At 51.5% G+C, this 286,806-nt stretch overlaps 2 protein-coding genes across 7 annotated transcripts in view; one reads left to right on the top strand and one right to left on the bottom strand.

The window, feature by feature from the left end:
* The window catches only part of MIPEP (mitochondrial intermediate peptidase), a 115,157-nt gene extending 47,858 nt beyond the window's left edge, over positions 1-67,299 (top strand). Inside the window, exons 15-19 of the mRNA XM_021065471.1 lie at positions 1,870-1,944; positions 5,493-5,612; positions 39,587-39,708; positions 41,769-41,842; positions 67,057-67,299. Coding sequence (XP_020921130.1) covers positions 1,870-1,944; positions 5,493-5,612; positions 39,587-39,708; positions 41,769-41,842; positions 67,057-67,154 — 489 coding nt within the window. The 3' untranslated portion in view covers positions 67,155-67,299. The remainder of the gene's footprint in view (positions 1-1,869; positions 1,945-5,492; positions 5,613-39,586; positions 39,709-41,768; positions 41,843-67,056) is intronic.
* Positions 102,166-273,597, bottom strand: TNFRSF19 (TNF receptor superfamily member 19). Of its 6 annotated transcripts, none has more exons than XM_005668283.3 (10): positions 198,624-199,113; positions 176,880-176,982; positions 173,693-173,803; positions 158,451-158,629; positions 147,412-147,497; positions 116,329-116,493; positions 115,809-115,919; positions 112,136-112,232; positions 111,001-111,403; positions 102,166-105,411 (listed from the first exon to the last, which is right to left on the bottom strand). In XM_005668283.3, exons 2-10 carry the CDS (start codon positions 176,946-176,948, stop codon positions 105,376-105,378), a joined length of 1,257 nt encoding a protein of 418 aa, XP_005668340.1. In that variant the 5' UTR covers positions 176,949-176,982; positions 198,624-199,113; the 3' UTR covers positions 102,166-105,375. The 6 variants fall into 6 exon arrangements, with proteins under 6 accessions (XP_005668340.1, XP_005668341.1, XP_020921129.1 ...); XM_005668284.3 differs by lacking the exon at positions 198,624-199,113 and adding an exon at positions 188,760-188,935; XM_021065470.1 differs by lacking the exons at positions 102,166-105,411; positions 198,624-199,113 and adding exons at positions 109,860-110,291; positions 273,519-273,597.

The raw sequence follows: 286,806 nt of genomic DNA, 5'->3' as shown, positions 1-286,806 counted from the left end.
CATCGCACCTGTTCACCTTCAGGTCTGCCTGCACCTGCTGCTTGCTCGGGCCTTTCCGGGTCACCAGCCTGTGCTCTCACGAGCGGTTCCCCTTCGCGCAGTGCATCATGGCAGCGATGCTAAGGTTCTGGTGCGTGGGCCCTGCCGCCCGGACCTGTCTGTTCACCGTCTTCGGCGCCTAGTGAAATGCCCACAGCAGCTTCCACTGCTGTGGATAAATGGGAAAATGCCGCCCTGCCACACGTGTTCTTTTTAAATGAAAATGAACCCATGCGAGCTTTGTGCAGCAAGAAAACTCCAAGTGTGGCCCCAGGGCCATTGAAGGTGTAACATAATCTGAGCTTTCAGGAAGCCTGAACATCTTGATACAAGCTCTTGGCACGTAGGCCTTCACTACATGAACCTGGACTTGCAAGGATGCGTGTGAGGAAATTTTTGTTTTTATGCAAGACGCGTGGAAAGCCCCAGGCCTCTTCCTGCAGCACAGGTCCATTCTGTCCATGTCCTAACTTTTGAAAGTTGCCCTTTCCGGCTGGCGGGCTTTTCTAGAGCCAAACGGAGAGACGAGGGAGGGCGCCGCCGTCTGAGCCCTTGTCCCGTATGGCCGGGGTCACCACCTCTGCTGTGTGGGGTCGTTCCTTCTGCAGGTGGTCACTGGCTGTCTGCTGTGGGCTGGGCCCTGTGCCGGTCCAGGGGAGATACGTGCGTGGATGTATAGACATGGATGTGCACACACACAAACACACATGCACACACGTGAACGCACGCCCCCAGTGCCCGGCCCCGCCCCGGCGGCAGCTCCGCGCTCCTGCCCGGGCAGGTCGTTGATAGCCGCAGTGCGGGGTAACCTGCTGTCGGGCTCTTGCACAATTTGCTTCTCCCTAGAGGGGCTTTCAGGTGAATTTAGATCATAAATCGAGTCGTTTAAGTGGCAGCCATCTTCGGTCAGCGCCAGTCTTAGCGCTTTGGGAGCCGAGTAAGACTGACGAGAGTCCTTCTTCAAGGACTAGCTCCTTTCCAGGAGCGCGCGGGGGCCCCGATGGTCTCGGGGGCCGTCGGCCGCGCAGGGTCAGCAGCTCTCCGGCCGGCACGGCAGGGACCGCCGCGTTGTGCATCCCCGCCACGGGCCGGGTCACCCGCTCTGCCCCGGCGCAGGCTGGCCCCGGGGCTCTCAGTTACCTCTTGCCCTTGGCCTCTTGGGTCCCCTCATCAGTCACTGCACGCCCCTGAAGGTCACCAGACACTCGGCCAGGCGTCCACTGCTGGCCAAGAAGCAGAAAGGCGTGAGCTTCTCCTAGGCTTTGGACGAGCTCTGGAAAGATCCCTGCCCGCGTCCTCCTTCCCCGCGGTCCTGTATCTTCCCGTGCGAACCCCGCTCCCGCTTTCTGAGTTTCCGTGGTGTGCGGTCATCCTCTGTGCTGTCAGTGGAAATATTTCAAAGTTATTCTTTGTTTTTTTTTTTTTTGTCTTTTGTCTTCTTGTTGTTGTTGTTGCTATTTCGTGGGCCGCTCCTGCGGCATATGGAGGTTCCCAGGCCAGGGATCGAATCGGAGCTGTAGCCACCGGCCTACGCCAGAGCCACAGCAACGCAGGATCCGAGCCGCGTCTGCAACCTACACCACAGCTCACGGCAACACCGGATCGTTAACCTGCTGAGCAAGGGCAGGGACCGAACCTGCAACCTCATGGTTCTTAGTCGGATTCGTTAACCACTGCGCCATGACGGGAACTCCCAAAGTTATTCTTAAGCTGTGATGAAACTATGGTTTTTTCACCTGACGGTCTGGTGAGTGCTCCTCCATCGAAAGCACCCAGCGCCGCGACTCACGAGGCGGGTTGCTGACCTGCACACGTTCTTCTGTTTTCCAGTCACTGCCCAGAAGCATGGTGTCCCGACTCTGCGAGTCTAAAAAGGTCTGCGCTGCGGCCGACATGCAGCTCCAGGTGGGTGTGCGCCCTGGGCGGGAGGTTTTCCAGAGTCGTCACTCAGAGTCCATGTGCAGCTGGAAACTCCTGCCACGTCTACACGTTTATGGTAATGATGCTTCCGGACGTCGTTACCTGAGTTCAGAGCCCCTGACCTGGACTCCCTCTTCCGCTGCCGTCCTGAGGACGGAGGGGTCAGACGCGCTGAGATCCCGGCTGCAGGCAGAGAGGCCGAGTGGACCCGTCCTCTGACTTCCTCAGGCCAGCCTTTCAGCAGCCACCTTCTGTATTGTAGCCACTCTCTGTACCGTTTGTGGTTCTCTCTGTGGCGCCTTCCACAGGGAGGGCTGCAGGGTTTGCATAGTATTCGAAGCCAGTCTGCCAGGTTGCCAGGCACAGAAACAGTCTCTAACCCATCTGGACGGAGGTCCGCGTGACGCCGGATGGTTAAGCTGCTTCTAATTCCTGAGCCCACTTCTCGAATTCTTCCTCTCCGTCAGACCTGGAGCGTTGCATAAACACAGCCTGACCCCCGATCTTTCATCTCAGGCAGTATTCACCTTATAACGACCCAGTGACCTACTGAAAGGTGTAGCCACCCTTTACCTGCTTCATAGTGGCTGAAATTCAGTCCCTAGGAAGTAAGGAACGAGCTGTGTTGTTTTGCACCTTAAAAGACACATCTTGTTGAAGGACGTGCCAGTCATGGCCCCTAGGCTGACATTATTCAGTGTCCGTTTGCATCACACGATTGAAAAAGGATTTTCTTTTCAAAGCCATGTTCCGATAAAGCTCTGCTTATGCACAGTGATGTTTGAATTTCACGGAATATCTGGTGCCTGTCCATACTGGTCCTTGACTTCTCTCCCCGGCTATTTAAACGTGCAGAGACCATCCTTAGCTGAGGAATGCCTAAGAAAGGGAGCGGGCTGGCCTTGGCCCATGGGCCAAAGTGTGCCAGCCTCTGCTCCAAAATAGTGCTTTAAACATCCAAAGTCCTTTTTCAATTATTTGAAAAAGCTAACACTGCTTGTCAGGCGTCTTTTGATTGGCAGTACCTGGAGGGAAGTCCTGCCTTGTCAAAGCTTGTCCTGGCATCTTGCGGAACAGCTGCTTCAGTGGTTTTTTTCTAAAATGGAAATGCAGCCTTGCCGTGCGCCCTGCAGAGAGGAGGCGAGAAGAGGTGAAAGGTCGGAGGGGAGGGGAGGGCGTTCCCGCTGCCGCGCAGCTGCCTGTCCTGCTTCCTGGCACGCCGCCGTCCCCTGCACGGGGCTGGGGGACAGACAAGGCTCGAAGGAGAACAGCTGTCTCAGGTGTCCAAGCGGCATCAACAGCGATTGAAAAGTGATTTTTTTTTGCTGTGCGTTATTCTGAAAGATCCTGTTTTTCTGCAACTCTAAGGCTCTCAGTCCCAAGCAGGTGTCCCCTTAGGTGGGCGGCAGGCTCGTCGCTTAGAATTGTTGGTTCATCATCAGGTGAGCGTGAAATACACGCACTTTTCATCGATTCTGCTGGGGTTTTTTTGTTTTGTTTTGCTTGGCTTTTTAGGGCCGTACCTGTGGCATATGGAGGTTCCCTGGAACCTATGGGTTGAATCCAAGCTATAGCCGCCCGCCTACACCACAGCCACAGCAACTCGGGATCTAAGCCGAGCCTGCGACCGACACTACAGCTCACGGCAACGCCGGATCCTTAGCCCACTGAGCGAGTCCTGGGATCGAACCCATGTCCTCATGGATGCTAGTCGGGTTCTTAACCCATGGAGCCACAGTGGGAATTCCCTGTTTTGCTATTTTTATAATTTAAAAAAAGTCAGTCCATGTTTATGACTTTCATTTGTGAGAGGCACGATCGAAGGAACAGCACTCTTGAAGGCTGGTTTGTGACTAAATTGGGGCCCAAACCCCCAGCTCAGTGGAGGTTAGAGGTTAAGAATCGCAGCTCCTCCCGATCGATGCTGTTGGAATCTGGGCACAGCGTGGACGGTCCGGCCGGCGCCTTGGCTGAGCCTGTGCCGCTGTCAGCACTGGATGGAGGGAGCAGCAGTTAGTGGATGTTTAGATCACCAGTGAGGGTAAAGCAGTGCTTATATTTAGGAAATGTCTATTTTTCCAGGGACGGCTGAACCTCGACTTTATAATTTAGAACCATAATTCTGTATCTGGATGCAGCCAGCAGTTAGAGGTTGTTTCAACTTTTTCTTTTATCCAGACGAATGCTCACCTCTTTCAAGTCGGCAGCTGTGCATTCCCTACAGATTCCAGTTTTGAATCAGAAAGATGCGTATCAGAAACATAATTGCATGTCAGCACTTCTCTTTGAAGATAAAACGGTTTTTTACTTTCTTGCTTCAGGTGAACTTCAAACAGTGGAATATTCAAGTCAAGTGCAGTGAAGAAGCACTTCATCTTTAGATTTTCGGTGGAAAATGTAGTTGTCAGAACTCTGAACAGGAGTTCCTGTTGTGGGTCAGTGGGTTAAGGAGCCATGAGGTTGCGGGTTCGATTCTTGGCCTCAATCAATGGGTTAAGGATCCAGCGTTGCCAGGAGCAATGGTGTAGGTCGCAGACGCGGCTTAGATCCGCGTTGCTGTGGCTGTGGTGTAGGCTGGCAGCTACAGCTCTATTCAACTCCTAGCCTGGGAATCTCTATATGCCGAGCGTGCGGCCCTAAAAAGACAAGAAACAAACAAACAAAACAAACCCTCTGTAAAATAAGTGAATTTCATGTTCAGAATCTTTCTGATGCTTTGTCCTCCTGTCAGATGTCAGTGGCCTCTGTCCCCTTCTGGGAGGTGAATGACCCCTCCCCAGGGTCTCTGCGGAAGCCAGGGCCCCCCTGCCCCCAGCCTCGCCTCAGGCCCCCCGTCTCCCCGCCCCCCTTTGCTGGATCTCCGCATTCCCCTCTTGTCCCCAAACCAGGATTCTGACCACGTCGCTTCTCTCACTTAATATAAATAGGGATCCAGGAGGAAGGCAGACAGAGCCGGGCATCACAAGTTACAATTCTTTTTTCCTATTTCCAAGTACAGGTATTTCTTAATATGAATGTATCTTTTTTTTTTTGTTCTTTGGGTTTTTTTGGTCTTTTTAGGGCTGCACCTGCGACATATGGATGTTCCCAGGCTAGAGGTCGAATCGGAGCTGCCACAGCAACATGGGATCCAAGCCACGTCTGTGACCTACACCACAGCCCACAGCAACGCTGGAGCCTTCAGTCCCTGAGCGAGGCCAGGGATAGAACCCGCGTCCTCGTGGGTACTAATCGGGTGTTGACTGCTGAGCCATGCTGGCAACTCTGGAGGTATTGTTTTGTGGCCACAGGTTTCATTTACTACCCTGTACATGAAGGGTGCCTCACAGATGCGGTTCAGAAGCCTTCCGTGGCCTTTGCACCATTGACGTGGCCTTAAACGTGGCCCGGAACCACCTGCGACCACCAGCACATCCGTGCGTGCGTGTGTCCAGCTGGGGTCTGTGCCGTTCGTCCCGGCACCCTTGTCACCCTTGCTCGCCACGTCGTGGCGTAAGGGGCACAGGAGTAACCAGCCGCTCTCGTCCTCCTAGGTCTTCTACGCGGCTCTGGATCAGCTCTACCACGGCCCGCACCCCCGGGGGCGGTGCACCACGGACGTCCTCAGAGCCACGCAGGAGAGGTTCTACGGCCTGCCCTACGTCCCCGGCACGGTGAGCCTGGCGTCCCGGCCCCTCGCGCCCGCCCCGCGCCAGCCCCAGCCCCGTCCTCGAGCTGCCGCCCCCGGCTCCCCCGCTGCCTCCAGCAGCCGCGCGTGATTTGTATGTATTTGCCTCGGTTCCTGGGGACGTGGGGACGGGGCCGTCCAGCTAGTCTCTGCTCTTGTCTCTCGTTTGCTTTGACAAGAGAAGCAGTGACAGAAGGGGAATGCGATGACTGGTCCCTAACCTGGTTCCCGCTGCAGAGTCCACAGCGCCAGGTCCTCACCGGGTCACGGTCGTGACGCGTCTGCACGTCTCGCCCTGTCCCCTGCCCCGTCGGGAGGAAGAGTGGGCGCGTGGCTGTTGACTGAGTGCTGGGGGCCAGTCCCCGTAACCTGCACGGTGTCCCCGTCCTTGGCCTGTGCAGGTGAGGTCGTCGAGGGCGTGAGCGATGGTGTTGGGATCCAGACCCAGCCTCCCAGGCGTGGGGTTCGTCACCCGGGTCCTGAAAGGAGGCTGATCGGGGGGAGGGCGCGCCCGTGTGTCTCTTATCCCTCGGGGCTCCTGTGTGCGGAGGGGAGCCCGGCCCCCGGGGCCTGCGGCAGAGGCGCCTCCGCGAGCTCCCCGTGCACCGGGAGGCGCGCTGGACCCGTTGCGTCCTCCCTGGGGCTGCGGGGCAGCTCCTGCGCTCCTCGGTCCGCGCCGTCTGTGCACCTGCCTCGTGCTCAGGGGCGTCCCCTTCCCGCTCAGCCCGGCCGAGGGGAGGAGAGCCCACCTCACAGCCTCTGGGACGGTGACGCGTGCCTTTGTTTGTTACCCTGCGGACACCAGCGCGCGTTGTGCCCGGGTCGGGTCGTTGTTAGTCGGCGACTGTGCTTTTGTCTGCTGGGTCTCTGGTCTGGGGCAGGGCTGGGCCCCAGACGTGGCGAAACAGGCCGCCCTCGGACACGCGCTGCCAGCTCTTCCTCCTGCTGTTCAGAAGCGTGGTCATGTCTTTGCGATCATGTCGTGCCAGCCACTGCCCGCCGGGTTTGGACAGACGGACGGATGGACACACACACACACGCGCACACACACACACACATACACACACATCTGTAGATACATATGTGTGATTACTGCTCCAGTGCAGCGTCCTCTTGTGTATTTGGACTATCCGTGTTACTGGGCATTTGTAATGCTAGGAATATCTCACTATTCATCCGTGGAGTCTCGACAATAACCGCCTGGGTGTCAAGGCTTTTTCCAGCGTAGAGCTTTGCCCGCGTCACATGCTTTTGTGCTCATGCGGTTTCGTGCTCGTTTTGTGGTCTTTGCTTAGCTGTCACATCGGTGTGGCTTGCGGGCCGCGTGGTGACATGACCCGTGAGCAGTACAGTTGTGGGAGCAGCAACGGCAGGAGCCGGGGCGCTTTCTGAACCTGCTTCGGCCTGGCCACGTTGCTCAGCCCCAGCTTTATTTAAGTCCCTCAGTACTGAGCTGTGTCTCTTTTTAGAAAAGAACTCAGCTGTCCTCACCGTCCGGGGTTCGTTTGTACAGTGGTTGAATATAGAAGGCTGCGGACACGGCGGTGCCCGGTTCGGAATCAGCCACCTCTCGCTTGTTATCAGTGTAAAAAGAGGGGGAGGTTTTCACGTGCGCTCTCCTCGGCCCAGCTCCTTTTGAGAAAGTGCACAATTCGTCTCTTCACAGTCAGTGGCTCCTGCTCATCGTGTGACTTATTTTAGGAGGACTTTAGAAGAAGCATAGCTATATTTAGAGAAAAAGGACATTGTTTAAAGGCTTGTCTTTTTTTTTCTTCGAAAGGCCTGAGAGTTTGTTGAGGTTTGCACAAGTATTCTCTTTCTCCTCCTTCGCACCGTCTGCCTCTCCTCACTCGTGTGTCAGCGCCTCACGCAGCCTTTGCCAGACCTTCCTTCAAAGACAATAGGAGCCGGTTGCTCATTGCATTTCTGCGGGGCAGCCCCCGTCAGGGTAAGAAGACAGGGTAGAAACCCTGGGGAGGAAGGTATAAAGCAGCCATTATTTTCAGAGGATGGATTGTTTGCTGAGAAAAATCTAAAATATCTACAGGTAAATTAGTACAATTGAGGAGAAGTTAGCAACTCTTCTGGATAAATAATCGGTATATAAAAATTGAGTCCATCTCTGCTTATCACGGCAAACCAAAATTATAAAGCTACCATTATGGTAATAAAAAGTAACACAGTCTTTTTAAAACATATAGTATCTTTAGGAGTTCCCGCTGTGGTGCAGTGGATTAAGGATCCCATTGCAACAGCTCAGGTCACTGTTGAGGCGCAGGTTTGATCCCTAGCCCGTGCAGCGGGTTAAGGATCTGGCATTGCAGCAAAGCTTGGATCCAGTCCCTGGCCCAGGAACTTCCCAAGGCCATAGGCGCGGCCATAAAAAAAAAAAAGTACAGCCTCTTTAATTTCAAAATCCTTATGCCAGACAAAGAACTAAACTATATTTATAGACAAGAAGGTGTGTGTTTGTTTTTTTTAAAGGGCTGCACCTGCAACATATGGAAGTTCCCAAGCTAGGGGTTGCATCAGAGCTGCAGCCACCGGCCTACACCGCAGCCGCAGCCACCGGGCTACACCGCAGCCGCAGCCACCGGCCTACACCGCAGCCGCAGCCACCGGTCTACACCGCAGCCGCAGCAGCTTGGGAGCTGAGCCTCCTCTTCAACCTGCACCACAGCTCACAGCAACGCTGGATCTTTAATCCACTGAGCAAGACCAGGGATCGAACCTGCATCCTAATGGATACTAGTTGGGTTCTTAACCCACTGAGCCACAAGCGGGAACTCCTTATACAGGAAGTTTAAGATGAAAAAGTTAAAGTGTTTCTCCAGGTAATCTGTAGACTTAATGTGATGTAATTCTCCTTGTGCGCTGGTTTGAACCTGATGAGGTGGCTGCGTGACTTCAAGTGGAAGAGCAGTGGCCCAGGAGCAGCTGGGGCGTTTTGGAAGAAGGTGGCGAGAGGTGGGCTTGCCGGGGGGACTGGGCTCGGGGGCGGCTGTAGGAATGAGGACAGCGTGGCCCCAGGGGAGGGTGGACACGCGGAGCCGGGGGGCAGGGCCCCTTGAACGTCTGCCCAGTGACCCTCGGTGTGGGCCAGGAACGGCTTGGTTTTTATACAGCGTGCTTGTCACCACTGCTTGTCCACGTGGAAAAGATGCAACCTGCGTCTGTCTTGTGTTGCACACGAAACTAAACGGGGTTAAAGACCCGAGTGTGAGAAGTGAGGGTTTCGATTTTTAGAGAGAATGCGGGAGCGTCTCTCTCAGCTCCTTTCTGTACCCGGCGAGACTGTGTCTCGTGGTGCCGACGACACTGAGCACAAGGCAAAGGACTGATGCCGTCCCCGGAGTAAAGTCTCCGTCTCTGTTACTACAAAACCGGGTGAAAAACAGGGAGAAGCCATAGGCTGGAAGTAGAGATTTTCAACACAAGTAACTGGAAAAAGATTTTTTCCCTTTTTTAATTAAAGTAACAAGATGGACCATCTTAGGAAGGAAATATTTTCAAAGTGCCTTGAATGTGCAAAGGCAGGGAAAGCAACACGTGCTTGAGATGACCGGGGTGTGGATGGTGCTGCCGGGACCCAGCAAAGCCACGTTAGGTGGCCGTCACACCCTTCCCTGCCCCCCAGCCCCGGCCTCAGGGCAGAAAGAACTGGGACAGTGCCTGGTGTTGCCAGGGTGGGGAGTCGGTGCTGGGAGTGCAGGTGCCTGGGAGCTCTGGGCAGGGACATTGCCGAGCGGGAGGATCTGCTGGGGGGACGGGGGGTGGGGGCCGAGTCCAGGAGCCGGCCCAGAGGCAGAGCCAAGCAGCGTGGGTGCAGAAGCTCTAATTCAAACAGCTTTTTATCAAGGACTAGCAGAAACAAACGGTCCGGCACAGGTCCTCTTATTTCTGCTCCTTCAACAGAACAACACTCCGCCACCTCCCATTATTTTAGGGTCGCGCTGACTGTTCAGTAGCTTGGAACCATGTAGAACAGTGGTCATGGGTGTGTGTTCTGAGTTCCCAAATAACAGAGTCATAAAACTTTCAGGAGTTCCCGTCGTGGCTCAGTGGTAACAAACCCGAGTATCCGTGAGGACGCAGGTTTGATCCCTGGCCTCGCTCAGTGGGGTAAGCATCCGATGTGGCTGTGGCTGTGGTGCAGGCCGGCAGCTGAGGCTCTGATGGGACCCCTAGCCTGGGAACCTCCACATGCGGTGGGTGTGGCCCAAAAAGCCAAAAAATAAAGAAAGAAACCACTTTGAACACCCAGCGCACACGTGCTTTGAGGTCTCCCCATTTGGAAGCTGCTTGAGCCTCTGAGCAGCTTCTCCAGCCGGCATCGCCGCTGTCATGATTGCACGTGCAGAGCAAAGAGACCGCGATTCACCGGCTGGGACATGGAGCGCGCCCGGCGGCCTGCCGTCTGCACCCTGTTTGGCCTTGGTTTGTTTTTAATAGACTCAGAAAGTAGGAAGATCACAAAACCACCTGCCACGAGGTGTCATTGATACCCACGGTTGGGGTGTGTAACCACTAGGGGTTATTCTCTTTCCCATTCACTTGATGTTCGTTCTTCAAATATATGTGCGTTTGGAAATCCAAGTGGCTACCCCAACACTGGTGCAGTCACACAGATTAAAAATTACATTCTGGTGGAGTTCCTGTTGTGGCGCAGTGGTTACCGAATCTGACTAGGAACCATGAGGTTGCGGGTTCGATCCCTGGCCTTGCTCAGTGGGTGAAGGATCCGGCGTTGCCGTGAGCTGTGGTGTAGGTTGCAGACACAGCTTGGATCCTGTGTTGCTGTGGCTCTGGCATAGGCTGGTGGCTACAGCTCTGATTCCACCCCTAGCCTGGAAACCTCCATATGCCAGGGGAAGCGGACCTAGAAAAGGACAAAAAATAAAAAAAAAAGGCAAAAAAAAAAAAATTACATTCTTGTGTCTTTAATATTAAATATCTATTTCAAAGTTTCATAGGAGATGTCACAATTTTAGTTCAGTGCACATAAAATCGCTCCATAGCTTATTGACTTTAGGTGGAGTCAAGTAGGGGTGATTTTATTTTCAAAGATCTAATTTAGATTAGTTGATAAAATGCCAAGATAGGCGGTATTGTCTGTGAAATGATTTCTGCCATTTAGATTAAAATGGCAGTCAGGTTTTTGGTTTTTTGTTTTTTCCCGATGAAAGGTAGTTATTTTTAAAGGAAGCCTGTGGAGAGAGAGGGAGTGTTCCGGCGAGGTCTTTATATAGAAATCCGAGGTCTGCTCTTGGCCTTGGCTCCTCTTACCTCACGTGTGCTCCAGTGTTGGCTCCAAGAAGGGCACAGAGGTCTCTCTTTTTCTTTGTTATATCGAAATACCCCTCTGTCTACTGCCCATTAAACAGCAGAACTAGATCCCGGGGTGGATAAAAGTTCCATCGTTCTCGCTCTAGAGAAGTCCACTTAAATTGTTTGGTGCAAATTCTCCTTTCTCCTGTGTAGTTTCTTCCGCCCTCGGGGAAGACGTTACAGTTCCTCCTATTCCTGGGCCCTGGCTCTTGTACAAACAGAAACTCTCCTGGGAGGTGAAGGCACCCAGGTGGCACGGTCTGGAGTGTCTGATGTTGCTAAGCAAATGTGAGATCAAACAAAACAATATTTATTTTTTTCTTTATCTTAAACACAAAGACCATATGGTGCGTATCTAGAAAAACCTAAGTGGTTAATTGCATGTTAAATTCCTTTCCTCTTTGGCTGCATAAACAACTGAGAAAATATTTACCTTCTCTGTCATGCTAGATTTATTTATGACTTTGTAACTAAAACACAGAAGTGTTATAAATTGAAACTTTAATCTCACGACTGACTCATTTTCTAAAAATTTATACGGTTTCGGTTTGTGGGACAGCTGCAACCCTAGATTTCACTGATTTAAAACATGAGGAAATCACAGGACTGCCCGGTGGGTTTTATGATGTAGGCCTTGGGACCACGTCACTGACTTTCTTTTTGTCTTGGTTTTCATGGATAGTGCTACTACGTCTGTCTGTGTGTCTGTCTGTCTGTCTTTCTGCCTGAAAATTCACATAGGCTAGATAAGATGAAATAAAAATTCAGGATATTCATTTTTTCCTTACCAGGTAAACTTTGCATTTTAAACCATATACGTATGTCTCTGAGATGTGAGGCTGTTTACATTCCAGAAGCCTCGGTGCAGGGCGAGCGTGGGCGGGACACAGGAGCTGGGGGCCCAGGGGCTTGGCCCAGTGTCTCGCACCCTGTGGGATGCTGGGGGCAGCGCCAGGCCCCGTAAGAAGCCTCCAGGCGCGTGATGCTCATTTTACGTTCTGATTATGTTGGAGCAAAAGTCACGGCTGCTCGTGACCCAGAACCACGAGGCGTGAAAGGGCCTCTCCCCCCTCGCCCCCGTGCCGGCAGCACCCGCCGCTTTCTTCTCTCACACGCCTCCCTGGGACGGAGACGCACCCAGCGGCGGGCCTGGCCACCCGTCCGCGGGCATGGGCTGCTCCGCCGGGTCCCCCCGCCGCCCCGAGCCGGCGCCCCGGCCTCCTGCAGCGCGCGCTTCCAGACCCCGTCCCGGCTCCGCCCCGCGCCCGGGACGCGCCGCTTCGGTCCCCGCCCGCGTCGCCGCTTAGCTCCCAGACCGCGGCTCTCGTCCAGTCCCAGGGCCCAGCTCTCCCCTTCCTGTCCGTCACCCCGGTTTCTCATTTCTTGGTGTCCCCCGATTGAATCCCGGGGTCCCTGGGACTGAAGTTCGCCCGCTGGATTCTCCAGGGCCTCGCGGGGTGTGAGGTACATGCCCAGCGAGTGTGGACCGAAGCGTTTTTACCTTTTTATGGGGCGTAACTCGCAGAGCGCGCTCTAAGCCTGCACCGCCCGTGAGCCTCGATGGACGTGTAACCACCGCCCGGGTGACGATCCCGACGCGCCCAGGACCTGGTCCTGAGCCCTCGGCCGGCGCACCGTCCTTCCCGCAGCCCCGCTCTGGTGCAGATTCTGAAGCCGTTCCGAGAACCCTGGCAGGGCTGCAGATGAGCTTGCGGGCGCGTGTGACCATCTGCTCTGACTTTAAACTCCTCAGCAAGGGACTGCGGGCCTTACAGACAGTCGGGTTTGTACCCCAGTCCGCACCGCAGAGTTAAAATCCAGACAGCTCCCCTGGACGGCCCTGATCTGACGTTAATTCTTGCCAAACTGACAGACTGCAAGTGGTGTCACTTATTTTGGCTTAGAATTCCTTTGTTCCTAGTGAGAGCTACATCTTCCCCGATGACGTTTGTACATCTCTATAGAAGTTAGGGGGTGAACGGCCCAATTTCATCATTTTCCCACGTTTATGTTGATTTTTTATAGGAATATTAACCTTTTTTTTGTTATAAGTATTCTCCCATCTTGTTACTCATCTTTCAATTTCTTCTGTAATTTTTTTTTTTTTTTTTGGCTTTTTAGGGCCACACCCACAGCTTTTGGAGGTTCCCAGGCCAGGGGGTGAATCGGAGCTGCAACTGCTGGCCTACACCACGGCCACAGCAACTCTGGATCTGAGCCATGTCTGTGACCTACACCACAGCCACAGCAATGCCAGATCTTTAACCCCCTGAGCAAGGCCAGGGGTCGAACCCACATCCTCATGGATACTAGTCAGGTTCTTAACCTGCTGAGCCACAGGGGAACTCTCTTGAGGTTGACATTCTTCATGAACACTGTTTTGAGACTTATTCACTGGATGTTAGAGGTTGTGCAGCTCTCTCTCCATATATAAATATATACTTACACATATGTAATATGCAAAAACTATATTTTTGCTGCCCTCTTTTCAGTATTCTCTGCTCCCTCTTGTCCGTCAGTGGTTCAGTGGCATGAACTTTGAAAAGCACGCCACGTAGTAAGAGAGAAGTTGAGCATCCTTGCTTTGTTCAGTTTCAGTGGGATATTCCTGGTTTCATCTGTGATTTGAAAGAAAGCCAGGGAGTTCCTGTTGTGGCCTAGTGGTGACAAACCCAACTAGTATCCCTGAGGACACGGGTTCGCTCTGACCTCGCTCACTGGGTTAAGGATCGGGCGTTGCCCTGGGCTGGGGTGTAGGTCACAGATGGAGCTCAGATCCCGCATTGCTGTGGCTGTGGTGTAGACCGGCAGCGGCGGTTCTGATTCAGCCTCTGGCCCAGGAAGCTCCACGTGCTGTGGGTGTGGCCCTAAAAGGAAATGAAAGTGGTGTGTGTGGGAAATCGGATTTCATCCTTGCGCGTGGGGCGGGTAACAGCAGGAAGAGCAAATTGATAGGTTGTTAAAGCAGCTGGACCTCTGCATCCAGCAGTGTTTGGGCAGGACCTTGGGCTGGTCCCCATCAAAATGTGCCCACGGCCGCTGGCTTGAGCGCCGTCACAGCGGGTTTGTGTGCCTTTCCCTGCTCCCCTGCCCAGGTCATTCCTGTGTGCGAAGTGTTTATCTCGGCGTGGCTTACACATCTCGATTTGTAATGTCTCTAGTTAATAATCATGAAAGTTAGCGAATGTCTTTTATCTTCAGTTCCTTAACTGAGTGGTGATGCAGTCATTCTTTCCACATGTGTGTATTTTTCAGCATCTCAGGGAAGCTTTGAAATACTTGCTTATTTATGGAGAGTGGAAAGTGAGCCAGACTTTCCCAGAGCATTTAGAAAAACTCAAGACACTTAAAAGCTGAAATCAAACGATATTTGAAATGATTTATACAATTTCAGCAATAGCTTTTTTTCCACTTAAGCCAAAGAACAGACTGAACAGCCCTTTCACGCTGTAGAGTCCTTTAAATGAGAGCAGTGGAGTCCGTAAATCAAAGGATTCTTTCCATTTATCCCCTAACACGTTTGTTAATTCATTTTCCTTCTTAAAACTCAGTATGGGCCTCTAAAATGTTGAGCCAGTCCTACATGACATTTAAATTATTGTGAACAAAGAAATACAGAAAAGGATTTGGGAGCGCAGTGCCCAGCTACAGCTTGGTGTAGGAAAGCCCAGTGCTGCAGGGAAGTGGAGGAAGAGCAGGTGCGGCTGCAGGGCTTGCCTGAAGCCAGAGAAGCCTCTGCCGTTGGTTTCTCAGTGGTGAGTAACCAGCGCCGTCCGTCCCTGGCGGAGCCCTGCTGGCGCGGGTCCCGGGGGGGCCGCAGACACGCCCAGCACAGCGACTTCTGTAACCTCTCATTTAAAGTTGTTTGTTCCTAAGTTGCAGGCATCGTTCCCATGCACCCTCCCCCAGCTGGCCCAGGGACCACGGCCAGTGTTAAACGCACAGAGAGCCCCCCAACCTGTCTTGCAGTCCGGCCAAGAGATGGGCACGGACAGTAGGCTTACAGGTGAGGGGAAAGTGGAAGAACTGTGCTGCGATAAAATCATCAGGACCTGAGGATTGACTGACAGGTCCTGGGATAAGGAATCAAGGCCCCGTGCTGATCCTCAGCCTGGTAAGGAGCATCTAGGAAAATGCCACAGCTGCCCCCATACCCGGTGGCCAAGCCTGAACGCTCTTCCCTAAGACGGAAATAAGACAACACTGTCTGCCTTCTGGTCCACCCTGTATTAGAGGTTTTACCGGAACAGTTAGGCCAGAAAAAGAAAGAAAAGGCGCTCAGGCTGGAAGGGAGGAAGGAGAGTGACCTCTGTTGCGAATGATACGGTCTCCTTCACAGAGACTCCTGAGGAATTCACCGAACCTGGTAGAGCTAATATACAGGTCAGTAAGGTGGCAGGATGTAAAATCAATAACGAACGTCCACCGTGTTTCTGTACTTTAGCAATAAACAGTCCCATTTACAATAGCATCAAAAAAATACTGAGGAATAAATTTAACAGAAAGGTTTAACGCTTGTATACTGAAAACCGTAAAATGTCACCAAAAGAAATTAAACAGGAGATAAATAAATGGAAAGATGTCTCATGCGTGTGGACTGGAAAGTGGTGATACCCCCCAACTGACCTGAAGAGTCCGTACAATCGCTCTTGAAATCTCAGCCACCTTCTTTGCAGATACTGACAAACTGTAAATTCATATGGAAATGCAAGGGACTCAGAATAGCTGAAACAATCTCGAAGGAGAAACGTTGGAGGGCTCACATTTCCTCATTTGAAAATTTAGTACAAAGCTACAGTCATCAAGACTGGGGCTTCAAGAATAAAGTCACCAAAGTGGTAACATAGGAGACCCCAGTCTCAGCCCTCCACAAAATCAACAGTTAGACAGCTCTCTGTAAACAAGAGCAGTGCTGGGAGAGCCCTGGTGTCCACTTAAGAAATTTTAGAGGAGTTCCTGTCGTGGCGCAGGGGTTAATGAATCCGAGTAAGAACCATGAGGTTGCAGGTTTAATCCCTGGCCTCGCTCAGTGGGTTAAGGATCCGGCGTTGCCGTGAGCTGTGGTGTACGTTGCAGACACAGCTCAGATCCTGCGTTGCTGTGGCTGTGGTGTAGGCTGGTGGCTAGAGCTCTGATTAGACCCCTAGCCTGGGATCCTCCATATGCCGCAGCTGCAGCCCTAGGAAAGACAGAAAGATCCACCCACCCACACACACAAAGAAATTTTAGAAACAGTGAAATAAAAAGCCTAAGGATAACTGCAGAAGAAGAGAAGGCAGCAGCTTCACGTTGCTGCCTCCTGCCATCCCCCCAGGCTGGCCCCGCTCAGGGTCAGGAGGGAGCTTTCCAGCTGGACCTGGAGGTGGCAGTGAGGACCCCAACATCCCCTCAGTCATTGCACATCTTCCCTGGTGCTTCACAAGAACCACCCAGTGCTCTGGACCCCAGTGGCGTGAGCCAGAGAGAATCATGGACTCCTGGACCTAGGGCCACCACATGCCCCACCTGGCAGCCCGAACCACAAGACCCGGGGTTATAGCACACTCCAGTGCGCCCCTGCTCGTGAGTAAAAGTCTTCCCTTTCTGAAGTCTGTAAATTAAGTGTAGACGTAACTGCTTCCTCAAGGCCCAGACGCCTCTGCAAGGTCCGAGGGAACACCAGGACTCCGGGAAACGCGTCTCCACCAAAGGAGCACGGCAGACCTCCAGGAACTGCCCCAAAGAAGGGGAGATCCAGGAACCGTCCAACGAAGAACGCAAAGTAAGTGTTGTAATGATGCTCGGACAGCTACGAGGATAAACAATTGAACAGCACAGAGGAAAACAATACAAGAACAAGGTGAGAAGTTCAGCAAGGAGATGGGAAACGTCACTGGAGAACTCAGTAGAGAGCTTCAGCAACAGGCCTGACCATGCAGAGGAAAGAATCAGCTAGAAGACAGATGAAGAGAAATTATCCAGAGGCCGCCCCCCCAAAAAAAAGGCAAAGAAAGAAAAACGAATGAAGAAATCCTACAGACTTCATGAGACATCATCAAGGGAAATTATGTATGTGTTGTTGGAGTCCTGAAGGTGAGGAGAGGGAAAAAGGGATAAAAAACTTACTTCGAGAAGTAATGGCTGAGAACTTCCTAAACCTGGGAGAGATCCGGACATCCAAGTTCAGGACGCTAATAGGTCACCCTAAAACTTCAGTCCAAAACAATCTTCTCCAAAACGCACAACAATAAAACTTCTAAAATTTTTGTCATACAAGGGAATCCCATATGGCTACCAGCAGACTTCTCAGTAGAGATCGTACCGGCAAGGAGAGAATGCCGCGATATATTCAAAGTGCTGAAGCAAAGTGCCAAACCCAGCAAAGTTGTCTTTCAGAAGTGAAGATGAGATAAAGACTCTCCGTAACAATAAAAGCTGAAAGAATTCACCACGACTCAGTCTAAAAGGAATTCTTCAAGCCGAAATGAAACAAGGCTCATTAGTAATATACAAACATAGGAAAATATACAACATACTGGTAAAGACAAGCGTATGATCAGAATACTCTTAACGCTGCAGCATTAATTCTCGTTAAAGGTTAAAGACAAGTATTAAAAATCGTTGTCGCTCCAATAGTTTGTTAATAGATACACAGTATAAGACGATGTAAACTCTGACATCAAAAACATGTAAGAAAAGCAATAAAAGGGTAAACTTGTGTAATAAGTTAAATTTCAGTACAAAATAGTTATAACACGTTTTGTATAAACCCGTGGTGATGACAAAGCATATAGCAGATTTGCAAAAGCTAAAGAGAAAGAAAGCAAAGCCTACCACTATGCAAAATCATCAAATTAAAAAAGAAGTCAACAAGAAAAGGGAACTATACGTGAGCCAGAAAAACATTAAGACGGTATTAAAAAGTCCATACCGGTCATTAATTAATCTAAATGTAAATGGATTGAGTGCTCCAATCAAGAGGCATAGAGTCTTGAGGGTAAAAAAAATAAGACCCAACAACATGCTGCTTGCAAAAGACTGAATTCAGCTTTAAAAAGATACACAGAGCCTCAAAGTGAAGGGACATGAGAAAATAGTCATGCAAATGGAAAATGAAAGCGAGCAGGGCAAGCTATGCTTTGATCACACAAAAGAGACTTTAAGCCAGAAATGGTAACAAGAGACAAAGAAGCTTATTAGATAATGATAAAGCAGTCAGTTCATCAGGAAAATATGACAGTCATATGTATGCATCCATCATCAGAGCACCTAGTATAGTATATAGTATATATATATATATATATATATACATATATATATATATAGTAACAGATCTGAAGGAAAAAAAACAGACAACCAACCAGGTAGTAACATGAGGGGACTTCAGTACCCCACTTTCAACAATGGATCATTCAGACAGAAAATCAACAGGAAAACACTGGACTGGAACTGTATTTTATATTGGATGGACCTAACATATATAGATAATTCCATTAAATGCAAGATACACATGCTCTTAAATTAACATGGAACATTCTCTAGCATAGATCATATGATAGGTCACAAAATAAGTCTTAGAAAATATAAGAACATTGAAATCATACCAGGTATTTCTTTTCCAACCGAAATGCCATGAAACTAGTAATGTGAGGAAAGGTGGAAAATTGACAGATACATGGGCACTGGACAACCTATTCATGAAAAACCAATGGATCAAAAAGATCAAAGACTTAAAAATTTAAGAGCTAAAATTAGAAAATTCTTAGGAGGAAACACAGGTGTGATTATCTGTGACCTTGTGTAAGGCAGTGGTTTCTTAGATTTGACACCTAAAGCATAAACAGCAACAACAACAAAGGTAATTTGGAGGCATCAAAAAAAATGTTTATTTTTGCTTTTTTTAAGGGTTGAACTCAGGGCCTATGGAAGTTCCCAGGCTAGGGGTTGAATCAGAGCTACAGCCACTGGCCTATGCCACAGTCGGAGCAATGCAGGATCCATGTTACATCTGAGACCTACACCACAGCTCAGGCAACACTGGATCCTTAATCCACTGAGCAAGTCCAGGGATCAAACCTTCATCCTCATGGATACTAGTCGGATTCTTTTCCACTGTGCCACCACGGAAATTCCTGGACTCATCAAAATTTTAACACTGGTACTCAAAGGACAATGTCAGGAAAGGGGAACAACTCGGAAAATGGGAGAACCCCTGTCTGATGACGGATTAACCTTCAGTACATGAAGACGCCTACAACTCAACAGTGAAAGACAGTTCCAGTTAAAAATGGGCAAAGGGTCGGAATAGACACTTCCCGACAGAAGGTACACAAATGGGCAACGAGCACAGGCGAAGATGCTCGACAGTGTGAGTCCTTAGGAGACGCAAATCAAACCCACAATGAGATAACCCCTCCTCTCCCGCTGGGACGGACAGAATAAAAACGGACGATAACAAGTGCTGACGCGGATGTAGGGAACCGGGAACCCCAGTACACGTCTGGAGGGATGCAGAATGGTGCGGCCGCTTTGGGCAACACTCGGGCAGTGCCTCGAAGTCACCAGGCCTTCTCTCTGACCCAGCAGTTCCACTCCCGGGCGGATACTAAACAGGCCCGAAGACCCATCTACCCCCAGGCCCGCCTACACACTAACGTCGGCAGCAGCATCACTCATCACAGCCAAACAGGGGAAGCCGAGCAAACAGTCTTCCATCACCACTGGGTTGAAGGGATAGGCAGACACCACATATCCCATGGAATATGATTCTGCCTAAAAGGGAAGGACGTACCGACACTGCAGCTGGTGACCCTTGAGGATGTGCCGAGTGCAAGAAGCAAAACACAAAGTGCCACTCACCGTGTGACTGCATTTGCATGAAATGGGCAGACAGTAGAGACAGAAAGTAGAAAGTGGGTGTCAGGCTGGGGAGCAGGGGTGCAGAGAGGGTGCCGGTGGGTACGGGGTTCCTCTGGGGTCTGATGAAAAGGTGGGCATGGTCTTGGTTGCACAGCTTTGTGAAGAGGCTCAAAATCCCGAGCTGTGCACTTTGCATGTGAATTTCACCTGACGTTTGGAGCACAGAGGGTGCTGGCATCCGCCTGGGAACAGGGAAGCGCCACGGCAGGTCGCACCCGATGGGCCGAGTCCCCTCCTGTGAGGGAGGAGGCTGAGCTGCTGGACCAGTGAGAGGGCAGCCCACCTCCCCAGGTTCTTCTGGCTTTTGTTCTGTGGACCAAGATCTGACTCGGTACCCTGTGGATTTAGAAGGAGATATCAAGCCATCCGTTCATTTCAGCTAAGCCGTAGCCCACAGCTCACTCTCTGAAGATCACGCCTTGAACTTTCAAAGTCAGGAGATGCGGGAAGGAAAAAAGCTTCCCGATGGCTCCGATGATGATATGCTTACACTAAAGTGCTGATTCTTCTTATCCACACTTGTTCTGAGTTGCAGTAGAAGTTACTGCATTTCCCAGGTTTTCCATGTTTCGTCCACAAATTCAGCAGTATTTTGTTGTAAGAAATTTCTAAAAGCCATTACTCAGGGATTTTGGAAGCTCTTTGGACAGGCTAGTCGGGGAGGGTGACGACGTGTTGAGAGGAGACGGCCTAGTCGTTTCAGTGGCTGGGTCACGTGGAGACAGGTGGCGACAGGAACTCCAGGGGCAGCATCGCAGCCGAGCTCCTGGGGGGCGCGCGCCTTCCACGGCAGGTGGGGCGACCCTTTGCTCTGGTGGGGACAGTGTTCTGACCTCTTTGTGACTCAGGTTCGTCTGGCCAGGAGCATCCCCTTGGTGAGACAGCGTGCTCAGCACACCTGTCTGCTCGTGTGCATCCCGGGTGTTGTCAGTGGAGGGATGGTGTGGGCTCTTAATGGGATCCAAGGAGGCTTCTTTCTCTGCACATCAGAAACTAAGTCTTCAACGCAGCAACTCTTCAAACCCAGGCAGCTGAGTGGAGAGTGTGTAAGGTTTCCAGGCTGGTAGGTGAGAGTCGGTTAAACAGAGAGGTTACTGTGCAGACACCAGATTGCACACGTTTCATGGACAAAACACGACAGACTCTCTGTCCTGGAGCCGGGCACTGCTCAGTCACCTGTGTACCGCGGCCTGACCCCTGAGAAGTTACTGGAAGTTAGTAACAGTTTTAATTGCTTTTGTCACTTCAGAAACGTAGGCTGTTGGCACAGATGTGTGTGTGATCAGTACCTTAGTTATTTTTGACCTGCTTGTTGACACATTGATGATGCTAGCGGGTACTGAAAGTGGTTAATTATCGAAAGAGAATTTGGACCTAACAGATGTCGGTTGTGCCAAAGACAGTGATTCGGGTCTAACTCTTCCTTTGCAGCATCTTTTTGTGACTGTTTACTGAGGGCTCTGTGCTTGGCCCAGGACGCCAGGACCGGGGGCACAGAGTCCTCCCCGGCCGCCAGGCTGGCCGTCCGGGGGCCCCTCCTCACCGCCCTCCTGAGCCCACACAGCCGTCCTGCGATCACAGTCAGTGCTCCCGGGATCTGGTGACGGTGGCACCCTGGTCAGCACTGAGCCCGGGTTCACATGGCAGTGGCCACCTTGTCATCACCGCTGCCCTTTTATCTAGCGCCTGTGTCCCCAGTGTGGGCGCAGGCTCCCTCTGTGGCTCGGGGATGATGTTGGAGCCCCGAGGCCTGTCCACCGTGGGTCCCACCCCAGGTGGCGAGCAGGTGCGCGCACCTCTCTACGGAAGGCAGGGGCTGCCGTTGCCACCGTGCAGACGGCCCGACTCGGGGCGGGGAGGCCACGGAGGACGAACGGCCCCTCCCGTGTCCTTCCTGGACTTGGAGGGCGGGAGAAAGCCTCTGAGAACTGGGAGCGAGTTTGGAAAACACCGAGCAAGTGTGTTTTCATCTTCACCTGCATAAACCATCTCCCCAGCCAGTCCCCTGAATCAGGGAGGCTAAGCACCTGGGTTAGTGGGGAGGGGGCGAGGGGGCACCGTGGGGCAGAGCAGCCCTGCAGTGAGGACTGTGGTCCAGTGCTCGGGGGGGCGGGGGGGACCAGGCCCTGGACAAGCACCAAGGGAGCAAGCTGGTGGCACAGCCTTCCTGCTGCCAGGAGGCTGCAGGTGGGGGTGCTGCTGGGAGCGGGGCCGCAGTGACATTAAGTGGGAGACCCCAGCCGCACCCTCCCGTCAGCACTGCCTGGATGGAAGCCGAGGGCGGTGGGAGGGAACTCCCAGGCTTTGCGCTGGGGCTGGGGGGCGTCTTGGACAGATGGCAGGGGCCAAGGAGGAGACTCCAGAGGCCCTGGCTGCCCTCAGACTGGTCCACGTGTCTTCCGTGTTGGTATCTGGACTTAAGCTCAGGCTGGGGTCCCCAGGAGGCCTGAAGGCTGAGCGGCAGGACCCTCTGTCCATCCCCATGGCGGGGGCCAGGGCTGGGCACCTGCTCTTGGATCGTTCCCATCCCCAGGGGTCAGTTCCTCCCTGTTACTTTTTGTACGCATGAATGAGCAGAGGGCCGCATCGTCGGAGGAGGGCAGCGGCGTCTTTTCTCCGTTCACCTTCATGGTTTTGTGGAACTGCTCGCAGTCGTCCTGAGCTCAGAGCAGAGTCCCTCCTCTTTTTTAAAAACGCGTCTTATCAAGCTCTTCTGAGGGTGGGCTGATACCGCATGTGGTAGTTTTGATTTGCATTTCTTGGGGAATTCACTCTGTCCAGCACCGTTCCGTGTGCCTGGTGGCGTCTGCACTTCCCTTTTGGAAAAATGTCTTTGGTTCTTCTGCCCATTTTTTGATGGATCGTTTCTTTGTTGGAGTTGAGTGTGTCTGCTGGATGTTAACCCTCGTCATCCGGACCATCTGCTTATATACCTTCTCCCACGCGTGACGTGGTCTCTTCCTTTGCCAGTGGGCGCCTTTGCTCTGCAAAAGCTGCTGAGTTTAACTCATCCCACTTGCTGATTTCTGCTCTTGTTTGCTTCAGAAGAGGGATCCAAAAAAAATTGCTGCCATTTATGTCTGAGTGTTCTGCTTGTGTTTTCCTCTAGGAGTTTCATAGTATCCAGTCTTATACACTGGAGCGCACGCACACGCACACACGCTGCAGTACTACTTGCTCAAAAAAAGAAGGAAGTTTTGCCGTTTGCAGCAATGCGGATGGACTTGGAGGGCATTATGCTAAGTGAAATAAGTCAGAGAAAGGCGAATACTGTATGATACCTCTTATGTGTGGAATGTAAAAAATACAACAAACCAGTGAATATAACAAAAAAGCAGACTCACAGATAGACCAGACCTAGTGGTTACCACTGGGGAGGGGAAAAAAGGATTATTATGGAATTACAGGAACTTGTGTGTGAAACTTTCGAAAGTTACAGAGCACCATAGGACTTCAGAGGACACATTTTTCTTTATTGAGTTATCGACAAAACTGTACGACACTTAGTATCTGGACATCCCTGCACTTTCGGAAGGGATTTCCACCCCCACTGCTGTTAACATCCGCCCCCTCCTATATTTGCCTCCGTGCTGTGTGAGGACGTCGAAGGGACTCTTGCAGCAGGTGTCAGTTCTGCAGCACTGTTAGCAGCTGTCGTCGCCACGTTACACACTCGAGCCTCGGACCGTGCTCATCTCGTAACTGGAGATGTGTGCCATCTTACCCACCTCGCCCTCCGCCCCCCCGCCAGTCGCCAGCCCCTGTCAGCCACGGTTGTCCTGTCTGCTTCTGTGAGTTCCACTTTGCTGTAGTTGTTCCCACATATAGGGGCCAGCAGGCAGGACGTGTCTTTCTCTGCCTGGCTTATTTCACTTTGCATAATGCCCTCGGGGTTCAGCTGTGTTGTCACACGTGTCAGGATCTCCTTCACTCGTGGCTGAGTAGTTAGTATTCGCTTAGGTGTGGTGTGTGTGTCATTAGTGACGTATGTGTGTGTATTGCTAATTATTAGACAGGCGGGCATCCAAGTGACAGTAGGGGGCTTCCTCACATTGGTCAGTGACCCTCATCAAAAAGTCGACAGGCAGCGAATGCTGCAGAGGGCGCGGAGCAAAGGGAGCCCTCCTGCGCTGTTGGTGGGAAGGTAAAGCGGTGCAGCGACTATGGAAAAGAGTACGGAGGGTCCTTAAACGCCCAGAGTGGCCGTGTCACCCAGCAGTCCCACTCCCGAGCGTATATCCCGAGAAAACTAGTTCAAAAAGACGCATGCACCCCAGTGTTCACAGCAGCACTGATTACAATAGGCAAGACACAGAAACACCTTCACTATCCATTAACAAATGAACAGATACAAGTGCGTGTACACACACACACAGAGAAATACTACTCAGCCATAAACAAGAGTGAGATGATGCCATTTGCAGCAACGTGGATGGACCGAGATATTCTCATACTAAGGGAAGTAAGTCAGAGAAAAATCAATACCATGTGGTATCACTTATACGTGGAATCTAGAATATGACGCAAATGAATGTATTTACAAAACAGAAACAAACTCAGGCGCAGAAAGCGAGTTTAGTTACCAAAGAGGGAAGGGGTGGGTGAGGGACAGATTAGGGCTTGGGATTAGCAGGTGCAACTATTGCGTCTAACACAGATAAACAACTAGGCCCTACCGTACAGAACACAGAACTGTGTGCCGCGTCCTGTAAAAAATTATAATGGAAACGAAAGTGAACAAGAATGTGTCCGTGTGAGAGGATCACTTTGCTGTCCATCAGAAACCAATGCCACCTTGTAAATCATCAGCTATCCTTCAGCTTGAAAAAAACGCCGATTCGTATGCTCTGGCTCAGTTTTGAGCAGATTGTCTCCTGTTGAGTTGTGTGAACTCTCTGTGTATTGGGATAGGTATTGGTTACGTGGCCTGCACATGTCCTCTCCGTCGCACAGGCTGCCGTCTCCTTGTGCGACGGCTTCCTTTACTGTGCGGAAGCTCTTGAGTTTGGCGATGTCCCACTTGTTTATTTTTGCTTTTGGTGACCCATTAAAAAATCACTGCCAAGACCAATTTTAGGAGCTTTGTCCTATGTTTTCTTCTAGGAGTTTTATGGACGATCCGTTTCCTGGGTTGTCGTGTTTGTTGGCATCTAATTATTCACAGTAGTCTCCCAGTATCCTTTACATTTCTGCAGTATCGGTTGTAGTGTCCTCTTTTCATTTTTAATTTTACTTGACTCCTTTCTTTTTCTTACTGAATCTAACTAAAAGTTTGTCTATTTTATTTAATTAAAAAAATACTCTTGGAGTTCCCATCGTGGCGCAGTGGTTAGCGAATCCGACTAGGAACCGTGAGGCTGTGGGTTCGATCCCTGGCCTCGCTCGGTGGGTTAAGGATCTGGCATTGCCCTGAGCTGTGGTGTAGGTTGCAGACGCAGCTTGGATCCCCCGTTGCTGTGACTGTGGTGTAGGCCGGTGGCTACAGCTCCGACTAGACACCTAGCCTGGGAACCTCCATATGCCGCAGAAGCAGCCCTAGAAATGGCATAAAGAAAAAAAAAATACCCTTGGTTTCATTGGTCTTTTCAGTTTTCTTTTTCGTCTGCATATCTTTCTTCTCTGACCTTTGCTATTTCCTTGCTTCTGTGGACGTTGGGCTTAATTTAGTCTTCTTTTTCTTGTTCCTTTAAGTTTTAAATTAGGTGCTTGCTTGCTTGTTTGCTTTTTAGGGCCGCACCCGCAGCATATGGAGGTTCCCAGGCTGGGGATCAAATGAGAGCTACAGCTGCCGGCCTGCACCACAGCCACAGCAATGCCAGATCTGAGCCGCGTCTACGACCTACACCACAGCTCACGGCAACACCGGATCCTTAACCCCCTGAGCGAGGCCAGGGAAGGAACCCGCAACCTCATGGTTCCTAGTCGGATTCGTTTCCACTGTGCCTCGAGGGGAACTGCGCATTCGGTTCCCTTTCCTTACTGTAGGCATTTACTGCTGTAAACCTGGTGGCTTATGCTGATGTCGTGCAGAGCTACTGAGCATGCATTCCATTAGTCGTGGTGTGCTGTGTTTCCATTGTCATTGGCTTCGAGATCTTGTTATTCTTCCTTTGATTTCTTCTTTGACCCATTGAGTTTTTGAGGAGCATGTTGTTTAATCTCCATATATTTGTGAATTTTCCTTTTTTTTTTTCTTCTTACTGATTTCTAGTTTCATACTATCATGGTCAGAAAAAAAATGCTTAATATGACTTTGGACCCTGTAAATTTATGAAGATTTGTTTGCTGACGTAATCCATGGTCTGTCCTAGAGAGTGTTCCACGTGCACTTGCGAGGAATGTGTGTTCTCCTGCTGCTGGGTGGAGTGTCCTGCATATGTCCCTTAGGTCCCTTTGGTCTAAAGTACAGTTTGGTCCAATGGTCCCTTGTTGATTTTGTCCGGATGATCTGTTGCTGAAAGTGGGGGTACTTAGGCCCCCTGCTGTCATTGTGTGGTTGTCCATTTCTCCCTTCAGATGCGTCTGTATTTGCTTAATATATGTAGGTGCTCTGACTTTGGGTGCATATATGACGGCTGTATTTTCTTGAATTGACTGCTTTGTTGTTGTATAATAACCTTTGTTTCCAGTTACCTTTTTTTTTTTTTTTTCCCGTCTTTTTGCCTTTCCTTGGGCCACTCCTACGGCATATGGAGGTTCCCAGGCTAGGGGGTGAATCAGAGCTGTAGCCTGGGAACCTCCCAGGCTAGGGGGTGAATCAGAGCTGTAGCCGCTGGCCTACACCAGAGCCCCAGCAACACAGGATCCGAGCTGCGTCTGCGACCTACACCACAGCTCACGGCAACGCCGGATCCTTAACCCACTAAGCAAGGCCAGGGATCAAACCTGCAACCTCATGGTTCCTAGTTGGATTCGCTAACCACTGCGCCACGACGGGAACTCCTGGTTACCGTTTTTGGCTTGAAGTCTGTTTTGTCTAATATAAATATAGCCACATCTGTTCTCTTGTTTTCCATTTTCATGAATATTTTTTCCCATCCCTTCACTTGGAGCCTTTGTGTGTCCTTGAAACTAAAGGGAGCCTTTTGAAGGCGGCATATTGTTGGATCTTGGTTTTTATTCGACGCAGCCGATCTGTGACTTTCGATTGGAGAATTCAGCCCATTTACATTGAGAGTAACTATTGACAGGTATGGACTCTGTTGCCTTGTTGTGAGTTTTGTTCTGTGTCCGTATCCCTTTCTTCTGGCACATGCGTCGCCACCAGCGCTGCCCGCGTGTATCTCGTTCTGGCGGGGGGCGCCCTCCTGACCAGCGCCCTCGTTTTCTGTGGAAGTCCTCACTGCTCGGCCGAGAGCTTGTACAAAACTTTCCTTTTTAGCTGTAAAAATAGCTGTGTGGTGTATTCTGATATGTGTTAAAGCTTATATGATGGACATTAATTTACGAGTCATAGTAGGCTCCTTCAGCATGAAGAATCTGCCCCGTTTTTTCCTTGAGATGGTACAGACAAAGAAAAAAGCAGGATTAAGGAGCTTTGATTAGGAAGAAAAAGCCCAGCATGTCTTGGTCCCAGTTCTGTACTTTTTGCTTTTCACCTAAATTATCTCATTTAATAAGATTAACGTTACTTTTCCATATTTTATCTAATACATGCATTTCCACTGGAATTGTGTATATCTTTGTTTGGCTCATGGATTAGCTGTTGATAGGTAATTTCCAGGGAGTTTAAGTTTTGTTTGGCAGAGCGGTTTTTTCCCCAGTATTTACATATAAATAGAATCGACAGTTGAGGTTGGCATGATAAAGAGACACTCCGAGTTAGTATTTTGTGTTACTATTTTTGCCTAAAGAGATTTGGTCAGCTAGTTGGGAATAATTTTTTCTTATTAGCCTGCATCCAGTCTCCTCAAACCGTAAGTCTACCATTAGCTGATGAAATGGTTTCTAGTTGAGACTAGGATCTTATAAAATTCTCCTATTGGCGCTTCTGGAAATTATTCAGATTTTTATGGTAATATGGAGAGGGATTTGTGGCTGGTAACATTTTTATATATGGGACAGTAGTTTTAACATTTTAACTTAGACTTAATTAGACTTAATATTCCGAAACTTCAACCAGGTTCCTGCAGCTGTGAGCTCTGTGCTCCCCACGGGTCCCTGAGTTCCTCCCCTGCCCGGGTCATAACATTTCAACTCCTTCGTCTAATACCTGCTCATACTAATCTGCACAAGAGCTGTCCTTTTTAGCTATAAAAATAGCTCTGGGGTGTGTTTTGATTATGTTAAAGCTGATAGGATGGAAGTTAATACACAAGTTACAGGTACAAATACACACACGGGAACTCAGCATGCGGGCCTCTTGGGGGTCAGGAACTTCAGCTCAAGATGTTACAACTTTCACATTCGTGGGGAGCAGCAGGTCCCATAACTAGATGCTTGGACAGAGAGGTTCCCACCCGCATTTTGAGCCTGCTTCTCCTGGCAGGACCGTCATTTGCCAGTCCTGTGCCAATTTCGGCTCTGCAGCAAAGTGACTCGGTCCTGCAGATACATACATTCCTTTTTTAGGTGTTATTTTCCATCATGTCTCTCCTGGGAGAATGGACATGGTTCCCTGTGCCACACAGTAGCACCTCACTGCCCGTCCAGTCTAAATGTAATCGTTTGCGTCTCCTAACGCCAGACTCCCAGTCCATCCCACTCCCTCTTCCTCCTTTTTGGCAAACACAAGTGTGCTTTCTGTGTCTTTGTTTCTGTTTTGTAGGTAGGTTCATTTGTGTCATGTTTTGTTTTATTATTTTTAAGCGGAATGGTTTGGATATTTATTTTCAGCTTTCACCAAAACTTTTGGGGAACTTAAACAAAGACTTGGAGTGGTGCCCAATTACCAGGTTACAAAATACTGCTGCAATTCAGCTCTTTTCCCAGAGGTATTAATTGAGATTATATGATAACACAGAGCAAAAAGCAGAGACTTGGCTTTTTACCTTTTTTTAAGATTAAGTTAAAATTTGTCTTTTCAAACAAGCTTTAATGTGTATGTGTGCTCGTGTACATGTGTGTTTATTTCTACGTGAAGATAAATTGTGCTTATCCTTTTTTAATGAGAGTTGACTCTCAGTGCTCTGTCAGTTTCTGCTGGGCAGCACAGTGATCCAGTCACACACACACATACACACATTCTTTTTCTCATGTGATCTTGCATCATGTTTCCCCCAGGAGATCGGATATAGTTCCCGGGGCTGTGGGCCCTCATTGCTTACCCATTCTAACTGTAACCATTTGCATCTTGCAACCTCAAACTCCTCGTCCATCACACTTCATCTCCCCAAAGCCCTGGCTCTCCATGTCCGTGACCTGCTTTCGCTTTGTAGAAAGGACCACTTGTGCCGAGTTTTAGACCCACGTGTAAGTGACTGGTAATGGTGTTTGTCTTTCTTTATCGGACATACTTCACTTAGTGTGAGAGTCTCTGGTGGCATCCGTGTTGCTGCAAATGGCGTTGTTTTGTCCTTTTTTATGGCTGAGTAGTAGTCCTTGTGCATATGCACCACATCTTCTTGATCCACTCACCTGTTGATGGACATTTAGGTTGTTTCCATATCTTAGCTGTTGTGAATGGTGCTGCCGTGAACATTGGGGTGCGTGTATTTTTTTTTTTTTTTGAATGAAGGTTTTGTCTGAATATATTCCTAGGAGTGGGATTGTGGGGTCATATGGTAATTCTATTTTTACTTTTATGAGGAACCTCCATTCTGTTTTCCATGGCGGCATCAGTTTACACTCCCAGCAACAGTGTAGCAGGGTTGCCGTTATTCCACACCAGCTCCACCATCTGTTATTTGTAGACTTTTTTTTTTTTGGCCACACCTGCAGCATGGGAAAATTCTTGGGCCAGGAAATGTAGACTTTTTATTTTTTTGCTTTATTATTATTTTTTTTAGGGCCACACCCACGGCATATGAAGGTTCCCAGGCTAGGGGATGAATCAGAGCTGTAGCTGCTGCTGGCCTACACCACAGCCACAGCAACGCCAAATGTGAGCCGCGTCTGCAACCTACACCACAGCTCGAGGGTGACACCAGATCTTTAACCCACTGGCCAGGGATGGAACCTGCGTCTTCGATCCTAGTGGGATTTGTTTCCGCTGCGCCATGATGGGAACTCGAGTAGACTTTTCAGTGATGGCCATTCTCACTGGCGAGAGGTGGTTCCTCATTGTAGTTTTGATTTGCATTTCTCTAGTAATTAGTAATGCTGAGCATCTTTTCATGTGCCTACTGGCTGTGTGTATGTCTTCTTTGGAGAAATGTCTATTTAGGTCTGTCTTCTGCCCATTTTTTATTGGGTTGTTATATTATTGTTGAGTTGTATAAACGGTTGTATGTTTTGGAAGTTAAACCCTTGTTGGTTGCATCACTGCTACTATTTTTTACCCTTCCATAGTTTGTCTTTTGGTTTTTTTCGTTTTTTAATTTATTTTTTGCTGTGCAAAAGCTCATGAGTTGGATCAGGTCTCAGCTGTTTGTTGTTGTTTTTGTCTCTGTCGCCTTGGGAGACTGACCTAGTAAGACACTTGTATACTTTACGTCAGAGAATGTTTCCCTACGTTCTTTTCTAGGAGTTTTGTAGTGTCACGCCTTGGGTTTTTAAGCTACTTTAAGTTTACTTTGGTGCATAGTGTCAGGGTGTGTTCTGATTTCACTGATTTACATGCAGCTGTTCAACTTTCCCAGCACCCCTGGCCAAAGAGACTGTCTTTGCCCCCTTGTATATTCTTGCCTCCTTTGTCAGAGATTAATCGCCCATAGGTGTGTGGATTTATTTCTGGGCTTTTTGTTCTGTTCCACTGATACATATGTCTGTTTTTGTGCCAGTACCACTCTGCTTTGATTTTTGTAGCTTTGTAGTATCGTCTGAAGTCTGGGAGGGTTATGCCTTCTGTGTTGTTTTCTCCCCCTCAGGATTGCTTTCCCAATTCTGGGTCGTTGATAGTTCCATATACATTTTTGGATTATTTGTTCTAGTTCTGTGAAAAAAAATGTCATGGGTAATTTGATAAAGATAGAATTATATTTCTAAATTGCTTTGGGTAATATGGCCATTTTAAGAATAATTATTCCAGTCCAGCACCATGGGATATCCTTCCATTTCTTTGAATCTTCTTTAATTTCCTTTATTAATGTTTTCTGGTTAGCCGTGTGCAAGTCTTTCACTTTGTCAGGTTTAGTCCTAGGGTTTGTTTCTTTGGGGGGGGGGGTGCAATTTTTAAAAGTACTGCCTTTTTACATTCCTCTTGGTATTTCATTGTTAGTATACAGAAATTCACCTGATTTCTGAATGTTAATCTTCTATCCTGCTACTTTGCTGAGTTCCTTTATCAGATCTAGTAGTTTTTGTGTGGAGTCTGTAGGGTTTACTGTACGTTATATCATGTAATCTGCATATAGTGACAATCTTACCTCTTCCCTTTCATTTGGATACCTTGTATTTCTTTTTTTTTTTTCTTTTTTTTTTTTTTTTTGGCCTGATTGCTGTGGCTAGGACTTCCAATGCTATGTTGAATAGAAGTGGTGGTATTTCTTTATCTTCACTTAGTATGAAGTAAGTCTTCTTCCAGACTTTAGCAGGAAGGCTTTCAGCTGTGGGTTTGTCATAAATAGTTTTTATTATGCTGAAATGTGTTATCCCTGTATCCACTTTCGTAAGAGTTTTTATCATGAATGGCTATTGAATTTTGTCAGATGCTTTTTCTGCATCTAATGAGCAGATCGCGGGGCTTTTCAACTTTGCTTTTGTTAATGTGGTGTATGACACTGATGCCTTGGCTTGTGCTGAACCATCCTTTTGACCTTGGGATGAATTCCACTTGTGCGTGATACATGGTCTTTTTTATGTGTATTGGATTTGGTTCGCTCGAGTTTTGTTAAGAATTTTTGCATTTATATTCATCCAAGATACCGGCCTGTAATTTTCCTTTGCAGTGGAATCTTTGATTTTGGTATGAGGGCGATGGTGGCTTTATAGACTATCTTTGGTTGTATTCCCTCTCCTTCATTCTTTTGGAAGAATTTGAGAAGTTGTTCTTTGTATGTTAGATAGAATTCGCCTGTGAAGCCATCTGGTCCTGGCCTTTTTTTGAGGGTAGTTATCAAAATGACCTGTTTGATTGCAGGTCTAGTGATAGGTCTGTTCACATGATCTATTTCTTCTTGATTTGCTTGCGATGGGCTGTAGGTTTCCACAACATTGCCCATTTCCGCTAGTTGTCAACTTTGTTGGCATATAATTGTTCATAGTGTCTTTTTTCTTAATTTCTGCAGTATCATTTGAGATTTCTCCCTTTTTGTTTCTTATTTTGTTTGTTTGGGTTCTCTCTGTCTCTTCCTTGTGGTGAGTCTGGCCAGAGGTTTGTCAGTTTTGTTTATCCCTTCAAGGAATCAGCTCTTGGTTTTAGAATCCTCTCCTTATCTTAAAACACATTCTTAAAAAGAGAGTATAGTTTTTTTTTTAACTCTTCTACACATTTTATGATTCTGGCATCCTTTTACATCTTCATGGTTATCCTTTTGCTGTTCCTTGTGTTTATCATTGCTTTCACAAAGAGTTTTTCTTTTTTTAATCGGGATACTGGCTTAAGCAATTACTTTCCAACTGTGATATCCTCCATTCTGTATCTTCTTACTTCTTTCCTATTTAGAAGAGACCTTTCAATACTTCTTTTAAAATGGGATTAGTATTGCTGTATTCTTTTAGTTTTTGTTTGTCTGAGAAATTCTTTATTTCTCCTTCTGTTTTAAATGGTAATCTTGCTGGGTGGAGTATTCTAAGCTGTGAATTTTTCCCTTTTAGAATGCTGAATATACCTTGCCCCTCTCTTCTGGCCTGTAGCATTTCTGTAGTCAGAAACTACTGCTGATATTTAGCGGATAGGAAATCAGCTGACAGCCTTATGAGGGTTCCTTTGCAATTAACTCTTTTTCTCTTGCTGCCTTCAGAATCCTCTCCATAGCTTTAAATTTTGCTATTTTTATTATGATGTCTTGGTGCTGGTCTCTTTGGGTTCATCTTGTTTGGGGCTCTCTGTGCTTCCGCCTTATTGATTTTCCGTCTGGAGGATCCACGCATTGATGTGAGTTGGGCATTAAATTCGTGTACTATTGCTGTATTCCTATCAATCTCTCCTTTTATGTCTGCTCGTATTTGTTGGGTAAATTTGGGTGCTCCTATATTAGGGGAATATATATTGATGAGTATAAAATCCTTCCCTTGAATTGATCCCTTTATCATTAGGTAGTGTCCTTCATTATCTTTCTTTACGGCTTTTGTCTTGATGGATATTTTCTCTGATGGGAGTGTTGCGCCTCCCACTTTCCTGTTCCTTCCATTTGCACGAAGTATCTTTTCCCATCCCCTCACTTGCAGTTTTGAGTGTCCTTTGCCCTAAGGTGACTGTCTTTGTAGGCAGCGTGTTGCGGGCTCTTATGTTTTATCCCGTCTGGCACTCTGTCTTTTGACTGGAGCATTCAGTCCCTTGACATTTAAGGAAAGTATTGGTTTTTACCACCATTTTAAACTTTGTCTCCAGTTGATTCTCGTTCTCCTTTGTTCCTTTCTCTTTCTGGGTGGATGGTTCTCTTTTATGCTTGTGTCCTCTCTCTAGCTTTTGTCAGTGTAGGGCTTGGCTTTGATGTGTGGTCTCCTGTTTTACAGGTGTGTTAATCCCTCCTTATATCTGCCTGCTTCCGCCTGATAGTCCGATAGGATCAAACGCATTCTTTAAAGGAAAGCAAAGTCAAGGCTGTCTTTCTCTCCTCCCATTTTGTGCGTTTTTACTTCTTTCTGGGTGTCCTTTTGCACGTCCTTGTGTGATCACCACTTAGATGATGACTTTGCAGTTGCGACTGCCTCCGTCCTGTGCCGTCCGTCGTCTTTCCTGCTCAGAGGAGCCCTTTCAGGGGTTGGTCTTGCTGCGTTCTTTCAGCTTTGGTTGCTGCCTTCAGAGTCCTCTCCTTTTCCTTTTACCATTTTTATTATAATACGTCCTGGCGCAGGTCTGTTTGGGGCCCTCTGTGCTTCTCTCTCCCAAGTTACTCATTGTTCCTCTGCAGTATTCATTCTGCTGTTCCACACGCTAACTCGGCTTGTGTCTCTGCAAATGAAGAGTCTCGTTTTTCTTAGAGCTTCTAGTTCCTTTGCAGGAATCGGCATCTCTTTCTTGATTCCGTCAGTATGTTCATCACCTTCCTTTTGAACTCGACGTCTCTGAGACGGCAGAGGTGTCTCTCATCACGTGCACATTCACGTTAACGCTCCTGTTCTCTTAGCTGGGAATGGTTCCTGTGCTGCTTCATTTTGCTTAGTGTTCTTAGTCTGTGAGTTTAGGGGCAGCAGCTACTACTGCAGCTCTGGAGGGCTATTTATATGCGAGAGCTTCAGTAGCATGTGACAGCTTCTTTTTTTTTCTTTTTTCTTTGTTTTCTTTTGAGAGCTACACTCATGGCATATGGAGGGTCCCAGGCTAGGGGTTGAACTGGAGCTGCAGCTGCCGGCCTACACCACAGCCAAGCAGTGAGAAATCTGAGCTGTGTCTGTGGCCTACACCACAGCTCACAGCAACGCCAGATCCTTTAACCCACTGAGTGAGGCCAGGGATGGAGCCCACACCCTCATGGGTGCCAGGTGGCTTTGTTGCTGCTGAGCCTCGACGGGAACTCCTGAGCACTTCCTCTTCTTGGAGGTGAAGACTGCGTTGGGTCGGGACTTTTGCTCTTTGCTCAGCATGTGCAGGCTGTTCACTGGTGTACAGCGTGTGCACCTTCCCAGGGGGTGGACGGAGGGAGGCGGGGGGCACCTGGTCACGGGCCCTTGGCTGTGGCAGTGACCCCTGGGGAGGTTGGGGTGGCAGGTGGTGCCTCTTTGCAGGGCTTTGGCAGTGGTGGCAGCAGGCCGCACGTGCTCTTAGGGAGGAGGCAGGTGGTAGCCAGGTGCACAACGAGACCGCAGGCCGTGCTCAGCTCTGGAGCTGGCCGTGGCTGCTGCGGTCTGTACCTGCCCCTGCACCCCCGGGAACCGCAGTGGTGCCTGCTTTCTGAGAGTCCATGTGGGTGCAGAAAAGCAAGTTCCTGGGGTGGTAGTGCCCCTGCTTCTGCCCCCCAGCAGTGGCGTCTTGCCTCTCCGGTGGGCCCAGGCCTCCTGCCTGGCAGGCTTCCCAGCCCCTCAGGCTGTTTCCACACAGCCTGCCAGGTCCTCTCTGTGGGGCTGAGGGACGGACCCCCAAAGCCCGCGTCTCAGTGCCCAGCCCCCTCCCGAGCGTCTCGGGCCGTGGGGACCGGGAGGCAGGAGCAGTGGTCCGGGTGGCCGTCTCGGCTCTGCCCGCCTCAGTCCCTCTGCTGGGCTGTTCTCCAGGCTTGGAGGCGCCCCTCCGCCCGCGGTCAGTTGGGGGCCCTCCCTCCCAGCACGATTCCCTTCCTCTTCCTCGGCTCCCTGGGGAGCGCTGGTCCTGGCCTGACTGCCTTTTCTCTCTCCTGTTTTCTTCCATTCTTCCCTCCGGTTGGGTGGAGGTTTTCTTGCCCTCTGGCAAGTCTGAGGGCTCCTGCCCGCGTCGTACATGTTCCGTGAGAATCGTTCTGCCTGTGGCTTATTTTGCACATGAACGTGGGACCCCGGGCCCATGTCCTGCTCCTCCGCCGTCTCGGGCCCATCTCTTATCGGTATTTCTAAACACAGCTCTCTTCTGAAATAGAGAATGATATCCGTTTGCTGGTGCCGTTAACAAACTACCACGACGCTAATGCCAGACCCGCTCGCAGCTCCCAGTTCCACACACAGGGTGTGTGTGGCCTGGACCACGGGCTCTTCTGGGGACGTGGCTGCTCCACCTGTGCAGGTGTGGGTCTGAGGGGCCCGGCTCCTTGCCGGCTGTCAGCTATTGGGCATCCCTGCGTCTCAGAGGCCGCCCCATTCCTGGATCCCCCGCACCCCCCAGATCCTACGGGGTGCCGGCAGATCCCTGCCAGCTGGGTTCTCCCATGGCCGCTGGTTTCCTAGGCAACAGGAGGGTTTCTGGAGCGAGTCTGCGAGCCTGGCAGACGTTGTGCCATCACGGATGGTGGCCGTGACAGCCCTGCTCCTTGCGGTGTTCTCTTGGTAGCAGCAAGGCTCTGGTCCCGCCTGTGCTCAGGGCCAGGGGATTTCACAAAGGCATCAGCGGAGGACAGAATCCTGGAGGCCACCGGAGCCTGGGGGCCACAACAGCTGCGCCTCATAGCAGTTATAGTCTAAGCTGACAGTTCCTCTTTGTTTGGCACTTCTGTTTCACGGGTTTTGCTAAAATGTCAATGGTGACTTTTTATTGAATTAGAAACACTAGCCTGTATCAACTCATGGAACATACACACACACACACATTTTAAAAAGGACAAACGCGGGAAGGCAGACAGGAGACCGCCCGTCTGCTCTCTGCAGGGAGGAGACACTGCCGGATGCTGGAAGGTGTGATCCCCACGGCAGCAGGGGCGTCCACTGGGACGGGAGAGGCCCCGGCGGTCTGTGCGTCCTCAGGGACCAGGCAGGCGTGTGCCGCTTTCTGTCTCACCCCCGTTGTCACCCTGCTCACAGCAGGTGCACAGGGAGGCACAGGCCACCGCTGGCCTGCTGCTTGTTCAGAGTCTGTGCAGCTTGAAGGAGATTGAACCCCTCGAAGGACCACTACCCAGACTCTGCACAAAGTCCCAACTGACCTGGTGCCAAAACCAGCCTCACAGGTCTTAACACCAACTGTCAAGTGGTGTAAGGAGGTCTTTTCTAAGGACCTGTCATTAACAGCCTGAGGTCCAAATTTTCTTCTGAGTGACTGTCCTCTTGCTTGTACTGTGGGTGTTACTCCTGGTTGATGCTGCTTCCAGAGTTGCGTGTCGGTGACACTGAGTGTCACTGTGACGGAATCCTGTGGTGTCCAAGCTGTCTGTCCATCCGTCCATCCATCCAGCGAGCACGCGGCTGTTGAGTTCCTGCTGTTCCAAGCACCCTGCTCAGCCTTGTGGGCCCTGCTAAGGAAGGGAATTTCCAATCAGTGGGACCCCGACCAAGGAAGCAGTGCTGTCCTTGCTGTTCTCCTCTGGTTTAATATTCCAGTAGTAAGACTGTGTCAACATAAACGTAGCAAGATGCATGGTGCACGGCAGCTGGAAGTGCAGAGATGGGGGGCTCCCTGAGAGCAGCGGGGCTGGCTGGTCGCACGCAGCCAGTGAGTGCAGTCTGCCCCCGGCGGCTCTGCCTGTCTCGGCCTGTCCCCACTTGGACCCTCCCGGGCTCACCCGCAGGGTCCCGCCGTTACCGCCGCCACACGCACCTCCTGCTCCTCCCGTCTCTGTCCTTGGGCGGATCGCTCAGCTTCTCACTCGACACGCAGGTGGTGGGGTTGTGCGGGGACCGGAAGGTCCACACGGCTGCTCAGAGTAAGAGCAATGCGGAGGGTTGGGCGTCCCGTGCGTTTCGATCGGATCCCTGCCCTGGGCTCGGAGGGCCGGCGAACACCTCTGTCCACCTGGCGGAGGCCCTGCAGAAGGCGGCCCTGAGATAAAAGGAAGAGGATGTTGTAATCCCACAGACGACAAGCAGCTGCTGCCCTTGTTCCCCTGATGAACGAGCGAGTGGTGACAAGGATTACGATGACGCGAACTACCGCACGTCGGCCGTCTGGGGTCAGACAGCCCCAGGACGGTGGGTGCTCCTGTGCCGTGAATTTACAGACCGCTGATGAAAGGTGCCGGCCGGCGGACGCATTTGGCCTGTCTCGAGGTGTGGACAGGGCGTGGCCCCGAATTCACACCTGCAGTAGAGGCCAGCCCGGCCCGGGGCGCGTCCCCCCGGGGGTCTCCGCGCAGGCGGCTGGGCTGCCGGGAAACCGAGGCCCTGGCGCGGCTTTGCACGCTTCTGGAAGGTCTTAGAGTTGGTTGCTCTGTTGAGGTAGGAACTCGGTTATGAGTTGATGAAACGAAGGCGCGTCGAAATGTCTCAGTTCAAATCCAACGCTGCTGTTGAAGCAGGCCGGCTTTCAAGGCAGAACAAAACGGCATTCAGCTCGAATCCCAGTGAAATGCCACTCGGCTCTGTACTGTGAGGACTGCCGGACTCGTCTTGGCAGATCACCAACCCGGAAACCTTTCCCAGGCAGGTCCCCTCACCTAGGTGCTGGCGGTCGTGGGGTTTCCAGCAGCGGCAGCAGCGTGAGAGCCAGGCAGGACAGTGCCACCAGCCACAGCACACCAGTGGGCACGCGACCGCTGGGCCTGATGCAGACCCGCCCCGGGACAGGGTGTAGCGAGGCCGTATCCAGAGTGTGTGTGTGTTAGAAACGAACCCCAAAGACTCAATCCTGCGGGTGCAAATTCAGCCACTCCCAGTTTGCTGTAAGAGAGCAATTCAGTTATCCCTTCCCAGGACCTGGGGGGAGGCCTCTCCCTGCCCTCCACTGGCCCCGGGCTGCTGGGCGGCGGCACCTGGGCCCCGGCTGATGGGAGGGTCATGGTCTGCTCCCTGCCCTGGGGCTCGCCCTCCCAGAGGCACCCCGCGAGGTGCCCTGCCAGGAGGAGGGGGCATGACTCGCGAGCCCCCTGCTCCAGTTGTTTCCTGGTTGAAGAAGGGGGGGGAGATTCCAAGGGTCCTTGTTCCCTCCACCGGGACAGCCTCGTGTTCCCCACTAGCCTGGGACCCCGGCCGGGCCTCCTTCCTCGCGGCCAGCCCGGGCAGCGCGCTTGTCCTGGGGCCCAGGACACACCGGTGAGCGGCCACGGCCTTGCCCTCGGGCCTGCCCCGCCGCCGCCGGCTGGTTGGGGGGGACTGTCGAGTTCAGAGCATGGGCGGTGAGGGTCACCTCACCTTCGCCTTCCGGGAGGAGGGTCATTAGATGCTGGCCACCACCGTCCAAACCTCAGGCTTCACTCCGGAGCGGGTAATGTCGGGTGAGCAAGCCCGGGAAGGCTCGGTTGTGGCACACACGTCAGATTTGTCTTGGGAGAGTCAGCATTTTCAGATACAGCCGTGGCTCGGGAGCGCAGCTTCCGCAGCTGCAGCCTTTACAGCCGCGCCACGTGGATGGGCCGGGAGCAGCTTCCGCGCTTGCTGGCCCGCTCCCTCCCCAGCAGCCAGGACCGAGCTGTGCTCCGTGTTCAGGTCCAGGGAAAGAGCAGCGCCTCTGGAAGCTTCCCAGACAGAGCACAGCGGGCCCCTCCGAACTCACCCAGCCAGTCACTCCATCTCTGTCCTCAGAGGCAGTCTGGAACTGGGGTGACCTCCCACCTGCTGTCACCAACACGCCGGCTGCTGTGTCTGGGGTCTTCTAGCCCAGTGAACTTGGACAACGCAGACGTCAGGGTTGGCTCTCCCGGGGCCTCCGTCCCGGGCTCGCAGACGCCGCCTCCCGGCTGGCTGGCCTCCCTCATCTCTGGGGACTGCGGGATCAGCGCCCCCCACCCCCAGCCCCCTGCAGCCTCACTGTAACTTCAGCACCTCATTAAAGGCCCCTCTCCAAACTCAGCCACACTCCGAGTTCAGGGCTCCCACCCGGGGTGTCATGGGCACACACCGCAGCCCCTGGGAGGTGTGAAACGGGGAGCAGTGACATCGTGAGTGATGCCCGTGACAACGCTGCGGATTCCTCTGCCTCCGCCGAGCCCCCAGGACGTCTGGACGGAGACTCACCGCTCCGTGTGCTCTTGTGTTTGGCAGGCCTGGCAGCTGCGGTTCAGCCACCTCGTGGGCTACGGTGCCAAGTACTACTCATACCTGATGTCGCGGGCGGTGGCCTCCATGGTCTGGAGAGAGTGTTTCCTACAGGATCCTTTCAACAGGTAGTAAGCGGAGGAGGGGTCTTGCGGGCTGCCCCCTCTTCGCCCCACTGCCCCTGCCCGCACCGCCAGGGCCCAGCCTCTGCGTCCCCTCCTGGGAGCAGGCCCGGGGGTGTTGTGGACACAGCACCCGTCCGCTCCTTCTGTGGAACACGTCCTCCCAGGAGTGCCTGCGTAGCCGGACAGGGCCAGCCAAGTCGGAGCCTGCTCCGAAGCCAGCCTGCAGGAGTGTCCCTGTGCTGGCCTGGGGTGGGGGGGCTCTCCTGGGGACCCCTGGTGCCCCTCCCTCCCTGCGATGGAGGTGGGTGTGTGGTGGGCCTGGTCTTGGCTCCCTGTGCCCCATGGGCCTCTCTCTGAAGGAGTCGAGGCAGCCAGGCTCCTGCGTCCTGAGTCCTTGGAAAGCAAGCCCGGTCCAGCCGTGCTTTCAAGCTTTTCATCTCGTCAGCATGCAGATGACACGGACGGCGGAGCCTAGGCAGCCTCGCTGTACACGTGAGGTTTAGGGTTAGTGGCCCTTAGACGCTGGGAGCGCCGAGGCCTCCTGTAGCAGCTTGTTCCCTTACAGTCACAGCAGCCTTGGCAGAGCAGGTGATTTAGAAGAAACAGAGGCTCAGAGGAGGAAAGCGATTTGCTCAAGGCTTCGCAGTGAACAGACTGGGCTACAGTGAGAACAGTCTGCTAATTCCTTGTCCTCCCCCAGCCCCAGCCTCACCTCTGCATGGGGTTCACAGCGGCTGGGGTTTTCTTAGCGATCAACAGTCACATCCTTTTCCAGGATCTTTTGACCTTGAATCTGGTGTCACAGAATTTTCAAATGTTTCACAGCTTGGTATCCTCATGCTATTCTGTCTTCCGCCCACTGAAGACACTGGGTCTGCGCTTTAGATTTCATTATTTTCAAAGGATCTAAAGCCAGAATTGAGTACCATAAATCACTTCTGGGGATTACAGTTCTTTACTGAAGATTTCTTTAAAATAGGCAAATATTATCTCATTTAATAGAATCACACTTTACTAGAAAACCACACTCTTAAATACACATTCCCCAGGATCTCTATCGTCAGCAGATGCAGTCTTGCCGAGACAGGCAGCTGCTGTATAGGCATGTAAACATAAGCTGGTAAAAATACTCGTTGGACTAGGAAGGGTCTCAGCTGGGTCACAAGATCCTTTCTGGTCCCAGTTCTGAAAAGTCTTCAGGCGGGAAGCCCCGCCAGGAAGCCAGGCAGCGGAGCTGCGGCCAGCCAGTCACTGGAGGCCGGGGCCGCAGCCGAGGGCAGGGGGGGCCGAGCAGCCCGTCCCCGGTCCCTGGTCCCCGAGCCCCTGCCTCTGCCCACGTTTCCCGCGTCGGGGCACACGTTGCCTGGGCGCTCCCTTCAGGATGGCGTCAAGATTGGGGTTTGATGACAGTGTGCTTTTGATACTGAGATGCCATCAACATTTCTGACCAGAGACCATATTCACAAAACTGCTCCAGAAGCGGTGGAGTGAAAACGCACCGTTTATTACCTTTAGTCACTTCCACGAAAGGAACGGGGTTTTCGATTTTTTTATTTTTTAAGCGTGAAACCGCTTGTCTTGAGGAGCCGCTCACTCAAGACGAGAGTTTGTGTGAAAACTCCTCTGTGCTTCCCGTGGGGCGGGCGCTGCTGCTCCCCGAGCGCGTTGGCTGCGGAGCAGCAAAAGGAGAAAGGCCTCCTGCCGGTGAACCCTCTCCTGCCGCGTCAAGCTCCTTCTGTGTGGCTGCTGGGTGCCGTCTCGAATGCTTTTGGGAGAGAATGGTGTGATTTTAAGCCTCCCTGTAAAATAATCCTAAAAAGGTGCCGGAGAAGGGACTGATTTTCTAGGGACACGTCCCCCGAACAGTCCTTTCGACAGAGCGAGCGTGCCCGCCCTCGACGACCCCGGGGACACACGGGCTGCCCGCCTACATCACCTGCCCTCCTGGGCACAGCACACCGCTCGCTGCAGTCAGACTGTTAGAGGGGCGGGGGGCAGGGGCAGCTTCTCAGAACGCGACGAGGGCAGGGACGGGGCCTCACTGATGTCCCCTGTCTCCCCAGGGCGGCGGGGGAGCGCTACCGGCGGGAGATGCTGGCGCACGGCGGGGGCAAGGAGCCCCTGCTCATGGTGGAAGGTGAGCCCCGCGAGCCGCTGTCTCGTGCGTCCTCTGCGCCGCTCGTGCTGCTCCTGGCACTGGCTGGAAAGCTCTTTGCTGTTCCCTCTGCACAGTCTTCTCTTGGAAGAGATGAGGCTTTAGCTGTGCACTCGCTCTGCACGCGGATTCACTGCGTCCACATCACACGTTCCTTCTCTCATTTGTTCACGTGGGCCATTTCCGGCTTCAGCTTTCCAAACCTTACCAACACTCCACTGGGAAATACTACCAGTCCTCAGCACCTGTGCCGTGAGATGGCAATAGGCTACAATGTGTCCTTTGGCCTGAAGAACGCATCTCTTTTTCCTGTAGGAAAGCCTTGCTGTGCACCTGTTAGAAATTCCAAGGCATGGGGTGGAGTTCTGCCCATTGAACAGTCAGAACCTAATTTAGTCTTCCTGGTGACCTGTCACCGCACCTGTTTTCCTGTGTCACGTTCTGGATCATTTTTAGGTGTTTTCACTGATATATTAACTGTGGAGTGACCGCCGTGGTTTTTCACAGAAGCCTCACAAGTGTTTCAAGGAAGTGCAAGCACGGCTGCAGGCCGTCAGGTCTTTTCTGTGTGCAGCCGGGCCCTCGGCCTCTCTGATCAAAGTGCACTCAGCAAAGAGCTTCCAGTCTCATGCCAGTCAGTGAGGGGTCTCTCTGAGGGTTCGTGCCTGTACGGCGCGTGGGGAGAGTTTGTGCCTGTCTGTCACTGTACAGGGCTGGTCTGTGTAAGACCAGCAGTGGCGCCTCCTCTCCTCGTATACATGCGACCGGCCTGCCTCGCTCAGCACGGTCGGGGGTGACGGCTCAGCCTGGCACCAGGGCACGCCGGGAAGAGTGGTGGGAAGATGACAAAGTCGTGATGTGAGAGCATAGATGGTGTGGTGGCTGCTGCTCTTTTATGAAGATGTAATTGGGCAGGTGCTTTGTCTCGTCTGTGGACCCACTTCCCAGGTGGGTGTTAAGAATGTCCTGACGCGCAGGAGAGGACAGAGCCCTTCCGGTTAGCACCCCGATCCTCCGCGTCCTCGTTCGCTCGGTGCAGCCGGGCGCCAGGCCCCTCAGAGGCGGGACAACACGCGTCGTGCTTCGCCCTCGTATCTTCCGCGTTGAGAGCAGGCGCAGGGGGCTTTTGATCTCTGAATCCCACACGTCCCAGGGGAGCGCTGAGCTTGCGCAGCGTTCTGGGCGCCCTGGTGGGGGCTGGGGCCCCCGGGCCCTCGGCCTCCTCTGCCCGGTGCTCCTTCCTCGTGGCCTTGGAGGCGCCGGGGGGCCAAGGGAGCTCTGCCCGGGGACCTCGGGGGGCAGCACCAGCTTTTCTTAAACACCCTGTAGTTTTTTTTCCTCTCAAAACTCTAGACCCCTTTGGAGACACTGAAATCGTAGTTAAAACAGTATTTCCTTCCTCAGGAAGGACAAGGCGGTCGCCTGGTGAGACAGAATTTGGTTTGCAGTTCTTGCTCCCTGCTTAGCTGTGACCTGAGAAAGTCGCTTCATTGCCCAAGGGCGACAAAACGATTTGACCTCAAAACACTTTCTCCTAATGTGCAGGTTGAAGTTATGTCTTTAGCTAGTTTTCAATGCATCCGCAGCACATAACGGGGTAGGTGTTATAAGCAGGTGACCCAGTGACTTATCCTCGACTGAACACAAGAGGGCCACACCTGCCGAGCCCACCTTGGCAAGGGCTGCGGTTCTGGGGGGCAGGGGACTCTGGACTCTGTCCTCACAGTTGTTTTCTGGTTTAAGCATCACTTTTCTTGGGAATAGAACTTAGTTTTTGCTTAAAATAAACCATGACCATAGGGCATTTTCATTCATTTTGCGGTTTTGTAAAGCACGTACTAGAAAATTGGGTAGGTGTGCTCTGGTGAACACGCCCTGGAGTTTCTGTGACGGTCATTTCAGCAGCTGAGTGGTTTTCTAGGGAGACGCACACACTGAGTGTGTGAGGAGCAAGGCTCTCGCTGGTGGTGCCCGCGAGGAGGCAGAACTTCTTCTGGGAGGGACCGGAGGTCGCACCTTCCTTGGAGAATGGCTTTCCCTGCTCCTCTCTTGGCCAGAACTCTCTTAATTTTTAAACGGTCCGCCAGATTCTGCTGTACAGCAAAGTGGCCAGTCATACATATGAATACATATACGCACATTCTTTCTCTCATATCATGTTCCGTCGCAGGTGACTGGATATAGTTCCCTGTGCTGCACGGGCCCCAGGACGCATCCGTTCTAAGTGTAACAGTTTGCATCCACTGACCCCGACTCCCCGTCCGCCCCACTCCCTCCCCTTCCCCCTTGGCAGCCACAAGCCTGCTCTCCACGGCTGTGAGTCTGTTTCTGTTCTGTAGACAGGTTTGTCTGTGCCGTATATTAGATTCCATGTGTAAGTCATATCATACGGTATTTGTCTAACTTACTTCACTTAATATGAGAATCTCCACTTGCATCCATGTTGCTGCAAATGCCATTATTTTGTTTTTTTATAGCTGAGCACTAGTCCATCATGTGTATGTACCACATCAGCCTAATCCATTCAGCTGTCCATGGACACTGAGGCTGCTGCATGTCTTGGGCTATTGTGAATAATACTGTGGTGACGTAGGGGTGCATGTGTCTTTTTAAATGGTAGTTTTGTCTGGATATGTACCCAGGACTGGGATGGCTGGATTGAAAAACAGTACCTTTTAGGAGTTCCCGTCGTGGCGCAGTGGTTAACGAATCCAACTAGGACCATGAGGTTGGGGGTTCGATCCCTGGCCTTGCTCAGTGAGTGAAGGATCCAGCGTTGCCGTGAGCTGTGGTGTTGGTTGCAGATGCGGCTCGGATCCTGTGTTGCTGTGGCTCTGGCGTAGGCTGGTGGACACGGCTCCGATTAGACCCCTAGCCTGGGAACCTCCAAATGCCGCGGGAGCAGCCCTAGAAAAGGCACCAAAAAAAAAAAAAAAGACAAAAAACAATACCTTTTAAAATTGCACCCCAAAAAATTAAATACCCAGGAATAAGCCTGACCAAGGAGGTGAAAGATGTATATGCTGAGAACTGTAAAACATTAATTAAGGAAATAAAAGAGGATTCAAAGAAACGGAAGGCTATCCTATGCTCCTGGATTGGAAGAATTAATATCATTAAAATGGGCTTGTCCCCCAAAGCAATCTACAGATTTAATGCAGTGCCTATCAAATTACCCATGACATTCTTCACAGAACTAGGAGAAACAATCCAAAAATTTATATGGAACCATAAAAGAGCCAGAACTGCCAAAACAATCCTGAAGGAGAAAAACCAAGCAGGAGGCATCGCTCTCCCAGACCTCAGACGACCTTACAAAGCCACAGTCATCAAGGCAGTGTGGTAGTGGTGCCAAAAGAGGCACACAGACCAATGGAACAGAACGGAGAGCCCAGACCTAAACCCAGACACTTGCCGTCAACTAATCTTCGACAAAGGAAGCAAGAATATAAAATAGTAAAAAGGCTTTCTGGCAAGTGGTGCTGGGAGAACTGGACAGCTGCACGTACCTCAATGAAACTGGGACACAGCCTCACGAAAACCAGCTCAAAACGGCCTCAGGTCTTTAACAAGTAAGACGACACCACGGAACTGAGAGGAAAGCACAGGCCAACGTCCCAGACATCACCCACGGAATTCCTGAGTGAACGGCCCTTGCAGGCCTTTTAGTTCGGGTCTCATCTTTCCGTAACTAGGAGAAACGAACCACTGGACCCTCCGCCTGCCGGGGGCTGGGCCGGGGGTCCTGTCTCCCCACCTTGTGCAAGTGAGCCTCCTCCTCCGTCCAACCCCACGTCTTCCGCCGTGGACGTTCAGAGTCGGTCGAGGGTGGGGGTAGACGTGGACTTGGGGCCGTGGGGACCCCCGCGCCTGTGCGTGTCCCTCTGTCGCATCCCGACGATGCCCACGGCACTGGAGAGGCCGGCCCGACCGCCAGTGCGGAGCGGAGAGCTCTCCGTGCTGTCCCCGGGAGCGCCTCTAGACGGTGGCACAGCCAGCAACGGGGTGCGGGATCGCCGGTAGCCAGGGTGGTTCCTGGGGCCCGCGGTCACCACAGCCACGGAAGCCGAGCGTCACGTGTCCACCCGGGATTGGGGATCCTGTGCCCCCGCCTCCAGTGTCTGCACAAGGAATTCCGGGGGGAAGGAAGCATTACAGCCCAGGGTTTCAGCATTCCAAGCGGGTACCTTCAATGACTACACAGCTTCATTTCTGTTCTCCTTTCCAGAAAAGAAACAGCCTTATTTTTATGACTTCTGGCCAGAAGCTGTACGCAAATAGAGATGGAAAGTTATAACTTGACAGAGTTTTTAAAAAGGAGCAAACATCAGATAAGACGAGGCGAGATGGCAGGTGAATGAGTCAGTTCTCTGTGAAACGCCCTGCGGTCTGTTCTCTTTCCAGACCGACTCAGGGAGCCCCGTCCAGGCGCCCACGGGCTCCCTCCACACCAATACCTCACACTTCCGCACAGCTTTGTGGTTTCAAAACGCACACCCTGTATCATCGCCTCTATCTTACCGCATGTCATTTGTATTCAAGAAACAAGTCAGAAAATTGTGCTTTATATTCCGGAAGGTCACCCTCGTCCCCCAAGGGGGTGATACCAACACTGTGTCGCGACAGCGCCTGTTTTCTCTAAACCCCCCCCCAGTCCTGGGAGTGGGGAGCACAGGGGCCCGGACCTTGGTCTGCGCCCCTCCTCTAGGTGGACCAGGGTGTCCTGGCAAAGGGCTGCTTTGGGGCTGGCCGGGAGCATCGTGTAGCACAGAGTGAGAGAACGCCCAGGAAGGCACGGGGGTGGGCGGCTGCGTCGGGGGAGTCGGTGAGCGAGCCCTCAGTGGCCAGAACATCAACAGCTGGAGCAAAGCCGTCGGGCAGGCGGTGCTGGGCCGTAATGCAGAGCATGAGGCGCGTGCCCAGGGCCCACCCTGCTGCAGACGGTGGGGCAGATGAGGGGGCAGACGCCCTGCAGGGAATCTGGGTGCTTCTGGGGCTCCTCCCCTGACGGAGAGCGGCCCACTGACGTCCTCCCAGGTCGTGGGGGATGGGGGGGCGGGGCGGTGACAGTGACTTCACAGGCAACACTGCCCTGGCCCGAGGTCAGGAGGAGCAGGGAGAGATGGTGTTCGGACCCTCGGTGTAACGTGATGGGGTGGGACGAGAAGGGCAGCCTCTTCCGGGGTCTCCTCCCCCGTCATCACCGCACGGGCAGCTGAGGAGCCTGGGGTGGGGGGGGCGCAGGGTCCCGCGTCGGGAGAACCCGGGAGGCGGCCTGCCCGGTGCGGCGCTGGTTAATGGGGGTTCTCGGTCCGTCGCGCTGGTGGGGACGGGGGTGCCCTGGGGGTGAGGGGGAGGGACAGGGAGCAGGTGGCAGTGAGGAGAGTCGGCTAGAAGAGGGCTGTCGAGGCTGCGCTGTGCAGCTAAGAGCCACGGAGCCACGGGTGACGCCGCTGAGACACAGTAGGGAGAATGTGAGACGCGTCGGGGAGGACGAGCCCTGAGACACAGAGGAGAGACCAGGCTGAAGACGCTGCCACTGCTGCTGCTGCCAGGTCTCCCGTGGCCTCCTCGGCACACGGCCCCACCAGGCACTCGCCGCAGCCCCGCTTGCTCAGTGACACAGCGGGGCACGGGGTCTACAGCAGCCACCACCAGGAGAAAGCTCGGCCGCTGATGCCGAGGAAGGGGCAGCAGAGGCTGGGGACAGTGACTTCGAGGGACAGAGGGGACTTTCACCCGAGGCTGTGTCTGAGTGGACCGAGGGAACAACCACGGGCCCTGAACTCGGTGCTCAGGTGACAGCTCGGACCTTTCTCTGCAGCTGACATGCTCAACAGCCTGCACAGGCTCCCTCCTGCTTCCGCAGCGCCTGCTTCTGGGACAAGGGTCCTGGTGCAGGGAGAAGCGGAAGCACAGGCTTGGAGAGGACGGAGCAGCCCACGCCCACCCGCAGGGCCTCTGTGCAGCAGCCTGTGATCAGACCTCGCCCCAGAGTGTGCTGCTGGCCACTGAGCAGGAGGGAGGCCCACCTTTCACCCGGAGCCAGCTCAGTCCCTCCGCGCACCACGGCAAGAGCTGCCTACCCTGAGAAAAGAAGTAACTTTCATCCGCATCAAACCCAGCTCTCCCACCAAAGGCCCTGGACAGACACAGTCTCGTAAGGACACCCCATCCGTTACCACAACGAGTGACTTTCACCTGAACTCACAGAGGAAGTTATGGCGGGAAACTGCCCAGGCCTGAGGAAGGAAACTGCTGTCCAGGGACAGGGAGCACAGAGGGCCCCAAAGAAGATGAACGTAAATGGACCCCCAGACAGGCATATCGTAATTACAATGGCAAATGCCAAAGAGAGAATTCTATAGGCAGCAGGAAAAAAAACACGTCATACACAGGGAAATTCCCATAAGGCTGTCAGCTGTTTCTCTGCAGCAACGTGGCAGGTGAGAACGGAGTGGCAGGATGTAGTCAGAGTCCTAAGAGGAAAAGCCTGCAACCAGGCTACTCTACCCAGCAAGGCAATCACTGAGAAGACAAGGAGAGGGAGCTCCCGTCGTGGCGCAGTGGAACTGAATCCGACTGGGAACCATGAGGTTGCAGGTTCGATCCCTGGCCTCGCTCAGTGGGTTAAGGATCCGGCGTTGCCGTGAGCCTTAGTGAGGTTGCAGACGCGGCTCGGTTCTGGCGTTGCTATGGCTCTGGTGTAGGCCGGCAGCTACAGCTCCAATTAGACCCCTAGCCTGGGAACCTCCATATGCCACGGGTGTGGCCCTGAAACCAAAAAAAAAAAAAAAAAAAAGAGAGAGTAGAAGGAGAGGTTAAGCAAAAACTAAGAATTCATCAATACTAAACCTACCCAAAAGAAATGTTAAAGGGTCTTGTCTAAGTGGGAAAGCAAAGAATTTCTAGGAAAGAGAAAATTGGAATAGGAGAGGCAGGTATAAAGAACTGAGGATCAACCAGTCAAATAAGCTAATAAAAAGATTAAAAGACAAAAAAATTGTAAAAGCACCTATAACTACAGTGAAGTTGAGATAAACATGAAATGTGAAAATATGGGCATCAAAATCACAAAATGGGGAGAAGAGTAAAAGAACGTAGATGGTTCAGAACAGTGACTTAAATCACTATCAGTTTCAAACAAGTAGCTACCATAGATCAACCTTTACAAACCCGACGGCAATCACAAAAAAACGACAGATACACAGAAGCTACAAAGAGAGGAAAAGAAGCCCACTACTGAAGACAATCATCAGACTATAAAAGCAGAAACAAAAAGACGTCAACAGAGAAGAAGTGCAAAACAACCAGAAAACACGCAATGAAATAGCAGGAAGTAAGAGAATTCCCTTAAACAATGGACTAAGTGCTCCAGTCAGAAGACCTGCCGCCTGCAAGCGTCTCACTTCAGAACCGAGGACACCCACGGCAGGCGAAGGGATGAAAACGGTCTCTTACGCCAACAGAACAAGAAAATGGGCACTGTGCCATTTAGATAAAATAGCCTTTCATGCCAAAGCTCGGGAGTTCCCATCGTGGCTCAGCAGTTAATGACCCTGACGGGCATCCATGAGGACGCAGGTCTCATCGCTGGCCTCACTCAGTGGGTTAAGGATCTGGTGTTGCCGCGAGCTGTGGTGTAGGTCGCAGGCATGTTGCTGTGGCTGTGGCACAGGCTGGCAGCTACACCTCTGAGTGGACCCCGAGCCTGGGACCCTCCATACGCCTCAGGTGCGGCCCTAGAAAAGAAAGACAGACAAACGAATAAATAAAAGTTGTAACAAAAGACAAAGGCAGTGTGTCATGATGAAGGGATCACGCCAGAAGAGACTCTCCCACGCGTTAAGGGGTGCCCGGCGTCCACGCGAACACCTGCAAACATGACGCAAATAAATGCCAACAGACCAAAGGGAGACGCTAACAGTACGACAGGAGGAGGGGCTCTCACACCCACCTGCATCAGTGCACAGATTTTCGAGGCAGTAAGGGAAGGGGGGTCTTAGATGCTACAACAGATGCGCCGGACTTCACGACTGGGTATCACATCCCACACTGGAATACACATTCTTTTCAAGTACACATGGAACCATCTCCAGGAGAGATCACGTGCCAAGCCACCACACAATTCTCAAAAATTTAAGAGGCCAGAAATGATACCAGGCATTTTTTACAACCTCACCTGTATGAAATCAGAAAGCGGTTACAGAAGGAAGAAAATGAGAAAAAGAAGAAACATATGGAGAGCAAACAACATGCAAGAACTCAAGAAAAAAGCAGAAAATTGGAGTTCCCGTCGTGGCGCAGTGGTTAACGAATCTGACTAGGAACCATGAGGTTGCGGGTTCGGTCCCTGCCCTTGCTCAGTGGGTTAACGATCCGGCGTTGCCGTGAGCTGTGGTGTAGGTTGCAGACGCGGCTCGGATCCTGTGTTGCTGTGGCTCTGGCGTAGGCTGGTGGCTACAGCTCCAATTCAACCCCTGGCCTGGGAACCTCCATATGCTGCAGGAGCGGCCCAAGAAATGGCAAAAAGCCAAAAAAAAGGCAGAAAATACCTCAAAACAAATGAAAATGGAAACACAACTCCCCAAGGTCTATGGGATGATAAAGCAGAGGTATCCTGAGAGGGCAGTCACGGTGATCCAGGCCTTCCTCAAGAAACACCTTAAATAAATAACCCAACCTACTGCCTAAAGGGATTATAAAAAGAAGAAAAAAACAAAGCCCAAAGTCAGCAGGAGGAGGAAATAATAAAGATCGGAGAGGAAATAAGTAAAACAGATCGAAAAGCAATGAAAAGATCAATAAAACCAAGAGCTGTTTTGTTTTTTTTTTTTTTGAAAGATAAAACTGACAAACCTCTAGCAAAGCTCACCAAGAAGAAAAGAGAGGACCCAAACAAAATAGGAAAGAGGAAAAAAAGCAACCAATACCAAAGAGATTGGAAAAACTGTAATACTATGAACAGTTACATGCCATTAAATTGGACAACCTAGGGAAAAAAAGGACAAATTTCTAGAAGCATATAGCTTGCCAAGAGTGAATCAAGAAGAAATAATTCAAACAGACTGATCACTAGGAGTGAAACTGAATTGGTAATTTTAAAAAGCTTCCAGCAGGAGTTCCGACCCATCATGGCACAGCGGAAACGAATCTGCTGAGTATCCGTAAGGATCCCTGGCCTCGCTCGGTGAGCTGAGGATCTGGTGTTGCCGTAAACTGGTGTAGGGCAGCAGCTACAGCTCAGATTGGACCCCAGCCTGGAAACTTCCATGTGCTGCAGGCACAGCCCTGCAAAGACAAGACAAGAAAAGAAAAGCTTCCAGCAAACCAAAGTCCGTGACTGGACAGCTTCACAGGGGAAGTCTCCCAAACATACAAAAGAGCTAATTCTTACCTTCCTCAAACTATTCCAAAAAACTGAAGACAAGGGAACACTCCCAAGTTCATTTTATAAAGCCAACATTACCCTGATTCTAAACCCAAAGAAACTAGATAAAAAGGAATTATAGGCCAGTATCTTTGATGAATCCAGATGCAAAAATCGTCTACGAAATGTTAGCAAACTGAATCCAAGATACATAAAAAGGATCCCACACCAAAACCAAGTGGTATTTGCTCCAATGCAAGGATGGAGGTACTCGCAAAACACTGCGATACGCGCACTAATGAGAATCTCACGGTTGTCTCGACAGAGGCAGGGAAAGTGGCTGACAGAGTTCACCGTCCGTTCAAGATAAAAACTCCTACCTGGGCTGGTACAGGGGAGGAGTTCTCTTGCGGCGCAGCAGGTTAAGGATCCAGCATTCTTATGTCAGCGGTTCACGTGACTGCTGTGATGTGGGTTGGATACCTGGTCTGGGAACTTCCACATGCTGTGGGTGCAGTCAAGGGAGAGAAAGAGAGAAAAGGGAAAGAAGTTGACACAGACGAAAACAGACCTCAACATCATCAAGGCCGTTTATGACAAACTCAGGCTGACCCCACACTCAACTGTGGGCCCTTTCAAGAAGAAGACAAAGACGACCCCGTCAGCACCTCACTTTAACATGGCGTTAGCAGTGCCAGCCACGGCCGTCGGCAAGACGGGGAAACAAAAGGTATCCGAATTGGAGAGGAGGAAGTTAAAACCGTCCCTCTTTGCAGAGGACGTGACATTTTACATAGAAAACCCCAAAGTCTCCAGCAAAAACCTATTAGAATAAACGAATTCTGGAAAGTTGCCGGACACAGGATTAACTTTCAGAAGTCTGTCTGCTTTTCTTTACACTAATAATGAACGACCAGAAAGAGAAAGCGAAAAAAATCCTGTTTAAAATCACGTCGTAAAGAGTGACACATCTAGGAAGAAACTTACCCAGGAGGCGCGAGACCAGGGCTCTGAAACTGCGCCGCGCTGATGCAGGGGCTTCGCGGTGAGACGGCGGAACGGAGCACACCCTCTGCTCCGTGACCGAAAGAGTTAACGGTGTCAGAACATCCACACCCCCCGGGCAGTCCGCAGCCGTAACGCAATGCCTATGAGGACCCCCGTGGCCTTCGTCACAGAACTGCCCCGGAGAGCCCGACGTGTTCATGCCGTCACCCAAGACCCAGACTCGCACAGCCGTCCTGAGAGGAAAGAGCTGGAGCAGTAAATCCTTCCAAACTTCAGACGGTGCTACACAGCTGCAGTCATCGCAACAGGCTGGTGGGGGCACAGAGGCAGAAACAAGGAGCAGTGGGACAGAACAGAGAGCCCAGGATTAACCCAGACGCCTGGGGTGAGTGAACCCGCGACGAAGGCGGCAAGAACACGCGATGGAGAGAGCGCCGTCGCTTCGGCAGGCGCTGCTGGGAGAGCCTGGCGGCCGCACTTGAGAGCAGCAACACCGGGACCTCGCCTCCCACTACACAGCAGGACGAACTCTCGGTGGTTTAGAGCCTAAGTAAAACACGTGACGCCTTGAAACTCACAGACGAGACGTAAATTGCAGTGTTTTTTTTTTTTTTTTTTTTTTTTGGTCTTTTCAGAGCGCCACCTGCCGCATCTGAAGGTTCCCAGGCTAAGGATCTAATCGGAGCTGCAGCTGCCGGCCTACACCACAGCCACGGCCACGCAGGATCTGAGTCGCATCTGTCACCTACACCGCAGCTCACGGACGACAATGCCGGGTCTCTCACCCACTGAGCGAGGCCAGGGGTCAGACCTGCGTCCTCATGGCTACTAGTCAGGTTCATGACTGCTGAGCCACGACGGAAACTCCCTAGCAGTGTTTTTTGGATCTGTCTTCTAAGGCAAAAGGAACAAAAGCAAAATTCAGTGGAACCTAATTGAAAGCTTTTGTGCAGCAAAGGAAGCCATCATCAAAACAAAAAGACAACCTACAGAATGGCAGAAGATGTTTGCAAATACTAGGACCGACAAAGAGTTCATCTCTGAAATATATAAACGACTCCTACAACCCGATGTCAAAAAGATAATGCTGTCAGGTAGTGGGCAGATGATCTGAATGGACGTTTTTCCCTTTTTTGTTGTTGTTGTCTTTTTGCCTTTTCTAGGGCCGCTCCCTTGGCACGTGAGGGTTCCAGGCTAGGGGTCCCATCGGAGCTGTAGCTGCCAGCGTACGCCAGAGCCACAGCAACACGGGATCCAAGCCACGTCTGTGACCTACACCACAGCTCACAGCAACGCTGGATCCTTAACCCACTGAGCAAGGCCAGGGATCGAACCCGCAACCTCATGGTTCCCAGATGGATGCATTAACCACTGCGCCACGATAGGAACTCCTGAATGGACGTTTTTTAAAAACGACATGCAGATGGGTAACAGGCACGGGGAAAGATATGAGACATGACTCCTTACTAAGGAAATGCACAGGACAGCCGCGAGCTAGCATCTCACGCGGGTCAGACTGGGCATCATCAGTCAACGAATGACACTCGCTGGAGGGTGTGGGGCCGAGGGAGCCCCCGCCCTGCTGGTGGGCGTAGAATGTCCTGCGGGCCGTGGAGAGCAGCAGGGAGGGTCCTTGAAAAAGCAAAACAGAACCACCATGCGACCCGGCCGTCCCACTCCTGAGCGTGTACTCAGACGATGGAAACGCTCTGAAAAGCTACATGCACCCCCGTGTCCACAGCAGCACTATTTACAGTTGCCAAGATCCGGAAGCAGCCGAATAGTCCATCAACAGACTGGATAGGGAGGGACAGCCTGAATCTTCTTTCCCCAAGTACTTGGCGGGCCCAAACATTTTTTGTGATGTAAACTTTTATAATGCAGCCCCCCCCCACCCCTGAGTAAAGATGTGTGTCACCCAGCAACTCACTGTCACCTCTGCCCTGACTTCTGTCCCCGCGTCTGCTCAGGTGTCCGACAACCGGCTTGGCCTTTGTGTGTTCCCCCCCCCCCCCGCCCGCGCCGTCCCTTTTGATCTCAGCGCCTCCCTTCGTCGGCGGGAGGAGGACGCCGCTTCTAACCATCCGTTTGCCCCCTGGGCTGCCCTCCGCCCTCTGACAGCTGTTACCCCAGAAGCCGCACGCCTCCTACACGACACGGGTCCTACAGCGAGCGCGTGGTACACAGACCCTCCCCGCTGTCCACAGTTCACCTCATGCAGGACCGGTCAGTGTGGTCAGTTAGTGAAGTGGGTTAAGGAGTGGACATCAGCGTGGAGAACGCGTGACCACTGGGGCGGGGGACAGAGGTGCCTCCCCCGCTGGACGCAGGGCGCCTGGCAGGGAGGCTGGCTGTGGAAGGGAGTCCACTCGGGGCTTAACTCAAGCAGACCAGCTCCGGCAGAGGTCTGGCCGCGGCCCCTCCCGCCCCATCCCGCTCCTCCCACCCCCTGTGGGGACCATCAGGCCGGGCGCCCTGAGACCCGCCACCGCCAGGCCTAAGACTCAGTCAGCTGTCCAGGGCACCGGCCTTCATTACGACGTGTTATTTCAGTGTCCTCTCGTTAGTGACCAGTGAGTAATCGGAAGTAATGAAAAAAGCTTCATGTCACTTGTAGCTGACGGTAATTCATTTAAGCTTAGCACGTATTTATCAAGTACTTCATGCTGGCCAGGCACTTCAGAGACACAAAAATAAGTGAGAACGACACAGACCCTGCACTCACACGAGGGGCGTAGCGCCCGGCAGGGGTCGCACAGAGGAGCCCCTCCAGGACGCGTTAACTTAACCTGTCGACCACGTACTACAATAACTACGTTTTAGGCACTTTTTGTCATGTCCAATGCCTGGGCGCCCAGCTGGGGGACTTCACGGCTCCTGGCCTTCAGCCCTGCCACCTGGCTACCTGGCACCCTGGTTCTCTGCACCAGGGCACAGGGACGAGCGGTGGGTGCAGACCCGAGGCCCCGCCCTTCCAGGAGCGCATCGCACGCGCTTCACTCACAAACGGGAAAGGTGGGACCTGCGCAGACAGGTACAGGGGTAGTGACACAAGAGCTGGACAAGGCCAGGCGTTGAGACACCGGGGGGAGGAAGAGACGGTGTGAGACGGCCTCCTGCCAAGAGTGTGGTTTTTCACGTTCTCGGTGAAGGGACTTTGGGACCCAGCAGTGAGTGGCGCCTGTGGTCACACTGTCCTCTGGAGCCATGGTTGCCGGTTGCCGTGGTTACCACGTGGGCATGCTGGCGCAGGTTCGGGGGTAGGTGATGGGGCCCGTGTGCACATCGACCTCTGCCCCCGCCCCCAGCAGGGGCTGGCCTTGCGCAGGAAGCCACAGTCTCTTCTGCAAGCTTAGCCCCCAAACCTCCCGTCCGGGGACCCCCCCCACCCGCAAGTTATCAGCACTGTTCTGGTGAATAAAGTGAATAAATTCAACCCACATAATTTTCGCCAGCAAACATGATAAAGCGCCCTTAGGAAAGTAGCCTTAAGGCAGAATTTTAACTTTTAACCTGTCGACCATGTACTATAGTAAGTACGTTTCAGGCACTTTCTGTTGCGTCCAGTGCCTGGTCCTGGCCACAGGGCGGGTGAGTATTCGCCGCAGGCTCACTGGTGGTCGGTCCAGCCCCTCCTGTGAACCCGCGGCAGCTGAGCACCCGCCCTCACGATACCAGGTCGTCTGCTTTATGACAGATGACAGAAGGAGACTCACGCTCAGAGAAAGGTCTGAGGATGGGGTGACAGTTCACTGGGCGCGGGCATCCACAGACCCCTTAGCGCACCCGTGCCGGTCTGGGGGGTGGCATGACCCTCTTCACAGCAGTGGACGTAAGGCCCAGAGAAGCTCTCGGTCCCCTGGCATCACAGAGCCATTTACCAGCACCATCAGACTGAGCCCGGGCACGTGGCCTCGAAGCTGGCACCTGTCCCCTCCAGGACAGTGGGCCCTGGGGGAGCTTTCTGTCACCGCTCACTTCTGTAGGCCGTGTCTCCGAACAGCGGCAGGCTGCCACTCTGCCTGCTCTTCCCTGAGCAGCATCTGGAGGGCATCCTTGGCGTCTGACTGCACTGAGGTGCCCGAGCCTTTTTTTCCAGGTAAACATCCTGTAGGAGCGTCATTCCAAGAAACACACCAGTGGTTCTGTTTCCAAGCCGTGTGAGCGTGTACAGCCCTGTAACAGGAACGCAGTCAGCTCTTCTGCCTGCCTGACGGGAACATCATAACGTCTTTAAAGACACTCGTTACGGATGACGTTCTTGCCTCGTGGTTACAGACGTGTGCTGTGAGCAGCAGACTGAAAGACTCTCGATGGATGTGCAGCTTCAGGGCCAAGGAAGTTAGGAGCCAAGAGCATCTCAGGGCAGGGCCGGACCCGCTGAGGACCTGACATCCAAGGGCCCCCGATAGAGGGTAAGATCGGTCCTAGGGCAAGGTCCTCGCTGTAGGGATTTCTGGCAGGTTTCGGTTCCCGAACTGAAATGGACATTTGCCAACCAGCTCCTGCTTCAAGTGTTGCCAGAGAGCCTGGACCGTCTCCCGCAAGTTACCTCCTCGTGTTTGAGGCTTTCAGCGTCTCTAAAGGCAACGTTTCCCTTTGGGCTGTTATGTAACGTTACTGACGATGAAGGCAGGCTTGAGAACGGCGGTGCCCGATTTTCCTCTTTACTTCATAGTTCGTCTTTACAAGAAAGTTTTAAAAATAGAACAGTCCCTCCTCTCCCTAATCCCAGGTCCTGGACCCTCTCCAGTCCTCGGGGTGTGTCGAGTTTCACAAGTTTGGTTTCTTGATCCCCTGCTCGCGGTGCTGCGCCCGTCTGCTCGGACGAAGCGGTCGGGTCAGGAGGGCAGCTGGACTCCACTCCCTTCCTCCACTTCTCCCTTCAAGCAGTTTCAACCAAACGGAGCTTTGAAGAAAATCCTGAAAATCTTAAATCATCCCCTCCAAATAACTGGCACTTGAGCACCACGTTCACTTTGGTCTTCCTCCCGCACGTGCTGTTCCCGTTCGGGTGGGATTCACTGAGACGCCGCCCTGGCCCGTTGGCGAGTTTCCTGAGACAGGGCGCTCTCCGCGTCGGCTCTTAACCAGGAGGACGAGTTTCCACTGCTCTTCTGTCTCTAGAGTTCGACAGACAGGGCGATAATAGCACTGGCCACAGCAAGACAGAACCATGCCGAGAACTACGGCGTCGCCCTTTGCTGGGTGTTCTGGATGTGCCAGGAGCCGTGCCAGGCCGGCTGCGTGCACGGGCTCTTTTATTCCTCCCAGCGGGCTGAGGCCACACTGTGGCAAGTGGCAGAACACAGGATGCACACTCATCCTGGCTGGAGCCACGCGTGAGCTTTTCAACTTCTTTCCCAGGCTGTTCCAGCTTTCGCGTTGCAGACAGCTGCACGTGTGTCCCCTGTCCCCACCACCCACCCCTTGATCCTCTTGGTGACCGTGGCCGTGGACAGCGATGCCGCCAGAAGAGTGATTTGCTTTCTCCGAGCAGGAGGTCACGGGGACAGACAGGGGCACGTCTGACCAGAACGGACAGGCTGTCGGTGGCCTTAGAGTGGAAGGTGGTCTCAGGTGCACCAGGTCCGCAGGACGAGAGGGCGGCACGCAGGCAGGCTCAGTGCCACCGCGCTCTGCACACGTCCCGGGAAGGAGAGCGGAAAGTGTGTCAGGGACGCGGCCTGTGCGTTTGGTGGCTCCGGGATGACGACGCACAGTCCACGGCAGAGGTGACGGCCGCCCAGCACAATGGCCAGGTCACCAGAGTCCCTCCTCTTCACTGGCTTGCCCCATGACTCAGCGCGGTCTCTGAACTGGCTGACAGCTTTCTGGACGCGGCCTCCCTCCTGTAAACGCGCTGATTTTTTAAGAGGGTGTGTACCTGTTTGATGTGTGGGTGTGTTTAAGGAAGATGTGGAACTTCAAACACCAAAATGTTTGGTAACCCAGAGATGTAAGTGGTAAATAGAATTATTAGATCTTTATGAAATTAAACGAATTTTTACCCAGAGCACGTCCGCCAGCCGTCCTGCTGGAACGGCTTCTATCCAGCCGGTACCCCGGGGCTCTGCCCCGTGCAGGAGGGGCCCCACAGGCCCAAGTCCTATCCGAGCAGCGACAGGAATTCACCCAACCGAGGGGGCAAGTGTCTTCCAGTTCAAAGGAGGAGAGGAATTTCACTTTCTGGCGCTGGCCTGGCTCTGATGGAAGAAGAGAGTGGGATCTCCCGGGGACGGAGATGTGGGCAGATGCAGACGCGGCCGCAGCCGAGGGAGCTGAGTGCAGGCAGGCGAGCCAGTCGCCCGGGGCTCGGGCGGGACGGACCTGGAATGAGAGTCTCATCTCATAAAGTTCACTCGCGATTCTTCAGACTGCCAGGCCAGCCTTTCTACTCGGATTCTTAATCAGCCTGAGCCGAGTGTGGCACATGTAATTATCTCGGCATAAAAAACAGCCATGAACCATGAGGCTGGGTTTGTAGAACTGAGGGTGGCGGCGGAACAGGCGGCTCCGGGCTGGTCCCTGGCCGTGGGCACCGCGGCCTCACGTTTGGAAGCCCGGCACGGAGCAGAGACATGACAGGCGCGAGTCACACGCTCTGTCTCGGGGGTTTCTGGTTCCTTCTTTTTTCTTAGGTGTGGTGACATAAAACTGACCACGCCTGTGCAGGTCAGTGGCACGCTCCGTGCCGCGTGTCTGAGTCCCGCGTCACCCCCGCCGTCGTCTCCAGCACGGCCCATCCCTCCAGGCTCGCGATGGCGCCGATACACCCTCCATCACAGCTGCTCACAAAACAGATCGACTCGACTTGGCTCTTCTGTTTCCCTCTTTCAGTAGATAGACAGCTGTCCGATGAAAGGCAGGTGAAAAGCCAGAAAAAAGCACAGCAAGCCGTGATTCATTAGCTGGGTATTTGGCTTGTGTCTTTGAGTTTGATGGTAACATCCTAAATACTTAAGCACAGAGCCACATTTTGAAATTCACCTCGTGCAAATAAAATGAGCAGCCTCACCCTTCGCCCCTCGAACCGGGGATGTGCTGGTTACCAGTCAGCATTGTCCAGGGTGCTGACGGCACCTGATCCTTCCTGCCATCGAGCAGAGCCGATGACGGGCCAACTTCACCATCTTCCCGTGTGACACCTGCCTGCACCAGCCTGGCCCCTGCTGCCTCCAGCGGAAGGGAGTCTCAGGCAGTCAAGTGACTGGTCGGATGTCCCTTGGCCAGGTGTCCCTTAACCGGGCAGCTGCCAAACCACACTCCGACCACCAGTGTGCCTTCAGAGGCACCAGAAATTGAGTTTAGAAGAGGAAGAATTTATCTTTCTGCTCTATTCCTCCTTGGCAACCCTTCCAAGGGAAACTTCTGGACAGTCCGAAGAGGAGAAACAACCTGAGGTTTTAAGCTACAAAATGCTGAAACAGGTCGTGTTCCATTCAGCCTGAAATCCTCACCTGCACAGCGGCCGCCCCGCAGGCAGGCACTCTGCCCGTGTGCAGAGCCGGGCTGCTGTCCCTCAACACACGATGCCCGCAGGCCTCAAAGACAAGCCTGACTGACACACCTTAATTTAAACACTTCCGGCACTGAAATGCGCGCGTGGCCGGTGCTCAGCTCTGATTTTCAGAGACCTGGGAGTCATCTGAAGGCCAGGCCTGATGGGTGTCAGGACCACGCCTGCCTCCCGTCCTGGAGACATGCCCAAGCACGAGCTTCCCCTGCACCCCTGAAAGCCACGGACAGAAGGGCGTTAGGCTCCCTGAATCTGCCACCAAAGGACGGAGTTCAGGCGGCCTCGAGCTGCTGAGCCAGGACCCCTGCTTCTCGCCGTGCCCCCGCGCCCCTGGCTCGCACCTGGCTAGGCTGGGAGGGGTGAAGCCCCCTCCCCTCCTGGGACAGGACCCTCCTTCCCCAGTGGAGCCAGAGGGGAGCCCTGGTGTAAAGCTCACTCGTGTGTCACCTGTTTACTTACTGTGGGAGGACGGCTCCTTTAAGTGCAAAAGGGGGACAAAAACAAACCACCCGCTTCTGGTGCAAACTCCGGGTCTAAAACTTGGTCCTTAATCAAACAGAAACATCAGGGTCCCCACCCCCACCCTGGCCCCTCTGAATAACTTGTGAACTCGTCTTTTTATCAACTGGGAGTTTTCCTGAAAGAACCCACTTTGACCCAGCAGAAGACGGATTTGGGGGGACAGTTCCAGGGCTACCACGGACTCAAAGGGAGAAGCCACAGAACAGCTGAGCACGCTCATCTTCTGGGCTCCATGAAGGCACATGTGGTCCCTGGGGCACCGGGAGCCAGAGTGGCCCGTCCCCTCATCCCCAGACCTTTCATCCCTCTACCCCGCAGCAAGTTCCAGGGAAAATACGCTTGAATTCCAGGCAGCTGAGCTGGGCCAAGTGAGGGCGAGGAACCTGGAGGCCGCCCAGCCCTCCAGCCCTGGCCCGGCCACACGTGCCCAGCCCTCGGGGAGCTCACGGTCAGCCCCTCGGGCGCTGCAGTCCGGCGTCTCCACGGCTCCCCTCCAACAGCCTCCTCCTGCGAGCTGGCTCTGGGCCACACCTTGTGGGCCTGGTCTCTGGGCAGCGCCGGCCCAGGCTCCCCGCATGCCTCCGCCCCTGCGACTGGGCAGGTGCGTCCTGAGGCCCCGCCCGCCCAGGGCCGCGTGGGGGCTCGGCCGTCAGTCAGAAGGGCAGGTGGAAGCGGCTGCTGAAACTGAGACGAGCTTCAGCATCCCTCCTGGAGTCAGTAAACACCGAGCAGCGGCTTCTCCCACCAGGACGGACCCTGCCTCACTTCTTGTCATTGAAATAAAAACACCAGCCTCCAGAGCCGCCCCAGCCGAGGCTTCTGGGCGCCCGTGGCTGCGCTCTCAGCCCCGTGCAGCCCCGCACACACCCCGAATTGAAGGCTGTTTTCATGCCGGATCCACTGACCTTTGAAGATGCTGTTCCAGCCGTGTCGTGGCTCTTGGGGCCTGGGGACCACCGCTGTGAACCTCTCCCAAACAGATGCCACGTTTGTTTCATAGACTGTTCACTGTGTCATTGGAGAAGCCAATCTTTTCTAGTTTCAACAGAAAATCGGTACGTTTATCCCGCTCGGAGCATGCCATCCTCTCGTTTTCCCTGAGCGGGTCCCCTTGGGCCGAGGGCACATCACAGCGCCCAGTGCCTGGCCCCCACCACCTGCTCCAGGTCCAGTGGGGGGCGCCCAGGAACCCGGGTTTCTGGCCGGTTCCCCGCGACGCTCTCACTGTATCGTGCCAGGAACTCCACGCTTAGAGGACGGACCACACGCGTCTGCAAGGGTCGCGGCGGTTTCTGCACACTTTTCCTGATGCTGTGTGACGGCTCGCCAGCCTTAAACCACACAGGCACTCAGGGTGAGGGAGAGGGCAGAGAGGCAAGAGGAAAAACCTACAGAGGTCCTCTGGTCACTGCGTCCCCTCCCGGGTGAGGCCGGCCCATGGGGAGCCCCCGCCCCGCTCCCAGGGCCTCAGCAGCTCCGTGTTCTTCAGCTGCCCTGAAAGCCGAGCGTCCTGGAAATTAAATGGCATACAGATCACACTCCCCGCTCTCAGTGGAGGGTCCAGGCGAGATTCCTGGCCGGCCTTGGTTGGTCCCGTTCACCAGCAACCATAGCGTCTGCGTCCAGACGGCACTCAGGAGGGCCCCTTGGACCCGGAGCACACGGAGGCGCAGATGGTATGGCCCATGTCACACAGTGGCACGGAGTGACAGGCAGCTCTGCGCCCGCACTGCCCTTAGCCGGGGCTGACAGCTGCTCCTGCTGACAACGCAGATGTGTGTGGGCCCAGAGGCTTGGACGGGCTTCTGTTTGCGGGGCTGAGCGTGGGGCAGGGAGGTGCCCAGACGGCTCCTGGGTGCTATCTCCTGGGATCCTGCTGGGAGGGACCCCAGCAGAGAGCGGTCGCACCCCCAGGGAGCTCCTGGTCACCATGGGGGGCCAGCCCGACCCAGGGCGGCATCAGGAAACTCTGAGACAGCAGGAGGCTGATGCCGAAGTTGCGGCCTTTTGAGAATGTGGCTGGCGGTACAGAACCCAGGGCACAGACACTGCGTCCTCGGCTCTCGGTGTGGGGCCTGGGAACCAGGCTCCCAGGCGTCCCCGAAAGACGTCCCCCCCACCACCCCCCAGCCCTGCTCTCTGGTTTGCTGTCCTGCAGGCCGCACGGGCTGGCTGGCGAGCACAGGGCCTGGGGGCACGGCTGTCGTACTTGTCACCCCATGTGGGTGCTGGTGGTGGGGTCGCCCAGGCCCTTCCCAGCCCGCTGTCTAGCCCTGTCCTCACCCCGCCACCCTCCCCGCGCTGATGTGCAGCTCCGTGTCCGCAGCAGCCTCGAGAGCGGCTTCAGCCGTCGGCCCCGGAAACCCCTGATGGCGTCATTCATTTCTGTCAGGCCCTGGCTCGCTGCCGCACGCTCAAGGCCACGACACGCTTTGGGCGGCTCACTGGAAGGGGTTCTGGCTTGTCCCAATTTTTATTAGCCCATTTGCCTCTTAGGTACAATGAGGAGAAAAATAAATTAAGTCATCATTCTCCACCCGCTCGTTATCCCCCGCTCCTCCGAGGAGCGCAGCAGCGGGCAGCCAGCCCGGCTTCTCCCGGCCCCTTTTCAGGCGTGCGGCGTCCTGGGTTCCCTCCCGCGGTGTCACCCCCGCCCAGGCGATTTCCAGAGAAAGGCAACCGCACCCGCCTGTGGCCTCAGCACCTCCCGCCGCTCCGGGGGCTCCTACGAAACTGCACGTCTGGTCACCCCCCTCTCACGTGGAGACTTGAAGGCGGAGGCACCTCTTCATCCGGTTTTTAAAAAGAAGCAGAGTGTCCTTGGACTCCTTCCCCGCCTTGGGCATGTGCCCGAAGACACTGCTCTTCTTTTCGTTCTCTGTGCAGAAGGTGGTTCATGGTGGTACCTGCCACACACATGAACCAAAGCGGGACAGCTCAGCCGCCGACCAGCAGGACAAGGGCTCCCGCCCGGGAAGCAGTCAGGCCCTTTGTCCCCAGCCCCTTCTCTGTGTCAACCTTGCGCTCCACGTCCCATCACCCCCCCCAGACCCCCCGCCTCTGGCCAGACTGTGTTTGACTCGCTACTCAGAGTGAGGACGGTTGCTCCTGCTGTCCGCACGGCTGCCACCCTTCTCTGAGGTGCAGAAGCGGCTGGAGACGGACCTGGCGCGGGTGTGGCCCGGGAGGACGAGGATGGAGCAAGGTCCCCTCCGTGTGGGCAGCCTGGCGGGCCCACAGCAACACCTCCAAGGGGCGAGGCTGGACAGCATGGCTCTGAGTAAAGGGCTCCCTCCCCCTTCGGACAGTCCCGGCGTTCAGCTACCAACGAGCAGTGGTTGAAGGACAGGCTGAGCTGTAACAGGACAGCATTCAGCTCAGAGCCGTGGGTTCAGCCTCCCTACTGCCGTTCTCTGCACCCACAGACCCGGCACGTGGGGACGCACAGCCCCACATGCTGTGTCCTGCAGAGGAGTGGCCACGTGGCAGGTGCTACCTGAGCAATCATCAAAGCTGCCCATTCCTGGGAGGAGAGGCCTTTCTCATCCACGGAGATGCTTCACGGTGGAAAGAACATAGCACCCAGACTTCTCCTGCAGTCACCGAGCTGTCAGGCCCCCGAGACACGGTGTTAGAGCAGGAACGCGAATGAGAGAGGCGGCCGGGCCCTCCCCCACCTGCAGCCGGGCACCCACTGTCCTTGGGGCTCGTAGCACATGGGGCCGGTGAGCAGCTGACGGCTCGGGTCTGGAGCTCCTGCCCCGTGTCCACAGCACAAGCCCGTCCGGTTCCACGTGGCCACCCTCCAGGTGGGCATGGCCACGACCGCGGGTCCAGTCCTGGCCCGGTGAGCTCTGGCGGGAGGACGGGCGGGCAGCACCCAGCACCTAAGCTGTGCCCCCTTCCTGGTCCCCCCGGTTTCCAGCCTCAGCTCCCCCAAGTCTCCCCACCCTCGCTCCCGATGCCAGACCCTCAGGGCCTGCCCGCCTTGGTGCCTTCCTGCAGCATCCGCTCCACCTGCCAGGCCCTGATTTGAGCCTCAGCTTCCGCATCTTTTCAGCTGCTCCCAGGACCGTCCGCCGAGCCCTCACTCTCCCCACTGAATTCCCCTCTGTCCTCCCAGCGACCGCACACTCGACGCGAACACTGCGGCAGGTGGAGAGAACCGCCAGCACGCATACACCTGCCGTTCAGGCCCCACAAGGACCACTCCGCTCTGACCACCTTGGCCACCCGCCCACTTACCCATCGTGTGTATTTTTTCAAAGCAAGTTGCCGATGTCACCGCCCCCAGCGCATTTCTTCGTGCACACGCTAACTAGAGCTCAATGCCGGCCCCTTCTCTTGGGGAAAAAGGTGCAGTGCCCGCATTTTTAGCATCCTCCCCCATGAATTCTGACGCAGGCACACACCCGAGCGACGCAAAGCGTGTCCATGCAGAGCCTCGCCGTGCCGGGGCGGTCTTGGCCGGCACTGTCTCCACTCCCAAGGTCCCCACCGCTGGGGTTTCCGCCGGGGCTTAGCTCTGGAGCTCCGCGGAGAGGTGACAAGTGCGGGGACTGCGTGTGGCCTGCACTCACTACCGCGTCTGCGCCCCAGCCACCATGTGTCTGGGCGGGGGGGTTCTCCCTTTCTTGCTGGCAGCTGTCCCCGACTGGGGATGACCCCCAGCAGGGATGCATCCCGCGGACGGGCCCGTGTGGGGTCCATGCCTGCGTGGGCTCCGCTGCCCTTGAGGAGGGGCTGGACCACAGGGAGGCTGCGCGCTTGGTTTCAGGGGACAGGGCTGGGTCTTGAGGGCTCCCCCGCCTCATCCCTGCCTCCGCCGGCTGAGGGCTGGGCTGCCCACGGTCTTGGCGGCAGGAGGCGGCCCGGCCCTCCGATGTGCACACCCCGGTGGGCGCGTCCTGCTGTTTTGCGGTGGCTCCTTCTCTCTTCCCTGTGACAGTGATGACGTGTGTCTCCTCAGGGCCCCTGAGCTGTGTGTGTGTCTGGGTATCTTTTAGGAAAGGTCTGCTCCCATCTCTTGTCCATTTTTGATTTTTAAAAATATGTTAAGGGAGTTCCCGTCGTGGCGCAGTGGTTAACGAATCCGACTAGGAACCATGAGGTTGCGGGTTCGGTCCCTGCCCTTGCTCAGTGGGTTAACGATCCGGCGTTGCCGTGAGCTGTGGTGTAGGTTGCAGACGCGGCTCGGATCCCGCGTTGCTGTGGCTCTGGCGTAGGCCGGTGGCTACAGCTCCGATTCAACCCCTAGCCTGGGAACCTCCATATGCCTCGGGAGCGGCCCAAGAAATAGCAACAACAGAAAGACAAAAAAAAAAAAAAAAAATGTTAGGACAAGTTCAAGGAGTCCCTTCTCCATTCTGGACACGCGTCCCACGGGAGAGCCACGCTGCGAGAGCGCGGCCTCCTGCTCTGTCGGCTGCCAGTTCGTCTGCTCTGTGGCTCCCTTCAGAGGCGGGACGCTGTCCGTTTTGATGAATCTAGAATATCAGTGTTTTTCGTTTAAGGTTATGACTTTTGGCGTCTGTAAGAAACATCTGGCTACCTCAGAGTCACCACGATACATTTTCTTCTAGAACCTGATCATTTGGGCCCTCACGGTGAGGTCTGTGCCGTGTGTGGCAGGGTCGAGGTGCCCGCCCCACGCGGACACCCAAGGCCACAGTTTGCGTTGTGCCCCTCGTGGCCATGGTGCCCTTGTACGCAGCAAGTCCTCGAGGCATGTGAGCTGAACCGCATTGAAGAGTCAGAGCAAACAGGATGCTCGCAGTGTTGGAATGTGCTTTACGGGCTCCAGCCCCCCAGTTAAATAGCAGTGAGGGAGCCCTGTTCGACCCCAAGTTAGCCGCCCCCGCCAAGAACACAGGCAGGGCCCCAGCTTGACTGCTTCCGTCTTTGTCTGTGGTTTCTTTGAAGAACTGAGATAAATTCCGCTTTCAGGGACATGTCACGACATGCTGACAGGGTGTCTCAGCTCTTGTTCTAGCTTCATAGCCACCCTCTGTGTTGGAGGAGGAGGTGTGAGAACCAGACACCTTCCGCGACCTGGCACCACAGCCCCGGCTGCAGCGCTGGGAGTCCCCCGAGACAGGCGAGCCTGGAGCCAAGCCAGCGACGTGCCTCTGATGCTTGGACTTGTGCAGCGTAATGAACACTTAATGATTTCATAGGGCATAGAGCTTGATAATAAAACTTGGCAAGCGATTACACGGACTAAATTGACCAAGTCAAAGAGACTGAAAAACGGTCTTCTGACAGCACTCCAAGTGCACCCGCAAAATAAACATGCCGGGAAAGAGACTGGGCCCAAGTCTAAGCTAAGTGCCGAGTAGACAGCAAAGAGCTTTAAAAGGAGAAAGCGCTCTGGGCCCCGCACTGCCCAGGACTTTTTTTTTTTCCGTCTTTTTAGGGCCACCCCCACGGCACATGGAGGTTCCCAGGCGAGGAGTCCCACCGGAGCTGTAGCTGCCGGCCTGCCCACAGCCGCAGCAACAGAGGATCCAAGCTGCGTCTGTGACCTACCCCGCAGCCACAGCCACGCCGGATCCTTAACCCGCTGAGCGAGGCCAGGCATCACACCCGCGTCCTCACGGATGCTCGTCAGACGTGTGTCCACTGAGCGACGACGGGAACTCCTGCCCATGACTTTTGTAGAGATCCTCGTAGTCAGGCTTCCAACTCGCGTTTCCGGAGGCCAGCGTGTCCCCCGAGCAGGCAGATCCGCCGTGTGCCCGTGGAGAGCGCGGCCGGCTGACCTGTGCTTTGTTTCAGGTATGCTTCAGAAGCGCCCTTCCATCGACGACTTCGTAAACGCCCTCGTGTGCGACTTGGATCTGGACGCGGAGAGCTTCCTCGCGGACTCGGAGTGACGGCGGAGGCAGAGGCGCGGGGTCAAAGCCGGGTGGAGGAGACAAGAATGGGTGCTCGCTTCCGACGGCGGGATTCACGTCTGTCCTGACTCGTGAAAAGCCGTAAACCGATGGAACTCGCAATAAATTGTTTGTTTTCATCCTGCGGGTTTGCAGCCTGTTTGGCAGACTTCTGAGTCTCAGGAAACCCACTCAGTGAGCGAGTGGGGCGGGCACGTCCTGGGCCTGGTGACCTTCCCCCTGTGCCCGTGACCTCTGCTTGGTTAGGGACTTCATTAAAAGCAAGATTATTTCACTGTTCAGGAGGATTGCACACACAGTCCTTCTGAATGATTTCTTAAGGCGGCTCTGTCAGTGGCTTGACAAGGGCGTAGTCGGTTACAGCCTCCGAGGAACCAGGTATGGTTCCCAGAGCATTTGCCACTGACCGCGGGGGCTTTGGCCGCGTGTCCGGTACACACCGTCCAGCCGGACGCAGAGCAGGGGGGCCTGACTTGGCTGTGAAGGTGCGACAGTAACTGCGGCACAGCTACCGAGTGCCGGCGAGCCGCAGCCACCGATAAACCCGCCCCCGAGCGTCAGCCCCAGCTTTATCCCCAGCATCGTCCTGCCTGCCGTGTCACCACGTGGTGACATTAGCAAAGACATTTCTCCCACCCTCAGACTCAGGAGTGTACAGGCTCTGACAGCTGCTAGCGGGGGCCGCCTCCCTCGCCCCGAAGGGCCACTGATGATGCAGAAAAGCAGGATGAAAAGTCCCCCAAACTAGGACACGGGTCCAACCCGCCCAGAGACTCTAGAGGAACGTGCAGGCGCGAGAACAGGTGAGGGTGGGTGGAGACGTGCCAGGGGCCGCGGCCGGGGCACCGACCTGCGCTCTGCCTTCACCCCTTCTCAGTCCCAGCACCCTGCCGCGTGCTCCCGCACCCAGGACAAAGCCGGGCGATGCCGGCCGAGGGGAGAGGCGGGTACCGGCGCCCAGGACGGGGCTGGCTGCCTCTGCCCACGGCCTCGAGCTGAGGGAAGGGGCGCTCGTGCCCGCCGCAGACGCCAACCCCGATCGGGAAATGGACTCGGAGGTTGGGTCTGAAACGGCGCTGTCGCCGGGGTCCTGACAAGCGCCGAGCCCCCGGGCGTTCAGCCTCCCTTTCCAGGAGGGTGAAGCCCAGAAAAGGACACCGACTCGGGCCTCGGAAGAGGACGGGTGATCCCGAATCTGAACGCAGCTTCGAAACAGGACCGAGGCGCGCTGTCGGGAGCCCCGCTGGCGTTTTCGCTGAGCTGCGAAGACACATGGCATTGATGCAGCTGAAAGCCGCGAGAAAGAACAGGCAGAAATTTTAAACTAGGATAAGCTAAAAAGGCAGGTAGAATAAGACAAAAAGAAATGCAAGAACAAAACCACGCCCTCTGCAGCAACGCGGATGGAGCTGCAGACTCTCATCCCGAGGGAGTCCGAAAGAGAAAGGCAGACACCGCACGTGTACCTGGAACCTAATACACGGCACAAGTGAACCTCTTCACAGAACAGAAACAAACTCAGGGGCTTGGAGCCCAGACTTGTCGTTGCCAAAGGGGAAGGGCGGGATGGACGGGGAGTGTGGGGTCAGCAGGTGCGCACTCGCCTTTGGGGGAGATGAGCAGCGAGGTCCTGCTGCCCAGCACCGGGCACTGCATCCGGTCACTTGCGATGGGACACGGGAGGATGCCGTGACAGCGAGTGTGTATACGTGTGGGAGGATGCCGTGACAGCGAGTGTGTATACGTGTGGGAGGATGCCGTGACAGCGAGTGTGTATACGTGTAGAACTGGGTCATTTTGCCGTAGCGGAAACGGACACTAAATCGACTCTAACGGAAAAAAAATTTAAAAACCCCTAAAAACGGGAAAAAAGAAATGCAAAGAACGGAAACACAGTGCAGTGATTTGAGACATTATCACAGCGGAAAAGAGCAAAACTGCTGAGGAGGGAGAAGCCCTCGGCGCGCAGCTTAAAGGGACGTGGTGAGAGCTGGCAGCCAGGGGACAGCGCCGACCCCCGAGGGCAGGGCCAGGACAGCTGGACCAAAAGCAGTAACAGGCCCAAGCTCGTGTCCTCCTGGCTCCCCGGGGCCCAGAACAGTGACCAGCACTGGGGAGGTGCTGGGGGAGGATGTGCTATTAAGTGCATTTAAGGAAACTTTTTTGAAAGGAAAAGAAAAAAAAATCAATGTAATTTTTTGATCGTGCCTGTGGCATGGCAGAGTTCTTGGGCCAGGGATCGAACCTGGGCCACAGCAGCAGCCCAGCAGGACTCCGCTTTTGAGAACTTAAATGTAGCTTAAATTATAAGCCAGCCTATCCCCAACTGGACGGTCCCAGGAGTTGTTACCTAGGGTTCAGGAGCTCAGAAGGGGCCCCTGGTACCTGCATTTGGACAATACAAACAAAGCGGGGAAGCCGGCCGTGGTCACCAGCGCCCTGCACCCGCAGCACCATTGCCCAGCCCCACCTGCAGCGCCTCCTGACAACATGGCTCAGAACGCCGGGGACCCCCTGCCAGTGGCATCCAGCTAGAAACAGGCTTCCGCCCGAAGGGGCACACTTGGGATGCTCCCGGAACTTAACTGTTCGTTGCCGTTAAAAGCCGAAGGACAGTTAAGAAAAGGTTCTGAGCACCATACGGCACTCAGCACTCGCAGATGCTCGAGCGCTCGGGGCACACCTCAGCTCTCACTTTTTTTTTTGCTTTTTAGGGCCTCACCTTCAGCCTGTGGAGGTTCCCAGGCTAGGGGTCCAATCGGAGCTGTAGCTGCCAGAGCAACGTGGGATCCCAGCCTTGTCTGCAACCTACATTATAGCTCATGGCAACACCAGATCCTTAACCCACCAAGCGAGGCCAGGGATTGAACCTGCGTCCTCATGGCTACTAGTCTGGTTCGTTTCTGCTGAGCCACCAATAGGAACGCCCTCTTTGTTTATTCTGTTTATTTGTTTATTTATTTATTTTTTAGTATGGTTGATTTACAAACTTCTGCCAATTTCTGCTGTACAGCAAAGTGACCTGGTCACACATATACTTTCTTACCTTCCATCATGTTCCATTACAAGTTACTGGATAAAGTTCCCTGGGCTACACAGCAGGACCTCATTGCTCATCCCCTCCAAATGCAATTGTTTGCATCAACTAACCCCAAACTCCCCGTCCAGCCACTCCCTCCCCTCCCTCTTGGCAACCACAAGTCTGCTGTTCATGAGTTTGTTTCTTTCCTGCAGAGAGGTTCACTTGTGCCTTATATTGGATTCCAGATGTAAGTGATCTGATGTAGTCTTTGTCTTTGTCTTTCTGACAGCCGCATGTACATCAGTGAAACTGGAACACACCCTCACACTATGCACAAAAATGAACTCAAAATGGCTTAAAGACAAACATAAGGCAAGACACCATCAAACCCCTAGCAGAGAACACAGGCAAAACATTCTCCAGTATCAACCATGCAAATGTTTTCTCCGGTCAATAGAAATAAAAACAAAAAGAAACCAATGGGGCCTCATCAAACTTACAAGCTTGTGCACAGCAAAGGTGACCTTTCTTTAAAAATCATGAGAAGAGTAAGTCATTTAGCCCAGGAAACAAAGCAAAAGAAATCCCGGAGGAACTTCTAAGAATGCTGAGGGGTCACTGCCTGTTTTCACAACAACAGCTGGATAAGTCATAACAGCAAATGATTTTATTATGAATGCTTTTCCTTGTGATGGGAATAAGCCCCTAACACACACCAATTCCTCTGGGAAAAATTCTCTCCTGTACTTAAGAGTTTACCGCCAGCTTCCAAAAATCCAATTTAAAGTACTTATGAATATGTAAACACTAAAAAAAACCACAATCTAGACAAAGAAGTAGAGAATAATGAATAAAATGTGAATAGGATTGACTGTCTTTAGTGTTGAGACTTGGGCCTTTTATTTTTCTTCTTCTATTTCCCAATTTAGGTAGTGTTAATTTTAAGGATGATTTTAAATTTATAGAACGCTTAATCGGGACACTACCAGCGCCAAATTTTTTTTTTTGTCTTTTTTGTTGTTGTTGTTGTTGTTGTTGTTATTGTTGCTATTTCTTGGGCCGCTCCCGCGGCATATGGAGGTTCCCAGGCCAGGGATCGAATCGGAGCTGTAGCCACCGGCCTACGCCAGAGCCACAGCAACGCGGGATCCGAGCCACGTCTGCAACCTACACCACAGCTCACGGCAACGCCGGATCCTTAACCCACTGAGCAAGGCCAGGGATCGAACCCACAACCTCATGGTTCCTAGTCGGATTCGTTAACCACTGCGCCACGACGGGAACTCCCCAGCGCCAAATTTAAAGCACGTTTCCAGTTCTGAAGAAATGCTTGGCTGATGTAAAGCAAATTCAGAAAACGTCTCTGAGACACTCAAGGAACCATCTGTACAGCCAGAAAGGGTCTTAGTGCCCAGGGTTTAGCCTGATTGGCTGAGAGCAATGGCGATAAAGTATGAATAGCAGTGCTCAACAGTTATTTAGCATTTTTCTGTTTACAAAGAGCTTCACCACAGTCCGTGATCGCCGCTGCCCACACCTAGGAGGTGGCAGGGCAGGTGTGTCAGGACGCTGTGGCGGCAGCAGGGCGACCTGGCGACCTTCCAGGACCGTGGCGCTGGTCACCAGCTGCAGGGTGAGAGCAGCTCCTGCCACGGTCCTGGCCGCCGCACACAGGTGCGCAGGCGCTCAGGTGAACGTCTGCACAGGGGCTGGTGGTCACAGGACCCACCTGGGCCACCCCAGGGCCGGATGTCCCGCGTGGTCTTCCTGCTTGAAGATGCCGGGCCTGCAGCAGGCAGACCATCTGACGTCACAGCATCAGACCGGGAGGGACGAGGGGCCGGAGGATGGAGAGGAGGGGCCATCTGGAGACGCGACCAGAGGACTTGCCGGCCACTGCATGGTGGCAGGTGGCACCCACGTGCTCCTGTTCATTGTGACTCTGCTCGACTAGAGAGCGAGTGGGAAGCGGGGTTGGGTGGAGCCTGTGGGGCCAATAGCGACGCACCGTTAGGGTGATAAACAGCCGCATCCACATCTTTCGACTTCGACCATCCAGCCGTGATCAGCTGCTCTCGGGCCCATCCCCATCTCACCTGCACAGAAATCAGAAGGGCTGCGGCGGGGCCCCCGAGATCCAGCTGCGCTGGCCTGGCGCCTGCTCTGCCCACTATTTCCTTCCGCTCTCCTTAGCTCTGTTTTCCTCTCCTTTCTCTTCTGTCTCGAGTGACTGCCTCGCTCGTTAATTTTTAATGTGCAGCCTTTCTTCTTTTCTAAGATACGCATTTAGGTCTGTAAACTTTTTTCAAAGTGCTGCTGTGATTGCACCTCAGAAGGGTTCACACGTAATGCTTTCATTATCATCCTCATTCAATCCCAAGCATCTGCCGAGGTCTGCTCGGTAACTCACACGTGTCTTTCTTGCCATGTGGTCGGAGGACACATTCTGCACTGGTTCAGTCTTTGAAACGTACCGAGACCTGCTTTTCGGCTCTGTATACGGTCGAGACGGTAAACACGTTAGATGTGCGTTCTAAGAATGTGCATTTTACCTTTTGGCTTAACCAGTGTTACTGCATCGGAAAGACGTATTAAAACTCTCTTGGGAGTTCCTGCCGTGGCCCAGAGGAAATGAATCCAACTAGGAACCATGAGGTTGTGGGTTCGACGCCTGGCCTCACTCAGTTGGTTAAGGATCTGGCGTTGCTGTGAGCTGTGGTGTGGGTCACAGACATGGCTCGGATCTGGTGTGGCTGCGGCTGTGGTGTAGGCGGGCAGTTGTAGCTCTGATTCGACCCCTAACCTGGGAACCTCCATGTGCCATGGGTGCGGCCCTAAAAATACAAAAAAAAAAAAAAAAAAAAGACGAAGAAGACAAAAAAAAACCCTCTCTTGCTCTAACTGGATTTATCACTGTGACCTGGTCCATTTCTGCTTTACAGATTTTTGAGGCCATATTGCTAACTACAGATTTAGGATTATTTTATCTTCCTGGTAAGTTAATTTTTAAATCATTACGGTGTGATTCTCTTTATGTGTAGTTATACCTTGTACCTTAAAACCTCTTTTGACTGATTTATTGTAACTACTTCAGCTTTCTTTTCTTTTCTTTTTTTTTTTTTTTTTTTTGTCTTTTTGCCATTTCTTGGGCCGCTCCCGCGGCATATGGAGGTTCCCAGGCTAGGGGTCGAATCAGAGCTGTAGCCACTGGCCTACACCACAGCCACAGCAACGCTGGGTCTGAGCCGCATCTGCAACCTATACCACAGCTCACGGCAACGCCAGATCCTTAACCCACTGATCAAGGCCAAGGACTGAACCCACAACCTCATGGTTCCTAGTCGGATTTGTTAACCACTGCACCACCACGGGAACTCCTACTTGAGTTTCCTTTTGATTACTGTTTGCATCATGTGTGTTCCATTCCTATACTCCAGGGTTAAGTGTTTGCTGTGTCTTTTATACGTGTTATATTTAAAGGTCAATAATACAATATAGTACAACCATCAAGTGAATAACTGTAAATGATATGTGGAGTATATCTCAATAAAGGTATTTTTTAAATTAATCTAATTTCAGCAATATCTTTTCACACCTACCTCCTAGAGTGATGAAAATAAAAATAAACAACTGGGACCTAATTAAACTTAAAAGCTTTTGGAGTTCCTGTCATGGCTCAGTGGAAAAGAATCCGACAAGGAACCTTGAGGTTTCGGGTTTGATCCCTGGCCTCGATCGGTGGGTTAGGGATCCAGCATTGCTGCAAGCTGTGGTGTAGGTCGCAGACATGGCTCAGATCCCACGTTGCTGTGGCTCTGGCGTAGGCTGGCAGCTGTAGCTCCAATTCCACCCCTAGCCTGGGAACCTCCATATGCTGCGGGTGAGGCCCTGAAAAACCCAAAAAAAAAAAAAAAAAAAAATTAAAAGTTTTTGCACAGCAAAGGAAACCATAAACAAAATGAAAAGACAACACATAGAGTGGGAGAAAATATTTGCCAACAAGGCAACCAACAGGTAATTCATATCCAAAATATACAACCAACTTATGCAGATCAGTATCAAGAAAAAACTCAATCGAAAAATGGGCACAAGACTCAAACTGAAATTTCTCCAAAGACGACATATGAATGACCAAAAAACACATGAAAAGATGCTCAAAATCACTCATTATTAGAGAATTTCAAATCAAAACTACAGTGAGGTATCACCTTACACCAGTCAGAATGGCATCATCAAAGACTACAAACAGTAAATGCTGGAGGGGGTTTAAAGAAATGTGGGTGGGAATGTAAGTTGGTGCCGCCACTGTGGAGAACAGTATGAAGGTTCCCCAGTATATCCAGAGAAAATCATAATTTGACAAGATACATGCACCCCACTGTTTACTGCAGCACTATGCACAACAGCCAAGATGGGGAAGCAACACAGATGTCCACTGACAGAGGAGAAGAGAAGGAAGATGTGGTACAGAACTGCCAGAGCAACCCTGAGGAAAAAGAAACAAAGCAGGAGGCGTAACTCTCCCAAACTTCAGACAATATCACAAAGCTGCAGTAATCAAAACAGTGTGGTATTGGTTAAACACACACACACACCAAAAAACAGACATACAGGTAACGGAACAGAACAGAGAGCCCAGAAATAAACCCAGACACCTGGGTCAATTGGTAGGTGTCTAATTGACATCTCCTTGTTGAAAAAAACAAACCAAAAAAACCCACAAGAATATAAAATGGGGAAAAGACAGTCTCTTTAGCAAGCAGTGCTGGGAAAACTAAAATCAATGAAATTGGAACACACCCTCACACCATGCACAAAAATAAACTCAAAATGGCTCAAGAACTTAAATATAAGACACTATGTGGAGCTCCCATCATGGCTCAGTGGTTAACAAATCCGACTAGGAACTGTGAGGTTGCGGGTTCAATCCCTGGCCTTGCTCGGTGGGTTAAGGATCTGGTGTTGCTGTGAGCTGTGGTGTAGGTTGCAGATGCAGCTCAGACCCAGCGTTGCTGTGGCTGTGGTGTAGGCCGGTGGCTACAGCTCTGATTCGACCCCTAGCCTGGGAACCTCCATATGCCACGGGAGCGGCCCTAGAAAAGGCAAAAAGACAAAGAGAAGACAAGACACCATAAAAGTCCTAGGAGAGAAGGTAGGCAAAAACATTCTCTGCCACAAACTGTTCAAATGTTTTCTTAGGTCAGTCTCCCACAGCAATAAAGATAAAAGCAACAATAAACCAATGGGACCTAATCAAACTTACAAGCTTCTGCACAGCAAAGGAAACCATAAAAAAAAAAAAAAAAGACAACCTATGAAATGGGAGAAAATAGTTGTAAACAATGCAACCATTAATTGCATGGCCTTAATCTCCAAAATTTACAAACAACTCATTCACCTCAACAACAAAAAACAACCCAATAGAAAAATGGGCAGAAGACCTAAATAGACCTTTCTCCAAAGACAACATATGGACAACCAGTAGGCACCTGAAAAATGCCCAACATCAGCAATTATTAGAGAAAAGCAAAAAAAAAAAAAAATCCACAAACAATAAATGCGGGAGAGGGTGTGAAGAAAACACACCTCCTTCACCCTCCTCCACTGTCGGTGGGAATGCAAACTGGTACAACCACTGTGGAACTAAGTATGGAGGGACCTCAAAAAATTAGAAATACAACTACCCTATGACCCAGCAATCCCACTCTTGGGCATCTATCCAGAGAAAACTCTAATTCGAAAGGATACATGCAGCCCCATGTTCACTGCAGCACTATTTAGGACGGCAAAGACGTGGAAGCCAGCTGAATGTCTCTTGACCGAGGGATGAAGAAAGACTATGGGCACATATATTCAACAGAGTATTACTCAGCCATGAAAAATAATCCCGTTTGCAGCAGCATGGATGGAACTAGAGGTTATCCTATGAGGTCACACAAACATATGACATCACTTATTATGTGGAATCTAAAAAAACCTATACAAATGAACTTACGTGCAGAACAGAAAGAGAGTCACAGATTTTGAAAAAAAAACTTCAGTGACCAAAACAGATTTGGGGGAGCGGCAGAAGGGGGGTTTGGAGTTGGCCTATGCACAATGCGACAGATGGAATGGCTGGCCGACGGGGACCTGCTGTACAGCACAGGGAACTCTCCTCAAGATTCTTGGATGATCCACTCGGGAAAAGAATCTGGGAAAAAATGGATGTGTCCGTATAACTGAATCACTTTGCGATACAGCAGAAAGTATCACGAGGTCATACATCAGCTATACTTCAAGAAAACGTACAAGATTTAGGAGACACAGAACAAAAAACTTACTACAAAGCTACAATAATCAAGACAGTACAGCACTGGCACAGGGACAGACAAAGAGACGGATGAAACAAAGTCCAGAAACAAAGCTTTTCAATTATGGCCAACTGATCTTTGACGAGGGTGCTCAAACAACTCAATGTTGGAAAGAATAGCCTTTCCAACAAATCAGAATCAGAGTATGCAAAAGAATGAAACTGTACGTCTATTTCATACCTTACACAAAAATGGACCCAAAATGGATGATAGTCATGAACCTAAGAGTTAAAACTATAAACAGAGCAATAAACTTTTATGACTTTGGGTTAAGTAATGGTTTCTTAGATATGACAACAAAAGTATAAGAGACAAAAAAAAAAAAAAAATGGATAAACTGGAGCTCCTCAAAATTGTGAATTTTTGAAGTCCCCCTTGTGGCTCAGTGGGTTAAGAACCCAACATAGTATCCATGAGGATTCAGATTCGGTCCCGGGGCTTACTCAGTGGGTTAAGGATCTGGCTTTGCTGCAAGCTGTGGTGTAGGTCACAGGTGCAGCCCAAATCCAGCATTGCTATGGCTGGCAGCTGCGACTCTGATTCGAGCCCAAGCCTGGGAACTTCCACATGCCTCAGGTGCAGCCATAAAAAGAAAAAAAAAAGAATTTTAAACTTTTCAATTTTCTTGCAAATTAAACCAAGAAAGTGAAAAAACCCACAGATTGGAAGAAAATATTTGTAAATCCTCTTTTTTTTTTTTTTTTTTTTTTTTGTCTTTTGTTGTTGCTATTTCTTGGGCTGCTCCCGCGGCATATGGAGGTTCCCAGGCTAGGGGTTGAATCGGAGCTGTAGCCACCGGCCTACGCCAGAGCCACAGCAACGCGGGATCCGAGCCGCGTCTGCAACCTACACCACAGCTCACGGCAACGCCGGATCGTTAACCCACTGAGCAAAGGCAGGGACCGAACCCGCAACCTCATGGTTCCTAGTCGGATTCCTTAACCACTGCGCCACGACGGGAACTCCCTGTAAATCCTCTTTTTGATGGGGGACTTGTATTCAACTACATAAATAACTTTTATGACTCAATAATAAAAAGACACTGTACAGCAGAAATTGGTACAACATTGTAAATCAACTATACTTTAATAAATATTGGAGTTCCTGTTGTGGCACAGTGGAAACAAATCCAACTAGTATCCATGAGGCTACAGGTTCGATCCCGGGTCTCGCTCAGTGGGTTAAGGATCTGGCATTGCTGTGAGCTGTGCTGTATGTAGATCGCAGATGTAGCTTGGATCCTATGTTGCTGTGGCTGTGGTGTAGGCTGGCAGCTGCAGCTCTGATTTAACCCCTAGCCTGGGAACTTCCATATGCTATGGGTGCAGCACCCCCAAAAAATAAAAGTAAAAATTAAAATAAAGAGACAAATAACCTAATAAAAATTGGACAAAGGATCTGAAGAGACACTTCTCCAAAGAAGACAAATAGCCATACATATAGATATATAAACAGCACATGAAAGATGCTCAAATCCATTAACCATCTGAGAACCTGCACATCAAAATCACAAGAACATACACCACTTCACACCCACTAGGATAGCTGGAATTAAGAAGACAAACAGTAATAAGTGGGGATGTGGAGACTTTGGAACCCTCATCTATCACTCCTGGAAAGGTAAAATGGTGCAGCTGCTTTTGAAAACATTTTGGCAGTTACTCAAAAAGTTAAACATAAGAGTCTTTATGTGACTCGGCAGTTCTACTCCTAGGTATATACCCAAGAAGACAGGAAATACGAATATATTAAATATATTCACTACTTCCATAAGTCTATACGAATATATATGGGAAATATGCCCACCACAAAATTTGTAAATGAATGTGCATCAACATTTTATTCACAAGAGCCAAAAAGTAAAACGAACCCACAGTTCACCAAGTGATAAGCGGTACAGCCAGACAGAATATTACTCAGCAGAAAAAAGAAACAAAGCCTTGGTAAATGCTATAGTGTGGATGAAGCTTGAACGCATTAGGCTAAGTGAAAGAACGACCGCAAGTTATGTGATTCCAGTTATAGAAAATGTCCAGAAGAGGCAAATCTGTAGAAACAGAAAGTAGCTTAGTGGCTGCCCAGGCCAAGGGAGGAGGAAATGGGGAGTGAGTGCTAGTAGGTACGGGTTTCTTTTACGGAAGACGAGAATGTGCTAGAATTAGTGGTGATGGCTGCACACATCTGTGAATATACTAAAAAACACTGCATTAGTCACGTGAAGTGGGTGACTTTTGTGGTATGGGAATCATACCTCAAACTGTTCAGAATAAAAAATAGTCCATATGCTACGTCACTGATGGACGCATGACCCAAGAACGAAGGGGCAGACCTCACGGTTTAGCTGAAACCGAGTCTCCCTAAAACCAAGTTCCTTTGCTGAGATTATGATTAACCTCTCCATCCACTTTATTTCCTTTCTTGTTCTGCACCTGTTCCCCGTCAAGACTGAGTATCAAAGAAAAGGGGGGGGTTGGAACGAAGCCGGACCCTATGGGGCTTCCCGGGACAGTCTCCAACCCCACCCGCCAGCCCCTAGCACGTCCTCCAGCTGCCTCTTGTTTCTAGACAAGCGGTAGTCTCCTGGGTCTTCCCCCAGTGCCAGAGAGCAAATTTAATCAGAGACGTGAGAAAACGCAGCAACAAAGGAAAACAGTCAAGCAAGGCAAAGTAACAACAGTTTAGCCATGAAGCAAAATCAAAGTCCTCTACTTCCTCCTTAAGGGCTGTAGGTAACACTCTGAGCCATCCTTGGATTGTTTTGCAGAGACGTAAACCCTCAGCAGGTGGAAGAAGTTAACGCTAGTTGACCAGGAGCAAGCAGATCCCAGCCGAGTTAGAACCAGGTTGACAATGTTGCCTCCTGATTACCTCACGACCGACCAATCAGAAGGAGTCCACCAACCCATCACGTGCGGACACCCCTCATCCCTGTCCCTCACCCTGACCTTAAAAACCTTCCCTTGCCTGGCCCTGCAATAAAGGCTGCCCTTCGCTTCACCACAACCCAGGGTCAGTAGATTGACCTGACTGCACCTGGAGGGTGGGACGCAGTTTGGTTCAATAACAGCACCTGCCAGTCAAGTGAATCCCCCCCGCCAGTTCCCTTGCAGAAAACAGTACACTTCCACAGCCTTCATGCAAAGCCAGGACAACCACGTCGGATTTGCAGCAAATGATTTTCAGAGAAAGCACGGTTGTCTTGCAATTTCACATTCACTAATAGATAACAAATCGCACGGAGGGTCCCAACCTCCGGGGCTCAGCGCCTCACGATGTTTTCCTCTCCCTCAGCTTTTCCTTCTACCCCCAACACTACCGTCGCAGCTAGCTCTAAACCAACGTGGCTTTTCACAGTTTCTTGCACACGGGTTTACCTGACCCGCACACAGCACTTCAGCATTATTATTACCATGAGTAACCAAGCATAAGCATACAGAGTTTACATTTGTCCAACAGCAAAAAGCCAATAAAAGGTGGTCACCAACCTCCAAATGCCGCTCTTTCAACAACAGCCCGCGGTCTCCGTCCCGGGCACTCCCTTGACAGCGGCCCCGCCACGAAGGCAGCATCAGCCTCAGCATCCGCAGGGATTGAGTCCGTTTCAGCCCCAAGGGCCCTGCCCCGCCCATGCCTCGCCTGGTGGATTCGATTGGACCAACCCTGGTCACGTGCTCACCGCTCAGCTAAGCACTGTGTGGGAGGGGCTCTGAGCGCCAGGGTGAGGCTCTCGCGAGGTCTGGGCCGCGGGCTGCCCCACAGGAAGAAGCCAGCGATCCACAGCACGTGGTCTGAGCGAGCGCAGCGCTGCCGCACCCAGAGGAAAGGTGCGGGTGGGTGATGTGAGCAGAAGGGATGCCGGGCAGGAAGTGCTCGTGCTCACGAGCCCAGCTGAGGGGCCCTGCTGGCCGCCAGTGTGCTACGATGTGCTGCGCAGCAGGTTCTGCTCGGACGGACGGTGTCCTGCTTAGGCTGCTCTTCAGCCCCGAGACCACGACGCTCGGCCCCCTGGAACCTGGGTGCGGTGGCGGTCATAGGTTGAAGGGTTCCACCCAGAAACACTTGACCACAGGGTGTAAGAGGCGGCACCTGCCGGCCGAAGGTGGGGCTGTGCCCTGCGATGAGCAAGACAGCATAGGATTGCAAGTCACCAGGCCTCCCCCTCCACCCCCGTCCCCCGCCTTCAGGCAGAGACGCACCGCCCTGCCCCGCATAGATGACTGGCCTTCTGGCTTTACCATCTGCAGAGCACGGCCAGCCTTCCCTACCAGTCCCATCGGGAGGATAACATCTCTGGTCACTGCAAACAGCTCCTTCCAGCTCCTCTCCCTTTATTTCGTCTTGTTGAAGAAGAGCCAGCTGCTGGCCATTTCCCTTGTCACCACCCTTTACATACAGGAACCTTATCCTTATGCCCACAAATACGTGGGGCAAGCATGAGCTGAGCACCAGCTTTCAAGGGATCGCCCTGCTGGTAGCTGTGGCCACAAGGGTGGGAGAAAAGCACCTGCCCCCAGGAGCTTGCAGTCTAGCAGAAAAGGGCCTTGGGCGTCAGGACTTACAGTCCTAGAGCAGGTGTGGGCTCGGAGGAAGGCGTGATGAGGCTGGAGGAGGGCTTCTGGAGCAGAGGCATGTGTTACTACAGATTTCCTTATTTTTAAGAACTACACAAACTTGTTTTAAAACTTGAGAGAATGTGGTATTTAAAAAATACAATGTAAGGGTATCCCCTCCCCCCAGTTTTCTCAACTATGTTTTACATACTGTTTTATAAGGGGCTCTTTTGCCTTGAAAAGGCGACGGCTTTTATCATTTTTCAATCCCAGTTTTAATGGGGACACACTGGTCTACTGAAGGGTTTTGAGGGTGTTTGCGAGAGACCAGTGAGTAGCACCCACCTTCCCTACCCATCACTTGAGAGGGCAGATGGCAGCTGGGGAAGACTCCATGTCACCCTATTCCTAATTAAGGCTAAAGGGAAGGCAGAGCTCGCAGAGCGACACATTGTGGCTGGCTTGGCCATTGACTGGAGGAGCCCAGGGCAGGCAAGTCTCTGTCTCTCTGTTCAGACCTGGCAAGAGCCAACCTCAGGGAAGGCACAGAGCCGTCGACTCGCCGGCTCTCTGGCCTCCCGTTGGCCCAGGTGCAGAGGGCTGGAGAAGGGGGACAGATGCTCCAAGCAGAGGGCCTTGGATCCCCTGCCTACGCACCCATGGCTGCGACTCCCACGATCTCTCTGGGAAGAGGAGGGGGTGGGGAAAGAAGCCGGCAAGTCGAGAAAAGCCCCAGAAAGCCAGTGGCTGGGATAGAGGCATCCACGAAAACATCCCAAAGTCCTGTTTTGTACATTTCAGTGGTTTCCAAACAACATGGCCATTAAATACCTTCGTAATTAATCCTTGTCCACGTTCATGGTCACTTCCTGAAGATGGAAGTCCTGGGAGTTCCCGTCCTGGCTCAGCAGTTAACGAACCGGAGTGGGATCCATGAGGACTCGGGTTCAATCCCTGGCCTCACTCTGTGGGTTAAGGATCCAGTGTTGCCATGAGCTGTCTTGTAGGTCACAGAGGTGGCTCCCATCCTGTGTGGCCGTGGCTGTGGCGTGGGCCAACGGCTGCAGCTCCGATTCCACCCCTAGCCTGGGACCCTCCATATGCCGCAGGTGCGGCCCTAAAAAGATAAGTAAATAAAGTCCTGGGAGTGGAACCCGGGACCAAAGAATGTTGAGGCCTTGAACACGCTGGGTGCATTTTGCCACTTTTGCCTCTAGAAGCTTTGTGTCACAAGCGTTGCCACTGGCTGGACGTGAGACTGTGTCCCCTCGGCACACGCCCACTCGGGGTCAGTCCTGTTGTGAATTCGATGGCGAGACATCCGCGCCTCGGTGTCATTTCAGTTTTGAGCCGTCCCCTGGGGCTCTCCTGGAGGACGAGGGGGTAGGAAGTTTGAGATAAATCAGCTTGAAGAGACTAGGCCTGGTTCCCAAGGCACAGAGCCCTGGGGCTGCCCCAACCTTTCGCTTGGGTGCAGAGACCTTATCATCCCGTCCACCCGGCCCTGCTACCCACAGGGCGTCCTGGTCACCCTTGAGGTCTCAGGTCAAATGCCATGGCCTGGGAGGGCCCGTCCCCGCCTAGGCCTGCGCGTTGGACACACCCATCCGATTGGAGACGGCGGGCTGCTGGGAGAGGGCGGGTCACAGAAGCCAATCGGGGCTGGATTTATTCTTCCACCATCTTATGGAAGACAAGGAAGTGAAGCCAAGAAACCAACTAGAGTAGCTAGAACTTGGACTTGGAGGCCCCTGAGAGAGCAGACAAGACACAGTTTCAGAGCGGGGTGGATCTGGGCAAGTTGCTGAACCAGCCATCTGGGCCTCCTTGGAGGAAGTCAGGCTCCTTTGTAGAAAACTGAGCTTTAATGCAGCGGCGCCCCGAGTCCTGGAGGGCGGGGAGGGGTCCTGGGCCACGCGGAAGCCCAGCACAGAGCAGTGGGGTTTCCATACCTGGAAATCGGACTCAAAAATTTCTAGGAGTTCCCGTCGTGGCGCAGTGGTTAACGAACCCGACTAGGAACCATGAGGAACCATGAGGTTGCGGGTTCGGTCCCTGCCCTTGCTCAGTAGGTTAACGATCCGGCGTTGCCGTGAGCTGTGGTGTAGGTTGCAGACGCGGCTCGGATCCCGCGTTGCTGTGGCTGTGGTGTAGGCCGCTGGCTACAGCTCCGATTGGATCCCTAGCCTGGGAACCTCCATATGCCGCAGGAGCGGCCCAAAGAAATAGCAAAAAAGACCAAAGAAAAAAAAAATTTCTAAAATGTATGGAAGAGTCTACCAGCTCTGACTGCAGTGTGACTACTTCAGGCCGGGATATCTTTGTGAGAAGTCCTTCCGGTAAATCCTGTTATTGTCACTTTTTAATTTACTTTAGTTTCAAGGAAAAAAAACAAACAAACCCAAAACAACCCTGTTGGCTGGTCCAGGACAGAAGCAGCGGTTTCTGCAATTAAAGGTCTAGAGGGAGTGCTTCAGGCGCCTTTGCAGCCAAGCTGGTGGCGGTGACAGTGGCCCCTGGACAAGAGAAGAGGGTGACTGGCCCCGAAGCCTCTGCCTTCCTGAACTTTGCAACATGTAACCCCCACCCCGCCCCCGCCACAGGGGAATCCAGGGCTCCAGGGATGTTGGGAGCGTTGGAGGTCACGTGGACAGCCCCCACCCAGGGCAGAGCTGGTGGTGGGTCACTGGCTGATGGCATCAGCTGGGCCGGGATGCCCCCAGGACGAGGCCCCTGGGCAAGTGTCTACAATTGCAAGCAGCCGGTCCACCTCCCAGCCACGGTAGAGGTTTTAAACTTGGCCCCTGTGTTAGGTTATGGGAATCCCGCAAACGCGTCTGAAATGCACCTTGGAGAGGGTGAGCCGGACTTTCCCGGAAGTCAGGTCTGCATCTGAGTGAGTATGAACCAGTCACGGTTGTTCCAGAAAGAGCTCATCGGCGCCTGCATCTCTATCTGATGGTGCGTGTTTTATAGACGCTGGAGACGTCTTAAGACTGTGTTTGCTGAAAGCGAGTGAACCCGGAAATGAGATGCACATCATTCACCTGACAGATTGAGGAGTCCTAACTCGAACCCTCTTACTGCTCCAGTGTGTGTGTGTGCGCGTGCGTGTGATGCGTCTGGTGTGGTGTGTGTGGTTGTGTGTGTGTGTGAGCAGTCCTGGCACCCCGGAGGCAGGGCTCTGATTTCCCAAGGACTCTGCTGCAGAAAAGCCACATTATGTAAATGGCCAGGAATTACCACTGTTACTCATTTGCTGATCTGGAGACTCTGCAGACATTCTGTGATCGGCTATTCAAGCCCTTACACCCGCATCTACTCCGTAGAACATTCTTCTGGGGCTGAGGAGCAGGTTTTTGCAATGTCATATTTAACACAATGTCCAGCACACGGCTGGCATTCGATAGAACTTTCTAGAATGAACGAATGAATGAGTTAATGTCGGGGACAAGGGCATGAACACCTGGGGGACGTCTGTGTCACTGAGGCCTGGGTGTGGCTCCAGCTTGGCTGGGGGGGCAGGGGCAGCCTCCCCGGATTTATCTCCTCTCCGTCCAGCCCACCGGGGAGGCGCATGGGGGCCCCAAAGCCAGGGAAGGCGGGACCGAGCCCGGGACCCGGCTCCTGCAGCCCCCAGGAGCCCCTCCTCTCAGACGCCAGCTCTCAGCCTCTCAGCCTGGTTCCTGAGGTTCGAACCACACCTGGACTCGACTCCCTGCTGCCCACGGGTCCCCACAGCTGCCGGCTTCCTGCGAGCATGGGTCACCAGGAGGCCTGGCACCCCTGCACCCCAACCCCACGGCTGCCGCACACACAGTGTCCCCCTCCTCTGCCCCTGTGTCCTGGGCTCCTCCGTCCCAAACACCGCCTGCCTGTGTGTCTGTCTCATCACTTGCTAACACCCCTGTCACCTCCCACTCAGCCCCTCGGCGGCAAAGTGCTGTTATCTCTGTGTCCCCCGCTCACAGGGTGGCACCAGGCAGGACAGGCCACTGGAAGAGGTGCTGATGGAGGAACACTTCCCACCAGGACGCGGTGCTGGGGGACGTGAAGACCCACGTCGAGGCCAGTGCGGCAGCGGGAGACCCAGGCCCTGGCGTCATCTGGCGGGGAAGGGGGACCAAGAGTCCAGCCACCACATCAAAGGCTCTGGACTTGCAGACTTGTGGTTCTCGGGCGCAGAGCCAGCCTCGCTCTTTCAAGTGGCCTCTGGCAGGACTGCTGCCCGCCCGGGGTTGGGGAGGGGGGGTAGCGGGAAAGCGTGGGCGGGGAGCCGCTGTCGAAATCGAGGGTAGAATTTCCTGACCCTGGAGCATCTTTTTAACTCTTCACACTTCAGCTGCTACAGTCAAAAGGGGGCTCCTTGTTGCCCGTCATCCTGCTGAGAAGGTGCCAGGGCACCCGGCGTTTTGCCTGGAAATCAGCAACCTGTGAATGAGCCGTTCAGACCCTTCTTAGCTTCTGGAGTCGCTTCTCCAAACTGCAGCCCTTGAAGAGGCTCCAGAATTTCCAAGCATCCCTGATAAAGCAGCTCCTGATTGTCACAAAGGCTGCGTGGAACGTGGCCCCGGAGAGGCCGGAGAGGTCACGTTCATTGCGCAGGAGGCCCTGTAGGCGTTTGTTGATCATCTGGAGACGTGGCCCCCTTCCCCGGGCCTTGGCGACAACCACTGTGTGCCAAAGGCTTTGTCCAGCTCGCTCACGGCCACTGCCCCACACTGAGCACTCGTGGTTTGGCTCCCAGCGCGTGGAGGCCTAGCTGGGGGCATCCTCCGAGCTTTCCAGGGTCAGGGAGCCCTGGCCAGTGCGACCGGCTCTGGTGAGGATGTGGGGCCGTCGCAGCCCAGGTCTCCAGCCCCTCGCCATGGCCCCATCGTTAGCCGTCAGGGAAGGGAGGAGGGGCCGGCTGCGATCGGGGGCCTAGGCTGCTTTGGCTTGAGCGGTCCTGCTGGCATCAGAGGCCGCTATAGCCTTGGCCACGGAACGCTGCCTCTAGCTTGGCCCAGCCAGCACTGGGCAGGGAGCCCAGAAAGGAGGCCCCTGCCCCAAATACAGTGGCCACCTGATCGGTGCTGGGCTGTGAAGTCCTCTGGGAACCAGGCACCGCTGGGCCTGAGGCCTGATGGAGGTGGGATGAGGGTTGGGGTTAGGGCTGGGGTCAGGGTTGGGGTGAGAGGCAGCTGGCTGGAGGATGGAGGAGAGGACGGCTCATGAGTGTTGGAGAGAAGGGCAGAGAGAGCCAGCCCCAGCCCGGGTCCGAGTCCAAGGCAGCACGTCCCATGGGAGAAGGGAAGGACAGAACAGAGACGGCCCAGCCCCCGCTGCCTTTCTGCTCCTTTGAGCAAGAGCCGGGAGGAGGGGGCCGAGTCCCCCGAGAGGCCAGAGCGCCCAGAGCAGACAGGCCATCCCACACCCAGAGAAACGCAGCCTCGGGGGAGGTGAGTGTTATTACTCGCGGGGGCGAATGTGTTACACGGGAGTTTAAAAGCCAGGGTCCTCTCTCTCATGGAAGAGCTGTGCCCAGTGTTCTCCAGGGACCCTCTGACCCAAGCCCTCCCCCAGGCCCGCGTGCCTCTGCGGGGACCCTCCCAGGCCAGGAGCCGGGAGGACACAGGCCCTGGAGCCGTGCGTTCAGGTGAAGGACTCCCTAAACACTGAAGGCGCAACCTGTTTCGCTTTGTTTACTAACCCTTCCACGGGGTGACTTTTTGGTGGAACTTATTTTTTTTTCTCCTTAAGCTGCCCCTTCCAGTCTATGGCTTCTTGAGCCAAATAATTAAACGCTGACATTTGTTTTTGTTTGTTCTTTTGGCCACAAGTAAATACATGTGTAAGCCATAGCTTCCTACAGCTCTTGAGGGAGGCGATATAAAAATAGCGTGTTTTAATTTTAGTTTTGTACGTGGTCCAACAGCAAAATGATTTTAAATATCGTGCAAAGAAATGATATACTTGGAAATCTACAAATTTCGAGGTAGAAAGCCATTTCTCATCTTGGTCTCCAAGAGACCCGGGGTCTCTCTCTCCGGCACCACCCCTTCCAGCCTCGCTCCCAGCTGGCATCTCCCAGCCCTCCCGTCACACTGAGTGTTTCTCTGTGCTGGACACGGTTCCAAGGCCTTTGCAAACATCAGATATCCTCAGGACCACCCTGGGCGTAGGAACCATTTTCTTTCTTTCTTTTTTTTTTTTTTTTTTATCTTTTTGCCTTTTCTAGGGCTGCACCCGTGGCATGTAGAGATTCTCAGGCTGGGGGTCGAAATCAGAGCTGTAGCCACCAGCCTACACCACAGCCACAGCAACACGGGATCCAAGCCACGTCTGCAACCTGCACCACAGCTCACGGCAATGCTGGATCCTTAACCCACTGAGCAAGGCCAGGGACTGAACCCACAACCTCATGGTTCCTAGTTGGATTCATTAACCACTGCGCCACGAAGGGAACTCCAGGAACCATTTTCTATTCAATTAATAGATGAGGAAACTGAGGCACAGAGATGTTAAGTTGCTTGCCTGAGGTCACACAGCCTCAAAGCCTGGCAGCATGAATGCAGCCTCCACCTTGCAGCTCACCCCGTGCGGAGCTGCCCCAACCCCTTCCTGCGGGGCCGGACCCCCTTCCCTGTGCCTGTGGAAGCCCGCACTTCCCTCCCGCACGTCTTCACCGTGGGCCGGAGCGGCCACTCCTACTCCTGGATCTGGTCTCATTTCACGCCTCGGTCGGGCCCCCAGCACCCCGAGCGTCCATCACCCCCGTTCCACGTCCCCGCTGGAGTCAGCACTGGTCATTTTTGCGCTAAGAGTCTAGCTCAGGGGATCAGTGCACGCTGGTACCAAGCATGGGAGACAAGAGTGCATCATACGGAGACGAGGCCCGCAGCTGAAATCAGGTCCAGGCCCCGAGGGACTGCTTGCTGCCCTTGACCCGCTGCCTGACGCCAGTCGGGGCCTGCCGGCTGCCCCCCACGCCACCCCAGCCCCCACCGGATCTAGGCGCTCTTTCCCGTCCTCCCCGCTGCACCCCCCCCCACCACCAGCAGCTCTTCCCCAGCGGTGTGTGAGCACATGGGCGGAGCACAGAGCCCAGGAAACTTCAGAAAGACCAGGCTTTCGGGGAGGGCAGCCTCTCAGAGGGGCCTGGGTCTCCGTGACCAGAAGTGGGGACAGCAGCCCAGTCCCTGCCAAATGCAGCCTCTGACGGTGGCAGGCAGTGCTGTCTGGAGAGGCTGAGAAATGCCGTTCCTTCCCGCAGAGCACACCCCAGGCTCTGGGGGGTGGGGGGGGTGTGGGGAGCCCGACAGACCCTGCCCCCTCCACATAGGCTGTGATGCTGGCTGGTCGGTGGTCCCACCCCCCCCAGTGTCTGCACCATGACCCCCCGGCCCCCACAAGCAGAACTCCCATCCCCCTGGGCTGGGCCTGGCTGGCCCGTCCCCACGTGCAGGACTCTGTGGGAATTCTGCAATCCGGCCCCTGCCCCCTTGCCCTCTCGGGGTCCCTGCCCATCCCCTCCACCCAAGGGCCAGCCTGTGGTCTTGGGGCCCCAGGGAGACGGCCCACTTCCTGGTCCATGACTCGGTACCTCAACTATGCGCTTCACAGCGGCTGCGCTCGGTGCGGTTGCTCCCTGGATCCCGTTACGAGCTCACATATAATTTGTTGGCCTTTCTTCATCCCCCTGAGGTCTCGGTCCGTGTTTGCTGTTTCCAAACACTTTATCGCCCTGCCACTAATAACCGGGTTTGGGATACTTGTCCTCCGGAGGGTAAGACTCGCATTTTTTCCACCCTGGACCGTCTTTCATGTACTGCCCTTCGCGACCGCCGCTTGCTCCTGGCATCCTGCTCTCAGCCTTGACTGCGAGGCTCGTGGAATTTCGGTTCCCGTCCCCTGAACAGGGAGGCGACATCAGAGGGGACAACATTACCACGGAGCCCCCCTCCTTCTCCTGCCGCCTCGTCCTGCCATCTGGGCCTCGGGGAAGCCTTGGGAAAACTCAGAGATGTGAGCTCTGATGGAAACAAAATAACCAGGACGCTTGCCCTCCTCCGCTCTCACATCTCACCGTCAACCAAGTTTTCCTGCTGTGGGTGAGACCCCACCCTCTCCAGGGCAGAGACGAGATGTCTTGCCATGTCTTGTACATGATGCAGATGCGTTAGCACCAGGAAAAGATCTGAGATAACGCTTCTTGAGAGTTAATCCTGAGGCACGGGACTGGGGCCAAGGCGAGGTTTCTTTGGGGTTGGGCAGCGTTGGCGGGGGCGGGGGGGGTTCTTCCTGCAGGATCTTTAAAAATAAAACGGGGATTGTTCCACCCAGAGGGCTCGAGGCCAAGCCTTGTACACTGGGATCCTTAAGGCCCTGAGACTCTATCAGCATCTTCTGGCTTTGATTCCAGCCCTTTGGATGCGGGTCTCGGCCAGGCTCTCTCCTTCTGTTCGGTGTTAACCATTTATCTCAGCATCTCCGAGGGCTTCTGGCTCAAGAGCAAGGCTGTAAATGACGAAGGAGCAGGTCGACAACAGGCGTTCTTGATCCTGGAAATCTCCACGTGTCTCCTCTCAGCTCTGAAAACGGGTCACGCGTCCACAGCCTGTGGGTGTGCTGCCCTCCTCCGCTCTCACACCTCACCGTCAACCAACACGGATGCCCTGTCCCGGAGGCCAGCCGCTCCAGGCGGGATCGCAGCTGAGGGACGGCGTGACCCCAAGCCCCATGCGGCTGACACTCAGCACGGCACCTGGGTGCCAGTGTCCTGCGATGGCGGTCTCGCTCGGGACACGTGGCAAAGGCAGACAAATTGGGACGGAGCAAGTGGTTGGTGAGGGTGTGGGTGGCTTACGGTGCTAACGTGATGGGAGAAGTGGCCTGAGCCCGCGTCTTCCCTCCCTGGGTGTCACTTTCCCCGCATGGATCGTCTGCAGCCGGTACTTATCCGATACCGATTGTCCATAGTCAGGTCTTAGCTACTGACACGTCCTCCGCGGCTCTGAGTCGACGAGGCGCAGGCCTCACCCAGCCACCCAGACCAAGGCTCGTAGAATGGAGTCGATCTCCCCAGATCCTCTATTTTCTCAAAAGCCCCACTTTTCCAGTCTTTTTGTTTGCCCAAGAATGAGCCGAGGCATCCTAAGGTGTAAGAAAGGCAGATTCCAGGTTCCCGGCCAACTGCCTTTCCTTCCTCCCCCCGCCCCGTGCTGGTCATCAAGACCCCTTGTGTGGGAGGCCCAGGAACAGAGACGGAGCCCCATCTTCTCCCCAAAGTGAGGAGATCAGGAGCCCAGCCCAGAAGGTGGGGTCACCGGTCAGGCTTCCTCAGGAGGGTGACGTGGACCTCGGTTCCCAGAGCGCCGCCCGCTCCACCCCGTGCGCAGCCTCGTTTGAAGCCACCCCGGGCCGCCTTTGCTCCGCCGAGGAAGAGGCTGGTTTTCTCCGACGGGCTTGTGCCGGAAGCTGGAAGGAGGCTGCATCTTCGTTTCCAAGGCACAGGGATTTGAGACGCTTCAAACACAGGGAAGCAGAGGCGGGGCGCCCGTTCCTTGTCCCCTGGGCTCGGCTGCTCAGGATGCTTCTAGGCCCTGGTCCCAGCCGCTGCGACGGGCGTTGGCAACTGAGAGACACAGGAGAGCCGTGCAGGGAGGGGCGGGGGTGCCCCCACCCCCCCGTGTCTGCTCGGCCCCCAGCGGGCCAGCAGGTGAATGTGCCGACCCCCAGGGGGGCCAGTCCAGAGTGAGGACAGGGACCCCTGTTCAAATCAGGACGGTTTCAAGGGGGTGACAGCAAGCAGAGCCTGGAACGAAGCACAGGCCCTTCTGAGCACACGGCTGTGTGTGACTTGAGGGTCACACGGCCTGGAAGCTGCCCGTCACAGGACATCCTGCCTCGGGGCCTGGGCCGGGAAAGGGATGCTGAGGGGTGCTCGGGGCTGTGCTGCGAGGAACGTGAGCCCCAGGCCCTGGAAGCAGCCGCAACAAAGGAGGAATCTTCCCCCCCGCCCCCGCCCAGGTGCGATGCCTGCAAGCCCATCCATCCAGCGGAGCTCACCTGCCTGGGGAGGAGCAGCTGCCAGGGGCCTGGGGGCCTGGACCCAGCTGGCCCTCCAGGTGGCCCAGGGCACTCGGGAGGCAGCAGAGGCACCTAGACGCCCCCCACTTGTGGCCAGCACGTCACTGTCTCCGAGCAGGTGGCCCCCGATCCCACAGCGTCCTAGCAGGGTGGGCCCATGGCGGATGATGGACAGACGTGCCACCCAGGCCCTGCCCAGCCACGTCAGGCTCAGCAGCTGCCTCTCTTGCCTGCTCCCCAGCTTCTTCTGCCCCAATAAAAGCAAAGGAAAACCACCAAACAAACCACCAAACAAGCGACGTTTCATCCCTACCCGTGCTAGTGGGTCTCTTCCCGAGGAGGCCAGGCCTGCTTGCAGTCTCGGTGCTGAGGTCTGGGCCGGTGGGTGTGGCCTCTGTGGGGACACGGGGTTCCTCCCAGGCCGCAGGCCAGGCCTGAACCTTGTGGGGAAGCCTTTGGATCCCGGCCGGCTCGGCACCCGCTCCCCGGTCACTGATGGATGGGTGGTGTGGGCCGCTATTGGGTGCAGGTGTGGCTGTGGCCCCTCCCAGCCTCCGCCCGTGGGTTCGGCCCCTGGAGCTCGGAGGCCGGCTCTTCCAGCAGCCGCCACCGCGTGGATCTGACCCCTGGCCTGGAAACTCCATATATATCCTGGCACCTTTGGACCTGCGTATGCATTCTGGGCCTTAAATGATGATTGAAAAAGTGGGGATATGGACAATCCACCTATAAAGACAGCTTAATGGGAAAGACGCTCAAACGTAAATTTTTGTCTTTGTTCCCTAAAGTTGCCTTTTTTGTTTTCCTTCCTAAGCACCTCCTATATCCTTTTTTCCCTTCATTGTTTACAGCTGATTTACAATGCTGTGCCAATTTCTGCCATCCAACAAAGTGATCCACCTCCCTCCTTTTTTTTTTGCCACCCCGCGGTATATGGAGTTTCCAGGCCAGGGATCAGATCCAAGCTGTAATTGCGACCTGTGCCACTGGGACAATACCAGATCCTTAACCCACTGTGCTGGGCCAGGGATCGAACCTGCTCCAGAGATGCTGCTGATGCTGCTCCGCCACAGCGGGAACTCCCATCCTCTCTTAATATGTGGTAAACACAGAGCAAACACACGGCAGGCACCAGCATAATCACACCCGAGATTAAACGGATATTAAAAATTTGGGGTCCATTTTTTTTTAGGGCTGCACCCAGAAGTTCCCAGGCGAGGAGTCGAATTGGAGCTGCAGCTGCCGGCCTCCACCACAGCCACAGCCCCATGGGATCCAATCCTTGTCTGAGACCCACACCACAGCTCACGGCAACACCAGATCCTTAACCCACGGAGGGAGGCCAGGAGTCAAACCTGTGTCTTTGTGGATCCTGGTCAAGTCCTTTAACCACTGAGCCACGACGGAAACCCCACTATTAACACTTTTCTATAATTGCTTCAGAGGTCTTTTTTACAAAAACGAATTTCAGCTCAGCCCCACCCCTCCTCCTCCCGTTCTCTTGGGAGGTAAAAATACTGACCATCTCACAGCATATACGTCTTCTTTTCTGGATTAGTCAGAGCACCAATCTTTTACCGGCTGAATGCGCTGCAAATTTCTCCTGTGTCTGGGGTCTGGCTCGTCAGTTTCAATCCGCTGACTTGGACACTGAGGAGCTTTTGACTTGAAAGTGGTCAAATTTGTGAATCTTCTTTAATGTGTGTGGGTTTTTCCTCTTTCTCCCCCCCCCCCCTTTCTTTTTGGCTGCACGCACAGCAGATGGAACTTCCCAGGCCTAGGAGTGCACCTGCACCGCTGCAGTGACAACACCCATCTTTAACCCACTGAGCACAAAGGAATTCCTGACATGCATCCAAACCACCCAGGGCCGCTGTCCCGTTTCCTCCGTCCTGAACCCCCACGGGCCTGGGGAAGCCAGAGCGGCTGACCTCTCAGGGTGGCCACATTCCTTCTTGTCCGGAAGGGCAGGACATGTTTTTTGTCCGAGGACTGCTTCCATTTTGCTTGCAGACTCTTTCCCTCTCTGATGATACTGGAGATAAATGTAGAGCTTCCACTTACTGAGAGCCTGCTCTGTGATAGGTTTCCGTATTTTCTGATTCTTTCTGGAGCGTGAGAAATCGTCACCATTTTGCTCAGGAGTAGAAAAAGCCCCCCAAACCCCCATCAGGATGTCATTCTGAGACCTGCCGCAGCCCGGATGAACCCTGAGGACACCCCGCTCGGTGAAACAAGCCAGGCACAGAAAGGTGGACCCTGTACGATTCCATTGCCAGGAGCTGTCGGCTCCGTAGAGGCAGGAAGAATGGCACCTTCAGGAGAGTGTGTGTGTGTGTGTGTGTGTGTGCGCGCGCACACACACACACGTGTGCTGGAGAGAGAGGGGAGGGGAGTGAGCGCTTAGTGGGCCCAGCCTCCGTTTGGAAAGAGAAAAAGTCCTGGGGCTGGATGGTGGTGATGGCCGCCTACCACCGTGAAGGCTCAATGCCACCTATGAGAGTTAGGGTGGCCTGTGCTCTGTCTGCGCTGCCACCACTGAGAAGGCTCAGACGCGGGGTGACTGCCTCGGGCACCTGCACTGAGCGGGAAGGCCCTGCCCCCGTGGGGTGTCCGTGACACAGGGGAGATGCTGTGTGTTTCCATCCTTGTGCCTGGAAGTCAGAGGAGGCGTGGGGTGGGGGCAGGGGCGGGGACTGCGGGCGGGACAAAGGACAGGGCTGGGGCCGGGGGTGGGCGGGTGTCTGAGGAGCTCAAGGACCTGCCCAGGGCCCGGCTCACGGGGAGCCGGCCTATTTGCGCCCTTGCGGACTCTGCCCATTCCCCTTGGCCTGCAACGGCCTGGACCCGATGAAGGGATCCCCAGGCCAAGGTGCTGTGCATCTGGGCTGCCGTGGGGACCCAGGGAGACACCTGCCGAGCTGCTGGGCGCTGGGCCCACTGGTCCCGCCCTATCTGACCACAGCCCGATCGTCACGGCAATGACCCTCACCCCCGCGGCCCCCCGTGGGACCAGCACACGAAGGTGGCAACAGTGACCCTCCCCTGCCCCGTGCTCCCTGGCGGACCGAGTACCTGAAGACGGCAGCTTTAGGGGCCCACTGGCCAAGGTCGGAGGCCTGCCCGCCGCTTACCGCGGGATGAGCCGTGTCCGGGATCCACAGGCGCTAGGAAGGTGCTGGAAAGACGGTGGGAGGCGGTGTCCCCACCCACCGGCCACGGCCCAGCGCTCCCAGAGTGGGTCATTCACATCACCCGTGATGGCCCTCAGCCACCTGAGACGGTGGCTGGGCCACGCGAGCCCTGATGTGTGCAACAGGCTCCGTGCATGGAGATCGTAGTGCTGAAACACACATGAAACGACCATTTGACCCAGTGTAAGTGTGCATCACGGCGCACTACCACGCGCCACGATGTGTAACCACCACCATCTCTCCCTAAAACGCCGTTTTCCCACATAAACTCTAACCCGGTCACACTCACCGCCTCCTCCTCCCCCAGGCTGGACACCTGTCTTCTGCTGTCCTGTCGGTGACCTGCCCCTTGCAGGGAGGGAGGCCTCCCTGGCATAAGCTGATGGTTTCTTCGCCTTCTGTTCCTGGCTCTTTGGAGCCTGTGCCAGAATTTCCTTCCCTTTTCTTTTTTCTTTTTTGCTCGTTCGGGCTGCACTTGCGGCATATGGAAGTTCCCAGGCTAAGGGTGGAATCAGAGCTGCAGCTGCCGGCCACAGCCACAGCCACAGGGGATCCCACACCACAGCTCACAGCAGCACCAGATCCTCAACTCACTGAGCGAGACCAGCATCGAACCTGTGTCTTCGTGGATACCAGTGGGGTTCTTAACCTGCTGAGCCCCAACAGGAGCTCCCCTTCCTTCCTTTTGAAAGCTGAATGATGTTCCATTTTATGGACAGACCATGTTTTGTTTATCCATTCATCTGTGGATAGGTAAACATTTTTGAGAGAAATAAAAAGATCACATGATGCCCAGGGGCCCTAATGATCCATGGTCTGCACGCCTGATAGGAGCCTGGAGTTTCTGCTCCAACGGCATCCAGAAATGAGGTACGGATCACAGCCAGCTCCTGCTCTTCTTCTCCCGGGATAACAGGAAAAGGAGGATGGGACCCTGGGGCTGGAACTGGAAATTGGCCACCAGTGAGATGGGGCAGGGTGAGGGTCATGGGTGAGAGGGAGCAGGGACAGTGCCCTGACCTCGAGGCTTTGCCCTTATGCGTGGCTGCTTCCGGTCTCCACCACCCGGGAGTCCAGCTCACAGAACACAAGGGCCTGAGACAGCCTCTGATTCCTTCTTTCATAGAAGAAAAAAGGTCCCAGGACGCGAAGGCTGCAAGCTCAGGAGCTGTTGATAGTAGAACGTGGACTAGAACAATCTGGTCTCTGCGCTTTCTGCCTCGGGTCCGTTTTCATGGCGTTGTTGCCGCTCCCCACGGATTCAGAGCCAGGAGGCCAAGGGCCAAGTGGGGCTTCCGGGGGCGCACGCCCATCCCCGCGCAAAGTGAGAGGTGAACAGCCCTGTGCTTGGAGCTGGGCCCGGACCGGCCGGGGACCCCCCTCCCCCGCCTCTCTCGCTCCCTGGGGCCGTCTCCGCAGATCCCAGGCTGAGACTGCAGGACCAGACCCCCTCCGCGGTGTCCCAGCTCCATCCTGGGCTCGTCAGCTGCAGCCCCGAGTCCTGCCCTTCACTCGGCACAGGTGCAGCCGGAGGCCCCGCCCCGCTCCCGGCACTTCCGGGCGGAAAGTGGCCTCCGGTCTGCGATGCCTGCCAGGCGGAGGGCTCACAGCTCAGGGAGTCGGGGGCTAGAGTTCCCCTCCCATCGCTGCACCGATGAGAACTTTTCTCGTGTTTTCTAGGACTTTCCACCGTTTGCTGACTTTGAGGCTGGTCCCTTACTCTCTTGAATTTCCGTCTGTCAGGTGAAGGTTGTGAGCCTGCTTACAGGACAGATGGGAAGATCAAATGAAATAAGGGACATGAAAGTGCCGAGTAAGAGACAGGCCCTTTTCAAATGTCACATGTTATCAGTGGGTCCCCCAGAGAAGGATCTGGTTTGGGGTCTATTCATCACTCCAGGCAGAAACGTCCAGAGCATATGATCTGTGAGGTACAGAGATTTTTAAAAAACAAGCAAGCCTTGAATATCCAGATAAATATCATTAACTTCAAAGACGTTCCTGGCCAGGCAATTCATTATGCTGATAATATTCCCGTTACTTAAGATTTCTTTCAAATTCATTTTTTCGCAGCTGCCTCCAAAGCTGGTATATCCTTGGCAGTAGTAACTCTTTAGCCATTGGATTGAATTTTGGTGGAAAACCCGTGTTTATACCCACATGTATGGGCTGTGAACACCGGGGCAGATCAAGCCAGAAAACACACAGGGGTTTAAAATGAGAAACATCTTTGATGCCATGAGCTTGTTTTTCTGTGGGGCAGATTCTACAGTAAATTTTTTTTTTTTTTTTTTGGTCACCCCCACAGCATGTGTAAGTTCCCAGCCCAGGGATCAAACGTGCGCGACACATAGCAGCAACTTGAACCAAAGCAGTGATAACACCGGATGATCCTTACTCTGCAGAGCCACCAGGGAACTCCTCTGTACTTTGAATGTCCAGTGCTTCTAAAGTGCAGACTTCCTCTGCTCCGCACTAACAATGTGTACATTTTGTTTGAAGACGTGTGGAAACCAACAACTGAGTGGGTTTGCTTACAAAGGGGCACGGCAGGCCTCCGGGACATGCCACCCCGAGGACCCCGACCCCAGTCAAAGGGGGGTGCAGAGTGTGTTTTCTGAACAAAGACAGTGTCCCCCCCCCAGCCATCGGTATGATTATACAGGTGGGGCTGGCTTTTCGGGAAGGGAGAAGGTAGGCTCTTGGGGCTGTTGCCTTGGGTCCTGGGAACGAGTTCATACAGGATCCCCGAGAACGCGCTTGGGAACTGGAGGACACGGAGGCTCTTACTCTGACTCCATCTCTGAGTCACTGCAAGACCCTGGCCTCTTTCTGCGCGTCGTGCTCTTTATAGGGAAGCAGTTACCACTTCACAGGCTAATTTAAAGTCTCCGGAGCCCTCAGCAGATACCCTTGCTGGGTGTTCCGTGTTTCCACACAAGGGCGGGCCTCTGCGTTTCCACATCTGGGCCCCCAAGCTTGCTTCCTCTTATTCTCCCTGAACTCATGTCCAGGCATCGTACCAAAACCAATGAGAGCCAGGCTGTCCTCTTTTTTTTTTTTTTTTTTTGTCTTTTTAGGGCCGTACCCACAGCCTATGGAGGTTCCCAGGCTAGGGGTCTAATCGGTCAAATCAGCTGCCAGCCTACACCACAGCCATAGCCATGCCAGATCCGAGCCTTGTCTGCGACCTACACCACAGCTCACGGCAACGCGGGATCCTTAACCCACTGAGTGAGGCCAGGGATTGAACCCACAGCCTTCATGGTTCCTAGTCAGATTCGTTTCCAACGTGCCACGATGGGAACTCCACCAGGCCTTCCTGTTAATGGAGGCGTCCTCTTTGGTGGGTGGCAATCTGTGCGGTACAGAAAGAGAGAGCCATAGAGAGATAGGGAGACAGGGGGACAGAGGGAGAGGGAGGGAAAGAGAGGGATTGAGTTTAAGGAAGTAGTTCAAGTAATTACGGGCTGATAAGTCTGAAATCTGCAGGGCAAGCTGGAGGCTGGAGCCCCAGCGGAGAGCTGAAGTTGCAGCTGGAGTCTGAAGGTGTCTGGAGTCAGAATTCCCTCTTCCTCAGGAAGCCTTATATCGGTTCTCTTAAAGCCCTTCAACTGATTGGGCATGGCCCACCACGCAAGGGCCATCAGCTTTACTCAAAGACTTAAATGGTTGTTTTTGTTTTTGTTTCGTATTTCCTAGGGCCGCACCCGCGGCATATGGAGATTCCCAGGCTAGGGGTCTAATTGGAGCTGTAGCCGCCAGCCTACGCCAGAGCCACAGCAACGCCAGATCTGAGCTGCATCTGTGACCTGCACCCCAGCTCACGGCAACGCTGGATCCTTAACCCACTGAGCAAGGCCAGGGACTGAACCGGCAACCTCATGGTTCCTAGTCGGATTTATTAACCACTGAGCCACGACGGGAACGCCAAGTCTACTGACTTAAATGTAAATCTGATCTAAAGATGCCGCCCCAGCAGCATCCGGACCAATGTTTAACCAGCTATCTGGGTCCTGTGATCCAGCCACGCTGACACATAAATTCCCCTTCGCCCTCCCCCAGATCCCTAACGGGGGCATCTACTCAGAGAGCAGCTGGCACCCACAGCATTAGGGGCAGCCGAAGAGTTTGTGAGCTGAGGGAAGAAGACACTCTCCAGAGAGGCCCGAGCTGGCACCGGACTGTCTGTAACGCCCTCATCAAGCTGCCCTTCTGTCTGCAAAGGCGCCTGGTCTCAGGGTGGACAGCCAAGCGACTTCTCAGACATGATTCGTCAAAGGAATACAACTGCGCAGGGCAGGGCGCGACTGGGTGCAGCCTGAGCGCCCCTCCTGCCTGGGTTTCAGGCGCTCCGCGTGGATCACCGTGGCTGTGGGACAGCCCCCGAGGCGGCCCCCGTGTCTGCTGTGACCTGAGCCGCTGGAAAGCTGGAGACCCAGCTCTCGGGTCACATGGTGAGGGCCAAGGGGGTGACAGCAAGGATGTAAGGGGGAAGGCTTCCTCTCTCCAAGCACCCCCGCTCGTCTCCCTCCCCGCCAACTTCCCGAATCTTGCATTTGAAAAAACACGAATCCCGCTTTCTCTAGGTTTGGGGGACATTAGGAGTAACAGGCTCGTTCTGCAGAAAATGCCCCCCTCGCCCTGCAGCGGCTCCTCATTTGCTCCGCCCACTGCTCCTCCTCTGCCCCCCACCCCGGGTCCAGGACAAGGAGGGGCGGGGATGGGGCTCCCCGGGTGGGAGATCAGGTTCAGAGAAGATTTGGGGTCTCGACTCCTTGCTTGGCTTCCAGCTCCAGCTGTCCGATTACGTCGCTCTCAGGGCACTTATTTGGGGGTAAAGTTACCCAAGAAAATCGGGGTCACGGCCAGTGGCTCTCTGTCGCAGGGGTGCGGAGTGCCAGGAGCAGGCTGGCTGCAGCCTGGGGACCAGGATGCCTCCGGGCAGGGGCAGGGTGGGGCCCCTTCCCACCCGAGGCTCCCCCAGGACCAGGACCAGGGCGGAGGGAGGGCCGGTCTGAGGTCAGCAGGTGCTCCAGCTGCGCCCTAAACATCTATCTCACGTTCGGCGCCGCCCCCCGCGACACCGGGAACAGGACCAAGGTGACCCGGATGGCAGGACGCTCTCAGTCCAGTGCTGCCAAACAGGGGGCTGACGTCCCCCCTCCAGGAACAGCTGCCCGCGGCCCGTCTGTTCCTGGGGCCGAGCTGCTTCCAGTCCAGGTCTAACTGCCTCCGTTTGGTGACTTCTGACAGTCAGAAGACTAGAGATTTGAGGTCACGTCACCTATTTACAGGCAAGGAAACTCCGTACAGGGCAGAGGTCACGCTCCACCAGGCCCCGCCAGGCACGTGTCAGGCTGGACCCCCACGCTGGCCACAGCGGTCCCACCACCCCCAGAAGGAGCCGGGCCTTTGCGCGTGCTGCCCGGGGTGAGCTCCACCCTGGACAAGGTCACCCAACTTGCGTGCTCTTCCTGAGCTTCCCCGCCTCACGGCCCCTGGCACCTCAGAAGAGTCCACTCTAAGAATCAAGATCCATTTGGTAAACACATCACGAGTTGGCTCCCTCCTGCCTGGTGTGTGCTTCAGCTCTGGCCTTGCAGGTGCCTCGAGCAGCCTCCACACCATGTCTCAGTCTGTATCCTGAAGGAAGGAGGAGGCCTCACGCAGGGAGCCGCTGCGTCTCACAGCAAAGGCCTCGGAGACGAATCAGACTGGGGCTTAGATTTTGGGGGTGGGGGACGGTTCTCACCTGATACCCGGGTGACACGCGCCAGGCTGTGGGACGGTGGCTTCCCTCACCTGCAGCAAAGGACCGCCCGCCTGTTCAGCAGAGCTCCTGTTTGCTGTAAACAGTCACCCGGGGAAGGAAAAGCCCTGCGCAGAGAGAGCTCTGCGGGCTAGAGTCAACCAAACACGGCTCCGAGGACACAGCTCTTTCCGTCCTGCTTAAGGGTAAGAAGAGTCGACGCCCTTAGAAATTGCGAGAAGAAAGCCGCCTCGGTCTTTCCGTATGAGCAACGGAGCCCTGCTTCAGAAGCCCACCCACCGCTGCAGAGAGCGTTTGGCTGGTTATGAAGCTTCGCGTCTCGCAGGGAGGCGGATTCGAAAGGCGCCATAAATCACACATTCAGATGCTGCTGGTGGCTGTGAAAGAACCCGACCCTGGCCTGCCGCCTCTCCGGCAGACACCTTGCGACCTTTCTGGGGCTGGAATGTGACAGAGGCAACGTCGCTGTGAAAACAGGACAATCTCCTCTGTAGACTCACGTGCCAGGCCTTCCTGAACTGCCCCCGACATTCCACAAGACTTGGCAAGTCCTCACGCTGTTCGGTGTCAAGATAACTGAACGATACGTTTCAGCCACAGTCTCATGCTTTACTGGGTGCCAGATACGTTTTTAAAACATCAGACAACGTCTCCCGTTAAAACGGGCCAAAGAAAACACACTCACAGTGACCATCAGCCACCAGACCTTCCGCACCGTTGCAATCATGCACGCACGCACGCACGCACGCACGCACGCGTCATCTGTGCGACGACAGGATGTGTCAGGCCTCCTTCAAGGCCACCCTCCTCCTGCAAGGCCAGAGCCCCCCCCAGCCCCTGGGATCTGGGCTCCCTTCATCAGAGGGCTGGTGGCTCCCCAAGCCCCCCGTCCGCCTGGATGCGGCTCCCCGAGCCCAGGCTGGCGCAGGGGTGGGGTCTGGAGGAGGACGCAGCGGAGGAATGGCCTTCCGCCGTGGAATCCAGGGTCACTGAACACTGCAGCCGAGAGAATGCGGTGACACTCTATTTTATTTAAAAAAATTTTTTTTGGCTGCCCCGCAGCTTATGGAATTCCCAGGCCGGGGATCAGATCTGAGCCGCAGTTGTTGGCACAGCTGTAGCGACGCCAGATCCTTAACCCGCTGAGCCCGGCCGGGGCTGGAACCTGCATCTTGCTGCTGCAGAGACGCTGTTTGTGCCACAGCATGAACTCCAGCTCCAACTCTTGAAATACCCTGTTTTCCCCCGGGAAATCTAAAGGTGTCTCAAAATCTAGTCATAGATTTCGAAGCTTTACTAAAGGAAAAGAGGGAAGGGGAGAGGGACCGAGTTCCCTGGTGGCCTAGCAGTTAAGGATCTGGCATTGTCACTGCTGTCGTGTGGGTTTGATCCCTGACCCAGGAGCTTCTTTTTTTTTTTCTGTCTTTTTGCCTTTTCTAGGGCCAGTTCCTGCAGCATATGGAGGTTCCCAGGCTAGGGGTCGAATCAGAGCTGTAGCCACCAGCCTATGCCAGAGCCACAGCAACGCGGGATCCGAGCAGCGTCTGCGACCTACACCACAGCTCACGGCAACGCCGGATCCTTCACCCACTGAGCGAGGCCAGGGATCGAACCCGCAACCTCACGGTTCCTAGTTGGATTCGTTAACCATTCTGCCATGACAGGAACTCCACTGGCCCAGGAACTTATGAGGAAAAAAAAAAAGCCCTTCCTTATTCCCTCTTGGGAGAGACCCCTGGCTCTTCGGCTACTTGTTGCCGCAAGTTCATAAACCCAACTGTGTCACGATTACATCCCTGCGAGCTTTCTCGCACAGGCTCCAGCACCGTCCTCTAAAAAAGAAAAAAAAATCGAGCAGCTGGCTGGGAAGGACACGAGTCTTCTCAGAGGGCTGGTGCCCACCCCTCGCAGGAGAACCCCCCGCTGACCCCCGCAGGGAATGAGTACACAAGTCTGTCCCTAGAGACCCTCTCGCGGTGTCGTCACACAAAGGGGCAAAGAAGAGAGATGGCGGTAAGAACTGTGTTGATAAAAATGCCAGGTAACCATTTTATTCACAAATAAAAAAGGTCTTACAAAACCAGCTGTGTGAGAAAAACCAAAATGTACAAGTTGATAAATTCCAGTACGCAGAATCGTCACGAGGAGGCGTCGCCTGATGCAAGCTGGCTGCCTTAAAGCAATGATGGACTTTCTCTGCTTTTTCTATTATTTGTTTAACTAGCACAGACGAGCGTGCTTAACCAAGCTAACAGCCACCGGAACCCTTTATCTAAAGTAGAAAAACCTACATTTGAAAAATACACTCCATATACACAAGCCGAGACAACCCGTGCCTCGCCAGGGGTGCTCTCTCATCCTCGCTCCTCTGGTGAGTTTCTGCAGCTAAACGTCGCAAGAATTCGAGCTCGGTTACCTGACGGTGATCCTCCAGCATCAGCGCCCCGAGAGCTGCAGGACATTCCAATGATGTGAAACTCTAACTGGACTGTGTTCTCCGGAGTTGACAAGGGGCCAGTGTGACATTGTCGTCCATTTCCCTAGAGGGTGGCAGTCGAACGTCTCATCTCTTTTTTTGGTCCTTTTAGGGCCGCACCCGCGGCATGTGGAGGTTCCCAGACTAGGGGTCTGAAATCAGGTGTGGCCGCCAGCCTACACCACAGCCACAGCAACACGGGATCCAAGCCGTGTCTGCGACCTACACCACAGCCACAGCAACACGGGATCCAAGCCGTGTCTGCGACCTACACCACAGCTCACGGCAACACTGGATCCTTAACCCACGGAGCGAGGCCAGGAACTGAACCTGCGTCCTCACGGACACCCGTCAGGGTCGTTAACCACTGAGCCAGGACGGGAACTCCGCATGTCTTGATCTTGATAAAAAAGAACCCAGGATTTTCCAAATGCAATATCCAAAGAAATCAACTTTTACCTCTAAGTATTTCTCTACGGAGCAAAAGTCAGGTTGCAGCATCTGGAGCCAGCCTCACTCCCATGGATCTTAGCGCCCTCCAGCAAGGGTCAGCCTCGAGGTTAGTGACGGCTCCACAGGGGAAAAGACATTCAGGTTACAAAGACGAGCAGAGCCCTGGCCTCCCTGGCCAGCCCTCTGATGTAACAAAAGTGATCAGATGGCGACAGTGGCACATGTGCGACTCACTCACGGTGAAGCCACTCAAGGAATTTGCACGGTCATGGACCTCTCTCTGGTCAGACCCTAAATACTCTGCAGGAACCTCCTAAAGGCAAGTCTCAGAAGAGTTGGTTAAGAACCACTGGTTTATGCTAAAAAAAGGAAAAGAAAAAAGAAAAAGTCAAGCAGCCACAACTGGGCACCAGGCAGGCAGGCCAGACCACCCCTGCGTCCCCGTGAGACGCCCTGACCTCCTATCTCAGTCAAAGGAACCCGGGTTACGTGTACGAAGGACCAAACCCAGGTGTGCTCGTGCCCACAGGGGGAGCCTGAGCTGAGGATGCAGGAGCAGGTCCGGCGCAAGGAGGCCTCGGGAGAGCGAGAGGGAAGGACGCTGTATCTGGGAAGCGTAGATTTCTATGCTCGCTTGCGGTGCGGGCGGGGCGCTTCGGAAACAAACCCTGGGAGCTTTCTCTAATCCAGGGACGGTCAAAGCTCTATTTCTTTAAGTGCAAACTGGACAGCGCTAATAGAAATTAGTTCCATGACCATAGACAGAACTGATCATGGGGGTTCAAGCAGGAAAAGGATAAATCCTGCTCAAATAACTCTTCTCCAGAGCTGAGATGCAGACGCGCCGTCCCCTGGATGACGACTGAGCTGGGTTATTTCTGGCTTAGCCCTGGAGGCAATTCCAGAACGTAGCTACCAAGAAGGCAGGGGATGGAAGGCCTTCACAGAAGCACCGGATGCTTAAATCCAGCGTCGTCTGGCTAAGATGGGAATTTTTTTTTTTTGCTATTTCTTGGGCCACTCCTGCAGCATATGGAGGTTCCCAGGCTAGGGGTTGAATCGGAGCTGTAGCCACCAGCCTACGCCAGAGCCACAGCAATGCGGGATCCGAGCCGCGTCTGCAACCTACACCACAGCTCACGGCAACGCCGGATCCTTAACCCACTGAGCAAGGGCAGGGACCGAACCCGCAACCTCACGGTTCCTAGTTGGATTCGTTAACCACTGCGCCACGACGAGAACTCCAAAGATGGGAATTTCTGAGCTGACAAGGCACGGAGGGAGCCCCGTAATAACCGGGTCAAGCTACACAAGGGATCGATGTTCCCTAAATGCCACCTCCACGTTGTGCTCTTTCTTCTCGTTCTAAGACGCAGACTGGCCTCCTAAGACCACACACTCAGGGTCCCCCTGCAGCAGTGGGAAACCTGACCTGTGGTCACTTCTAAAGCCTACAGGATAAAATACGCTGCAAATAAAACTTCGCTGGGAATATGGCTTTCTGATAAAAGAGTCATTCTGGATCTTTGAAGCTCCGTCGCAGGACAGAAGGAACAGATGCTTCTACAGCCACTGATGTGCACAGCAATCTGGTAATGCCGGTGTTAAGGGGTCTTTACCTCAGGGTGGGAGCCCCTTCCCACCCATAACCCCTAACTCAGGCCCCTCGGGCTACCAGTGTTGCTTCTGGAAAAGAGCTGGTCCCTTCTGAGTCCCCGTTAGGACAGCACATGTCATCTCCTAACCGCAGGACGCAGGCAGGCTGTGTGCTGTCCATTTGAACACTCCTACGGCCATTATTCAGCTGATGAAGAACCGACCTTCAGTAAAGAGAACCCCTTGCTGCTGAATCTCTCCTGAAAATGAAGGTCACGAATCTGACGTGCATTTTAGGAGGACAACCAGCTACAGGAAATTCTTTCGGGGAAGAAAATGGAAATGAAAACTTATACTCTGGGTCGTCAGTCTTGCAAAACCACAGCCACCGCGAAAAGAGGCATGAATGCCTTTCTGGTTCTCGTTACACCCATAGCTCGGGGGCTGCAACCTCAGCCCACCGGTCTTTGAAGTCAGCCCGCAGCACGGACGCTCCTCGGGTAGGAAAGATGCAACGTTGCAGGAGGGCCCAGCGTCTTGACCCCTTGAGGTTTCAGCTTCCAGCTGGTCTGGCTCAGAAGCAACTGGCTGAAAGGCTTGCGATGGCATATCCACTCGGTCCAGATTTACTTTTCCCCCCGGAGCCACGTGAGGTCCAGATGGTGCTGCGTCCACGGGAGAGGAGTGGGTGCCTGGGGTTCCACGCGACACTTCACTGCAGAAAGAAGCAAGTCCTTTCGGCGGCGTCCTGCAACGGCCACAGAAGGAGAGCTCTGAGCACCACCCCGACAAATGAAAGCTGCTAAACCGCGACTGTAGAAATATATGGCGCTTAGCTTTTGCTAGTCATGCATATGAACTTGATAACATGTGGGCAAGAAGCTCCTGTTCTGATGCTCCAACATCCAGGCACCCAACTCTGGGAATAAAGATAAGGACTTCCTGACCACCCACAGTCTCGCGATAGCTGCAGGCAGGCTTTAAAAGGTGAGAATGCGGCCCCAACCATGGACACACAATTCTTTTGCTGATTTGCAACCCCAGTCACACATCTAAAGCGTGATTCTGGGGTGCGATTCGTAGGTAAAGACTATAGGATGGATCATGATGGCTCATGATCAACGCTGTTCTCAGCCTTTCAATTTAAAACTTCTGTTAAACTCTCAGCAACGTTGAGGAAGAGTTTGGGAAGGAGACATCTATTACAATGACCTCGCCGGAGTACCGGTATTCTTCAGAGGACAGACATCCACGGCAGAGAGCAGCCAAGATCTGTCTTTAACACAGAAGGGCAGGGACCTCACTCTGGGGGGTTGGAGGCAGGTGTCCCCTGTGGGTTACTGCACGTGAGCAGGAGCTTCATTGATGCAGGAATGTTCTAATCTCTTTACACTGATTTGACATGGGTGATATAGCAAATGTGTTTATGGCAAAAATGTTTTTCATAGGTCTGAGGCGATTCTCTAGAAACTTGTGAGTTCCCACTGCGGCTCAGCGGGTTACAAACTTGACATTGGCTCTGTGAGGATGCAGGTTCGATCCCTGGCCTCACTGAGTGGGTTAAGGATCTGGCGTTGCCACAAGCTGCAGCGCAGGTCAAAGATGTGACTTGGATCCTGCATCGCTGTGGCTGTGGTGTAGGCCGGCAGCTGAGCTCTGATTGGACCCCTAGCCTGGGAACCTCCATATGCTGTGGGTGTGGTCCTAAAAAGACAAAAAAGAAAGAAAGAAAAGAAATAGAAGCTTCTGAGGGTCTCTCAATAAATAAGATAGTTTTATCAACTGTGTTGATCAACTGATATGCTAACAGACATTTTTTTTTTTCATTTTTAAAAGTTGTTTGCTTTTTAGGGCTGCACCACAGCACATGGAGGTTCCCAGGCTAGGGGTCGAATCGGAGCTGCTGGCTGAGAAGGGGTGTGTGTCTCCGTATGACTGGGTCACTTTGCAGAAATGACCACAACCTTAGCTGTTAACTACACTTCAGTCAAACGTACAACGCAACACAAAACAAGATCAAAGCCAAAACACCACCACCCCAAAAAAGCTTTTCCTGTAATCGAACAGGCTGGCTTCATTCTCCCAAATATTTAGGAAGTGATGTGCTAATATCTTAGTTCTGTTCCCTGCTGCGGAGGTGTGTTTAGGGAAAATGCGATTAAATTTGAGTCCCTAGAGACTACAGACAGCTCTCCCTCCCGTTTGCTTTATCCTGAACCCCAACGATCATTGCCAGACTCTGGTGGTCTGAAACCACCAGAAGAAGATTATGCCAAAAAGATACATTTGGGGGGGGACGCACCATGCAGTAGAAATCTGAGCCTCACGCCAACTACAGGCAAAAGTGCTGCAGTGCGCTTTGCAAAATCTCGAATCATTGCCTTGAACAGCTTTAACGTGACGTCAGATGTCCAGTATGTCTTGATAAAGCGGGGGGCGGGGGGAAATGGGTGAATAGGGGTTAAAATACAAGAGAATGAAACTTGCAATCAAGTGAAACAGAGGTTAAAATACAAGTGAGTGTCTAGGGAGGGCTTTAAAGTGTTCTTGCAAATAACACGGAAATAAATCGTTTAAAAAGGGGCTGTCATGGTAATGGCTGCCCGCGTCCAACCCCTGAACAGAAAAGAGTGCCCTCCTGCACGAGGCACAAGCCCTCACGAGGGGGCCAGGCTCGCTGACCTTGAACTTGAGGAGCCAGACTCCTGCCCTCTGCTTTGTTAACAGAAAGCTGCTGCAAAGACTTTCCTTACGAGAGGTGAGCAGGTTCTGTTCCTTGGAGAACTTAGCCTGTGAGCGGTCAGGCTGGCTTTTTGGGATGGAAGGGATTGAAAACACAAAACTAGTCGAGTTAAATACTTGGCCAGCCCTTGGAATGAAGAAGGCCAGTCTCCCAAAGACGGGCATGGGGGCTGCCTCCCGTTTTCGCTGGCAGATCAAGATGCATCCGCCACAAACCACACCTTCAGTACCTACAACCAAAGGAATGTGCTTTTCAGAATCTAGATGGGATTCGCTCTTAAAAGGGGCTCAAAATACTGTTTGCTGTTTTTAATGATAGGGCGGGAATGGAACGGACTTACATCTGAACAATTCCTTTCCTGAATTCAGAATGTCTTTTTTCGATTTGCCGAAATTATCTAGTCATTGTAAGACAACACCTCTTGGAAAGCCAATAAAAACCTTTCGTGAATAAGTACCCTGAGCAACTCGAATGTAACATTCGTTTTCTAGACAATGATCATGCCATCCTTGTTTGAGTTGCAAGTATCTTTACAACGACCTTAGTTACGCTGACAGCTGTCTCTCAAAGGAACAGTCATTGCGCTCCTGTCTTCTGTACCAAACCACGTCTCTGCGATTTAGGATTCTTGGAGCTGTGACACGGGTAAGGCTTATGCACCCCTCCTCCACCTCCCCAACAACAGAAACAGAAAAAGGGGTCGGATGAGTTGGTTCTGACATGACTTGGCTTCAAGGTGCTGCATTCCTCGGTTTCAGAATTTACAGCACAAAAGTGGGGCCCAGCTACCAATGCGGCCGTGCTGTCATCCTGTTCAGGACAACTCTGAAGCCCTGTAGTTAGTCCGCTGGTAGCACCGCCCCTGAGGCTGCTCAGACTCCCTCCTGACGGCACATCAGGAAAGTGGTAACAGACATTCACGCACGTGCCACAAGCAGGTTTAGCATCCCAGCCAAGAGACGTGATGGGAAAGGAGCTTCAGCATTTTGTAAGGAAAATGTGGCTCATTACATTTTAAGAGTCCTGGAGTTCCTGCTGTGGCAGAGCGGGTTAAGAATCTGCCTGCAGTGGCTCAGGCCTCTGCGGAGGCTCAGGTTCGATCCCTGGCCCAGTTCAGTGGGTTAAAGGATCCGGCACAGGTCGCAGCTGCAACTCGGATTCAATCCCTGGCCCAGAAACTTCTATACGCCAGGGGCACAGCCATAAAAAAAGAAAAACAGGAGTTCCCGTGGTGCCACAGCAGAAATGAATCCGAATGGGAATCATGAGGTTGTGGGTTTGATCCCTGGCCTTGCTCAGTGGGTTAAGGATCCGGCATTGCTGTGAGCTATGGTGTAGGTCGAAGACGTGGCTCGGATCCTGTGTTGCTGTGGCTGTGGTGCAGGCTGGCAGCTGCAGCTCCGATTTGACCCCTGGCCTGGGAACCCCCATATGCTGCGGGTACGGCCCCAAAAAGCAAAAAGAAAAGAAAATAAGGAAGGAAGGAAGGAAGAAAAACAGAGTCCTAAGACGTTCACTGTGGAGCACTTGGCAAAGGCATCCCCTTGGGATGCTGGGATTAGCTGCCCAAGGGTCTGGGGTCCCCCGGCCCCTCCCCCGCCCCCAGCCTGTCTCTTGCTTCCTCCCACCTGTTCTCAGGGCCTGCGACCTGCTCTGGGCTGCTGGGGCTTCTGGCCCCAAAGCCTGTGGGCCACATCCGTTCCGAGATGGACCTGCGACCAGACTTTTCGTCATGAAAAGTACCAGAATTAGGGGCCAGCTCCAAAGAAGGTCAGCGGAGGGGCTCTCCCCGCCACAGAGGCACTGGGTGGACGTCTTCGGAAGTGCAGTGCGTGTGCCATCCTCCTCCCTCCACAGAGCTCCTTCCCTTCCTTGCTTTTGAGAAAACAACTTTTTTTTTCTTTTTCGGCCGCCCTGCGGCCTACCGAGTTCGCCAGCCAGGGATCAGATCTGAGCTGCCGTTGTGACCTACACTGCAGCTGGGGCAACACTGGATCCTTAAGCCACTGTGCTGGACCGGGAATCAAACCTGCACCCCTGTGCTGCAGAGAAGCCGCAGACCCTGTTGAGCCACAGCGGGAACTCCTAAGCAACATTTTTTTTCTTTCTCCAAGACTAACATATGTTTTCGGTACAGAATTTCCCGTAAATTCGATACAGGTTGGATGTAGTTAAAAAAGGACGGCAGATCTCGGTCCGTACAAACCCACGTACTGTTCTTAAAGGAACAGCCTCCATCCCTTCTGACCTCTGACCTCCTGAGAAAGGACAGGACATCGAAGGAAAGAGAGGAGCCACTAGGAGCCCATGTGTGTGTGTTTGGGGCGGGGAGGGCCAAGGAGGAGGAGCCCTGTCTGTGCAGAAAGGGCCTGCGGGGTGGCGGGGGCCACGGTTGCTGTGAATCTAAGGCGGGCGCCATCCTTCCAGAAAAACGTATACCAACAGTCAGGGAATATTCACATGCAATGAGTCAAATTCAGCAAAGGCCACCTCCCCCCAGCGGGAGAAAGGGAGGAAGAGCCCAGGTGTCCCAAGGCTTCCCCGCCCCCACCCCACCTCCCTGCAGTCAGCACCTCCCCCAAACGGGACCCACACCCTTCCATCAGGAAGGCTCTGAAGCTCTAAGTGGGGCCAGATCACAACCAAGCGTCCATTTCCAGCCAAGCTGACCAGTCAGTGGAAGCAGAGCCACCTAGAGAAGCACAGTGCAGGGCGCAGGAGGCTGCAGGGCCCAAGGCCTCCCTAACTTGACCGAGAAGCGAGGGCCCCCGAGTCCTGGGCCCAAGAGCCTCACGGGGAAAACGAAGCGGAGGAAGTTTCCAAGATGCTCTCAGAGCTAACCCATTTCAGGCAGGACGGAGCTGGGGTGCGGGACCACGTGGCCGCTGTGACAAGGAGGAAAGAAAGAACGCAGCTGCCCTCGAGGGCCTTAGACATCAGCTGTTAGCTCAATTAAAAAAAAAAAAAAAAAGACTGAAATTTCACTTAAAAGGTATTTTCCAACCACACATAAGAAGGTACGAAGGATGGAGAGACCCTTTCTCTGGTTCCCACGTTAAAAAAATACATAAATAAAGTACAGTTATTTACAACCCTGTGCTCCTGTCCGTTGTATAGCAAAGTGGCTTAGTTATATGCATATAACATTTTTTTCTTCTTTTTTCTTTCATATGAGGGGTGCACCTATGGCATATGGAGGTTCCCAGGCTAGGGGTCCAATCGGAGCCACAGGTGCCAGCCTATGCCACAGCCACTGCAACGCCAGATCCAAGCCACAGGGATACTAATAGATTCTTAACCCACTGAGCCACAGCGGGAACTCCAACAATCTTTTTTGGTTTTTTTAATATGTCTTTCCATCACGGTCTATCCCAGGAGACTGGATCGAGTTCCCTGTGTTGCACAGCAGGACCCTGTTGCTTATCTACTCTTCGTGTCACAGTTTGCATCTATTAACCCCAAACTCCCAGTCCCTCCCTCTTCCTCCCCGACCCTTGGCAGCAGGTTCCCCACATGCTGGGGGGGAGGGTGCCTCCCCGTGGTCTCTCCAGGCCAGAGCCGCGCCCACGCGCACAGCAATCCGTGCCGCCTTACCTGGAGGCCTGTCTGGGGGCTCCGGCTGCCCACGTCCCGGCCCTGCGGACCCCGCTGGCTGGCGGCAGGGGCTGCGGCCCGAGTCAGCGCTGGTTCTGGCAGCGAGCTGTGTCTGGATAACTCGGCACCGTCTGCGAAGAGTCCGGGGCGAGCTGGAAGCCGAATCGCTCCACCCCCCGGGGCCGGACGACGGTCTGAGTCCAGGGAGGACACGCTGGCACTTCCCGGGCTGCGGGCACCTGCATCTTCTCCGAGGAGGTCAGGGTAAGAGTCGCAGGAGGAGGCGTCACCAGCGCAGCCGGGGCTCTGCATCGGGGGCCAGGCGTCCGCGCACTCGCCGCACAGGGACCTCGAGAGGGACCCGAAGGAAGGTGGCACCGCCTCCCGGCCCGGGGCGGCGCTTCTGGACAGCGGACAGGAGAGCTTTAGTATGGGGGTGGGCAGATCTGCACATTTTCTAAGTGAAGTAAGCAATGCAGGAATCACGGCCCTAGGGCTTCCTGTTAGAAGCTGTCTTACTGCTTTATGTTAAAACTGAATTGTTTACGGCTCTTTCTTTTTAGGGCTGCACCTGCTGCCTATGGAGGTTCCCAGGCTAGAGGTCGAATCAGAGCTACAGCTGCCGGCCTGCATACACCACAGCCACAGCTACTCGGGATCCTTAACCCACTGAGTGAGGCCAGGAATCAAGCCATGTCCTCGTGCATACTAGTCGGGTTCTCAACCCACTGAGCGACAACGGGAACTCTGATTCTTCTAATAAATATATGTAATCTGCTGTCTACCTCCCACAGTTTCCTGACTTCTGAGTTTCTTTGATGAGTGTTCTAAAAGTCTCCAAGGTGGTGACATGTTGAAAATTACTTAAGGATGACAGAAGCGTCACAGATGATGAATATAAGACAAAAATAAAGTTAGTGGCCTATAAAGCCTACAAAGCATGAAGACTGCTGAGTGGCCACCAGGAACCTGAGAGACTTACCTCGTTCTTGGGAGATTCCCACCCCTAGCATGGCCTGAATGTCGTGAAAATACAAAAAAAGTGAAGTCCCCATCGTTGCACACGAAAATTGGTAAACGAGTGTGTGTGTGCACAAGGGAATATGAAATTATACTGAGGCAAAAGCCCAGTTACCTGTCCTCAAGAGTGGCCTCGGAGTGTAGCCAACAGCCAGGCCGGCCGGCGCCGCAGGCCCCATCACAGCACCGGGATGGGATCAGGTGGACAGGCCCTGGAAGAGTGGGCAGGGCAGTGAGGCGAGCTGCTTGTTTATACCCGCCCAACTCTGCTCTGGAAAACTCAGCGATTCCCCTCGGGGTGACTTTTTGGGGCAAGAGGCAATCAGGTTTAACTTCTCTGTTTTCCCATTTTCAGTGTGATGAGCCACTTAGAGGAAGAGAGGGAAAGGTGCAGCTCACGGAGACAGGATGGCGGGCTGCCTGAACTCATGTCCCCTGACCACATAGCTCCCTGCCAGTGAGCCCAGCAAATGCGTCAGGCTCGGTGTGGGATGCTCCCAATTTACATACAAACAAGCAAAGGTACTGCCTTTCCGTGTAGAAACAGCTGATCCCAGCGCTCTACCAGGGACAGAACAGGATGAGCCTGGAGCCTCTTTTTGTGCCAGAAAATCAGGAAGTGCTAAAAGAATAATGAAGATATGTCCACATGACCCACGAGACAGCTCGAAGGGACTCCCAGGGGCCACATCTCAAAATTTAAGCCTCGAAATAAATAAGGACCACAAAGGATTGTAATCCGTCGACAGGGCGTGGAGTCCGAACCAACCAAGTTAATGGAATAGAAGGGGAAGTGCGGAGAGAATGAGGGAACTAGAAAATCAGCACTTGTTCCCATTCTCATTATGACCGACTCAGGTAAGACTCAGGTAAGACTCAACAGAGGATGCTGAACTGTGGGGTGAAAGCTTGGGAAGTAGCAGGATATTTACCCGACGGTCTCGGAGCCCCCCCGCAAGGTATTTATTCATTATAAAGGGAGTAATTTATGAATTCCTGGCCTCTGGGCATCCAAAACATTCAGACACGAAAAGCAGAGAAAGATAAAGGAACTCCTCCGAACGGCAAGAGGGTGAGGAGAACTGACAACTACAGCGCCATCCAGGATCTTGCCAAGAGGACACGGCTGTGACAGTGAGGGAAACCGGAACGCGCTCTGTAGAGGACACACGACAGCTGACCTAATACTGATTTCCTGATTTTTAACAGCCGTGCTCTTGTGTAAGAGAATGTTCTTATTCTTAGGAAACAAACTCTTAGTATTAAAGGGTAAAGGGACACCATCTCTGCAACTGATTTTTTTTGTATTTTTAGGGCCGTACCCGCAGCCTACGGAGGTTCCCAGGCTAGGGGTCAAATCGGAGCTACAGCTGCCGGCCTGCACCACAGCCACAGCCACGCCAGATCCAAGCCACGTCTGCAACCTGCATCACACCTCACGGCAACGCCGGATCCTTAACCCGCTGAGTGAGGCCAGGGGTCGAACCTGCGTCCTCATGGATGCTGGTCAGGTTTGTCTCTGCCGAACCGTGACGGGAACTCTTGCAACTGCTTTTTAAATGGAAGTGAAAACAACTGTGTGTGTGTATTTCTGTAAAACACACAGTTGGCCCTTGAACAACAGGATTTGAACCGTGGAGTCCACGTATCGGAGGCTTTCACTCCGCAGCAAGTGTATGTTGCACCATCCGATCAGCGGGGGCTTGACTCTGCTGATGCGGAGCCAGGACGCAGAGGAACCGCGACGCCTGAGCAGCCGCGAGTAGGGAGAAACTGTGGCGGATAGAGACGGCCGGCTTTAGGCTACACGTGGATTTTTGGGGGCACCCCGACCCCTCGAGTTGTTCAAAGGTCAACTATATACGCACGACCTACTTAGAAAGAGATACAAGTGATAAAGGAAGTGAAATGTTTTAAGGTCGAGGGAATCTGGATAAAGGGCCCATGGGAATTCTTTGTCCTGGTCTTTCGACATTTTTCAAAGTCGGAAACTACGTCAAAATAGAAAGTTGAAAGGAAAAAGGCACCGCCACTAAGAAGGAGGCGTTTTTGGTGATGGGCTTCACTGAATCCGGGCGTCAGCAGGGGTCCTGCCCGCCGCCGCCTTCTGTTAAGAGGACGGAGAACCAACTTCTTTCTTCTCAGAGAGAAGTAGCGGTGAAGCGGAGTTTGCCCAAAGCCGTACTTTGTCACATATACAACCTGAGCTTCTCTCCCAAGAAAGTGCCTTGGCTAACTCTGATCTGGGGCGGTGTCTTACGGAGCATCTAGAAAATGCAGAGCTGGGGCCATCTCAAGAATCACCAAGGACGGGCAAGGAGCTATTATCTCTTCAGGCAAAACCAGGTAACACACACCATGTAAAGTCTATTTCATTTTTTTTGTTGTTGGGGGGGGGCAGGCTGTGTCCATAACATGGGGAAGTTCCTGGGCCAGAGATCAAACCTGCGCCATAGCAGCGACCTGAACTGCTGCAGGGACAACACCAGGTCCTTAACCCACTGAGCCACCAGGGAACTCCTCCCCTATTCTACCCTTACGCCTAAAGTAAAGATAGTAACAGTCAGTAGAGAAATGATTCCACACGGTACGTATTAGACCGAACAACCGAACCTTCAGTTTCTTGAAGGGAAAGACTGGACAGTTCTGATAGGACAAGAAGTCAGCTGGGAAACACTGAACTGCAGAACTGGCCCAGGAGACAAACTGCTGCCCCGCAGACTGCCTGTGAGGGCGCCGAGGGTTCTGCGATGTGGGGATGGCGGGGCGGACGGCAGACTTCTGGAAGGCCACGTCCACTCATTTTACCCGGCAGAGGAGCTCCCGTCAAGGGGGCAGGCCCACGCTCGAAACCAAAGTCCGTCTGAATCAGAGGCAGTCCCGCTGGACTGTGTTTCACAGACGCCGCTTTTGCCCCACCTGAAGGTGTGGCAACCCCGCACGGAGCGTCTATCGGCAGCCTTTCTCCAGCAGCAACTGCTCGTGTTGTGTATGGGTCCCAGGTGGGTCTCACACAATATTTCACACTTTCTCATCACCATTGTATTTGTCACAGTGGTCTGTTGTCGGGCTGTTTGACGTTACTGGTCTCAGTGAAGGCTCCGGGGATGGCAGCATTTTTCAGCAACAAAGTCTTTTTGAATCAAGGTTTATACATCTTTTTTTTTTTTTTTTTTTAAGACATAAGGCTGTTGCTCACTGCATAGACTATGGCATAGTGTACACAGAACTGTTAGATGCCTCAGAAACCAAAAACACCCTATGACTTGTGTTACTGCAATTTTCAACGTACTGCTGGGCTCTGGAACCGAACCCACGGATCTCCGAGGTCTGCCTGGACTTTCCTCAACTTTCACGTCTGACAAACAGCCCAGAGGCATTTATGGCTTGTGGAAAACCCTGCCGTAAGTACCCCCCACCCCGCCGCCCCGACGTCTTTAAGAAATTCCAGAAGACCCTAAGATTGCCACACTCAGGCTCAGCTTGAACCCACCAGACAAGAAAGGAGACAGATGCCCACACCCCACAAAAGGCTCCTAGGACTTTCAATCAGTTGACCCCATGCAATAAAGGCGAACTTGCCTGAAAACTTACGGAGGGATTCTAGAATTTTAAGGAGATGCTTATTTTCTGTTTAAAACGGAAGAAACCCCCACCCTTCCAGCCGTCAGGGGATGGGGAGCATGATGGAACTGGATTGGCTCTCGCTGGAAAACCAGGCAGGAGCACGCCTCTGCAGCTTCGGGGCCGCGACCCGCTGGTCCCCCAGGGCCCGGGGGCAGACTTACCGCAGGTCTGGGCCGAGTTGCCGCGGCACTGAGCACAAGCGCCCAGCCGGGGTCTGTCGAAACAGGACAGTTCAGAACCGGTGTACGGCAGGTCCTGCGCCCTCAGGGACCCTGCGGAGGCCAAGAGCTGGGTCAGCGAGGGACCACATGGCTGGGAGGGGTCTAGGGACATCAGGGAGCCACCAGGACCTCCCAGCTTTTACACGTTTAAGGGAAAGGGCAGGGCCGTTCATGTTTAAGGACATTTCTTCTGACACCGAGGCGCAGCCATGAAGCCACCTGTCACATGGGCTCAAGACGCAGGGTCCTCATGTTGTCACTTAGAAGGGGCTGCGTTTTCCCAGGGGGGCAGGGGACCTCCACCTTGTGGGGACCTGAGAAGCCGCTCTCTCTGCGTGTCCCTTGGTCCCTCTGGCGGCAGCCTGATCCTCGTCCCAGGTCCTCATGGACCACGCGGATGACACCGAGGACCAGGGCCCTTCACCAAAAGGCTAAGAAACGGAAGGGGCCCGGGACTTACAGCTGGGTTTTTTCTCCATGAACTGCCGCTTGCAGTAGATGACACACAGGATGATGAGGGCGAGCAGGACGGTGGCCAGGGCGCTGCAGATCACGGCGGCCAGGGCTGTGTCCCGCGGGCTGGAGGCCGTGGATGGGATCCGCACCAGGTTGACTCTGCTGGCACCTGGAAACCACAGGGCTGAGTCAGCACACCCGGGCCCCCTGGGCCACTGGCCACGGGTCGGCTGCGGCCGTGGCCTTCGGGCAGCATGTCCCTTCAACTGCAGAGTGTGCGGGCGGGGAAGGGGGGTCACGCACGGGATGGCTCAGGGGACTGCTAGAACGCCGCACCTCCACCGCACCCCAGATGTGGGCGGGTGCCCACCACGCGACAGCCGGGGGACCAGAACCCCCTGGGAGCTGGCAGTCTGTCCCCTGCGGCCTGGCGGCTTTGATGTTAGTAAATTAATGGGAATTAGACCATCTACCGTTTTAAGCAGGCTGAGCTAAGGTGGGCTTCGAGGTGGGGAAAGCAAGGAGCCACCATGGGAACTCCCAGAAAACACGTTTTATCACGTACAGGTGTGCAGGCTTACCGTCATAATCAAATAGCACATGTTACATGTTCATCATACCAGCAAGTGAAATTCCATCCCTGACCTGATAGAAATCAAACCTCAGCCTAAAATTGCCTTTATCAGCAAATTCACGAGCGCTGCACGAACCCAGGTGCAGCTGTGCAAACACGGACAAATAAATGCATGAACAGGAATTTATATCTAATGCAAGTAAAATCGTAGCCTTCCCTGAAGGGGAAGTGACTTGGGAAGTGTAAGGAGTTCCCTATTCTGACCAAATGGTGAAATAGGAAAACTGCATCTCGCTTATGTTTGAAAGAAGTTTACTTTAGACCGAGACCAGGTCCCTTCGCTTCAACTTTCTACAAAAGAACAAAGCTCCCGGAGTTCCCGTCGTGGCGCAGTGGTTAACGAATCCGACTAGGAACCATGAGGTTGCGGGTTCGGTCCCTGCCCTTGCTCAGTGGGTTAAGGATCCGGCGTTGCCGTGAGCTGTGGTGTAGGTTGCAGACGCGGCTCGGATCCCGCGTTGCTCTGGCGTAGGCCGGTGGCTACAGCTCCGATTCAACCCCTAGCCTGGGAACCTCCATATGCCGCGGGAGCGGCCCAAGAAATGGCAAAAAAAAAAAAAAAAAAAAAAAAAACTCCAGTCAATAGCAGGCTTTAGCAAAACTGTCCTCACAATGAGACATGACACATCGCCTGAGACCTCAGAATCCCACCTACACTGTAATGAAGTCAAACTCCTTGATCAAGAAAGGGTGGCTATTTAGGAAAACCCTACCAAGAATCAGGAATTCAGGTTAAAGTTGATCTCATGATTAGAACCTTTTAAGTTCTGATTGCTTCAAACCTTTCTCGCAGGGATGAGTCAACGTCCTTGCCTTCAGATAAAAGGAACTGTTTCTAAGTTATAAATGAGCTGAAATGCCTCCAAATGGGAACTCTATTTTCAATTCAGTGGTTTGTGACTCAGCATTGACTTCCCTCAAGCTGATTAAAAAAGTCTTGTTAACACCTCTTTCTCTAAGGTAGGCACTGATACTGGAACTTCAGTGCCACTGAGTTGCCATGGTAACATCACTCTTAAAGGTAATTATATCAAAGAAGCTCATTCTCTATGCATCGCCCAGGCAGGAGCACCTGAAGATGAACGAGAAAAGAAGATGCACCCATGGCATACGGAGGTTCCCAGGCTAGGGATCGAATCAGAGCTGTAGCCCCCACCCTACACCACAGCCACAGCAAAGTGGATCTGAGCCTTGTCTGTGACCTACACCACAGCTCATGGCAATGCTGGATCCTAAACCCACTGACCGAGGCCAGGGATTGAACCTGCATCCTCATGGATACTAGTCGGGTTCGTTACCACTGCGCCACCATGGGAACTCCAAGAGTCTATTTTCTCATTATTTGTTTGATTTAAGCAGTAAAAATAGGGGAAGGGAGAGCTCTCAGCTGTACGAAGTGGCTTCTACCCAACTGAGTTCTGGTTCAGAAAAGGGTTTATTGGGAGTTCCGGCCGTGGTGCAGTGGGTTCAGAATCTGAGTGCAGCGGCTCGGGTCGCTGCAGTCCCAGTGCAGTCCGTTAAAGGCTGCAGTGCTCCTGGGGCTGTGGCTCGAATTCAGTCCCTGGCCTGTGGAACTTCCATACGCTGTGAGCGCTGCCAATAGAAAAAAAAGAAAGAAAAGGATTACTGTAATACAAACTAAAAAAAAAAAAAGTTTTTCTGGCCTGGAGCTGCTGCCATGACCTGAGAGTCAAGACTCTTTGCACCCACTGGCCTGACTCAGTTCCTGACCCAGGCACCGGCACACGTTCCTCCCCCTCCACTCCTCGCCACGGTCCCCACAGTGCAGGAACTGGGAGGGTCACATCTTTGGAAACGCTCTGACTTTCCGAGAATACAGGGGCGGTGCTACCTTAACCACCTGACTCGTTGCTAGATGCCACTGTCATGTTAGCGCTACCCTCAGCAACTTACTCCAGAGCGAGAGCCGTTTGGTGGCTTCACTGTTATGTCGCAGCGCACAGGGCACGCGGGTTCGGTTCGCACTGCGCGTTGCTCTCCCTGGGGGCTCAGCTCAACTGGACCACTCCAGACGAGTGTCTCTGGCGACCGAGACGCCTAGTCCTGCCAGGTGTGATGTCAGCTGAGAACCTGAACAGGTGACACGGGCATCACCTGCAAAGCCTGGCAAGCGCATTAGAAAGTCTGCTCCCCCAGGAGTGTGACAAGGTGGGGGACCTGAGCAGCAGAGACACCCCTTGAGTCTCAGCCTCTGAGGAGCACGGGAAGGTGGCTGGGGACTTGGCGGGAGGGGGGACGTGTGTTGCTGGGCTCTGACTGGTGACGCGGCATCGGGGGAGGGGCTCTCTGCGGGGTAGACCTCCGCGTGCCTTCCTTCACCTGAGGCTGCTCACCCACCTCCGGGGATGCAGCTAAGACATCTGCCGGGGAACGATGAGCAAACTGCAGCTCATCGCTGTGGGGAGACGCTGGCCGGGCTGCAGAGAGACCATGGGCCTCCTGATCACACACCTGTCCAGGTATGCAGGTGCACAGGTGAGCATGGAAGCGGGTTCCGCCAAGGCTTCTGTCCCAGTCGGGATCTTGGTATCTCATGAGGAGCGAGTGGAGGGAAACTCTTCGGAGGGGGCTGAGTCTGGACGGGATTCGGGCAGAGATGGCTGGACACGCAGCCTCAGGCTCCTGCTCCGCCTGGGTCCCCTGTGTGCCCGGCCCCACCTCCCCAGGTGTAACCAGAGCTCTGCTCCCTCCCGAGACCCCTGCTGTCAACCACCCCCATCCCCCAGCGCGCTGTGCCTAAAACCTGCCACATGAACGGTCCTCTCCGGGATGACACCCCTAACTGGGGAGCTTGGCCTGGGGGAAGGGCCATCCAGCCGTGAACCACAGCCTCCCCTCCCTGAACTTCAGCCTCGGCAGGAAGAAGAAACAGGGGCTCGTTGTGGGGCCCCAAGACCCGTCACAAGGGGCCACGAGAATGTCTCTCGGGCGGAGGCCCTCGTGTGGAACCAGCTTCCACGCACACCTGCCCACCTGCCCACGGGTCTGCGGTCAGGGGCGCAGTGACCTCTCTGGGCGGGGCCGGCTTCTCCCCACAGGGATGAGTGTGGCCTTTGCACGGAAGGACAGGATTAACTCAGATGCTCACGCCTCTGCAGTTTACACTTCCCGCCCCAGCTGCTCTCCCGCCTCGAGATTCCCAAATCCAGCCTCCAACTGCATGTCTCCACCTGGATGGAGATGCTGCTTAAACTCAGCACATCCAGGAATGAGTTCTCCGCGGCCAGCAAGCCCCTCTCTCCCCCACCCCCTGCGCCGCCTCCGTCTGCAGCGCCCTCCCCAGCGGCTGCATCTCATCTTCGGCTCTCAGGGGTCGCCCGCTCAGGAAGGCTTCCCGCCAAACCCCTGAAAGTTGTCCTCCCCCTCCCAGCCCTGCCTTCCTCCTTCCCAGCACACGACCAGCTGATAGGTCATAGATTTAACCTGCGGGCTGCCTGTCGTCCTCCCTATGGTGGGAACAACGGAGCCCACTCTGCTTCCCCAGACCCACCCCCTGCCTCGTGTTTAAGCTGGTCCAGCGAGAGGCCACGTTCCCCAGCCTCCTTTGCAGCCAGGTGTGATCATATGTCCAAATCGGCATCCAGGGGGACCAGGAGGGTGACGGAAGGGATGGATGGGTGTGGCATCTGTGTCATCTCCCCTTGAGGGACAAACGGCCCCAGACTTCCCCTTCGCTGCGGCTGGAGCTGAGGTAGCAGCAGCCGGGTCTCTATCCTATGGAGCCAATGGCTGGCAAAGCAGCAGGGACAAAGGATACCCCGCAGCACGGCTGCTCCACTGGCTGAACTACCTGGAGGGCTCCAGGACGGGGTGGGTGGGGGGACAACACACGCCACCTCCAGAGGCTGCTGTGCTGGGGAGCGGGGGTCTCCTTGTTACAGCAGCTCAGCCCAAACCACGCTAACTCCCTCACCGAAATACAGGCTCCACAGGGCAGGGGTGCGGCCAGCTTTGGTCCCTGCTGTACTGATAATACCTCCAAGGATTCCCGGCACAGAACTGGTGCCCAGTGAATATTTGATACGTGATGAAATGAATGAATGTTTGAGAAAGAAACCGGACGTCAAGGACTCCCCACAAACTGTTTCACAGGGAACTGTCCCAACTCAGAGATGAGATGACACCAACAATGGCTTTGTCCCCAGTCCCCCCCCCCCCCCAAAGCTATCGCTGGGCACAGGGCAGCTGGAAGCTGCTGGGAGCAAAGAAACAGTTTCACCTGCAGGCACTTACTTGATGTAACGGCAACTGGACTACGAGGGAAAGAGCCAGGGTTGCTCAGGTTTATCCATCCAGAGACCTTGAAGTTTATGGAATGTAAGCTCAGAATGAGTACGAAACAAGAATTTAGCTGAATCAGCACATGGACTCATCAAAAGGGACCTGGTTTTAGTCCTCAGAGACCAAAGGAAGCTTAGTTGACAATACGCATGCACGGAACAATGATGACTGATGATGAAAGAAGCCAGAAAGGGGGGCCCCTCAGGAGGTCAGTCGCATCTTCTGACCAAAGCCACGCGGGTGTCAATTTCAGAAACTGACTGTTAGGCAAACGATGCAGGAAATGGTTCAATCGCATTCCTATCATTTTATCAAATGAGGCATATTAATCTTACATCTTTACCCACCCCTCCCCCTGAAACCACTCAGAGGTACCGAGAAAATGACAGGAGCATTTAGAGACTTGCTAACAACGGGAGCCCGTGAGTATTTTTCGTAGAAAGACAAAAGATCACCAACATTATCACGAATACCACATACCAAACACCCACAGGGCACCACCTTCTTTCTTTTCTTTTTTGGCCACACCCACAGCACGGAGAAGTCCCTGGCCTAGGGATCGAACCTGTGCCACAGCAGTGCCCTGAGCCACCGCAGTAACAACGCCGGATCCTTCACCTGCTGAGCCATCAAGGAACTCCCCCGTATCACCTACGGTTTATAGATGACGATGTCCGTTTTTCATCTAAACAACCATTGGGTGTTTGCTTCTAGATTTGAGTCCAGTTTGTCTGATTCTAAAAGGTTTGCTCTTTTTTGCAAAAAAAAGAATTATGCTATGCTCGTTTCAACAGTTTAGAGCAAAAAAAATACACTACAGGGTAAAGGATGGCTGGTTCAAATCTTGTACAGACCAGCAAATTCTAGTTAATTAGCTACCATACACAATATAACTCGACCTAATTTAAACCACAAATATAGCTTCACAAGTTCAGCCTCTCTCACCCCAAGATTAAAGAGGCTGCTGCATTTTCTTACACTGAAAAAGAGCATGCGGCTCTGAAAGTTTCTTTTTTAAATGTTATTTTCAAGACCTATATGGTATATAACTAGGTGACTATCAAATAAACAGCAGAGAAGACCCAGTCTGTAAACGAACCAACCATGCTTTCTGTCTGGGCTTCCGTGTTCAAGATTTCACCAGTGCCCAGTGTTTTCATCAGAGTTCGGGATAAGAAAATCACACAGCAGGTTTCGTGCTGTGTCATGCGGTTCTTTGGCAAGTTCCACGCAACTGGAAATGCGAGCATTTTCACTTGATAATCATGTTTTTGGCACACGCGAATCAATTAATAATTAGTTCTGGAAGGTAAGCTTATAATTGAGACCCTTTCCACTCCTTTTCAGTAAAATATTTTATCTTTTTTTTTCTTTTTTCTTTTTAGGGCGGCACCCGTGGCATATGGAGGTTCCCAGGCTAGGGGTCCAATCGGAGCTGGAGCTGCCGGCCTACACCACAGCCACAGCCACAGCAATGCCAGATCCAAACCGCATCTGCAACCTACACCACAGCTCATGGCAACGCCGGATCCTTAGCCCACCAAGCAAGGCCAGGGATCAAACCCACAACCTCATGGTTCCTAGTTGGACTCGTTTCCGCTGAGCCACGACAGGAACTCCTAAGATATTTTGCCTCTGACTTTTGTTTCTCTTTCAAGTCAACTGCAAATCAATCCATTGCTTTCCAAGCTCTTTCATCACCACCGCCACGAACCAAAAAGAAACTCCATGTGGAATAACTTGAACAAAATTAAAACCTGATGAATCTATTTCTAGCTGTGTTCCTATAATTAAAAAAACACATGAACAAAGAGCTCTTTGCCGTCCTCACTGAGGCAAGGATATAGTCCTGGGGTGTAAGCTTTATCTTGTTCATCTATGCTGGTTAAACAAAAATACCTATGGTAACACTTCACATATGAACTCCAGATGTGCCACAAAAGAGTCTGCCAATAAAGTGGTGGGATTTTTAAAATCCATTGTATACCAAGCACTCTGACACTGGATAAATGGAAAAGAGTGAGTCGTTTTTTTGTTTTGCCTTTTCTAGGGCCGCACCGGAGGCATACAGAGGTTCCCAGGCTAGGGGTCCAACTGGAGCTGTAGCCACCAGCCTACACCACAGCCACAGCAAGGCGGGATCCGAGCCACGTCTGAGACCTACACCACAGCTCATGGCAACCTGGGCGCTTAACTAACCGAGCGAGGCCAGGGATCAAACCCACGTTCTCATGGACACTGGGCAGCTTTGTTAACCGCTGGGCCACGATGGGAACTCAAGAGTGAGTCTTTATCATTTACTTCTTTTGTGTGTGTGTGTGTGTTTGCCATTTCTTGGGCCGCTCCCATGGCATATGAAGGTTCCCAGGCTAGGGGTCGAATCGGAGCTGTAGCCACCTGCCCACACCACAGCCACAGCAACGCGGGATCCGAGCCGCGTCTGCGACCTACACCACAGCTCAGGGCAACGCCGGATCCCTAACCCACTGAGTAAGGCCAGGGATCGAACCCGCAGCCCCATGGCTCCTAGTCGGGTTCATTAGCCACTGCGCCACGACGGGAACTCCTACTTATTTTTCATGTTAAACCTTGTCTCCAAACTCTGTGCTTTCTCTTTCTTTCTTTTGGCCACGCCCATGGCACACGGATGTTCCCCGGCCAGGTGTCGCGCCTGTGCCAGAGCAGTGACCCCAGCCGCTGCGGTGACAACACGAGGTCCTTAACCTGCTGCGCCACAAGGGAACCGCTGTGGTTTATTTTTCAATAACTGATAAACACATGATTCAAAATGACATTTCTTTTTACACAGGAAACGCATGTACTTCCAACTGCACTGACTGTTTCTGGCAAAACACACGGAACATGACATCCACCCCAGTGACCCCGCGGACGCTCACAGCGCTGTCAACCGTCTCCACTGAAGTGGAGCCCCCAACCACGAAAGAGCGTTGGATTTTGTCAGGTACTTTTCTCAGCATAATCGAGATGAGTCTGTGGGGTTCCCCGCCTCCTTTCATTTTTTTAATTGTGAACACCCATCTTTCTCAAATGCTTCCCGCCCCCCCCCAAAAAAAAGGAAAGAAAGCTTCCTAACTCATTCTATGAAGCTAATATTACCCTAACATTCCCCAGGTCAAGGCTTTTTGTAATTTGTAAATTATATAGTTGACAGACATAGTTGGAAAAGACCTCAACAAAAATAGCACACGTCGAAGCCAGCACATATCAAAGGCTGTACATCACGACCACGTGGGATTTATCTCAGGAAGGCAGTGATGCTGAAGCATACCAAAATCAATCAACGTAAGACACAATTAAAAACCCTCAAAAAATTAGGACACGTCCTTGTCGCACCGGCCTCAAGCTAGGGGTTCTCTACACCCACAGGGCACACGTGGGCAGAGCGGTGGTGGCCAGGGTCAGAGTGGGCTCAGGCTGCGCCCACCTAAGCAGATGTGTTCAAATCACACAACCATGGTGACACTTCGCCTTCTCCTCCCAGAATCCCTTGGCTGCCCCACCTCCAGCTGATGCCGCCAGCAGGGCACGTGGCAGTGTTTTGCCGTCAACATCTGGCCTCTTGGGGACCAGGAAACATCTACCCTTCCCCATCTCCTAAACCTAATCAAATGGTGTCTACACAGCCAGTGTGGCAAGGATGAAGCCGGCTTTTATCAAGAATCTAATTCCTCACCTTATTCTGTTAACACAGAAATGCTGAGAAACCCAAACGTGACTGGTATAAAGAGCGTGATGAGTGCGCCAGTGTGAAATCTGCGGGCGTTTCATGCACAAGATGAAGTCGGACATTTAAAATTACTTAAGATATCGGCGTTCCCGTCGTGGCGCAGTGGTTAACAAATCCGACTAGGAAGCATGAGGTTGCGGGTTCGGTCCCTGGCCTCGCTCAGTGGGTTAAGGATCCAGTGTTGCCATGAGCTGTGGTGTAGGTTGCAGACATGGCTTGGATCCTGTGTTGCTGTGGCTGTGGTGTAGACTGGCAGCTGTAGCTCCGATTCGACCCCTAGCCTGGGAACCTCCATATGACGCGGGTGCAGACCGAAAAAAAAAAAATTACTTAAGATATGGTTCCCTTAAACGTGGCTTAAGAAATATGGACACTTAAACGCCTACCTTGAAAAGAAGAGTAGATTCTGTCTGACCTAAAGGATGGGATCTGTGACCGAGACGCCGTTTCCACTCGGCTCACCGCGTCCGCCTCTGTGACAGAGATGCGGTTTTCACTCGGCTCACTGCGTCTGTAAGGCCGTCAGACAAGTAACAGAAACAACTTTCAGGGTTTTTTTATTTTTTAGGGTCACACTTGCAGCACATGAAGGTTCCCAGGCTAGGGGTCCAATGGGAGCTGTAGTCACTGGCCTAACCACAGCTCACAGCAACGCCAGATCCTTAGCCCACTGAGTGAGGCCAGGGATCGAACCCGCATCCTCATGGATACTAGTTGGGCTCGTTAGTGCTGAGCCACAATGGGAACGCCTCAGAAGTGCTGATTTAATGCTGATCCACTCTAGGCAGAGTTTCACACGGTAAGGTTCTCCCTGTTCTCTTGCCGACTGAACCTTCCTCTGAGGCTTTGGATTCGTTAATTGCATGTGCTGTTTTATGTAGTAACTGACCCGCCAGGGCAACGACTGATTGGAGTCTCCCCCCAAAATAAGCATGACGAGTACATTTTGCTTATGTGCTTCTCCCGTATTTCTGGTCCACAAAGCACGGGATTCATTTGGCTAAACGGATTCCAAAGAGTGGAAGTACATGAGCTAAGCTAACCCCAACCCTGACCCAGAGTCAACTGATTATTTCTGGCCACACCCATGGCCTTCAGAATTTCCCAGGCCAGGGATCAAACCCATACCCCTACAGTGACAATGCTGAATCCTTAACCGCTAGGCCACCAGGGAACTCCATAGAGTCAAATGACTTCTGACAATGGTGCCAAGACCATTCTCTTCAACAAACAGTGCTGGGAAAACTGGCGATTCACCTGCAGGAGAATGAGGTTGCATACTACCTCACACCACGTTTCAAAATTAACTAAAAATACGGATCAAAGGTCTAAATTTAAGAGCTAAGGCTATGACATTCTTAGAAGAAAACCTAGGGGAAAGTCTCCATGACTGTGGATTTTGCAATGCATCCGTAAAATATATACCAAAGCATCGCATAATTTTTTTAAAGAGTGAATCATGGGACGTGATTGGAGGTTTCAAATGGAGAGGCTGACCTGTTCTGACCGACCCAAGAAACACGACTGCCCTCTGGGTGCTGAGCTGAAGAGACAAGGACATTAGGTGGGGGAGGGCTGCTGTGGTCCAGGTGATGACGACGGCAGCTTTGCGTGAAGACGGCAGCCATGGAGATGCTGCCAACTGGTTACATCTGAGAAACGTCGTTGTGAGAGCACTTCGAGGTGCTACCTATGAGTCATGTGCAAGGAAAGACAGAATCCACAAGGATGCTGAGGTTGTGGAATAAATCACCAGGTAAACTAGGGGGTCATTTATGAATCAGGGACGGCAAAAACTTGAGGGACAGTGTATGTGGTGGGGCCTGGGGAGGAAGGGAATAAAAACTTATGTTTTGGAAATGTTAAGTTTCAGACACCTCTTACCTGTCTCCTCAGAGCTGGGGAGTTGGCAGCTGGATATCCTAACAAGGCAGAAGAGAGACTGCCGCTGGAGACAGAAGCCTGAAACTCACGACTGTGCAGGTCATGCCCAAAGCCCGGGGAACAGGACCCAGGACAGAACCCAGGACAGAACCCAGGCCCACGGTGAAATGAGGAAATCTGACAGAGAGCAGAAGCCCATCTCTGAGAGGAAAACAAGCAGGAATGACGTCGAGAAAGTCTGGACAAGATCGCATTTCAAGAAAGAAGTAGTAAACAAAACTCAGTGGGATGAATTCTAGCTCGTAAATAACTAAGCTACATCAGGGTTTTTCATTCGGGGCATTAGTTCCAGAAAGTAAATTTCAACCATTTAGTTACAATATATTTCTGGTTTTCAGCTCCCTAATTTCAGACTGCACCACAAAGCTACGCTCATCAAAACAGGATGGTACCGGTGGCACAGGAGCAGACACAGCTTAGAGGAAAAATAGCCCAGAAATAATCCCATGCATCTACGGTCAATTAACCTTCAACAAAGGAGGTAAGAGCACAAAACGGAGAAAAGACATGCTCTCCAGTAAGTGGTGTGGGGAGAACTGGACAGCTGCACGTAAAAAGTGAGATAATGCGAACACTTCCTCACACTATATACAAAAAGAAACTCAGAATGGATCAACACCTCAAGGAAAAGACCACAACACTCCTGGAAGAAGACAGGCAGTCCTCTCTCTCTGACTTGGTCTTAGCAATATTTTCTGAGATCTGTCTCCTCTGACAAGAGAAAGAAAAGCCAAAAAAAAAAAAAAAAAAAAAAAAAGCAATTGGAACCTAATCAAATTTAAAAGCTTTTGCACATCGAAGGAAACCATCAGCGAAACAAAAACACAACCTACTGACCGGGAGAACATATCTGCAAATGATACGACTGATAACAGGTCAACAGTCAACACTTAAGAAGGACTCATACAAATGAATATCAAAAAAAGCAAACAAAAAAGCCAAAAAAAAAATCACAACAAACCTGATTTTAAAATGGGCAGAGGACCTGAACAGGCGTTTTTCCAAAAGAGACATTGCAGATGGGCAACGGGCACATGAAAAGATGTTCACCAGCCCCAGTCATCAGGGACATGCCAGTCAAAACCCCCGAGAGATATGACCTCCCGCCGGTCAGGCTGCCTATTAACAAAGAGACAAGAAATCCACGTCGCAGAGGATGTAAAGAAAAGGAGCTTCTTGCAGGGCTGGTTGGACTGTAAGTTGGTGCAGCCACTATGGAAAACAGCCTGGGGGCTCCTAAAAAATTCAAAACAGAACCAACGTATTTTAAAGACATGAGTGCCCTTGCACATGGCAGCTGCCCACACAGATTTATTGTCGAAAGCATCTTTGAAGGAAGATGAAACTAAGACACGGACTTCAAAATAAGATACGGCTTCAGGTTAACTTCCACAGGCGGCAGGTGTGGCCAGAGAAGAGGAAAAAGAAAAAACAAAACCCAGCAAAGCAGGATATCACAGGGAGTTCTTTTTGTGGTTCAGTAGCAATGAACACGACTAGTATCCATTAGGATGTGGGTTCGATCCCTGGCCTTGATCAGTGGGTTAGGGATCCGGTGTTGCCATGAGCTGTAAGTCGCAGAGGCGGCTCGGATCTGATGTTGCTGTGGCTGTGGTGTAGGCCGGCAGCTACAGCTCCGGATTCGACCCCTAGCCTGCGAACCTCCATCTGCCACAGGTGCGGCCCTTTAAAAAAAAGACCAAAAAAAAAAAAAATGATATCACAGAGTAAAATTAGAACAGCAAAGCTCAGTGGGAGTTTACGACAAATAATAATCACACCTTAAGCCAGATTTTATTACTCAATAAGCAAAATTATTTAAATTAAGAGGGCGTCATTTTTAGAGTTCCCTGGTGGCCTAGCAGTTAAGGATCTGGTATTGTCACTGCTGTGGCTCGGGTTCGATCCCTGGCCTGGGAACTTCCACAGGCTATGAGTATGGCCCCCCCCACCAAAAAGCATCATTTTTGAAGTGAACGATACAAGGATTATACCAGGACTTGCATCTTTTCTTTTTTTTTAAAGGAATGGTTCTAACCTTACTTTTGAAGCTCCATCCAAAAATACACATATGTGACTCGACATCTGTGTACCAGAATCTGAGCCTGGAAAGCACTGGCCAGGCTGTCTCCTAACATCTGTATCTGGGACACGCAGCTGTGCGCAGTACAAGCCAACGTTCACCATGTCAGACTGCTTTTCAGACATGCCCTGAGCGCTGTGTTTCAAAGTTACTGCCCTAAACCCTTTTTCTTTTTTGAACTGAGGGCACATCAAAAACAGCACAGCTGGGCCAGCATTTTCCCTTTGTTGAGCCATGCTGCAACCTTTGTTTGTAAATACAGAACTTCTGAGCTACATTCTTTCTTTCAAGTTCCCCTGCGGGCATTGCCCTCGTTAGGAGCCCTTTCATGATTTCAGACGCAAGGGACTCCTGGCAGCAGCCCAAGGTGGCCTCCAGCCTGCTTTTTTTTTTTTTTTTTTTTTTTGGTCTTTTTGCTTTTTCTAGGGCCGCTCCCTCGGCATATGGAGGTCCCCAGGCTAGGGGTCAAATCGGAGCCGTAGCCACCCACCGGCCTATACCACAGCCACAGCAACGCCGGATCCTTAACCCACTGAGCGAGGCCAGGGATCGGACCCGCAAGCTCACGGTTCCTAGTCGGATTCGTGAACCACTGCGCCAAGATGGGAACTCCAGCCTGCTTTCTTTTAATACAGAATCAGAGAGGGTTCTAGTGTAAGCAGAACCCACCCCTGAGAAGTCAACGTTTGTATCTTTCACTCCCGCTTGGTCCAGCTCGGCAGAGTGCAGTGGATAAGCAAAGTGGCACATGAGGCTGCAGGGCGACAGGACCAGAGAAGCCCAGCTGTGCTGTGATGGCACTGACACCTCCCTGATGGCGGGGGGACGGGACGGCAGTCCCTCGGGTTATTGTGGACAGGAGACCAAGGTCTCCAAGAAGGACCTCTGAGCCCTCTCGCTCCACCTGCCACTCTGCCTCCATCAATTTCTGTTTCCCTCCCGGCTGTCAGGCCAGCGCTGCTTTATTGCTATTCTCAGCCTGCTGCCTGAAGAAAATGCAAAACATCCTTCTTGAAACTGGAGGAGGGGAAGGGTGTGGGTGTAAGTCTATCCATTCTTAAATTTAAAGCATTAGAAACGTCCTTCGCATTTATGCTTATTCTCCGACTCTTAAACACAGAGTCTTGCCTTGAGGTTATGAATAAACCTCATCCCCTATTACAAGACATTTAAAAAGATACGATCACAGCCAATATTCTCAGGTGGTTCCAATTACTCCTTTATTATCTTTTAGATTAAAGAAGGCAAGTCCAAATCTTGCAATGAAAACACTAGCGATATGGATCAAAGCCCTCACTGCACTCTGCAAAGCTTTCATCAAAAAAAGCTGTAGAGGAGTTCCCGTCGTGGCTCAGTGGTTAATGAATCTGACTAGGAGCCATGAGGTTGCGGGTTAGGTCCCCGGCCTCGCTCAGTGGGCTAAGGATCCAGCGTTGCCGTGAGCTGTGGCGTAGGTCGCAGACACGGCTCGGGTCTGATGTTGCTGTGGCTCTGGTGGAGGCTGGCAGCTGCAGCTCTGATTCGACCCCTAGCCTGGGAACCTCCGTAGGCTGAGAGTGTGGGCTTAAAAAAGCAAAAAAATAAAATAAAATAAAAAATAAAGAGTAAGCAATCATGAGCAAAAGAATTTAACCTCAAGGAATACTGTGAAAGAAATGGTAAAGCTAAACCCTTTAGGAAGAAATCTTTGGGCAAATCGGTAAAATACGGAGGGTCAGGCCTGGAGGGAGCTCTGGGCCTACAGAGCAGAGGCCCACCTGCCAAGACTCTGGAGCAGCTGTGTGGCTGCCATTCTCTCTCGAAACGTGGCAGGCAGGCTGTGCTCCTTCAGGCCCGCGTGGACGAGGTGCGAGGCAAGTCACCGCTGAGGGTAACTTTTGTCCAGACCTCCCCAAAGGCTTTTATCAAGTCCTGTTGGTGCAAGATTTGGAAACAAGGCCCTGAAACAACACGCTTCCCCCTGTCCCAGCCCCTGGAGCACCACGGCGGCGGTGTGGACTAATCCCCTGCACGATGACATCAGGTCAACGGAGACAGACACTGAGCATAAATAATATCACGTGTTCAGATCACAGTGCTCGCCTGTCGCTGGATCCACTCTGGTACCACTAGGGAGTGGTAAAGATGTCCCTTTTCTAACTTCTTTTTTTTTCCTTCCTGTCTTTTTAGGGCCGCACCCGCAGCTTACGGAGGTTCCCAGGCTAAGGGCCCGGTCAAAGCCACAGCTGCCGGCCTACACCACAGCCACAGCAACGTGGAATCCGAGCCACGTCTGTGACCTACACCACAGCCACAGCCACAGCCATGCAGAATCCAAGCCACATCTGCGACCTACAGCACAGCTCTCACAATGCTGGATCCTTAACCCACTGAGCAAGGCCAGGGATTGAACCTACAACCTCATGGTTCCTAGTCGGATTCTTGACCACTGAGCCACGAGGGGCACTGCCAACGACATTTTCTGTCTGGAATTACTGACCTGTGTGTTACAAACACTGATTCTAAAAGATCGGGCGGAGCCCCCAGGTCTCTGCCTGCTGTGTGTCGACAGGGGCTTAGTGCCCTGGCCAGCGAGGCCTTATTTTCCACGGCAAACTGCATCCACCTAAGTCCCGGGCTCCCACCACCTGTTTTAACAGAGTCCCAGGCAGCCAAGCGCCCTCCTCCGCTGAGACAGCTCCGCCCGGCGCCCTCTCCACGGCTCCACTGTCACCAGCCGGCGTGGTCACTGCGCACATGCCCACAGAGCCTACGGGGGAGCTGCGGGCCTGTCTCCACCGAAGCCCACGCAGGTATCCTGTCAGTAGGTTCTGTTTTGTTCCTAAGCTTAAAAGCCACCACATCCTTGCTCGCTCCGATTGGAATTAGGAGTCCTGTGTATTTCAACGGCCAGAAAAACAGTAACTTTAGAACGTCCCTCCTTGTCCAGCGGGGTACCCACTGCTTTGAAAACTGTCTTTCCCAATGCGTGAGCTTCTGTCCTCGTCTCCCTCCCGACGGCCTCCACTTGGTCTCCCCGCCCCCTTCCCTCATCCTCGAGCATCAGGACCCTGTGTCAGGACCCTGCATCCCGCAGACCCCGCCCTGCAGCCCAAGGCGGCCGCTGGGGCCACTCTGCACCGTGCAGAAGTGGCCAGGGAGCTGCCCAGGACATACAGACAAGGTGGGGGAGCTGAGAGGCACCGGCTCTCACCAGCGCTAGCCAGGCGCCCCGAGGGGCCAGGCTGGAGGGATAACCCGCCGCCTGTGGATGCACCGAGCCTGCCGAGGCCTGGCTGAGGGTGAGCAGCAGCCGGGAAGCGAGCCGTGAGCCGCGTTCCTGCCAGGCCTGTCGTTCCCCCAGAGCTCCGGTCACAGTGCTCACCTGTCGCTGGATCCACTCTGGAACCACTAGGAGTGGTAAAGATGTCCCTTTTCTAACTTCTTCCAATTGGCTTTGCATCCTATGCGTCAGTTCTACGTGCCAGTGTTTCTACCCAGAAAAAGGAAAATGAACCATCGTTATAACGGCACTGAACGTGTTTTCTCTCGGCAGGACAAAGGGACATTAGAGATGGACAATTAAAGAGCTTTCTGTCCTCCAAGCTGTGCCGGTCATTGGAAGCACCATCAGAAATGCAGCAACAGGAGTTACCGTCGTGGCGCAGTGGTTAACGAATCCGACTAGGAACCATGAGGTTGCGGGTTCGGTCCCTGCCCTTGCTCAGTGGGTTAAGGATCTGGCGTTGCCGTGAGCTGTGGTGTAGGTTGCAGACGCGGCTCGGATCCCGCGTTGCTGTGGCTCTGGCGTAGGCCGGCGGCTACAGCTCCGATTCACCCCTAGCCTGGGAACCTCCATATGCCGCGGGAGCGGCCCAAGAAATAGCAACAACAACAACAACAAAAAAGACAAAAGACAAAAAAAAGAAAAAAAAAAAGAAAGAAATGCAGCAACAAAACCAAAGGAGGACACGAGGTCCCTCTGCAGCCCAGCAGCAGGCCTGGGGCAAGTGTGATGGGAGGTGGGGCCGGCAAAGGAGTCAGGATGCTGTGAAGACAGGGCTGCGGGATGGATGAGGGGCTTAGGCAGGAAGGCCTCCTGGGGCCCCCGGGTGGGGAGTGACCCAAAGGACAGGACCCCAGAGGGGACCCTGACGTCCAACCCCAACATGCAGAAGCCCCCAGGAGGGAAGAAAATTCTGTAGGAATATGTTCCCAGGAGGCTGAAGGTCACGGTTGCTGAGACCTGATCAATTACTTAACTTCTGCGGGATTTTTTTTTTTTTTTTTTTTTTTTTTTTTGTCTTTTTTTCAGGGCCGCCCTCCCAGCATATGCAGGATCCCAAGTTAGGGGTCAAATCGAAGCTGCAGCTGCCAGCCTACACCACAGCCACAGCAACGCCAAGTCCTTAACCCACTGAGCGAGGCCAGGGATCGAACCTGCGTCTTCGTGGAGGCTAGTCAGATTCGTTTCTGCTGAGCCACGATGGAAGCTCTGTTTCTGTTCTTCTTAATCTTGCTTCCAGATTATCTGGGCTAGAGCTCCATCCCCGCCAGGCCCTTGCAGGCCCAGTATGATCATGCTTGTCTTCAAGGGCAAAAGAAAGAAGAAAGGACAGAGACAGCAGGTGTCACAGGAGAGGGCTGGCAATGCAGGGAGGTGACCCTCCGTCACCCCGCCCCCCAGGTCCCCGAGGGGCTGGCTGAAGGTGGGCGCCACCGGTGCTGTTCAGAGAGCGTCTGTTACACCCACAGCAAACGCGTTACTCTAGACGCGTCTTTGGCACTTGGTGGATTTTAACCGTTTGGTACTTGTATTACGATAAACACCCTCATTAACCCGAAAAAATCATGAGCCGGAAAATGGCCACAGAATGTCTATAGCATTTCTTGGCACATACGATAAAGAAAAAGAATTTTTTTTTCTTCCTGTTTTCAAGGATGCTTTCCTTCTTTGTTATTATCCTGCAGTCCCATAAGGTCTGGCTGTGTTTATTTGACGGACGAAACACTGAAGCTTTGAAACTTCCACACCAAGACACAGAAGAGACATCATAAAAGCCAAACACGGGATGACGGCCTCGAACATCTGGGCTGAAGGCTGCACGGGCTCAAAAAAGAGTTTTGCTTCAACCGGGACTCACAGACAGGGCTGCCATCTGGGACTGGGAACAGAGATGCCGCCCTTGGGCCTCTGCCCTCCCTGCTCCCCCACCCCCACCCCCCGCGCCGGACTCTGCTTAACCCCTTGGGGGCCAGGCTCCGCTTGTGGCCCTGGGCCCCGTGTCTCCGTGAAAGCACACGCGTGTTCACCACACCGCATCCTCGGAGCAGACAGCGTCCCGCTCGGCACGCTTTCACTGCAAGACTCCATCCCGTGACCCGCAGGTACCTTATTATTAGTTATAATACTTCTTTTCTTTCTCTCTCTCTCTTTTTTTTTTAGGGCCGCACTCATGGCATATGGAGGTTCCCAGGCTAGGGGCTGAATCGGAGCTACAGCTGCTGGTCTACACCACAGCCACAGCAACGCAGGGTCCTGACCCCACTAAGCGAGGCCAGGGATTGAACCCACAAACACATGGATCCCAGTTGGGCTCACTTCCCCTGCAGCACAACGGAACTCCCTAAAGGGGATCAACCTTATTCAGCTCAGTGCTGTGTTTCAACAAGTAACCTTCTGTGAAATTATTCTCAGATGATGAAACTCAAATTATTTCTGCCCATGAATTTCCTACTCAGAAAATGAAAGTGCGTCTGTCTCTGCCCACTGTAACAGATCTGGGTCTAGACGGCAGAGAAAATCTGGATTTAGATTGTTTTTCTTGCATCTCATTCCAGCGGAACTGACCTTGCATTAACAGCTAGTTATTTAGAATCTTACAGGTGACCGAACTTACGGTAAAGACGACGACTCTTGGGAGTTCCTACTGTGGTGCAGCAGAAACTAATCTGATGAGCATCCATGACAACGCAGGTTCGATCCCTGGCCTCGCTCAGTGGGTTAAGGATCCCGCGTTGCTGTGGCTGTGGTGCAGGCCGGCAGCTGTAGCTCCATTTTGACCCCTAGCCTGGGAGCCTCCATATGCCTCAGGTGCAGCCCTAAAAAGACGAAAAACTAAAAATAAAAAATAAAGAAGACACCTGTGCGTCAGGGTCAGCAAGAGCATGTCTTTCTCGAGTTTTGGAACCGGAGGCAGATTCAGGAGTTCAACCGAGGCTTATTTCCTCCTCGGAAATGATTAGAATTGTCACTGGGAACAGGAAAAACAGGGGCACAGACACGTTAACGAACTCGCCTGAAAGTCAGGGGTCAGGACCAGGGCTCGGAAGCGAACTCCCTTCCTCGCGAAGCTCGAGGGAGCTAATCCATGAACAGCAGCGAGGAGATGTGGGTTGGCCTGAGTCCTGCGAGGTGCCAGTGAGACGGTCATGTGACTGCGCGCTCGGGGCAGCGAGTGTTAGAAGGGAGACCGCCCCGTCCTGTTTTTCAGATCCTTCTGTGTGTCCCCAGGGCCTAAGCTAATCAGAGCGGTTAGGGTGCAGTAAAACCTTAGGTGATGTAAAATCCTTAGGTTGACTGCTTCCCAATCTGTGTTTTGCCCAAGTCTAGAAACAGATCGACCAGAGGCTATTCTTCTGGAATCTTCTTTGACATCCCGGAGCAAGCCCAATAGAGCAAATATTAGTATATCATCAGCATAACGAATAATTAAATCAGTCGCCCAATAGAGCAAATATTAGTATATCATCAGCATAACTAGTAACTACATCAGTCAAATGCGCTGCAGTTAAACTCACTAATGAATGAACTCTTGGGAAAAGGCTGCTGAGCCTATTCCTCCACCTGCATCCTTTGACCGCCGCAGCTAAAACCGCTGGGTTGTACGAGCCCCCTGCTCCTCCCCTTGCTTCCCTGAAGTCTGTTCTCACCAGCACGGAAGATCTTCCAGGGATTGAGCCTGCGCCACAACAGTGACAAGGCCCAGTCCTTAACTGCTAGGCCGCCAGGGAACTCCCAGAAGGATTTTCTTAAAGCATTAAGTCCGATCCCGTCACTCCTGTAGCTAACATCGCCCACCTCCCTCAGAATAAAGACTGGGTCTTCACCGCCAGGCCCTCCCTGGTCTACACCACCTCCCAAGGCCCCGCACGCACTCACTGGGCTCCCACCTCTGCCCCAGGCTCTGCCCAGGCTTGTGCCCTGCTCCCTTCCTCCCGGTCCTAGGGTCCCTGGTTTAAGCCTTCCCTGACCAACTGATTTTTTTTTTTTTTAAATGACCCATCCACAGGCAGGTCTTCATCTTTTTTTTTGGCCACCCCTTGGCGAATGAAGTTCCCGGGCCAGGGATCAGATCTCCAAGGCGCATTGCTATAGCTAGGCCGAGGCTGGGGCGATGCCAGATTCTTTAACCCACTGGGCTGGGCTGAGAATCAAAGCTGTGTCCTGGTGTTGCAGAGACCCCGCCGATCCTGCAGCACCACAGTGGGAACTCCTCTGACCCTCCTTCCATCAACCCCCCCCAGCCCCCGCCTCATTAGAATGTCAACTCCCCGCAGACTGGAAGTTTAGTCTGTTTTTTGCTTTTGTCTTTGTCTTTTTGCCTTGTCTAGGGCCGCTCCCTGGGCACATGGAGGTTCCCAGGCTAGGGGTCGAATCGGAGCTGTAGCCGCCGGCCTACACCAGAGCCACAGCAACGCGGGATCCAAGCCGCATCTTCGACCTACACCACAGCTCATGGGAACGCCGGATCCTTAACCCACTGAGCGAGGCCAGAGATCAAACGCGAAACCTCATGGTTCCTAGTCGGATTCGTGAACCAGTGCGCCACGACGGGAACTCCAAGTTTAGTCTGTTTTTCACTGCGGGTCCCCGGTGCCCACATGTCTGCACAGAGGAGGGTTCAGTGTCTTGTCTCTGAACGGGAGGACAGACCGGTCTGCGGGTCAGTGACAGCCCCGCAGTGGCTCATGGCCTTTGACGTTCAGACCAGCCCTAGGCCCTCACACAGGAGGCTTCCTAGTTCAACAGCCTCACACAGAAAAAGTCATTTTTTCTCCTTTTAAAGAAAAGCACGTGCTCCTCTGCCCGCTGGAAACCTTTCCAGGAATGACTGCTTCCCGAGGACGCTTTTTAAGTTCGATACGGAAGACTGTGCAGAAAACCACTTCAAGACAAAATCCATCATTTCCCCTCATCACCCTTTAGTCCTGGAAAGTGGAAGGTGGACTGAACACAGTCGTACATTGTTTTAAATGCAGGGGAATGAAAGGATGGCCAAAGCCTCTCTTCAAGGCGGTGGGAGGTATGACAGGGAGAATCCTCTGGGAAGAGGACAGAGTAGTCTGGCTTCCCCGGGAGGTGATGCCGCAGGTGATAGCGTTGCACTAAGTTAAAAATCACTTTGCAACCGTTACATGCAAAGGAAGCACCTCCTCCCTTTCCTTGTAAGTGCGGAAGTATTAGGAAACGATGCGGAGTTTTCATCCTGGCTCAGTGGAAACCGATCGGATCAGCATCCATGAGCTTACGGGTTCGATCCCTGGCCTTGCTCAGCGGGTTAAGGATCCGGCGTTGTCAGGAGCTGTGGTGTAGGCTGCAGACGCGGCTCGGATCTGGCGTTGCTGTGGCTGTGGTGCAGGCCGGCAGCTGTAGCTCCGATTCGACCCCTAGCCTGGGAAGCTCCATATGCCGCGGGGGCGGCCCTATAAAAAGAAAAATAAAGATCTTTCTTGAATATGTATTTAAGAAGATGGCCACTGGATTCATAATTGTGGCCAAAACTCTCAAGAATGCTTAAAACAATTCCTCTGAGGTGGTCAAAATAAGCGACACCATTAAAATATTGTTTTAAACACCAGAGGGGGGATGCTATCTCAAAAAATTAATTCCTATTTGATAACTGACTTTACATTTCCAATTTGTCCTTTTTCTACCTCCTCCACCCTTGCAGTTTATTCTACGCTGCATTGTCAAGCAGGATGACTCAACTACATTTCATGTATAGTTTCAATATTTGTCTTAATCTTAATTTAATTTTTATTTTTTGGCGACCTGAGCCGCAGCAGTGACCATGCTGGACCCTTAACCCACTGAGCCACCAGGGACGCCTTCCCTTAATTTTGAAATTAAACTCTCTCACTCCCAGGCCTTCTGAGCTGGCCCGGGTTCGAGTCCTGCCTCTCTTCCCCTCCGGTGCTTCCTGGCTGTGAGGTGAGGACACGGAGGACCCACAGGGCAGGCTGAGAGGCACAGGTGGAGGTCTGGGACCCTTCAGAACTAGAGACCTGTTTGCAATTTAAATTCCCCCCAAGCTTCTCTTTTTTATCCTCCAAATGCTGTTCCCGGCCGGGCAATCACCCGCATTGAAACACAAAAGGACCCCTCCCCAGGGGCCCCGGGCGGGTCCATCCCCCACCACGTCCCGGAACGAGGGCTCAGCCCCGGGAGAGGGAGAGGGAGGCCTGGCTGAGCTCTGACTCAGTTTGCACTTCCAGGTCTGGCAGAAACCAGGAGACTGCTCTCCTCCGCCCTCATTTGTTTTAAGGCTCTAAGGGGCACGCACGCAAATCATTGTTCCCTGTGTCACTATCCACAACTTAATGACACAGGCCTGCTGGATGTTGTATTTTTTAAATAAACTGTACTTCATGGAGTTCCCTGTCGTGGTGCAATGGTTAACGAATCTGACTAGGAACCATGAGGTTGCGGGTTCGGTCCCTGCCCTTGCTCAGTGGGTGAAGGATCCGGCGTTGCCGTGAGCTGTGGTGGCTCGGATCCTTCGTTGCTGTGGCTGTGGTGTAGCAGCCATATGCCACGAGAGCAGCCCAAGAAATAGCAAAAAAAAAAAAAAAAAAAAAAGACAATAAATAAATAAACTGTACTTCATCTAACATTCCTTGAATTTGCTGATGGCCTCTAACAAACCACAACCTGTTTCTTCCTGAGTAAATGTTTAAACCAGCTCACTGACTTTACCTGTCTAAGAGAGCCTGAAGATAAAGGCTGAGGAGTTGGATTTACTGCCCACAGGGTAATAATCGGCCGCTCTCGGAGGGCTTTGGTCCGGAGGGCGGGACCAAAGCCCGCTGGGCTCCCGGACCAGGACCCGGCCTCCCGGACAGCAGTGGGCGGACCAGCCCCCGAGGCTCCTCCACGGCCTCGGGCCTCAGCCCCAGCGACCGCCTCTCCACTGCCCTCTCCCTTTGGGACGGAGTGAACGGCTTCCAAATATGTGGCCCTTTTATTGGGGCAGGAAAAAAAAATGCATGATGGACACATGCATCAAATCACATTTTTCTCGGAAGCATTTGTGAGTTTTGTAACTTGGCTCAACCTAGGGCTCCAGAAAGAGAAATATTTGAAAGAGGTAAAGTCATCATTCAAAGCGGCGGCACCTACCACCGAGAGAGGCCGAGGCGGGCAAGCTGCCCAGGCGTCGCCCCATCCTGGGCAAAGGGAGAGGCGGCCGCACACCGTTAGAAAACAGTTGTTTACCTGTCAGCAAACCCGCTGACAAAAGGACGGACCGCTCTCGAGGGAAATCATTTCGAATAAATCACGGCGGCGTTCAGCTTTCTAAAAACAGTCTTCGGCGCTGACTCCGGGTGACGCGAGCGGACCCCGAGGGTCAGCCTTTGGGGTGGGGTAGGTGCAGCTGCGCGAAGGGGCACAAGAGCGCAGGGTGCTTCACGGGGCTGGCGTGTCCTGAGCCTTCCCCGCCAGATACAGGCTGTCCTGTCACTGCCGGCTGTGCCCACCTCCTCCCGGGGCAGGCGGCAGCCCCCTCCTGCCCCTGTCGTGCTGGCCGGGCTGGCAGAGCGGTGTCCACGGTGAAACAGCGTGGACCCCACGGGGGCTCGGGGCAACCGGTGGGCAGAGCATCTGTGCTGGGACCCGGCAGGCAGGGAGCCCCGATGGCCTTGTGTCCCCTCAGCTTCCCCATCAGCCCCCTCCCAGCACGGCTGCATCAGATCAGAAGAGTAAGGCAATGCCCAGCCCTGAGAACAGGAAAGGGACGGAAAGCAGGGAACGGCGGAAAGCAGCAGGAGGAGAAAATGCTTCCGTGGACTAAGCGAGACAGCAGGGACGAGCAGGGGGCTCTGGCGGCTTCCAGAAGCCCCTGCCGCGCCCTTTGACCTCACTGTCCTCCTGTTTACCCTGGAGGGTCTGCCGGAGAAGCTGCCTGTCTCCACTGCTTAGGAGGCCCAGGGGCGCCGTCTGTCCTGAACCGGTCCCAAAGCCGGGCTCGACCGGCACAACCCAGGCCAGCGGTCCCCTGTCCCACACTCAGAGTCGCGGCCTGAGGACCACAGGCTCCCGGAAGGCCCTCTGTAACCTGAACCCCTCCCTGGCTGTCTGGGCGGCTTTGTGGGCGCAGCCTGCAGAGGATCCAGGAAGTGCTCCGGCGAGACAGGCCACTCAGTGTCAGGAAACCATCCCAAGAACTCTGCTGCGGGAACCGGGACACACGCGGATGCGACACAGTCACGGGACGTCTCCAGAGCAAACGGGTCTGCTCTAAACCTGGCCGACGACGAGTGTGTGCATCTCTCATCCCATTCTGCGGCCTCCACGCCGCCCAGACCTGGCAGGTGTGTTAGCGCCCAGGATGAAGGGCTCTGGGTGCCAGAGGATGGCGGGAATCGGCTTCTGCAGCGCAGGGGTCCAGCTACACACGCGGGTGGCACCTGAAGTCACCACTACTTCACCACCGTGGCCTAAAAACCCATACGGGTGCTGCTTTCGAAACTCCCCGCTCATTTCCTTTTAAATGCGTTTTCTTTAAAAAGAGCTGGTTGCCAGGCACCCTTCCTTGAAAACAATTTAGCATTGAGGTCAAGAGACAAAAATGCCCGCACCTCTGGACACATACCCCCCGCCGCCACCGCAGGCATCAACCCACCTGCACACAGGTGGAAGAGAAGGGAACAGAGCCACGCGTGTGTCACAGGCAGCCCCCCAAACACCTGAAGTCCAAACCCCACGTGGCACCTTACCAGACACCAGCGTTAAACGCATGCTGAGGACGGTATGCGAAAAAAACATGCATCTCAAGTGGAAAAAGTCACATAATCACCCCTCCTTTTAAAGAAACCATTAGGAGAGACCGAAAAAAGACCGCAAAGACAACTGTCAGAATGCTGTGACTTCTCTGGTGGCTTTAACGCTGGGAGTGTTCTCTTTTCAATGGCCTCCCCTCTTTTCTACTCAACTTTAAAAAGTATCTTTAATGAGCAAATAATTCTTTTAAAAGTTTATTTTGCAACTACTTTTACTTGCTGTTTACAAGATAGCTACATTTTTTTGGGGGGGGCAGAATCTTTAAAAATGTATGACTTTTTGGCGCAGAGACCCGGCTGTTTTCTGAGTACCAAGTCACCGAAATTCCTAAATGGCTGCAGGTCAGCACAGCTCCAGGCTCCCCTCCCCGCACACCCCACAGGGCGACTTCCCTGATGGCTTATCTCTTGGGAATCACGTGGCTTGTTTTACAAAGCCCCCAAGAACAGAGCAAACATCTAGATTAAACACCCTTCAATAAAACCTGCTTTGAATTGTTTCAAAACCATTTGTTCCAACCACAGTATTTGTTCCAAATTAAGCAAACATGGCTAAAAGAAATCAGACCAAATCTGCATTTCTTATCAGGCCCAGGGCAGGAGAGACTTCTAAAATTTCTTGCGTGTTTTCCTCTATTTCTCTTTATGCTCCCAAAGGCGCCACCTCCTAAGACGGTGAAGCTGCGGGGAGAAGCAAAGCCTGAGGCAGGGGTTTCTGCATAAAGGGTGCCTTTTCTGTGTCCACAGCATGTCAACCAGCCACGGTCACAAATTAACGCTGCAGGTGAACCAAGAGGACCTTCACACATCCGTCGTTACTTTAGGGGACAGGAGCTTAAGATCGTGCTGGTGAGGCCTTGGGTCATGGGCCCGAGAGGAAAGCCCAGAGCTGAGCGGAGTCTCTTCAGCCCCGTGTCCTGGCCATCTGCGTAATCAGCCTCAAAAATCCACGGCAGCCCCTTGGCAGGTAACCTTCCTTGCCCAGCTGCCAGTTCAGGTGGAGGGCCAGCAAGGCAACATCCAAGCCGGCCTCATCTGAGCTCCCCCGCTCCACCGCAAAGGGCACACCTGGGTGGGCAGGGCCGCAGGGCAGGTACAGTCACCCGTTGGAAGAAGGCAGGCACGCTCTGGACGAGACTGGGCTCAGTTCTAACACCTGCCAGCGGGGGCACAATGATGCCCATCTTCCAGAGATGAAGCGGAGGTTCGAGGTGGGGGCCCTGCCTGAGGGGACACCCTCTGGACACAGCGGGGCCTGCAGCAGGTCCCATGCTGTGTCCTGCTCTGCCACTGAGGCCACCAAGGTTCTGGGGGCTCCCAAAGGCTGGGTGGGGGGATGGATACTCCCTGTTAGCTTTGTAATCAGTTTATAAGGAATGCGGGCACGCCCGACAGAGCGGGGAACTCATTCAGACCTTCTTACTAGGAAGCTAAGCTGCCGAGAAGGGATCTGCTTGCTACCTGGTGGCCGAGGCTGCCTCCTCCCTCGTGCCCTTTCGGGGTGGGGGTGGGGGCTCGAACATGCAGGGCTGTTCTCTGAACCACTGCCTCTGCTGGACACCGCGCCCCCGGGCCGTACTCGTCCCTTCTCTGGGCAGCAGCTCCTCCCAAATGCTAGATGAGAGCTGGGCACGTGGAAGGAACCAGGGAGGGGCCGGCAGCTTGGAGCCCTGGCCACCCCAGAACCTGACGCTGGGTAGCGACAGTCTCCCACTCACAGCAGCCTTGGGCGGGGCGGGGGTGCCCCGTCTCACAGAGATGAAACCCAGACCCCAGAGCACTGCCACCCACCAAAGTCACACTGGCCAAGACAAAGAGGGACCTGGTGACCCTTGGGAGAGCTGACAGACACGGGTTGGGGGGAGGTTTCGATTTGTGTTTTCTGCGCAGTTTGCTTGTAATCTCACAAAGCAAATCTTTATAAATATGAGAAAATGTATTTACATTCACTGAAAACGCTTCTGGTGTTACTAATGCAGTCACCCTTTTTTGTTTGTTTTTTTTTGCCTTTTCTAGGGCCACTCCTGTGGCATATGGAGATTCCCAGGCTAGGGGTCTAACCGGAGCTGTAGCTGCCAGCCTACACCACAGCCACAGCAACGCAGGATCCAAGCCACATCTGCGACCTACACCACAGCTCAGGGCAACACCGGATCCTTAACCCACTGAGCAAGGCCAGAGATGGAACCCGCAACGTCATGGTTCCTAGTCGGGTTGTTAACCACTGAGCCACGACAGGAACTCCCCTTTTTAAAGACCTGTTTGCCACCTGCTATAAGCCGCACATTCCGGGTACGGTCTCCGTGTGTGCGGGGGCGGGGGCAGCTTCAGAGGCCCCAGAGGCACCCCTGCAGCGGAAGCCCCTGGAGACATCACGGGAGACGGCCACGCGGCCTCGCCACGACCATGGAGGTCGGCGGGACCCTCGGGGCTCCGGGACCCCCCTGTTTTCTCTGATCACCTTGGGCCGCTGTCTGGGGGAAGAACCTCGGACCCGGTCCAGGCCAAGCTCCACGTTCCCGGGCCCTGCTCACCTGGCAGAGCCTCGGCTCGTGTGTCACGCACCTGGACCCACGAACGGAGCCCCCTTGCCGGCCCCTGGACACGAGAAGCCGTGCTGCCCCGCACCCCTGCCCCGCCCTGGTTGTGCAGGGAGCCCGCCCGCCCTCCCGCCAGAGGCCAACCCTCCTCTGGATCTTCCAACAAACCCCGCTCGAGGTCACTTTTGTTCTCCTATACAGAATGTCAGGCTCTCTCAACCGGGTCCTGCCCTCCCACCTGCCAACGAGCCGACGCGTCTCTCAGGTCCAAACACAATGAACCAAGACCCCCGCCCTGGCCGCACGTGCCACCATGTGTCACCTTCGAGGCTGAGTCTGGACCCGGCGGTCTCCTGGCTCCGCTTCTCCCCTCGCACGATTTACCGGGCCACTGTCAGCTGGCTTCCGTCTCCACCGCCCACCACAAGGCCGCCCTCCAGGGGGCCACGTCCAAGGGCACGTCTGGAGTCGGCACCCACCGCTGCTCCCTCCTTCTCCAGCTCAGCCTCCGCAGGTCGACTCCTTAGACCACGCTCAGAAGTCACCGTGGGGACAGCCCTCCCTCCGGCTCCCGCATCGTCAGCCATCAAGTGGATCCTCCTGGTGGGTCCAGGTGCGCAGCGTCTGAGTGACCTGCTGGCTCCCCATGGCACCAGGAGCGCCATGGAGGGAGAGACTGGGTCCTTTTGGCCCCCCAAGTGCTGAGCACCCACTGGGCACCCTGACTGTTCAGCAGGTGGGTGGAAAGGCTGTGCCTCCCAGGACGGTGGCGTTTACCTGGACCCATCAGCCCCCTTCCGGAGGCTGAACAGGGAAGGGCACACCCCTACAGCCCAGGAGCGTTGGGCAAAACAGGGAGATTGAGTCTGGCAGGCCCGGCAGGCAGCTGCAGGGAGCCTCCAGGGCCCCCAGACCCCAGGGTTGTGCCGGGTCCTGAACAAGGGCTGCTCCTGGCTCTAGGGAGCCCCAGCCTCTCACTGCCTCGTGTATCCCCCAAACCCCGGCACTCAAGGGAGCTTGGGTGGTGCCTCCGTCTTCCAGCTTTGAGTCTAAATAACACCGCAACTCCTCAAGGAAAAATCACGGAAGAAGCAGTGCTTCGTGGAAGAGTGGAACAGCCCAAAGCACAAGAAATGAAAACATGAGACGCCTTATGAAATTCCCCCCAAAGACCTCAAGATCTCTTTGGAGATTAGCTGCATTCTGGACTTATTCCCAAGCACTGTGCCAAAGGCAGCAAACCGTCCTTTACAGAGATAAGGACACCAGGCTGTTGCTTTAGAATTCTGACTCCGAAATCTAACTTCCCTTCTTCGCTTTCTAAAAAGTCTCACACATGGGGCAACATATCTATACATATAAATTAAACTGGCCAATTTTCTTTTCAAATTATAACTTACTCAGGGCCTTACAAGACATTAAAACTTCGGAGTTCCTGTCGTGGCTCAGTGGTAATCGAATCCAACTAGGAACCATGAGGTTGTGGGTTCGATCCCTGGCCTTCCTCAGTGGGTTAAGGATCTGGCATTGCCGTGAGCTGTGGTATGGGTTGCAGATGTGGCTCGGATCCCGCAATGCTGTGGCTCTGGCGTAGGCCAGTGGCTACAGCTCCGATTAGACCCCTAGCCTGGGAACCTGCACATGCCACAGGAGCAGCCCTAGAAATGGCAAAAAAAGACATTAAAAGTTCAATGTGAAATCTATGTTTAAAGGCTAATTTATGACATCCCAGCTCAGCCAGCTCCCCAAAGGCAAAAAATTCCAATGCCTCAGACTTATGGCTAGATTACATTAAATTTAAACCCAATAAATTAAAGGGGAAAAAAAACCCTCTAGTACTTTCCAAGTCTAAACGGAGCAGTATCAGTTTCTTCACCAAGTCTTTTTATGGCAGTTTGGGATGAAGCGTATCATCTTTGCTGGTGGAACAAAACCGTGGCTGAGCTGACTGACGGGCAGGACCAGGCTGCTGCCACGTCTTCACTGGCAAGAGGACATGACATGTCCTTTTAGCGGCTGTGGAGCAAAAAAGAGGCTCTTTCCGTTTCTCCTCGGGGTAGAGTCTTAGAGCCGTTGTGAAATGGCAAACATTAACGCCAACAATGCAAGAAAAAGTCGTAGTGGGTGGGTGATGCCAGCCGACAGAGGACAGACTGGAAGCTGGGTCTTCACGGAGACAGTAGGGCGGGGGAGAGAACAGAGCACCTGCAGTTCGACCTGGGCTTGAATTCGGCCTCTGCCGAAGCCCAGCCAACAACGGGAAGTCATTAGCCTCTCTGGCTCTGCTGTCCTCACTGACACGTGTGTGCTGACGACGAGCACTGAGAAAATGAAGTACAACCAACCTCGACCGATACCTGACAGGCATTCCATGCTGCATTTGTTTGTTTCTTTGTTTTTGTCTTTTTAGAGCTGCACCCGCGGCATATGGACGTTCCCAGGCTACGGGGTGAATCGGAGCTACAGCTGCCGGTCTACACCACAGCCACAGCAATGCGGCATCCAAGCGGTGTCTTTGACCTACACCACAGCTCACGGCAACGCCAGATCCTTAACCCACTGAGCGAGGCCAGGGATCGAACCGAGTCCTCATGGATACGAGTCAGGTTCGTTAATTGTGGAGACAGGACGGGAACTCCCAATACTGCATTTGTCAACTGCAATGAATTCCCTGGCAAACATTTTCCCTAAAGACGAGGGTCAAGGCACAACTTTACAAGAGTCGGAAAGAGTCTCCAAGTTTTTTGTCTTGCCATCATTTTGAATATAGAGAGTAACGCATTTTGGCAAAAGATAAACTCTGGACTGCAAAGTTCCACGGCATTCTTGGAAACAAAGTACCATGTGATCTTATCAAATAATGCAGTAACTTTCAATTAATTTGGGGAGGGTCTGTCACAAAAAGAGGCAAGAGGTCAGAGGCCATGCATTGAAAATGATATCGAAGCAACCCCTAGACATCTGGGTCCCCCAGGGTCCCCCAAAGGCAAGAATAACACCTGTAGGGACAGTGCCCCACCTCCCAGGTCGCTCCTGGGCCTCGCTGTTGCCGCAGCTCAGGAAAACCCGGAGCCCGGCTGGGGGCGAGGGTGCACCTGCAGATGCCTCTGTGGCTTTTCATGGGCCAGACTTCTTTTTAGGACTAAGAGGCATGAGGAGCCGCTCTGTCCTATTCAAAATCAGTGCTGGTTGATAACTTACAACAAATACCTCTTATATCGGAAGGGTGAAAATACGGCCCAAAGTTTAACTACTGTTAATACAAAGAGGAAAAGGCACGATTTTCTGTTTACCAACACACAACAGGGTTGCTCGCTATCTGCTAAATGAGAAAAACGAAGGAGAGAATGAAGTGAACAAGGATTCCATTTAAGGAAGCGCTAATCGGGCAGGTGATTCCCCGAGAGGGATGTTTCTGGAAAGGCAGAGGCGCCGCCCCAGGACAGTATCTGGGGACCAGGACGCGGAACAGAGGGCCAAGGGGCCAGGGCACAAAGCCGTGGTGCATGAGGACCGGGACCCCCTAGTTAACTGGCGTTGGCCGCGCTAAAATCCGGAGGGAAAGTTTGCATGGAACACACAGCGAAACGTCTGTCGTTCCCTTTGAGATTCGAATCAAAGGACGCGGTTTGCTGACGGAGGAGCACAGTGAAAGGGCTTTGTGTCCTGCTGGACAACCGATAAAAGAGGGCACGCGAGAAGCCCCGGGGCTCAGGGGGATCTCGTTTCATTTGCCGGCCACAGGAAGGTTCCGAGAAGGCCTGGAGCCCAGCGGGCCTGAGGGCATCACTCACAGAGCGGCTCGTAAGGGGGCGGCGGGTCTCCGCAGGGCACGCACTCCAGGTCCTGAAATCCCACGAGCTTCGTCTTCCTGTAAAACCTGGAAGGGAGCGGAAAATACTCCTCGTTAGCTTGCTCAGCTCAGCCCACGGCTGCAGCAAAGAGCTTTAGGTCCGAGGGGAAGGGCGTCTCCACGACCGAGTCGGCCGTTGAAAGAAAGCTGCTCAAAGGCGAGACTGTGAGCGGATCCGGGACCCGAGCGGTCCTCTGAGCACTGGAGAGTCGCTGGCCCAGCAACCCGACTTCGCAGACCCTACTCGGGCCCCCTTGTGGAGTGAGTGGGGTGCTTGCGGAGAGTAGGACGTCTGGACGTTTCTGTTGTCACTGAAATGACAAAACGCCTCAGGAAGTGCTCCTTTTGTTTCTGTTTTTCCCTTCTGACAGTTCAGTTGCATCTGCAGCACATGGAGGTTCCCAGGCTAAGGGCTGAATCGGAGCTGCAGCTGCCAGCCTACACCACAGCCACGGCAACCCCAGATCCTTAACCCACTGAGCAAGGCCAGGGATCAAACCTGCATCCTCACAGACACAACCTTAGGTCCTTAACCCACTGAGCCATGACGGGAACTCCTGAAGTGCTCAGTTTTAACCTTTGAAATTCAAAGGCCAAACATGCCAAGCAGACTATAAAAACACTGGGAAAATGTAGGCAGATATTTATAGTCTTGATATGGGGCATCTTTGTAGGTATGACAAGAAACCCGGGAGCCAGGATGGAGGAGAGGAACAGTGCTCAACACAACACACACACACACACACACACACACACACACACACACACAAAGACTAGAGACATCTGAGGAGCAGAAACAAATAAAGCATCATCAACATAGTTAATGGGCAAAGGAAAAGTGGGCAACAGTTCTAATCAGAGTGTTGTTTCAGACTTAGGCCTGTAACACACAACTTAAGAATCGCTTTGGTGAAAGCACACACAGCAAGTGAAAAACAGGCCAAGGACATTCATTTCCCTCAAAAGAACACTTCATAATTTTAAAATTCCTAATTAAAACTAAAAAGATGCGGAGGAGTTCCTGTCCTGGCTCAATGGAAATGAATCAGACTAGTATCCATGAGGTTGCAGGTTCGATCCCTGGCACCGCTCAGTGGGTTAAGGATCCAGCACTGCCATGAGCTGTGGTGTAGGTCACAGAGGAGGCTCGGATCCGGCGTTGCTGTGGCTGTGGTGTAGGCCGGCGGCTGCAGCTCTGATTCGACCCCTAGCCGGGGAACCTCCATGTGCCGTGGGTGTGGCCCTAAAAAGACAGGAAAAAAAAAAAAGGTGCAATTAAGAATTCTAAAAAATGTTAACATTAAAGGGTTTAATCTCATTAATAACAAGCCAGTTCAAACTGCAGGGAAAATGTACCATTTTCACTTAGAAAACTGGGAAAGTGTTGACGTGAGCCTAGGCAAGTAGTCACGTGTTTGTTGCCGGTGGGAATATAAATTGTCATTTCAGGAGGGTATTTAGCAATAGGCCATCGGAACTCAACAGAATTGTTTACATCCTACCCAGTAACTTCATTTTCTGACAAGTATCCTCGAGAAATAATTGAGTGGGAGAAGTTGTATGTAAAGATGCAATTATGCTGTTCATAATTTAATAAATAGTTAAATGCATGTCCAGCATTTTGCTATTCGGTGCAGAAAACGCAACAAAGTTAACCTGCCCCAGGGCAACAGTATATAAAACATTCAACCAATTTTCCCCTTTCACGTGACTGTGAAAATCTGTCCAACTGATTGTAACATGATTACTTCCCACCAGAACTTAATTAAAAATATTTATTTTGGAATTTATAGTCAAGGAACAAGCCGGAGGATTCACAATGTTTGATATCAAAACATATTATAAACGTCAACTATTAAGACAGTGTGATCCGGGCACAAAGCCAGACATACAGACCAATGGAACAAAACAGCCCAGAAATGAACCCTCATACGTACTGTCCAATGATTTTCAACAAGTTGCCAAAACCATTTAATGGACATGAGAAAGTCTTTTTGCTTTTATTTTTTATTTTTTTTGTCTTTTTGCCTCTTGTGGGCCACTTCCTGCAGCATATGGAGGTTCCCAGGCTGGGGGTCGAATTGGAGCTGTAGCCGCCGGCCTACACCAGAGCCACAGCAACTCGGTATCCGAGCTGCATCTGCGAGCTACACCACAGCTCAACGCAACACCGGGTCCTTAACCCACTGAGCAAGGGCAGGGATCAAACCCGCAACCTCATGGTTCCTAGTAGCATTCGTTAACCACTGAGCCACGATGGGAACTCCAAGGGAAAGTCTTTTTAAATAAACGGTGCTGGGAACACTGGGCACCCACATGCCAAAGAATGAAATTGAATCCTGATCTTACACCATATACAAAAATTAATTCAGGAGTTCCCGTCGTGGTTCAGTGGTTAACGAATCCAACTAGGAACCATGAGGTCGCGGGTTCGGTCCCTGCCCTTGCTCAGTGGGTTAAGGATCTGGCGTTGCTGTGAGCTGTGGTGTAGGTCACAGACGTGGCTCAGATCCCGCGTTGCTGTGGCTCTGGCGTAGGCCGGTGGCTACAGCTCCGATTCCACCCCTAGCCTGGGAACCTCCATACGCCACAGGAGCGGCCCAAGAAATGGCAAAAAGACAAAAAAAAAAAAATTCAAAATGAATTAAAAAACTAAACAAGACCCCAAGCTATAAAACTCCTAGAAGAAAACATAGGAGAAGTTTCACAACATTGAGCTTGGCAATGATTTCTTGGATTATGACATCAAAAGGCTACCAAAGGTATGCAATAAATAAGCAACAACAGCAAAAACAGAAGTTCCCTGGTGGTGAAGCAAGTTAAGGATCTGGCACTGCTGCTGCTGTGGCTCAGATTAGATCCCTGGAACTTTGGCATGCCATGTATGGCCAAAAATAATTTAAAAGAAAAAAGGAAAAAATAGGGAGTTTCCATAGTGGCTCAGCGGCAATGAATCCTAGAAAAAGGCAAAAAGACACACACACACACACACACACACACACACACACACACACACACACACAGAGTGAAAAATGCTGGCAAGAAAGTGGAGAAACTGGAATCCCTGGACACTACTGGAGAGAATAGTGCAACTGCTGTGGAAACAGTATGGAGGCTCCTTAACAAATTAAAAACAGAACAACCATAAAATCCAGAAATTCTACTTCTGGTATATAGCCCAAAGAATTGAAAGCAGGATGTTACTGAAAAGACTGTCTTTTCCCCACTGTATATTTTTGCCTCCTTTATCAGAGATTAATTGACCACAGGTGTGTGGGTTTATTTCTGGGCTCTCTATTCTAGTCCATCGAACCATGTCTGTCTTTCTCCCAGTACCACGCCGTTTTGATTACTGTAGCTTTGTAGTATTGTCTGAAGTCTGGGAGGGTTATGCCTTCAGCTTTGTTCTTTTTCCTCAGGATTGCTTTGGGTCTTTTGTGGTTTCATGTAAATTTTAGGATTACTTGTTCTAGTTCTGTAAAACATGTCATGGGTAATTTGATAGGAATCGTACTGGCTTTGGGTAGTATGGCCATTTTAACAATATTAACTCTCAATCCAAGAGCATGGGATACATTTCCATTTCTCTAAATCATATTCAATTTCCTTTACCAATGTTTTATAGTTATCAGGGTACAAATATTTCATCTCCTTGGTCAGGTTTATTCCTAGGTAATTCTTTGACATGATTTTAAAAAGGATTGTTTTTTAACTTTCTCTTTCTGAAATTTCATTGTTGGTGTGAAGAAATACAACAGATTTCTGTATGTTAATCACGTATCCTGCTACCTTGCTGAATTCATTTATCGGTTTTAATAATTTTTGTGTGGACTCTTCAGGATTTGCTATATGGAATATCATGTTAGCTGCATTTAATGACAATTTTACTTCTTCCCTCCAGTTTGGATACCTTTTATTTATTTTTCTTGTCTGATTGCTGTGGCTAGGACTTCCAATACTATGTTGACTAGAAGTGGTGAGAGTGGGCTTCCTTGTCTTCTTTCCAATTTTAGTGAGAAGGCTTTCAGTTTTTCACTGCTCTATTTTGTTTGCTATGGGTTTGTCATAGTGGCTTTTACTACGTTGAGATACATTTCCCCTATACCCGCTTTGGTGAAGGTTGCTGAATTTGAAAGCGGGATCTTGAGGAGATATCTGAGCTCCCATGTACATAGCAGCCAAGGTATGGACACAACATAAAGGTCCAATGAGGATGGAATGGATAATTGAAATGGGATAGATCCACAAAGTGGCATATTATTCAGCCTTAAAAAGTAAGGAAATCCTGTCATGTACCACAAGTGGATGAAACCTAAGGACATTATATTACACGAAACGAGCCAGTCAAAAGGGGAAAACAGTGTATGATTCCACTCATATGAGGCACCGTGAGCCACTAAACTGATACAGAGAGGAAGTAAAATGGTTGTTACCAGGGGTTGAGAGGAGCAGGAAAAGGGGAGTTACTGGGTCATGGGGATGGAGTCCCAGTTTAGGAAGAGGAAAAGTCTCTGGGGAACTATTCACAACAGTGTAAGATATTTAACACTACTGAACTTAAAAATGGCTCAGATGGTAAATTTTATGTTACATGTTTTTACCAAAATTAAAAAAATGCATATGGGAGTTCCCTGGTGGCTCAGCAGGTTAAGGATCCAGTGTTGTCACTGCAGCAGCTCAGGATGCTGCTGTGGCAGGGGTTCAACCCTTGGCCCAGGAACTTCCACGTGTCATGGGCGTGGCCCAAAAGATGCATTAAAAATCTAAAAATAGGTAAAAACCATAGGACAACATAAGGGAACTTTCTTAGGTATATTTCTTGCTAAACATTGTAATATACGCGGATTAATTCTCTTTATCCTCTCAGAAAACTTGCCAAGTTATACAGTGATTAAATTAAATATTGAGATTGTCTCATATAGTTTTTATACAGAAAAACTCCTTCTAGGTAAATAAGCGAAACAAGTACCAGGAATCAAATGTGGCCATTATTGAATGGTATTAAAATAAAGAATTCTACTTGTGACAAAAGTTTTCAGAGGTCTGAGCTCTCCCTGAAATTGAACAAAATATATTTGCCAAAAATACACTTATTAAAATATGACAGAGTTCCCCGGGGGTCTAGTGGTTAGGATTTGGTGCTTTCACTGCTGTGGCCCAGGTTCAATCCCTGGTTTGGGAAGCGAGATCCCATATCAAGCCGCTACACACTAAAATAAAATAAAAGTAAAATAAAGTAAGACACATGATGAGTTTGAGGGCCATCATACAAACGAGGCCAGAAGGTGAGCAAATCCTATGTCTTCATGACCTTGAAATCTAGGTAAGAATAACTAGAAATGCTGACTGGAAGGAGGCTGGGTGTGCCCATCAACTCCTAGGGCTCCCCGGAGCCACTCCTCCAGGAGAGGTGTGATGCTGATGGCTAGCAGCAGTGGTCCAGACATTACCCGAAGGAGAACCTGCCCTGCCAGCCTCATGACTGCGAGGGCTGGATGGCAGAATCTAAGATTTTCTTAACCACCACGAAATGTTCAAAACCATCAAATGACTCTCACTTTTTCCACTTGGCAAAAATGAGGTCAAGGTCTGAATCCTTAAGTGGAGAATAATGGCTGAATTACCAATTACGTATTAACAATCAAAGGCGTTGCTTTTTCAGATTTATTTTTTAGAAGAGTTCCCTCAAAATTATCATCCAATTTGAAGACGGAGATACAGAAATGAGAGTTTTAAGATGTGACTTAAAAGATTAAGCATTTAAAGAAATCTAGCAATCTTTCAAAATTATTCCGCCCTCTCTTTTTGTTTGGACTGCCAAGGTTTGGGGGACATAGATAAATAACATTTGCAGCCTTCTTCCCGACCACGTGATTTATAGATTTTATAAAATTAAATTACGATAAAAGGGAACAGAGACATACACAAGGTGTCTGGTTAAACTAGTTCTTGTAATTGAGCTTTATTTATTAAATTTATTTATTTTTTAATGGCGGCACCCACGGCATATGGAAGTTCCTGGGCCAGGGATTGAATCTGAGCCAGAGCCTATGTCACAGCTGTGGCACCGCTGGATCCTTTAATCCACTGTGCCAGGCCAGGGATTGAACCCATATCTCTACATAGACCCAAACCACTGCAGCTGGATTCTTAACCTGCTGTGCCACAGCCGGAATTCCTGAACTTTATTCTTTGATTTAATTATCATTTTGGGAGGCCTCGCCTGCAGCATGCAAAAATTCCTGGGCCAGGGATCGAACCCACACCACAGCAGTGACAGTGCCGGACCCTTAACCTGCTGAGCCACCAGGGAACTTCTATAGTTGAACTTTAAATTTTACTCTGGGCTTTCAGCCAGCTGATGCCAAGAGACAAAAGGAAAGCACACTGAATTGTACTTAATCTCTGGTGAGAGGCGGCATATAAACACATCTTAGAGACCCGCGAGTTTCCCCACCATGGAACCTGGAGACGAGTTTTTAACTGAACTGAATCCAAATAACACTACTCAGTCTAGAGAACACCGGCTCAACAACTGCTATTTTAAGAAATCCTGGCTGCAGACACTAACTCTCCCTGCGATGACATGCCCCATCCAGCTCTGGCGTTTCAGCGCTGTCCCTTCATACCCACTCAAATGCAGCTGCCAGGCCCTCTGTGCAGCATCAGGCCCCTTTTCAGGTGGTGACAGGTGACAACTCTGTCCTTTCCCGCACGCCTGTGAACTCCCGCTCTGGCTGGTGGGCTGACCCGCTGTCCACGTCTCAGCAGCCACAGCAGTGGCCCCTGTGGAACTGAGCAGATGCCACTGAAAAGATGCATCGCCAGGGTGGGAGCCTGGAGCTGAGGGCGTGCTCGGGACGGGCAAGGCAGCTTAGCGCCAACATGAGAGAAAGGACGAGGAAAGATGCAGGTGGTTCAGGTGCTTTGGGGGGCAGGGCTGGTGGGTGAGGGGGGCAGAGGCTGTCCTCGGGGTCAGTGAAACCGGACTTGAGGCTAAATGACTCGGGCAAGTCATTCATCCGCTCCAAGGACCAACTTCCTCCTTCGGGGGAGGGGATGCTATTAATCCCGAGCTCACAGGGCGGTTTTGCTGATGAAATCCGTGAACCTGGATCAAGTGCTCAGAAGCGTTATTTACCAAAAGCAGCACAGAGCTGGCAGGGGCCAGGTTACTTCCGGGCCCCCGTTCCCTGGAGCAGGAAAAGGCGGGCACCGGCCGCAGGAGGGGCTGGAGGCCCTTCGGGCACCTTCTGCAAAACTCTCCCTGGCCCCCGTAACACGACCCGGCACCAGTGTCAATCATTTATTTAGTGCTTCCTGTGTACCAGGCGCTCTGCTAGGCCCCCTAAAGTGACCTATATTCTGTCTGGCCAGGCTGCACGGGAGGTAGCAGCAAACCTTTACTGCAGGGAGGCCGTGGCTGCAGGGGGAGGAACAGCCCCAGACATAACCATGCCCGGAGCCTGACTTCAGCATTTTTTTGGAAGCAATACGCAATTGGCTTAGTTTCCTTCTGCCTCAGTTTCCCTGTCTGCAAAATGGGTGTCAACTATTTGCCTCCTTCCCACAAACACAGTCCAGCTGGCTGAGCGTTTTTAAACCCTCGGAATACCTGGGTAAAGTCACGCTGTAATTGCTGCCTGCCTCCTACCTTCATGCTGGCCCAGAAAGGACGTAATTTTTTAAAAATTTTTATTTATTTTTTATTTTATTTTTTTCCTTTTTCCTGACGTACCCACAGCATATACAAGTTCCTGAGCCAGGAGTCAAATCGGAGCTGCAGCTGCCCGCCTACCCCACAGCCACAGCAATGCCAGATCCGTAACCCACCGAGCAAGGCCAGGGATCACACCCATAACCTCAGAGAGACAGCATCGGGACCTTAAGCCGCTGAACCACAACGGGAACTCTAGGATGTAATTTTAAACTAATCATATAAATAAACTATGAAACATCTTCAAATGTCTACTCATTTCTAACGTCCCTGCAGCTGAGCATTTACCTAAAGGATGAGCGAACACTGAGGAAACTAGAGTGTGGGCTCAGGTAACAAGGAATTTGGGGCCGCACAAGGCACGTTTGGAGGGAGCTCCTGGGGAGGGCTGTAGCCCCCCCCCCCCACAGTTCCCTCCTGGCAAAAACCAAGTCCTGGGTCTCCGGGCCCTGCCCAGCTCAGTCCAGCCCCCTCCCCGCCCCCCGCCGTGGACTCTTTCTCTCCCCGCCCCACCCCCACAAAGAGTGCCCCCAAGTAGCGGGATGGGGTGCTGCAGATGTGAAGCTCTGTTTCCCCTTTAGATTTGCACCCGGTCAGAACGCTGGGGAATGATATTTACAGGCTGTCAGTGTCTTCTGAGACTCCAGCCATTACTTTAAGGAAAAAAAAGACCCAGATTATTAAGAAGCAATTCACTACCACCTACAGTATGTAGGACATTCACGGAGTTGCATGACCATTGGCACCGTCCATTTTAGGACATTTTCCTCATGCCAAAAAGGACACTTCATCCTGGTTGGCCATCACTCTGCATCCTTCTCAAACCTCCCTGACCACCAGCCCCAGACAACCACTAACTTACTCTCTGTTCTTTAGATTTGCCTACTCTGGACACGTCACACAGAAGGAATACGACTGGCTTCTTTCACTGAACCTAATGTTTTCCAGGCTCAGCCGCGCTGTCACATGTATCAGTAAGTCATTCCTTTTTCACTGTTGAGTAATACTCCAGGGTTGGAATATACTCCATTTTCTTCATCCGTACACATCAGCTGATGGACATCTGGGTGGTTTCCACTTTTGGACTATTATGTACAGGAACATCTGTGTGTAAGTTTTTGTACAGATGTGTTTTCAACTCCCTTGCTTATGTACTTGAGAGCAGAACGGCTGGGTCGCCTGGAAACTCTGCCTGTCACTTTTTGAGGAACCTCCAGATGCTTTTCCACGGTGGCTGCACCGTTTGACATTCCCAATGACAGTGCATGAGGGTTCGAATTCCTTCCCATCCTCACGGACACCTGTTACTGTATGTCTCTGGGTTACAGCCATCCTGGCGAGGGGGAGGCATGCGGGGGTTTTTGGCATTTCCCTCATAACTGCTGATGTTGAACATCTTTACATGCGCTTACTGGCCATTTGCGCATCTTCTTTGGAGAAATGTCTATTCAGATCCTTTGCCCACATTTTAATTGGTTTTTTTTTTTTTTTTTTTTTGGTCTTCTTGTTATTGAGTTACAAGAGCTCTTTATATATTGCAGATAAAATGGTTCCTTATCACATGTGTGATTTATGAATAGTACCTCTGATTCTGGGGGTTGTCTTTTATCATTTTCTTGATGGTATTCTTCAAACACAAAAGACTTTAATTTGATCAAGTCCAATGTAGCTTTTTTTGGTCTTTAGTCGCCTGTGCTGTTGTTGCAAGACCACCGCTTTTTGCATCTGTGTGGGTGCTAGGTCTTCACATATGCTTGAACCTCGAGGCAATTTCCTGCCCTGTTTCTCTCCTTCAGGACCACAGCTTTATCTGCCCTCTGGCCTCAATAAAAGCCCCAGAACTAGCACCTGGCATCTGGTCAAACCCAGGAGGCTGTGGGCATGTGCTGGCCAAGGGCAGCTGGGGTCCTCCATCGACAGTGACTTAAATCGTGGATTGTGGAGGCAGAGTCCTGGGTGTGGTCCCCAGATGCACCTACACCGAGTCCTAACTGCACCATCTCGCCTGAATAACCTTACCCTTGCGGGGCTCACCTTTGCTTTTAAAACACTTTGAACATTACAGAAAATAATTCACGTTAACGAGCTTAGCCACGTGCCTGCACGCTGTCAATAACACACGTGTGCTGCTCCCGTAAGGCTGCTGGTGGGTTTACTTCCGCAATAAAGCCTGGCTTCCGGGGAAGCTCGGGGAACAATCCCAGTCTCTCTCCCGGCTCTGCTCTAGACTTACGTTCTGAGTTTCACCCTGTGCCTCTTCCCTCCTCACCTCCTGCAGCAGTGCCTCCTCGCTCCCTAAGAGCACAGCATCCCTTGCCCCCGCTGAGTCCCGATCTTCCTCGGGACTCTGGCCCCCACTGCTTTTTCATCTGGTGTCTCTGGCCAGTGGTTACCTCCCGGAAACTGTACAATTCCTCCTCCCAGGTCTGTCTCTCCACCTGGCCTGGGTGGGGTCCCCCTTCCCTCCACGGCCTGGCTTCATCTTCAGTGGGCACCGTCAGGCCTGCCCACCCCCAGCCACCCCCACTGCCTCTCCCTTTGCTCCAGCCCTGGCCTCTTGGGAGTTTCTGACATACACCAGGTCACATCCACCTTAGGGTCTGTATTTACAGAGATCTCACCTTTTCAGCATCGTCCAACCTGAGAACCCATTTTAATCTGCAACCTGCCTCCCCTGCATCCCCAGGGGTCCCGCCCAAAGCTCCCTGAGCTGCTGAGATTTCCTTTTTCCACAGAAGCATCGTGTCGCACCTTTCTGCACAACTTCTGATTTGCTGTGTAGATACTGTTCCTCTGATTAGAGCATAAGCCGCACGTGGGTGGGGTATCTTTGTCTCCCTCCCCGGAGTGATCGATGCCTCCCAGCGGCTCCAGGAACACTGTTAAAATGAGGGGACGGTGTGTGTGCCTTTCACCTTCACTATTGACGGCAGACACCTTCGCCCGATAGATCTCAGGCCACAGCGCTTGCTCTTCTGGGAGCCGCCTGCATATTCTCTTGTCCCCTTGTCCCTGTTTCCTTTCCTTGATCTGCAGGACCCCACTGGGCTTTTGTGACACGGAGCCTTGGTCAGCGCACTTACCCACTTCATTCTAACCACGCCTGTCCCCGCACTGGGTGCAGCACAGGCACCGGGAACCACAAAACCTCGAGCCTCGGCAAGTGCGCTCAGGTCAAGGCCGGCAGGTGTCTTTGGAAGGGAACCAGAGAAATGCCTTTTCCCAATAACGAGCGAGTTACGACGGAAGCACTGGCCACGTACCCGGGCAGGCAGTCCCCGCAGACAGCGTCGCTGGTGGCAGAGCAGTTGGCCTTCTGGAAGCGGCTGAGCAGGGCGCAGTCCAGGCACGGCTTGCACTTCTGAAAGCCCCAGTCCTCCTTGAACCTGTGCGGCCGGCACCTCACACACTGGGCATCCTCCCCGTAGCCAAAGCCACATTCCTGCAGGAGGAAGGGAAGAGAAGGCTAGTCAGACCCTGCGAGCGTGGAAAAGGACAAGGACACGTGGCCTGGACCCGGGTGGGACATTGCCCAGCAGCGGCGACAGCTCTTCCAACAAGTTCAAATGCGTCTCCCACTGCGAACGACCTCCTCTGCGGCCAGAAGGAGCCTCAGCCACCCACGGCGTTCAAGTACCTCCAGCTCAGGGCAGAACGGGGGCCCTTTCCTCTCTAACTCAGTCCCACGACTGCTCAGAAGCAGAGTCAGGGGAATGGCCACACACCTTCCGGCTGTTAAGGCAGAGGGAACGCGTTCTGCCAAGCAGGTGAACATGAGGGCACCAGGACCATCCGATGCCCACAGGCCTAGAAATCTACGCAGCATCCGGAGCCCTGGCAGGCTGGGCTGGGCACAGACAGCGGGGAGCGGGCAGGGCCTCCACTCTGGTCTGGCTAAAGCCCTGCGGTACGGAAGGGCTCCAGCTTCTCAGGATTTGGGCGCCAGATCCCAGCAGCATGTCCCAAGGAAGGGTGACACAGATGGCTCTGTGACCCGCAGAGGCTCGCTTCCAAAGTCAGAGTCCTCTGGCGTTAGGGTGCAGCCACAGAAGAAGTTCTACAGGCAAGAGTTTGCAATGGCTCAAGCAGGAGCTACCATGCCAAGCGGGAGACACGACCCCGTTTCCTACAAAAGCGTTAACAGTGAGTATAAGGTGTATCATGAGCTTGTTCTGGGCCAACACCTCACTGATTCATGCCCCTCCCCAGCAAGGGGGCTGCTGCCATGACTCCCACGGCCCTGAAGGCCTGCCCTTAACCCCGTGGCTGCTAAGGTCAGAACCAAGCTTGTTTTCTTTTCTTTTTTCCTTCTTAGGGCCGCACCTGCAGCAGATGGGATTTCCTGGGCCAGGGGTCAAATCGGAGCTGCATCTCAGGCCTACACCACAGTCACGGGAACAGCAGATCGGAGCCACATCTGCAACCTACGCCACAGCTGGTGGCAATGCCAGATCCTTAGCCCAGTGAGTGAGGCCAAGGAGGGAACTCACATCCTCATGGACACTACATCTGGTTCTTAACCCACTGAGCCACAACAGGAACTCCCAGAACCAGGATTTGAACCTACATGTTTATTCTATTTATTATTAATTAATTCATTAACTCCACAGTGCTTTATTAATTTTTAAAAGTTTCATACACATGATTTTGCCGATCCCATAATAACCTTTTTAAAGAAATCTCCTACCCCATCTTGCCCCACTTCCCTCTCCCAGTGGTAACCACTAGCTTGTTCTCTATATCTGTGAGTCTGTTGCTTTTCTGTTTTACTCGCTAGTTTGTTGCACTGTGCTAGATTCCACAGGTAAATCATGTCATAGAGGATGTGTCTTTGTCTGACTTATTTCACTTGGCATAATGGCCTCCAAGTCCAGCCATGTTGCTTCAAATGGCAACCGTTTGATCTTTTTCATGGCTGAATAGTATTCCACTGTCAAACCACTCCATGTCTTCTTTATCCATTCATCTGCCTACGGACACTTAGATTTCTTCCACAGCTTGGCAACTGTACATAGTGCTGCAATGAACACTGGGGTGAATTATCTTTTAGCGTTTTGGGTTTTCTTTCTAGGTACAGACCCAGGAGCAGAACTGCCAGGTCATATGATATGAACTTACACTGTTCGTTTCAGCGTCAGACCTCATAGCACTACACTGTGGGTCTTTCGGGCATTTACTGGACATGGACAAAGATGCCTGAAAGCTCACATAACAAATGTTAAGACGGTACCATGTGGTGGTTTCTGCAGAACACTGGCCATTAAAGAAAAAAATCAGACAGCAATTCAAGAGCTGCAAACAGAGCACGGTGTGGTGGGCCTGCTGGGAGCCCACACGGTGGGGGGAGGGGAGGGGCGGGGGATGGGGGGCTTCTACCGACAGCCTCGGCTTCCTCCCCTGGCAACTACGGAAGCAGAAGGCAGATCCAGCAAGTTCGAAGTCCTTGTTTCTCTTTAAAAGTTATATACTTAACTCCTCCATCCATACCTATATACAAAGTCAAGTCAACTAAGCAGCTACCTTCTGGCCGAAAAGGCACGCAAAACCAACGCGAAGGGGAGTACCCCCCACAGCGGATAAGCCGCCAGTGAGGGACGCTGGCACTGACACCTCAATTCAGACCTCACCCAGGGACTCGGTCACCTTCCCCAGCCCTTCCGTTCCCCTGCCGGTCTTCCACATGTGTGTCCTGAGCAAGCAGGCAAAGAGGAGGGGAGGAACACAGAGCAGGAGGTCTCACCTTCCTAACCTGACGGCTGCAGCCAGACCACGTGCCGAGCCGAAGGCACGAGCAGGAGCAGCGGAAGAAAACGAGACCGATTCAGAGATTGGAATTTCTCTAAACTTGGTAAAAGGCATTATCCTTGGGGTCGTGGGGGTAGTGGAACTACGTAGGTCTTTGCAGTTTTTTCTGTCATGGTCTGATGTTCTTGCCAAAAGCATCTCTAGGAAAACAGCAAAGATCCACATTCAGGGAGAATTCCTTGGGATGAGCACTCGGTCTTTGCAGGCGGAGGTCACTGCTAGTTTGGGGCTTGGACAGTGTGATTCTGGGCCGCGGCTGTGTGTTGACTGGGGGCACAGCTGCTGAGAGAGCCTCAGGCACCCAAAGGCTTTCTTTGGGCACAGAGGGAGCCTCCCGCCCACGTCCTGATCAAAGCCTGGGCACGTGACAGCGGGGGCGGAGGCCTCCTTGCTCACAGGCTCACAGGCAAAGGCTCCTGCACAGCAATTTCAAAATCACGCTTTGATCCAGGCGGCGTCGACTGTATGGGTCTCATCACAGGAAACGCGCAGCAGAGAAGGAAGGACAACAGGAGGGAGTGGGAAGAGGAGCGCAGGTAGAGAGGCACAGGTCTGGCAACTGGCAGCCAGCGTCTGAAACGCTGCTTTTCAGGCCGGGAGGACACAGGGGAAAGCGTGTGTTTTCCTGCACTTGAGCCAAAGACACATCTGCCACCTGCCAGCTGCCATTCTGAGACGCCTCTGACCCTCAGTCCTTTCTTCTGTGAGATGACATATTACTGCCAGCCCTACAGGGTCATTTTAAGGAATAAACGGGAAAACACATACAGCCTCTAAACTCTAAATCAAGCACAGGCATCGTCAAATAAACGCTCCTCTGGCTATTACTGTTTTGGATTCTCTACAGCCCGATAAGCCAATTTTCCTGATTCCAATACAATCAAGCCTCACTGGGGAATAAAGTCACCTTCAAACCCCGATTTCTTCCAGCTTCCTCCCAACGCCACTTTCCAACTAAAATAGTTTTCATGAATAAAAGTCTTTCTAAGGTGAATAGCAATGATCTGCTTTTGAAAATGGGGACATAAAATATAATTCAACCGCTCCTGGTTGAATCAACTACTTCATTCTGCTGTCATAAAGAACTAGGCAGTCCTGTGTCTGTGGGGGCAGTTCTGATGTTTTTTTGGTTTGGGTTTGGTTTGGGCTGCATCGGCGGCATGCGAAAGGTCCCAGGCTGGGATCGAACCTGACTCAGAGCAGCGATACAGCGCCTTAAACTGCTGCACCACAAGGGAACTCCACGGTTCTGTTTTAATGCCCCTGCCAGGCGGTCAGCTGCCATTCCTTCCTCCTGCTCAACATTAAAGTCCCCCAGCCACTCCATCCTCCCCAATCCAGAGACACTAGATAAACCATCCGATCAGAGATGAACTTGAAGGAAACAGACACGGGTGCGCTGACGGTCCATCTCTTTTGAAAAAGAACATAAACTTTAGTGTCAGGGAATCTCTGTGCTTCTTTGTTGATTCCTGACTGCGTTCTAGAGTTTGTATTGCACAAAAGGACCGTGTGGACCGATGAGTCTCTGCCATATACCGCTGTGTGTCAATTACCTGTCACTACATGTCACAGAATGAGGATTTCAGAAAAAAAATTTTTTTTTGGTCTCTTTTCTTCTAGGGCTGCACCCTTGGCATATGGAGGTGCCCAGGTTAGGGGATGAATTGGAGCTGCAGCTGCTGGCCTACAACCACAGGCACAGCAACTCAGGATCCAAGCCACGTCTGCGACCTACACCACCGCTCACGGCAACGCCGGATCCTTTCCCATTTACCCACTGAGCGGGGCCAGGGATCGAACCTGCATCCTCATGGATACTAGGTGGGTTCATGACCGCTGAGCCATGACAGGAACTCGATGAAACTTTTTTTTTTTTTTTTAATTCATTCTAGGCTGGACCAAATCCTGTATAGAAGGAAAAAAAAGCCAGACTTCAAATGCATCCTAGTTTGCCTTCATTAACTGAATATTGGCTTGATACTCTGCCTGGAGTTTATCTGTTTTGGTGAAAACAAGAATAATTTTCCCTGGGGATGGATTTAGGTGAGGGGTTGAGGGAACGCTTGGATCATCAATATCAGAAAATAGAGGAGTTCCCACCATGGCACAACGGGTTAAGAATCCAACTGCAGCTGCGCGGGTCGCTTCAGAGGCGTGAGCTCGATTCCTGGCCCAGGAACTTCCATACGCTGTGGGTGCAGCCATTAAAAAAAAGTAAAGAAAATAGTACCAGCATTTACAGAGCAGGTGTCAAGAGCCATACTTGTATAGAGACTGATTTGGGGCAATTTCACTTAAAATACATTTTCTTTAAACATTTGCCATTTAAAAAAGACATTATTAGAAACACCGCTTAATATTATCTTTAAACTTCTTTTTTTTTTTGGTCTTTTTGTCTTTTTAGGGCCACACCCGTGGCATTTGTAAGTTCCCAGGCTGGGGTTGAATCAGAGATGCAGCTGCCGGCCTACACCACAGCCACAGCAACACAGGATGTGAGTCTCGTCTGCAACCTACACCACAGCTCACGGCAACCGGATCCTTAATCCACTGAGCGAGGCCAGGGATCAATCCCACAAACTCATGGATGCTACTAGCTAGTCGGGTTTGTCAACCACTGAGCCACGATGGGAACGCCCTATTATTTTTAAACTTTTAAGAGTGATATCATAACCTGCAGTTCATGATAGTCTCAGACGTGTATGAAGTGACTCTTCCACGTGTTAAATTAACTCATCTTGAATTAACTAGACATTCAGACAAATTACTTCCAGGGAATTACTGTGTAGCAGCAACCACTTTTAGAGCTGATGCGTCGTATTTCTAAAGCACCACAGACGGAGAGATGCCGTCATTACCTGACATCCAGGCTACACAGTAAACAGCAGATAAATATTAAGTGACCCCCAAGATAATGTCTGCTTTGACGTTTCCATTTCATTCAGTAAAACGACGTGGTTAAAATGCCTTGAAATCTGCCATATAAAGTTTGATAAACACCTATCGAGAGAAACAGAAAGGAGGCAAAACAATCAAGACAGAGACAGAGACAGAGACACAGAGGCGGAGACACAGAGGCAGAGACACAGAGGCAGAGACACAGAGGCAGAGACACAGAGGCAGAGACACAGAGGCGGAGAGAGGGGCGCTCACCAGACCCACCTTCCCGACCTTCATCCCTAATTGTCCGTTTCCCCAAACAGGGAACACGGGGCCAGGCTGGGGGAAGGCTCCCCAAGCAGCTCCCTGAGTGTGTGTGTGTGAGTGTGTGTATGAGTGAGTGTGTGAGTGTGCATGCACGTACATGCACGCACAACTGTCCTGCACCTCCCCGCAGCCCCCCACGTCTCATCATCAGCGCCCACTCCCGAGCTCCCCGCAGGACGCAGGTCTTTACCCCACGGAGGCTGTTCTTACCCATCCTGGGTCCCGAGGGCGGGGCCAGGGAGGGTGGCTTTTGGGGGGGATGCGGGTCGCACTGTCGGGGATCACACGCCCCAGCCGGACACCGAAGGAGGACAGCACCAGGCTGTGGTGTCCCTCCGTCCTGTCGGGAGCAGGGGCCAGGTCCGCCGGGTGAGGGAGGGGCGGCTGCCACGCTGGCTGTGCTGAGTCCTCGCCTTTGACCAGACTCCCCAGGTTTCTCGGAGCCGCTTTTCCGGCTACGCCCTGGGCTGAGGCCGAGCCTCCAAAGGCCCAGCTGTCCAAGGGTCCGGCCAAGTGGGTTGAGCCAGAGGCCCCGTCCTCCGCATCCGCTGACTCTCCACCCCCCCGGCGGCCTCACCCAGATGCCCATCCGCTGCCCCTCCTGCCCAGATGCCCGCCCACCACCCCCTCCACGGTCCCCTCTGGGTGACCTTCCAGCCCGACCCCCGCCCTGCTGCGGTAGGCCCCGCGGGTCCACGGAGACTGGGGGCTGAGCCCAGCTGCACAGGCTCCAGAGTGCAGTGTGCTCTGCTGCTTGCAGCCCTGACCTGCTCCGGTGCCCTGACACAGTGCAGGGCGCATGTGAGTGTGCATGCATGTGTGAGCGTGTGCGCGTGTGCATGCACGTTCGTGGGGGCCATGCGTGGGCATGTGTGTGCGTTTGTGGGGGGCATGTGCAGTGCAGGAGGCTGAGGGAGACAGAAGAGAGAATCAGTCCGGGGCCTGGGCTTCGGATTAGACGCAGGCTTTGCTTTTACGGAGGACGGCCCGCCGTCTACACCGGGGCTGGGATCGCACTGAGGAGGGAAATCACGACCGGGCGCCTCAAAGCTTAAAGCAGATGCCCAGGGTTTCCCTGAGTCCCCAAGAGGACCGCTTCAGTTTCATTTTTTTATATCCATCTCAGGGCCACGCCCATGCACATGGAGGTTCCAGGCCGGGGATCAAACCCTCGCCTCCGCAGCCATCAAACTGCTGCAGTCAGGTTCCTAGCCTGCCGCACCTTAGCAGGAACTCCAAGAAGGCTTTTTAGTAATAAACTGTGAGGTGGGATGAAGAGGAATGCAAGCTGTAAAGGGGCGTGGCCTACACATCCAAACCTCAGGCGTGAGGGAGGGAGCCCCGGAATCTGACCCGGGGCTCCTGCACTCCCTCCCGAAGGCCACGCACCGGACGCTGTCGGAGACGCTGGGCCACCCTTCAGGCTCCCAGCCCCCCTCCCAGCCCCCCTGCACATTCCCTCTAAAACCCAGTCTGAGCCAGAACCCTGCAGGGCTCCCCCTCAGAGCCCTCCTGCCCCTGACACGTCCTCAGCCGGCACCCCGCGGCGGGCTCTGCTCTGGGCCCCTCTTCCTCTGACGGTTCCACCCACCACCCCCACCCCTGCGCCTTGGCCGTGAACTCCCACGCGTCCCGGCTGTGGGCCCGGAGGAGCGCAAGCTCTCCCACCATCCAGTCCATCGCCGTGGTCCCACCCCTGCTGCAGAGGTTCCCACGTGAGGGCTGCCCGGCCGCTGTCAACCTGTGCCATCAAATACGTCTTCTTTAAAGCACACTAGCCGGCGCGTCATGAATAAGTGCTTCTCTGAGTGCACAGATGGGTGAACAAATGACGTGAGGGCAGCATTTCCTCAAGGATTATCAGCCTTATCACGACCATGCTAGGACTGTACCCCGGAGAGCGGAGGCGGGTAAGGGCCCCCCTCCCCCCAGCAACACCTCCCACTAGGTAAGGCCAAGTCTTCCTCCGGGACCCACCGGGGTGGGGGGCTGGGTGGGGGTGGGGACGGGGTGAAGGCGGGATGGGGTGAAGGGCCTTCCCCAGCTCGGTTCCAAGGTTCCAACGCAAGAGAGGGTGCCCCCCCCCCGCCGCCAGCTGGCGGCCGCGGTAGCTCTGTCACATTTTTTTTTATCTGCCCAATATTTTTGAGCCACCTTTGGTGGCTTTCCAGCAGCAAAATGACTCAAAGTAAACAGTCCTCAAATCCCCTCTCCCTCCCTCCATCTGTACAGCGAGGACTTTAACGGAAGCCCCAGCGGACCCCCAGGGGGCAGGGAGACCATCCCGGACCCCCGGCTGGCCCAGAAACACGTCCGGGGCCTCGAGTCGAAAGCACCGTTTCCTTGTACAGCCACTAAGTGTGAACTCCGGTACTCTGAACTTCAAAAGCTCAAGCTGGACAGAGAAAAAGTTACTTTTTTATGGGCACAGACATGGAAGTGACAAATGAGATCCATGCGGCCAGTGTTTAGAAATCGGCTTTTCAATTTCCTTTCATAAAGCAACGCCAAAGACATGGCCCCCCGCCCCCAACTTGCCGTTTATGAAAACCCGTAGTGGAGTTTTCTAAAGAAAAAATACAAGCCAGAGCGTGTTAATATCTGCCAACCCTCACTGGGCCTGCTTAGGTATAATTAAACACAAATAAAGTGAGCAACACTGTAATTAAACGGCAGAAATAAATCTTTTTGTGCTTGAAAATGACATTACTTTTCGGTATGAGTTTCTTCATGAGGACGAAAGCAGTTTTCCAAAAGACAGATGCCTTTAAAAATGTGAAATGTGTGCGGGGGGGCAGGATGCTGCTGTTGTTTACAGGAATGAATTTTTTTCACATGAGCTAGAACCATCCCAATAATCGCTTAGAAAAGCTTGCTTTGAAAACCGTGCCAGAGACTTGAAGTCTCTTTCCAGAGGCTCCTGCAAAAACCAGTTTCCTGATTTACTGCTGGGAGGCGAGCCCGCTCAAAGCACAGCGTTGGCCGGGAGACTCGGGGCGGAAGCGGGGCCGAGGCCGGCAGACGCGACACAGGGAGAGTCAAGTCCAGGTGGGCACTTTGTCCTCCGCCACGTCCCCAGGCTCTTTATTCTCAGGAGCCCCCAGGACGCCCCCGAATCCTCACACCCACCGTCCCGGTCAGGATGCCCCGCCCGCGCTGCTGACACAGCCATGGAAACCACGCTTGGTACCTTCCGCCTCCGAAATGGGAATGAGACACCACTAGTTCTCTTTATCAGAAATTTTCCAAACTTGAACACTGCCGCCTGCCATCGGGGAGAGAGTCCATACGGCTCAAGGGGACAAAAGCCTCAAAAGAGACTCCACATGGCTGGGTGACCTGTCATGAATTTTCCCAGAGATTCAGGAAAACTATCTACAAGCCAAGTTACTAAAAAGAGTCTCAGTGAGAAAGATGGTGCCTGGGGCTCTGGGTGGGGTGGGGGGGGACAGCTGGAGGCAAAGGGCCAAGAGGCAGCCGGTGCGGGACAGCTCTGGGGGCTCGTATGGCACTGATGCGCAGAGCCACAGCGAGGACCCCTGAAGCAGAGGGACAGAGACGCGTGGGGACCAGGACACTGAGGACTGCCTGGAGGAGGAGGCACACATGCTGGGACTTCCGCCTCTGTTTTGCACGCTGCTCCTGAGCCACAGCTTCTGGAAGGAAGTGATCACCCCAGAGCTGACCGTCCAATACCGCGGCCGTGACCTCAGGTGAAGAACTTAAAGGAAAAGAGATAAACAACCAGCTCCTCGGTGCCAGCGGCCGCGGTCCCAGCATCGGCCGGGCACTGTGGGCATCAGCTCCGTGTTGAACAGCACGGCAGAGACCGTTTCCAGCATCACAGAAAGTGCGCTGTACAAGGACATCATCAAAACCAGAGGCAGGGAGTTCCCGTCGTGGCTCAGTGGTTAATGAATCCGACTAGGAACCACGGGGTTGAGGGTTTGATCCCTGGCCTTGCTCAGTGGGCTGGGAATCCAGCGTTGCCGTGAGCTGTGGTGAGGGTTGCAGATGCGGCTCGGCTCCCGCGTGGCTGTGGCTGTGGTGTAGGCTGGTGGCTACAGCTCCGATTGGACCCCTAGCCTGGGAACCTCCATGTGCCACGGGAGCGGCCCAAGAAAAGGCAAAAAGACAAAAAAAAAAAAAAAAAAAAAAGGCAGAGGCAGATCATTTACCTTGAGGACTCCCCGCCTCCCGCACACGGCCACGTGCCAATGGTGACGGGGACGGGCCAGCTCACCTCTGGGTCTCTGCCTCATCTTCTCGGAGCAGGAGCAGTTACACTCCCCGTTTATGACCCACGGCAGGGATTCCACTCTCCCAAACTCAGACATCACCCAGGACCTGGTCTGTAACAAGCCTTGGCCAAGGTTATTTATTTTGTTGGCGAGGTGGCTATGACAATCACATCTGAAGACATTCTGAGATGGAGTCTGTATTTTTTACGTTAAGACACATCTTGGAGATGCAAAGTATCCAGGGTGAAAGGTTAAAATAAGAACGCGTTTCCAAAGTGGCCAGTTTGGGATAAACAGATGCACATTACAATATGTTATATAAAACATAAAAAACAAGGTCGGTTATCTTTAGCTGTGGATCCCAATCATTAGCTCCAGCTTTTTGAAGGCAACCAACAAGGACCCGCTGTACAGCGCAGGGAGCTCGACTCAATGTTTTTAATAACCTATAAGGGAAAAGAATCTGAAAAAACAAGACAGATGTACATGTGCAACTGAATCACTTTGCTATACACCTGAGGCTGACATGACATTGTATATCAACTCTAAGCCAATAAAAACAAAACCAAAAAAAAGAAGTGAGCCACAATGCATCTCAATGAGATAAAATATACTGCAGCTGCTTGAAAAAAAAAAGCGGTCAAAGATGGAAAAGCATCAGTCTCAACAAGGACGTCGGTCCTACTGAACCCGGGGCTGCTGTGTTGACTCTGGACAACCTCACAACCTAAAGGAAGAAAAGGAGTTCCCTGGTGGCCTAGCGCTAGAGGATCTGGCAGTGTCACAGCGGTGGCGCAGGTTCAATCCCTGGCCCGGGAGCTTCTGTGTGCCTCGTGCCTGAGCAGAGCACAGCAAGCCTCTCGACCACGTGTTCTGACGGTAGGAACCCAACAACAGGAGAGTAAGCCAGACACCTTGTGAAAAAAATTAGGTGGAATACCTTCCAAAGAAAATAATAATTAGGAGTAGTTAAACCACAGACGGAAATTTTAACTGTACCTGCTTATCCCAAGGGTTTCCGAGCTCGAGTTTTAAGATACAGATACACGGTTACAATTCAAAGAACCTCATGATCCGAATTTATTATTTTATTTATTTATTTATTTTGGCCACACTCATGACATATGGAAGCTCCCAGTCCAGGGACTGAGTACAAGCCACAGCTGCCGTCCCATACCACAGGAGCAACGATGCTAGACCCTTAATCTGCTCTGCCACAAGGGAACTCCAAGAATTTTTTTTTTTTTTTTTTTTTGCTATTTCTTTGGGCTGCTTCCTGCAGCATATGGAGGTTCCCAGGCTAGGGGTCTAATCGGAGCTATAGCTCCCAGCCTACGCCAGAGGCACAGCAACACAGGATCCGAGCCGCGTCTGCAACCTACACCACAGGTCACGGCAACGCAGGATCGTTAACCCACTGAGCAAGGGCAGGGACCGAACCTGGGCAGGGACCTAACCTGCAACCTCATGGTTCCTAGTCGGATTCGTTAACCACTGCGCCACGACGGGAACTCCCCAAGAATTATTTTATTTCATTTTTTGCTTTTTAGGGCCACACCCATGGCATATCGAAGTTCCCAGGCTAGGGGTCTGATCGGAGCTGTAGCCACCAGCCTACACCACAGCAACATGGGATCTGAGCCGCATCTGTGACCTACACCATAGGTCACGGCAATGCCAGATCCTTAACCCACTGAGCGAGGCCAGGGACCAAACCCATATCCTCATGGATATTAGTTGGATTCGTTTCCCCTGAGCCATGACAGGAACTCCAAGATTGGTTGTTTTAGATAGGATATTAGAAAATGGACAGAAATTTTAAATTATGCTTCATACAGCAAAATAAGTCACATAGCAATGTTGGAATAAAGGTTATTTGAGAGTTCCATGTCTGGTGAAAATATCCTTTTTTAACTCTTAATATAAAGAAAACTTTAGTTGTGGATATCAATAACTAGATCGAGGAGTTTCCGCTGTGGCACAGGAGAAATGAATCTGACTAGGAACCATGAGGTTGTGGGTTCGATCCCTGGCCTCGCTCAGTGGGTTAAGGATCGGGCGTTGCCTTGAGTTGTGATGAAGGTCGTAGATGCAGCTTGCATCCCACGTTGCTGTGGCTGTGGGGTAGGCTGGCAGCTGCAGCTCCGACTCGACGCCTAGCCTGGGAACGTCCATATGCTGCAGGTGCGGCCCTAAAAAAGAAAAAAAAGAAAAAAAAAAAAGGTGCACACAGGTAGAGCTATTCATATTGCTTCCTTTTGGTTGCTTCTAATGAAATAGGGTTCGACTGCTGTTTCAACACTCAGGGAAAATTACTACCTACTGAAAAATATTTCTTCTGGATGTCCATGGGAAGTTATGAAATATGGAAACTCTTATCAAATAATCTTAGAAGATTTTTTTTTTTTAATAAAAAAACACTGGAGCTGATAGATAGAAGCTTCATTCTCTAGATAAAGGATGAAGATCAGGAAGCGACTTCCTAGAAATGCTTTACTCATCTCTTTGAATTTGAGATGTTTCCTTCAGACTTTCACAGGATTTGGGAAAAGAACCCAGGGGTAGAAATATGATCATCTATTTGCCTGCTGGGCACAATCGTTACCTTGCTACTTTGTTGATGAATCTCACATACCTCTCTGCTGCTATGAAGGACCTTTTTAGATCCAACAGAGCGAAACCTCTGCCTGAAGCCACATGTTACTACTATCCACAGGGATTAAAAAGCATCGTTTGGGTGCTCTAGCACACTGGATGTCGCAGAGTTCAACAGCCAGCCAGCATCCATCCACGCAAAGGGCCCAAGACGCCAAAAGCCACCGTATATTCAACACAACAGATAGGCCACCCGCCGGGAGTTACTGGTGGAATATGCGTAATTCCTTGCTTCCTGCTGTTTGCAGATCATCAATCAAAGATCTATGAATGACAAGACTCACCTTCACAGAATGGCATTCTAGGGGAAAGGACGTCTCTTTAAAAGCCACTTAAAATAAAAAAGACCCATCTTTTGTTCCTTTTTTAACAGGAAGACCTTGATGCATTATTTACAACAAAACGATACATCAACGGTCCACAACGGGTAATATCTTCAAAAGGTTAGAAAATAAATGGATGTGAGGCCCTGACCATATTGTGACAGAGAAGGGCCCGGAGCACCTAGGGTTCTGAGTCCACCCCGCCAGAACACCGTTTCTTCACAGAGGGTGCTGAAGAAGAGGGTATTTGACATGCTCCAGGGATTAACATATACTCAAGGTGGAGAAATGAATAATAATATTGGCATTACAAAGGAACGTTCAAATTTCTGGCTTGGAACCGCTCCCTTGGGGCCTGGCTGGACTCCACCTCTTGACGAGCAATGGCCACCCTCATTTTAAGAAAAAGAAGGCCCAGTTTCTCCAAAGAAGATATACAGATGGCCAATAGGCACATGAAAAAATGCTCAACATCACTAATTATTAGGAAAATGCAAATCGAAACTACTATGAGGTACCACCTCACACCAGTCAGAATGACCATCATTAATAAGTCCACAAATAACAAAGGCCAGAGAGAGTGCGGAGAAAAGGAAGCCCTCCACCACTGTTAGTGGGAATGTAAACTGGTACAACTACTATGGAAAACAGGATGGAGGTACCTCAGAAAACCAAATATAGAACTGCCATATGACCCAGCAGTCCCACTCCTGGGAATATATCCGGACCAAACTTTCATCCAAAAAGATACACGCACCCGTATATTCACTGCAGCACTATTCACAATAGCCAAGACATGGAAACATCCTAAATGTCCATCCACAGATGAATGGAGTTAAGAAGAGGTGGTATATATACATAATGGAATACTACTTAGCCTTAAAAAAGAACAAAATAATGCCATTTGCAACAGCATGACTGGAACTAGAGACTCTCATACTACTAAGTGAAGTACATCAGAAAGAGGAAGACAAATACCATTTGATATCACTTATATCTGGAATCTAATATACGGAACAAATGAACCTTTCCACAGAAAAGAAACTCATAGACTTGGAGAACAGACTTGTGGTTGCCAATGGGGAGGGGGAGGGACTGGGATGGACTGAGACTCTGGGGTTAGTAGAAGCAAACTATTGCGTTTGGAATGGATAAGCAATGAGAGCCTGCTGGACAGCACAGAAAACTATATCTAGTAAATCAACTCCAGTTGATTTACTTGTGATGGAACACAATGGAGGATAATATGAGAAAAAGAATTATATATATATATATGTACGACTGGGTCACTTTGCTACACAGTACAGTAGAAATTGACAGAACACTGTAAGTCAACTACAATGGAAAAAATAAAAATCATAAAATAAAAAAAGGCCCAGTAAATAGTAGCATTACTATTTTCTGTTACCAATGCTTTATCATTAAATCTTTAGTAGAATGTTGATTCCTTTTAATTAATGCAAGTAAACGTTAATGACTATTCTTTTTTAAAATTTTATTTTATTGAGGTATATAGTTGATTTACAATGTTTTTTGTTTGTTTGTTTGTTTGATTGATTTTTTTTTTTTTTGTATTTTTGCCTTTTCTAGGGCTGCACCCATGGCATATGGAAGTTCCCAGGCTAGGGATCTAATTGGAGGTGTAGCCGCTAGCCTACGCTACAGCCACAGCAGTCCTGGATCCGAGCCTCACCTGCGACCTATAACACAGCTCATGGCAACGCCGGATCCTTAACCCACTGAGTGAGGCCAGGGATCAAACCTGTAACGTCATGGTTCCTAGTCAGATTCGTTAACCACTGAGCCACAATGGCAACTCCAGTTGATTTACAATGTTGTGTTAATGTCTGCTGTACAGCAAAGTGATTCAGTCACACATATATATACGCTGGTTTTCAGTTACATGTATATGTATATATACAATTTTTCATATTCCTCTCCATTATGGTTTATCACAGGATACTGACTATGTTTCCCTGTGCCGAACAGTAGGACCTGGTTGTTTAATGGCTCTATTATTTCAGTGAAGGATGACAGATACTCAGTTACACAAAACAAGGATACTTATTGAATTACAAGTATTGGTATCTATTTCTTTTGTCTCAGTAAGATGCAAGAATCAAATGAATTGAAAAGGGAATTGTGTAACATTTGGCTAGAGGGACATGACGGACCAAGACATCCTCATGAGTAACGAACTGAAAGAATTTAGTTGAAAAGAACAGAGTTGAAAGACATGGATCTACAGGTTCCCAGGCGTCCGACAATTACCTTGGACAGCTCCATGCCGGGCCCGCACTGCTGGCAGAGGGCACAGTTTCCCGACCGATCCCTGAACTCCTGCTGCCCGCAGTCTCCTGTTTCACAGAGCACCGTACACGCCTGAAAAAGACAAAACGTTATCTTCAAGTAAGTTAATTCTATTTTTCATAAGACAGAAAGTACATCTTCAGTTTATTCACATGAACACTGAATGTAAACATTTGTTCAGACTGAGGTCAATTCGGTTTCACTTTCGAAGAAAAACCACTTTCTGAAAAAACCAGGGGAACAGTTAAACCAAACAGCCTGATTCTGCTCTGTGCTCCCTGCAGGAGAATCGCCCTTTTACTGGAATTCACTGCTACCTTCTTTTGATGCTTTCCTGAGTACCCAAGGTAAAATTAGCTAGGAGCTGCTCTTTTTCCTAAGAAGGAAGATGTATAAAAAGAACAGTTGGTAGAGATCCAAGATCCTTCTGAATTCAAAAATTATATTTTTTGATCTTCAAGAAATAGAAATACATTCACATATAACAAATTGAAAAAAAATAAATAAATGGGATACACAGAACAGCCCTGAGAACTCTGCTGTTATCCTTGACACATCCGATACCCAGTTCTGACGTAGAAGTTTCCACCCTTCTCAGCTGTTCCATTTACTTAGACTTCATCATTCAAAAAATACGACCTGACGATCCTGAGATCAGTAAAATATCTGAGAATGATGACGACAACTGTACCGGCCAAACTCTCTGAATTCTTCAAAGTGCTACATAAACATGAACTCACTTCCCTACTAACTGCCACTTCGCCACTTCAGTGGGAGCTCACAATACACTTGTAAACATTGTATTATTTCTTTTGTTAGGCTTTGTAGGGCTGCCTCTGCAGCGTATGAGAGTTCCCCGGCTAGGGGTCGAATCAGAGCTACAGCTCCGCATCTGCAACCTACATCACAGCTCATAGCAACGCCGGAATCTTAACCCACCGAGCGAGGCCAGGGGGTTTGTTACTGCTGCGCTACAATGCGAACTTCTCAATATGCTTTTTAAACACTGCAATACAGTTAATTTACCATGTGTTCATTTCTGCTGTAGAGCAAAGTGATTCAGTTATACATATGCGTGTGTGTGTGTGTGTGTCTGTATGTGTGCACACACATTCCTTTTTCCATATTCTTTACCATTATGGTTTATCACAGGATACGGAAGACAGCTCCCTGGTTATCCATTCCATATGTCATAGTTTGCATCCACTAACCCCAGCCTCCCGGGACAGCCTTCCCCCACCTGTGCCCCCACTTTGCAGCCGCAAGGCGGTTCCCTGTGTCCTAACAATATACCTAGGCTCCCAGCATACGCCTTAAATGGTGAGACTGTCTACTTTGCAAAAACAAAGGTTGGAAGTCATTTTCCTAAACATTGCCTTTATGTATTATTTTATCTGAGAACAACAACTTGGTCATATATGCTATCGCCCTACCGAAGGGTGTCCATCTGCTTCTTAGCAGGTGCTACTTCGTTACCAAGGTCGGTATTCACAGACTCGGACCGGTGACAACGTTCCCTTCCAACCCTTAGGCTGAGCAGAGACGCCCTCAGTAACGTTCCTGACTCTGATTTTGTTTCGCTCCATGAAAACCGAGATCGGCGGGAAGTGCTGGCGGAGCAGAAGCCGTGCGTGTGACGCCGACCCGCATGGGGGCACAGAAATGGGTTTTGATGGTTACGGCCGCGGGCAGGCACTCAGTACAAACTACCTGCCCCTTGAAGCAAATACCTACACCGCCAGCCATCCTTCTCAAATAAAACCCCAGCCTTCAGCTCTAGAGCAGGCAGGAGGAGGGTCGCGGGCTCCAGGACTGGGACAGGACTTGGGGCTAAAGGTCTAGCGTCTGTCACCCGCTGCCTCTCTCAAGTCCCTGCGACAACCAATCTCGGAGGAGTTTGCTTTGATTCCGTGCACTCGCTTTGGGAAAGAAATGCCACAGCCTTTGTCCTGGGCACTTCTTCCAACAGCCTCGGCTGGAACAAGGGACAGCTCCTCACATCCGCTCAAATCTCGGACTCGTCATTCACCTCCTTTCTCTTCCAAGAAGACCTCAAGAGCTCTCTTCAGGAGTTCTGGCTCTGGCTCGGCAGTCACGAACCTGACTAGGACCCATGAGAACACGGTTCGAGCCCTGGCCTCGCTCAGTGGGTAAGGGATCCGGTGTTGCCGTGAGCTGTGGTGTAGGTCACAGATGCAGCTCCACTCTGGTGTGACTGTGGCTGTGGTGTAGGCAGCAGCTGTAGCTCCGACTGGACCCCTCGCCTGGGAACCTCCCTATGCCGCAGGTGCAGCCCTAAAAAGTCAAAATTAAAAAAAAAAAAAGAATTCTTTTCCTATCTGTAGATCACGACTGCGCCTTCAGATTGCATGTTTCAAGCATCTTTTGAATACCTTCATGGACGTTTTACAGTGAGTTTTCCCACATTAAACTCTCCATCTTTCTTTGATGCTTTTTGGAACCAAGAGGGATATAAATAACTACATAAAACAATAGTATTTAAGGACGGGTTTCAGGAATTCCCACCATGGTGAAGTGGGTTAAGAATCCGACTACAGCAGCTTGGGTCACGACAGAGGTATAAGTTCAATCCTCAGCCCAGTGCAGTGGGTTAAGGATCTGGTGTTGTTTCAGCTGTGGTGTAAGTGGCAGCTGCGGCTCAGATTTGATCCCTGGAATGTCCATGTGCTGTGGGCGGGGCCATAAATTTAAAAAAAAAAAAAAAAGAATAAAAAGAAGGGATTCTAAACTCTTCACAAAGTGTGAAGTCATGGGCTCCAAACTGGAATCTGGGGTCCTGTTAGGGTCTAAGGGGCTGTGAGTGCCTTCTGCCTGTCAACCCTACCCAGCATCGTTACCGCAGGGCTATAAGCAGCAGTGCTTTTTATGATTTCATCTCAATTTCAATAAAGAATTGCTACCCTAAATCAACTATAACGGAAAAAAATAAAATCATAAAAAAAAAAGAATTGCAACCATTGTTAGAAAAGTCAAGACTCAGAAGCCATCTCTGACTCATTCAAAGCAACAAGGATAAAATGCATTTGAAAGAAATGTTTTCAACGTGCAACTAGAAACAGAACATAGACGGGGTACCCCTAGATGAAGCATCTCCCCACGTTCCGCTGGAAGTAAAGCGCTGACTTACCAGGCAGCCTAGGAGAACGACAACCGTGAGAAACACTTTCTGTTGTTCCGGCAGCGCTTTGAAAGCCATGGCTCTTCTTCGGGGTCTTCCTGGGTGCAGAGCCCTAGAAGAGAGGAGGGGAAAATGGGTTAAGAGGCCACAGCGACCATCAATGACATGCGAGACCGGCTCTGTGTTTTGGATACAATGTTTACCTTTTACCCACACACGGAGTAACATTATTGAGCTTTTAAAAGGAATCATCTTTTGAAAAGACTCCACGGATAAACAGCATACAATTCTTTAAAACTTTAGGTGATGAGACCTGAAGCTTTGCCTTCCTGCCCATCCCATGCAAAATCAGACTGCCTCTGAATTCCCCGCCATGCATACTTCTATTTTCTTTCTATCCAAGCTTCTACAGTTCCGGCCGACTTCACCCAGCAGAGAATTACATTCAAACCATGACGTACAGAAACCTCCCATTTATATGGGTTTTGTCAGGGCCAATGGGCTAATAACAGTGATAAAAGAACAAGAAAAACCTGCTAAGCACTCTATGGCAGGCACTATTTTTAGCATAACTCATCTCTGCTCCACACCTATGCTGGAGGGTAGGTGCTGCCACTATGCCCATTTTAGAGATGGGGAAATTGAGGCTCCCAGAGGGCCGAGTCACTCGCCCAAGGTCACATCGCTGCTAGTACGAGGCAGAGCTGGCTGTAAATCCAGTGTCCCCGCGTGACACACACCCTGGAAACAACCTGCCCTGTGTAATTAAAACAGTACGCTTGGGTCTCAGCCCTCAGCCCCCCTGAGAAGCAGAAATGGCTAACACCTGGGGTTCAGGACCTCTTCCCAAACCAGATCTATGGGCAGAAAAATGAACACTCGCTTAAAAACATCTAAAAATCATTAGCAAATGATGAGGGTTGGAGGCACTAACCCGACTTTTTTCAAATTTTTGGGGGGTTTTTTGGCTGTACCCACAGCATGTGGAAGTTCCAGGGGCCATAGATCAAACCCAGACACTAGTCGCTGCAGTGACAACAGTGGATCCTTAACCCCCTAGGCCACGAGGGAACTCCCTGACATTTTAAAAAAAGATAAACTCAGCCTCTTTCTCTTCATCGGAAATGATCTAAACGGTAGAAACGAATCCGTTTTATTTTTACAAGTTCACAAAATGTCCAGAGATTTATTTCAAAATGTTTAAAAAGTGAAGCCTCATCTGCTGGCTCTATCATCAGGCAGGGAAAGAGCAGTTCCGTTTCTCTCCAGCAGAGACCCAGAGCAGATAACCTGACCACTAACAAAGAAACCAGGGCAGAAAACCAGTACCACCGGCCAAAGCGCTCAGGACAAGGAGTAACAGCAACGACAGAGGAAGCAGGCTGGGCAGGTGCTGCGCCAACCTCGGGCCCAGCCCGGCACCAAACCAGGGGGTCATCTCAGCTGCCCAAGCCAGTCCCACCATCAGGCCAAGGAAAAGTCCTTTTTAAGCTTGGCTGAAGGAATGCTGCATTCTGAGTGAATTCAAACAGCTTTCGCCTTTGCTTTTGCCTTTTTGCTTTTCCAGCTCCTTGGTCAGAGCTTCCCCCGCCCCTGCATACCTTGAAATCATCCAGCAGTCACCCAACCATGCAAGCTGCTGCTGTGTAGACACAGGGTTGGAGTCAGAAGATAAAATCACATTCTGAAAAGTGCTTCAGACCACCCCTTTCCCAGCATGGTCCTACGTTTCTTTTCTTTTTTTTTTTTTTTTTCTTTTTTTCTTTTTAGCGCTGCACCTGCAGCATATGGAAATTCCTAGGCTAGGGGTCCAATCGGAGCTGCAGCTGCTGGTCTACACCACAGCCACAGCAACGCAGGATCCTTAACCCACTGAGAGGCCAGGGATCGAACCCACATCCTCATGGATACTGGCTGGGTTCTTAATCTGATGAGCCACAGCAAGGACTCCCCTATATTTTTTTTAATGTGTTAATTTTTTAAAACTAAACCCCACAAAATCTATATGGAATTAAACTAATATGTAAAAGAGGGTATCAACCCAAAGCATTCATTTTTATTTAATTATTTATTTGTCTTTTTGTCCTTTTCAGGGCCGCACCCGAGGCACATGGAGGTTCCCAAGCTAGGGGTCTAATTGGAGCTACAGCTGCAGGCCTACACCACAGCCACAGCAATGCCGGGTCCTTCACCCACTGAGCAAGGCCAGGGATCGAACGCGCAACCTCATGGTTCCTAGTCGGATTCATTTCCGCTGTGCCACCATGGGAACTCCTCAACCCAAAGCATTTAGACTCTGACCATAAGCAAGCATCTGGTTCAGACAGAACTGTCTACGGGGACATGGTGCTAAATGCTGCATGAGACAAACACTGTGGCATCTTCTTGTAAAGACAATCAGTGCCGTGCACAGCAAGCAAGACTCAACGGCAAGAGGATTCTTGCCATGAGATATACCCATTTTGTGTACAAAAATAAATACGCCAAAATATTATCGTTTATACTGGGGCAATCCAGGTGAATTTTTTACCCTCTTTTTCCTAAAAGTTCTTTGTAGTGTAAATATTTCATTCGTGGTCCAAAAAGGAGGAGTTCCCTGGTGGCTCCATAGGTTAAGGATGTGGCATCATTGCTTCTGTGGCATGGGTTCAATCCCTGGCCCTGAACTTCCACATGCCTCAGGTGCGGCCAAAAAAAAGAAAGAAAGAAAAAAGAAAAAGAAGTATAGTCATAGCACAGCTGCAGCAAAAAGGTAATGTTTTTTTCTTATAAGTTTATAAGCTAAAAAAAAGATGATAAGAACTACATAAACTCTCCCAAAGAAAGAAGAAAATTAAAGTACTATGATTTTTACTTCCCAAAGTTTTTTTTTTTTTTTTAGATGGAGGGTGGAGAAAAAGGAATGGAACTATGTCCAACGCTGATTTGCATTATCTTGCATTTAGCACCATGTCCCCGTAGACACTTCTGTCTGAACCAGATGCTTGCTTATGGTCAGACTCTAAATGCTTTGGGTTGAGGAGTTCCCATGGTGGCACAGCGGAAATGAATCCGACTAGGAACCATGAGGTTGCGCGTTCGATCCCTGGCCTTGCTCAGTGGGTGAAGGACCCGGCACTGCTGTGAGCTGTGGTGTAGGCCACACAGATGCGGAACGGACGGGTTGTTTTGTTGTATTTTTGTTTATTTTTTAAAAGTTTTATTGCAGCTGACTTACAAGGCTGTGTTGGTTTCAGGGGTACGGCAAAGTGACTCAGTTACACACATACACACAACCGTTCTTCTTCTGATTCTTCTCCCAGGTAGGTTATTATAGACCATGGCATAGAGCTCCCTGTGGCGTACAGCAGGTCCCTGATACCTATTTTATGCACAGTCATGTGTACATGTTAATCCCAACCTCCTAACTTCTTCCTCCCCCTAAACAGAATAATCAGAATGGGCGCCACAAAAGGAGTATTGCTATACCCGAATTTCCAGGGGCACACGTGGGTTTGTCCCTGCAAATTATCCTCCCAACTCCTTGGCCTGGCACGTACACCCATCCCAAGCTCACCTGCTGGCCTCGCCCCTGGTCACTGGCTCCCACTGCCCGCCCCCTGGGCGCCTGTGACCTTGTCCTCTTGCACACCCCATAGGCTTGGTCTGGAGAGCCTGTCCCCACTGGAGTGCCTCTAAGAATCAGCTCCACTGTCAGTCCGCTCAGCGCTGGCCCCCACCAAGCAGAGGGACGGGAGCTGCTCCCCGAGGTCCTGCAGAACTTTCTGCGTTCGGGGTCAGGACCTGTCACACTGCATGTCAATGTCACTTCCCAGAACTGAAAGACCCTTTTGAGGAGGGACCACACCCGCGACCCTGTTCCCAGTGCTGGGCACAGTGTGTGCCACATCAAGGCACTCAGGGAGCGTTTGCTGAATGCACCGAGTGAATGAAGAAGCACGACTCGACGCAAAATAGACTGTGGAAAACACCTGACACTGGGCCGCACGTAAGAGGTCCAACCCTTCGTGGTGAACAGAAGAAACACTGCTGCAGGTGCGTATGTAAAATCTTACCTCTTCAAGGCATTCAGGGTGTTAGATTAGGAAACAGGAGTAAATGACACAGTGATTTTTTTTTTCTGTCTTTTTAAGGCCGCACCTGCGGCACATGGAAGTTCCCAGGCTGGGGGTCGAATCGGAGCTGCAGCTGCCGGCCTACACCACAGCCACAGCAACGCCAGATCCGAGCCTCGTCTGTGACCTACACCAGTGCTTATGGCAAATCCAGATCCTTAACCCACTGAGCAAGGCTGGGGATCGAACCCACAACCTCAGGGATACTAGTTGGCTTCGTTACTGCTTAACCACAGCACGAACTACGTACAGTGATGTATTCTTAAAAATCCTAATTCTCTTTAAGAATGCAAGCAGTTCTTCACAGAGGATCTCTTACGCTGGAAACCGAGGGTTGAAACGAGCCACTTCTCTTTCCTGTGGCTTCTTGTTGGACTCGGCTCTTTGTGCTGAGCTGGGAAGCAGTTTAGACCTGGGCGGCTGGCCCAGGGAGCCCGTGGGCCAACAGAAAGGCCACGTTCAAACAGTCTCCGGCAGGTAAAGCCACCGTAAGTGAAAACAGCCTGGGTGTGATGAGACATGTGGGGGAGAAGGGCACGGGGGACTCGGCCCCTTTCTTAGCAAAGTCACTCTGGGATCACACGCCTGCAGAGACAAAGGCAGAGCCCCTCGCGTGGGGCGAGGTGAGGCTTCCCTGAGACAACGCGGGTGCGGGGGGCTTGGTGCGGGGCTTGGCGCGGGGCCTGGGACGGAGCAAAGTTGAATGGACAACGGTTGCTGAGGCTGCCGTGGTTCCTGCCGCTCTTGAGAGCACCACTCGCGAGCGTGGACTGGCCCCTGGCCTCTGACCTAGGCAGCGGGACAGCACCTACCTCGTGGACTGGGGAAGGAATAAGTGAGTTTAACAACTGCGGGTGTCACTGCTCCCGGCGCATGCGAAGCGCTCGGTACGTGTTCGACGTGGCTGCTGCTGCTGGTGATGTTCTCGCTGAGGAGCGAGTGATCCAGTGTGCGTGACAGTCCCTGACGGCTGTCACTGAGGGACACGACCGGGATGGCCACAACCCAGGGCCCTGGCCCTGGGCTGCAGAAAGTGTTCCGAGGCAGAGAACGGGGTCAGCGTGAACGAGGCATTCACAGGACTGGGTATTGAGTAGGTGCTTTCTAGAAAGTAGAGCTGTTTTCCTTACCACCTTCACGTGCAAGGGGACACACGTGAGAAACCACTGAGGGTCAAAGGACACAGGAACCAGAAACAGTGGGGACCAAATCGAAGTCACGCTTGGTGCCTCCAAGGCGGAGCAGTGGGCGCTCTGCCAGGGTGACTTGGGGCTGGACCTGCCAAGCTGCACACCCAAGACCCCTCCCACCAGCACAGTAGGACCACATCAAACCACTGCCACCCAAGACCCCCCCAACCAGCACAGTAGGACTATATCAAACTATGGTCGCTCAAGACTCCTCCTAGCAGCGCAGTATGACTAGATCAAACTTGCCACTCAAGACCCCCCCCCACCAGCACAGTAGGACCACATCAAATCACTGCCACTCAAGACCCCCCCACCAGCACAGTAGGACTACATCAAACTACTGTCACTCAAGACTCCTCCCAGCAGCACAGTATGACTAGATCAAAGTTGCCACTCAAGACCCCTCCTACCAGCACAGTAGGACTACATCAAACTACTGTCACCCAAGACTCCTCCCACAAGCACAGTGGGACCACATCAAACTGGTCCTCCCACAAGCACAGTAGGACCACATCAAATTGGTCAGCACTAACAAAGCTAAGAACCACAGAACACATGACGAGGTAGCATTCATCCCACCAGCTTAGATTACACAGGTATCAGGGCCTGAAAGGAGGCAGTACCATCTGGAAGAGGCTGCTGCAAAGGCGCAGGAGCTCCCAGTTTAGCAGGGGCTCCCGGGAGCCTTTTCATATGGCCCGGCCAAGGGCCGCTTAGAAATAAGCAATGTAGCTGGTGGAGTGTTAAAAGGGCGACCTTGAATTTCCTGGAAGAAAACGAAATACCTTATGAAATGCTTTGGCATTCATCAAAAGAAGGAAAACTGAATGAAATAACAAGCATTTAAGTAATAATATTTAAAAGAAAAATAAGGCAATCCAAAAGGTATTTATTGACATTGCTTTTAACTTCTGGGCATTTGGGGTCTGGCCCAGGCAGAGACACGCTGCTATGTGCTTCAGGGTCTATTTATTTGGGGAGGACTTACCAAGCACAAGATACATACATTAAGAGATCATGTACAAGTCCCCCGGGTTTTCGATTTGCCTGCGCATCCAGACTGAACAGCATCTACTAACGACCTGCTGTCCATTTTTGCAAAATGCGTGCAGAGAAACCGGCCCTTGCTAAGTAAGAAAGCAGTCAGGAGAAGCCGAGGATGCCTGCTTGGTGGAAATCCAGGAGAGTTCCTGCCTCGCCATCCGCTCCTCAACAGGAGGCAGCAGGTACCGGAGAACCAGACAAGCCAGCAAGAAGAGACGGGAGCCCCAAGCCCAGGGCCAGCCAGCACTGCTCGGCCGCGCAGAAAGTCGCTGCTTATCAGATCAGGGCGCTCAGGCTGCTCATCTGAGTGAACAGTGACTAAGACGCGTCCTAATGGGCCAGCCCCTACAGGGGATGGATCCCACAGGTGCTGAAACAAAACCCTCCACCTCCCCCTATTGTCTGGATCCCTAGACCTGGGCTGGTATGTCAACAGGCCAAGCTCTGGGTTTAGGGAGCGGCCAGGGAGCGCCAGCCCCAGGCTGCATCCTTACTGGCTGGGCCAACCCGCTGCATCCGAATCACAGTGGCGGCTCCAACCTGCAGTTCCCTCTCCTGCAGCCTGGGGCGCCCCTTTGCACGTGCCCTCCCCAGACTGTCCGGCGTCTCCCCATCTCCCCCGATCTCCCAGCGCACCTCCCCTCTGTGCCCCCAGGGCCCCTGGGCGTCTCTATCTCACGGCAGGACGCCTTGGTGACTTCTCTCCTAGCCCTGCATTGTCTCTCGCCGGGAGCCCTGTTTTCTTCTGTCAGGGCAGCGCTTGATTTCAAAAGCTCATTTTCAGTGTGAGAAAGGAGGAATTATCCTGGAAAGTGAGAAAGTCTAGTAACCACGAGTACCACCTCCAGACAACACGGACCTATGGCTGAGCATCCCTGGTCCCTCTTCTGGCGCCCCAGTCTTTTTTTTTTTTTTTTTTTGGTCTTTTTGCTATTTCATGGGCCGCTCCCATGGCATACGGAGGTTCCCAGGATAGGGGTCGAATCTGAGCTGTAGCCACCAGCCTACGCCAGAGCCACAGCAACGCGGGATCCAAGCCGCATCTGCGACCTACAGCACATCTCACGGCAATGCCAGATCCTTAACCCACTAAGCAAGGCCAGGGATCAAACCTGCAACCTCCTGGTTCCTAGTCGGATTCGTTAACCACTGCGCCATGACGGGAACTCTCCTGGCACCCCAGTCTTCACCCCGCCCTACTGTCACACGGGGCCACCCTGCTCCTTCTCATTGGCCAACCAAGCCCTCTGAGTTTACCGTCTGTTAGGACTTAAGGACAAGAAGAGTGATTTCGCTCTAAAACTGTAACTCACCCGAAACACGTGCCCAAGACCCGCTGAATAGATGCTCATTAACTAGGGGTAACATTTTTAATCTGAGGGCTGTTGTGAGGGCTTAAACAAGAAATGGGAACAATTTGTGTGACACGACTTGAGCTTGAAGTACAAGGGACTGTGGCAGACGCAGCCAGGTGAGAGACTGCACTTCTGAATTCAGGGCCCAAAGAGGAAGATCTGACCTGTATCTTTAGAATTGTAACAATCTCGTACCCTTTCTGAGAAGGGTTGTTTGATCTTAGAAACAACCAAATAGATATGAATCTTAGAACCATTTACATCATCTGGATCATTTTTTCAGAATAAATTACTTAATTTTCTTTCCTTTTCCGTCCCTTCAAAGCCGGGTGATTTATTACCCAACACGCAGGACGTTCCGCAGGTAAATGTTTTCATCTCGTAAAACTCTCGTAACATTATGTCACGAAACTACATCCAAGACATACATTTTTTTCCAGGATGCAATAAGCTGATATATTTTTTTAAATCAACACTAAAGTAAACTGGCAGGCTTACGGTTTATAAAGTCGGCATTGAAATGACGCCAACGCTCCCTGTACAGCCTCTTACATTTTCATCAGACAACATAACCATAAACGGCTGAGAAGAATGGCAGTGCCCTATGAGACGAGAAGAAGCAGCTAATTAGAAATGTAGGGTCCTGCTCTTTCCAAACCGGGCAGGACCCCCTCGCCTCGCGCGATTCTGTTTCTCGCCTTCGATTTCAGTTTATCCTGAAAAGAGTTGTTCCCACACAGTGGAGTTGGCAGCTCCTTCTGTAGCCTGGGAAGCTCAGGAAGGTATGCTGCAATAAAAATATACATATTGTTGTTGGCTGAGAAATGACAATGATTTCCCTTCTCAAGTCTTGAAATACTTTCTGCTAAAAACTCTACAACCTTTACCGTGTTCTGTTGCCAAATACAATATCTTCAATTCCTCCAAAGTTCAAAAACACTAGGGACCACTCACTGTCAGGCTCCTGCGATTAAAAAAAAAACAAAAAAACAAAAAACACATAACCTAGGATAGGGTCTTTTGAGACTTAGTCTTTTTATTTCTCTGAGTTATAGATGCTATCGTTTTTGCTTTAGGAAAGCCAGTCATACTGTGTTCTCAAAATGTTCACTCAGCAGATGTGCCCTAACTAAGGTTCTCTTCCCCGAATTCACAAATGTTTCTTTCTTCTTCTTCTTCTTCTTCTTCTTTTTTTTTTTGGGGGGGGGTCTTTTTAGGGCTGCACCCACGGCCTATGGAAGCCCCCGGGCTAGGGGTCGAATCAGAGTTAAGCTGCTGGTCTACACCACAGCCCCAGCAATGCCGGCTCTTTAACCTGCTGAGCAAGGCCAGGGATTAAAAGCGCATCATCATGGATGCTAGTCAGGTTCTTAACCTCCTGAGCCATAATGGGAACTCCCACAATTGTCTCTTAATCCTAAAATATAAATAGGACCATCATAGCGTCAAGGACGAAGGAGACCCCAAACATCCACACGCTCTAAGAGAATCGTGCAAAACAGTATCTACGATAGAGCCGCTTACATTTTCATTTTAGAAGTAAGTCTGGATAGATTCCAAACCCCCTCTTTGTAACACATGTGGTCTCCACTCTAAGTGGCCCCCATTCTTGTAGAACCTCCTCCTATTAGACCCATCTGAGCAGACTGGGTGGAAGAGTTGGTTAAATACCATTTCATCTTTGGATAGCCAAGCTCCTTTGTCTTACATAATTGCTGAGGCTGGTTGTTCTCTCTTTAAAACTTCAATTTAAAAGGTACGCATTGTGTGATGTATGGACTAGACGATAACCCCATACTGTTTAAACATCTTACTTTTAAATGTAAACATTTGAGACAGATAAAACTCCAATGAATGAACTCACTGCTCAGCCAGTCACTCATGAAAGGAAACTGTGTTCATACTGCTTGACTGTTCTTTTTCTTCAGCTAGAAGGTCACTTCAAAAAGGCCATGAACATTTAAGAATGAGCTGCCAGGAAGCAAAAACGCATTTCACTGTTTAACTCTTCCGGGCTCTCTTATCACAGAAGCAGCTGTCCCTTTATTCAGGGTGGACATTTATCCAAGGTGGGTATTCTTCTTCAACCTGTAGTTCACAGACAGAGCCTGCTAGCCTTTTCCAGGATTTTAAAAGCTTGACTTTAAATATTGATTTATCAGATTCACGAGGACGTGGCTTTTTTCATTAACGATGCCTTCAGCTTTTTGTTTGGGTTGTGCTGACTTCTGAATGGTTGAACTTGTTGCAGAGGCTTGGGTTCAGCTTGGGTTCAGAGATGTAAACGGGTGAAAGGGAGAATCAGTTTCTTTGCAGGAGTGTTAGAATTCCTCACTTAGTTTCAGAAGTCCCCGACATACCCTGGATTCACGCATTTGAGCTACAACTAGTGAATTCAATTAATATATTAAGCACAGCATGTGACTCTTATATGTATGCATATATACTATACACAAATAGAAGGTCATGATCATCTGAAGTTAAAAAAATTACTTTTCTGTTCTTTCCAAAAGCCTCTTAAACATTACTTGAATGTTAGCAATGTTCCTTATTGGAGCTTCTGGGTAGGAAAAGCACTTTCACGCTACCATTTCTAGTGCATAAAGAGTCACATCCTTACCTTTAAATTCAAAATCCAGCCTGGCCACGGAATCTATAAAGACAGTCCCATCACAGAAACACATAACTTCCGTGAACAGCCCAGAAAATACCAACACGGCATCCCAGAGTTCCCACTGAGAATGGAAACAAATTCCGAAGTTGATAAAACCACCAGGCCTCAGCCACAAAGTCATGAGACATTTCTACGGGTTCGGGTTAAAAAGCAACAAACTTACAGAGCTCAGGACAAGGAACTGGGTATTGATGCTCTGGCAGCGGTTTCGAAATGAAACTGCATTCCTCTGTTTCGTATTATTTTCAGAACTTGGTAAATACTACACCATGAAAAAGTCTTTTCAAGTACCCACATCTCTGTGAATAATAGCTGTCAAAAACTGCCTTCCAGGGTGAGACTGGCCCAGTTACCTATCTTTAAATTAGATAATCAGCAGTGCTTGAAATAATACATGTTTTTAAACTACCTGAAGGAAGCATTGGCAAACGCCCAAGGTAAACCTGCGCAACAGAAAACATACTGAGTAAATCCTAAACTAATGCAATATAATCCTCCCTTTTGCATATAAGTATCTAATCATGAAATAACAACATATTAAAACTTATGTCTGCATAAGTCATGTTTAACAATAACTGTTTCCTGTTTATATAAAGAAACCATCTGCTACTAAAGGAAAACTCATTGGAGTAAAAACCGCCCATGCATAACTAGTCAGAGTTAAACTGTTTCCATTAACGAAATTTCAAATAATGCTTATGGATGGTTTTGTGTGTTTGCAAACCGAGTTCTTTTATTAAAATGCAACAACAACAACAACAACAAAAAAGCGGCTTGTATTTTTTGCAATGGTAACTGCAGGAGGGACGCATAGTTCGCTACTGTCAAAACAGATCATTGTATTTAGATGCTTCCAAACTGCATCCTCTAGAGTGTATTAGCTCAGTTTCTCTTCGATGAAACGGCATGAGACCCCTGACACGGGCCGTGAAAACTGCCCTTCCCACCCCTGTGCTGATACACACCACGGACCCGGGCAACGTCTCCTTTCCGCAGCGTGAACGCGCTTATCGCCTACTGACCTCCTCCAGGTGCCCTCCCGGCCTCCTCCCTCTCCTTCCCCTCCTCGGCTTCGGCCGGCCGGGCAGGGCCGCCTGCAGACCGCTTCCCGCCCGGCCGGGCCGACGCGCCCCGGTCCAGGCCCCGGCGAGCCTCGCGCACAGTGACTTTCAAACTCACGCACCTTCGCCTCCACGCAGCCTCTCAAGATCCCTGGGCAGAGAGATTCAGCGCGGTCACTCCCTTCGCCTACAGGGACCGGGGGGCGTTCACACCCTCCAGCTCCTCCAGCTCAGGCATCTCGGTGCCCCAGCCTGTCAGCCATCCCGGGAACCGCCTCCGCTGGCCCTGTCTGCCCGCCCCCTCTCTGCAAGAGAGCAGCCCAGGCCGGCGCCCCTTCCGTCCTGCCGCAGCCGCCCCCTCTCCGCGCTCGTCCCGCGCAGACCTGCGGGGAGAGGGCTGGGACCGCCGTGCGGCGCCGCACCACTGCCCTGGAGCGGCGGGTCACCTACCCTCTCCGGTGCCTGGAGGCTGCCCCGCAGGTTCCGACAGCGGTCGGAGGCTCAGGAGTGCGGGGGGGTCCGGCTGATCGCGAGGCAAGCGGTGTGGAGCTGGGCCGGGGTCCCCTCCCCGCGTGCACGCCCGGCGCTTCCCCGCGCTGCCGGTCGGCGCTCTCCCGTAGCCCGGCAACGGCAGCCGCCCGCCCCCGCCCACTGGTAGCCCCCGCCCACTCTGGGGCCCCGCCCACACCGCCTCCCGCCCTGTAGGCTCTGGGCGGTGCCCATCACCTGCCCCGCCCACCTCCGATCCCCGCCTACCGACCTGCCCACCCTGAGCCCCGCCTATCGCCTGCCCCGCCCACACCAGAGCCACCGCCCACCCGCCAACCCCCCCCCGGGCTCCGGGAGGCGTCCCCGCAGCCCCTCCGTTTCCCTGGCCGCGATCGAGGAGCCGGTGGCCCCCGCAGGCGGGCCTGGGCGGGGAGGAGGGGCCTCACCAGCACCACCAAGACCAGAGCTGGGTCGAGGACCTGCCTGCGGCGAGGGGAGCGCCTCCGCGTCCACCCGGGACCTGTTTCCCGGCCTTTGTGCTTCTGCGCTGCGGGTCACTTTCTACCCCTCGCCCGCCTGTGCACGCCAGGAAGGGCAGGGGAAACGATGTGACACATGTGCGAGGTGGGTCCAGACCTGGCCAGGACGTGGCCCACCGGGTAGGTCCCTGGACGTGAGCCTCTAGAGGTAGGGGTTTGTCCACCGCCTCGGCCCCAGCTTAGCCCACTCAGGCCCAGGCCCCGGGAGATCATGGGGTACGCGAGCCCGGGCTCCGTGCCGCCACACGTGCGTCGTGGATCGTGTCGAAACTTATCCACTTTGGGCACTTATGAAATGGAGTTAACGGTGCCTGCTCTGCAAATGTGATGGAAGGAGTAAAAGAACCGGGTACGGAAAATATACTTTTTCGGCCGTAGAAATGTAAGCAATTACGTTCATCTGGCCAGTGAGATCAGTGGACAAACTTCACTCCAACCCAAGACATTGCGACCGGCGTTGGTGCCGAGGCGCCCACTGCTGCCGGCCTCGGTTTTGACTTTCCGGCACAATATCGCGTCTCTTTGGAAAGGACTAAATCCCGTTTCCTTTCTATACCCCAAGGCCCATAGTAGCCCTGAATAAATACTCCTTGAACGCATGAATGAGTTTTTACAGTTAGTTTTTGGTAGGCCCATCTAGTGATCCCACTGCAGGACTAGGTATTTGTGAAAAATACATCACAAATATCCTTCCAGCATCAGCCTCAAGGCTGTGTCTACTTCCGACCTAACGTGGTCGGAGTAGAAGTTGCAATAATGACTTCTTTTTAGCCAGCCACGAATGATATGTGCTGATCTGACCCTCAAGACGGACCTGTGTGCCCCAGCCGAGGGGTCAGCTGTGATCTGGTACCACCGCTCGCTGAGCCTCACTACGGCGCTCGCTCTTAGGTGGACATTACCTGTATGTCTAGACCGTCCCCAGGGCAGGCCTTCCTGACTTCGTATCCCAGAGTCCAGCGCAGGCCAAGTGGGGATGCTCTGTCCACCTTGAGGTTAAGCTGCATTACTGTGGCGTCTTTGTTCAGACACACACCACACCCCCCTGGCTTCTTCATTTTCTCTTCATCCCACCACCTCCAGCACCGCGCAGGCCCCCTGCATCTTTCACCCGAAGTCCCCACTGCTCTCCGACCTGCCTCTCTGATGCTCTGTCCAGCCACTCCTGTTTCCTCCCGCCTTTCCTCGTGGTCACCATTCAATGAAAAGATGGACAGCGGTTCCCCATGGTGCAGAATGCCTTCTACATGCCTGGAATTAGCAGCCAGGGGTTTTCAGGTTGGGGCTCCACCCACATTTTCAGCCTTATCTTTCTTCCCTCTGGCCTGGCGAACACTTTATATTCTGGCCGAACTGGTCTGCATGCCTTGCCACCCATGTGCCCTGAACCTGCCCTCCTTTCCCCCCGCTGCCCCCAGCGTTCCCTTCCTAGTCACCGACTTCCCCGCCTGCCTCCTCATCAGCTCAGAAGCGGCGGCTCTCAGCGGGGCTCGCTCCACAAGGCTGGAGGCCTTCTCCCTCCCACGGGAGCACTCGCCGAGTTCCGCCTCTGGTCCAAAGCGGCTGTGACTTAGCTTTCTTCCTCAAGGATGTACAAGCAGCTCTACCTTCCAGAAGGGGCCTCTGTTGCGCAAACCTGCCTCTCTGAGAGGATCAACCATTCACACGCACCCTCACTGCATGGTTTCCGAGAGGAACTGAATCTGCCAGCTCAGGAACTACTTCTTGGTTTTGCTCCGGCCTCCCTTTGTACTTAGACACAGTAGCATATGTTATTTCATTCGGCTGTTCTTGCATCAGTTCATGTATATGTGACTGAGCTTCCCAGGGAGCCCGATGGCTCTTTCTGGAAAGATTCTGTGGTTAACGTACATGGCCTTTGCATCACATAATCTGGTCTTGGATGCCAGGGTGCCTTTCGCTGGGTGTATGTATGCCCTTGGAAAAGGGACTTGACAGTGCCAAATGTCTGTTTCTTCAACTGTGAAGTGCGTTGTTTCATGGGTCATTGCTAAATGAGATAAGGTATTTAAAGCGCTTAGCCCAAGGCCTGGCACATGGTAAGTGGTCACTCAATGGCAGCCATTGTTGGCAGGGGTGTGCCTTTTGTAGGGTACACAATGCCAAGCATCAGAGATCAGTGATAACTGAAATGGTATTTGACAGTGGGGACAAAGAGCCCTGAACCTCTGCTCTCTAGCTATTAAGTGTGTCTTACTCTTTTAGGAAGAGGCACGTTCAACGAACCAATGCTCCCCACTTTATGTCACTTTGAGTGTAAGTGACCTGGAGACAGTGTCTGGGGGAGGGCCTGGGGGTGGTACAGAAAGAATTATATGATTCCCAGGCTCATTCAGAATGAAATCAATCAATGCAATCCCTATCAAATTACCCATGACATTTTTCACAGAACTAGAACAAACAATGCAAAAATGTATATGGAACCACGAAAGACCCAGAACTGCCAAAGCCATCCTGAGGAACAAACACCAAGCAGGGGGCATAACTCTCCCAGACTTCAGGCACTATTACAAAGCCACAGTCATCAAGACAGTGTGGAACTGGTGCCAAAACAGACATACAGACCAACGGAACAGAATGGAGAACCCAGAAAATAAACCCGGACACCTATGGTCAATTAATCTTTGGCAGAACGAAATCAATGCTTAGAATTAGGGCTGCAAGCCCATGCAAAAGAACGAAATAATGCCATCTGGAGCCACACAGAGGCAGCAACTAGAAATCATTATACTAAGTGAAGTAAGTCAGACAGAGAAAAACAAATACCGTATGCTGTCCCTTATATGTGGAATCTAAAATATGACACAAATGAGCTTATCTATGAAACAGAAACAGACTCACAGACATAGAGCACACACTTGTGGTTGCCAAGGGGGAGGGGCTTGGGGTTAGTAGATGCAAACTATTGTATATAGGATAGATGGTGTTAAAAAAAAACAAGATCCGGAGTTCCCGTCGTGGCGCAGTGGTTAACGAATCCGACTAGGAACCATGAGGTTGCGGGTTCGGTCCCTGCCCTTGCTCAGTGGGTTAACGATCCGGCGTTGCCGTGAGCTGTGGTGTAGGTTGCAGACACGGCTTGGATCCCGCGTTGCTGTGGCTCTGGTGTAGGCCGGTAGCTACAGCTCCGATTCAACCCCTAGCCTGGGAACCTCCATATGCCGCGGGAGCGGCCCAAGAAATAGCAACAACAACAACAAAAAAAGACAAAAGACAAAAAAAAAAAAAAAAAAAAAAAAAAACAAGATCCTACTGTACGGCACGGGAACTATATTTGGAATCCTAGGATAAACCATAATGGAAAAGCATATAAAACAGAACGTAGAGTTCCCTGGTGGCTCAATGGGTTAAGGATCTGGTGTTTTCACTGCAGCAGCTTGGGTTGCTGCTGTGGTGTAGGTTCGATCCCTGGCCCAGTAAATTCCATGTGCTGAAGGCGTGACCAAAAAAAAAAAAAAAATGTATATAAGTGTAAAAAAAAAAAATTAGAGCTGCAAGCCTTTTTCTTCTTTTAGAACACTGACTATTATTAATGGGGTCGAAATTTGACTGGAAAAGCCAAATTGGTATGAGGCTCTTAGTAGAGGTGTTATTTTTAAGTGATGCTAAAGGTTGGTTTTCTGAAGCCAGTTTTAGCAATAGCTAAGCTGATACACAGTATATGTGTTCAGAATATTTTCCTAAAAAAGGTGAGCCAATGAAATAACCTTCTTGAGAAAACAGTTTCACTATTTTCCAGCTGGCTCACCAGAAGCAAAGGTAATGGAAAATTGTTTGCCTTTCTCGTCATTTCTAGCATGAAGCACTATTTCGTGGGGAAAGGAACAGAAAGCAAGCTATACAAGAATCCTGAGGAGTTCCCAGTGTGGCTCAGTGGTAATGAACCCGGCTAGTAACCATGAGGATGTGGGTTCAATCTGTGGCCCCGTTCAGTGGGTTAAGGACCCAGTGTGGCCATGAGCTGTGGTGTAGGTTGAAGATGCGGCTCGGATCCCGCATGGCTATGGCTGTGGTGTAGACTGGCAGCTGCAGCTCCAGTTCGACCTGGGAACTTCCATGTGCCATAAGGGTGGCGCTAAAAAGCAAAAAAAAAAAAAAAAAAAGAATCCTGGATTTTGTCTGTTTGTTCACAGGGCCCAGCACATAGTAGGTACTCACTTAAAACTGCTGAATGAATTAATAAACGGGGGTAAGAATCTCAAAGCATTACAAAGTTTGCCAAATACAATTAAGAAAATAAGGAGAAAAATAACGAGCATGCGGCTATTTAAGTAATTCTCAGCACCCTCTGCTGCCAAGCACAGGCCATCCGTGGAGGCCTGGGGCCTGACCTGGAGCAACTTCCCAAGGTCACACACCACGTTAATAACCTAGCAAGATCTGAAATCCAGGCTCCCTGAGTGTCCTGATAGAATCTTCACCACACCACGAATGCATAAATCAATACACATGAAAAGGCCAAAGAGGGTGTTTATTTAGTGGCTATCATGTCAAGCTCATGACATTTATTGAACAAAGTTGCCATAAGTTGAGGCACGTGCATTGATCTTGGTGACTTTATGACACCGAGTTGGCCAGACTCTTTCCGGGTGTTTATGGAGAGAAGGCCACTGCCTCTCCTTCTCTGCTTCCCGATGAACCCAGCGGATGCCTCCGCATATGGCGGGTTTAAGGAACAGTCTACACCACAGCCACAGCAATGCAGGATCCGAGCCGCACCTTCGACCTACACCTATAGCGCAGGAGGCTGGGCTATGTGGCGGCCTAAGCCCCGGGACAGTGAACAGGATGGAGAAGGCTGAACTCCCCTGAGAGCCTGTGGGTTGTGCTGGAGGCAGTGCTTCGATAAAGGGGCTCGACACGCCCACCTCACCTGCCTGCTCCTTCTCACCAAAGAGCAGACAGCGGGACAGCGGTAAAGTACGTCATCTGAGGACTTGAGACTCGGTTGCTTCTGGGAGGTGATCTGGGGGTGCCTTGGAGCAAAGCTGAATGGCTTGTGACAGTGGAGGAGAAATTAAGGCCCCCAGGGAGCCTCCTCCTGCCCTCCTTTCATAGCCTACTCCGCTAAATGGTGCTGACATTTTATTTTATTTTGTCTTTTTGCCTTTTTTCCAGGGCCGCTCCCCCGCAGCATATGGAGGTTCCCAGGCTAGGGGTCTAACCCGAGCTGTAGCCACCGGCCTACACCACAGCCACAGCCACGCCAGATCTGAGCTGCATCTGCAACCTACACCCCAGCTCACGGCAACGCCGGATCCTTAACCCACTGAGCAAGGCCAGGGATTGAACCCGCAACCTCATGGCTCCTAGTCGGATTCGTTAACCACTGAGCCACGACAGGAACTCCCAGTGCTGACAACATTTTAGAGAATCTCTCCTTAGGGGTTCCCCTCATGGCGCAGCGGAAACAAATCTGACTAGGAGCCATGAGGTTTCGGGTTCGATCCCTGGCCAGCAGCTGCAGCTTGGATTAGACCCCTGGTCTGGGAACCTAAAAAGAAAAAAAAATAATAATAATAATAATAAAGAATCACTCTTTAAGGGGGCACCAACTGAATTTGTCCAGGGTGCCTTGGACTGGCCTTGCTATGACAGGAAGTCTGACCAGTCGAACCAACGCTGGATGCCTGAGTGTGCTCCAGTCCTGCAGCAGAGGAACGAGTTACGTCCTGAGGTCCTTTACAGCTGGAGATTCTAGGCCAGCTGTTGGAAAACTCTATCGAAACAAAAAAAACTCTAATAGCATTCACAAAATATATCAAAAGAAAGAAACAGAAACCATTTTTTTTGTTGTTCAAAATTTTGGCTGTACTGTTTGCTAACAGTCGAGTTCAACTCTACGAAATTCTTACAGTAGAGAGAATTAACTACCTGGCCCTAGAACAAAAGAACCCAAACTGCAATCAGACTCTAGTGGTGCCTCCTAATGAGCGCTGTGACCTTGCACTTGTTACTTAATCCCTCTGTGACTCACTTGCCTCGTCTGTATAATTGGAATGACAAACGAAATTGCTGGAAATTTAAATGAGATGGCATCCTCAAAAATATTGTTAGCGTGCTTGGCACCCAGGTACTCAATAAATATTAGTGAATTAATAATTAGTGCATTAATAAATATTAGTGACTGTGAGTAAGTAATAATCTGTAAAGCTTTACATGAAACCTTTATAAGGGTAACATGACATGAGCGATAGCTATTTGGCCGTGAGAGCAGTGTATAGGTATGAAATGTACAGTCAATAAATAAATAAGTTTATTCACAAGAAATATACTTTTTTTCCCCAAGGGGAAAAAAACCAGGAGTTCAAGGATTCTTAACACAATCTAATGTAATAGGGAACTTAAACCATGTACGGCATATATCATGAATTTATAAACTGAATTCTCACAAAATCCCACTAGGAATCTCCCTGGAGGACTAACAACCTTTAATTAACTCTTAAACTTTTCAGGGACCCCACTGACAACTTCTGAGAAAGTATCATTTCCTCGGAAACACAAAAAGATGTGTGTACACTGTCAAACTTTCGTCAGTATATACATATATGTATTTGTGTCTGTATGTATATACAATGCTGCATTGCTTTGATAAATTCTGCAAACATTATTTTAAATATTATGGTAAATCATGTGTAGCAGTATTTGTGTTCAGACTGTTTAGAGATATAGAAACATATCTATCTATATATATATATATCGGAATCACTTTCTGTGTACCTGAAACTAACACAACTTTGTCAATCAACTATATTTCAATAAAAATCTAAGAGAACAAATACAGAAGCAAAAGAAACTGTTGGGAAATCAGCCAGCTACTCCAGCTGACTGCCACATCGAGCATGGAAAGAAAAGCCACAGAGCAGAAGGCAGAAGGCAGCGGCTATCTTGATCTTTCAGACTAAGCCTGTGCTCCGGTTAGCAGTGCATTTGGCTCAGCAGCAGGTGTTGGAAAATATGCACCGTGACCTGGAAAGGACACAGGACCAGGACTTGGGAAATTGGCCAAGTGACCTTAGTCAGGCAGGCCAGTGACTTGCCCTCAGTCTCGGTTTTCTCATCTGTGCAAGGCAAGGGCTCTAAAAATTCCGCCCTGCTGATTGCAGAGGGCTGGTCTGATCCACCCCCTCACTTGGACCAGAGAAGCCCGGGGGAGGGGAGAGAGTCCCTCAGGGTCACCGAGCTAATCAGTGACAGAATCAGGACTAGAAATAAGTCTTTTGAAGTCTTGCACTTGCTGCAGTAACAAAGCTGCCATTGAAGCCACGGATAGGAAAGGGCTTTGAAAAATGTTACGTAAGGGTTTCGTGCCATGGACACGGTAGGGCTATTTCTGCTTAAACTGCAGTCAAGATCATCTCCAGGCAGTTAATTAAGAGATGCCTTTGGGGGCTGTACCTGTACCTTCCGCAACAGCCATCCTTCTTTTAAAATCAAATGTAATCGGTTTCACTTCTCCACCGAGACACAAGAAGTAAACAATTAACTGAATTAATTCAGACACTGAAGTGGATTTTCAATGACTTGACTTGCCCAAGCTAGTTTTCTACAAAGCCTAAATTAATCAGATAATTGCTAATTCTCCCTTTTGTTCTGTGCTGAAGAGAGTCTGTGTTTGTTAGAATGAACCGAGTAGCAGAATAAATAGGCATTAAAATTTTTAAAAGTCCCAAATCTGAACAAAATGACCAAGTTCTTAGGCACTCTATTCTTTGGGCACCTTTTGCAGTCATTATTTCAAAAGTTTAATTTTCTTTATCCTGATGTGAACATGACTACTGCTTTTGTGAGTTCAAGAGGACTTTTCAAACAAACAGTTTTCCAGAAAATCAACCCCGGCTGATAATTCAGGATATTGTGAGCACGCTTTGTAACATTGCTGGTAAAACAAATATGTTAATGCCTCTTTTGGCAGATGACGAAAAGCAACAGTTAAATCTTTTCGATTACATTCTTGCTGACACGTCTTAAAAAATATAGTCACTTTGGCATGGCTTTAAATAATCTCCACTTACCAGCTATCAAAGTTTTAAAACTAAGCAAACACTGCTAATTATCCTTCTAATACCAGGAGGAACGTTTAGAAAGTAATTTCATTAACTGGCTCTGAAAAATTAATTACATGTGAAATGAGACTCATTAGGCCTTTCCTGTTTCATGAGTTTTAGACTACAGAATAACTGGTCTCATCACTTATAATTTCTTTGTGGTTCAGCAAACATTTTACCCAGATAAACATAAGACTAGAACATTAAAAGGAACTAAAGTAAACAGGGACCTCTCACACTTCCACTGTACTTTCCTGCATCTCCGTGTGAAGACTATATTCTCTCTCTGTGTGTGTGTGTGTGTGTGTGTGTGTGTGTGTGTGTGTGTGTACTTGCGTGCAGGCATGCGATCACTGAATTGACAAAACAAGCTAAGTTTCAACTTCAGCACAGCAGTGTATCTTGGTTGTGCCATGTGGAGCATAAACTAAAGTGAAAATGTGCCCCCCACACTACGTGTAACATTGTAACTGTCGATTCCTCAGATTGTTTGGGTAAACAGTTGGTGAATTTGAACTTACAACAGCTGTCACTGTGCATTTAAAGTACATGAGAATCTAGGAACATTAACCTCGTGACTGTTCCTGAACATAAGGCTGCGTGCGGCTAGTGCCAAAGTTTCCAGAAAATCACCAGAGGATTTTTAAACTAAACTGAGCATAGCTTTCCCCTCCCGGCTTGAAAATGCTTCCGTTTTACCCAGAAAAGCCTTTGAGCACTCGAATACCTCTCCTTACACACTGCATCGGGAAATGCATTTGATAGGCTGACATCTTGGAGGTGAGGGAATAAATAAACCCAAGAAACGGCATTGCCAGAGATGCCTTCTACCCTCTGTATGAGAAAACGAGGAAAACGTCGGTATCAAAGAGCGGCCGCTGCCTGTTTACTAAGTAAAGCAACCTGTACATACTGGGAGCAATTACAGCCTTCAGACGTGGGGCTTTGCAGCAGCGGGCGATTGCTAAACTTAGCACTCTCGTGCTGGGTCCTGTTGGAACAACTCATTTCCCAGTGAAATGTGCGCGAGAGACTGCAAACCCTTCGTACTAACCACTAAAACAGCATCGAGAGCCGCGTTTCCTCTGATCCATGCATGCAGCATAATGCAGCATTCAAGGTCAGAAATGCTCCCGCTCTCGGCACACAAACCGTCTTTTCTGAGAACCCGCAGGAAAAGTGAAGTGAAAGCCACAACAAAACATAAAACGCTGTACCTTCAACGTGCTGAACGCTTTCCAGGACTCGCCCTTTTCGGCAACCGGCTTTCTCCTTGGCAGCACTTCTGTGCCAAATGCTTCTACCTTCCCCCAAATATCTGTCAGCACATGCCCAGACGAAACTCCCAACCCAGGAAAAGAACATGAACCCTGCAGATCAAAGGCAGACGAGCAGGGGCTGAAATGCCCGTAATCTGAGCGGTGATCAGTCGCAGGACCTCAAAGACCGGCCGGGCATGTGTGTGTGCACGGCCGCCGGCGACGCGGCTTCAGCAGGTAGTCGCCCTCCCGCCGCCCGGTCCTCGCAGTCTTTTGTTTGACCCGGATCGCGTCGTTTCCCCCCTTTTTCTGGCACCGAGGCGGGCCCAGCGGCTCCCCCAGCCCGGGCTGAGTGGCAGGCTGCGCCGCGCTCCGGTTCCCAGGCTGCGCCCTGATTGCGCGCTGGAAGCGGCGCCTGGTGCCAGCGGGCTGCGCTCGGTCCCTTTCATCTCGCGGAGCCGCGGATCCCATGACATCACCGGCGCGGGACGGGCGGGAGGGCCCAGCGCCTGCGGGGAGCAGCTCCGGGAGGCGGGGGCCCGGCCTCCCAGCCCGCCGGAGGCCTGCTGCTCCCGCGGCTCCTGGTATCTGCCGCCACTCGGGAAGCGTGGCGGGCGCTGCGAGCTGGTCCCGGGGGAAAAGACCCCATCCACCGCGGCTCCCAAGGCCTCTTCTTCCCCAAGACCCGGGGTCAGATCTGTGTTCCGAGAAGCCCCGGGCGCCCTGCCGGGGAGGAGGGGGAGGAGGAGGGGGACTTCCTCAAAGTGTGTTTCAGCTGAAATGGGACAAGTCCGCAAGGATTTGAACCACACTGTCTTTGCCTTGAAACGTCACTTATGAGACCTCGCCAGTGCAGCGGCGGTGCTTTAACTAAAGTAATTAACCAGCACATAACTAGGAATTACCCAGCGTCTGCTACGGCTCACCCTCTCCTTTGCGTCCTGGGGCGGAGGGACGTTTCGTCTTAGTCTTGGTCTTAGTGTGCGATTCAGAAAATCAAGTTTTAAGACCAAGGGTACTTAGATAGATGCGGTTCATTAACACCTGTTAGGCATTTAAATTCACAAAAGAGGAGTTCCTGTCATGGCTCGGTGGTTAACCATCCGACTAGGAACCATGAGGTTGCGGGTTCCATCCCTGGCCTTGCTCAGTGGGTTAAGGATCCGGCGTTGTTGTGAGCTGTGGTGTAGGTCGCAGATGCGACTCAGATCCCACATTGCTGTGGCTCTGGTGTAGGCCGGTGGCTACAGCTCGGTTTAGACCCCCTAGCCTGGGAACCTCCATATGCCCGGGAAGCAGCCCTAGAAAAAGCAAAAAATGACAAAAAAAAAAAAAAAAAAAAAAAAAAAAAAAAAAGGTCAGTTAAAACAGTTTTGCAAAACATAAAAGACAACAGAATTTAATGTATATAACGTATAGCTTCCCTTCCTAATTAGTTTCATCTAACTTTTCCTGATGTGATATTTGAAAATGTAGTTTCTGGTGTGTTTATTTCCAGATTCTCCAACAAATTTTCATAGCAAAATTTGTGGTTTGAGCAATTAATGAGTTCAGTATAACATGTAAATAGTCATTCTCCCCAGCTTTTTTTTTTTTTTTTTTTTTTAATAATTTTCTCCCCCACACATGGTTTCTCAAAGAGGCTCAGGGCTCAGGTACGATGTCATGCAGCTACGATTCCCCGCGACTTCGCAGAAGCAGACCAGGAACACCCCTGGGGTGCCACAACGCCACAACACATCTCCGTTGAAGACAAAGAAAATATTAAAAAGGACAAGATAACGGAGTTCCTGTCTTGGCTCAGTGGTTAAAGAATCCGACTAGGAACCATGAGGTTTCGGGTTCGATCCCTGCCCTTGCTCAATGGGTTAAGGATCCGGTGTTGCCGTGAGCTATGGTGTAGGTCGCAGAGGCGGCTCGGATCCCAAGTTGCTGTGGCTACAGCTCCGATTAGGCCAGCGGCTACAGCTCCGATTAGACCACTGGCCTGGGAACCTCCATATGCTGCAGGAGCGGCCCAAGAAAACGGCAAAAAGACAAAAAAAAAAAAAAAAAAAGCAAAAAAAAAGGACAGATAACGACGAACAACAAGGCCCTACTGTACAGCACAGGGAAGTCTATTCAATATCAGGCTAAACCAAAATGGAAAAGAATACAAAAACAAATGTGTACACATGTATAACTGAATTCATTTCTGTACAGCAGAAATGAATACAACATCGTCAAACAACTGTACTTTAAATAAATAAACGGACAAAATATTTCCCAGGGGGCACGCGCCCACCTCTGAGTTCACGTAACCCAGCCCCAGTGTGAAATCCACATTCCATCACAGTTCCCCCCAAGTAAGGCTTCTCGGTCCACGGACATGGTCAATGGTAACAGCAAGATGCCCGTGAGGCTCTGTGAACAAGCAACGTCTCGACAGAGTCTGACACCATCAGAAATAGGTGAGGGACTGAGGGGGGATTCTTGTCCCACTGGAGGCTGGCGGGAGGCATCCGAAAGCAGGGACTTCAATGAACCCCGGTCCAGTGATGCTCTGCGTACACATATCTCACCAAGGACCAACTGCAGTGCAAAATACGTGTAGGGACGCGAGAACTTTCCAGGGTAGGAGGTTGTCCAAGTGGCTGAAAATTATTCGGGTTGGTTCTCTCGTGGCCACGAACCCCCACGGGCCCATCTGTTAGGCCTAGAACGAGGAGGACCGACCCCCGCCTGGCTCATGAGGGCTGAACCCCAGCCTCCAGAGCCCCCCCGCATCCTGGGGCGTGGCTGCTCCACGGTCCCTTCCGCCCGGCTCCCCGAAGGGGAGTGACTGCAGGGCTTTCCTCTTTGCCTCCGAGGAGCTCAGACCAGAGAAGTTAAATCTGAGGCTGTCACCGCACACCACCCACGTATCTGTATTAATGACACCGCGGAGACAGAATATGTTACTGCTGATTCCTAGTGTCCTGTCGCGCGTCTCTGCCAAGAGGTGGCTGAGAGGTGGGGCCGGGCGGCCACTTTTGCATGGGGACCAGCGTACACACGATTATCACAAGAAAACGGTGCGAGATGCCTGTGATGAGTTGAATCGCATCCCCCCAGATTCATTACGTTTCAATCCTAAAGCGCAGGACCTGAGGATGCAGCCCTATTTAAAGACCGGTTCTCTACCGAGGCAAAGGTCCACATGAGGCCACCAAGAGTTTTAATCCCATGCCACTGAGTTATGAAATTTTAATCTTAATCCAGTGTCCTTATGAAAAGGGGGGATGTGGATGCAGACACACACACACACGCACACACACACACGCATGCACGTGTGCGGGGGAAAGACAGCGTGAAGAGACACTGCTAGGAGACACCACCCAAAAGTGAAAGAGAGAGGCAGGGCCGGACCCCTCACAGCCCTCAGCAGGGACCAACCCTGCCGACCCCCGGATCTCAGACCCTCCAGAACCAGGAGACCCCCGACCTCCGGCGTTCGAGCCCCCCATCTGTAAGGCTGCCTGAGGGCAGCCCAAAGACACCAGTTCAGAGCCCCCCCACCTCTCCTCAGCGCCCTCCCGTCCATTCCTAGGACTCCCCCCTGCTCCTGGGGACCCCCTACTGGCTGGATGGTCCTCCCTGGTGGACAGAAGCTTCCTTCCTTCTCCTCGGGCGCCAGCTCAGGGTTCTGTGCAGTGAAGCAGGGTGCTACTGAAGGAAATTACAGAGACCGATGGCGGGACTCGGGACGCTCGTGGGGTTCGGGGTTCGTTTCCGCTGAGCCGCAGCAGGAACTGCCCTTCTTTCATTTCTTCAATCAGAGTTTTGTAGTTTTCCTCATATAAATCGTATATTTTTGCAACTTCATATCTAAGTATTTTAGGTTTTGGAGAGGTTGTTAATATAAATGATATTCGGTTTATTATTTCAGGTTTCAGTTTTTCAGTGACCTTACACAGGAAAGCAGTTGACCTTGTGTGACCTTGTGTATCACATCCTGCAACCGTGCTATTATCACTTATTCCTTCCAGGAGGTTTTGGTTTGGGTTTTGGTTTGGGGTTCTGCTGGGCCCATGGCAGGCAGAAGTTCCCCAGCCAGGCATCAAACCTGCAGCAGCCTGCGCCACCACAGTGCAACACCAGATCCTCAACCGCCTGTACCACAAGGGAACACCTTATCTTTGTTTCTTGATGTGTTTTTATGTGTTTTGTTTTTAGGTTTCTTTCAAGATACTCTATCTTTTGTTTTCTGCAGTTTAAATACAATATACCTTGTAGGGTTTTTTGGGTATTTATCCTGGTTGGTAGTTTCTTTTTTTCCCCTTCTCTCTCTCTCTTTTTCTTTTTTTTTTTTTTTTTTTTTTTTTTGTCTTTTTAGGGCCGCACCTGCGGCATGTGGAGGTTCCCAGGCTAGGGGTGTAACCGGAGTTGTAGCCTCCGGCCTACACCACAGCCACAGCAACACCAGATCCGAGCCGCCTCTGCGACCTACACCACAGCTCAGGGCAATGCCAGATCCTTAACCCACCGAGCAAGGCCAGAGATCGAACCCACAACCTCATGGTTCCTAGTCAGATTTGCTTCTGCTGCACCAGGACAGGAACTCCAGGTTAGTAGTTTCTGAGTTTTCTGGATCTGTTTGGTGTTTGTCATTAATTTTGGAAAACTCTCTGCCTTTATTAAATATTTCTTCTGTTCTTTTCTTTCTTCTGCTACTGACTTTCCATTACTAATATACGAACTCCTGTATATTTTTTTTTTCTGTTTGCAATGTAATTTGGAGATTTCTGATATTTCTTCAAGTTCGCTGGTTCTTTCCTTCTCTGTGTCCAGTGTACTGAGGAGCCTCTTAACGGCATGCTCTGTTTCTGCCAGTGTTTCCATCTCTAGCATTTCCTTTGTATTCTTTTTTTAGAGTTTGCATCTCTTACAACTGTTCTTGCATAGTCTACTTTTTCCATCAGAGCCCTTAATGTAATAATCATAGTTGCTTAATTAATTAATTTATTTTTGCTTTTTAGGGCTGCATTGCAGCATATGGAAGTTCCCAGGCTAGGGGTCGAATCAGAGCTGCAGGCCTACGCCACAGCCACAGCACCACCAGATCCGACCTGCGTCTGTGACCCAAACCACAGCTCACAGCAATGCTGGATCCTTAACCCACTGAGCGGGACCAGGGATCGAACCCACATCCTCATGGACGCTAGTTGGGTTCGTTCCCACTGAGCCATGACGGGCACTCTGATCATAGTTATTTTCAATTTCCTATGTGATAATTCTAAAATCTGTATCATATCTGAGTCTGGTTGTAAAGTCTGCTTTGTCTCTTCAGACTGTGTTTTGTCTTGCTTTTTAACAGGCCTTCCGATCTTTTGTTGAAAGCTGGACATGATGTTTGAGGTAATGCGACTGCTGAGGGCATGGTGAGAATGCACAGAAAGAGGCAGGAAGGAATGTCTTCAGAATTACACTAGGGAGAGAGGTGGAGGCGAGATGTTTGGCTTCACGAGGAAGGACAAGGTTAGATAAAGACAAGCCTTCCCTTCCAAGTCTGCTTTAAGAAATGCTGACCTAGGAGTTCCCGTCGTGGCGCAGTGGTTCACGAATCCGACTAGGAACCATGAGGTTGCGGGTTCGATCCCTGGCCTTGCTCAGTGGGTCAAGGATCCAGCGTTGCCGTGAGCTGTGGTGTTGGTCGCAGACTCAACTCGGATCCCGCATTGCCGTGGCTCTGGTGTAGGCCAGGCTACAGCTCGGGTTAGACCCCTAGCCTGGGAACCTCCAAATGCCGCAGGAGCAGCCCAAGAAATGGCAAAAAGACAAAAAAAAAAGCAAAAAAAAGCAAAGAAAAAGAAATGCTGATCTAACGTCACCATGTTTAGTGATGCAAAATCATTTATGAAACTGAAAAGCACCAAGCATGTTGTGGCGGCATAAAACCCACAGAATACTTATAAATGCTGAGGAAAATCAGGAAAATGTGACAGTGATTTTTAAAAAGAAACATAAGAGAGGAGCCCTGCAAAATAAAACGGACTCACAAAGTCGGGTGGTAGAGTAAAGGGATAATCACGCATTTTTGCGCAAGGAGAAAAAGCTGAGAAGACTGTTTAAGGAATACGGTTTATAACACAGTTTTTAAGCCAAATTTCTAAAGCCATCTTCATGTTTTCTCTTTTATTACGTTCAGCAGAAAATAAAAGCACGTTTCACTGTGTGAGAGATGCTACTCAGCAGAGCATACCAAGTCGATTATGATTTTACATTTGAAAAACTTCTTAAGAGATAGGTTTTTATTTACTTCTAGAAGAATTGCAAAAACAGGAGAGAGTTCCCGTACATCCTATACTCAGATTCTTCACTTAGGAACGTCTTGCATAATAGCCAAGAACAACTATCAAAATTAAAATGTCCCTCTCGATCCAATGCTATCAGGTAAATTACAGAATTGATTCAGAAAGCTGCCTCTGCAGTGCACGGTGCTAAGGGTTCTGACAAACACATAGTCACACATCCACCACCTAAATTCTATACGAAACAGTTTTATTGCCCCCAAAATATCCCTGCGCTGTCTCTTTACAGTCAGCCTCTCCTGAACGCTCCAACCCCTGGAAATGCCTCATCTTCTCTCTGGGTTTGGGGGTCTTTTTATTGTCTTTGCATAGTATCAAAAAAATGGAATTACAGGGAGTGCCCGTCGTGGCGCAGAGGTTAACGAATCCGGCTAGGAACCATGAGGTCGCGGGTTCGGTCCCTGGCCTCGCTCAGTGGGTTAACGATCCGGCGTTGCCGTGAGCTGTGGTGTAGGTTGCAGACGCGGCTCGGATCCCGCGTTGCTGTGGCTCTGGCGTAGGCTGGTGGCTACGGCTCCAATTAGACCCCTAGCCTGGGAACCTCCATATGCCGCAGGAGTGGCCCTAGAAAAGGCAAAAAGACAAAAAAAAAAAAGAAAAGTAATTACAAAACACGATGCCTTTTGAGTCTGGTGTGTTTCACTTAGCACACTGCATGTAAGGCTTATCTACGTAGTTATGTGGCTCAGTGGGTGCTCCCTTTTATGGCCGAGTAGTCTTCCCCTGAATGGATGCACTGCTGTCTATTTATCCTTCCCCAAGCTGAAGGAGAGCTAGGTCGTTTCAAATTTGGGCAATTCTGAATGAAGCAGCTAAATATATACAAGTATGGTACACACTTTTTTTTTTTTTTTTTTTTTTTTTTTACCATACTTGCAACCTGCGGAAGTTCCTGGGCCAGGAATTGAGCCTATGCCACAGCAGCAACCCGGTGACAATGCAGGATCCTTAACCGGGTGACACTCAAGAGAACACCCAGTGTATACTCACTGGAACAAAACTTTTCTTTTCTCTCAGGCAGATGTCTAGGTGTGGGATTTCTGAGTCATACGATAGACATGGTTAGTTTTACAAGACATTTCCAGGTTGTTTTTTTAAAGTGGCTGTGCTGTTTTGCACCCCTCCCAGTGGCATATGAAAGCCCTGGTGTTCAACACTCTCACTGGCTGTTGGTATCGCCATTTAATTCATTCATTCACTTATTATTCTTATTATTTTGCTTTTTAGGGCCGCACCTGAGTCATATGGAGGTTCCCAGGCTAGGGGGCAAATGGGAGCTTTTGCCAGCTTATACCACAGCCACAGCTATGCCTGAGCCGAGCCGCGTCTGCAACCTACACCACAGCTCACGGTGACGCCGGATCCTTAAACCACTGAGCGAGGTCAGGGATCGAACCTGCTTCCTCATGGATCCTAGTCAGATTCATTAATGGCTGAGCCATGATGGGAACTCCAGAACTGCCGCTTTAACATTAGCTGTTCTAAGGGGCTAGTGCTACCTCAGTGTGGTTTTACCCTCCCTTCCCGAATCACTGATGATGCTGAGCATCTTTTCATTGACTCACCTGCCACCTGTGCACCTTTTTGGGGTGAAGTATCTGTTCATTCCTTTTGCTCATTTTTAAACTGATGCTTTGTTTTCTGGTAAGTTTTCCGAGCTCTTTGTCAGAAATCTGATTTGGCTTGTGTCAGGCTGTGTTAGCGTCCAGTATTTCTACATGAAATTCAGAGTGCGAATAAGTCACTTTAAATTTAGGGTTCCTTCTCTCCAAAATTTGTGATAATGAGAGCAGCTCGGTTTTTCTCAACAGGCTCTTGTCTGCATTAGGATAGTCCTGGCACATGGTGAATACGGAACACATCTTCAACCCAGTGATTTAAAGTATTGCTAGAACAAGCCACTTCTGACTGTAACAGGTGAGAAAAAATTCTCTTTGGCAGAGAAAGGCACCCTGTACTCTGCTTTTCCTAAGCATTTCTCATGTTAGAGTCAAAGGATATTTTGCATTTTAGCAAAAGCAACATGTTTTATGGCATTCGAAAGCAGATAAATCTGTTTTTTTGAAAATTGGCCCTGTGATATTGTAGCACTACACCATCAAAAGTCTAAACTGTAGGAGTTCTGTTGGGGCTCAGCGGTCACAAGCCCAACTAGGATCCATGAGGACTCGCGTTCAATCTCTGACCTCACTCAGTGGGTTAAGGATCTGGCATTGCCGTGAGCTGTGGTGTAGGTTGCAGATGCGGCTTGGATCTGGCCCTGCTGTGGTTGTGGTGTAGGCGGCAGCCGTAGCTCCGATTCCACCCCTGGCCTGGGAACTTCCGTAAGCCTCAGGTGCAGCCCTGAAGAGACACACGCACACACCTGAAAAGTCTAAAGCGTACTGTGACAATTTTCATGGGGTCCTTCAGTCATGTTCATGTCAGAATTCAAGGTCAAGGACTCACCCTTCTGTAGATGCAGGTGTAACATCATAAACGAGATGCTCTCAAAAAAGGGAAATGACGTGTATCGTGTATAAACGTCAGTGACCGAAAGGGACTTTCATGTCCAGGGACGGCTGGACAGGGAGTGAGCCCTCCACCATCAGGGGGCCAGAGCGCCCCCAGCAGAGAAGGATTTGGTCCTTCCCCAGCTAAGGGTGGGCTGGAGGGCGGGAGTCCCCATGGAGGGACAGAGGGATGATGGGAACACAAGAGACGTGGTGGGTGTGTGTGTCAGGGGTTGGGGGGCAGCACTTTGTGAGTCTGCTGTCTTGGTGTGGAGCCAGCTTCCTAGGGGGAGGGCACCAAACTTGAGATGCTAAGAAGGCACCGGACTTCATGAGCTAAGCCTCCGGGGATGGTCTGGGAAGGCTGCAGTGGACACTATGAACAGCAAAGACCTCGACCAGTGAGAGACGGAGGAGGTCCAACTGGTGAGAGGTCAGAAGAGTGGTCAGAAGTGAGGGAGCCCTGGGGCGCTGCCGGGAGAGCCTGGGATCAGAGGCAGCAAAGGGTCCAGCCCACCCTCCAAGGCCTCGATGACCTGACAGCTCGTGTGGGGTCTCCCGGAGGCTGGGGACTCAGTGACACTCAGGGTGCACGTGCCTTCTGCAGAGCTGATGACCATGTTTGCCTCTGGTCAACCATCCTCCTTCCGCCTGGTCCTCCGCCAGATGCACAATCAACTCCTCCAGTTCCTCGGCCAGGACACCCGGGGTCCGTAAAGCTATGTCGCCTCCCAAGGTCACAGGCCTAGAATCCACCTCAGGAGCACAGGACTCTGAGGCTGTGCTCTTTTGCAAGTCACGCTCCTGCACTATTTTTTCTGTTAATCAAATGTCTTTCTGAAACACTGTTTTAGGGCAGCCTGCCAGTTTGAGTGTTAACAGCCTCTGTAAATTAACTTGGGCTGCTTGGGTTATAGAAATCCCCCACAGGACGCCTAGGGGTCTGTTTTTAAAAAGCGCAAAATTTCAAGGATGGATTTTTTTTTTTTTCCGAATGACAAGAACAGCATACATTTGTAGTAGAAAATTGGATGACTGCAGAAAGACAGTCAAAACCAGCAAGCGTAACACCCAGAATTCTAGCTGAATTCTCTTTGTGAAAATTAAATGGATTTAAATCATTACAGCAAGAAGCAAATGCCTAGCCTGCTCCCAGACGGAACCCCTGTCAAAAGCTCTTGAACGTGCTTCTAGACAGATGTCCTCCTGATTCGAGGACACCAAGTTCAGTTGCTGCCTCTGCTGTGACCATCTTTTCATGCCTGGCAAGTCCTCAGCAGAGACGGCGGCCAGCACTCTGGCTTCTTCCTCTCCTATTTATTTAACCTTCTGGTCCGTATCTTAAGTGCTACTTCAGTGTGATATTTAATACAGGAAATGCGTTGCCGCTGCTTTATCTCATAATCACATCTACGTGCAAAGCTTTCTGAAACGAATGTCTCTGACAATCACTCCTTTTATGGGGAATGCCTCTGCCTCTGGAGGAGAGATTGCAAAACAAGACACTGTCCTCAAAAGAGGCTCCTAAGAGAAAGCTCTCTTGTGTTGGAATTTGAGGAGAAATCGCACCATTTCCTCTCCCAAGGTCTAGCATGAAAAGAGAAACGTGACGCAGAGATCAGAACATCAGTGCAGGAAGCTGTAAGAAAGATTCAAAGGACATTGAAGAGTGTACCGGGCAAAGGACGCCTCCCTTCCTCTCCTTCTGACCCCTTGACACAGGCCGGCTCTGCCGCCTGGGATGGAGACCTGCCAAATGTGCGTCTGTGCAGGTGCACACGCTGTCTGCACACCCTCCGCATCGCACACCCCCAGCACACGCTGTATGCACACCCTCCGCATCGCATACCCATGCTACACACACACACACACCACACCCCCCCACACACTGCACACACGCCCACCATACCACGTGCACATACCATGCACACATGCTGTGCACACACATCACACTGTGCACACACACTTTGTTTTTAACAAAAAGGTGGCTATACTGTAATCTGCTCTATTGTTTTATTTATTTATTTATTTTTTGTCTTTTTGCTACTTCTTTGGGCCGCTCCTGCGGCATATGGCAGTTCCCAGGCTAGGGGTTGAATCAGAGCTGTAGCCACTGGCCTACACCAGAGCCACAGCAACGCGGGATCCAAGCTGCGTCTGCAACCTACACCACAGCTCGCGGCAACGCTGGATCCTTAACCCACTGAGCAAGGCCAGGGATCAAACCCGCAACCTCATGGTTCCTAGTCAGATTCGTTAACCACTGCGTCACGACGGGAACTCCCTCTATTGTTTTAAACTTACTTTTGTCCACCAAACACATCAGAATGTCAGCACAAAACTTCCTTATTGGTAGATATTAAGTTATTCCCAGTTATTTGGCTATTGTAAATGGTACCGTGGTGGCATCTTTGCCAGCACATGCTAATATCGCTTTAGGAAAGACTCCAAGGACATTGCTAGGTCAAATGAGAGGCATTCAAAGCTTTGTGGTAACACTGCATTAGTCTCCAAAAAGCGAATCAATTAGTATTATGGTTAGCAGTATATGAAAATGGCCTCTTTACTCCAAATTTCACCTCTGTGTCACAATGAAACTTATCAGCATTTTCCCTTTTTGGTCCACAGTGGAAAGTATTATCTCACTGTTTTGCATTCTGTATTAATTACAAGATAGGCAATTTGCCACATATCTGTTGGCCATTTTATATTGTCCTGTTATTTAATGTCATTGATTTGCAACAATTCCTTTGGCATTATAAATAATACTTCATCTATTATGTTACAAATATTGTCTCCAAATCTGCTTCTGCATTTTAAACGTTCTCACGTTTGTATAGGCACTGAACACAATAATCCAGTTGTTCTGAGTCAAGACACTAGAATTTGCCTACAGACTCTTCTGATGTGTTTTCCTTTATTCTATTTTGTTTTGTTGGATTGCATTTTGCCTCATTTCATTTTACATGCCGTCCTTCCATCCTCATTTCTAACTTCATTTTCTAGTCCCTTCCTCCAGCATCTACCATTGTGCATCAGCACACAATGACACAAGTTTATGCTTCATCTTGCCCCTGATTTCTGGATATTGCATTATGATTTGGGAAGCCTGACTTCTGTGAAAGTGCCTCCTTGTTTTTAACAGCAATATCAGGCCATCGAGTCCCTTTCAGAGTACTTAGTCTGCATGCTAAAGGGATTTCAGCATTTGTGTGTGTGATGTGATTCATGGTGAGAAAAGTCTGTTTGGTCTGTAGTATTGACTCTCTGAAGGACTCTGCAGCACTCGCTGTCTCCACCATTGCTCCCACCATACGGTGTTATAACTGGTCTCTATCCTCTTTGCCCATCAGACCCTGAGCCCTTGGGAGGTGGGAACCACGTGGCACTCCTCTTCGCCTACCTTGAGACCAGCTTGATTCAGTGCTGAGAACCAAACAGGCTGTCAACGGAGGGTGAGTTTGCGGGGTGCAAGGTACCATTCTTACGATGCAGCTCGCCAGCCACACGGCTCGCCCACCTTGTCACTAGTAAATGTTTTAGGTTTGACACAAGAGACTGGAGTCCCCACTTCCAATACTCATTTCGTAAGACTGTTCTGGGCTCTGGTCCAGTGGATCTTGGCTGCTCAAGGTACTCCTGTGTCAGGCTTAGGTGAGTCACGCACGAAGCCTTGGTTACTTGGGGAAGGTGGGCTGAGTGGGGTTGCTCCTTCCTGGGTGAGGGAGAAACCATCCCGCCTCAGCTCAAGCCTCTCACTGTGAGAAAGATGCACGGCCTGGCCCACAGGAACGCCTGCTCCAACGTCATTTCCCACTAGGATAAGAACTGTACTGTGAATGAACCTAATTTGCAAACCTAAATGCATCTATTCCTTTTTTTTTTTTTTTTAACTCCCTTTTTGGGGCCGTATATGTGGCATTCAGAAGTCCCCAGGCTAGGGGTCAAAGTGGAGCTGCAGCTGCTGGCTGACAACACAGCCACAGCAGTGCCAGATCTGAGCCACATCTGTGACCTATACCACAGCTCACGGCAATGCCAGATCCTTTAATCCACTGAGCACGGTGTGGGATCAAACCTGCATCCTCACGCATACTAGTTGGGTTTGCTTCTGCTAAGCCACAACAGGAACTCCCAAATACGTCTATTCTAAGCAATAATAAAAGCACGAGAATTTGAAAATCCGGCAAAGGACAATTTCCTAAAATTTGCTAATTTTAGCTTTAAGGAAAACAAAATGAAGACTGCCACATGGTCAGAGGGCACTGTATATATGAGAAGAAGATGGCATTGCCATAGACTGGGAATCAGGCCCTGTGGTTGTGGAGACCTGGTTTTTTTTGTCTGCTCAGTCATCAGGCTGGTGCATTTTGGAGAAACAACCCAGCCTCTCTGATGAGACTGGTTACCTCAGCTTGCTTCGGGTTCTGGAAACCCTCTGACTCTGAGCCGTGGACACCTTGATTAGATGCTGCCTATGGTGCACATTCAGCAGTGGTGCCCCTTCAAAGGCTTTCCTCTTAGTGTGTCTACATGACTTCACCTCCTGAATCCTATTTTGCCCAAAAAAGTAGGTGCCGTGTCCCTGATGGGACCTCTAAGAACACGAGAGAATCTGGGCCACGGGTAGAAGAAGGCGGGTGAGAAGGAATTAAACGGTGGATGACAGAGGCGGGAAAGACAGCGACCTGCAAACAAGGGAAGTTATTCATGGTTGCTTTCGGCTTTGGGCCCAGGGTCTAATGTTTCACATCTTTCAAAAATCCTCCACTCTTCTTTGTAGGAAATATTTCCTGATATTCTGGGTACTTTGTTCTTTCTTCAGTTCTACCTTTTCTGTTTCACATTATGTCACCTCCAGGAAAGCAAAATAAGGACTCGCCTCCTCTGGTGTTGACACCTTTTAAACAAGTGCAGAACGCTTATCGACCGCCCGGGCCGGCAGCCCCGCTCCACGGTTACCGGCCACGCTAGGCGCGGCCGGGGCTTTTGATCTTCATGCACGAGCCTCTCCTTTGATCATTTTGGGGCCTTTTTGCTCTGGACCCTCTCAACTCTATCGCCTTTCTTCTGTTAGCAAATGCCCTCCGCGCAGCCCAACGGCAGCCTTTGGAGAATCGGATTGCAGGGAAAATATTTCTCTGCTGTTCCATGATGTAAATCCCTGGGGCCTTTGACCCGACTCAAGACTTTCCTTTCGGCTATAACTGAGGCTATTTCAAGCTCACAGTTAAATAAGCGGGCCTTTCAAGTTTCTACCAATAATAAAGTGCGGGATGGTTTATGTGGGGGTAACAGCAAGGACCCTTTACTGTCATCTTGTGCTGATGGACGGTCTCCCTCTTCTTCTCATTTGCTTTACTGGAGCCGGTCAAGCCTTTCAACGGAAACAGATAAGCTTTAAAACATGAACACCACGGGGAGGCCTGTGTGCTCACTAAGACACATTTACACTAACTACGTGTCATTTCCCAGAATAAGTTTTTAACTCTCCAGCCGAGAGTTGGAAGATGAATCACAGAGCAAAGCGGCTGGGAGGAAGTTGCAACAAGAAGAAGACCAAGGGCAAATGCTGGGGAGTTCGCGCCGTGGTGCAGCGGAAATGAACCCGCCTAGGTACCATGGGGTTGCCGGTTCGATCCCTGGCCTCGCTCAATGGGTGAAAGATCTGGCGTTGCCATGAGCTGTGGTATAGGTCGCAGAGACAGCTCGGATCCCGCGTTGCTGTGGCTGTGGTGTAGGCCGGCAGCAACAGCTCTGATTAGACCCCTAGGCTGGAAACCTCCAGATGCCGAGGGTGTGGCCCTAAAAAGACAAAAGACAAAAAAAAAAAAAAAAAAAAAGGTGAATATTGGATTGTCTAAGTCATGATTTGGCTCCAGGCCAGACCTGGGCTGAGGGCTCCTTTTGGAGCTGGATCAGTGTTTGCAGGAGTGGGTGCTAATTCTCAGCATCTCACATGCAGTATGGCACAGCAGAGGCCCAGTAAATAGTGGTCCAATAAAGGACTAATTTCTGTTTCCCGAATCTGATCCCCGACTGACTCTCCGGGTGGGTGGGCTAGCAGGGGCTGCTTTTCTAAGCTACGCCTGCTGTTGGAATATGTCGTCTCTCTTCTGCCCCCACCGCCCCATCCATTCTTTAGGCTTCTTCTCCACAGCTCTTTTTTACCGATGTTTTGCAATTTCACGTGAAGACCCCGGTAGCCTGTCTGGTCCCATTTTCCCTCATGCCTCCCCCCCAGCCAAAAAAGACAGATGGGGTGTGACTCAGGAGGTGCTGCCCAACCGAAGGTGAATGAAGAGAAGCGTATGCAGATACCTTATCTCCTTGGAGACTAAAGCTCCTGTTCCCTGAAGTTCCGATCTTTGTCTCGGGAGCCCAGCACAGCCCTGCGGCTTAACTGCCGAGGCGGAGGCAAGGGCCTCAGGAATGTCCACCTAGACAATCGGGCTGTGTCGGTTACATCCAGCCCCGCCGGTACCTTCAGAAGTACAACTAGAAACCTTCTGTGAGAGGCCAGAGAATCCCGCATTCCACTAACCTCTTATCTGTCTTCCAGAGCAGACGCCGCTACGCAAGGCAGTGGCTGAAGTCTGTGGGCGAGACAGACCTTCTCCAAGGCTCACCCCCACTGGAAGCCACGGACGGACAGACAGACCGCGAACCGCCGCGTCCATAATGGGAGTTTAAAAAAAAACTTCATAAATACTTTTTAACTGACCGAACTTCTGGTCACCTTGGAAGTCAAGACGGAAAAAGTCTTCTCTTAAGCATTTTATATGCCAAGAAAGATTCTTACACTTTAAGAACAGTTCCTACTGGGAAATGTTCCTTCCGGTACAGCGTCCAGCTTTACGACTTTCCGGAATAAAGTCAAGTCTTTTTTACATGACGTCTGTTTTCCCGGGAGAGAAAGGGAGCTCTCTCACTTCAAAGCTTCCCCGAAGTATAGTATTAGCCTCTGTGTCCTCTTTCTGGGGCACAGGCAGCAACTTGGATTGTGAATCTGGCTGGTCGTGAAGCCCCTTGAGTTCACCGTTCCTGCACTCCGGCAAAGGCCGATCCTTAACACACTGAGCAAGGCCAGGGATTGATCCCGTATCCTCATGGATTCTACTCAGATTGGTTTCTGGTGCACTGCTAGAGGAACTCCAGAAAGTGCACTTTAAATCTTAAAGGAGAAGCTGCCACACACCCACCAGAATGGCAAAAGCTGAAGAAGGCAGACAGGAGCAGGTGTTTGCCGGGATTGGAGCAGCTGGAGCTCAGACACGGCTGGTGCAGGTGTGGACAGTGTGACCACTTCAGAAAACTGCTAAATCCAAGTATATCCCTAACCTCAGATTCAGACACTCCCATTCCAGGAGTTCCCTGGTGGCGCAGTGGGTTAAGGATCCGGTGTTGTCACTGCTGTGGCGCAGGTTTGATCCCTAGCCTGGGAACTTCCACATGCCACAGGCACAGCCAAAAAAAAAAAAAAAAAAAAGGTGAAAAGTAAATTAAAAGAAATTTCAATTCCAGAATCTACACAAGAGAAACGAAAGCACATGCTCACAAACAAGTATCTTGCAGACATGCAGAGATGCCTAAGCCGTCATGGTCAAAACAGGGGGAAACATCAAACGCCCACCACAGAGGTTAGATAAATAATCACGGTCTGTTCATGCAAGGGAATCCTATACAACATTTTTTTAAAAAGTGTTCTCCTTTCTCCAAAGAAGACATGCAGATGGCCAAGAAACACATGAAAAGATGTTCAACATCACTCAGTATTAGAGAGATGCACATCAAAACCACGATGAGGTACCACCTCACACCAGCCATAATGGCCATCATCCAAAAGTCTACCAACAATAGGTGCTGGAGGGGGTGTGGAGAAAAAGGAACCCTATTACTCTGTTGGTGGGATTGTAAATTGGTGCAACCACTGTGGAAAGCAGTATGGAGATGCCTCAGAAAACTAAACATAGAACTACCATTGGATCCAGCAATCCCACTCCTGGGCATCTATCCAGAGAAAACCACGACTCCCAAAGACACATGGACTCCGATGTTCACTGCAGCACTATTTCCAATAGCCAAGATATGGAAACAACCTAAATGTCCATCGACAGAGGAGTCGATCCAGAAGATGTGGTCCATACACACAATGGAATATGACTCAGCCATTAAAAAGAACGAAATACCAGCATTTTTGGCAAGGGATGGACCTAGAAACAATCATGCTAAGTGAGGTCAGCCATACAATGAGACACCAACATCCAATGCTTTCACTGACATGTGGCATCTGAAAAAAGGACAGACGGAACTTGGTTGCAGAACAGATGCTGACTCACAGACATTGAAAAACTTATGGTCTCCGGAGGAGATAGTTTGGGGGGAGGGAGGATGTGCTTGGGCTGTGGGATGGAAATCCTGTGAAATCGGATTGTGATGATCATTTAAAAAAAAAAAGAAAAAAAATGATCTACTGTTTTGTGCAACAACATGGATAAATGCCAGTGAGGTTAAGCTGAGTTAAAGCGCAGATATGGTTTGAACCCGCTCATGTGAACATCAGAACAGGCGCGTGTGAGTGATGGCTGGAGTCGGGATCACGACCGTCGGGGCAGGAGATGGAAGCCCCGAGGCGCACAGGCAGCCTTTCCGGGGGCAGGAGAGGTGGAAACTCGAGGCGCACAGGCAGCCTCTCCAGGGGCAGGAGAGGTGGAAACTCGAGGCCCACAGGCAGCCTTTCCGGGGCTGAGCGTGGCCTGGGTGCTAATTCAGCTGGTGATCCCGCGCGTGCACATGTACACACAGCCATCCAGCTGTGGGCTTGAGACTACCGTGCTTTATTTATTCACTTTTGCCCTCAGCATGTGCAAGTTCCACAGCCAGGGATCACACCTGTGCCAAGCAGAGACCCGAGCCTGCAGTGATAACACTGGATCCTTAGCCCACTGAGCCTCCAGGGTGGCTTTAACGTCTAAAGTTTGTCCGTTGCGCCCTGGTGCTGAGTATTTAGGTTGTTTCCAGCTACTCGCTGTGGCTAAACGCAGCGATGGGCGTTTCCCACACGTCTTCATCTCCGGCTCTAAGTGCACACACGAGAGCTTCACAAGGGGACCTACAGGCAGAACTGAGGGATTACTAGCTGTTGCCGACTTGCATTCCAAGTGGCTGTTCAGGTTCCCTGGGCTTCACAACCACAAACAAGGCTTGGTTTCCAGCTTTGGCCAGCTAATGAGGATGCAATTGTATTTGCTTCGTTTCCCTGATTACAGCTGAGGGTGCATATCTTTTCAACCTTATTAGCCTTTGCTGTTTCTTCTGTGAACCACTCATTCAAATACTTTGCCCATTTCTGCCATGGTTTGTCTTTTACTTATTGACGTGCTGAATATGACATGTAAATTTTGCTGCTAATTTGTGGCTGGTTATATGTGTAGCAATTACCTTTTACCTTTGCCTCAGTTGTTTTTTTATATTGAAGTTAAAGAATGTTAAAAAAATTTATACATCTTTTTGATGAATTGATAATGTGCTCACTCTTCCTGTCCTAAAGAGTAGTTCCCCGTTCCAAGGCGATAAAAATATTTTCTAGTATTTTCTTCCAGTGTTTGCTCTTTTACTTCTCGCACTTAGATTTTTAAATGCATTTGGAATTTATTTTTGTGTACAGAATGAAATAGATGTATTTCCCCCCCAGGGGACTGCCAATTATCCCAGTATATGCAACACAACTATTTGCACATGATGAAATATTATTAGAGATGGGGTATTTAGCTTTTTAACATTCTATTAGAGTAGTTCAAAATTTTTTTTTTTTTTGTCTTTTGTCTTTTGTCTTTTTAGGGCTGCACCCATGGCATATGGAGATTCCCAGGCTAGGGGTCCAATCGGAGCTACAGCTGCTGGCCTACACCACAGCCAGCTCAATTCGGGATCCGAGCTGCGTCTGCGACCTACACCACAGCTCACATCAATGCAGAATCCTTAACCCACTGAGCGAGGGCAGGGATCGAACCTGTGACCTCATGGTTCCTAGTAAGATTCGTCTCTGCTGTGCCATGAAGGAAACTCCCCAAATTGAAGGTTTTAAAGATTACCACAGAAAAAGCAAAAGTCAAATTCCTTCCAGGTAGTAAAAAAAGTAGAACTGTTTGAATACCTTGCACTTTTCTCACTGATTCATAAAACTAGTCTACAGTACCAGATATACATTAAATGTATATATAAAACTGTTCCTCGGTTTCATTTTATTCCATAGGCCTATTTAATGTTAGATTTGAGTACGAGCTTTTTCAAGGTAAAGTCTCTTCCATTTCTTATTACCTTTTTTAAAAAAATCATGGAGTTCCCATCATGGCACAGTGGTTAACAAATCCGACTAGGAACCATGAGGTTGTGGGTCTACCCCTGGCCTTGCTCAGTGGGTTGAGGATCCGGTGTTGCCGTGAGCTGTAGGTCAAAGATGCAGCTCGGATCCCGAGTAGCTGTGGCTGTGGTGTAGGCTGGCAGCTACAGCTCCGACTGGACCCCTAGCCTGGGAACCTTCATATGCCGAGGGTGCAGCCCTAGGAAAGGCAAAAAGACAAAAAAATTAAAAAATAAATAAATTAATTAAAATAAATTAAAAAGTCATGAATTGGTTAGAAATTATATGTCAAAACTATGATACGACCTCTAACACGATGCCAAGATTTTCCTCCTTTTATCTACTCATGAAACGAGTCATCCTTTTTTTAAATTCTTGTTGATGTGATTGGGGAATTTTTGTTCGTTTTGTTTTTTGTTCATTTGCTTTTTAGGGCTGGACCTGCGGCATCTGGCAGTTCCCAGGCTAGGGTGTCCCATGGGAGCTACAGGTGCTGGCCTGCACCATAGCCACCCCAACGCCAGATCCTTAAGCCACTGAGCGAGGCCAAGGATAGAACACACAACGTCACGGATCCTGGTCGGATTCATTTCCGATGCACCACAATGGGCAACCCCGAGTCACCCCTTTCTGAAGTTAACTTTCTTGGGAATAAACCACCGGGCCCAGTGCAAGGCGACCTCAGGTCCCTTGGCTATGCCTGCGTCTCAGCGGCTGCCGGGCGGAGAGCAGGAAGCTCCGCAGAGTCTGAGGTGGGAGCTTAACCACCGCCCCACAGCCTCCCTTCCAGGTGCGACACAAGTGCATCTTAGACCAACGCACGGTCTGCACGCGGAGCAACATTTAGCAAACACACACGGATGACACAGCAGACATGACACGGGTCCTTTAAAAGTCCCGGCCTCCGTCCATTGGGTGCTCGGACAAGTGCTTTGCCCAAAGTGCATGGCAGCTTTCCAGAGCTGGCGCCAGGCTAAGAGACGTGCGCAGAAACGGCTGGAGACAAGACGGTTCAAAGACGAAGCCTCGCAGCATCCCTGCGGGTCCAGCTCACAGGCTCAGTGGACGCTCACGTCCCGCAGGGTGAGGAAGCTCTCTGAGATGTGCAGCCCGCTCCCCATATTCTGGAAACGTTTAATCTCACCAGCGAGAGCCCCTGTTTCACACACATTTTCCTAACGAGTGATGCCTGAGGTACGGACTGAGGCACCACCAGCTCAACACCCCTGGATGGACGCCGACGGTCACGGACACTGAAGGTGCCGTGTCCAAACCCGAATTTACTGGAACAAAGAGAGTGTCAGTCTTCCTTAGCTCAAGTACTTTAAATTGCAGGAAAAAACCACTGATTCAGTGAGGTAACAAATATTTATGGTGTATTTTAGGTAATGGATCTATGTAGTAGGAAGACTGAAGTCCCTGCCTTTATAGAACTTACATTCTAGGAGAAACCGGAAAAAAGAAAAAAAAAAAAAAAAGAAGTGTGGGGGAAAAGATTACATAGCTGGTGCGTTAAAGCTTAGAAACAAGGTCCACATGCAGTCACACTGTCATTGTTGTCACGGGCTTGGCCTCCCGCCGTGGAGCACTAGAGAAGGAGATAAAGTCTGCGAAACAACTGCTTGAACATGCTGGTCCCTGGCGAACACAGACAGGGTGTGATTCTGGAAGGAAGGGAAACTAACAGTGCAAAGACCTACTTCTTTGGGGCTTTAGACCTGGAAGGACTTACGCAGATGTACACATGTCGTATGACCTCTAGAGGTGACAGGTGCAATACCTGGAGGAATGAAACTCGCTCAGCAGGGTTAACAGTGGATTAAACACGGCAGAAGGAAAAGTCAGTGAAATTGAAGACCTAACAATGGGACCTCCAAACTAGAGCACAGAAAGAGGAGGAAAAAAGACTAAGCAAAAATGAACGGTGCTTTAGTGACATGCGGGAAAAAGTCAAATGATTTAAAACATACTTTGAGTGAGGAGAGAGAGCAGAAAAAAATTGATACAATAATCCTCGAAATTTTTCAAAATTTGATGAAAAGTATGATCCAAGAAGTTCAATAAATTCCAAGCAAAAGAAACAGGAAAAAAGAAAAAAAAAAAAAACCTCAAACAAACCACACACACCCATACGAAGGCACATCACACTCAAATTATTGAACGTCAATGATGAAGAGAAAATTTTAAGTGCAGCCTTCAGGGAGGGGCAGGAGGAGACTCGTACACCTGAGCAGAGTTGAGATCGCCCCACCCTTCTCAGCAGAACCAGGAAAGGCCAGAAAGTGATGGAAAGACATCTTTATGCTGCTTAAAGAAAGTGGGAACACGGAAGCATACATCCAGTGAAAATATTCTTGAAGAACAAAGGCAAAACAGTCATTTTCAGGCAAACAAAATCTGGAGAGATTTTTCCCCAGCCTGTAGTGTAAGAAATGTGAGAAGAATGGGAGTTCCCACTGTGGCACAGCAGCAATGAATCTGACCAGCATCCATGAGGACACCGGTTCGATCCCTGGCCTCGCTCAGTGGGTTAAGGATCCGGCATTACTGTGAGCTGTGGTGTAGGTTGAAGATGTGACTCGGATCTGGTGTGGCTATGGCTGTGGTGTAGACCAGCAGCTGTAGCTCTGATTCGACCCCTAGCCTGGGAAGCTCCATATGCCACACGTGTGACCTTAAAAAGCAAAAAAAAAAAAAAAAAGAGGGAGAGAGAGAGGGAGCAGTTCCTCAGATTGAAGTAAAATCTTACCAGCAACTTGAATTTAACAAGGAGAAAACAACATCAGAGATGGGAAACGTACAGGTAAACATAAAAGACAGCTGAAAGAAGAATTTATTGCGGAGTTTGTCGCAAATGTGGAAGTAAAACGTGTGACAACAGTGGAGTTAAAATGTGTGACAACAGTGGAGTTAAAATGTGTGACAACAGTGGAGTTAGAAGAATGAGATGGAGTTAAAGGGGTGTCCTGTTAGACGCTCCTGTTTACACATGAAAAATGTAAAATTACAGAGTTCCCGTCGTGGCACAGCAGAAATGAATCCAACTGAGAACAATGAGGTTGCAGGTTCAATCCCTGGCCTGGCTCAGTGGGTTAAGGATCCGGTATGGCCATGAGCTGTGGCGTAAGTCCCAGACGCGGCTCAGATCTGGCATTGCTATGGCTGTGGTGTAGGCCGGTGGCTGTAGCTCCAATTAGACCCCTAGCCTGGGAACCTCCATATGCCGTGGATGCGGCTCTAAAAAGACAAAAAGGCAAAAAAAAAAAAAAAAGCAAAATTATCTGAAGATAAGACATAAAAAGATACCTATTGTAATGTATAGAGCAGCTGATAAATATTAATACTCATAAAAGATGAAGAGCCAATAAGCCAGTAATGGAGATACAAAAGAATATGTAAAAATACTAATTCAAATACTAAAGATAGTAATGCAAGGGGAGGCAGGAATAAATGAAGAAATGAGCAAAGAACAGATGAGTTAACCAGAAAATAGATGACCAGATGCCAAATTTAAACCCAAATGTGCAGACCTGTAAATAAAAATTATCTGAACACTTGAATTAAAAGTCAGAGAGAATCAAACTGAATAAAAATGCAAGACTCAACTATGCACTTCTACAAGAAATTCACTTTAAGTATAAAAATACCAGTGTATTAAATGTAAAAGGTAGAAAAAGAAATGAAACATGAAAAATCACTCATTATAAGCTAGAAAGATGAGGTGGCCACATTAATATTAGACAAAGTAGCCTTTACGATAAGAACTGTCCCCTGAGATTTTTTAAGAAGGCATTTCATGATGAGGATGTGGCCAATTCATCAAGAAGACCTAATAATTATACATACGTATGCATCTAATTAAACAGTTTTAAAACACGTGACGTACAATGGATGGAAAGAGGAGAAAGAAAGAAGTCAGCCGTGTCACCTGGAGGATTCGCCACTCCTCTCGGTAACGGATACAACAACTGCTCAGGGCGTCAGTGGTGCTGAACACGCCGTCAAGCAGCTCAACCTAAACGAAGCTTGTGAAACACTGCGCTGAACACCCGACAAACCCCCTATCCACCCTTTTCAGGACACATGGACTATTCACCTAAATGGATCACGTCCCGGCCACAGAAGAAATCTCGATAAACTTGAAAGTATGGACATACAACAGACTATTTGCTCCAATCAAAATGCAGCTCCACTGGGGCGCCCATGTGGCACAGCAGAAACTAACCTGAGCACCCCGAAGACACAGCTTTGATCCCTGGCCTGGCTCAGTGAGTCAAGGATCCGCGGTGGCCGTGAGCTGTGGTGTGGGGCGCAGACGCAGCTCAGACGCCGCGTTGCTGGGGCTGAGGCGTAGGCTGGCACCTGCAGCCCCTGTTGACCGCTAGCCTGGGAGCTTCCATATGCCTCAAGAGCGGCCCTTAAAAAAAAAATTAATTACATTAGAAACAAATAGTAAAAATATCACTAGAAAATGTCTAAATATTTGGAAATCAAACAATACACAATTATATAACCCACGGTACAAAGGAAAAAATATTTTGAACTGAATGAAGGAAAACAATATGTAAAAATGTGTAAGGTGCAGCTGAAGTGGTACCGAGGTAAATAAGTAGCACTAGAGGTAAACTCACAGCTTTATTTATTTATTTACGTCTTTTGAGCTGCATCTTCAACCTACACCACAGCTCATAGCAACACCGGATCCTTAACCCACTGAACCACGGATCAAATCTGCAGCTTCATGGTTCCTAGTTGGATTTCGTTGTGCCACGACTAGAACCCCTAGCTTTAAACACTTATGTTAAAAAGAAGAAAATCTAGAGTTAATGGTCTAAGCTTATACTTTTAAAAGCCAGAAAAAGACCAAATGAAACTCAAAGTAAGTAGAAGAAAGGCGAAAAGTAAGACTAGAGCAGATATTTATGCATTAGGAATCAACCAAGCAATAGGAAAAATGGGTGCAAGCAAAAGCTGTCCTCTGTAATTACCAATACGACCTACAGATATCTAGCTGGAGTGGTTATGGAAAAACAGACACAGAGGACTAAGTCTAGGACTGTCAGTGGGTCACCACCACAGATCATACAGATATTAAAAGAATACTAAGGAGATGTTACGGACAACTTCAGTCCATACATCAAAAACACTTGGATTACATGCACAAATTACTGGAAAGATAATATGATTCAACAGGAAATAGAACGTACAAACAGCTATATATTTCTTAAATATTTTAATCTGTGTTTCAGTCTCTTGAAAAAGACAATTCCTGACTCAGATAGTTTTGAACTGCTGAATTCTACTTCAAGTCACTTTGTCAACCTTTCAGAAAAGAGAAGTGAATTCTGTGAAGTGAGTACTGCCCAGACACCAAAGCCAGAAAAAATGGCATTGGAAGGAAAGAAAACCATTTATAAACACATATTGTGAACACAGAGGCAAAAAATCCTTACCAAATGGTGGCCGTTCACACCCATGGATCTATAAAGAGGATAATGTGTCCGGTTTAAGTGGGTTTACTCTGGGCATCGAAGGACGGTTTCACATATAAAAATCATCCAGGTCCTTCGCCATATGAACAGAATACACATAACCACCAGATCATCTCCATACGTGAAAGGAAAAAACCCAGCACCCTCCAATAAGAAATGCTCTAAACAAACTAGGAACATAAGGGACTGCCTCAATCTGAGACAGGTAATGTGCGGACAACCTGGAGCTAACAACGCACTTAACAGAGAAGGACTCGCGTTTTCTCTCTAAGCCGGAGAACAAGGAGGGATGTCTGTCTCTCCCCCTGAGCCCCACCTTGCCACCAAGAGCAGGACGAAAGCACAGCATCTCAGACTGTGGTTCTGCAGACGTGGACCGTTTGAGGCGCGCTGATCCGGCGTTTTGTAGAATGGCCCTCTGTTGGGATGCACCTGACGGCACAGGGGCGCTGTATTTGGGGGGGGAAGACCGCCGTGTTTAAGTGCCGCGTCCACCACACCCTACTCGATCAAGGGCACCTATGTCCACGTGGCTGACGACGAATGGTGCTGACGAGGTCACCTGGCTGGGTCATCTCTCCCATTCTCTCCCTCTTCTTCCTCTACCGGACCCCCGGGACGGGGTGGCCATTCTTTTCTCTGTGGGTGAAACTGATCCGTGAACCTGAGGAAGGACAGGCTTGCTCTTGGGAGCAGAGCCCCCACGCTGGGCTCTCTCCATCACAAGACCTTCCAGGATGACACGGCCTCTTTGCTTCCCCGTGGTACCCAAGCCCCAAGGGAGCCGTGCCAGCTCTGCCGCGGGGCACGGCCCACACTCCGCCATGTGCTGAGATCCCTCCCCCAGAAACACTGTCCCTGCCACCGTGCAGTCATTGTCTCCCCTCCCTGAGTGTCCTCACAATTCCCTTTGGGGTGACATCTGGGACGGGTTGCACAGAAGCTGGTGGGAGTGGTGTCCCCTGCGGCTGTGCTACGGGATGAACCACAAAGGTGACACCTGCGTCCCGAAGGAAACCATGAAAATGTTCCTGGGCTTTCTGGCCTCGGGGCATGTGTCCTTTCTGTCATCATCGTGGGTCCTGGGAAAGCAAAGTGACCTCATCCGTGGCACCGAGGTCTGTGCAGGACCCACGGGGAAGGACAAGGGCCAGGGGGCAGGTGCAGAGTGGTGGGAATGAAACGAGCAGACCCAGTGGGGCTCCTGGGCACAAGCCTTTCTGTGTCCCCCGTGTCTCGTTTGGAGGGAACAGGCTCCATGCAGCCTCCTGGACCTTCCCTGAGTCCCAAAGGGCAGGTCCAAACAGATGCTGGTCAGGGAAGGAAGGGGATGCAGAGACCAGGGAGAGGCTGTCAAGAAATAGTGCAGCCTGGGGGGCAGGTCCTGGTCCCCCCCAGAGGATACACACAGCAGTAACTCTGAGCTCCTGTGCAGGACCGAACCCCCGATGGATGGGAGACGTTAACCACAGAAGCCTTCATCAGTCCAGAGACAAGGTCAAGCTTGATAACCTTGAACCACACATGCTCCCGCAGATCCCCCGAGGCCAGATTCAAGGAACACAGGCCCTGCACACACCCTGCTCCTTCTCAGCAGCCCGACCTTGGATCATGGGTATACATACAACTCCTTACCAGATCCTCCAGGGTGGGTCACATAGTTTTCAGGAGGCCTGAGCATGCTGTGCCCCCTCTACCTGGCAGAGCAATAAAACGATTCTCCTTCACCCCAAACTCTGAGATTCAACGGGGTGTTGGTGCTCAGCGGGCCAGTTTTGGGCCACAGGGAGTGTCCCCCCACCCCCCTGGAGCCAGAGGAGGGGAGGGAAGCAGCTTCTGAGTGAGTCATTTTGGGCTTGACTAAGAGCCAGGAGGGTGTGAACGCCAGGGCGGGTCAGGAACAGAGGTTTTAAAGAAACCGGGAGACAGGCGCACGAAGTCCTTTAGCAGAGAGAAGAGGCCTCACGGAGATTCGATGCTGCGGACAGCTGGCATTTACCCAGCACTGCGGACTTGGTGGCTCTCAGACATTTTTGAAACTGACAGCACTGAACCCCGCCAGAACCCAGATTGGACTTGAACCCATGGTTTTATTTATTTATTAATTATTAGTAGTATTATTTTGTCTTTTTTTTTTTTTTTTTTTTTTTTTTTTTGCCTTTTCTAGGGCTGTTCCCACGGCATGTGGAGGTTCCCAGGCTAGGGATCCAATCGGAGCTGTAGCCGCCGGCCTACACCACAGCCACAGCAACGCAGGATCCTTAACCCACTGAGCCAGGCCAGGGATCGAACCCACAACCTCATGGTTCCTAGTCGGGTTCGTTAACCACTGCGCCACCACAGGAACTCCATCATATGGCTTTTTCTTGAGCAATTTATCAACTCACGGTGATCTCCCACTGTCCCCTAAGTTTCTCTCTTTAAATATGGTCCTTTATCAGGAATTCTGCAGCTGCCTGTGCCGACTCCATGCCTATCATTTTCACGCATCAGAACCACCTGACCGGGTCCTGCTTTTGCAGGTCTGAGTGGGGCCACAGATGGACCTTTCAGAGAGTGCCCAGTGGATGCAGCTGCCAGTGTGTGGACCACACTTTTTGAGAGCCACTGACCCAACTAATTTATTTTGGACAAACGCCTCTAAGGGAGACACGTTACACACAAGGACACTGAGAAGGAGGGTTCGAGTCACGGGACCACACTGGCAGCCTCCCCCAGAGGACGTGGCTAAGGCTGGATTTGAACCCAGTCCATCAGACTCTGGTTCTGGAGTTTAAATGCCGCACCCCCGCTCAGCGTCCTAGAGAATCAGCTCCACCAGAGAAATCCTATCCACCTAAGAGAGCATCCTGATGGACCGCGTGCCGCCCGAAATAACTTTAAAGATACGATCCACCAAAGACAGCAAATATTTGAGAGGCAGTGACATAGCGTCAGATATTGGCGACATCTTGGTTCAAAACAACACAAAGTAAAGCCGGTCTTTGGAATAATTGTCTTTCAAAGCAATTAAGTTACTCAAAAAAGGCAGACGGGAACCTAATGGGTGGGTAAACGTTATAAAACCTCCAAAGCTTTCTGGAATTTCAAGGTTTAACCCTGTGTGTGGATTACTGTTTGCCCTGAATTGAAGCGCTTTTTAAGATCTATTTACCGTTTTCTCTGCTGGCTTCCTACTGGGCTGAGCTGGTCAAAACATGTTCCATAAACACGACAGAAAACATTTCCAAGGGCAATGTAGTTGCCGTGGCATCTACAGTTTAAGCGGGCAGATGGCACACGTGTCAGGTCTGATGAGGCTCATGGTTACTCCCTTAAATGACATCTGACACCCCCCAGATGGCTGCAGGTGCTTTTAAGACCTTAAAGCCGGAGTAAAGACAACACCAACCCACAGTCAAGTCAGTTCAGAAAAGGAAGAGAAGAAAAACACATCCAGATCAGAAGGTCTGAAATTACCTCGAGGAGGCGGCCTGGCCCACGGGCCTGTCAAAGGGACAGGAACGTCAAGGGGCAGGTGCACGTGGGGTGGAGAAGCAAGGGTATCCCGACCTGGGCGCTTTCAGGGCATCAGCAACTGGCGACAGAAGGATGGGAAGCATCGCGGCCTCAGCCCTGTCGTTTCCTCTGTGTCACAAGGTTGGGCACGCCCCCTCCCACCCCGGTCGTGGGGTTCAGAGGCAGGCAGTGGGGTCAGGAAGCCGTCACTCTTCCCTGGGTCCTGCTTTGTAGGCTCTTCGGTCACACCCCTGGCCTCTACCTGCTCCTTAAGAGCAGCAGCTGCTCGCGAGCCCTGGCCGCGTGATGAAAAATATCTCCAGACACTCCAGTGTCCCCTGGGGGGCAAAACCTCCTCCACGGAGAACCCCCAGTTTGGACCGTTCATCCTCTTCTGCTTTAAATCATTGCTCTGAGGACGAGGCTGGCTTTACAGACGTTGGAAGTAATTATTAAGGAATCCCTTTGATTTTTTTTTTCTCTCTCTCTAGGTGAAACAACTAACAACTCTAAATCAAAAGAGGTACCTTCACCTCCCTGTCCTCATCCATCTTCAGAGCTGCAAGGAACTGTTCCAGATCCCGCACGCTAGACTCACATTTCAGGTTAGGTCCAATCTGAAGACATTTGGCCCAGTTCTATGAGAAGATGGATAGAAATCAGGGTTCAAAACTGTCTGAAAGGGGAGGAGTTCCCAACGTGGCTCAGCGGTAACAAACCCGACTAGTATCCACGAGGACATGGGTTCGATCCCTGGCCCTGCTCAGTGGGTTAAGGATCCAATGTTGCCATGAGGTGTGGTGTAGGCCGGCAGCTGTAGCTCTGATTCCGCCCCTCGTCTGGGAACCTCCATATGCCACAGGTGCAGCCTTAAAAAGCAAAAATAAAATACGAACTGTCTGAAAAGGGAAATAACGAATTACAGAAGAACGTTGACTACCACTAGTGTGCTGAGAAAAGCCGCGTGGTGATTAGGTGACCAGAGAGGCAGAGGGCGGCAGGAGCCCGGGAAGCACGTGGCTGGTTTACAGGGACACGGGGACTCCACGCCCGGGTCATACGTATCCCTGTGCGTGAACATGGGCGGTTTGCCTTTCCAGACGCAGCTTAGTCAAGAGTCAAATCAGCAACACTCTGAGTCAAGGAACGGAGGCGAAGACATTGGAGGAAAAAGGACAGTGACGAGCGTGTCCGGGGCACAGAGCTCCCTGCACACGGCGTTTCCCTTCCGGAGGGGAACGCAAACCAGGAAAAAGAGGGAACGATACCAAGGCTGCAGACATTGCGTTTAGTCACAGGGACGATGTGTTTGTGCTGGATGACGTGCCTGGTACTCAACACTAAGTGAATGCAGTGTTAATGGGTGTTTAGCAAGAAATAAACCGCATGCTCCGACAAGCCGTCAATAACCGCGGACCGCACACCAGCCCCGCCCGGCGCTGCGCTGGGGGCTGGGGCTCTGTGGTTTGCAGACGACTCCGCAGCTGCATCCAGAGCAAAGAGTGGTTTCACTACGTCTGTCCCCAAACAGGTGCGTTTGGGTCTATATGGGGCAGAATAAGACGACAGCAAGTTCTTTTGGGTACTGAAGGCACATGTACTGAATGCTGGGCGCATTTTAAAGATTCTCTTGGTGGAAGCGGGTGAGTGAGGAGTTTGGGGTTCACTGCAAGGTCCCCCTCTGCCACACAGGGCCCTGTATTCCACGTCTTGTACTAAACCACAATGGAAAAAGAATGTGTATGTGTACACCTGGGTCACTCTGCCACACAGCACAAAGTCACACAGCGTGCCGGGTAAACCAGCTACGCGGCCACCGTGGTTTTAAAGGTGCCATCACACCGCGGCGCCCGGCGCAACCGGTTTAGCTTCCCGTCGCCGTCTCGGGGGGCAGGAAGCTTCCGCGGCCTCCGTCCCACGTAACGGGGATCGTCTCCCAAAACTGCGATCAAGGGTAACGAAGGGCGTGAAGGGGGAAAGAAGGGCCCTGAGTCGGAAGAGCGACGACGCTAACACGTAGCAAGCGCCGCATCCGCGTGGACATGACAGCGCTCGGGTTTGTTACCTCCGTCCTCGGCGTGAACGAGTTAAACTGCAGGGCCTGCTTTGCAGACTCTTGGGAATTACACTACCTCTCTTTCACAGGCACGACAGCACAGTCGTATTGCAGAGGTCCCTTTTTTATTTTAACGCACCCAGACACCAAGCACTGGTATGTCAAAGCATAATTTGAATTAGGAAAAGCTATTGGAGGTCCTGTCGTGGCACAGTGGTGGCACAGTGGTTAACGACTCTGACTAGGAACCATGAGGTTGAGGGTTCAACCCCTGGCCTTGCTGAGTGGGTTAAGGATCCCGCATTGCTGTGGCTGTGGGGCAGGCCAGCGGCTACAGCTCCGATTACACCCTTAGCCTGGGAACCTCCACATGCTGTGGGTGCCGCCCTAAAAAGACAAAAAACAAAAAATAAAATAAGATGAATCATGAAAAGCTATGATTAGGGGAAACCTGGAGGGGGCGCTACGTTCAGCGTTGTCTTAATCGTCCGGGCGGCTGTCACAGAAGAGCACAGACCTGGCGGCTCACACACAGCAAACGCTTATTTCTTGCAGTTCTGGAGCCGGGAAATCTAAGATCAAGGCGCCAGCAGGCGGACTTAGAGTCCAGAAGGACCGTCGTCCTGGTCCACGGACAGCCGTCTGTCTCAGCTGCAAGGTCACGTGGAGGAAGGGGTGAGGGGACCCTCTGGGGCTCTTCTCAAAGGGCACGAGTCCCTTCGGGGGCTCTACCTTCGTGACCTCATCACCTCCCAAAGGGCCCCTCCTAACACCGCCTTGGGGGGTAAGGAACCACGCAGGACTGTGGGGACACACGTGCAGCCTGCAGCAGGCATCTGTATGAGAAGCGGGCGACATCCAAGGTCGGGGTCCAGGCATGAATGGCACCAGCTTCTCCGTGCCCTTCTCCCCGACACCCTCGCTGGAGCCGGGGAGCAGCACCCCTCAATCCTCCACTCACACGGCTGGGAGTGGAGGCGGGAAGCGGAGTCTGAGGCCGGAGGCGCTGCGCCGCTGTCACCCAGCTCCTTGCGGGGCAGAGGTATCGGAAAGGAGACAGACATCTCAGGGCCACCCAACGCCAGCCCGGTGCCACCAGCGGCACCCGCTGGAGGGAAGCTCTGTCTTGTAGGCACAGGCCTCGGATTTGAGCGAGCTTGCGTTGCTGTGTGTTCTCTACCCTTGCTTGAGGGTCTGTTTACATGGACTCTCCTACATTCCTGCATATTCCTTGCCTGTGTGTGGTATTTTAATCCCATTATTCTCTCTTGGCAGAAGGGTCCCAGGGATGGCCCGTGACAGGTAGTTTTTAAAATCCCGAGGATGGGCGAGGAATGGGCGCAGCAGTCAAATAATCATAGAGTGTCTTTAAACAAAATGATTACACAATAAACAAATCCACACATCAAAGCGGTGGGAAGATGAAACACTGAAGGAACCCACTGGGCATTAAGGGAGAACTCCAGGGGCCTACGTCTTACTTAGAGCCTCCGTGAAAACCAGCATTAGCACCGCGGTGAGAGTGAGGCCGGAGGAGACGACTCCTCTGCTTTGGCAACATTCTTTAGTTTCAACTCACAGCTACTCAATTACCCGTTGCTTCTGAGTGAAGCAAAACAGCCAGGGGAACGATTCCGAAGTAACTTTCCAGATATGTTTACTGGAGCTTTCCAATAAGATGCACCACAACCTCTAAAGAGCGCTGGCTTATGCGTTAATTTTAAACGATTTTAATTTTTCCCATTATAGCTGGTTTACAGTGTTCTGTCAATTTTCTCCTGTACAGCAAGGTGACCCAGTCACACATACATGTACACATTCTTTTTCTCACATTATCCTCCATCCTGCTCCATCATAAGGGACTAGATGCGGTTCCCAGTGCTATACAGCAGGATCTCATTGCTTATAAATGTGGTAGAATGTTTTGTGTGTGTGTCTTTCTAGGGCTGCACCTGTGGTATATGGAGGTTCCCAGACGCGGGGTCGAGTCAGAGCTACAGCCGCCGGCCTACACTACAGCCACAGCCACGCTGGATCTGAGTCTTTGACTTACACCACAGCTCACGGCATCACTGGATCCTTAACCCACTGAGTGAGGCCGGGGGTCGAACCTGCATCCTCATAGATGCTAGTCAGACTTGTTTCTGCTGAGCCATGACAGGAACTCCTAAATAGCACTGGCTTTGAAATGAAACAATTACGAATGTCTCCAGGGAGAGGAAGAATGTGGCTGTTAACAGCTCATTGGACATGTGTCTCTTGGGTCTGTCCATTCTGTGACGATTTGGTGTTAACGGATGAAAGAGAAAAAAAATCTCGCCTTTTAAATTTTTTTTGCTTGGTGGAGGCTATTACACACACACACACACACACACACACTTTTTTTTAAGCTCTCGATTTCGTGCTGCTCTGTGACGACTGCACGGACCCTCCAGGACCAGGCTGTAGCTTGTTGTATCATTTCTGTGTTGTGGGTGGGATAGCCAGGCCCTTGGAGAGACAAACAGCTGGACCCATCACTCAGTCCTCCCTGAGCAGGGAAGTAACAGCCCGTGTCCTGAGCCAGCAGAGGCCCCCTGGGAGGCAAGACCCACCTCCCCGAGTGGACCCAGCTCAGAGCCTTCCCCTGCAGGGGTGGCGGTGTCCCAGCCTGCACCGTACCCCCAGGTTCCTGGGGCTCCGTCTAGGCTGCTCGGATGCAGCCCAAACAAAATCACTCCAGGGTTTGAAAGGATCTGCCTGGGCCACGCAGAACTTCAAAGGACAGCGCAGAGAGCAGGACCTTCGTGGATGCCAACGGTTATGACCTTGGCTGATGAAATCCAGCCTGGGCCATCTGTTCCTGCAGGTACTTTAGAGAGAGGCTTTTAGAGAGAAAATAATTTTCATTTTTCCCTGCATGGAGCTTTCTATAAACAAGTAAATGGAACTCCCTGTGCTGTCTGAACAAGTGAGTTCTTGGTGCCTTTGAGGCAGGCCTGCCGGGTCCGCCTGATCAGGAGGTCAAGAGATGGCAACGAAACCCGGCTTTCCAAGTGCAGCACCTCCGTTTCCAGTGCTCTGGCACCGCCTACCCTGTAACGGGGCTTTGGTCCTGTCCTGCCTGACAACCGCTACCCGCTACGCTGCATCAGCACCCGTCCTCCCCCAACCCTCTCGTCGGGATGCTGGAAGCAGGCTGCCTCCAGGGCAGGCCAGCAGGCTCTGAGGGTCTACACCGCACTTAGTCACTAAGGTTGAATTTCTACATGTATACGCGCTTTCTGGCTTTGCTTCAGAACTCAGAAGGTTTGGATCTACTGAGCCAACCTTCCCTGGGAGCTAGGACTGTCAACCCCACAGAGATGCTGTGGTCCCACCCTCACCCCCGTATCCTAGCCAAGTCCAAGCACCGTAGGGTCCTGGCATCCGTGGGCGTTCCCTCCCTCTCCTGCGCCCCTCCCAGCAGAGGCACCACCACCCTCTTCTCTTGGCTTCTCTCCAGCTGCTTCTCCTCCTGTGTCCTCTTTTCATTGCTGTCCCCACCTCCTTCCACCTCTAAACGAGATCTAGGCCTGGTCTACCCTCTCTTCTCTCTTTTCACCCTTCCTGGGGACATCACGCACCACCGGGATTTAAACTGGCAACACTCTGAGGACACGTGTACGTCCCTCTGTCGATGCCGCCGAATATGGTCGCACCTTAGTGCAGAGACGAAAACAAGCCATCTTTCTCTAAGGAGCCCTGTGTGTAAACACAGATAAGTAACTGGATAAGTGCAATAGCGGGGGTGGGGGAGGCTCTGAGCTGCAGTTTGAAGACCGAGCAGAGACGCACCACGGGAACGATAGCAGAGGGTACATTTTAGACTGTTTGTTTCTCCGGTGTTGGGGGAAGCATTTGAAACTGATGGCCGTGTGCCGCTACTGGATGGCCCGATAGTGACCAAATGAGACACATCCAAACCCCATCTCTTCTTAGTCACCGACCACACACGTCCTCTTCCTGGAAACAGGGGCTCTTTCCTGGACCACCTGCCGGCAGCGCGTTTTCCTGACAATCTAACCTTAGTGACGTTATCCCGGCATCCCCTCGGGTACCCAACCATGTCAGATGCTGAGATCCTCACTTGAAAGGACTCTTGAATCCACCCCTCCTGGTTCAGGTCACTTCTAAGTCCTCTCAACCTACGGTGACGTCAGCGCCGCCCCCCGGGCCTCCCCCTCAGTCCATCCTCCCGGAGCCCCGCTCTGACCACAGAACTGTGGGTTCACCAGGGGCCAGGCCCTGCTTGCAAGGCTTTATACGTGTTAACTTGAACTTGTTTAACCCTCACTCCAGCTGGGGGGACTAACCATTACCTGCCCAGTGACTGGACACATGCAGCAGGTAGCACACTGGGATTCCAGCCGCCCCACTCGGCTGGAACCCAACACCCCGTGCTGCCCCAGCATCCTCTTGCTGAAAGGCAGCAGCGTCGGCTTCGCCTCCCAGCACTGCCTCAGCCTCTCAGTGCCCCGGGGCCCCAGACCACGGCTCCGAACCTGCTTCTTCACCTCCCTCTCTGGTTCTGTTTTCCTCGGAGGGTTTGTCCTGAGGACACCGCATCAACACGTGTGACACGCTTGCAGCAGTGGCTGCTGTGTGATTGACACCCTCTGCCCTGCCCTCTCGCCAACCGCGGCTGAAGGAAACAGTGAACGGCTGGTCCTATCTTCTCATCTTTGGCCGCACAGTCCCTCTGCCCGCGATGTCCCCTTTGTCCCTGTGGCTGATACGAATGCCATATCCTCAGAGGCGCACACCCACACACCCGCACACCGTCCCTGTCTGACCTCTAGCCTGCCCTCTGCCGCGAGGCGCTCTCCCCGGTCTGTGTTTCTGGACCACGGTGTAGGTGCCTCTGAGACAGTCCTGCCCCGCTTTGCTTCGCGGCGGAAGTGTGTGCACACACAGCTTCTCCTCCTCAAGAAGACAAGCTCTTCAAGGGCCCAGAGCCTTACTTTTTCTCCCTTCCTTCCTTCCTACCTTCCCTCCCTCCTTTTTCTTCTTTTCTTTCTCTTCCTCTTTCTTTCTTTTCTCTCTTTCTTCCTTTCCCTTTCTCTCCTTCTCTCTTTTCCTTTCCGGAAGCTAAATTCAGGGACTAGAATTTGGTTTACATCTCATAAATATTTACTGGATAATATGGCTAACACAATGATCAGTGATAGGCGGTCCCCGCTGCCACCTGGATCGCTCATTTGATAAACTTACGGCAGAAGCTGAGAATAAAAATTAGGCACAAGTGGAATCGGCAAAAAGCAGGATGAAACCTACATCCAACATGTACAGTCTTAAGTGGAATCAGAACATCTTAGGATCAAAAGGTGTTTCAAGGTCGGTCACCTGCTCATACAGCGGGTCAATGCGATAAGGTGAATCCATGTAAAAACGCCGTCTGCCCCAAGCTCATGGGCTCCTGCAGCTGACTTAGAAATAAAAAGCCGCATGCATGGAGCACATAATAAAGTTCCGTGCTTGGTGAGAATTCGGGGAGGCTTCTGAGCTGCCCTGCATCCCTGTGAAAGGTGAATGGCCATGAACACAACCGTAAGCAAACACAGCGAGGCTGTCTGAGGACCCGGGGGTCCTGGAGGCTGGGCGGGGGGATGGCTCGGGTCCCCGAGTGGCTCCTGGAAGGGCTTGGGGGGAGCAGAGGACTGGGGGGTTGAGAGGAAGGGGGGAGGCAGGCAGGAGCCACTGCTGGGAATGCAGGGTGGGTGGACCTGGGATGTGGTCCCGGCGGTGGTGAGCCAACAGAGGGCCTGTCTCGGTTTCCCAAGGGGGTCTGGACTGTCACGGAGGATTAGGGGTTAGAGCACGTTTGTCTACCCCGCACTGCGTCTCGGCACTTAGTCCTCCGTTGAAGGGAAACAGATCACTGACGCTCAGGCAGCCACGCATCTCTGGGGCAGGGGGCAGGCTGTCCAGTCTTTCTCGTAATTTAAAACCGGAGAGCGTGTTACAGTGAACCCTAGTTCCTGCTGCGGCACAGTGGGTTAGGAATCCGACCGCAGCTGCTCAGGTCCCCGCAGAGCTGGGGGTTCAATCCCCGGCCCAGGAACTTTCATATGCCGTGGGTGTGGCCATAACATTTTTTAAAAAATAAAAAAAGTGAGCCCTGGGTGAGTGTGTGTGTGTGTGTGTTTCTGGCAGGAGACCGTCTCTGATCGGCATCCCTGTGACGGGAGGACCGTTGCAACAAGTGCCACTTTCAACCTGTGACCTCGATCAGATGCAAATATTGGGCCTGTAACCCAAGACGGAATTAGCATGTGTGGATCCGGAGATGAAGAGAAACACACTGGGAGACCCAAGGGGACGTGACTTGAGCCCTAGAACGATCCCTTGGCAGGTGTTTCACTAAAGTCTGTGAAAATCCATAGCAGGGCGCCCGGCATGGTGAAGAAGAAGAAGAATGAAATCACGGCCTCATCTACTCTTTCCCCTGGTGCTCAGCATTCATTAGCTGTCCCTGTCCCCTCTCCTGTCACGGGGCAGAAATAAGTTGAGACATGGAAGAGGTAAGGAATTGGAAGGCAATCACATAGGAAATAATTCAGCAGATTTTAAACCAATTCAAAACGACTGTGTTAATTTAAAAGAGTGTACATTGTTAACTGAATTTCTTCGCCGCATCCCACAATTCACAATTCTTACCGCTAAATAGGAACAGCAAATTGCTTTGGTCCCGGCGTGGTTGTGCAGAACCCCATCTGTGACTGGAAGCAGAGAGAGAGAGCTGGAGAAACAGACACAGGGGTGCAGGGGACAGAGTTCATCAGACCCGGGACCCTGACCTTGTCCTGGGCCCCATCGGGTGAGTGAGAAGGAATGTGTCACAAAGAACTCGCCTCTTTTGGGAACAGCTAGTGGTTTCGTGCTGGTCTGGCTGGTCAAGCTCCTGGTGCTGGGGAAACAGAGGAGATGAGAGCTAAGGACAGATCTGTCACCGCGGGCAGAATGGATTAAGTCCACATCCAGCCCAGTGTGCGGTGAGCAAGGTGGTCGGGCGGGAAGGGGCGACGCGTTATGGATGCAGCACCTGCTGGTATGGCATAAAGAGCCCCCGCGTCCCTTCTTCCAGAAGGGACATTCGTGTATACCTAAGTCCCCAACGTGGGACGTCCTCCTGTTTTTCTGGAGCCATGTCTACAATACGGTTTTTGCACCACCTGCTGGCAAAGAACAGTGGCCCTGCCTCTCGGTGAAGGAAGGCACTGCGGTATTTTGGCTGCAGGTGAGCAAAGCACCGAGGAGACCAAAACTGACTTGTTTACTGGAAACGCCTCCAATTCCCTGTCACCACCTTTGTCACAAGTTGGAAGCTGTGCCCAGTGATACACATAGGTGTTTTCTTTCTGAAGATGTCATAATAATATGAGAGATTATTCTGGATTAAGTCAGTGGGAAAGGGGGTGTTCTTTCCGTGATTAAGAGGGACCATCCGTCCTGCACCCCTGTCTAATGCGCAGACTCATCTTTTTTGGGAAAGCATTTCCAGGCTACCTCCATTTAGGAATGCAGAAGCAACATCGTGTGTGTGTGTGTGTGTGTGTGTGTGTGTGTGTGTGTGTGTGTGTGTGTGTGTGTGTTTATTGCCTAGGAACCATTTAGACGTCAGAGGCTGGGCAACACTTGAGAACACACCAAGAGTATCATGTTTCGCCCTGAGCTCTGAAGCGGCTTTCCTGGGTGAGGTTTTGGGGCGTGTATTGAGACATTTTCATGGTGCTCTCTTTGTCACTTTGGAAGGAATGTGGCTTTTCTTTCTTCCCTTTAATCTTTTTTCTCCTTGGGGACAAGACATCTGAGCTCAATGAACAGGGGGTCACGAGGACAGAAGGTTTCCTGTAGAACTGGTTCAGATTCCAGTCCCGCCCACCCCTGCTCTTTGATCTCCTCCAGCGGGAAGCCCAGGCTGGGGCCGTGCGAGGAGAGCAACCCTCCCTCCCAGCTCCACACACAAACCTTATTCCACGTGCAGGAGAAGGGGCTCATGAGTAAGCGGGATGCAACTCAGATCCTTCTCCAGCAAGGAAAGCCGTTCCATCCCCTGTTAGTTGCACTGAGTAATTGGGACCCATTTCTTTGTTCCCTGCAGACATTTTTGTGAACGTGTTTTGATTTTGTTTGCTTTTATTGCATTTTAAAAGTATAGTTATTTTACCCTATGTTCCCGGCAGCACTATTCACAATAGTCAAGATGCGGAAACAACCTAAATGTCCATTGACAGATGAATGGATTAAGAAGATGTGGTCTATGCACACAATGGAATAAGACTCAGCCATAAAAAAGAACAAAATAATGCCATGTGCAGCAATATGGGTGCAAATAGAGATTCTCATACTAAGCGAGGTAAGTCAGAAAGAGAAAGACAAATACCGTATGATAGAACTTATATGTGGAATATAAACTATGGCACAGATGAACCTGCCTACAGAAAAGAAACAGACCCACAGACACAGAGCACAGACTTGGGGTTGCCAAGTGAGGGAGTGGGATGGACGGGGAGTATGGGGTTCGTGGATGCAAACTGTTCCATTTAGAATGGAGACGCAGTAAGGTCCTGCTGTACAGCCCAGGGAACTCTGTCCAATCTCTTGCGATGGACCGTGATGGAAGATAATATGAGGAAAAGCATGTACTTACACATGTGTGACTGGCTCGCCTTGCTGTATAGCAGAAATTGACAGAACACTGCAAATGAACTATAATGAAAATTTTAGAAAATATAGTTGATTTACAACGCCATGCCAATTTCTGCTGTACAGAAGAGTGACCCAGGCTTGTGCATACATTCTTTCCTCACATTATCTTCCATCACGTTCTATCTCAAGAAATTGGGTGCAATGACTCTGAATAAATTTTGGGTTGTTTATGTTGCTTTTTAGGGCCACACCCGCGGTATATGGAGGTTCGCAGGCTAGGGGCTGAATCAGAGTGACAGCTGCCAGTCTATCCCACAGCCCCAGCAACGCCAGATCTGAGCCGTGTCTGCGACCCACACTACAGCTCACAGCAACGCCAGATCCTTCAACCACGGAGCGAGGCCAGGGGTCGAATCTGCATCCTCCTGGATCCTAGTCGGGTTCGCTACCACTGAGCCATGACTGGAGCTCCCTGAGTAAATGTTTGAGTCTCCTTCCACCGCCAGGCCCTGGTCACCCCTCCCCTGTTCCCACCACTCCATCCCCCACCTCTGCCCCCCCCAGCCCCCGCCCCCAGCCCCGCCCCGCCAGCGCTCATGACTAGTTACCAGCAAAGGGCCTGCACAGAAAGTGCAGGATCTTTGCGACAGAAGACACATGCCATTTCAGGACGACGACACCAACCCCCCAGAGGGACAGTTCAATAACTGTTGCCGCGATGCCGAGGAGAGGCAGGTTACCTGGCCGAGGGAGTTAGAGAAGGACTTGGGAAAAAACACGCAGAAATAGTTAAAAGGACATCTGTTCCTCGAACCCTCACTCTTTCTTTTAACTGGCCTCCTCGTCTCGCTCTCTTTTTTCTAACGACAGCATCTTTTCCAGACGCGGATTCTTACCTCTGTCCCCGGTTCCTTCCTCCTAAGGTGCAGGCCCAGGAGGCTGGGCCCTTAGGGACTCTGTTAAACTCTCTTTTGAAGGCACAAAATAGTTGGGTAGCCTTTGAGAAGAAGAGATTAATGTTCTTAATCAGCAGAAGCTGGAGCAATTACTGATAAGCATTGTTTCCAATCTGCCTCCCCTGGGAAGTGAACTCTGCAGTTCTGTTTGCTATTTTCAAGTGGCATCTGGGAAAACACTTTTGATCTAATACCGAGGACTTTTACGACTGAAGCTGAACTTGGGGCCAGATGCACAGAACGAGTCTTGGGAGATTTCAAAGGCGGGGGAATTGAATTCACGTTCGGTGGCAACAGCAACGTCTTCCAGGCGCTCATAACCCTTTTGTTTTCCAACAAAATCCATGAAACAGATGTGACTAACGGATACTGAGGAGACGCCAGTGTGAGGGAACCAGCCCTGTTAACATAAAAGAACAGGCTTCCTTTGGAGGCGAGGCCTTGCTTTGCAGGGTTAGGGCTTGTTTGGGTGAAATGTGATTCCGTCATAAGTAATGAAGTCATACTGAGTGCCTTTGAACACAAAGCAACTAATGTGAGAGGCGATGATATTCTGAAGCAGCTTATACAGCTCTCGGCAACGCAAGGCAGCAGTGGGAAATCTCCATGGCTTTTTGACAGAGAAGTCCAACAACTGCAAGGAACATATTTTGCCTCGAAATATATCTCATATTTCTAGCCAACTAGGAACTCTCTGATAAAGTAAGATTTTTTTTTCCCCCACATCTGAAGCATGTGGAAGGTCCTGGGCAGGGGGTTAAACTTGCGACACAGCAGGGACCCGAGCCACAGCGGGGACAACACCGGATCCTTAACCTGCTGAGCCACATGGGAACTCCCTCAAAGAAGACTTTTAGAAAATTTTTGTGGGAGTTCCCGATGTGGCTCAGCGGTAACAAACCCGACTAGTATCCATGAGCTACCCGCCCCCTGCAAAAAAAAAAAAAAGAAAAACAAAATGGAATGAGATTGCGAAGCTGGATGGTCTACTACACATGCTTACAGCAAACTAATACCCTTGTCTGACTGCATTTTGAAGTACAGCTTGGTTTAGTTTTATAGAATGTCTATTTTCTTCCGAACGTCTTTTTTATCTGAAAGGATTGGCTGATTTTTCTCTAGACAAGTTGGCTTCCAGAAACACATCCTTGTTCCATCATTCTTTTTCAACTTTTTGTCTTTTTAGGGCCATACCTGAAGCACATGGAGGGTCCCAGGCTAGGGTTTTAATTGGAGCTACAGCTGCCAGCCTATACCACAGCCACTGCAACGCGGGATCCAAGCTCTATCTGCAACCTACACCACAGCTTCCAGCAACTCAGGATCCTTAACCCACTGAGCGAGGCCAGGAATCGAACCTGTGTCCTCATGGACATTAGTCAGATTTGTTACTGCTGAGCCATGACGGGAACTCCTGCTCTGTCACTCTTAATTGCGGAAGAACCGTGCAAAGCTGGGCACAAGAGAATCCGATGGGCTTTGCTCTGTTCCACTAACGGAGGAATCAATTCTGAGTGATTCGACCAGGTGGGACCCCGCCCACGCTGGTCTTTCAAGGCATCCATCACCTCTGAGCTGGGCACAGCCCCCCCCCCACCATCCCTGAGGGTGCCCTAGGGGACCTGCGGGCAAGAGGATGCCCACCCCGACACTGCTGGCCTCAGCGTGCAGCTCTGCAGGGGCCCCGGGCCAGATGCTCAGTATGTGCTCCCTGCTTGGCAGTCTGGGATTTGCGATACCAGAATTTAACTTTTTAAATTATAAACACATTTGACTTCTGGTATTTGTAATTTAAACTATAAAAAAATTGCTTCAGAAAAATGTGTCACACGCGGCCCCTGTAACACTGTATTTGTAACTCCTTTATCAGGAAAAAAGCAGTCAGCTGCCGTCATTTCAACTCGAGACGACTTGCTTCCTAACTCTAAACGTGCCATTTTTGCTCTGCACAATTTTTAAGCACATTCGGAGGAGCTGGGGGCGCAGGGCGGCTCCAAGGCTTGGTTGCTTCAGGTGCGTGGAACGCTAGCCAGAAACAGGAACTATCCAAGGTCAAGGCAGCACGGAAGGTCAGACCAGTGAGAAAGCTGATTATTCGCAAAGATGTTGTCATCACGGCCTCCATAATTTCAAAAAAAAAAAAAAAAAAAAAAAAAAGCTTTCCAGAAGGTACCAAACCTTCCTCTCCCCCACAGACTTCACGTTTTCCTGAGTCGTAAAGCTCAGGAAAAGACATGAAACTCTTCTGTGTTGAGCCAGACCAATGAGCTCGTGGTAACTGCAGTGCAGATATCATGGGGCCTCAATGAAGTCAGCTGGATTGACTGCATTGATCCAATTGCTACACAGGACTGACTAAACGGACTCATGCCTCTCTCTGTGTCCGGAAACCTCAGGTGTTGCCTTTCGAAGCCCCTGTTGTGAGAATGTGCGAGACCTTTAGCGGAGACAGAGCCCTGATGCGCAAAGTGATGGCTGCGCGGGTGGCTCCGGTTCCCCACCGGGTCCTGTCACCTGACTTAACGTCAGGGCGCGGGTTACCAGGTGCCGTGGGTGCGGGACTAACAACACTCAGGTCAGGGGTTCGCCTGGAAGGTGACCCTGGCAGAGGATCAGAGCCCTGGCCCTGCCTGGCTGCTGCCAACAGCGCTGCTACCCTAAGGAGCCCCGAGGCGGAGGCCACACGTCTGGCCACAGCTGAGCCGGGGCCAGCGAGACACCCTGGTGCTGGTCCACGCTGTCACCTTTGGGGATTCTGCTTCCACTCGGATACAGAAAACAGCCGCGGAACGTCGCTCCCCGCCTCGCAGTGACAAAAGGCTGGAGCGTCTACAGCATCACGATTTTTCTGGGGCCCGTCTGAGAGCTGAGGTTCCAAGGCTACCGAGCGAACGGGACTCAAAGAGGGCCCAGGCCTTCCAGGAGGGGCTGCGTGTGCCTCTGGGGGAAGCTCGAGGGGGCGGCGGCGCCACACGGGCCAGTGAGAAGATGCTGCTTAGGAAGGTGACAGGTTCCTGAGGCCCCGTGCAGGCCAGCGTGTCTGTTTGGAATAGCTGGGAGCCCAGAGACGCTCGCGGTGGGCTCAGAGGGGAGCAGCTGCCCCGGGGACGGGTCCAGAGCCCACGCACGAACCCTCTGCTCCCGGACGGGTCCAAACAGAACCAGCCCCCCTGGGGAAGGAGCGGAAAACAACGCGCCTTGGCTTCTGGGGAGAGGAAGGAACTTCGTCTCCGGCCCCTGGACGAGGCGGACACCTTGAGATCAGGGCTCCGTCCACGTAACCCCTGTCTCCGTGCGCTTACTTATGTATTTAATGATTTAATGGAATCAAGGCAGCTTAGAATACGATGTCCTTAAACCCGACGTTTAATAAACCAACATCAGGAAGCTGAGTGAAAGGGCTGCTCTCGTGGCGGTTCCCGCCCGCGGTATTCGGCTCTGATCTGGCCGCCCAGGTAAAGAGCTAACGAAGCCTGGTGGGTTAAATAATCCTGATGCTTATAAATTCTTTAAAAGGGACAACGTTCTCCTGGTGGCAGTTCCCGAGGGGACCGTGTTAGATTTTACGCAAGGGACTTTGGGTGCTAAGACAGGGTCGTTTCTTCACTCGCTGGACGAACGTTTGAGCTGGTCAGCGTGGGCCTGAGCTGGATGCGGCTACAAAGACACAGCCCTCCTTAGAGACTCTCAGCCAGGTCATAAGAGAATGGGGTACCATCTGGTCACCAAATGAATTCGGGCGACCTGCTGGACGGAAAGCGCGGCCGCCCCAGCCCACAGTGGGCGGCTGGGGAGCTGCAGGCGGAGGCGGGCTTCCTCTCCACGGCCAGCGTGGAGTTCGTCCAAGGCGTCTTCGAGACCGGGGACCCCCTGCCGAGGTGCAGGGCCAGGATGGTCCTCACTAGAAACCCTTTGTCGTCCGTGTCGCCAGTCATTTCTGCAGGTAAAACAGCACCGAGCCGGCCCCGGGCGGGACATCTGGCTCTGCTCTGCGTCCAGCAGGGACGGTTCCCCACGCGGTGCTGCCCGCGGGATGAGGACACCGCCCCTCAGACGACCGTCGCCGGTGGTCGCAGGGCTCGGGGGGACGTTTGCGGAAGGATGTTTGAAAGGGAACAAAATCACCCTTTTGGTTCAGATCAATGTAAAAATCTGTTTTCCTAAGAATAAAACTCAGCTGCCCCAGGAAGCCCGGGCCCCGTCACAGAAAAGTCTGGTCCCCTCCGTGGGGCGTTGGGGGAACAGGAGGTCTGGTTCTGCTCCTCTTTGTCTGTCTGTCTGCTTGTCTGTCTCTCTGTCCTTCAACCCTCTGAAGGTCTTGGGCGGAGAACCAGCCGCTGCGATGGCAGCTCGGCGATCACCACGTGGGATGTGAGGATGGCAGGGGCAGCGGGGTCCTCTGTCCCCGTCAAGCGCCCTCCAACCCCGTGAGAAACCTTCAGGAACCGCTCGCCCAGAAAATTCCCTTCCGGAGTCCCTGCAGGGGCCTCTGGGACTCAGCCCTGCAGGATAAAAGCCGTATCCTCCAGCATGTTCGCCGGACACACCACCTCCAGCCAGAGCTGTTCTGAACCAGGTCACCGCACGCGACCTGCACGTTGTACCACGGTCACTGTCACCACTGGGTCAGGGACGCTGAGGCCCATCCAGAAAAGAGGCACCGCAGCCGTGCATCTGCCTGTGGTTGCCAGTCACCAGCACAGGGACGAGTTATCCATTTCAATACTCGACTGGATCACAGCAGCTCAAATCAGCCAAATGCCTGCTTCCTACGCGGACTCTAGCACACATTTTTTTTCTTTTTTTTTTTTGCATTAATCAAGACACGCTATCACTTTAGAGAGCGAAATACTTTATAGGCCAGTGGCGTGAAATTTATTGCGGGAGCAGATGATTATCTGCAGAGCTTCTGGAATGCCTCCTGGGGAAACGTATCAGCAACCTAGTCGTCGGCCATTCATTTTGTTTATTTTTAGTTCAAGGAACGTTGCAGAAATTTTACATGAGGTTGCATTCATGCCACGTTTGACCAGGGAGCTCATAGGGAGGTGACTTTTGCTTCCTGGAGGGTGAGCGGGTTTTAATTCAGTCAAGTGGACGGAAGCAGCCAGCCGGTCACTCTGCATACAAGGAGGGGGAGGGATTCCTGCTGTTTTGTGCAATATTTGTTTTTCAGACGCGGTTTGTAATTCAATTAAGGTAGGACTCAAGCCAAAGTCTTAAAAACTGCTGTAGACGACACAGAAAGTATCAATAGTTCTAACAGGTATCTGACGTTTCATTTAAATAGAGAACACAAACCTTTTTTTTTTTTTTTTTTTTTTTTTTGCTATTTCTTGGGCAGCTCCTGTGGCATGTGGAGGTTCTCAGGCTAGGGGTCAAATCCCAGCTGTAGCCACCAGCCTAAGCCAGAGTCACAGCAACGCAGGATCCGAGCCACATCTGTGATCTACACCACAGCTCATGGCAACGCCGGCTCCTTAACCCACTGAGCAAGCCCAGGGATCGAACCCGCAACTTCATGGTTCCTAGTCGGATTCGTTAACCGCTGAGCCACGACGGGAACTTAAACTTTAAAATAACATAAAACTTTAAAATAACTTGTGTGATCTCACAATTCCTCACTTTTAACACTGCTACATTACTATTAACCAAAGTCCAGGCTCTTAAACCATGAACCTGAACACGGGTTCCCGTTAGTCTTTTCCCGGATGCACGGTCCCGCCCTGAACACCACGTTGCTTCCGCTGTCACCATCCCTGGGCTCTGGTCTGTGACGATGCCTCCGTCCCCCCTCGTTTTCATAACCTGGACGGCTTTCAGGAGAACTGGGCACGCATCCTGTAGAATGCTTCTCTGATGTCCTCGCAGTTTGACCGGGATGATGGGTTTCTGGAAAGAATGTTCCCGTGGAGACGTGTCCTTTTCACGTGGAACTGGGGGCCCAGGACCTGGACTTGGACGGTGTTGCTGGTGATGGGGTCCTGTCACCTGTTCAGGAGGTGCTGAGAGGATTTCTCCATCGAAGAGTCACTCGTTTTCCCCTTTCTTTTTCTTTCTTTTTTGGTTTTTTGTCTTTTTAGGCATATGGAAGTTCCCAGGCTGGGGGTCTAATCGAAGCTGTAGCCGCCGGCCTACGCCAGAGCCACAGCAACGCTGGATCCACAGCTCACAGCAACGCCGGGTCCTTAACCCACTGGGCAAGGCCAGGGATCGAACCTGCGTCCTCATGGATGCTAGTCGGATTTGTTTCTGCTGCGCCACGACGGGAATTCCTCCATTTTCCCGCTTCTTAACTCTTTGGGAGCGACTCACGAAGCCCAGCCCACCATCCTCTGAGGAGGGCAACCCAACTCCACCTCCCGGAAGGAGAGGCTCTCGCCAGCTGTCCGGAGCTCCTGTGGGTGAAACTCCTGCCCCTTCTCGCTCAGTCCTGACAGCATCACCAACTCGTGCGTGTTGATTTTCGCTCTGGGCTACAACCCGATACGCTGGATTCTGCTCTAGCCGCTGGGAGCTCGTCAGGTCCTGCTCTTTTGTTCTTGGAGTACTTTCTCACCTTCTGACCCTCAAAGATGCTCCGGATACGGTACGTCTTGCATCTTTCCTGCCTGGCCTCAGAATCAGCTAACCATCCAGGCAGCCCTGGTCGTTTTCACCATGGGGCGGTGTTTACAAACCAAGATCTGGACCCGGGCGTGCGTGTAGCTGCCAGGGTGTCGTGGTCATCAGACCTTCTCAGCAGTCGTGACGTGCTCAGGGTCCAGACCGTTTAAAGGCACGCGGTGGGCCTTACCCAAGACTTCGGATTCCTCGTCCTTTCCTCCCCTGCTTCTACCCGCTCTTCCTTCAGAAGCTGCCTTCTCTCCCCTCTCGGCTTCCTGCTCCCTCTTCACCCCTTCCTGCCTCTCCCGCTTCCTCCTGGTCAGCGAGGGGCCAACCCAGCCATCGGAAGGAAGATAATGTGCTTAATCAAATGGATTTCTCCTCAGAGGTGCACGGCTGCTACGGACTGCTGCTCAGAACTTCAGTCACTGAGCTGTTGAAAATGCAAATCCCCAGGCCCCTGGTTCCAGACCGAGTGGGAACCGTGCGGGGAGGGGCGCTATCAGGTCCACGGCTCAGAACCTGCAGTGTTCTGTCTTTGGGACTCTCTGCAAACTGAGGTCACTTTGTGACACCCACCAGCGTGTATGTGTGACCTCTATTTTACACACACAAGTGCGCACACGTACGTATGCCCTCCAAGCTCCTGAAAAATCAATTTTGCATGTTGTCTAAGTCAGGCCTTGTGGCTCGCACGCCACGAGTGTTGGTTTCTCCCCATTCACGCCCCACTCTGTCAGTTCGACTCCTGGGGTACCGGCCCCATTCACCCCCTTGTTCTCTTCAGTCCGAGTCCTGGGGTACGGACCCCTGTGAGTGGAGCTTCTCTGCTTCCTGTGGGTCGGCCGCAGGCCTGGCTGGAGGATGGAGGGGAGGGGACAGACTGGGGTCACCCTCCCCTGTCCTCCCCACGGCAGTCCCTCGTCCAGGTAATCACTGTCCCTCCAAGAGTGTAGCTGCCGGACTCCGGTCACCCTCCCACCTCTCACAAGCCCGGGGGAACCTGGCTGTGCTCCTGATGCTGCTAACCTCTGGGGGTCTCAGCATCTTCCGTGGAGCCCTCGGGGAGGCCCGCGGCTAGGACGTCTCTGCACTGGAACTGTGTAAAGGGGCCCCCGGTGACCTGCCGCTTCCCACACGGGCTCTGATGGACACACAAGAGGGAAGGGCTGCCCCTTCCACCCCCCAGGGTCCACATGGCTTGTGGGGTGGAAGCAAGAAGAGAGTCACCTGTACTGTAATACAAAATAAAACATAAAAAAAGGGAAAGGTGTTCCCTTCCTGGCTCAGCGATTAACAAACCCAATTAGGATTCGTAAGGATTCCGGTTCGATCCCTGGCCTCGCTCAGGGGGTTAAGGATCCCGTGTTGCCGTGAGCTGTGGTGTGGGTCGCAGACGCAGCTCGGATCCCACGTTGCTGTGGCTGTGGTGTAGGCCAGTGGCTACAGCTCTGATTCAACCCTTAGCCTGGAACCTCCACATGCAGTGGGTGTGGCCCTAAAAAGCAAAAAAAGGAGGAAGAAGAGAGGCTCGCTGTGCCTTTAAGGAGCCCACGCGCCATGATCTGTGGGCGGTGGAGCAGCCCCGGTGGGCGCTCAAGGCCGTCAGGCCTGCCGACCTTCCCTGCTGTCGTCTGCGGGGCGTGATTAGGATGGACTGTCCGACGGTACAGCTGCAGCTGACGTCACATCGACTTAAAATTCCATCAACCGCGAAGCGAGTCTCGCGTTCCCAATGGCGTTACTTTAGGACAATCTGCTGGGGGTTTGGGGTTCGGAAGCTGCCCGGGAACACTATTTCTGAAGATTGTTTTCAGTTGGGATGCTTCTGGGAACACAGAAAAAGAGACGTGCTCTTTCCGGCAACGCAGCAAACCTTACTGCAGGAGTCAATCCTGGCTCAGCTGTGCCGGCTTCGAATCTTCACAGGAGGCGCCCCCACCATTTCCACGAACTGGTTTATTGCGGGCCCTTTCCAATGACGCCGCCTGCCTGGGATGGGATGGAATTGTTTTATGCATGTCCCCGGCCGTGCTGGCAAAGGACAGCTCAGCAAACCCAAACCGATGGTGCAGCGCCTGCTGCCTGTCACCGCCCCGCCAGCCTCCGTGTCCTCTGTGCGTCTCCCCGCCCTCGCAGGAGGCTGCGTGCGAACCTCAGCTTATATCCTAGCGCCAGTGTCTTGGTGGTACCCACGCCCTCCTGGCCACCAGGTGACTTCTCCTTCTCCGTGGCTCCCCCGGAGTGTCTCCTCGCAGAGTCGTTTTGTTGAAGAGGTCAAGAATGGCCAGAGACGCCGAGTGACAACACCCAGGGGCTCATCGGACGTAAACTGCTCAGTGACCACGTGCAGCCCACGCTGCACCACCACCAGGCCCGCTCCGTGGACGGAGGTCACCACGGCCCGTGGATGGAGCAGCCCACAGCAGGTGTCCCTTACCTGACAGCTCATGCTCAGACGCTGAAGCGGTAACCCTGGATGGACCATGCACGCCTGCAGGAAATCATCTCAGCTCTTTCAAGCTGGGCCCCTGTTTCATCATATGAGCCACTTCCCGCTTCCAGTATCATTCGTATCTCCTGTTAGTTCTAGAGCTTTATAATTCTAGAATATTCCACCAATTTTTGACTATAGTGACTGCAGGTGTGACCATCTAAGATCTTTTCTTTCCTAATCGAAGCCAATTTGGATCATTATGTTGTCAGTGGAAGCTCCTGCTTTCCACAGTTTCATGGTATCAGAAGCAACCCCTCCTGGGGCTGAGCCCTTTGCTAACTGGAGTGTTTCTGTACGTATCCACCTTAGCTTTCCTACTTACCAAAGTTACTCATGCTCTCAGGTGAAGCCGACAAGCTGGTTGTGGAAACAACGGCTCCATCCCATGGCCCCCGTTTTCTAGCCGACAAACACGGTCACCTCTCAGCTCGCAAGTGCTGCTTCAGCGCCGCTTCTCTCAATGCCGTGCTTCTGCTTCTACTGCTCGTTTTTTCTGTTGTTGGAGCTTATCTTCCCACCACAGAAACCGCTCACTTAACTATATTTCCCCTCTTCTCCCAACTCCAGAAACACCTCTGCTGGGAAACGAAGGGCCCAGGATTCAGGGTTTCCGCTATGACCGAGGCGACGGGATCGGTAGCTGAGCTGCGGCGTAGGCCGTGATTCCGTTGCCCCCTCCGGGCAACGTTCTCTTTTTCTTGGAGTGACTGCCCCCCACCCCCGACCCGCCTGGATCTGCTGTCCCTGTGCTGATTCCACCGCAAACGCTCCGCAACGGTCCGCGTCCCCTCCCGGGGCTCTCAGACGACACGCGGTGCTCATCAACCCCGTTCCCCTTTCCTGCAGCTTCCAGGGCCTCCCGGCCGCCCGCCTCGTCCACAGCCGTCACCGCGGCCTCTGCTCACCTGTTGGTCGCCTCTTCCTGTGCGGATGCCTCATCTCCTCTTTACTAGTGAGCCTCCTCTTCTGGAAGCTGTCTTGGGAGAAGAAGCTCTCAAAAGCTTATAGCTTTTTGCCACAAAGGCCAAAACACTGGTTTTGAGGACTTGTACACTTAAAATACATTTCCCAGACGCTCCTGTCATGGCGCAGCAAGAACGAACTGCCTCGGAACCATGAGGTTGCCGCTTGGATCCCTGGCCTCGCTCAGTGGGTTAAGGATCCAGCGATGCCCTGAGCTATGGTAGGTCGCAGAGGTGGCTCGGATCCTGTGTTGCTGTGACGTAGGCTGGCAGCTGAAGCTCCAATTTGACCCTTGGCCTGGGAACCTCCATATGCCATGGGTGGGGCCCTAAAAAGTAAAAAAACAACAACAAAAAACAAAAAACAAAAATTACGTCCTTACCCTTGATTTTTAGTTGGGCTTGGTAAATAATTCTAGGATGAAAATATTTTTCTTTAGAGATGCAAAGGCATTGCTGCATTGCTTTCTTCCACTGATTGCATTTTTTTTTTTTCATATTTAGCAGTTTTAGGATCTTCCCACTGTCCTGGAATTCTGACGCGAGTGTGCTCGTTAGTTGCTTGGCTCCTTGCTTATCTTTTCTAGTTACACAAACTAGCGGCTCCTCGTCCTGAGAAGTCTTCTTGCATTACTTGTATTTTTTACTGGTCATGATTTTAAGAATTTTATGTCTATGAAAGTATAGTTCATTCACAGTATTGCGCCAACTTCTGCTGTACAGCAAAGCGACCCCGTCACACACACACGTCCATTCTTTTCCTCACATCTTCCATCGGGGTCTGTCCCAGGAGACTGGATATAGCTTCCTGTGCCCCACAGCAGGACCTCGCTGCGTCTCCTTTCTAAATGCAAGAGTTTGCATCCACGAACCCCAAACGCCCCGTCCATCCCATTCCCTCACTTGGCAACCCCACGTCTGTTCTCCACGTCTGAGTCTGTTTCTTTTCTGCAGACAGGTTCATCTGTGCCATATTTTAGGTTGCATATAAAAGTGGTATCATTTGGTGTTTGTCGTTCTCTCTGACTTTAGCATGGCAGTCTCTGGGTCCATCCATGTTGCTGCATATGGCATTATTTTGTTTTTATGGCCGAGTAGTATTCTGTTGTATACATGTACCAGTTCTTAATCCATTCATCTGTCGACAGGCATTTAGGCTGTTTTCCTGTCTTGGCTATTGTCAATAGTGCTGCTATGAACACACGGGTGCATGTGTCTTTTCAGCGAGAGTTCTGTCTGGATGGATGCCCAGGTGTGGGATTGCTGGGTCATATGGTAATTCTATTTTTAGTTTTTTGAGGAACCTCCATACTGTTCCCCATAGTGGCTGCACCAGTTTACATTCCCACCAACAGTGCAGGAGGGGTCTCTTTCCTCCACACCCCCGCCAGCATGTGCTATCTGCGGACTTATTAATGATGGCCATTCGGACTGGTGTGAGCTGGTAACTTGTCGTCGTTTCGATCTGCATTTCTCTCTTGCATTATTTCTCTGATGAGTCCCTGCCTTCTACTTTCTCCACTGACTTCTTAGGGAACTTCAACTTTCGTTTATTTTTTTGGTCACACATGCAGCATATGGATGTTCCTGAGCCAGGGACTGAATCCAAGCCACAGGTGTGACCTATACCACAGCTGCAGCCATCCAGACTCTTAACCCACTGTGCTGTAGTGGGAGCCCCCTCCAATTTTTAATTTCTAAAGGAAAGGGAAAAGAAAACACAGCCTTCTCTCCTCTGCCTCTTTAGCTATCCTAAGAGAGAGTAATGGCAGGCAAAAGACAGATGTCCAGTGAAAGGGAACATCAGAAAACAGAGTCCTCAAGAAATAGCAACAACAACAACAACAACAAAAAGACAAAAAAAAAAAAAAAAAAGGGGAGTTCCCGTCGTGGCGCAGTGGTTAACGAATCCGACTAGGAACCATGAGGTTGCGGGTTCGGTCCCTGCCCTTGCTCAGTGGGTTAACGATCCGGCGTTGCCGTGAGCTGTGGTGTAGGTCGCAGACGCGGCTCGGATCCCGAGTTGCTGTGGCTCTGGCGTAGGCCGGCGGCTACAGCTCTGATTCAACCCCTAGCCTGGGAACCTCCATATGCCGTGGGAGCGGCCCAAGAAATAGCAACAACAACAACAACAACAAAAAGACAAAAAAAAAAAAAAAAAAAGAAAACAGAGTCCTGGGAAAGATCGTGCTAATGACTCCAAGCCTTTTGGGTTTTTTGAGCAATAAAGTGACTGGGCTGGAATAAAAGCAGAGGGAGACCCTGAGTGTCTTTCTCTAACTGTCTGTGGAGGTGGAGCAGCGTGAAGGCGCGAGCGAAGGGGACCGCCTCCTCCCCCTGCATTCGGGGCTCCATCTCCAGGTAATGTGGGTCCCAACAGGGGCCTCAGGTGATGCTACAGTCGGTGTGTCCTCAGGGAGGACAGCCCTTCTGGTACCCTCTGTGCTGAGCTAAGTCTTCAAACTCAGTAACCACCTTGACCTGGGGCTTAACGTGAAGAGAGGCAGCTTAACCTGTCCGCAGATGGGGCTGGAAAAGGGGGGAATGAATGAGGGTGAGGAGCGGGACAGCAATTTATTCTTCCTTGTATTTTCCCAATCTGGTTTGTGATGTTCAGAATCACGGCATCCCCCCTGAATACACACATGCACCTGCACACACTGATGGGCGCACATACCCATCAGCAAGGGGACCTGAAGCAATCTCAGCATATGTGTGCACACACACACACACACACACACACATACACACCATCCAACACGCAACGAGCGGGTCTCTGCTGCTAGTTACCACTTCCTTCTGGGCCCCGTGGAAGGCAGCAAGGTCACGGTCTACGCCCCCCGCATTCTGCATCTTGCCTGGTGCATGGACGCCTGCAGCTGGTGAGGGTCTCACACGTGTCCCCTCATGTCTGAGAGAAAGCAGACCCCAGGGATCGTGAGCAGGCACAGGAGAAAGAACCTCAGGCTCCAAATGCTCTTGCTCACGACCAGCTCTCTCCCAGAATTCAGTTCCAAGTTAGTGGACAGACACTTAAAGAGAAAGAGGCTTCTGGAAAAAGTGAGTGGACACCGTTAACGATGAAGAGGGTGACCCAGAAGGGACTCGGGTGGAGCTGGCCCACAGGCAGCACGTCCCCGTTTCAGGCCCGCTCGGCCCCTCGATCCCTGGGATGGGTCTGTTATTACCACTTTGCTGGAGTCCACATCTCAAGGGTCTCGTTACCCAACGAAACGACACTGAGATACCCCCGCGCTTGGCAGCGAACTTGGCGCCGAGGGTGTGGGTGCCTGAACCCACCGCAAGTCCTCAGCCTGTAGCTTTAAGCCCTGGGCTCCACCACGTGATGGCCCATCTCAAAAACTTCTTGGCGTTTCTTTTCCACAGTCGACAGCCTCTCATCAGCCACCAGATCAGGGGCGGTCCAGGTTAAGAAGGCCGCCTCGCGAGGCTCAGAGCAAGCGTAGCAATGGTTCCTTTGGCAGCGTTCTTACACACACAGATGGAGACAGCCGACAGCATTAGCCACCTCACTTGTCATCCCCTTTGCTGGGGCACCTGCTTCCCTGGAAATTATTGATGTTTCATCTGTTAATCCATGGCGACCATGTAACACAGCTGTACCCAAGGCTGTTTCCGGGATGGTCAGCGGCTTACGTCCTGGGCGTTCTTCTATTTTGCGGGTGCTGCAGGCTTCTGGCCATGCCCACGTGAGCTCTGGCCTCCACAGAGTCACCACAGGTGGCTTGTAAAAGAGTCTGCCACTTGGCCTTGGTCTTCAGAAGGAAAGGGACTCTGCTCACTTGCCACCCCCACCCCCAGCCTCATTACCCATATTTAAATTCTGAAAGATTAAAAATAGGAATTGATTTTCTGCATCAAGGAATCTAAATGTTTAAAATTTTTTAAAAAATGTTAAGTGCTGATGAAAGAAATCAACATAGCATAGGTGAGTGCAAATGATAACCAGCAGCCTGCATTTCACTTCCTCAACCGGTCCCTCTGCTCCCAGATAATTCTTTTTTTTTTTTTTTCTTTGTCTTTTGTCTTTTTTGTTGTTGTTGTTGTTGCTGTTGCTATTTCTTGGGCCGCTCCCGTGGCATATGGAGGTTCCCAGGCTAGGGGTTGAAACGGAGCTGTAGCCACTGGCCTACGCCAGAGCCATAGCAACGCAGGATCCGAGCCGCGTCTGCGACCTACACCACAACTCACGGCAACGCCGGATCGTTAACCCATTGAGCAAGGGCAGGGACCGAACCCGCAACCTCATGGTTGCTAGTCGGATTCGTTAACCACTGCGCCACGACGGGAACTCCAAATTCTTGAAAACATTTCTATTTTCACTCCTGTTGCTTACCTAACAACATTAACCTAGAATGACCTAACATCTGTTTTTTGACCCATCAACTTTTATCGGTTCTTTTTTTTTTTGGTCTTTCTTTTTTAGGGCCACACCTGCAGCATACGAAGGTTCCCAGGCTAGGGGTTGAATTGGAGCTACAGCTGCTGGCCTACACCACAACCACAGAAACTCGGGATCTGAGCCGAATCTGCGACCTACACCACAACTCACGGCAACGCCGGATCCTGAACCCACTCACTGAGTGAGGCCAGGGATTGAACCTGCGTCCTCATGGATGCCAGTCAGGTTTGTTAACTGCTGAGCCATGATGGGAACTCCCTTACCAGTTCTTTCAAAACAGCTTTACTGATGTAGAATGTACAGGAAAATTTTGCCTATTTTAAGCGCACGGTGAGATGAATTTTAGTAAACTTACAGAGCTGTGTCGGCACCATCACAACCCCAATTCTGGAACCTTTCCGTCACTCCACAAAGACCCTCCTGGCCATGTGCAGCCCCAGCCCCAGGCAATCCCATTCTATTTTTTGCCTCTATAGATTTGTCTCTTTTGGACATTTCGCAGAAATGCAAGTGACTCATCAATTTAAAACAGCATTTATTGACTTTCTGATACAAAAGATAAAGATTTATATCGCTTATAGAACTGCCTTTCCCTACTCCCATTGCTCCTAATTTTTGAAAAAATACATACTCAAAAATTCTAATGTTGGTTATTTTTGTCGTCTAAAGCAATGCAGTCCTTTTTTTGGGTTCATCAACTTGGTTTGTTTTTTGGCCATCCCGAGGCACATGGAGTTCCTGGATCAGGGATTGAATCCGAGCCCGAGAAGCGACCTATCCCACAGCTGCAGTAACACCGGATCCTCAACCCACTGCACTGTGCTGGGATGGCACCTGCATCCTGCTGCTCCAGAGACACCAGCGATCCCATGGCGCCAGAGCGGGCACTCCTGTTTCATCAGCCTTTGCCAGTGTCTTCTGCCCCACATGAAATGCCTACGATCCGCTCTCTTCCTTACCCTTGTTCACTGACAGCAATGATTTGATTCTTAAGGCTGACAATACCTTACCTTTCATTCTGCAACTATAATGACGTGTTCTGTGTCCACAGGCTGACTGTGAAAGCACAAAGCCAAGGGCAGCCTTTAGGAGTCTGCAGCCACTGCTCCCTGCAGAGCTGGGTGGGTTCCCAGATGCCGTCCTCTCCCCACGCATCCAGGGCAGACGTGCCCCCGCGCACCTGGAGGGATGGGGCCCGCGGCAGCCAAATGAATGCCCTTCTGTACCCGCAGTAAAGGCTCAAAGCTCACGAGGTACAAGCGTCCCACCCGAGACCCTCTGCGTCTCCTTCCATCCCTCTTTCTTGAGTTTTCAATTATTCTCCTCCTTGTTGCTAAAGGCATAATACCCCTCTGCTGCAACCCAAAGCTCATCACGCAAACTGCCCCGAGGCCTCCTTTTCCCGGAGTCCCTCGCTGTTCTAAAGGCAATGGGTTTCCTCTGCGACAAATGTGTGAGCCGTCACCCTGAGCCTTCTGTCCCCATGTCCCCAGGCCCACAGGAACCTCCCTGGGAAGAACTTTCTTGGTTTTCTGCTTCAGTTGGCTGGGGTGGATGTCCAGGAAACGTCTGGGGGGAAAGCTGGGTGGCAGGTGAATTTCCAGTGTCCCTTAACATGCATTTATGTCCCCTTCACAGTTTATTGCTGGTCAGCGCCAAACGCTCAAGTTTCAAAATCACCTTCCCTCTGCTTTTGGAGACGGGCTGCCGGGCGGCTGCCGGGGGATCCCTGGGGTCGGCTGAGGTCTTTCTCCTCAGTTCGTGGGCTGCTTTTCCCTCCCGGGAGTATCGCCAGGTCTCCCGCTTGTTATCACCGTTCTGATGTCGTGGGTCCCAGGTCTTTGAGGTTCTCTGCTCCTGCTTGGAATCCCACGGTCCCGCTCGGTCTGCGGACACAGTGCTTTGGGTTCTGAGGAAAGTTCTGTCCTCACGCACGGAGAGGATGAGCCCGAATCTTGGTTTTCTCTGTCATCTGCTCTCGGATCTCCCGATGGGCAGTTGGTGGACGGCCTGGATTGGCCACAACTCTTACCTCTTTTTAAAAATGTCTTTACTTTTTCTCCCCTTGGTGTAAGTTACTCTTATTGACATTAATCGAGGTGTTCCCGTCGTGGCTCAGCGGTTAACGAACCCAATTAGCATCCATGAGGACGTGTGTTCCGTCCCTGGCCTCACCAGGGATGAATAGGTTCAAGGATCTGGCGTTGCCGTGGGCTGTGGCGCAGGACCCCGTGTGGCTGTGGCTGTGGTGGAGGCCGGCGGCTACGGCTCCGATTCGACCCCTAGCCTGAGAACCTCCATATGCTATGGGTATGGCCCTAAAAAGATTTAAAAAAAACATTGAAAGTATTTTTGACATCACATTTTTTCATTTCTTTCTTTTTTTTTCTTTTGTCTTTTTGCCTTTTCTAGGGCCTCACCTGTGGAATATGGAGGTTCCCAGGCTAGGGGTCGAATTGGAGCCGCGTCTGCGACCTACACCACAGCCCCGGCAACGCCAGGTCCTCAACCCACGGAGCAAGGCCAGGGATTGAACCCTCATCCTCGTAGACCCTAGTCGGGTTTGTTCACCACTGAGCCACGAAGAGAACTCCCAGCACGACGTAAGTTTAAGGTCTACAGCCAAACGACAGGGATGCTGTGGCCCGGTCACCACCCTAAACTTACTTCACACCCGGGACCTCGCACTGCCCTGCAAGTACTTGCTCCCTCGGGAGGGGTCCTTTCACGAGCTTCTCTGTTAAGGCCGTGAAACGCGGCGGCAGGCAGAGCCCTCCATCCTCAGGGGGCACGTATAACGGGGTCTGCCCTCTGACCCCTTCAGCCCGTTCCCTTCCTCCCGCCCCACCTCTGGTCCCCCACATCTCCTCTACTGTCTCCACAGTGGCGGCACCGAGGTGCAGTCCCAGCAGCAGTGAGGGCGCAAAGGTCCCCCCCTCCACACCCGCACCAGCCATTGCTGTCTTCTGGTGTTGGGAGCACGGCCACGCCAACGGGCGTGAAGTGTTGTCTCATCACGGGGTTTGACTTGTGTTTCCCTGACCATTAGGGATGCTGAGCATCCTTTCAGCTTTGTGCTGGCCGTTCCTGTAACTTTGGGAAAGTGTCTGTTCAGGTCCTTTGCCCATCTTTTTCAGTGGATGCCTTCATTCAGCATACTTTCCTGTCAGTATGCTTCATTAGGCTTTTTATATTGAACAATTTTATTTCCTTGTCAGATGTCACACTGCAGCACCTGATGACATGCGGGCTGTCCCACTCGCCCTCCTCCTGCTCGTCCAGCTCTCCATGGCACCCCCAGAAAGGCCATCCCAAAGCAGCTGTCCACGTCGGCACTGTGTGGCAATCCGCTTCTGGAAGTCTCCTCTTATAACTCCTGCCTGGGTCCAGGGCCTTGCAGGCGCCTGTCTGGCCCTTGCCAGTGGGGAAGGATGGTCCCCTGCACTGAGAGGCTGGCAATGAGACCGTGGGCGAGTCCCCTAGGACAGGGTCCTCCAGCACCACCTGTCTGTGCTCAATACCTTTGCCAGTTTGTAGACATTCACAGGTGGGCCACGTAACCCTCAGGACAGCAGCCAACCAACCTGCTGCCGAGGGCTTCCATCCTGTTGGCCCAGCTCTTAAACCTGCAGACCTTGGTGATTTGTAAAATACACATGTAAAAAATTTATAAGTTCACCCTAGTACGCTGTTGGTGGGATTGTAAATTGGTGCAACCACTGTGGAAAGCAGTATGGAGATTCCTCAGAAAACTGAAAATAGAACTACCATTTGACCCAGCAATCCCACTCCTGGGCATCTATCCAGGGAAAACCACGACTCGCAAAGACACATGGACTCTGATGTTCACTGCAGCACTATTTCCAATAGCCAAGACATGGAAACCACCTAAATGTCCATCGACAGAGGAGTGGATCCAGAAGATGTGGTGCATATACACAATGGAATATTACTCAGCCATCAAAATGAACGAAATACCAGCATTTTTGGCAACATGGATGGACCTAGAAGTTATCATGCTAAGTGAAGTCAGCCGTACAATGAGACACCAACATCCAATGCTTTCACTGACATGTGGCATCTGAAAAAAGGACAGACAGAACTTCTTTGCAGAACAGACGCTGACTCACAGACATTGAAAAACTTATGGTCTCCGGAGGAGATAGTTTGGGGGGTGGGGGGATGTGCTTGGGCTGTGGGATTGGAAATCCTGCGAAATCAGATTGTTATGATCATTATACAACTACAGATGTGATCAATTCATTTGAATAATTACAAAAAATGAAAAAAAGAAAACATTAATAAATTATAAATAAATTTATAAGTTCATTTAATTATTAAAATGTACATATTCATATAAATAAATTAGGATTATATAGTCTATGCATTTATAAATGATTATAATTATACTTATAAATTCTAATTTACAATTAATTTTAAATAAATTGAATATGCATGACATTATTAGTACATGTTTATCAAACAGATTATTCACACATAAATTTATATTTTGCTTCTTTGTGTAAAGAGGACTATTGCTATTTCTCCTTTTAGTTAATATTTGCTTTATGTATTTAGGTGCTCCTATATTGGGTGCATACATATTTACAAATAAATAATATTTGTATAATTATGTATAGACTACACAAATTATCATACAATAAATTACATTAAATTATCACAGAAGCTCTCACCCCTGGTTGACCTTGAGGTTCTGCATGAGCAGGAAGCGAAGGCTAAGGCAGAGTCAAGCTATCTGGCTGGGTGTTAAAAGCATGATCCAACAGGCACACAGAGCCCTGGCAAAGACTTAGCGCTTATTGCTTTTGGGTGTTTGAGGAACTCTCGCTCCAAGGTGGGTCAACATATGAAACCCATCAATGTAACACACCACATTAAGAGGACAAAGGGGAAAAGCCCACGTGGTCAACTCCACCGACTCAGAAAAAAGCATTGGATACAATGACTCCCTTTTATGATAAAACTTCTCGACAAACTAGGTACTGAAGGGAACGTCCTCAACCTAATAAAGGGCATTTATGAAAAATCCACCAATGACGTATTACCTAGCAGTGGAAGGCTGGAAGCTTTCACCCGAAAGTTCATGCATAGGACACTGTACTGGAAGTTCTGGCCAGGGCAGTTGGGCAGGAAAGTGAAACGAAAGGCACCCAGACCAGAAAGGCGGAAGGAAAACTGTCTTTGTGTGCAGATGACACATCGTACATACAGAAACCCTAAAGATCCCACACACACAAAGCTGCTGCTTAGAGTCCAGCGAATATGGAGACTGCGAGACGGATAAATCAACTGCGTCATATAATAAGAATAGACAGCCTGGAGTTCCCTCATGGCTCAGCGGTTAACAAACCCACCCGACGAGGATCCGTGAAGAGGCAGGTTCAATCCCCGACCTCACTAGTGCATTAAGGATCCGGTGCTGCTGTGAGCTGTGGTGTTTTTAAGCCGCAAATTTGGCTTGGATCCCATGTTGCTGTGGCTGTGGTGTAGGCCGGACGCTATAGCTCTGCACTGACCCCTAACCTGGGAACTTCCATGTGGCACAGAGCAGCCCTAAAAAGAAAAGAATAAACACCCCCAAACTGAAATTAAGGAAACCATTCCATTTAAAATAGAATACTTAGGAATACATTTAACAAAAAGAAGTGCAAGACCATATACAATGGAATATGACTCAGCCATAAAAAAGAACAGCCTAATGCCATTTGCAGTGACACGGACGGACCTAAGTGAAGCAAGACAGAGAAAGGCATCATGTACCACTGATATGCAGGTTCCAATAAAAAATGAAACAAAAGAACTTATTCACAAAATAAAAACAGTCTCCAACATTTCAAAACCAGACTCGTGGTCATCAAAGGGGAGACAGGGCGGGGGATAAATTGGGAGGCCGGGACTGACACACACACGGCTGTGCATCAGGCAGGTACGTAACAAGTACCTACTGTGCAGCACAGGGACGTGTACACAATACTTTGTACCAGCCTACATGGGAGACCTGGAAAAGGACCTACGTATGACTGATTTACTGTGCTGTACATCGGAAACTAACACGGCACAGGTCAGCTATACTCCATTACAATTTATTCTTTTGTATTTTTTTGTCTCTTTAGGGCCGCACCCACAGCATATGGAGGTTCCCAGGCTAGGGGTCAAATCCAAGCTGGAGACACCACAGCCACAGCAACGTGGGATCTGAGCCACTTCTGTGACGGACGTCACGGCTCATGCCAATGCCAGATCCTGAACCCACTGAGCGAGGCCAGGGATCCAACCTGCATCCTCATGGATGCTAATCAGATTCATTTCCCCTGAGCCACGATGGGAACTCCTTGGTTACAATTAAAAAAAAAAAAAAAAAGAGAGAGAAGTGCAAGACTTGGACATGAAAACTATACAATCTTGTTGAAAGAAACCGAAGAGGGTCTAAATACATATAAAGGCGTCTCACATCCGTGGACTGAAGGGCTTAATACTGCAAAGGTGGGAACGCGGCCTAAGCAGACCTACAGCTTCGGTGCAAAGTACCATCAAATTTTCTGCTGCTGCGCTTGAGGAAATTGACAGACTGATCCTAAAATTCACACGGAAATGCCAGGGACAGAGAGTGATAACCAACACAATTTAGGAAAAGAACAAAGTTGGTGGATTCACTCGTCCCAATTTTAAAACTTGCCACAAAACTGCAGTAATCAAGACTGAGTCGGCTGACACAAGAGAGACACACAGGACCGTGGACTAGAACTGAGCGTCCAGAAATAAAGCCAGGCACCTACGGTCGATTGGCTTCTTGACAAAAGGCACCAAGACGGTTCAACAGAGAAGAGTAATCTCTTTTTAGCAAATGATGCCACTGAGCAAGGCCAGGGATCGAACCCACATCCTTCTGGATCCTCGTCAGGTTCATCACACACTGAGCCATGAAGGGACCTCCCTCTAACAGTTTTAGAAGAACACATGTATTTGAGTCTTCACGGCCTTTGGTTGGGCAGTAGGTCCTTAGAGAATACCCCCAAAGCACGAGAATAGACAAATTAGACAAACTGAGCTCCACTAACACCAAAACGTCTGTGCGTCAAAGGAAACTGTAAAGAAAAAGAAAAAACCCACAAAATGGGAAAAAAAAAAAACCATTTTAAATCATGTTTTGGATATGGGTCTAGTATTCAGACTATATTTCTTATAAGTCAATAAGAAGACATAACTCAGTTTAAAAGTGAACAAAGGATTTTTTTTTTTTTTTTTTTTTTTTTGCTTTTTATGGCTGCACCTGTGGCATACGGAGATTCCCAGGCTAGGGGCCACATCAGAGCTGTAGCTGCTGGCCTACGCCACAGCCACAGCAACTCAGGATCCCAGCAGCACCTGCAACCTACACAACAGCTCATGGTAGCACCAGATCCTTAACCCACTGAGCAAAGCCAGGGATCGAACCCACGTCCTCGTGGATGCTAGTCGGATTTGTTAACTGCTGAGCCATGATGGGAATTCCTGGACAAATGATTTGAACAGACATTCCTCCAAAGGAGACATACAAATGGCCAATAAGCATATGAAACAATGCTCAATACCATTAGTTATTAGGGAAATGCAAATCAAATCCACAGTGAATTATTATTTCACACACTGAAAACAACAGCCACGTTCCACAATAATAATCATTACATAAAAAGAGAAAGAGCAGGTGTTGGCAGGGATGTGGAGAAAGTGAAACTTTCACGTACCGCCGATGGGAATGTAACAGGGGCAGACGTCCTAGTTCCTGAAAAAATTAGCAGTAAAGTTACTATATGTAACCTAGCAATTCCATTCCCAGAGATACACACACCCAGGAGAACTGAAAACCGATTTTGAAACAAAAGCTTGTATATCAGTGTTAACAGCAACATTTTCATAATTGCCAAGAAGCTGGAAACAACTCGATTGTCCATTAGCAGATACACTGACACATGTTACAACAGGGATGCCCCTGAAAACACTATGCTGGGTACAAGAAGCCAGACACAAAAGGCCACTCGCCTACATGAAATGTCCAGAACCGGAAAATCCATGAGCACAGAAAGGAGGTTACGGCTGCCAGGGGCTGGGGGAGGGGAGATGGGGGGTTGACCGGTAACGAGCACCAAGTTTCCGTCTGGGGTGGGGGGACGCTCTGAAACTGGACAGCGATGATGGTCACATAGCTCCGTGAATGGACTCGAAACCGCCGAACTGTACACTGAAACACGCGAAGTTCCTTGGTGTGTAAAGTCCATTTCAAAAAGCAAAGAACAACGTCCATGGAAGCAGCGCAGCTCTGTGTTATTTTCTGGGACTAGCAATGGTGATAACTCGACACGGATTAAATACATTCGAAAGCAAGAATCAGGGGAATCAGGTTCATTTTCCACAAAAAAACTTGCAGCATTTTGCTACCTATTGCCCATCCGAAGCTCACAGGTTTTAAATGTGGACAGTCACCCTCTCCTTCATAGCCCATCGCTACACTTGCAGAAGATAAAAACTTATTAACAGTCCTCTATTTTAATTGCTTATATGCTCACGTTCAATAAATACGTATCCCTTGTGTAATTTTCCTTCTTTCCCCCTTAGTTTGTTTAGGTTACAGTAATTGTAATGCAATCTTGTGTCTCTTGGCGCTAATACTAAAATCTCTGGCCTTGTACTGGGTATGTTTTTGACATCACGCTTTCATTTTTTCCTAGTAATTGATTTCCATTTTTTTCCGGGGGGGGGGCGCCTGTGGCTGCAGCATGTGAAAGTTCCCGAGCCAGGGATAGAACCTGCATCACAGCAGTGACCTGAGCCACTGCAGCGACAAGGCCAGGTCCCTAACCCGCGGAGACATAAGGGCACGCCTCCACTGTATTTCTTATTTCATTTTATTTTTCTCTCTCTCTCTCTTTTTTTTTTTTTTTTTTTTGGTCTTTTTGCCTTTTCTAGGGCCGTACCTGCATGGCACATGGAGGTTCCCAGGCTAGGGGTCGAATTGGAGCTATAGCCACCGGCCTATACCACAGCCACAGCAACTCGGGATCTGAGCCCCACCTGCAACCTACACCACAGCTCACGGCAACACCGCATCCTTAACCCACTGAGCGAGGCCAGGGATCAAACCCGAACCTCATGGTTCCTAGTCGGATTCGTTAACCACTGAGCCACGGCGGGAACTCCTCTCCACTGTATTTTTTAAAGAGACATTTGGCAATAGATCAAAAAGCTTCTGAGAAGGAGCTGGCCCTCCCCCCCAGGTGGCTTGAGAAACGCTGTCATGGGCACTGGGGTTGGAGCAGATGGTGGCCTCGTGATGACAGATACTCCGACATGAAGCGTCCAGGACAGAGCAGCCCCGTCATCCCGGGCAAGCTGTGCAGTTTCTTTGTGAAAACCTCCTTTGCTGTTATTTTCCACGGTGGCAGGGCTGTCCTTCCACATGTTCTGGGTAGTGGGGAGGGGACGGCACAGCTGCCACACACACACACACACACACACACACACACACACACGCTCCTTCCCTCTGCTTTCTGTCTTCTCTCACCTCCACTCGCTGTACCTGCCGCTTCTGAGCCCAAGACCGTCCAGGCCTCCTCGGGGGACAGACCGGCTCCATCCTACGTATCCCCAGAACCTATATTCTGGGCTCCAGCTTCCTTCGCCATCTTTTTTGTTTTTTTTTTTTTTTTTTTTGCCTTTTAGGGCTGCACCTGCGGCATATGGAGGTTCCCAGGCTATAGGCAGAATCAGAGCTGTAGCTGCTGGTCTATACCACAGTCACAGCAACGCAGGATCTGAGATGTATCTGCGACCTACACCACAGCTCATGGCAACGCCGGATCCCCGACCCACTGAGCAAGGCCAGGGATTGAACCTGCATCTTCTCAGATACTACTCGGATTTGTTTCTGCTATGCCACAACGGGAACTCCCAATTCTTTTTGATGGTGTTTTAAAAAGAATTATTTTCTCAATTTCCTGTTCATATTATTTGTTCATTTATATTTATTTTATTATTAATTTTATTTATTTATTTACTAAGCTTTAGTAAAAAAATACATTTTTATAAATTTCAGGTTATTCACCTTGTTTTTCTAGGTGGAAATCATGTTTTCTTCATATAATTATTACTTAGTGTCATTTTGTTGGTGTTGGCTGGAAATTCTAGAACAAAGAAAATCATAATGACATCAACAGGCATTCTTTTGCTCCTGATTTTCACAGGATAATGGTTACTAGTAGGAAGTATATTTCATTTTGATATCATGGTAAAAATATATATTTCTACACAAATAACAAATGCTAGAGGGGCTGTGGAAAAAAGGGAACCCTCCTGCACTGTTGGTGGGAATGTCAGCTGGTACAACCACTCTGGAGAACAGTATGGAGGTACCTCAGAAAACTATACATAGAACGACCATATGACCCAGCAGTCCCACTCTTGGGCATAGACCCAGACAAAACTTTCCTCTAAAAAGACACTGGAATTATGGAGTTCCCGCCGTAGCTCAGTGGTTAACGAATCTGAGTAGGAACCATGAGGTTGCGGGTTCCATCCCTGGCCTTGCTCAGTGGGTTAAGGATCCGGCATTGCCATGAGCTGTGGTGTAGGTCACAGACGTGGCTCGGATCCTGCGTTGCTGTGGCTCTGGCATAGGCCGGTGGCTACAGCTCCGATGAGACCCCTAGCCTGGGAACCTCCATATGCTGAGGGAGTGGCCCTAGAAAAGGCAAAAAAAAAAAAAAAAAAAAAAAAAAGACATTGGAATTATGGATTACTGGAAAATTTAAATCCACATGTTCATTTTTTTGTCATTAGGAGTGTTCTGGCTTCATGAAATAAACTCAATATTTCCTTTTGGTTTTTTTGTATGTTTTAGTATAATCTGTAATAGCACGTGAATTATGGATTACTGGAAAAGTTAAAGAAACCTACTTTTATAGCCACATAAGGCTGAGAATAATGGTTTTCAAACCTAACTGCATCTTCAACTTACCAGGAGTGTTGAAAAAAATCCCATTGTCAGGCTATGTGCCGGATGAATTAAGTTAGAATCTCTGAGTTGGGGCCCCGATACTGGCATTTTTAAATGCAAAATAAAATGAAAGACTCCATGGTTCGTAGAATTTGTGATAGACCTATTTTTTTATTTTGTCCATAATTGGTCAAATTTCTAAATCCTGATGCATCTGTAACCTGCTTGGTACCAGCTAACGAATGGACTCCAACAGGCACGCTGAAAACCACAGTGCCACAGGCCAGGTTCTCTGCCTGTATCTTAACTTCACTCTCGGCCAAGCTCAGTAGCTACAGCAGATCACAGAACCACTGTCTCAAAGGCAGATGAAACTGAGACTTTGGAAGGTTAAGTGGCACAGCCTCTTAACTCCAGTCATTTTGTTATTTCAATCAATAATAGAGTCTAAAGACCAAACAATAAAACCACGGTTAACATGCAAGAAAAGAAATACGAGCTCATTAACTAAACAGGAGGTCTTATTTCCAAAGAGTAAATCTGATTACATCGCTGCTTGTTGAAAACCCCTCAATGGCTTCCTTATGCCTAGAGGGGAAAAAAAAAAATCTAAACTCCTTTGTGTGGCATGAGAGGTCCTTTGTGCCACACGAGGTCTGGCCCCTCACTACCCCTCCAGCCATGCGTCTCAAAGGCCCGCTCGCGCGCCTTCTACTCGGCCCTGCAAAAGGTCTGAAATTCTCCAAACACTCTGGCTTTTTGTGCCCATGCCTTGGCTCAAGTGAACTGCTTTTTCTGAAAGGTCTACATTCCAAAACCACCTTTTCCTCCCTCCAACCGTGCTGACCAACTTCTTTTAAAGATTGATGCGTTCCAAGGCCCTCTGAGACCTTCCTTCCTCCCTGCGTCCAGAGTCCCTATGAAACAGTGACCGTCCAAAGGGCAGCGCCGTTTGCTAATAACGGCCTCTCCACCTGACCCAGAACAAGGCCACCGTTGGGGCTACAGGTCTGCCAAGGGAATGAGCGCTGGCCACCGCCAGCCTGGGCCTCTCCAGTTTGCAACCTGCCAGACTTGGAAAGTGAAATTGCCACTAGGGCTGATGGGCCTCCGGCGGACCTGTCAGCTGACCCCACGGTCCTCCCTGTGACATTTTGCCTCCACTGCTGCCCAGTCCTGTTCCCGGGGCTCGTCAAGGGAGGGAGGCTGATGCAGCTGTGCCCCCCTGCCATCAACAGGTTGTGTCGGGAATTGCCAAACTCACTCCCGTCCTCCCCAGTGATGCTAAACATTGGAGAAAAGAAAAACACGCCAGGCAAGAAGCAGAGGTTTCTTCTCTTGCTCGTGGTGGTCCCATTTTTGAGGAGGCAAACATTCCAACAAGACCAGAGCTGTGAAGACTGTCCTCGTCCTACGATCAGGCTGGAACCGTGACGTGGCCAGGTCCCCGCTGCACACGAAGCCCTCCGACAGACACACGTCCTGGGTGCCTGTCTACACACCTGGCTGAGAACAGGATTAATGCCGATGAGCAACATGCCCGGCTCTCCGCACAAAAGCTGATGCTGGAGCAGAAGGTCACCGGGGAGGACTAAGAGCAGGGATGCCAGGCCGGGCGGGGACACCGACGGCGAGGGGACAGGCTTGGGGCTGAGCAGGTTCTGTGCTGTCATTTGCAGGATCGTCTTGCTCTTATTCCGCCTTTAACTTTTTAAACAAAGATGAGGGGAAAAAAACCAAAAAAGTCACAGGAAAGATGGAGCCGCAGTGAAATTTGGGAAGAGATCTGGCTCTGGAGAAACAGCGGTCAGACCGGAGGGAGGCCGGGGGCGGGGGGGGGGGAAGACACGTGTACCCTCCACGGTCTTCTCACGGTCTTCGGCGTGGGGCGCGACTGTGAGGGTGGAGACCCCGAATTCGTCCCACTCCTTCCCTCCGGGGTCCCCCCTCTCTCTCTCCGAACTCCATTGGGATTTGACACACACTGGTTCTCACCAATCTTGTAACTAGTGGCTTAACGCTGTCATGTGTTTCAGTTTCTCCTTTCCGAGATTGTGACATTCCTAAGAGTAGAAGAAATTGATGGTCTTTTTTTTTTTTTAACCTTTTGTAGCTCCGGGTAGTACTTGGCGCATTAAAACCTGATACGTGGGGGCTCATCGATTAATTTACTACAAGTGCTTCCACAACGAAGTCAATGACGATCATTCCAAAATAAAACCAAGCTGTGAAAACAACTCTCCTTCAGCAAGTGGAAACTTTCCACAGGATATATAAATATATTTATATATATTTTTTGAAGGCGTGGGGAAGCAGTGGGCGTGCTGAGTCTTCAATGAGACATTTTGCTGCCAAGAAGAGCAACTTAGAGTATAGGAAAAAACAAGACCTGTAGCCAAGGAGGGCTGCTGCGTTTCAAAGGCTCACTTAATTTCAAAACCACAGCATTTTTCATCATTTTTTAGCTTAAAACAAGAGAGAGAGAGAGAGAGCAATGCACATCTGCTCAAAACCCAGTCCAGAGATGACATGATGAAGCAAAGCTGTGCCACACACGCCCTCTGTGGTGCCAGGAGCAGCTAGAGGACATGCTTAGGCAGCCTGGTGTCTGTGCCCAGGTGCGGCCAAGGAGCCCGTCATGCGCCGTGTAAAAACCCTTTATAATTTCAAGTCAGAGATGCTGCATTCCTGGTTTGAGCCGTGCCGTCTGCACTTACATGGGAACAAGCTGTCTTTGGCCTTCCCGCCTGGCTCCAGGCAAGGATGTCGAGCAGCAGGCACCTGAATCCCCGGCCTCCCTTTGCTCGAATTCTAAGTTGTTCTGCCCAAGTTTGCCCAGGCTGGCCTAGCCCCTCCTGGCATTAACTTTACTGGGCTGTGCTGGAATTTCAGTTCTTCCTGCTTCAACAGGTGCAGAAACTCTCAGGGAAGATACTCTCCATCTTTTCTTCACTTAAAGCCGTCCTATGAGTCCTTCGTACACCAACTCTTTTTGGAATTGGTTTTGAGAAAAATAATTAAAGAAAAACATCTCATTCTTTCCTCTGCTGCTGCTGCTACCTATTTCTCTTGTTTCCACTTTTGCCTTGGCCCCCAGGAAGCTGAGAGGCATGTTTTATACTCAGTTATAGAAACTGTTACCTGTCAGCATTGTTGTATTTACTCTACTTTTTCCTCTTGATTCTTAGTTCCCAGCTCACTCTTTTTTCATCATATGGTTTTGGGGATAAAATTTATCAAGACCATTTTGGAGAAGGGCAAGATTTATAGAAATGATAAAGCATAACTACTTTTTATTGTCTAAACTCTCTTTGTTTTAGATTACTTGCCTCTAGAAGAAATGAACCACACCTCTTCGGAAAAAAAAAAAAAATGAAAGGCGAATAACTTGCTTCTTTGTGAGGTTAAGCATGGATACGGCAATCACAGTGGTACAGGGTTAGGTTTGAAAACCAGGAAATTACTCATTCTTGGCAGCCTCAAGCTCTCAACTTCTTGGTCGTCTTTACTGCATTACTCTGGAAAGGTGCATGAGGTGACAACTAATAAGAGATATTTAATAAAACGCCAGACAAGAGCAATTAAACTGGCGTGATCATGATTAAATACGGCAAAATTGTAAATAAAAAATGGAGCTCCGTCCACGTTGGGGATAAGCCAGCTGAGATAATCAGTCTTGCGGGTCCGACCACTGGGGGTTCCTTCCAACAGCCTCCTGCATTAGCCTCCGACAGCCAGCAGTCCTTATGATCATTTAAATTGCATCCTTCACCACACACTCAAGAACGGACAGCTGAGTCGATGCCAAGGCACTCTGGGTGCAAACGTGGCAGCTGGGCAGCTCCACTCAGCTCCGTGGATGGTGGGGTGACCATGCCCGGCAGGTGCAGCTGCTGCCCTTCTGGTTCCTTGTGCTTCCTTCACCCGCCCTTGCTGCACTATGTGCACCCAGATTTGCCTACACCTCACAACTTCCTCAGGTCTGGAAATGGCGCTGACATCTCGCCAGCAGCTCTTTCCCTCCTGCACACAGTGAGGCTGCTGTCCTGAGCCTTCCTTGTCCTGTGAGCTGTGCACAGCTCCCACCCTGGCCCGACCCTGGCTGGGTCCTGGTGGAGGAAGCGTGGCCACCAGCCACCTGTGCACCTGGGGAAGCTCAGGTCCTGGATGTAAATGTTTTCTCATTCACAAAATGAGGCGATTGGTACAAGCTCTGTTTTGAACAATCCCTTTGAGTTTGTATTAGAACAAACAAACAGAAAACCTCCACAAAAACCCAAACAACAAACGTCACATATGTGGGTTTTTTCCCCAAGCCCTGTGGCCCCAGCAGCTTTGTGGGGCATCATTTTAGTAATGCCGCGGCGACCCCCTGTGGTTGGTAGAAGCATTGCCAAGGCTGGTGGTGCTGGGGGTGGGGGAGAAGGTGGGTGGCATGGACTTCAGCACAGTCACCCCACACGGACTAATTCACAAAGCACCGGACTAATCCACAAAGCACTGTGCCAGACTGACTGCCAGACTGACTGGTGGCTAAGTACAGGGAAAACCCCCGGGGGCCAAAGTCTAGGAACACCAGCCCCCAAGTGAGGCCCTTTTCGGTTTATTTATTTATTTATTTTCGGTTTTTAAGGCTGCACCCACTAGCACATGGAGGTTCCCAGGCTAGGGGTCCAATCAGAACTACAGCTGCAGGCCTACACCACAGCCACAGTAACACAGGATCCGAGCCACATCTGCGACCTACACCCTACACCACAGCTCACACCACCACTGCTGGATCCTTAACCCACTGAGCCACGACAGGGATCGAACCTACAACCTCATGGTTCCCAGTTTCGCTTCCGCTGCCCCAGGACGGGAGCTCCCAAGGGCCTCTTTCGCTTGAACATTTCCTTCCAGGCATCCGGGGTGGGAACTCCCTGGGGACCCAACCCCCGAGGCGCCCCCTGGCCACATGCAGCTACTGGAGGGCCTCTGGTCCAGTCCCCCCACCCGGCTTGGCTGCCTCCAGAGCCAGAGGCCCACCCACCCCACGGTCAGGACAACTCCGGGGTAACAGAGAACCGAGGAAATAAAGCCCACCCTTCCCTGAGCCTCTGTGCTGAGCCTAATAGGCAGAGGCCAAGCCCCACCCTCACTCGGGGCCGTCTGCAGAAGCCCCGCCCACCACGCTGAGCCAAGATGGCGGCGGCCGCAGGGCCGTGTGCACACAGGCCCCGCCCCGCTCCGCAGCTCCGCAGCTGCGGGAGAGGCGCTCAGCTGCACCTGCGCCCTCCTGCCAGCAGTCCCCCCACCCCACGCAGAACCCTATAAAGCAGCGCTGCCCACGCCTTTCAGAGAGAGCAGGTGCTTTACAGCGCTTGCTCTTTTGCATCCTCTGATCAAAGGGTAAAGCTTTCCTTTGCTTCTCAACCAAACTCCCTTCTGTGAAATCTGAAAACACCAGGCAGGAGGACCCTTGCTGGGTCCCGAACAAATTGCGGAACTCCCCACCACCTGGGCTGACACCCAGCGCCTCCTCAATGCACTCCTAACAGAGGAAGGAAAGGCCAGGGTGCTTTCCAAAGAGTGAGAGGACACAGACAAAGGGACCTGAAACAAGGCAGGTCAGGCTATTTTTAGACAGGAATCAGGGGGGCCAGGTAACAAACCCACCTGGGAGGAAAGCGAAGATGAAGAAGAGGGGGAGACAGAGGCTGACCCTCTATGAAAATGTGGCCCTCATGGGAGTCCAGGCAGCAAGAAACAACTGGAACAAGATAAAGTCGACCAGGAGCCAAGGGGACCCCTCAGCACTCCTAGGGCGCCTCAGGGAATGCCTCAGTCTACACACCAACCAACCCAGAGTCACTGGAAGGGTCCGCGATCCTGAGGTCCTGACTCAGTTCCCAAAGTGCCCCGGATATTAGGTGTAGACGCCAGAAACCGGAACTAGAACCAGATACCCCAGCCTGCTCGAGGCTGCCTGCTGGGTGTTTAACAATGAGACAGAGGAAGAAGCCAGGGGAAAGGCCCCGAGGCAAGCCATCCTGCTGGCTGTGGCCTTCCAGGGTCATCCAGTCAGCACAGGACTCTGGACTGACCGCCCACGGAGACTCTCAGCGCCAGTGAGTGACCCCAGCCCCCACCGAGGGACAGCAGGACACTAGGGCCCAATCAGTGCGTCACATGGGAACAAGAGGGACCCTGGAAAAGAAAATGTTCTCACCACCCACAGAGGGAGACAGAAATGGCAGATCCCGGCCACCGGCCTCCAAGGCAGATGGTCCACACAGATGAAGAAGGGTGGGGCCAGAGCTGGCCTCCAGTGACCCCCAAGCAACCCTGGCTGACACTGGACTTGGGGGGAAAGCCTGGTGAATTCCTAGAAAACACCAGTACCACTTATTCAGTTCTGAACACCCGATTGGGCAAAGTCAGTCACAAGAGCCGTAAAATTCTGGGGTTGTCGGGGAAGGCCCATGAGTGGGCGTCCACAGAGCCATCAGACGGCTGAGTGGGCCAAGCCACGCTCACCAGCCCCTCCTATTCGACCCTGAAGGTCCTAGACTCCCGTTAGGAAGACCTAACGTGAGTTGGGAAGATTTACATAAATTGAAAGATTTACACGAACTGGGGTGACTACCCGCCTAATGGAAGACAAACTGGAGACCGGTGTCCCCGGAGACCAAGGGCACAGGTGACAACGCTAATAGCTGAGGCCAAACCTTCCCGGAGTAAATCCCGAGCTCTGGGCCCTGGGGCGGCTGGGATGAGCTGCAGGAGCCGCTCCTGTGCTCTTCCATCTAAATCCCAGACAGACATGGCCCAATAGAAAACAGTACCCCTCGGTCAGGGGGCCTTGTTGGGCCCTGTCCCTGTGGTTCAGGGCCTAGCTGACCGGGGCCTTCCTGGACCAGCCAATCAGCCTGTGACACCCCCCTCTCCCCGTGAGGAAACCCAGTGGGGAATGTCGAACGATACAGGACCTCAGGGCAGTGATGAAGCCGCTGAGGAGACACATCCAGTGGGCCCTCATCCCTGCGCCCTGCTGGCCACTCCACCGTCCACCAGGACCCAATATTCTGTATTAGATTAGAAGATGTCTTCTGCACTCCATTAACTCCAGAGTCACAAGAAATTTTTGCTTTTGAGTGGCAGGACCCAAACACACAACAGAAACAATAACACTTCTGGACTGTCCTGCCCCAAGCATTCAAAACCCCCCACCATCTTTGGGGGGACTCAGCGAATGGCCTAAAAGATCTGCATCTGGAGGAGGGACCCCCTCCAGGAGGTAGACGACATTCTGATGGCAGCCCTACCAAGGGGGCCTCTGAGAAAATACTGGAACCAGCCTGAGCCACCTAGCTGCTAACGGGTATAAAGCATCTAAGAGAAAGGCTCAAAGGTCACAGCCTCGGGTGACCTACCCAGGTTTCCTTCTCCCAGGTCGGAGAAGCCCAGTCCAGGAAAAGGAAGAAGCATTTGCAGCCTCACCCCATCTAATACCAGAAGCAGCTCAGGGTTTCCTGGGGTGGCTGGGTTTTGCTGCATCTGGATTGAAGCAATTACTTTAGGCCCCCGCCCCGCCCCCCAGGTTTAGCTAAAATCCTCTGGCCTTCACATTCAGGAAAGAAGCGGAATTGCCGCCGGCGTATGAGCTTGGCGGCTGCTCCTTTCTCTGAACAGTTAGATCAAAGCGCTGAGGGCTGCCTCCTGGCCCGCGGCAGGGGCAGCTGGCACAGCTCTGCGAAAGGAGGCTGACGAGTGCCCGTCCGGTCAGCCAATCGCTGCATGCCCATCATGCCAGTTTAGGCTTCAGTAAGTTCCAAGGGAACAGGAGGGCTGCCTGCCCCCACCAAGGTCAACTCAAGTTCAGGCTGTGCTCTTAGACACGCAATGGCCGCCGCAGACACATGTCAGACGCTCAGTCCTGCTGCCATGGAAGTGGAGGCCCTGAGCACGACTGCATAGACGCCACACGTGCCATCGATTCCAGCCATCCCGACCTAGGAAGTGCGCCTTCCAAGCCCCAAGAGGGGGCCGTTTGAGGAGAGGGAAAAAGGCTGGCAGGACACGCAGTGACCTTCCAGACCCAAGTCATAGGGGCTCTGAAACCAGTAGGACTGGGGACACAGATCACACAGCAGTAACTCTGAGCTCCTGCGCCGGACCGAACCCCTGCCGGATGGGAGACGTTAACCACGGAAGCCTTCCTCGTTCTAGAGACAAGGTCACAGCTTGATAACCTTGAACCACAGAGGCTCCGCAGGAGACCCCCTGAGGCCAGATTCAAGGAACACAGGCCCTGCACACACCCTGCTCCTTCTCAGCACCGCACCCACGAACCACGGCTATAAACCCCTCACCACATCCTTCGGGTCCTCCAGGGCGGGACACAGGGTTTGGAGGCCTGAGCCCGCTGCCGTGTCCCCCTTGGCCTGGCACAGCGATTAAGCGACTCTCTTCTCTTCCACCCCGAACTCTGTCTCTGAGGTTCAACTCCGTGTGGAAGCCAAGTTGCGACAACAACACGAAGCCTCGGCCCAGGGGCTTCAGCCCAGAAGGCTAAGCCGATGGCCCTCGCCTGAGCCTTAGGGGCTCTCTGGAGCAGCTCCCGTACTGTGGAGAATAAACAGTGACACAGGCTTCAGCGTCCTGAGGCTCTTAGAAGCAGCACAGCTTCCATGATTCACTGTAGGAGCCACAAAAACGGGGTGCGGAGGTGACAGGGAAACTAGGCGGCCGCAATGCCCTAAAGGGTGGCCCTGGAACCAGAAACCTGGCAACATCCCCTCCGCTGCTGAAGTCCCGGCCCATCCAATGCTCCCCCAAAGGGAGACCTGGAGCAGGAAAACTGGGCACCACCGGAGTCAAGGCCACGGGAGGTGCTGGTGAATGAACACGGGGGATGCTGCTTTCCCCAAACTGCACCCTTACGTGGGCGGACCCCACTCGCTGACCCTAACCTCCATCTCTCCTGACGTCACAGGGGTCACTCCGTGGGGACATCTCACTGGAGGGAACAGGCCCAACCTCCGCAGCGCTGACCTGGGGCACCGGCCCTTTAACCACTGGTGGGAACGGCTCTCTGACCTGGAGCTTCTCCAAAAACAACCCAAGTGCGACCAGGGACCCTCAGGCTGGGCAGTGACCTCAGGGTCAGGGCCGGAGAGCTAGAGACCTCATTTTAGGAAAATGTGACATATGAGCAGGATTCTCGTGCTGACATTTGGGCCACGGACCTTCGATTGCCTGGGGTCCTGGGTCTCCCAGAGGCTAGACAAATGGGGGACCGGGTGGTCAGGGCCGAGGGCTGGTGGCCTCACATGGCCCTACAGGTGGTGGGGGGGGTCGTGCAGCTCGGCTCCTGCGCCCAGGTCTCCAGGAGGCCTGCACCCAGCAGGAGGCAGTCAGAGGCCAGCGCCCCCAAGAATGAGGAGCAGGACAAAGGCAGTGGAGGGACAGGTTACCCGCAAAGCCCATTAACTACTCCCAGGAAATAAAGGCAGAATCTGAAAAATAAAGTCTAACCTTTTCTTGTCTTCTGTGTGGCGTCTAGTGGCACTGGCTCCAAGTCGTCCCTGGCAGGGGCCTGGCGCCCGGCCCTTCAGACGGCGCCCACCCCTCCCTCAGGGCCGTGTGCAGAGGCCCCGCCCACCCGCTCGGGCCAAGACGGGGGCGGGGCGTGTGCAGAGGGGCTGCACCTGCCTGGGGCTCGGCGTCGTGAGCAGCTCAGCGGCACCTGCGCTCAGCGGTGCTGAGCTGGGTCTCCTCCTAGAGGACGCCGACCTGCAGGAGGACCCTCGTTGGTGCCCAACTCAAAGGGTCGGTAACAGCCCTACTGACCCCTGGACCTGTGTCGCGTGGGGAAGACGTGGACTCTAACTCTGTCCTCTGCGAGGTGGGCATTGGTGGGAGCCTCAGCTGGCCTCTGAGATCTCCCGTTTTCTCCGTCGTCGTGAGCCTGGTTTAATCGTGAGGTTTGCGTGAGTGTGGGGAGAAAATGACAAATGGCGAGCCCCCCGCTGGCGGGGAATTAGGACCCCTTGCACACCCCGAGGTGAGGTGTGCGGACGTATGTGTGAGTTCCTTTCGTGGAACACAGCATTTACAGTCAGTAAAAACCCGTGATTTACGGAAGTCATACAATGAAAAAAAATGGCACAGGAAGAACCGTTTTCTAGTCAAAGTCTAAATTTCTGCAGGATGGGATGCTGCAGTCACTTCCCGGGTTGTGAGAACCATGGCCCCTTGGCCAGGGCCCAGGGTGTCCCCGTGGCTACACAGCGAGAGCGCCCTTTGTTTCTCATGGTCATCATAAATGACCGCTTATAGAGCACTTGCTGTATACAGGGCAGTGTGATGGACGAACAAGAAGAGTAAGTAAGGAGACCCCGTCTTCGAGGTTTTCAGGCAGGTGCAAGTTCAAAGTTCACTCGCGGAGTTCCCACACGCACAGCCGATGTTGTCTGCCTCCCAGGGACCTATAGTCTACCTCGGAAGAAAAGGCAGGTGTATGAAGAGATAAGAAATAGTCAAGCTATCTTTTAAAATATTTCAAATGGTGCTAAAACACCCAAATTTACCCTCATAATCATCCATAAATTCAGCATTGTTAAGTTCATTCACACGGGCGTTCGAGCCACCTCTAGCATACTTTTCAGCTTGTAAGACTGAAACTCCGTACTCGTAACTCCACTCCTCTCTCCCTCCAGCCCCTGGCAATCACCCTTCTGCTTTGTCTTGGAAGGAAAGACAACATTTTTTCCCTGTTACTCCTCTATGTTTTCCAGCCGAAGCCCTGTAAATGAGACCGGCCACAGACAGATGAATGAGAGAAAAGCACACAGATGTCATTAACATGTGCATTAAGCTATTGGGGGGGCACCAGCAATGAGTAACTAGAAGAGTGGTTGGAACTTGGACTTGACAACGTCTTAGGCTAAACCCAGGAAGAAGGCTTTGGGTTTGTGGTCCAGAGAGGCTCACTGTGGGAAGGTGACCAGGAAAAGCATGGTACCCAAGGGTGGTTCAGTCAAGGTTCTCATGCAAGGTTAGGTCTTTTTCCGTCTTACCTTCCCCAGTAAGAGTTGTGAGGAGTCCAGCCTTTTGTCGTAAGGGAGGGGGAACTACCTTTTACAGGTGGGAGACTTCCTTCCCGAATGTCCCCAGACCTGGTCTATTCCTGGCAGGAGCACCTGAGAAATGACACTGCGTCCTTTCTGGGGGTGCCTAGATCAGCCCGACCCCCTTCTGTGATGCTCGTCTTTATGAAATGTCTGCCCATCCCACCAGGATAAAGTCGACATTTTTATGTGGGGAGAAATACTCCATATTATGTCAATATCCTGATCTGTCAAATATCTGTGGACTTTCCTTAAGAACCAACTAGAAAGGAAAAGTGGGGGGGGGAGTTAAGGGTGTGTGAAGGTACTAACCAGATATATGTAAGGAGGGACCAGTAACTTCCATCTCCCGTTCCTTGTACTTTTTCAGTATCACCTTGGGCTGCGGGACGAATGGTTATGGAGCATCGATAGGGGAGGTAGCCTGTTCCAGGTCCCACAGCTAGGAGGCGCCTTAGGAGTTCTGGGACGAAGCCCTCAGAATGGCGAGGAGCGCACAGACCTTATGAAATGAATTGCAGTCGAGAGAACAGGGAATATTTAGCTGGAACTAGGAGCTGGTCATGAGAAACTCGCTGTGTTCAAATATACGAAGCCTATTTATATAAAACTGAAATTAGACATGTGCAGTATTATTTCAAATGGTTCTATGGGGAGCATACTGACGTTTGAATCAGAAAAACTATGCCTTGCCTGTCCGTTACCAGTTACCTCGGCTAAGTCATGCCTTGTCTCGGAGCCTGGATTTCCTCATTCGTACAGAAGCAATAATGCTAATAGTAACTCGGGCTCGCTGAGGATTAAATGAGTGTGTGACGGTGCTTTGCAGATGAGAAAGTGCTGTACGGTTCTGCTGTGAGAGTCAGGGCATCGGATTCCCGTCCACTTTAAGAAAATGGTCCCCAGAGTCAGAATGGCTGCTCAGCGGGGATGAGGTGGTCGAAGCTGGTTGGCCATCCGTGGGGGGCTCTGGAGAGGATGCTGTTTCAAGGAAGACGTTCCCCTCTGCCCTTCTCAGTCCTTCTGGCTGGTCCGGGAGTTAGGTTGATGGAAAACAGATGAACTGGAGACAAGTCAAACCAGCGTGTATACAGCAGGGATCTGTGTACGTGCAAAAGACCCAGGAAAACTGAGTAACTCACCCAAAGGGCCAAAGCCCTCACCTTAAATACCATCTTCTTTTGTCTTTTTTGTCTTTTTAGGGCTGCACCTGCGGCATGTGGAGGTTCCCAGGCTATGCGTCAAATCGGAGCTACAGCTGCCAGCCTACACCACAGCCACAGCAATGCAGGATCTGAGCTATATCTGGGACCTACACCACAGTTCATGGCAATGCTGTATCCTTAGCTCACTGAGCGAGGCCAGGGATCGAACCTACGTCTCATGGATACTAGTCAGGTTCTTAACCCACTGATCCACAACGGGCACTCCCAGTGCCATCTTTAGCTTAAAACACAGAGGACGTTGGGGGCAGTGGTTCAGGACTTGATAGAGCAGCAAGGCGATTCACGGGGAGCTGGAAAAGAAATGTCTGGTAAAGAAGTGTTTGCTGCGCCTGCAGAGAATGTGGCACACGTGGAGAACGGATCTCCAGGCCCTGCTGGACCCCCAAGCCCTCCCCCATCCCCAGCCCCCTCCCCAACCCATCTCGTTTGCAGATATCTCTCTGATGCTCTAGTCCAGGAACAGGCCCTTCATCTAAGTTATTTTAGGCCATAAGGGGAGGTCACAAGAGACATAGGTTTCTTCTTTGTGTTTCTTAAAACTAATCAGCCTAGGAGTTTCCGTTGTGGCTCAGCAGGTTAAGAACCCAACATAGGAGTCCCTGTTGTTGCTCAGTGATTAACAAATCTGACTAGGAACCATGAGGTTGCAGGTTAGATCCCTGGCCTTGCTCAGTGGGTTAAGGATCGGGCGTTGCCATGAGCTGTGGTGCAGGTCGCAGATGCGGCTCAGATCCTGCGTTGCTGTGGCTCTGGCATAGGCCAGCGGCAACTGCTCCAATTGGCCTCCTAGCCTAGGGAACCTCCATAAGCCGAGGGAGCAGCCCTAGAAAAGGCAAAAAAAAAAAAAAAAAAAGAACCCAATATAGTGTCCGTGAGGATGCAGGTTCAATCCCTGACCTCATTCAGTGGGTTAAGGATCCAGTGTTGCTGTGAGCTGTGGTGTAGGTCACAGTTACAGCTCGAATCCTGCATTGATGTGGTGGTGACGTAGGCTGGTGCTGCAGCTCCGATTCCACCCCTAGCCTGGGAATCTCCATGTGCCTCGAGTGAGGTCCTAAAAAGCAAAAAAAAAAAAAAAAAATCAGCCTAAATAATCCTCATGTCAGAGACACATGGGGGTCGGGGGGCCCCTGCAGGAGCCATTTGATCCTCACCCAGGTTGTCAGGAAGGTCCCCTCCCCCCGGACAGGGCCGGGGAGGAAAGACAGTGGGGGCTGTGCGAAGAGGAAGCCCTGGATCCACCTGCACCTGGGACGCAGACGGGGACCCCGGGTGAATGGGCTCAGACAGGGCTGTTACGTCACTATGCGTGTTATTAGACGGTCCCTACGCCCCTCTGCTCCTGTCACTGGCCTTTCTGGAAGGTCACCTTTATTTCCAAGGCCCGTTCCAGAAGATGTGGGGGAGAAGAGCAGGCTGGGTGGACCTTGGGATGAGCTGAAGCCGACACACCTGTACAGAGGAACGTGAAGCTCCAGGAAAAGGACAAACCTCCTTCCTCCTGAGGCTTCGGCTGGTTCTGTCCGACAGTGGCAGGTGTGAGTTTAGCCAATTAGCACATTAGCACAAAATTCAGTGAGGGGATGAATCAGAGTCGGCCGAGAAAGTGGGCTCCCTGAGCATCCTGCCTTTGTCCAGCTCAGCCTGGTGTCAGGGTCACAGAAAAATAGGTCTAGTTCTGGGTCCCTGGTTCTCTTGTTGCTACGCGCCCACTGAAGGTGAAAAGTCACCTCCAGAATGGGGTTACGTAATTTCTTTCCCCCTGGATAAGCATCTTTTCATCCTGAGAAGGCTGTGATTTAAATATAGACATCTTTAAGGGGGTGACACCTGTCAGCCTCGTGGTATTTATAGCTTAGTGCTAAGGAGTAGAGCCTGCCTGTTTAACCTCTTCAGTATAAGGAATGTTTAAAAGAAATTGGCATGTGGGAGCAATGATTAGCTTGATGATTCTATTTCAAATGTTATTGCGTGGCTCCTTTGAATTTGCTGTTTTATACTGAAGTCTTACTAAAACGTGTTCATTGGAGTTCCCGTTGTGGCGCAGCAGAAACGAACCGGATGCGGCTGGGATCTGGCATTGCTGTGGCTGTGGTGTAGACCGGCCGCTGTAGCTCCGATTCGACCCCCTAGCCTGGAAACCTCCATATGCCACAGGTGGCCCTAAAAAGACAAAAAAAAAAAAAAAAAAGCGCCTCTTGAGAAGCCTATAACCCGATAACCCGGAGTCCCCGAGCCCCAGGCAGTCAGTTCCCAGGCCCCGCCCTCTTTCCCAGCGCTGGGTGGACGCCCCCAGTTACACACATGCCTCCTTCTCCCGGGGGGCTTTGCAGGCCCCTGGGCCCTGAGGAGGGGCCATCCTCGTCTCTGGATCCCTGGCCCCCTCGGACCCAGCGCACATCCTGGCACTGCAGGGGTGCATCTTAGCTCCCCATTCTAGCAGCTTCAACAAGGCATTTCCGCCCGCGCTTCTGGGGGCTTGTCTGAGGTCAAGGCGCCAGGCGCTGGGCACCTGCTGCGGGCGTCCTCCTGATCCGTGGGCGCGCCTTCACGCTGTGTCTTCGTGCAGAGATCCCCTCTCTCGTGTCTCTGCTTACAAGGGCCCCGATGCCGCCGAGGAGCTGCACCCCGGTGCCCTGGGCCCCTCCCAAAGGCCTTCCTCCTGATGCCATCACACCGGGGGGCAGACGAACTTGGGGTGGGGGTGGAGCAGACATTCGGGGACCGAAGCAAAGTTTGCTAAAGGGGTGAGGGGTGTGTGTGTGGTGGGGGGGAAGGGGCACAGAGGATGCCCTGGGTGGGGCCTGGAGGAGCCGGCCTGGCACGGTTCCGCGACTCCTAGGACGCTGCACCTGCTGGAGCCAGGGTTCCGCAGGCCACCCCTCCCAGCCACATTCCGCATCCGCAGTCCGGGTGAGGCTACCCCGGCCTTTGCCAGGCCTCGGGGCAGAGCATTCACACGGCCCATCACCCGGGCCCACAGCTGCTCCTACCCCATCCGCATCCCCCAGCAGGAGCCTGTGGGGAGCAGCAGCGGCTCCAGGCGGGTAGCTGCAGTGGTATAGTAACAACTGGCTAGGATTTATGGGACAGCAGGGCCAGGTGCTGGGCGAAAGGCTTTCTGTACACAGGCCCCTTTCCTCCACAGGCACGCTCCACAGGCGTTGTTATCATCCCGTTTCACATTCGAGGCAAGCCGTGTTTCTAGGACCCGCGGTGGTAGGTGGGAAGCCGGGGGTCTTGAACACAGCTGTTGTGTTCTGAGCCAGTCGGCCGCACTGCCCTGGGCCCTGTGTGGGGCCCTTCCACGGGGGTGGCGAGGGGGACTGGCACCTTGTTGACTTCCTCATACCCTGTAAATGCCGAGGGAGACCTGGAATGCCCCTCCACAAATAAACGTGCTTATTCTCACCCCTGCTGCTGGGACTACGCCAACGGGTGAAGTCTTTCCGGAAGGCACTTTGGCAGCTGGTCTGAGATGCTTTAAACACGTCCATCCTCCTTGGTCCAATGTTAACTTAAAAGAGTACAGCCTAAGGAAATCACTCTCAATGCGTCCGGAGATTTACAGCTGCCCCTGGATGTGTCACAGCCATCCAGCTGTGGAGACATTGACAACAGCCATTACAACACATCCAATGAAATGGAGTCGTAAGCCTCTTTTAAAAAGTGTCTTTTAAAAGGACACTTAAATACATCGAAAAATGTTCCTAGAGTTTTGTTGTCTGGGAGAAAATTCGGTTTGAAACAATTAAGTATCTTGTGGCTCTAATGTTGCAAAGGAGGTCCTTCTGGTGGCATTTTAAACCCATACAGGCCCTTTAAATGGATAGACCCATTAGACGGTCTGTTACAATTTAAATCCTGTTGCTCAGCAATTCCATTTCACATTACCTGCCCTAGGAAAAGAGTCACGTGGACACAAAGGAGCAAGTATTGTCTTTTTTTTTTTTTTTTGGCCATGCCCATGGCAAGCAGAAGTTGCTGGGCCAGGGATCAAACCTGTGCCACAGCAGCGACACCATGGGATCCTTAACGTCCTGAGCCACCAAGGAATGCCTTTTCTTTTAGTCCTGAAAATTGGACAACATCTTAACGTCTGCACTCCCTGATGTGTTGTGACTACGGTGTACTATGCAATAGTTATATATCGCTTGAGGTACTAGCACGAGGTTAAACAATGTTTACTCACCGATCAAGAGGTTAAAAAAATCTGCAGAAAGGCACGTCTAATTACGTTCTTTTGAAGACTTAAGACAGTATGTTGTTCTGTTGTAGTAACAGCTGTTATTGAAAGGATCTGGATTTAACCTGGAAGGAGGCAGGCTGTATGGTTACATTTGTTTCTTCTGGGGTGAGAATACCTGGGAGCTGTGCTGGTTATAAAGGCAGGTTTGCTGTAGCTGTAGTCGTTGAGTCATTTCTAAGAAGACTGCGATTGTTTGTTATTTGGGGAGTTAAAAATAAATTTGAAGGTGTTTCCGTCGTGGTTCAGTGGTTAACGAATCCAACTAGGAACCATGAGGTTGCGGGTTCGGTCCCTGCCTTTGCTCAGTGGGTTAACGATCCGGCGTTGCCGTGAGCTGTGGTGTAGGTTGCAGACGCGGCTCAGATCCAGCGTTGCTGTGGCTCTGGCGTAGGCTGGTGGCTACAGCTCCAATTAGACCCCTAGCCTGGGAACCTCCATATGCCGCGGGAGCGGCCCTAGAAATGGCAAAAAGACAAAAAAAGACAAAAAACATCGAACGTTTTGAGTATTAAAAAAGAAAGAAATATACAAAAATGTGGAGTGACTGTATTTGACTTTTTTCTTTGCTTATTGTCGGCTTTAATCTTATGAAATTAAGGATTGTAACTCGGATTCCTTTTTTTTTTTTTTTTGGAACTCTGATTCTAAACCTGAAAATTCTATTAGTGTCCAGCAGGTAGTTGGTTCAATTCCTTCTCTGCCTACAAAATCATCTCTCTCTATCTTCTTACACTTGTTATACTACTGGATTTTTTGTTTTTGTTTTGTTTTGTCTTTTTGCCTTTTTCTAGGACTGCTTCCCATGGCATATGGGGGTTCCCAGGCTAGGGGTCTGATTGGAACTGTAGCCACCGGCCTACGCCAAAACCACCACAACTTAGGATCCAAGCCGAGTCTGCAACCTACACCACAGGTCACAGCAACAGCAGATCCTTAGCCCACTGAGCGAGGCCAGGGATTGAACCTGCAACCTCATGGTTCCTAGTCGGATTCATTAACCACTGCGCCACCACGGGAACTCCTATACTACTTGATTTTCTTCCTGACACTTATTCTACTGCCTGGCATACAGGCTTACTCGTGTGTGTCCTGTCTCTTGGCACTAGACTGTAAGTAATCTCCACATGGAACAGGAGGGCCCGCACTTATTTACTGCCATTTGTTTGCTCAGCATATGGAACAGGAGGGCACTCAATAAATTAACAAATAGTTGTCGATTGCACACACATGCCTGGGAGTATCCTGAACGAGGTATACCTGCTGAACATGCCAGCAACATTTTTCTGAGTGGTAGGATTATGGTTGATTTTCATATATTCAAAATGAGCTATTTTTCTTTTTTTTTTTTTAGGGCCACACCCACAGCATATGGAGGTTCCCAGGCTAGGGGTCGAATCGGAGCTGTAGCCACTGGCCTACACCACAGCCACAGCCACTGCCACTCAGGATCTGAGCCACGTCTTCAACCCATACCACATTTCACGGCAACGCCGGATCCCTAACCCACTGAGTGAGGCCAGGGATCGAACCCACAACCTCACGCTTCCTAGTCATATTCCTTTCCGCTGAGCCATGATGGAAACCCCTGAGCTATTTTTGATGTTAAAAAGAAAACCCCCGCAGGTGATGAGAGGCTGATCTGAGACAGGTCCTAGCTGTGTGGGCTTTGTTTTGCCCTGTAGCCTCATGGAGATTTGGGTTATTGCTAAGAGTGTTCCTGGTCTAGTGAGTTGATGATCCGGTACATTGGTGCGCGTGTTTTGTTTGTTTGTTTGTTGACTAGGATGATTTCAACCATCATCCAAACATCCGCTGTAATTTTGGCTACACAGCATCGCGGGGCAGAATTGGCTGCTTGTAATTAAGATGTGCAACGTTTGTATTTCTTCACTGTGACACGGTTATCTTTTGAAGCAGGGACAAAAGATGCCCAATTTTGGCTTCATGCAGAAAGCTACTTGCAAGGGAGCTGGGGACGGCCTTTGTCTCTTTGTCTGTGTGATTATGCATCAGAAGGCCTCGTTATTCTGGAACATTGCAGGCCTGGAAAGCTACAGCCACGCTAAATCAGAGCTGAGCCCCAGGGATTGACGGCCAGGACAGTGGCCCAGGGGATCAGTGACAGGTCTGTAACTGTGGCGGACAGAAAACCCTCCTCTACCATCCCCGGGTTCTGCTGGGGCTGGAACATTAAACAACCAAGGGGCCGATGCAGAAGAGCAAAGCACAGACACTTTCGTAACCCGTGCTGTGTGCACACTGGAGGCCCTCGGGGAGGCGTCTCACTGGGGTGGTTAGAGCTAGGGGCTTACCTAGGACCTTCACAAGGGATGCTCAGCTTTACACATGTGACAGGACAAAGGAGAAGGGGTCTAGCTGGTAGGCCTGCCCGGCCGTGGAGGGAACACAGGGGACCATATAAGGGGGCTTCTGCCAGGTTTGTTAGGTAGATTCCTCCGGGCTGCCAGGAGCCCCGTGGTTAAGAGGAGGACAGAGGGCTTTTCTGTGTCTGCTGCGTCTCAGCTGTCTTCAGTTCAAAATAATCCTTCGGTCACAGTGGCATCTTTTAGGGTGGCTCTTCTGGTCCCCCACGTGGCGCCGGGAGGCAGGGGAACCACATCCGCCTGCGGAAGAAGCGAGCTCTGCCCCAGGGCCCTCTGACCACACACCTGGGTGCTGGCCCGCCCCCTGCCTGCCCCCTTGTGCCGAGAAGCACATGAGTGTGGGCTCATGGATCTGTTAGTTCTTTCCGACGTCCCTCCCATTCTCCCAACTCAGGGCTACCTGTCCCTCTTAGCACATGTCATTGGATCCCGTTGCTGCTGTTGTTGGAAGGGTCACTGTGAATTCTCCGAAAGCTGAGCTGAGGTTACGTAGAGAGACTTTCAGGGTGACTTGCCCCCACCTCTAAAGTGACACTTCGCTGATTGGAAAAGTGTCGTCAGGCCAGAAATGTACAAAACTAATAACCTCTACGATCTGAACACCTAGAAATGACAGATTATACGCTGGACACTGCGTTCCCCGCCCCCCAACTTCACTGAAGGTCAGAGGCAGAGCCTGGATGCTGACTGGTGTGTAGGGGTTGAATTCATGACTGCTGCTCAGCCGCCAAAAGCAGGAGGGAGGGCGTGCTGGCACTGTCCCTGGGTTTGCCAACAGAGTCCGGGGCAAAGATAGGAAAGCTGAGATGCCAGGATTAGGAGTAGACGCTGGGATGGACATCCCTCAGGGTGAGCGGTAGCCACTTCCGGTTGATAGAAATCTGACACTTGCACAGCTTTGGGGGGCGCATGCCGGCTACGTGGGCAGAGGGGCAAGGCCCGTGATGCGGCTGGAGACGAAGAGCGGGCAGTGGAGATAGCCCAGGCTGGGGTCTTTCAGGAGAAGCTCTTGAAGAGCCCCACACAAGTGCCAAAGATGCCTCCTCTGGTGAAGCCTTTGTGCTTCTAGATGATACTTTCTCATGCCATTTTCTAGGGTCAGCTTGAGGTGGTGGACGTATGTTGACCTCTGACCTGTGTGCATCAGCAGTCACCATGGACCAGAATACAGAAGATCCGTGACTCACAAATTATCCAGGAGCCGTTGACTCCCTAGCATTTTAAGACAAAGTCTAAATCTTTTGACAACAATGTTCAGATACTGTGCACAGTCCCATGGAGGTACCCGATCCTGCATGGCTTACTGCGTACGCAGGTGCACCCGGACAGTTTTGGGGGGAAAGGGGCCTGGCTCCACAGGCACCTGCTGCACACTTGTAAGGCCATGTGGAGTCACGTGCAAATGATCCTGGCTGTGGAAAGGCTTGTCTTGTGCAAGCACTTGAAGGTGTTGAAACTTCACTGGGCTGCGTCTGCATAACCAGTGTTTGACTGGCCGCGTCCATGCAGTGTGAGTCAGTGGGGAAGATGGGGTAACCTTTCTGAAAACCATTGTATATCAGCTAAAAATCCAGCAATAGGGAGCTGATTGATTAAATTATACTATGACTGTGAAACTTGTCCTGATGCAGGCATTTAAAAAGTAAGTTCTCTTGGAGTTCTGTGTGGCTCAGCAAGTTAAGAACCTGACTAGCATCCACGAGGATGAGGGCTCGATCCCTAGCCTTGCTCAGTGGGTTAAGGATCTGGCGTTGCTGTGAGCTGTGGTGTAGGTCGCAGACGTGGCTTGGATCTGGCATGGCTGTGGCTGTGGTGTAGGCCAGCCGCAACAGCCCCGATTTGACCCCTAGCCTGGGAACCTCCATATGCTGCAGGTGTGATCCTAAAAAGACAAAAAAGGAAAAAAAAAAGAATAAAAGAGGAAAATATCCTCTGGATCCTTTAAGTGGGAAGCCAGACACAAAAGTTATACATATGTAGGATATTTATCAAAAGCTACGTCAGATGGGAGGATTATGGGTTGTATTTCTCTTATTTCTCTAAAATAAACCCACATTGCCTTTCTGATTTGCATAAGGCAATAACTGTCGTGTAAGACCATCTAAGTGCTGTCATGTGATTGCACAAATGTCACCAAGTGCGTGGCAGGAGACCACGGACTCCGTATAACTGGTGCCCTTGCGTGGACACAGATGACAAGCTCAGCCCACGACCCCCTGCAGGAGGGGGTCTTTGATGAATCAGGAATGTATTTGAGAGTCGGCAAAGAGGCTGTTGGAACCGAGGCCTGGGGTAGCGAAGGCCCAGTGCCGGGTGGTGGCAGCCTTGAAGCAGCGGTCAGAGGGCACGGAGGGCAGGGGTCCTGGAGAGGAGGCCAGTCCACTGGGCGGTCCTCACCCGGGGGCTCGGGCACAGAGGCGGACCCAGCGTCCCCCTGCGGTGGTGTCAGTGACTCCCTCGTCTGCTCCCGGGACCGACATGACTCGGCACAGTGCAGGTTCAGAGCCCGAGTGCGGAGGGGAGACGGGAGCGGCCTCTGCAGAGGTCTCTTAATGAGGCTGCAGGAGCCGAATGACCCTGCACCGTCCAATGACCCTGCGACTGCCTGTAAATTCCCTAAGCCTCTCCCCCAGCTTTCACTCATCAGAGCAACATTTCACCTCCTCACATCCCCCCAGCCACCCCGGTTTCCTGCTCCTCTGGGTTCCCAGTTCCGAGGGTTCTCCAGCCTGGTCAGCTCCATCGGGCTCTTCTTGGGGCTTCTGCTAATTTCATCCCGACACCCATACACAGAGCAAGAGAGAACCATCTCCTGACTTCTTAGGTGGTCCCTTCTTAGGGATCCACTTTCTCCAGAAGGTTGGGGGGAAGGGGGCTTAGAGACACTTAGAACGTAGCTGATAGCTCACAGATGACCGTGCTGGACGAACAAGAAACTCAAGAGTGCGCCTCTTTCATCTGGCGGCCACAGAAATGATGCTGTGAGCATCAGGTAGCATCTGGAGGGGACAGGCTCACCTCCGCAGGTGCCTGCTGGCCCACAGGGCACAATGGTGAGAGTCAAATCGGGGAGAGGGCTCCGCAGACATTCCTCCGTGGTGGAAGCATGTCGTGGCAGAGGGACGTTGCCAGAGCAGAAGCCTCTCCTAGGACCATACACGAGGCTCTGACTTGGGGAGCCTGTGACGCGAAGGAAAGGCCAGTATACTTGGTGTCTTGAGCAGCAGCAGCCTGCACAGAGGCGGGTGGCCCTGGGTCTGGAGGGAATCTGATGTCGGGGGCCTGCTTTGGTCCCCTGGGGGAGAGTTCTGGAGTGTGCTGAGCTGAGCTGGGCAGCTTTGCTCGGACGTGGGATCCTTCTGAACCTGGCACAGTGCTGAGCTTCGAAGCTCCAGCATCTCTAGAGAAGCCTCCATTCCAGACCCCCACAGACGAAGCAGGCTTGTCTACTAGGCACCTGGGATGAGGTAGATGGTGCATCCTGGGACGGGCGGTGGGTGGGGCGGGGGCGTCTATAAAAGCAGGCTTCCTGGGTACTTCATAGCCCCTTTTGAGGGCAGCAAGGATGTAGACTCTATCTGATCTGTAGTCCAATATTTTTATTATTGGATTGACAATGTCAATACAAACAGAGCATTGGACTGCTGTGTAACATGTCACAGTTTACACAGCACTGGAGCAGATGCTTTTATGTAACCTTTGGAACCTCACACACAAAGCCAGATAAATTACAGAAAGCATCTTCTGAGCTCTAACCTGCAAGGCAAACATAGCGTGTTCTTGTGTTTTAACAGCCAGTGTGTGGCTGATGTTTTCCGAGTTAATTCTAGCAAA

The sequence above is a fragment of the Sus scrofa genome, chromosome 11 (genome assembly GCF_000003025.6).
Source record: "Sus scrofa isolate TJ Tabasco breed Duroc chromosome 11, Sscrofa11.1, whole genome shotgun sequence".
Classification (NCBI taxonomy): Eukaryota; Metazoa; Chordata; class Mammalia; order Artiodactyla; family Suidae; genus Sus; species Sus scrofa.
Note: the sequence above shows the minus strand (reverse complement) of the source record. Positions and strands in the feature narration are given on the sequence as shown.

Bases quoted from the DNA above. Each gene is read 5' to 3' on its own strand.
- TNFRSF19 (XM_021065470.1), bottom strand. From the start codon at position 176,948: ATGGCTTTCAAAGCGCTGCCGGAACAACAGAAAGTGTTTCTCACGGTT. The intron at 115,920-116,328 runs GTAAGTCCCGGG...TGGCCTCCGCAG, and splicing joins CATGGAGAAAAAACCCAGCT to GGTCCCTGAGGGCGCAGGAC. The intron at 111,404-112,135 runs GTAACTGGGCTT...TCCGCTGTCCAG, and splicing joins GAGGCCACTCTTGAGGACAG to AAGCGCCGCCCCGGGCCGGG.